The sequence below is a fragment of the Thunnus maccoyii genome, chromosome 17 (genome assembly GCF_910596095.1).
Source record: "Thunnus maccoyii chromosome 17, fThuMac1.1, whole genome shotgun sequence".
Taxonomy (NCBI): domain Eukaryota; kingdom Metazoa; phylum Chordata; class Actinopteri; order Scombriformes; family Scombridae; genus Thunnus; species Thunnus maccoyii.
In genome coordinates, this window is record NC_056549.1 from 10189897 (window position 1) to 10454041 (window position 264145).

Genomic DNA, 264145 nt, shown 5'->3' on the forward strand with positions numbered 1-264145 from the left:
AGTAAGAGGAGGTATGCAGTATTCTGTAAAATCATAAGACATTATGCTCCAGAACGGGTTTGTGGGGCGGGGCGTATATCCACATAAAGCACTGCCGAGAACCTCCAGCAAATTACCCCGCAGGCCTGCGAGGAGGGGGAAATATCACTAATTGCCCTCCATTCTGTCAGGTCAATTGACTCTAATTGGAAAAATAATAAAAAGCATACTACCCCGGGAGCAGCAAGCTCTGAAAACGACAGGGTCCTTTTTGGAAAGAGAGCAAAGGGGGGTGGAGGGGGGGGGGTGCACAAATTCCTCACTGCAAATATGGCATCTGAAATCTATCTTTGCCACTGCCATTGCTCCCTCAAAAACAATTACAGCATGCCTTCCTTCTGCCACTAGGCAGCTATAATTACAGGAAAAGGGGCATGGGTTACATACCAAGTGAGTATAATAAAATGACATTTGATTAGGCATTTATGTGCATAATCCGGGTCTTTTTACACCTTAATGTGTTATCTCGGATAGTTCTGTGAGAAAGAGTGTCCACAGACATGTGTGTGTCTGTGAAAGGGGGGTCCTCTGGTCAGCTGCTGTCGAATTGTCTCCCCGGAGAGCTCAGCAATTTAAAGTCAAATGAGCGTAGTGGGGAGGCCAGGCCACCTACAACAGTTAGAATATACAGTAGGGGAACAAGGAGGTATTGAATATGAGCTATGCCCCAGGTGTTGGCAGACAAGAGGGAATAAAGCTAATCTACTATCTACATTACTAAATTATTGGAGATGAATGGCTCTGCTAATATAATCTCCCACCCCGAGGGGATGATCCTAAGATTAAGGGTCTGCCTCAGTATTCATTGCAGTATTCAGTCGTTTGAGTCGCTCAAAAGTTATAATTTTATTTAAGCCCAGTGCTTACCACAAACCAAACGAAAGTTCTCCAAATTGCCCATCTTCACTTGACAAAAATATAAACAGAGTCAGTATATAAAGTATGTTTTTCTTCTCCTCCAGAACTAAGTAATTGATAAGTTTGATCACAGTGGTCAATTATATATCAATCTATCTCAGAACTGTAGGAACTTTCCATGATGCCTTTGGCAGCTTTGTCCTAAGGTTTTACCAGAAATCATATTCTAGATGAATGACTTGTATTACTGAGTTGTTCCATGTGTGCTGTGTTCGACTGGGTGAGTAAGTCATCAGAACTCAGATTTCTTCTTCCTTTCTGGTAGATCAGGATCTGATCTGAACCTAACTGAAGCTGAATCTTATTGTCAGTAATTGACTTATTGATCACAGCCACGAATAAGACATATTACAACTTCTCAGACTCTCTGACTGAGAAACAATGTTTTCAGATTCATTCGGATTCGGTGCGATCACAGGTCTTGGAATCCTTGTTATTAATTCACTGGCATGTTAGGCTTCCAGATGACAAAGACATTCTCCTGTGAGACCCACTGGCACATCCCCCGCCAGCGACGTCTTGCCCCTAGAGACAAACTTAGGATAAAACAATGACAGGAGCCCAGCAGCACACAAACCAGTGCCAAACAGCACACCCACCTGCTTATGATCAATGAAACCTCACCGTATACTATCTCGGCATACCATGCCAGCCACTGATGAAAGGCCTCATCGTTAGTGACCGTCTATGATCGGCTCATCGCCTGTTTTGAAATGTAAATTGACGGAAAAGGAAAGGGCTCCGTGAAGGAGTGGCATGCAGAGGAGAAAAGGGGACCCCACCCTCTGGGGAGATTAACGCCACCCGAGTCAGACATGTGTCAAGTGGGGCTTGATGAATCCTGGGAAAATGAAAAAAAGGTATGAAAAAAATGAGACAGAGGAAAGAAAGCCGTTTCTCTTCCCTTCTTGCCTCCTTCTGCACATCCCTGCCTCTCAGATCATCATCTCCCGCCCTTATTCTGTCAACGCCCTTCTTGATGGTTACTGTCAGAGGTGCGCATCTCTTTTGTAGTGTGGTGTTTTGCTGCTGCCACAGTGGAGATGCTTCCTTCCTCTGCATATGCACAAGTAGGCAGGGGTTGGGGGGGGTGGGGAGGGTAGAAGAGTGGGTGTTGGATGGGGGGGTAGGCAAGGCAAGGATGCCTGTGGTATCTGCTGATCCTGACACACCTTTGGGAATCAGAAACCAAAGGACAGAGGGAACGCTTCTCGAGAAAATAGTGGGAGCAGGATATCGGAGTACAGGGATTTGGGTGGTGGTGGTGGTGGTGGGGGGTGGGGGGGGGTTGCAAGGGCAAGGCACATGTCTATGACATTGTGGATGATAACACAGGGATGACAGCTAACCAGTGTGCTGAAAAACCTGAAAGAAAGAGGAAGAGGAGAAAGAAACAGAGAGGACTGGCTGTTTAAAGATCCATATTTGGTCAGTAGGGTGAAGGAAAGACAAGTCATAGAAGGATTGTGTGTATGTGTGTGTGTGTGTGTGTGTGTGTGTGCGCGCGTGTGTGCGTGTGTGTACAACCATTGGTCATCCACACTTGCGAAAAGGAATGTGTCTCTTGTCACAGAAGGGCGGAGGTGTCACCTTCCCGGTTCACTCCTCTGCCTGAAAAGAACATTGCATCATTTGAAGTAACGATGAAATAGAATAGCTAAATAATGTCCCAGCAGGAGGCCGCTTGCAGAGATGATACAATGCGCAGGGCCTGCAAACTAATGGCCAGCTGTCTTATAATGAGCCCCGACGATCCAGGCCCGCTGATTACCCCCCTCGCCCCATTGCCATCCTCACTGTGGGACATTACGGGCACTATGGGGGGAAGGTGGAAAAGGAGTGGGAGTGCAGAGGTAGAAGATGAGGGTGGGACTGTCCCTCTCTCTCACAGCTTACCCCCACCCCCCTCACCCCAAGCCCTCCATCACCACTACTGAACACCGAAACCCTCTCAGTTAACGAACCGAGAGCCGTCTAATTAGAGCTCAAAAATTCATGAGGGTCCTCATTAATATTGAATATCTGTTGTGGGCCACGACTTCAAAATAAGCACTTGCATATGCAGATGGAAGGTGAGAGAGTAGGAGGGTGGGAAGGAGGGAAAGAGGGAAGGAGTGCATTGTGCCCTGCCAAAGTAAAGGTAGTCAGGTAAAGGTGGAGGGAACGAGGTAGAGAGGATCTAAGAGGGTAGGGAGTGGGAAGTACATGAAAAGAAGAGAGGGACGGAGAGGGAGACAGACGTGCAGAGGAAATGGAGGGAGAGCAGAGAAGTGGAGAGGGGAGGAGAGGGAAGGGGATGAGAAAAAGTGAGGGACCCCAGAGAGCTGTACCTGTGGAGAAGAGTTGTAATGTTGGAGGACTCTCCTGGGAGAATATGCATGGTCTTTAATGAGGAGGGTGGAGCGCAATGGCGACGAATAACAACAAAAAAAAAAAAAAAAAAGGAAAGAAAAAAACATTCTGCTCTTAATCCCTCGCTGAGAGGAAAAACTCTTTCAAGCAGGTACGCAGAGGTATCACTTTTCAAGTCCCTCACTCCTTCTGTTTTACCCTGGAAAAGGGTACACGGATAAAAGATACAGTCATTTGAAGATTGTCTGCTACCAACAACCATCATTTGCCTTTGAGATAATTCTGGGTATTCCACTTCAGATTTAGAGGCATATGGGTAATGCAGAGGAGGAGGGGGGGGGGGGGATACACTACATTAACTATATGTCAGCCACTCTGGAAGACATCAAGAAAGTCATTTCATAGTGAAGAGAAAAAAAGCTGACACGAATAAACAATTTTTCCTCACAATGCCATACTACTACATGCTTGAGTTTTTTATCATTGCAACAATATTTCTATAAGAAACTGAGCGGAGGGGTGTACATAGCTACCCTGAGATCTCAGAGAGGGCACCAGGTCTTGGGACAATAGAGGCCCCATTTATGCTTGTCATTTCAAGTGATTCATCTTATTGTAAATCTGATTGGTTTCCCCAGACCACATACAAATCCTAGTCGGTCTTCTCCAGTCTAGAGAGTGGTGGTAATGCAACTGAAGCTATTGGTTACTGCCAATGCATGCCAAACGTCTATTTAAGTTTCACTTCAGCTGCCATTATCAGAGGGGACAGACTCAACAGCGGCTGCTTCCTCAGACTGTGTACCGACATAGTTACACTAAAGAATGCATATACGTCTTGGAGAGGCGGATACATGTACACCTTGTAAACATCTGGATAGAATGCATCTCAAACTAATCAGATTTTATTCTTTCTCTAATGCTTCTAGGATGCATTTACACATGTTTTTTTTTCTTATTGGATAGCTTTTCTATCAGCCCAACAGGTATGAAGTGGCTGAGTGAAAATGGAGTAATAGGTGATGGTGAATTTGTGGTCTGCTGGCTAACAAATACACGTTTATATGACCAAGTTTTTGCCTTGCTTGATTCACACTAATTTTACCACCTCTGTGTCACAAACAACACAGACATTAGCTTTAGCCAGCTAGCATCAACCATACATGTGTGGAATAAGCCTTCTTATATGTTTCTGTGACAACTGTGACTCTGACTGATCCTAAAACTTACAAACTTTTATTTTTCTCTCAAACTGGAACCTTTTCAAGTAGCAGGGATGGGTCTTTGCCCCAAAATTCACGCAGCCTAGGATGAATTCAGGTCTGTGAGCATCGATGTGCGCTTTTGCAATGACTTTACATGCGATCATGCACCTCAATTTGCCTCACTTTCAGGGAGTCAACTTTATAGGAATAGTTTGACATTTTGGGAAATACACATACTCACTTTCTTGCAGAGAGTTAGACGAAGAAGCTTGAGAGATAAACTTTGACCTCTGTGTAACCCTTTATATACATACAGTACATGCAAGCATATTTCGCATGCGCAGATATTTGAATGCACGTTCGCACACAGTAATGTGTGTGAGGACAAGTTTGATAGTGTCAGCTCAGGCAGCTGTTTGCACATGTGTGCTCAGCGCTTTGCTTGAGTCCATGTGTGTATGTGTTTGTGTTTGTGAGTGAGGTGACTGTGGTTGGGGCCAACCTGAGCGCTCCTCCTTAATGTGTCTGGGAGGTCCAGGGGAGTCGAGGGCTTTGGAGGGAGTGGATGTGTCTGCACTGAGAGATTTATAGGCTTCAGCCAGGATCACTCTCTTTCTCTGGTGCCAAGTTAAGCAGTAGCATAATTAAAACCTCAGAGGAATCCTTTTGAAGTCAACAATGGGCTCTTAGGCGAACCTTAATGCAAACACACATACTGTACGCACACACAAACACACACACAATCTAAGTCATGCACACACTTGCACTTTGTTTTTGCTCTCACACTTGCAGAAATACACATACGACCACACACATATACTGTGTGTCCATGTATCTTCACACACTCTGGAAAGATGCAGGGTAGATTAGATTAGAGCTCTATTTGTTGTCGAGGAGGAAATTCATTTCCACAGCCAGCCAGTTGCAGGTACATTCATACAAGACAGTTATTACTCTGGCACATGATTTGACACAGACCAACACACCATCACAGAGGGAATGTACTCATTGTAAGAAGACATTTCACATAGTTGCAGAAGAAGAAAAAAAATAGCCCTGGGTGCTATTAAATGTGATGACAGCATATGGGACAAAATTATGCATCAATAGTAAATGTGAGACTTATCCTGTATGTGTGCACATAGAAAGAAATGACATTTCCCTAAATACTCTCACTGAGTGTATACTAACTTCATCTTTGTCTACACACACACACACACACACACACACACACATACACATATTGTACAGGACAATTACTCACATTAAACACCAACAGATGCCATCTTGATTAAATTTGACCGCACAAACACAAATGGAGGTGAGCGGGTCTGCGTCAAGGGTTCCCAGAGCATATGCCGTGCAGGTCGTCAGGAGCCCAGGAAAGAGGGAAGGATCTGAGACCGCCTGCTGTTGTTGCGTTGCTGACAACACACCGTGGAAAATACCCTCAGAGCCCCGAGACGGTGTGGCCATGACCCACCATCCGGCCCTGTTGTGAGACTTGGCCCAAAACACTGAGAGATGTAAACACAGGAGGAGGGACTACAGTAGATGTTAGCAATTTGCAGTGCGTGTAGGTCCTGACCTTGCTAAGTGAACAATAGTATTGCAGTGGAGACATGATGGAGGTGTAAATTGGACAATCCAGGCTTTTTCTGTAATGAGCTATTTCTGTGTATAGTTTTTTTTCACAGCTCTTGACTTCACATCAAAGTGAGAAATAGTATAGCTTCTGTATCCCAAGGTTGCAAAGTCAAGTTAGATTCATGCCCTGGACCCATACTGGCGTAGATCAAAAGTATTGGGCCTTGTAATATGATCACAGTGGGAGTTCACAATGTGAGCTAACTCGCTCTTTAGAGGAGGAGGGGGGGAACTGAGAATAAATGTGTGATCCTTATCTGCCATTGCCCATAACCCATGCAGGCATGGTGGTGGTATGCATCGATAAACTCATAAACAAACTGTAATTACTAGCCCATTAGAGTCAGACCCTCACAAACACAGGCTCATAATCCGCACACAGGAGGGATGGAGGCTTGTCGCGCATTTTCATATAACCCACTGAGCTAAAAAAGTAGAGCAAAACACTTAATGATTTGTGACTGGGGGACAAACAAACCATTTTGATATAAGAAGCTTACACACTCTCAAAAGAGATGTAGCAATGTTGACGCTCGCGCTCGTCATTGTACACACTCCCCGTATTTGAATTTGAGCACAGCCTCATTTATAGAGGAGGTGATCAGAAAATGGACAGCAAATTGATGTTTTATTTGAGGTGAATAAACATGTGTTCCTCTGCTGGGAGTAATCAGGAAAATAATCACTTCAGCCTTGACAACAAATCTACTTGAGTAAGTTTTACGATGATATCCTTTTTGTTTGAACTGGACCCTGTGGAGTACTGTTTGCTCTCCTTCTACGTCTAGACAGAAAGTCTCTTGACAGTCCTGTCCATGCTCACTCTGAGACAAACCCAAGTCCAGAGGGATTGAAGGCAGGAACCTCGAGTTCATTCATTATACAAGACAAGTATTTCTCCGGCTCTAGATGTCACTCTACAATCCTAACCAGGCCTGTTGCGTTTTGAATGATACTGTGGCTTTCCTGTGACATTTTGGACATTAATATTGCAGGGATTCCTTATATCCCCTCTCCATACCCTTATGTATTCTTATGGACTCCTTCAAAGGTGCTGGTCAGGTCCTCTAACCTGGGATATATGGGTCTCTATGTACATCCCTTGCCTTCTAGTTGGACAGGAGGGATATGCTATGATCCACTGAGTGTGTACGTGTCTGTATGTGTGTACACTGTGTGTGTGTACGGCTCTTCTACCTAAATCTATCTCATTCCTAACCTTCAGTGGACGCGGTATGACTGAGTGATCAAGCAGATCAAACCCGTATCTACCTCAGCTCCTCTCTGTGGTGACATTTCGCCAAACCCCAGGCATCCAGGCTGCCCTGATCCTCCTCAGCCCATGTTTATTCAAGAGACAGGTGGGCCAGCCCAGCCTGGAGACAGTTTGAGTCTTGCAACGACAAAAAAAAAAGGGTAACTCTATCCGGGGGAAATGGGTAATACTGTTATCAGTAAGGGTAGAGGAAATTAACGTGCATAGAAAAAAAAGTAAAAAGCTTTATTTAGAAATACAATTATCTCTGTTGGTTTATTATAATACGTGGAAAATTTGCAGATCTGCAATTTTGAAATTTTTGCTTTTGTCTTTCAAATACACCTTTTCTATTTTGGTGTTCCACAAAGGCACACTGAAAATTCATTATTCATTATCATTTAATAAAATGCATTATTACACAATCACATGCTATGGTAAATATGAATATGGTAAGTATCATCTCACTGTATCATGCCTCCAGCATTGTTTATTTAATTACAAAATATAACTTTATTTTCATTATGGCCAAATAGATTTTATGTAAGAAATTGTGAATAAATATGTCAAACTTTCTCTGGTTTCATTCCTCACAGGATTTTTTTTCTTTTTGTGGTTTTATAAAATTCTACTGTAAACATCCTTGAATTATAACTGTTGAGTTGCACAAAACAAACAATTTGGACTATGGGCCCTGGTGAAATGGTGATGGACAATTTCTACTACTTTCTGGCATTTTATAGGCTAAATAATTAATCAATTAATTAAATAAAACAAATTGTCATTAGATTCTAGTAATATTTCTAATATTTAAAAGAATAATTTTACAGTGCAGTTGTAGTTGTTTGTCAATCTGAAATGAAAATAATCCCCTTTTCCTGCAAAAGGGCACCCTAAGAAGAAGTACATAACATTTTAAAATTGCACACCTTCACTAACAGGAATAAAATGCCTTCAGGTCAGATGTGGTAAACAATAACTGCAGATGTTTGAGCGGATAGAGGTATTAATTATAGTACCCGGTGATGTGTTCAAGTGCAAAGTATTAGCCTCTGTTGCGCTAACGGGTTGCTAATGCGGTTGGTGTTTGACCGGCGCTGAGCTCTCTAATATGTCTGTAGGGACACGGGAGGTTCTAATTAATCCTGAGCTGACGGCCAAGCCAGGACATCCCCTGAGAGGCATCAGGGAAAGCAAGGAGTATCACCACTTCTCCACAGATTAGACTCAACACCCTCAGTGGGATGTTGAAATGGGATGCTGGGCTAAAGGGCTGCAATTACTCCCTCTCTCACCTGGCTGAGTGAAAAAGGATGCTTTTGTAATGTTTTTACAGGAAATTGTTCAGAGAAAAACTGAAAACGATCCGTTTTTTTTAAATTTAACAACTTATGTCAGTCAAATGAAAAAGCATCACTGGAGTGAGGCATCAATAAAAAAAAAAAGAATATTCATGTCCTGTCTGACTCGCTCAAAAGTTTCTTCTGCTGAAAAGGTTGTCTGACAGAGGATGAATCTCATGCATGTTTGTCAATATAATTTGCTCTCCCCTTCACCCCAGAGGAACATGCCAGTCTCTTAAGGATTCTGACTCAAATGCCAACATCTGTCTGGCAACAGAGCCAGAATGAGATAGACTAGGACACCTTCATCAGAGGTATTCTCTGGTTGACAGAAGCCACAAGGTGGAATTCCGGAGATGAAATAATGGGCAAGCTGAAAGAAGCTTGAGTATGCAAATCCCCCCGTGTTAAACAATCCATCTTGATTAATATTTCACGTAATGAAAATCTATCAATCAGGAAAAAGTTGAAACTTTCTTGCTTTTTCCTAAAGGAAGACAAATCCCTTGTTTTTGCCTTTTCTGATACTTCTATGTGTGATGTCATTTTCTGGGCGACCATCTTGGAAAAATGCAGACAAAACATCTTGTAATAATGGACCAAAAAGAACCAGCTCTTCTTTTCTGTCTGGAGCAGAGCTCATGATAGTCTGAGCAAAGCAAGGCCAAAAATGCTGAAAGTCCAAAAGCACTAATATCCACAAACAATTTGGCATAGCTACTCACACTTATCCCCATTCACAAACCTTCTTTTATGTATGTTTTACTTGGCAACATCCGCCTCCCCTCCTCCCTAAGCCCACTCGACTGATAGACAGAGTGTGTGAGAGTAGCACATCATAGTACCACACTGCTCTCTACCTCATCACTTTCATTATATTGTCATTTTGAATTATCAGCAGCGATGGACTGGCAAGGATGACTGACACATTCCTGCGAGTGGAGCAGCTACAGCCTGGCTCTCCAGCATGTCCTGGCAAGCCTCGCTTTATGCTGTGCCAGACGGGAGAGGGCCGGCCAAGTGTCTGGCCAAGGGGCTGCACTAATACTGCATAAATAGGGGGGGAATCCCCAGCCCTCACGCTGGCTGAAAACAATACATCTATGTTGAAACGCAAGGCGATATACCTGGGAAGACATGTGCTCATCCTATGATTATATGTAATTGAGTAGAAAAGTCACATGAAAAGGCTGCAATGCAGACATGGTAGGGTGAGTACATTTTAATATCTGCACTGTATCCATTACCAAATGTCAATTTCAAGTCAAGTGATATAATTGAATAAAACAGATGCTCTATTGCCAGAAATATGAGGCACTATAACTAATGTGTCAGTGAAAACCTATCTAAAACGAGTGAGGGTGACAGAAAAGATATCACTATAAAATGCGGTTTTAGCAGCAAATTAGATCATGGAGCAACGGATTTCACCATAATTTGCATTTTGCATGTAAGCAGTGTCGAGCCAAAAATACTTGGCGCAACACCACAGCGGCAGTCTCAGAGGGCTTAACAGCACCAGCAGACGAGTGCGAAAATGGGAGAGAAAGACAATGAAAATGAAGAGGGGGGGAGCAATGAATAAATAAAAAATAAAGGAAGGACATGCTAATAAAAAAAGGAGTCCCAATGCAGCAGGGCGATGACCAGCATGAGGTCTTGTGGGACGTTACATTTCACAAGACGCTGGGATCCACATCAACCAGTTAGCAGCGGTTTTACAGCTATGACTCTGTGGTGAAAACCACTTTGTTGCCTTGGATGTAAATTACGTGTTCGTACAGAATCATGGGGTCTGACTCTGAAAGGATCCAAAACACTGATCCTTTGTGTTTTTTACTTACCAGACAGCACTTTCTATTACAAAGCCTAAAAAAGAAAGACGGACCTCTCATAACTAGAAAAGTCTGGGCATTATTAGGGTTTGTGTTGCCTGGTAGGGTGGAGTCAGGATAAGAGACAAAGTGAACAAGAAGAAAACACAGCCACTCTCCATACTGTGTTTCAGCTACTTTTTTTTTTTGACTAGAAAGACAAGTTCAGTCAGTGTGTGCATATTTCTTCTAATTCCCTCAAACTTGCAATTCTTTAAAAGAAATAGACAGTTCATCTGATCCCCTGCAGTTCACATAAAAATAATTGTTAGATGTTTTTACTGATTTGTCTGCGAAAACATGGGCAGAAAGAAGGAAATTAGTAAATTTGACAACTAAGCCATGAGGTCAGGGCATGAAAGCATGAATTTGTTTGGATGATATTCCTAACATCTGTAGGATAATTTGTTAATTGGGAAAACAGAAAAAAAATGAATAAAGGAGACATCATGTGAACTGCATCAACGGCTTCTCCTGGAAAATAATTGTACCTTATCTCACTGTGTCCCTTAGATATTCCTTGACAGTCTTATGCTGGTCTGAACATATCCAAAATAAATTAACAACCAGTGTCTAACAGTGTATAAAAGAGAAACGAGCCCTCTGTGAGACATGCTCGCATCGGTTTCCCACACCCTTTGCTGCGAACATTGTGAAATCCTTTACTAATTTGTATCGGGGCACTGCTAGTGAAGGATTTGTTGCACCTCATTCAAGCCACATTATCTTTGGCATATCGTAGCACACACACACACACACGCGCGCTCTCTTTCTTGCACTCTACAGTAAGTTCCAGCCCCCCCTTGTGAAACCACAGCTGGGACTCTTGCACATCAAGCTGGCTGTCTAAGGCTTACCAGGCTCTGCCATCTCTTTGGCCAACGACCACAGAGGTGGGCCCCAAACGAGAGAAAAACACACACACACACACACACACACACACACACACACACACACACACACACAGCATCACAACTTTCCCTGCTCGTGTGTCTCTCTGCATGCTTGGTCTTTTTCCAGTTAAAAGTCTCGTCGTGGAGTTTTCATGTGCAGCCACTCAACCCATGCTCACCTCACTGTGATTCTTGGAACACACTCAGACTGGTGTCAAACTTCTTGGAACTAGACTGAGGCAGATGGGAAGCTATTGTCGGGCATTTGTTCGTATCCTGGTACACGTACAGTATATGTAAGTGCTTACAAGGACCTGTTGACAAATTCAGATGAAAAAACTTAAACAGTTCAATTAGAGAGTAAAAACTGTTCTTTGATTTTGGGGGGTGAAAAGAGAGCAGATTTCTCTGTTATGTAAAAGACTGTCTGAGAGCTGAAAATGAATTATGAACGCTCCTTTTCTCTCTCTCTCTCTCTCTCTCTCATTCTCTCTCTCACTCTCTCTCTCCCTCCGTAATTTCAGTATTAAAGAGAATGAGTGTTTAAGGCCACAGCTGAACTGACTGAGGACTGGTCGCTTAAACTAACTCTGCCCATAAACATCCTGACGCCAGTTAATTGTTGGTTTGGAGATCAACCCCCCCCACCCCCCACCCCCCCTTCCCCCTTCAATCTTCCTTTCTTTCTCTCACACTCTCTCAGTCTTTCAACCCATTCTTAAACAATGAATGTAATTTTTATAGAAAAAGTGAGATAGACTGGGTGAGGCAAAGAAAGAGAGGGAAAGAAAGGAGAGAGAGTGAGGGAGAGATTGCAGGCAGTGGTGGTGTGAGAAGGGGCGTATGGCACCCATTATCTTGTTTATTAAAAGCAAGTTTCTTTCCTTCCCTCCCTCCTCCCCATGCAGCTGACCGCAGATATTTCCAAGGGCCTCGCTCTGCTGTTCTGTGCCTACTTCACAGGCTGCTGGAGGGGTCACAGAAGTTGAAACCAGAGGGTGTCAATCGCCTGTTTCGCTTCATGACCCAAAGGAGGCATCTCCAAAGCAAAAAGAAAGAGTGCATGTTTATCAGCTGTGCAAACTCGTTTGCATGCGCATAGCTGAGCATGATTTATGTGTGCATGTGCATTTATTGATCCAGTCCCGATGAAAGAAATTATGAAGGAGGGAAAGTCAGATTTGTCAGTTGTTGTGCATCATCAGTGTTAACAGAAGGAAAACTGCAATGCCTGAAGCACAATACATTGCAGAAGATGGGAAGTCTGCACTTTGTTTTGGAAGACGAAGTGTCTTTTGTGTTTTACCTTGGCAATAAAATAGTTTTTTTGTAAGGTTTACTAATTCATAGTTAAGATGTTGTCCATCTAAATTGTAACTGACTGTTCCCTAAGTCTTTTCCCCATTAGTTACTGTTGCTACCCCGGTCAAGCTCTCTGTTCTCACATGACTCATAATGCACAGTACAATGATGACAGTAGCAGATTCACAACTCAAAATTTATTTTTGGTTTTATTTTTTATTTTTTAAACAATGGGTCCTTGATTTCAGATTTCAGATAACTATTCTGGCTGAAATGATAAACTGGCAGATATTATCAGCTGTACCTAGCCAGCCAATTACGCTAGCATTAGCTAGCATTAGCTAGCTTAATTAGATTAATTAGCTTCTTTAAATGTGCAAGGTGGAAAAAGTGGTTGATTTTACATTTATAATTATTTTCCACATGCAGCAGTGAGGAGTGAAGAGGAAGTAGAGCCGACATCCAAGACAATCGTTAAATTTATGCTTTAAGTTTTGTATTTTCAGATAGTGTATCTCACTTTTAACATTACAAAAGAAATGGCTTTTGGGATGTGTATTGTTTTTGACGAATGTAGGAATATTGACATTTATTAATATAAAAGCTCGTCTGGGCAACACCTCCCTTTAAGGTTAGGATTTGTTAGTGCCAGGAGGAAGCACTAACCTTTAATCAGTCTCATAACCGTAGGTTCTTGTCCAAGCAGTGACCTCTATTTTGCTGTGCTCAAAGAAACCACAACAATTTCTTAAGATAAATGAAGACATTTGTTGATAGCTAAACGTCTTGAGGATACATGATGACACATTAGATTATAAATAAAAGAATAATTAGGCCTGTAAATGATAATAAAAGTAAATTAATAAAGAAAACTGTTTAGAAATAGTGGCTCGAAGTTAATCGACGTATTGCAACGGGGAATGCTATAGGAAAGCTAACTCAACTTCTCTAAAGAATTTATAACTCCACGTGAGTTGACGTGACTTCAAAACAAATACTACACGTGAAACACGAGACGTAAGGTTACAATTACAACAAAACCAAACTGAAGAAAATTCAAAATCTTATCACTAGAGGGCAGTATTGTCACATGTGGTAAACGTGTAATTAAATAAAAAATTAATATGTCCTCAAGAGATTACCACACATCTATCAAAGTTATACCATTCTTTATGAATTTACAAATATGACAAACAACAATTTGACAGATAATATCATATGATTTACATAAAGATTAAACATTGAATTCACATGAAATTCAGCTTTGGCTTATATTTGCAGAGAGGCTCAATGAATGTTCTTCAGGAATGTGAGTTAGAGTTTATGACTCTGGTCTGGGAGATAAGAAAAGACGGTTTTCTGTCCATGTGTTGAGTTATTGGCCCTTTCTCCTGGTTCAAATGACCCCCAAAGTCATTTATGCTTTTAGTTCAGGCTGTAATTAAGTTATTGGTCAGAAATGGTCTCTCAGGAGGTCTGTTCAATCTCCATTTTGTCACAGTGTTTAACTTTGGTCAGTATCATGTTGTCAGATCCCCACTTGGTAAAGAGGTCAGTTCGGGGTCCAGGGGTGAGGTACTAATCCATGTCTCTGTGAGGATTCACTCACCTCCTCAGTTTGAAATTAAAGAAAGGTTATTTATCCCATGAAATTAAAGACAAGGCCCTAAGGTTTCCTACACAAACATAACCCTGTCTCAGATAATGGTTTTAGCAGGGGTTTCTGGAGCAGCCTGTCCTCACAGGAAAAACGGGCTCTGGTGTGTTTTCCCTGCAAGACGCAGTGTATTTTACTGGTGTTTTAAACTATGATTCGCCATGGCTGAGGTGTCCAAATCATGATCTTTCCTTAACCCTAACCAAGTGGTTTTTGTGCCTAAACCTAACCAGACCTTAACCACGTTGTCACACCATAAAATATCATTGTATTATAAAACCGTCCTGTGGGTTGTTCTTCTGGTCCCCATCTGTCCTTTAGACGACACTGAAAACACTCATATAGGTCATTTTGGGAGTCATTGGAAGTGACCTATTCTGTCGTTTTGAGGATGTGTTGACTGGAGTGTAACCTTCCCTAAATTCAATAAAAAGCAGGACAAAGCCACTCACATTACCCTACATTTTGATATAGTAACATTAAGCACCAGCTTCCACATATTAAGGAAATAATACACAGTGAATCTGTTATTGTGAATGGGACTTAAAAAAAAAAAAAAAAAAAAAATCTGTTACCCCATAATGTATATTAGTTAGCTAATAAATGCTCCTTGACCTTGGAAGTAGCAGTGTCCTGAATGTTAATACTAGCTACTGCTGTAGTTAATAAGCCCGTTAGTCTGACATGCTATCGTTTATATATTTATTATAGCGTTTAGCGTTTATTATATTTAAACAGAGAAACACACTGCTTAATCCATTCCTTATGACTGAACAATTGCTGTTTGTGGGAAATTTTTAAAGAACAATCAGTGGATTCATATGTCAGTTCTCAAACTTATTTTAAGTTGGATTACCAACTATGAAAAGCAGGCAACTACACCCAGGGCCCGCGGCCTCTGGGTTCCCCAAAAGTCCCAGGTTTTGTGTGTGTCAATTGGTTTGTGGCAGTTTATTGAAAGTAGTATCACCTGACATGCTAAATGCCTTAAGGTGGCTCTTGCTTTATTACCTAAATTTGAGGCTGTGGCTCGAAGAGGGGCTCTGTGTCCAAATCTAGTTTTAAGACTTCTATTATTTCAGTTGTGTTTATATGTTGCATAAATTAATTAGTTTAATCAAAATACTATATGAAAAATCTGGAGCTCAGGAATATTCTATTATAAAACTGGACAAATTGGACACAAAGTGGGAGGAATTATATCAAATAAATGTTGTTGGAACATGATCATAACAGGTCAGACCACTGCTGTGAGGGGAAGCACAAAATATTAACTGCATTAAAGTCACTAGGACATATTCTCTTATTGTACCCAGCATAACTCATTCATTTAGAGGTGAATCCACATGTTATCCATTACACAAATTGCGTAATGAGTAACACTCCACACACTGTCCGTAGTTTTACTTTATATGATTTCCATACTGTGTCAAGATGCCCACATGTTACCCAACAGACACTGAATGGTACTACTGTATATGAAGTGAGACAATTTTACTGCTGGTAAAACTGGCTGTAAAACATCTGAGGCATTTCTGTATCTCGTCCATCTTCTGTTTAAATGTGATTCAGACTTTAAGTATTAACAGCACAAATCCACCGTGAAACTAAATTCATATGTTTTTCATCGGCAGTGATCAGTTCACAATATGAATTGTGCACATGAATGAGTTAATCCCATAGCTACAAATAAGGCAAGAGGCAATTATGACGCCACTTGTATACTCTGTACTCTCAGATGAAGTGTCGACACTGGGTAGACAGTTCTCAGGGTGATTTTCTTGTGTTGTGGCTATTTCTTCTGGAGAACTGTTAACACTATACAGATTTTAAAATTTATTTATGAGTGCTTTAAAAAAAGATATTTATGCCAGTCATATATTCATTTCAGTTGTTGCAGCTCCAGATCATTTCTGTCATAAACATCACAAATTAACATCCTGGTATGTGTGGTTTACAGTTTTGGGGAGAGACTCGGTCATGTTTGCATACGCAGACTGAAGAGTCATCAGGAGATCATTAGAATTATGAGAGTTCAGTTTTTGAGCGACAGTTTTACCCTTAACCCTAATGTTTTGTTTGGGGTCCTGGAGACCACAGGCCACCTTTAACAGTTCAGATAACATGCTTAAAATTGTTTTATTACCTCGAATCTTTACAACTTCTCAAAATGTTATGACTCACTTATAATTTTGAACTGATGTGTCAGAGGGGACTATGCAGGATAAAATACTGTACATTTCTCTTTCTGTGAACCCTTTGGCAAACTAAATAAATATTTGTTCATCATACAACATGTAAAACATAAAATATGGTGTTATAGCATTGCCTAATGATCATTTCTGTATTTTGTCAGCTTCTTTGTGACACTTTCAATGTGGAAAAAGTGGTTGATTTTACGTCTATAATTATTTTCCACGTGCAGCAGTGAGGAGTGAAAGAGTGAGGAAGTAGAGCCAACATCTGCAATAACACAAGGTTTAACTTGTATACTGTACAAAGACACACAAATGTACACGGAAACAAACACACTGGCGTCCTGCGTGTGCTGAGGTCATTGTGCAGCGTAACTATCTAACACACTGACAGCAGGAAAACAACCGTTATTCAATTTGCACCAAGCAAATCTCTAAGGCTGTTCAATTCATCAGGGCAATTACTGATACAAAGTGCTGGAGGTTATCTCCACTCGACACATACTACACTCATTCAGACATAGACCATCAGCTCTGTTATGAATCAGGGTGCTGCCTGCATGGCTGCACAATGGCCTTACAGTGCAGCAAGAGACTGGGTGGTCCAACTGGTTGACACTGCCCAGCGCAGTCATGGACCCTACTGTACTGTAAGTCCTGCAATGTTTCTCAAGGACGCTGATTTCAGATCATTGTGAGTTTAACTCTGATGAAATCCATACTCACTCTGAAGTGGAAAACTAACGCTGATAACAGATCAGCACCAGGAAAAACAAAGCGATAGCTAAGTTGCCGGCAGCCACAGTAGGGCGCAGCTCCGCCGGGTCTGGTCTATTGGGCTCTGTTTGCATGTCCTGCTTCGTGATCCCTTCTAATTGGCTATCATTACACCCCACATTACCCTATCAGGGCATGGCTAGAGGGGGAAACAGACCATGGTGGTGGATGGTACGCTTTGGTAAGTCTGAATTACACAACTCCGGGGCCATGACTAATATTGGCGCAGTCGATAACTGCTAATGTAAGCAATGGAACAGATGCCCATGGTGGAATAACAACAAATATAGTCCAGTTAACCTTCTCGCAAGGCTGCCTTTGACCAGTCAAAGAGGCACAGGCTCGGTCAAGCGCACATGATGGCTCTCATTCAGCAGTGATTGTGTTTCACTCTGTTGTGTTAAGTGTTTATTAGTTTTAGCTGTTTGGTGTTTTTTCTCATTTAGTGTGTGGCACATGGCTGTGCATATTTCTCTGTGTGTGTGTATGTGTGTGTGTGTCCCTTGTTCTGTGTGGTCAATTGTGTTTATAAAACCCACTACCACAACATTAAAAGTGGAAAAGCAATCCTTTATGGTAATAATAGGTCCTCAGCCGAACAAACAAAAGTATGTTTATCCAAGTAAAATCATGAACAAGGAATCACTTGAGAAAAAGTAAGATAAAGACGAAACAACAAAGATTAATTCCATACTTTTTTGTGACTCATGAGTTTAATTGTTTGTTTTTGTTTGGAGAGTCTGCTTATGTTAATTACGCTCCCCTCTGTTTGAGAAAAATAAGAGTCAAAAATATTTTTCAGCACAAACACAAACACTTTGACAGAATGCAAACATAAGAATTCTTCCCCCCCCCCCCCCCTCCACAAATCCACACCTCTCAGCCTCGCCGCTTGCACACTGAAGGAAATTAAACATCTGTCTTTTCTCTCCCTCACTCCTGCAAAACTTGGCATCTTTGAGTAATTTTTCTTTCTTCTTCTCCGTATTTTTTTTCTTGGTCAGGTCTGGGATTCCCTTGCCGCAGCCGAATTCAATTTACTGCATTTTTTTTTTTTTTTTTTTTTTTTTTTGTAGCGGGAGCCCAGTTCTTCCCAGCCTTCTCAGACTTGAGGAAAGCAGTGCTGGGACTGAAGGCCCGGTCCAAACCACCACAGGACGAGACATGGCCGTGTTTAGACCCGTTAGATGAGATTGTAGCCTTGACCCATGTGCTGAGCTGCCGGGTCGCTTGATTGAAGTGCACCACACTTGAGAACATCAGCGCCTTGCATCCATTGAAATAATAAGCTGACCCAGAGAGCTGCTCGCCTTTGAGCTGTAGCCAAGCCATCTGAATCCACTCTGCCCAAATGAGGGCTTATTTTTCAAAGCGTCTCTCTCATGTGCGCCGGCCGACCCTGCACCCGTGTTATGTGTGTACTATATGTGTGCGAGTTAGTGAGTGAAAGGGCGGCGGAGGCTGTATTGGACAGGAGCAGATCACGTCTGTGGCTAAACAGTTTGTTTGGTGAGTCACATGTTCCTGGAGAGTTGTATTTTCACAGTTTGGCTAAGTCAGAGTTTTTTTTTTTCCAGTTGTTTCCCCCTAAGTTTTGTTTGGTGATTATTTTTAACCTTTAAGTCTTAAGGCAACATTAAGGCGCAACATTTCTTTCTGTCTCTTTTCACATGCAGAAAGTCTGAAACAGGATGAGACATAATGCAATGTGACTGTTAAAAAGTACTCAGAAAGTGCATATGTCAAATTCTTGATTATCTGAAAATCTGTAAATGTCGAGAATGTACTAGCAAATCATGTCGTGGTTTGAAAGTCAATACAATGATGAAGAGGCGGTGACTCTGTGCAGTAACCACATCATTTGCACAGGTTTTTCACAAACTTGGGGTTTGGATAAAACATTTATTTATAAAGGGATAAATGTGAAATTAAATAAGTGTCCATTCGATATGAAGAATGGTATTAAAAGGCAAAAAAAAGTTGTTTTTCATTTCATGGTGACTTTAACACACTGACCCTGAGTGACCCAGGATGTCATGTAGGGTCACTTCATTATGTATTTAGATTTAGGTCTTTTTTTTAATTTATTTTTTTTATTCCTCTGTACCTGATGAGGAGTCACTTTGGGCCCAAATGTTGTTCTTTTATTTAGAGCTGAAACATTTTGTCTAATTGGCAGAAAATTAGTCGGCGGCATAAGTCATTTCATAAGAACAAATGCCAAAAATTCTCTTCTTCCAGCTGCACAAATATGAATGTTTGCTGATTTTGTTAGATTTCAATTGTTCCCCAGACAAAGCAAAACAATCGAATAAGCTTTGGGGAAATTGTGATGTCCATTTTTCACACTTACCTGACATTTTATGGACCAACTCGATTAAACAAGAAAATAATCGGCGGATTAATTGATACCGTTACAACTTCTATTCTATAATATTAATCATTAGTTGCAGACCTACTTTTTCTTAATGAGGAAGAAAGAGAAGAAGAAAGAGAATTAAGGGGAGATTTTAACGGGAGCAGAGTGTTGAGAGATAAAATTCAGTTGTTTAGTCTGGATAAGATAGGTTTGTGTTTTCACACCAATGAAACATAATCATTTCTATACAATCCATACACAACTTCCTCTAGAGACTTGCAAAAATAAATAGAAAAGTTTGTTGTACTGAATTCATTAGAAGCTGACAATTTAGGGACCTAAAATCAGAGCCACTTGTCAGAAAAGGTGAAGAAAAGTTAATATTATTTAAGTCTTCGATGGTAAACTTATCAAAGCAATACAGAAAAGAATTTGTTTTATTAGATATTGTACTGAAGAGGTTTTCAACATGGTTCCCATTTTCAGTCATTTCATACGACCCAGTGAGATGTCTCAGGCTTCACTAATAACACTCGCTAACCAGTGTGTCCCAGCGTTTCATTCCCTCTGCCTCTGTTTTTTTTTTTTTCTTTCCACTTTGACGAGTCTTTACAACATCTGACATGTGTTTGAATTCAAAAGGCCAAGTGGAGACTCCTCTTTTTTCCATGCTTGTCTATCCATGTGGGGTTTTTTTTTTCATCCTTTCTGTAACTCATTCCTGATTAGAAGTGTCGGTGGGCCATCGTCACTCTGCAGCACTAACCTGCCCCACCCACACAGGCTGCGGTACAGTAGCCAGTCAGCAGAATACATGAATGGGAATTAATCTGTAGTGGACATGTGGCAGGGCAGTAAACTTTTTTTTTAACAGTAGTTGCAGAGAGAAAGAGTTAGATTCATGGTAGGACGGAGAGATATGTCAATCAATGGTCACTTCCCCACACCTCATGAGAGGACAAAGAAGAAGAAGAGCACAAAAAGAAGAAGAAGAGGAAGAGGAGACAGAACAAGTAGAGGAGAGAAAGACGTCACCATGCAATCTGCTCCCTCAGCACAGTTTCTCAGATGTGGTCTGGCACCTAGTTCACAAAGCCAACCAGATCCACACATTGCCTTCATATATCTCTGGAAAGGGGTGAGCAGTGGTGGTGGGAGTGTGATGGGGAATGAGGGAGGGGGGGGGGAAGGAAGAGAGAGAGAGAGAAAAAGTGGGAGCGGGTGACGGGAGGAGGGGGCAAGGAGGGGGGGGGGGAGTGAAGAAAAAAGGGAAGAGCAAGTCTTTTGTGTTTACTCACACCGAGTCGCTGCCAGAAACTTTAGACCACATAAGCGATTCACTTTTGTCGTCTTTGCTGACCCAGTCCCATGTAAAAGATTGATGAGGGAGATGATGAACTAAAATAAACCAATCTCCCAGTCACTCAAACAGACAGGCAGCCAAGGAGGCAGTCGAGCAGACAGGCAGACCCTCTTCAGTGAGCAAAACCAGCCCCAGATCTCACTCTGGCCAGCTCTCGTCTTTTCTCAAACGGAGAAGGTCTGGCCGGTCAATCAGCAGCAGCCTGCTGCCCTCTTTTGTCAATATTATGGCTGTACTAAACACTTATCATTTTGATCACTGTAACATAAGACTTTCAAACCTCCTAAAGATCTACAGATTTGTGGATTCCCAGTGAATAAATTAAATTACAACATTTAATAAAAATCCCTCTTTAAAATGTTGATTTGATCAAGTTTTTTTCTATTGATGTCATGGTGAGTTTTGTACAAGAAGCAAATAAAAATGATCTGTTACAATGGTAAAAATGTGCTTTTGGATATGCAAGACTCACAACTTTAACTCCTTTTAATATATTCTCTCTTCTCCTTACCAGAATAATAACGTGATATTAAATAAATATCATGAGACAGAATATATGGCGTAACTGCACTTCCATTGCTTCCACAGTATACAGAACCGCAGCTTTTATGAATCCATAAAATGATGTCTTGTTTTAACGAGAAAAGAAATTCATTGCTACCGTAATTGGTAAGTGCCCAAATCATTAAGCCCTAATGCGGGGCATTTCCTTTGGAGGTAGTTTCCATTTAAGAGACAAGTGTCTAATTGGTGAGTTGTTGAAAAGCACCACAACCTCCCCAGAGATCGTTTCTGAAATCATATAGAGGATAGTTCCCTTTCAATTAAAAGCTACAGTAGGCCTATTCCAGGTTTGATTTAATTGAATGCGTTTATTCAAATCGCGGGGGGTAGGGTGGCGGCACCGTGATTCCATTAAGGGTGGTGTAATATTACGAGGCCAGTGTGAAAATATCACTCTGTCTCAGGAAAATGGAGCAATATCAGAAATAGATTGCTTGAAAAACAGAACACTCCAAAGTACTAGACGGCGGCCGGCATGGGTGCAGATTGAATAAACAATGTTCAGTGCAGAAAGCATAATGCTGAATAAAGATGACCTGCTGCTGTCGCTGCCGCTGCTGTATTCGAATATTATTGGAATTAATTTGTCAGCCGATACTGAACATTGACTATTTGTCCGGAGACTGAATAGAGCTTCTGCAATATTCAAAGTAATGCATGTGTGGAATATAGTGAGTGAAAGTGTTTCTGTGTGAGTGTGTGACGCCCCAGCTTGGATAAATCATGGTCAGGCCATCATGGGTGGCAACCAGTATCCCTGAAATTCAGTGTTTAGTAAATCACTCAATAAAGTTCAGTTTCACCTGAATTGCATTGACTCATAGTACGAGAAAGCCTGAGACAGAAAGAGATTTGATACTTAGTCAAATCACGAATGGATCGTCTTAAAAGTAAAAGGTGAAGAGTTATCTCAGTGTTTTCATCTCTCAGTTTGTTCTGACAACCCTTCTGCTCCCTCCTCTCTCTCTCTCTTTTTCTCTCTCTCTCTCCCTCCATCTTTCTCCCTGGCAGGTGTCACACCCACACTGTGGCCTCTGGGCTGCAGTAGCAGTGCAGCACACCGAGATAAGGGCTATACGGAGACAAGCGCACATCCTGTATGAGGTTAGGGCCCCACCAGCACAGCACCCTGCTGCAATGTATGTGTGTGTGTAAGTGTGTGTGTGACCGCAGCTCCTTCCCGTCTCCACGCCAATGAGGACAGAGCCTGCGGTTGCCAGGCGCAGGTGTGTGTATGTGTGCGCCGACAAAAAAAGAGACCTGAGAAACTCTGCCGCGATCTGATCTCATGGTCGTTTTGATAAGTCTGTAAGCAAACAAGGTCAGAAAGGGTGAGGTGGCCCTGCCGTTATGACGGCGGTCTACAGATGTCGTGATCTCCCTGTATTCGCCAGCTTTCAACTCTACTCAGCGTGGCTTGTCTGCGGTTTGAGATGACATTGTTCAACACAAAGGTTTCAGACTCTATTTCATTGTCAAATATCCTCACTGATCTTTTCCATGCTGTTTGGCACTTAGGGAGGGGGGAGGCCTGTGAAACTTGTTGGTGGCCCAGGATTGAAATTCAAATCAGAGTTGCAAACCCATTTGTCAAAGACAATGTGTGCATAAGCTGAACTTTGACAGCAAAAACCAAGTTTATTCACACTTTCTTCACACATCTGGGACTGCAATGCCCTCTCATGGCTGCACAAGTATACACCCAGTGTGTGGTTTAAATGGAGAGGAAAAGTGAAAGCAAAGCCTCCCACAATGCCAGCAAGATATTGTGTTGAATGAGGGTGAACGTGTTCAAGGAGAAATATCACATGTTGTCAATATGGAAAGGATTTTGTGCTTCCTGCTCTGTACTGTAAATTGCTCTGCCTTCATCCAATGCTCGCTGTGAGAGAGGGGCTTCTAATGTGTGCATCATCACTGGTGTTGACGTGTGTGTATTTATAAAAAAAAAAAAAAAAAAACAACCTGTGTTTACCCACTTTGTGTGAACTTATGAATTTATGTATGTGCGCATGTGATAACACATTTTCCAATATTCTTAAAGCTGTGATATTGCTTGAAACTACTGAAGTTGGGGCGCCTTGGTGGCCTTATGGTTAAGGTGCATACGACATAACCGCAACATCCATGTTTCGACCCCCGGCACGCCATACCCCTCTCCCCCTCTCCCCACAAACCGCTGTCTATACACTGTCAGTCAAATAAAAAGCCTGAAAAAAAAAAAGAAACTACTGAAGTTTATGCATGCTTACCATGCTCACATGCACACACGCTTACTGCCTCACACACACGCACGCACACCGGATATCATCTACAGGCCATCTCACAGGCCATCCCATCAAAGGAGCGACTATTTCTCTCACTCCCTGCCTGGCTTTTTCTCTCTAAATCTGACACCGCTCTCATAATAAGCAGCCTTGCATATCAGCTCCTTGGAAAGAGATGCAACTGCTCAACTGAAGGGAAGGCAGGAGGGAAGGAAGGAGGGGGGGGGAGTAGGAAAAGGAGGGGTGAGTGGGGTGGGGGGGGATAGAAATCGCGAAGACTTCTGTCACTTCATGAAAAATAGCTTCCCCTTTGGACGGAACTTCACAGGCCACAATCAAGCAGTGCCAAGACGCTGCAATCGTGGCAAATCAAGTCAGCATCTATTAATAATATTTCTGGGGCTGCTGCGGTGAGTGCGCGGCGTGTCCTCCCGCTGTCACAGCCCCGTGATGGAGCGCTGCCTTTATCTCAGCCCTGGCACGCTTCTGTCACAGTGATAAACAATTCACACACAAATATGAATAAGGATCCTCCCAGTAGGCCCCTACACACCCTGCCTTTTCCCCTCATTTTCTAGATGGGGGGAATGTAATCTTCTGGCTTGGTCTTTCTCTCTTTTTCTCTCTTTCTCACTCTCTCTATCACTCTCTTTCTCTCCATCTATCTCTTTTTCCCTCTTTTCTTTCCCAACGCCCCTCACCCCTCCGTCGCCTCCTTTCTCTTTCTTTTCAATCTGTCTTTCAAAGATATGTAAATGACCCCGAGATGGGACCCCAGTGCGTAGGTGGTGTAGCGTGAATGTCAAAGCCCGGGCCTGTGAACCCTGCACACACACGTGCACGCATGCACACATGCACGGACACACACACACACACACACACACATACACACACACACACCTGCGCTGTATAGATGTCTGCTTTGCATGCTTATTAACAATCATATGTTACAGTGCCTGTGTGTATGCCATGCACACACACACACACACAAACACACACACACTCATAGACAGACACTGTAAAGATTCACAAACTCTCTCTCACACACACACATATAAATGCACATAAACATATCTGAAGGACAAAGTTTTCTGATTGTCAGAAAAGTGAAAGAACCTTGTCATCCACTGTCACCTTGGCATCACAATGTTTATTATCTTTATCATACAACCAGTGTGAAAAATCTATCGATCATATTGTCTGGAACTGAGTGAGTAACAGTGATAACTAATGGATGAACATACAATATGTATGTCATTTCACTGCCTACTGACTGTCATATTGTGCACCACCTCTCATGTTATAATTATTCAAGGATTATTCCTTCTTCAAATATGTTTTATTGAAAAGATAAGAAAAAAGATGTATACAAAAGCATGAAATTTAAGTGACATTAATACACACTCGCACAAATACTCTCATATTAAACATGGCCAACTCTGGTGAAACATAACAAGCAAATAAAAATGATGGACTGAAAAAAAACTCCAATATGACTTCTACTAAGGTGTTCATTGAGGATTACTGTAATGTTGGGACTTATGAAAATCAATCAAGAGGCTGCCAGATCATATTCAACTGTAAACTGTAAAAGTCTATTCTTCTACCCTTTAGATTGTAGTATTGATCAACTCATTACAGAAAGCCGCTGTTAAACTGTAGGGTCCAGTGCATAAAAACTGTTGTGTGTTTTTTTTTTTCTTTTCTCTGTAATTAAGCAGTAAGAGAGGAGCTGTTTTTGAGTCTGAATTTGACAATTAATTTCTGAAATAGTAATTTGGGCTCAGGTTCCAAGTGTTTATCAAGCACAGTAGAGAGTACTCCAAAGATCCCAGACCAGTGGTTTACTACTCATTTCATGTGATTATTGGAAAAAATGAAGAACGTAGCTCAAATATGATTTCAAATGTGTACAAGGTCATAAAAAGTGTAATATAAAACATTGCTTTTACAACAGTAGCTATACAGTAAATGTCAGAAAAGCATGCACACCAGTTTTAGCTGGCTGATTCTTAACATTATAAAAACCCCACTGTAGATAGATAGATAGATAGATAGATAGATAGATAGATAGATAGATAGATAGATAGATAGGCTTCTTCTTCTGTGGCGTTCAGCACAGTTCACACCTGGTATGTCTGGTGTCTAATTGTCAGTGGCTGCTCCCTGCCAGGCCCGGTCCCTCCATGTCCGTGATGTAATTGCGTATTTCCGCAGTGAAACATTCAAAGAGGTCTAAATGAGATTTCACTCAGCAGGACGGAGCCTGCGGTGGGGTGCTGATGATGAATGTATTGTAAGATTGATTAGCGCCAGTAAGAAGTGTGGCGGATATGGCCACCAGAGGTGTGCGTGTGTGTTTGTGTGTGAGTGAATGTGAGAGAAAGAGAAGACGTTGGTGGTGCAAGTGAATGTGTGTATGTGTGTGTGTGTGTGTGCCACTTGAGTGTATGTGTGTTATGTGTGGGTGTGCTCATTTGCGCATGTGATATGACGTGATAGGCGTGCACGTGCGTTTGGATGGACTGCAGAGAGTGTCATTCAGGTGAGAAATAAGACATGGTGGAGAGCTGAGAGGTGGAAAAAAACGTGTGAAAAAAGAAAAAAGAAAAAAAACAAACAAGTTCTCAACTGTCTCATGATTTCATTGAGAGCAACAGACATCTAAAAATTAGAGTAACATCCACCACAAAACTTATCCTAACAAGTAACTTCATTTAATATTCATTCTTAAGATATTGTCTCTCCTACGTGACAGATCTGCCAGTGGCTTGAGTTTGCCAACTTTCAATAATTGGGTATCGCCTGTCATGTTCTATATACTGTTGGAATGATGTGTCTTATTCTGCCTTGATTCAAGAAATGGATTTTGTTTCTAAACAAATCCTGTCTACAAAAAAAGTGAACATGCAGACAAGAACTCTTTGTCAAATTGTATCAATTTCTTTAAAGAAAAGATTTCAGCACTGCGTATAAAACTGATTTGTAAGATTAATATTTTTACAGTTTATTAGCCCTAATTATATCAACATACAGACAACACAATATCCAGGTACAAATCTATATTTGAAAACTTACACATTTTTACTTTAAGTTACTATTTATTAAAGAATAAGAAAGGTAAAAGTAAGTTTTAGTAGAGTAACTGAGAGTAGCTGCAAGTCTCGCTAATGTTCATGTTTTCAACACATTGCTTGTGGTTTACAGTTACATGTTAATTTAACTTTTTATATTCGTTTCAAGTTTTAAATTGAGGAAAATGATTGATTTTTAAAAACTATTCAAGTATCACAAGAATTTAAACATCATGACTAATACTTGCACCAAATACAAACCGATGTGCTGCTCTCGTCTGTGATCGAGGGGTACTTCTGATACTAGTTGTCATTGTAAAACTGTAATATCAGCAGTACTAATATTAATGCTGGCAGAACATAGTGTGTAAGAGTAATAGCAGTAATCTTGACAGTAATCGTAACAGCAGTGCAATATCGAAAAAGAAAGAAAATACTTTGCCACAGAGACTACCCAAACCCTCTTCATAAAAATTGAAATAAATATGTTGGTTATGTTATGTTTGAGACTGTAGTGCACTTTTTTCTACAGCGCCGAAACACCTGCACATACACTGATATTATCTCTAATTCCAGATCGGCAACTTCCAAGTCATGACAAAAAACCAAAAGTAATTTGTCTCACATGCTATGGTGTGGAAACTGTGTAGAAAATCTGTAAATTCTGCACAATTTTAAGCCTTTGTTGTCTCTGCAAACCTGATAAACATGGTTTTGTGTTTTTGAAAGCAAACAAGCCCTCAGATTCCATTTAAGCCTGGCTATGGCATGGTAGGACACAGGCCTCTGGGCTTTGGCATAGGATCACTGTACCTCCTTCATAAGAGGGAAATGTCTGTGCAACCCTTCTACTGGAACCTAGCCACTATGTAGAGAGCCAAAAATGCCGCACGGACAATTCCCCCCACTCTGTTTTTAATGGTGGTACACAGAGGCAATAATCATAAAAAGCCAGGGTCTCTTTCTGAATGGTAACTGACATTCATCTCCTACAGTAACTGCAGCCCCAACGCTGGGCAATTTCCCCTCAACATGCAAAACTGTGGGGACAAAATGTGGGACCTGCCATTCTCCATGCATATTAAAGACACTTGTCATCAAGACGTCACCCAGGAGCTATGAGAACAAGAGGTACAGTTCCTCCGAGACAGACTCACTCACCATCAAAACCATGAAATTAGACCCGGGAAAATATCCTTGTGATGGGAAAAATGCTACACTTTAGTGCATTTTGCATATAAAAAAAACTGAAACGGATGCATGTAAATTGCCCGTGCCACAAAGACAAATTGGTAATTCAGGTTTGGAATGAAAATGACACTAAAGTGCAAAAAGGAAATGGTGCAGCGTGAAAGGAATAAGGGTTGTTAAAATGTCACATTTGAGATTCTGTGCCTTTAGGAATCGAGATGTATTGTTAGAGGAAATGTGATAAACACGAGCCAAATGTACAGGGAGCAAGCAGAGCTCCATGTATACCACGTTGTCTTAGTCAACGTGCTCAGAGCGACGCCCACAGAAAAGACACAAACTGATGAATGCACAATTTGTGGTTATATACTTCCTCGCACCTTTCTCTTAGGAACTCATACATTTTCTCTATTATGACGAAAAAAAGGAACGTGTACCCACACAATGACATTCAAAGTGTAATTCTGAGTAAATGAAAACCAAATGCTGATTTGTTCAAAGTGTTGACAGACCTGAGAAACACATGCTTATGTACTTGCATTAATAGGCGGCACACTACAGTATTCAAGTGGACCAAATCCACAGCCAAAAGAATTATTTTTCATTTTGGACAACATGTTAAATCCACATTCAACACTGCTGATAATGTTTCAACCACTCAAACCACTTTTCATACCAATTAACACTTGAAACATTGTCAGCACGAAAAACAATACACTGTTTGTTGCCTGTATTCAGCATATATGCTGTAAGGAAGGCTGGGGTGGATCACTTCCCCCAAATGGGTGCTGGCGACACAAGCCCCCCTCGGTTTGTCCCTGGACTCCTCAGGGCCCAAGACCAGTGCCCTCCAGGATGACAAATGGCCTTAATGAAATTGGACAACTCAGCATACATGCATAAGAGGATGTTAAATATTGATAGTGAAGATCAACGTAGCGGTGCATATTCCACTCTTTAATATTTTAAGTGTCAGACAGGCCTATTGTCTATCTATTGGGGGGGTAAATCACTGTCTGTGTCCCCAGCTCTCTTTGAGACACATATGATGGCCAGGGCAGCGTTCACTCAGCTACGGATGAGAGCACCCAGGTCCGCGCTTTGCATATATGCTCAACAAAAGCCGTTCGTGGCGGGACATCTTTTCATAAATTTTCATTCTGATCAAGTGGGTTTATGCATTTGAAAACCGCACATGTAAGCAAGCAAATGAAAACCATATATTTATTTACAGTTTAACAGCTAAGAATCAAAGGCACATCCTGATAGAGTTCATTTAAGCAAGGAAAAGGGCGCTCTCAAATCTGGCTTCACTGATGATAAAAATGAACATGATTTTGATCTCTAGCTGAAAGGATGTTTCTTAAGAATTTGTATTAATCCATGCCCTTGCAATCTCCTTTGTATCTTCTAGCCTCTAATGTATTAATCATTGTACACTTTCTCAAGTTATGAAAGAACGTGTAATATCAAACACTGCATGCATGCCAACACTTGCGTATACAGTGTACTTATCACAGTGGCGGTGCTGCACCTTGAGGGCGTGTCGTTTCGCAGCACAGTAGCAAAGGCAAAGATCACATGAATAACCATTATTCAAATCGATTCAAATTAGGGGGGCACTCAAAGTAATCGGCTAATATCCTACAAAAAATCAATTCCACTCCCATTTGGACACAATTGAATGCGTCTGAAGAGGGCAATTATTAAACACACAGATCAGATCCATAATTGGCAGGGGGGGGGATACATTGTCATGAGGGCTAATGCACTTCCACTGAGCCAAGAGCCACAGCAGACACTTAGCGCAGGCTAGGTTGGGGCTGGCAGGGGATAGGCTGAGGAACTGCCAGGAGTTTGTGTGTGGGGGGGGTCGAAGGGTGGAGGTGGTGGTAGAGGTGGAGTGAGGTGGGGGCTTTGGGCACCTGGGGACTTTGCCTTGCGGGGCCCGATCCCCTGCAACCTCCCCCTTAGCCCACACCCTCACCTCCCCACCCATCTTCTTCTACATCCCCTGGAGGCTTGCTTCACTACGGGTCCCTGACACACCGGAGGGATGACCCTGGGAATCTCATTATGCATACAACCAAAGTGTGCCCCCCCACCACCGCCACCACCAGAACCACTGCTGCCGCCACCCTCAACCCTACTGCCAGCCGCCCCCCACTAATGCATTTGCATACCGAAGACAGACCAAATAAGGTAATAAATCAGCGGCCTATATTCAAATGGTTTGCAGGGAGATTGAAACCCCTGCATACACTACCTAGAGTAAATTCACCCACATGCTGTGGAGCCAGATACCCATTCTCATCAGCGGACACAGGCACCGCGTCCACTGGACACCAAGATATAAATATATATCCCGCTTCATTGCATAGCCGAGGGACGAACTACCTCAATATATCAATATACATATGCTTATATCTCATATGCCTTAGGCAAACTAACTGCCTTGGTTATAAGGCTGGGCTTTCATGGCACCCGAAGGTCACAGCTCATACTGAGAGAGGGGGACAATTTAAATATTGCACTTAATGTAGGTCTTTGGATACCACCTCTGCCAATTCACTTTGCCTCATCAATAATGAAATTGCCATGAACATGGAAATCAAAGTAATTTCCTTAAGGTGGGATTACCAAGGGTTTCAATTTTTCTTACACCGGGCCAACATGTAATCGACCCTCGCTTTTGTGCTGGCAACAAAGTGATATTTTGCTTTAAACTGATGTGATTCACGTAAGACATGCAGGAAGTCTGTAACAGCGTTGCACATGCTTGATATGGCTGATTATAAAAGTCTGAGAATAAATAAATAGGAATGTCTGGCTGTTGTGCATGCTTGAATAGGACACAGTGAGATGGAATAATAAAATCAAATCCTAAACAGAGTAAGATGTATTTGTGTGTGTGTGTGTGTGTGTGTGTGTGTGTGTGTGTGTGTGTGTGTGTGTGCATGTGCTGACTGGCACAATAAAGCAGGCCCACTATGATTGCATTATGATCTGGTGGAAAATGAATTCTGTTTAACAAGCCGACCCCCCCCCCCCCCCCCCCCCCCCCTGCACAGCAAGCCCCACCTGCACACACTTACTTCCATTCCATTATTTTCAATAAAAATGGGGAGAAAAAAGATGCATTTTAAGATACATGCAAATAGCTATCCATCAATCAATTTGTTGGTCCCAAAACTACCATCAAAGGGGCAGAGGCTGTGAAGTATGCAATTCCCCATCAACAAATGGAGGATTGAAACTGAATCCTTCAAGCTTAATTAATGGGAAGTCTGCCACTATTACTTGGTTTGTTTAACGCGCCTCACACAGAGGGCAAGTTGTCCTTTTTTGAATCACTGCACCGAATTCCACTTGTTCAACATCACTGAACTGCTTTTCATGCAAAAAAACAATCCATCTCATTTTTAATCCTTTCCTCTCATGGGTCGACATGTCATTATTTTGATCCCCACGTACAATGGCTTCACACATTCATATCGCATCACTCCGAGAGTGTGTGGCAGTAATTATCACGAGGCAGAGATTTCTATTTGTAGAATAACTACCTACAGTTAGGCAGACGCACTGAGGCAGTAATTTCTGTTTCATCCCAAAGTTCAGCCTCACACCAAATACCTCTCTACTCCAGATAGCCAATTACATCTCGGTAAACAGTGACTGGAAATCCTATTTTTACTGAAGCATCATTGCAAATCTATAATAAAAGCTAATAAGAAAAAACACAGAAGTTTGTTCAAAAATGTCAAGCTCGAACTTTCTGTAGGGAACCAAAATGGAAATGAGTCAATGTAAATAATGGTTTAATAAAATCCCCTCCAGTGTAAATCCAATGTGAAATTCACCAAAATACGGGAAAATTTTCACCCTCTTGAGCTAATAACTGGTGACAGGAAGAGGGCTTAAACAAAAGATCAGTCAAGCGTTCATTTGAATATTCAAATCCTTTTTAATAAAACCTGGCTTGATTCATTTCCCATAGATTTGGCAGAAACACTCATTTTGCATTGGGGAGAACATTATTTGGTTAATTTTTTTTTTTTGCAGGAAAGAGAGAAAGAGAATGAAACAGTAGTATTCATCTTTTTAAGGTCATTGTCCTAAAGTATGAGCATTATTGGATGTTCAAACAGTAAATACCTACCTTATACAAACAAAGTGTGCAAAAAAGCTTCTGTATAAAGGACAGTATAAATCATCACTTAGCATCACACTTGTTGTCAATGGGCTGTGTCAGATTTTCTCACTGATGCTTTTTAGGCAGTTTTTCGTAATAAGGTGTCAAGGAAACATTTCCATTGTTTAAACAAACCCCCAGGAGCCAGACTTATTTCCATGAGGAAACAAAAGGGAACGGCACATTAACCAAACTGTCCAAGAGTTCCAAGATGTTGCCAGGTGCATAAGCCAAAAGGTTTTCCAGGCTTAAATGTTTCTTGGCCCATAGAGCATGCACATTAGAGTCCTTCTCTAGCTATGCCAGACCTCCCACCGACTGAAAATATTTATTGGTACAGCTCTTCTTCAAGGCTATGAATTCATTTTTGAACCTAATGGATCAAATTCTGAAAATACAAAAAAGTCTGTTCGGGCCAGTGTGCGTCACATGACATGTAATACCGACTGTGACCACTACAGCATAAACTGTGCAGTGCCAACATTGAGCTTGGAGGTTTGCAGTTTCTGACTTCCTGGTTCAACTTTGATGTATCGTACTTACAATAGTCATGCACGCTCACAGATTTCCTGTGAGACACTTTAAGTGCACTGACTTTCGGTTTTACTCCCAAAAAGTGGTTCATAATCTGGTGAACTGTTACCTTTGATTACAACCTGTCGGGTCGTTTGACTGCTTGTGTCGTGTGCCTCGTCAGACTTTGTTGTAACGATGCCACAGTTGTTCGCAGATCTCAGCAATTACTTTGGTGTGTAAAATGTTATCATAAATGAAATAATATCCAAAAACCACAAAAACAAGACTGAAGTTGTAATAAACCAGAATTATACTTTAACCAGATGTTAAGTGTGCAGAGATCAAAAGTCCTCCATGACTGAAAATGAAAATCTCTGTGGAAAAACTCTACACTGGGAATTTCTTTTCCTCGTTGCATGGTGTGAATAGGGCTCGCTTTTGACTCCCCTGTTCTCAAGGCCTCAGCACTCATAAACAAAGTGATTTATTCAAACTTTCCATATCAGAATTCTGCTATCTAATTACTTCAGGGGGACAGCATATTCCACTCGCCTATGAGTTATGGAGAATCTTCTTTATGAGTGAAGTTGATGGAGGATCAGGCGAAGAGCTCATCATAAATCCTCAATAATGCAAACGTTTGAGGAATATCTCAAAATAAAAATGCAAATGTGATTAAGAATGGGTTAGCCTGTGCTGATATGGCAGCTTGTATCATCTAAAGAGATGCAGAGCACCTACGGGGGAAAAAAGTGGCATGTACTTAGGAGACACTCAAATAAATACATAACATTCACTAGCATAGATGCTGTATGGTAATATCTCTCTTACAGCACGTACAGATGCACATCTGCCTTGCACATGTAGATATGACACACACACATGCCCAAGAACACACATTGGCAGCAACACACATGCACAAATGCACATACTCGTGCAGTCAGTACGCTTATGAAAATGAAAGTGTGCCCAACATTTTAATCTCACACCTACATGGCCCTAACGAGAAGGCATAAACTTTTAGGAGGGAGGATGAAGTGGAGGCTTGCAGATGCAAATGGAGCACGTGGAAAATGGCGGAGGTACAATGCAGAAGCTTGTTAGTGACTGAGAGGCGAACAGTGAGGACGATCGCGACACCTCGTCACTTGCCTTTTATCTCTCGTCACCGGCAGATGAAAAATCACTGTGAATCTGCCACATCCGTCTGCATTAACATAACAAAGCCTCAGAGGAGAGAGAAAGAGAGAGGTAGAAAGAGAAAGAGCAAGAGAGAGGCCATATCGACTGTCCTTCTCAAATCTACCCAAAGTCCAAGCGATGTGGAGAATTGACAAATTCTCAATGCTTTTTAGCTATTATTATTTATTCTTTTTCTTTCGGTTTCTTTCTTTCTTCCTCTCTGGTCCTTCTTACGCACACACACACACATTCACACAGGATACAGACAGTGAGAACAGATGTCGAGCAGCCACCTTAAGAAGATCCTCCCCAATCTTAGCATCATCTTACCACTCAGCCAGTCTTGTCAGCACAATAGACAGGACAGAATTACAGACAGGTCTCACTCTTTCTTTAAAAAAAAAAAAAAAGAAAGCTGCAGAAAAGAAGCAGAAAAGAAGGACTCATCACCTCTCTTTTTCTATCTCACCATTCCTCTCCACCAACCCACCTCAAACCCCCCCCACCCCCTACCCCCCACTTCTCCATACAAAGCTCATTGGGTGGAAAGAGAGAGAAAGAGGAATGGGAAGGAGGAAGGGAGGGGGGGGGAGGATTGGAAGACATTATGCATATGAAAATGTCCTGAAAGAGGTGTGATTTATGTATGCATTAGATGCAGATTCCATTACGGGCCAGTGGCTCAAGTGAGATCTTTCCAGGAACACCGAGACGACCTGATCAAACTCAGTCTCATTACTGGCCATACGGGCAGCAGGGAAACTACTAGCAGAGAAGAGAGGGTGCAACAGAGGGAGGGAAAAAAGAGAGATAGAGGAGGCATATTTACAACCTGGACACACACACCTCACCCACAGTGAGAGAGTAAATTGCAATCTGCCCTCCAAGACCGCGGCAGATCACAGACAGGCGTTCACCTGAAAGACGAGTGGGAGAGACAGAGAGGAGAGCAGGGAGGAATAGATGGCAAGAAAAGTGCGAATATATGTCTGTCTACCTGGCGGTGTCTGTGGATAACTGTGGTCAACTGTGAACATTGTTGGGTTTGAGTTTGTGTGTCTGTCTACTGCTCATTCTACCTGTGAATATATCCAGCTGCATTATTGTTTTCACCTCAAATGGCTACACACTACTACTATGTACTGTATGTGTTGCAATTCATATGCATTCTTAAAAATATAGATATATATGCAAGTGCACGCCTGTAAGAAGCCCGGGGTGGAGGAGGAGGGTTGTTTGGCTTGATAATCACGTGCCTGGTTGAGATAAGGAAAAAGTGTTTTGTGAAAAGAAAACATGGGCGGCAGTCCTCCATCCCTGGATGACCCCGGCGCTGTAGCCCCTGTGATTGGGGTCAGCCTGGAGATTCCTCTCTGGCCAGCTAATGTGATTGCATCGGAGCAATCCCCTTAAACGCCATCAGCTCTGATCTGCATAGTAATTGGCTCGACTCTCCTTGGACGTGACCTTGGGGAGGGGCGCTGTCACTCCCGCCGCTCTCTCCTGTACTGGCAATCATACACACACACATACACAAATTCACACACACACACACATAGTCGTAGCATGTCCACGGAAGCGGGCTCGGACAGACGAGGTGAGGTGCAGATGCCCTACATGGTTCACTGGGTGGTGAGTGTACGTGCGAAGTGACGAAGAAATTCAGGTGACAGGTGTTAATAAACTACGAGGAAATGGGTGATTTCTTGCAATCAACATGTATCACAAGATAATGACAAACTAAGTGTTGCATGTTGATGCAGATGTCTGTTTACTGACTGTGGGGAGAAGTCTTGTGGAAACAGCATTTTAGGAGAGTTAGCAGGGTTAGAGGAAGGGTGTAGATTAAAGTCATCTGCATTCTAACCTGAGAAGAAGTGCAGCAAATAGTACTGAAAATTCCCTGAAAGCCACTTAAAGAATAAATTAATCTGTTTCTTAATGATCAATGGTAATTCATAAAGAAAGTATAGTGAGACAGGGGTTAAGTCATGCTGCTGCAATTCCTTTTTTTTTCCAAACACCCTGTAACCTTCTCTCTTTTTGTCCTTCTTGCATCAGCACTATTTGTTGAAGATCTTAACGAAAGACAAAGAAGCAAATGTATATTTTATGAATGTGTGCCTCTGGTTTATCTTCCTTTGTGGGGCTTGTGTATACAATCGAAACCAGCTCTCGAAGAGAAAAGCGCGTTTCTTCTCCTGTCCCCCGATGTCAACGACAAGGTAAGTTGTGGCTTTGGCTGGCTTTTTGATATGCATTTCAAACGGGGAAACTTCACAACCATAGAGGCTAATTTGCAATGGAGATTTTTTTTATTATTATTATCATTCTCTGCTTCGGAAAGCAAAACAGTCAAGGGTGTCAAGCGAGTGACAAGTTTGTTTTCCTGTAATGATTTCCGCAAACTTGAGGTCTGTTCTGTTTTGTTCCTAAGACAGTTTGACCTAGTTGGAGTGCGAGCACGTCCCCTCTCTCTTTCCCTCACTCATGCATTGTTAAAGCCGTGGGCCCGTATTAGGCACTCCCAAGTCATCACATGTCAGAAGGAGCTAATACAAACTGTGTGTGTGAATAGAAATGCAAGATTTTATTTGCATTTAGAGAAAAATTAGTGTTAAGCTAACTTTAAGCCTGACTCAAAGAGAAACTCGTATAGCAATCAAGGAAATTTGATCAAATTAGCAAATGAAACAAACTGTCACTGCAGTGCAATTCACTCTGACAAATTAAGTGACACTCCCTGAGCTGTAAGTCTGACATTAAACCACCATCCATCCTCAATCCTGAGTAACCCTCTGCATGGCCACAGAAGCATTGGATTATTCATTTGAAACATCAGCACTGAAACAGGCCCAATGTCTGCGAGAAAAAGTTTCTGAGGCATCCTCAAATGGCTGAGGGGAAGACTGGGGCCCAGAGGATTTGACTGGAGCGCACCCAGCAATACTCAAGAAAAAAAAAAAAAAAAAAAAAAGGCAAAAAAAAAAAAAAAAGAAGTGCTTTGTTAGAAGAGCGAGAGGCATCCCTTGGGCTGTCTCTTTGAATAAGCCAGGAGTAAAGCATCCAGCAGCACCCCGCACCCTCCACTTCTCCTCTCACTCACTCACTCACTCTCGCTTTCTCTACCCACCATCTCCTCCCCCATTTATTTCCCCCCCTCCTCCCTTTCCTCTCAGAGCGACAGAGGTATAATTGTGCCACGGGGTTTTAGGTGGTGTGACATATCTGTCACCTGGAGACGTGCCGTATCGTGCTCTCCGGAGGAGCCTCGCCTTCCTGTTGGGTGTCATGGAGAGAAAGAGAGAGAGAGAAAGAGAGATGGAGTCTGGCTGGGGCTGTTTGTTGACTTTTGTCACCACATTGATGCTTTGTAAACTTTCCACCGCCCCAAAGTTTTGTTACCCCGCTCCGGTACATGAGGTGGCACAGCGGCCACATGTGTGCTCCATGGCTAGGGCTCTTTTTGAGCGTCATTAAATTTAATATACAGCCTCTGCGAGTGAACAATGTTTCTGTGTGCTTTCATAAACTTGGAGACTAGCAGGTGTTATTACAGAAACACATCATGCTTTTTCAATACATGCTAGACAATATGGCTATGCCTGTTGTCCCTCCTAAGAGGATACTCTGACTTTAAATGAAAAGTCCCATTTTTACATAAATTATGAAAAGTACGTGGTCCTGAGCTGTCTCTCTCAAATAGGCCTTCACTCTCTTTCTTTCACCCTCTCACTTCACAGCCAAATCAAGAATTCTGTTGGCAGTGAAATATATTGAATTTGACAACTCCAAGAAAGACTTTCTGGAGGATAGCGTTTTATTTTGGGTGACCTAATTGTACGCTCCCCATGGCTGCTCCTTGTGCGGTATCTCACTCACTCCTGAAACAGCTTCATTTCTACATTCAAATTATTCATCATCGCCCGGATTTATTTCTTCCTTTCTTCACTTTTCATACCTTTGGTGTTCTCTGCGGGGATTTGAGAGGAGGAGAAAAAAAGTGCTTCTTTGTTTTTTTTTTTGTTTTTTTTCGCAAGCTATTGTTGAAACACCTTAAGTCTCTGGTGTGCGGCAGAAACTGAAGTGATAGACAGGGCTGCCCTATTTACAGCCAGATTAAAAAGAATCACACAGGAAGACAGTGTTAAATGATGATTGTCTATGACATTTAACAATTGATTAAAGAAAGATAAGTTTTAATAGGTGGTGGTGGTGGTGGTGGTGGTGGTGTGGGTGTTGGGGGAGAAAAGGAGGGGCTCTTCTCAGCAGCGATATTTTTTATGCATGCCATATTCTGCTGCTTGTTACAATGAAATGATAAATTTAACATAAAACATCTAAACTGTATCAAAAAGAGTCTAGGTATTGAACTTGTACAAAAATAGTGGTACTTTTCCTACACACACAAAACACAAAATTGCATTAGATTAATGTATCAAATTAGTTTGTAATATATCATAATGAAGTTCTAGATAGTTTATCTCCCGTCTTCTTTTGTCTTCTCTAGAGTGCTTTCAAAAGTCATTTGTTTTTGAGCATGCATCATTCTGTTCTGAGTTCTGTTTTGACTTGTACAGTAAAAGGTGTGAATATGATATAATCTACCGTTTATGGTTAACCACATCCATCTTTGCATAAACATCTCATATTTGACGCTGGCATTTGTTAATGTCGGAAATGAGCAAACATGTCCACCTTACTTCCAGTAAAAACACATCTGTACTTTCTGGACCCCACTTACTCATTTCAAGACAAACTGAAAACAGACACATTTGCTCAAAATTTTTAAGAATTGTCAAGTAAAACTGTATCTTTTTGCTTGAGCAGTTTTCTATAAAAAATTATCTTAGACTAGCTTGAGCAAACTATTTTTACATGTTATAACTATTGCGAACAATCTCAAGAATTCGAGAATCATAATCTAGTTGAGTGTGTTGTATTAGTAATGTCTGTCAGCATTGTCAAACATCATGTCAGTCTGCCTCACAGAATGCTAATTACATGTGCAAGACAAGAACATTAGAGCAGGGGCAAGTAGCATGAGCACCTGACACGACTGTAGATAGTAACAGTCTCAGACAAACAGGCAAGTAGGAGACACGTGCGCTGACAAGGAGGCAGACAGATAGACAGAGAGAGAGCCAACGGTGGAGAAGTTACTCAGCTAAGTGAAACTCTACTGTTTTCACCACTAAAAGGACAAGAGTGACAGATAGCGTGGGATATTCATGTTTTTTTAGAACTAGAATGACAAAGAGGCCGTCAGTGGAGGGCTGCTAGCAAATGTCTAGGTCAGTGCTTACTTAAGTTTTGAAACACGAGTTCAAGATAAAGATCTGAAAAGATGTTATCGGTATGGAAATTATTTTTATTAATTTTTTTTTTTCAAGGTATGACTAAGGCGACAAACTCTTCCAAAATACCTGCATGGCAGACAGAATAATACTCTCACTCTCACTGGTGAGCAGTTGTCTAACATGATTAATGTTTGCTACGTAAGCCCACACAATAGCAGGCATAATTTCCGGCTGCAAAAAAAATCTTTAAACTGGGTGAAGGATGGTTTGACAACAAGATAAAAGTCTGTCTTTGCAGTTTTTTTTTAGGAGTGCTACACATAAAATGTTATAAAATGTTGGAAAGTTTAAATCTGAATGCCACTCTGATCAACACAGAATGAAATAAATGGCTTAAATTGATTTTTTTTTTTTTCTGCCTGCTAGCTAAGTGCATGTACACTGAAAATATTTCCATCCAAAACATTAATAAACAAAACTACAGATGTAGAAATTCCACAGAAACAAATGAAGTTTCTCACTAAAAGTCAACACTGACAAATACAACTTCATCTGAGAGTTTAATGAGTTGAATTGTATTGTGCTGTAAATAGTCTCTCTCCGTAGGGCACTGCATTGGCCTGCGGACGATTCCTGGCATGTCTGTGAAGTGTGGCGGTGCCCTGTGGGGACGGGAACGCACACACACACACACACACACACACACACACACACACACACACCAGCCCCACCAGCATCCCCCTCGCAACAGCTGCCGTGCTGCAGGAGGCAGCCGTACCCCTCGCTGATCAAATCTTGTCCGTCACATTTCCCCTAATTAACGGGCATCTGCTTCCCCCATTTTCCCTACATGGCTACACACTTTCCCTCTGTAGTTCCAATCATCTGATCGTTATGACCTTTAACCCCTCCGAGATCGTCTGCCTCAGAATATGCCTGTGTTTGCCCGCCTGCCTGCTTGCACAGCCCGCCCTCCTTCCTGCTTACCTGCCTGCCACATACCAGCTGGGGGGAGACGCAAGGGCACGCAAACAAACAAACCAATGAGGCAGTGTTCATCTGGAGGACAGACATCACACTTCTGCCTTTTACAATGATTATTATCCCTGCCAACCTTCTGGCAGAATTTTCTCTTTTTCAAAAACATTACTTCACAAAGCAAAAACTGGAACTTACAGCATGACGACTTCTCTTTCCACTTCACCATAGAGTGTGGGGAGGGGGTTTTTTTTGTCTTGCAAGCAGCACAGTGATTAGATGCAGTGACTGACTTGCAGAGACCTGCTCAAAGCTAGAAATGGTCCAAACAAACTTAATTCATCTTAAAATCCAATTTTTCCCAAGAGATTTAGCTTTCTCTCCTGCTCTAAAGAAAACTTAACGCTCATCTCATTTTTGGTCCAGTTTAAGGAAGGACTTGGCTTGTACTGTAATGATTTTCATTTCATTGAGAGGAATGACATAATTAAAGTGTGGTAAAAGCCGGGATTAACACCAGTCAGTCATACCCCACAGCCAGCCACCACTGTGTGTCTTTTTGTTGAAGTATGGGGTTTATGTGTTATGGTAGGGACAGAGGATGATGATGATGATGATGTGTGTGTGTGTGTGTGTGTGTGTGTGTGTGTAAATGTGTGTGTGTGCATTCCGTCATTCACAACACAGAAGCACCTGAGCAGGCACCAGCTGGCAATGTGAGAGGTGCACTCTAATTTAAAATGCATCTCATTAGAAGCAACCCATAGCCTGTCACTATATTCTTCCTCTGTATAAAGACACAGTGTGGAATTAATGATTTTTTCTCAAAAACTCAAGAAATAGCTGTTGAAATGTTTCTCTCAATAAATATGTTTCTGACATAGAAAAGAATTACAGTTAATATATTTTCTTTTTTTCTTTAAAATATATATTTGTTTTAAACCAATAGGAGGTTTATGTAGATTTCTCTGTTGAAGTTTGACCTTGAATTATGTGTATTTCTATTGAGCAGAGATTGAAGGCTTTTGTTTGTTTGTTGCTATTGTTTAAAACCCATTTCCCATTTGCACGAGAAATATACTTAAGAGAAGTGTTTATTCATTTGTCGAGATGGCTACACTGCCAAGGAGAGGAGACTTGATGGAAGCTCAGATTCATTAAAACTTAATTAATATGCATCATTATGTAAATGAGGGTGCAGTTAATGAGTTTTTAAAAGAAGCATTCCTTAATTAGTTCACTTTTAATGGCATCATCATTTATCTTTTTCTTCTTTGAAGCAGAATGATGCACTAGATGCAGGCAGTTCTAAAATGCTAATCTACGTTTTATCATCTTATTTTTCTGATTTCCATGTGACAGCGACGGCATCTCGAATCTTGTCGCTAATGAGGGACGTTTACATGTTTTAATGTCAGTTATTTCAATTCAAGACACTGTAAAATTTCTGAAAAGGGGGAGAATTCCAAATAACACAGAGTGCTTATCCCATATCCTGAGAAAAAAAAAAAAAAAAAAAAAACTATAATTAAAAATATATCGACCAGGAGAAGTTAAATCCAGACCCTTAGGCTACTCACGAACGGTTTAGGAAAAAAAAGAATAGGAAAAAAAATCTCAACAGTTCCATTTCCCAGAGAACAACACTGGCAGGGTGTCAGAAGACTTGACAAAACCTGGAGACTTCTGACAGCGTCACACTTCTGGATAATTGGTCCCCAGCACTTCCTGTAAAAAGCGAGCAAACTTGCTCCTTTAGAGAGGTCCCAATAAAACTTTCTTCACAGTGTTGCACCTTAACCAACACTTCTTATTCATTGTTATGCACTGCTCTTTAAACCATAACGTAAACTGCACAGGAAGTGTTTTTTTGTTTTTTTGTCAAATTTCTGGCAGTATTAAATCCTGAGAGCATGTGAGAACAGTGTTGTCAGGTGAGAGTTTTCTGAGTCTTTAACACCTCTTTTCAAAATATATTTCTGTGTCCGAGTATAATAATCTTACAGTGATGGACTATTGAAAACTTAAACAAATGAAAGCAGTTATGTAATGTTTCAAAGCTTTTCATGAGACATTTTTATCTACTAAATACACATTATGTTAACTGTGTGACCTGGGTCTGGTTCATCCACACTCACACTCACACTCACAGTCACACTCACACACACACACAACCCCACCCCTGCACATCTTCTCCTCTGATGAACATTTTGATTGTTCCGCCTCAGAAGGAATCAGTTGCATCATTTCTCCGAGGGCATCAGCACTGGGCGGTACAAGCCTTTTGCATTAACAATAAATTTATCATGCATGAATATGGTCCTCTCCTGCGAATTGATAAGTGGATATGAATAGGAAAATGCAGTATATTGGACTGGAAGTGAAAGGAGGATGAAATGATAGTCCAAATGTGGTTACCAACTCACGAAAGATGTTATGTTTTTGGCCAATGTTGATATATGTTTTTATTTCCATCTGCATATAATTCACAACAATAATCTCACTGCCTCATTACAGGAAGTTTAGATAAACTTATTTAATTTGTAACAATAGTAAATAAAATACCCTCACTTAACTTTCTATCATTATTATTATTATTGCTGTTGTTGTTGTTGAAATGCCTTTGTTTTGCTATTATTATCTCTCTGCTTCTTCTTATAGATGAAATGCAGCAGTTTCTCTCATTATTTAGATGTGCATTCCTGTGGAATCAATTCTCATAGACACATATAAATTATTGTTTAACGAGAAGCTGTATCCTATAAATTATTCAAAGCACCTGGGATTACAATACGAGATCAAATGATAGGAAAGAAAGAGCACTCTGCTGGAGGCAGCCCGCACACGAGCCATCACATCCCCAGTTTGATGTTCCACACAATCTGCTTATGCAGGAATAATTGGGGAGTAACAGACACCATGTGTACAGATACACCGGCCCCGCTTTTGTACGCCTTATTTGGAAAGAGGTAATTGGGCCGCTGGACATGGTCAGCAATGTCACCCCGACTCGTGTACACGTTTTGTCCTCTGCACAGGCAAAGTTACCAAGTAAGCTCCTGAATAACAAGACATAATAATCAGCTTATTTATTCTCTCTCACAGGAATCTCTACAAAACTTGCAAAACGTGGAAAAAAAAATGAAAGTTAAGGAGGAGCTACTTGTTTATCACACCAACACACGGAGGAGCAAACAGTAATCATTTTTTTCATGGCCACTTTCCCCGACCAGATGAATTTAAACCGCAGGTTTCAATAGGTAAGAATACAGAAACAGTAGAATTTATTGGTGTGTTACGGTGCCCTGATGTGTTGTAAAAAGGACACTCCAGTAGATAAGGAGAAAGCCATTGTGTGGCGTGTGACTGATGGAGAAAGGGGATTTAAATTGAGTCCTCAGTCATAAAATAAATAATGTGTATGTCACCAAAGAGGGGAGCAGATAGAAAGAGAAACGAGAGAGATGACGATGATCTGCTCTCACAGGAACCCGGGGCGTTGTAGGCCAGTAGACGGAGGGCATTGTGGGACTGTTAGAAACATGAGGGATGCAGGTGCACTGAGGGATGAATGTGGTTTTGCTGAGTGTGTGTGGCTGCGCTGGGATGAGAGGGGGGCACATAATTGCCCCAACAGATGGGTGAAGTGTAAAGAGGCAAGAGGCGGGTGTGGGGAAGCTGGGGAGCAAGTGTGTGCCATGGGTGCATGAACTGCTGTATGTGTGTCTATTCTACTTTGCAGAAACCTCAACCAAATGAGTTAAGAGCACGTGCACAATGAAACGGAAAAAATGTCACTGTGAAATATTAAAACTTCAGCAAACACGGGGAAAAAAGTTGCGGGGAGGATACAAAGTGTGCATATGTGTCCAAAACAAGCATAAGTTATAAAAGATGTAGATTACTCTTTCTACAAAGTGCAGTAAGTTTAACAGGTGCTGCAATACCCACAACAGGACTACTTTTTCTTTTCTCATGAATCTGAAACTCACCTCTCAAATACATATATATATATATATATATATATATATATATATACATATATATATATATATAAAAAGAAAGACACAGAGACTAGAAAACTCAAGGAGGAAGAGGGATTAAGATGAAGGAAGGACGGGCCGTGGGGAAAGAGACAGTGAGAGAAACAAAGATAGAGGGAAACAGATAGAGGGAGCGAGAGAGTGGGAGGGAAACAGGAAGAGGGAGATCATAGCAAGGGAAAAGAAGAAGACCGAAAGATCATAAGAGAGAGATATGCATTTGCACAAGAGAGAGAGAGAGAGAGGATGGGGGAGAGAGAGAAAGTGGGGGAGAGGGAGCAGGAGACCGTAGGGGACTGTCCCCATTCCTGCACCCCACGCTGAGAGCTCCTCTCCTCGACCGTGCCACTTCCGATCAGCCACACAGACGAGCCTCCCCCATGACAGAGCTACTGAGACTGACGGTGCCAGCTAAAGGCTGAATCCCCACTGAATATACTGACGAGAGAGAGAGAAGTTTGGGCTCTCAGTAGGCATGTTCCTCCCTCTCTTATTCATTTCAATTACAAGGGGCTTGTATTCCTGCAGGGCAAGGCCGTGTCGTGTGATCCACTGTAATGCAGCGAGGGCGACATGGAGAAGACACACTGATGCACCATTATCTGCATATTATATGGAGCTGGTTACATTAGTGGCTACAGCGGCATGAGCTGCCGAAAGGTGACAGAAAGTAGTTAAACTGATGATGGACTAACGCATAAACACGAGACAAAAGTATTTCTTGAATACGCTAAAAACGAAATGCTTCTTTCATGCTGTGCAACAATTGACGCACCTTGTTCTGAATACAAGTACTGCCCATGTCCAAGTGCTTCAAATATTTGAAACCATATTGAAGTACATTTGAGATCAGAAAACATTTTTGATTTAATCGTGTCGTGGACACTTGAAACACTTGAGATGTAAATGTTTTGCAAAACCTGGCCCCTTACATGCTTTCTGTACTGCTGCTTGAAAGCAAACACAACCATGAACTTGCATACATAGATGTGGACACACACATACACACACACACACACACACACACAGCATTGTTGCACATCTATTGTTCAAGTGCAAAAAATAAATGGAGAATCTATGTCCTTATGAATAATATATTATTTTGTGGTGTGCTGATTAATCTCCAACTCAGACCTGCTTTGGAGGAAAAAAATATATATTTAGAGATTCTTCTACCTGCGGTCTTTTACTTCCTATAATCTTTCACTCAATTTCAGAGGAATATGGGTGTTTTGTAGTACGACTTCCTTTTTAGTAAGGGCTCTCTTTGTGCAGGCAGAGAATGTGTTTTATTTGTATTTATGCATATGAATAGCATACGCTGAATGCCAATGATTAGATGGCTTAAGTTCCCCTTCAGAGTTCATATCCTCCATAAAACTGTCCAATTATCTGTTCATGAGCTGAGAGGAGGATATGTATGCATGTGTCTGAAAGCATGCCCAACAGTGCCACCTAGCCCTTGAGAGCAGGGGGGGGAAACAGTTTTTAATATCTTCCTCTGTTTCTGCATTTCATTTTTATGATCCATTAGCAAATTGCTGTGAAGTCAGTGTTATTTTTTGGTTCCAACTCAAAGTTTTGTTCAATTTTCATATCTTACACCTGAAAGTTGTTTTGGAAAATATACTCTATGCAATTCAAAGTCATTACATTTTTGGGGGTTTTAATGATCAGGGTGATACTAATAATTTCCCTTTCGTACAAAACAGGAAACCACAACACTCTATTATGAAAATTCTAGTGAAATTCCAGCACGGCATATAATATGCATACCTTGTCAGTGGTGCAATATAATACCTCACTGTGAGCGAGTGAGTAATTTTTCGCTGTGTGAGTCTGAGTCTGAGCAGGGGAGTTATTCTCTGCCTGATAACTGCCAAAATAACAGCAGATAATTAGGCCCTTTAGAGCGCTGGGTGTCTCTTAACAAAGGCACCTGCGTTTCCTGTGGTGTTTGCCGTGCACCCCGAGTGTTTGTCATTTTTAATCTAGCACTCCCGCTGAGACTTCTTCGGCAACAGCCTTGTCTGTAGGGTGCCAAAGGTACCTGCATGGTAGGCATGCAGGGTGTACGCGTGCATGTGCTCATTGTATGCATGAGTGCAAGTGTATCTGGTTTAACTATGCAGCCAAGCATGTGTCTCAGTGCATGCACATGAAAGCCTACATGTGTTAAAAAAAACACCCTGGTGTTTTCATGAAGACATACCTGTGTCTATGCATATGTGTGTGTGTCTTCGTGTATGTGTGTGTGTGTGTGTACATGCAGTGTGCAGCTCAAATTGTACTGAGTGTTTAAATCTGGCATTCTTCTCATAACTATGCAGTAATTGCCACAAGTTAAAATGGTTGACATTAAAATTGACATCACACCAGAGGTTAATGTTATCAGTCAGCCTCCGCAAAGGAAATTACTTCCCCAACGTTCAGGTTTGTGTATTCATAAATATGGCTTATATTCAGGACTGCCAACTTCAACAGCAAATGTTTGCAAATGTAAAGGAATGATTTTTCAGTTCATCTCAATGAAATAATTTCTTCTGAACATCCTCCCTCATCTGACTGCTCTGACAAGAAACACACACCCTCCTCTTCCCTCCTTTTTCTTTCTACTCTCTCACCCTCTCTCTCTCTCCACCCAATAAAGAAACAAACAGAGAGCCAAAAAAATCCGCTGCAATTCCTCTCCAGTGCAGCCATCCACATCCTGGACTGTGCCAGGTTGGGGAAATCATTGAAATTGTTTACCCCCCCCACCCACCACCACCACCACCACCATCACCCTCACTCCACCCCCAATACCACCACCACACACACACCTCCCATCTTCACCCCCCCCTCCGCTCCTCCTTCTTCTCCTCTACAAAATGAGATGCCCGTGTCTGATCGCCTGAGCCAATTTGCAGACCCATGTGGCACCCTTCCCTTCAGACCTGGGCATTGTGCCTCTCGCTCCCTGGCAAAGAGGCGAGGAATTATTTTTATCCCCCAAACACGCGGATATGCACCAATGATTTCAAATGCCTGCCTCGCACATTGTCAGGGATGATTTTGGCCAGGTGCCAAACCTATTATATTGATCTCTCTTTCTCTGTATTTCAATAGCCACAGACAATGCAGATTTACTGCAGAACATATTAGGGAAATAAAAATCAGTCTCAGGCACTAAACTCACTGAAACTGATGGTATGTATATGAGCGCTTGCCTGTTTGTGTATCTGTGCATGAGTGAGCTAAAGGCTTTTTTTCCCTCTAAATTTCCTAAACATAATACTCTCAGGTATGTGTCTATCTCCATGGTAGCCTAACATCCAGTGTTTTCATTAGTTCACCTAAATTGCAGCTCCTTCTTGCAAAGATCTAACCAAATGCCTAATTACATTCTGACATATTCTCATCATGTCATTGAGTATCATAACATTTGAGCCATTATTTTTTTTCTACCTCAGCTTATTGCTTTGGCATCTAGATCTTTTTCCTTGGAGTGCGTTGCTGGCATGGCGGCTCTGGCTTTGGTTGGAAATGATGAGACCTCCGATGTTTGCCGAGGTACACACGGGAATATTCAAATGTTGAAACTGGCAGGGAACGGGCTGTCAGCTAATGAGCGTGTCTATGAGAAAATGATTTGGTTGTTTCCTGAGAGAGAAATCACAGAGAATGGCTAAATGGGAGCTCTCCGAAGAGACTCCACAGCGGCTCGGTGTATACTGCGATGAGACCGTGTTGGGAGGCCAACGGATTGGATGAACACTGTCTGTCTGCCTCGGTGCCAATGTCATTAGTGCTGAGGACTGAGAACGGCCACCATGTCCCTTTTGATTGCCATTAGAGTCTCGAGCCAAACAAAGAACCAAACAAAAGGCCCTGAATAGACTTGGAGTGGAGGTCATGCCAGCCATAGTGAGACTTCAATAGCAGAGCTTTTGGTGTCCTTTAGACCAGCAATTTTCAGCCTGTTTGGCACCATGGCGCACTTTAACAAGACAAAACATACTGTATCAATCATGCACAGTAAATGGATTGATCACACACAGTTGAACATTTCATATAAAACCCTTCTGGCTGATCCTATAAAGACAGAATATCAAATGTAAACAGCCACTAAACAAAGCTCTTTCATCTGGGGAAAGCAATGTGTGATCATGCCTTGATTTCACTCCTACATGGATGATGTTTTATTTAACACACTGCTTTAACCGCTGAGCAAAATATTATTTAATATGTTAGAGGTACCCTGCAGAGATTTTGACCACTAGGGGCATTGTAGAGCAATGGTCCCTGTGCATCTTATGCTTTACCAGCATACACACACAGTTACCATAACCATAATGGTGACATGTGTGCCATCAGAGTGCAGTAAGTTTATCGACAGTTGGGAATTGTTCTAAAAAAGGCTTTACAAATGTTAGAATGGGTCTTGCTGAGTAATGTTGGATATAAACAAAACTCCTCAAGGTACCTTTAAAGGTGCCAAAAACTGTTCTAATTGGTTTGAAGTGGACGACACGCAGTTGGTAAAAGGTGATGTCACATACGTCTATGCACCAATTAGGATTTAGCACATTTTTATTTGCTGTGGGGTTGTTGGCTTATGTTGTCAATATTATTTGAGTTAACTTTTAATGAATAATAACTAGTTTTTTCCCCCCAGAGATTTAACTTTGATTGTTGCTATGCATTTTTTTGTTTGTTTTTTTTTTTTTTTGGAAAAATACCATTGTCAGCTGTCATCTTGGATCTCTGTATTTATCCCATTGTCTGGGCTGACATGAAATGTCTACTTTTTTCCACTTAATTTTATTCAGCTGTGAAATAAATTTCCACAAAGCTACTCTACAGGTTGAAAGTTTTAGAAACAAAATAATACAGTGTTCAAAAATTAGCCTTAAACAAAAATATCCAATTCATTAAAGCAGAGGATAATGCATTCAGGTTACAGTACATATGTGGATGTCACAGTGACTATTTTAATCACTGTATACCCAAAATTAATTAATCAAAGTCTTGATTGTTTTTTTTTTCTTGCCACAGTGCATTCTTCTTTACTTGTAAGAAAATGCACATTTGAGGTTATTTAACTGTTTAACTGCCAATTTGTTAAAGTAAACTTTGCCCAGGTGAGCCGAATAAATGTAGCTGGGTGAGATCCCAGCTACATTTAGATCAGAGGGGTCATCTTTGCTTCATTCCAGCAATGTTTTAAATGTAAGACATTTCCATCCCAGAATAAAGAAACGGTTAATGAGGGTTCTCACTGACCTCTCTGCATCTTTGACAAGAGTAACACCTCATTGTTTGGCCTTGAGTTTTCACACGGTTGCATAGACAGACATCCTGTGGTAATTGAGGTCAAAATGTCTTCACAGCGGCAGACATCATACAATGCGTTGATTTCGTGTTGATATTTCTTTCTCTCATAAGACCTGACCACGTGCAATAATAGCCTTTTAGAGTGTGAACGTAATCTTCAAGGGGTTGCTTTGCTTGTGCCCCAGTATTGCCCAGGCATTCTCGTTTTGATTATACCTATTATATAAAGTGCCTGCTATAAATTGCTGCACAGATGCAACATCAGATCTAAGCAGACAGCTTTCTGGGATATTTCAATGACAAGAAGAAACTGTTTAATTGCCATATTAACTTTATCCTAAACACGTTTAAGTACCTACAAAGATATTAAGAGGCGACATGGTGGCAGTAGTAGTGCCACACTCACCATATTGAGCTATATTACATTTAATGATATTTTCATATTTGAGTATGATCAAGCAAACACACTGCTCGATATACTGATTTTTGAATATTTGTATTTGTGTGTGATTCCTTGTAGCTGTTCTTGTGCAGGATTTCCTTGCTGATACTATAAGACTCCTCTGGCTGGCGTCCCATCAGAACTTGTCTCTTGAACGAGAGACGGCTCGATGGTGCTCAGATGGAGAGAGTATTGTCAGAGGAGCTGCATGTGACTAATCAGGACTGGGCTCGGCTCCCTGCCTCCCAAACCATATTCTGCTGATTCAAAAGGCCACTGAGACTCCATGGTAATGGAAAAGCATGATGGGGCCATCAGAGAAAGTCAAGAAATATTGTGGCTGATATTGCTTTGGTTGATGTCCAACACAATATGCGGTAATATATCAGCAGAGCTGTTGAAAGCCATTATGGGATTCATTATATGATGTAGATAAACAATTGATTGATCCACCCTGGTGTCAATAATCAGCAACAAACCAAGTTACAGATCAAACATATGGGTTACTCATATCTAACCAGCAGTCTCTGTTTGTGCCTTCTGCCACATGCTACCTATCTCCCTTTCTCTATCTTTTTCTCACTCCCTTTTAATCTCTTCCTTTTCTCTCTCTGGTCATTCTCTGCCTTGCTCCGTGCCTCCACACACATAAAATGGAGGGCAGCGGTGAGGCTCCAATTCAGAACTCATTTGTGGTGCTGCCGGCCCCCTACCCGCTCAGCAGTTGCCGAGGGGACCCAGGGGAGCCCTATCACAGCTCTATATGCAAATGTCCTTGCACCTGGGCAACAGCGTGGGCATGCTGGGACTGGGAGCTTATTTATGCAAATCTCAGGGAGACAGTCACAGCACAACACAGAGCCGGCCACAGACACTGGTGGCCATATCTCCCCGCCAGCACAACAACTAGTTGGAAAAACGTGGAAAACAAGATGTGGACAGAGTGGTAAAAGAGGGAGAGGAGTGACAGAGTCACGAAGATTGGGGGAATGTAGAGCTTATGGTAAATAACATGTATGGATGTACAGTATGTAGGGATTTGGTGGGCTGTATTTCCTGAATTTCAGGGGCGTGTAGTATGAGAAGCCTTAATTAAATGTCTAAGAAATTGCCGAACAGGTACTTGCAATTTAACAATTAATGAGTAAGACAATTAATGATGAAAAGCTTTATTTTTAAGTCTGTTTGATTTTTTGCATGACACACAAAAACACATAACGACACACAGACAGAGGCACATGCACATGCATGCACCACGCACTGCAAAGGTGTTTGTTTACTGTCACAACACCACTGACAAGAGGCAATAACGCTGAATGTGTTAAAGCACTCTACGGCAAAAGGAGAACAAAACCAATCTTTGTGTCTCAGCTGGCCCTGCCTCCCGACTGGGCCGCACCACTGTGTGAGACATCACACAGGAAAACGCTCCCTCTCTGCATACAACGGGCCACATTAATGTGCAAATGTATGCAAGAAAATTTCAGAAAAGACAAAATTACTGAGCCAAATGAGGTGGCTGTACTCAAATTGTTGGGATTATGAATAATTACCACACGTTTTCTGGAACTTTCCTCAATTTCCTGTGAAACAATGACTTCAGTGGTTTAATTGAGGAAAATCCAAATGTGGTGTGAAGTTATTGTTTTCCAGTGGCGGGAGGTAGAGCTACCAATACTCATTTTCATGTGCTGAATCAATGGACATGAAGGGGTCCATAGTAGCAACCTTTACCCATGTAGTTTTCCAGAGACTTCATGTACGATCCAACATTTCTTGGTAAAAACCTTCCAGTTCTCTTGCATAACCTTGTTAATTACATTTAACATACTGTCTGATACTTGTAAATTCTGTTTGGTTAAGGTGAAAATGTTACTTAAACAATTTTTCAAAAAATCTTTGCAGCTCCATACTTAGTAATGTGCTACATGATTATTTTTTTCAATAACAACTAGTGTATGGGATTACAATTAGAAATTCAGTAATTACGTTAACAGTTATTAACAGTTATTAATACCTGTAGGAGTTTTTCAAAGGCACCTTTGATGGAGCTTAGCTGAATAACAATAACAAAGTAACATAACTAATTACTTCTGCTGTTGAGTAAGTAGTAAAGTAATGTAATTACTTCTACAATGAGCAATTGATTAAATTTTACCAGTAATTTGTCAAGCAATAGTAATAAACAATTAAATCCGGCTCACATCTATAAAAAACCCTAGTTCAAGGAAACACCTCCTAAGACTTAAAAATTCAATCAGTGAATGAGTTAGTCATTAATTAGTTGTGTCTGGGGCAGGAGCAAAAATGTAAACACAGGAAGAAGGTCCTGAAGGAGGTCAGATCTGCCCAACCATAAAGAATGCAATGTCCTTCATTGCGCTAATTCAGGTCAGACCACAATTTATTCTCTGGCTAGCTGCTTGCAACTGTAGATTTTGCTCATGTGCATCCCAGTATAAAAAGCACACTTAGCTCAAACTTGCAAAGTACGCCTAGGAGTTGGGTCAGATTGAGGTCAGATCACATTCCCTACACAAACAAACCACTCCACAATTCATTTGCAAACTGACCAAGACCACTTCCTCAAAGGGTCTCTGTATGGTTGTTTTGGTCCACACCTGAGTATGATTGCTGAGTTCAGATCTGCCCTAACAAATCAAAGCAGAGTTTGATTCAACGGTACCTTAAAGGGGGAGACCAGGAAAGAACAGGATATTCTCACAGTAATTGGACCATTGGCTGATGTGCTTTGCCTTAAACGTCAGTGGTCATGGAGAAAGGGGGTCTCATAGCACAGTAATTCATCCCGAGAATGATGCACCTGCCTGGGGGCTGACTGGCAGCTTTGATGCTCTGATCACCATCATCCTGCCTCTCACCTTCGGGTTCAAAACCAGGGGAGTAGAAAAAAGACCAGAGACAAGGTGCTTAAGAGTGATGCCTTACGAGTCTTTGTGGTTTGATTTAGTGCAGCAACAAACTCGGATATGACGTAAGTTGCTTTAAAAAATGTAGATGAGTCCATCATGAGAAGCAGATGAAAGGAGTCTTTGGTGATGTGGACCAAGAAAGAAAAATGTCAGAGAAGAAAATGACTTAAAGAAAAAGGTAGAAAAGGGAGGGGATGAAGGAGGGTGAGGACGGCTGTTGTTATTGTGTTTGATGTAGTGCTTGACAAGAGAGAGAGTTTAGAAATCCTTGTGTAGTACGATGCAGAGGAAGAGAGGGTTCATTTAAATGCATGCTCACTCAGGGCCCATACGGAGTGGGTGTCTGCTGAGAATTCATCATGGCCTCACTGATAAAGCCCCAGCCTCTTAGCGAGGGGAAAGGAGAGACAGATCACTCTCTTGAGGTGAGATTGCCTCGTGGATGGACACTTGTTATGTAGAAATACACAACACTGACGGATATTACCATGGCACTTTTGGACTGGTTAGTCATCCCTCCATCCTCTATCCATCCATTCTGCCATTCCCCAGTTGAATATGAAGTGCTCTCTGGGAACCGTAAGCTGCAGACTGCATCAGTGATTAAAGCTTCTCAACAATTAGGAGGAAAGTTTTCAAAGAATTTTATCCATAATTTCTCTATAAAGTTATAATGTTTACACTTATTAAAACATCTTGAAGACTAACCACTTCAGATTGGAAGCTGTGGAAAAAAATACATGTAGTTTCTTTATTTTAATATATTATGCTTCCCACTTTAATTTTGACTCGACAGTGCATACATTAAATGTTCGTTAATAGATTTTTTTGGTCAGTTTGGGACAGCACAAGCTGGAAATAAAATATTGACATAATATAACCATATAAGGTTAGTATGGTGAGAGTGTTGGCAAACAGTCACTAATTACTTCACCAACAGACACATTAGATTTATTTGGAATTTGATTTGGTCACCCTTTGAATGTAAGTCCGATATTCATTCTGTTTTTAGCTCTGTTATGGTCTCCACCGACTTCTGAGGGCAATATCCAGCTCTTTAAATGCTCCGCTATGTTCACCAGCTAGTCACTAACTTTATCTGTCTGTTGTTTGGTACTTGGGCAGGTAGTCTACAGGGAGGTTTTTAGAGGTTTTTAACTGAAAACAGTTGCTGTTGCTGGAAAAGAGATTGATGAGAGTGAGCCAAAACAGTAAAGTTGTGGACAATTACACCAAAACAATAAGCTGAAAGACACAAAGTGTTTCATTGTGTGCCAATAGCTTTTGTGGGAAATCTGGTTGATTACTTTTCTGCACAAAAGGAGATTTCCTTATGGCATAAACAGATGTTTTCCAGCTCAGCTGGGGCTAATATATATACCACTTTAAGAAAGCAGACAAATGTATGACGTGGGTCTAGTGACGCGTGTGCAATCCATGTTGGACCCATTCATATTGGACTGTTGGATAATGGTCAGACCTGCGTCATTGCCATTTAGATAAGACATGAGTCCAGCCTGGGTTTGCTACAGCATTTCCACATTCATCACTGCCCAGCCAGGCATCATATCTGACATCCATAAAAGTGGAAGTTGTTTGTACTTTGAGGAATAAACATGGTGGGTACAGTCGATAACATGGAGCCAATTTATTAATAATGGATTATATTTATACAGTGCTTTATCTTGATACTCAAAGTGCTTCACAGTGAAGGGAGAAACTCACCTCAACCACCACCAATGTGTAGCATGGCAACCATTTTGCACCAGAATGCTCACACACATCAGCTTGAGGTGGAGAGGGAGGGAATCATTGAGCCATTTACACTGGGGGATGATTAGGTGGCCAGATGGAGAGAGCCACTTTGGGAAATTTGCCAGGACACCCCTACTCTTTGCGATTAGTGCCATGGGATCTTTAATGACCACAGTGAGTCAGGACCTCAGTTTAACATCTCATCAGAAGGACGGCATCTCCTACAGCACAGTGTCCCCATCACTACCCTGGGGCATTGTGTTGTGTTGTGTTGTTGCAGTGAGAACGACCCTGAGGGCACTATAGGACACAGTAGTGTTATATACAAGTATTTTGCAATGTTGAGAAGAGATGAGGAAAATAAAAGAGGAAGTGAAGCACAGTACACTTCTCTCAGGCAAGTTACTTTATAGCTAGCTGCAGCATGTGAGTTCGATGACATAGAGAAGCACATGCTTCATGATCAACTGTTAGTATGTTGCCAATATGAGCATACGAGACTCTTACTAAAATCTGACCTAACCCTGGCTAAAGCTACTATACTGGCTTTGCAAATCGAGGCTGGACTACGGAATGCCAATGTCCTCTCTGATGCTACTACTTGTGCTGCGTCAATGAGAGCCATACGCAAACAGCTGAGGAGGACTCGCCAGTGGTAAAAGAAGAAACGTACTTCGATGACTGCATCTACTGCAGTCCAAACTACCAGGAATCGTCGCTCCTGTAATCAATGATCCAACAACCACTTAGCTAATAAGCCTCCATGCCTGGCAGTTAAGGTGACATGCAACTCATGTGGAAAAGTGGGACATTTTTCCAAAGTTTGTCGATCAGGTCAAAAGGAGGTATGTGAGGTAGTGATAAATGAACTGACTGTGCTTTACATGACCGACGCTGATGCTGTGCAGGATAAAATTCTCTGTACTATATGCGAATGGATATTCTCATGATATTGAGATAATAGTAGATACAAGTTCATCCATTACTATCATTCCAGAGAACACTTACCAGATCCCCTTTCCTACATGTGACCTTGCTGAGCCTACAGTGACTCTGCTCACATATTCAAGAGAGAAAACACCTATTAAAGGGTGTATGCAGGCCACAGTAACCCACAATGGACATTCAACTACAAACTCATTTGTATTGATTAAGTCAGGCACTGCTCTGCTAGGGCTAGATTTAATTGTTGCACTGCATATGTGTATTGAGGGAGCAAAGTCTGTTACCAGCCCTAATGACCCTCCTACTGTGCAGATTGCACAGAGACTTGGGTACAGGATATTGGTTGTACAAAAGGATTTGTGCACAAAATGCAACTCAAACCAGATGCTGTGTCAGTACAACAGAAACTGAGGAGGCTTCCGTTCTCTGTGAGGCCGGCTGTGACTGATGAGCTCAAAGATCTACAGGAAAAGGGCATCATGGAATGTATTGAGGCATCTCCATGGGTCTCCTGCAACACTCAGGGAATCTACAAAACTTAAGTTCAAAGGGACTGTCAAGGCTGAGTCCAGTTTTACTGAGATTACAAGACTGATAGCTGAGAGCTCTGCTCTAGCATTAATGACCCTGAGGCCCTGTTTACACCTGGTATTAACATCTGTCTCAGGTGATACGATCACAAGTGGACAGTTCTAAGTACAGGTGTAAACGCACTCAAGACGCACTGAGGACAGATTGAGATCCGTTGCTGGATAGTTTCCTCTGTCCTGTCAAGTTGATAACTACAGTTTTCAATTTTGCTGCTCTGCTCGACATAATGAGCTCAGGATTAATCAGGAGGACGGCTGCTTTGGATGTGTAGAAGAACACAGAACATTAATTAACATTAGATCCTGACCAATGCTGTCGGTTTGTCGGACATTTAAACAATCAATGAAGTTATGCTGCTGTGTCTTGTGCGTAAATGCGCACAATGTCTCTGCATGGAGAGCGGGGAGATCACTGCATAACTCTCTCTCTCTCTCTCTCTCTCTCTTTCTCTCTCTCTCTTTCTCTGTTGAACACAGCTTTGGACAGAGCAGACCCCCGGTCCGGTTAATAACGAACAAATTTGGTCTTTGAAAACTGAAATGATGTGCATATAGAGCAGGTAAGTAAGATAGGATCACAAGTGGTCACTCAGGACGCATTTGGAGACGCATGTTAATACCAGGTGTAAACAGGGCCTGAGTTGCCTACTTATGTGACTACTGATGCCTCTGACTATGGACTGGGATGTACTTACCCAACATCACCCAGACAACACAGAAAGCATCATAGCTTCTGCATCCAGGACAATATCTCCTGCTGAAAGAAAGTATTCTACTGTTGAACGTGAAGCACTTGCATGTGTTTGGGCAGTAGAAAGGTGAACCTCCTGTGGGGACATCACTTTGTGCTACGTACAGACCACAAAGCGCTTACAACCCTGCTCACATCCAAGTGTAGGGTAAAGTCCCTGCATGTTTTGAAGGCAGACAGCACAAGCCTCAAGCAACAGACCGGCTCTTTCAACAACCCCCAGGAATGCTGGCCAATAATATATAAGTGAAACTCCTCATTGACCAGACCATCTAAACAACCTCCTTCAAACAGAAAGGATCTCATCTCCTGCATGGTCACCAAACCAGACCACTGACCCAAACCACCTTTGATCCTTCAAGCTACAAGAGCCAGCAAGATGGGAAGACCACTTCACACCCCAGTGTGAATGGATAGTACCATCTGGATAAATGACCCCCACCACTGGCTATCATAACTCACCTCTAAGAGCTTCTCAGGTAACAGTCATCTCATCTGTTTATCAGGTCTCTTATACCAACTGCGCAATAGATTACTCTGCATCATGTATTCAAATCATTCACTAGCCATAGCCTTGGGTACCAGTTTCCATTTCCCTCTTGTGTCTTGTTTGTAAAATGTTGTAGTGTTTTACCTACACAAGGGTACTGGTCATGCAGGATTGCAAGATGGTCAGCATTACTACTTTGCTTTAGGTATAATGTTACATACTGTCCTGGGAAACAAAATGTGACAGCCAACTGCCTGTCCAGGTTTCCACTGCCTACCACAGGAGATGCTGAAGAGGAACCGGACATGGTGGCTACTGTCTTTATAGATCACCACCAGCTGTGAGACCTGTCCTGAACTGACACAACTGCAACATCAGATACAGAAAGGCTGGTGGGGAGCTGAGTTTATTTGTGGCAAGCGTTTACATCATAATCACATGCCTGTCGAGGACCCCATTCATGCGAAAATTGGACCCACATCCAACCCTGGTCAAGAGAAGAGTCAGGTGGCATGGGATGACCCATACAGATAGACCCCTGACACGAGTTTAACCTGCGTCAATGTGTTGGTCTGAATGGGGTAATATGGAGCTTCTGTCAATATCGGATGTAGATTGGAACAAATGAGAGGCTGAAGAAAACCCAAAAGAAAAAAAGTCTCAGCATATAGTGTTATCTGTTCTCACAGATGTAAATTGAACTCAGGGAACATTCATGTGGACTAACATAATTTAATGACACATCATTCAGCTTTGAGGAGCAATTAGCACAGATCTGAAAACACAGACAGGAGGACAATGGCCTTAGGAGGTAAGTGGCAGTGCTGAGTATGCTTGTTAGTTTGTGTATGTGTGCATTACAGTTTTACATTTACATGTTTAAAAAGAACTGTACAGTAGTTAAACTACAACTTGAAATTCCAATTTGAATTTGAATTCCCGTACTTTCAATGAAGATTTTTCTCTGATAGTATCCCTTTAACATTTTAACATATGTCACATTATGAAAGATAGCAAAATAATTAATATTTACATTTAGGTAATTGAATCAGATGGGATGCTTACCTTGATTTATCTAGCTTAATTACTTGTGTTGGTTGTAACCACACCCATTAATTTTCTATTATGGTATTATTGTCTTTATTTTATTTTGTACATAGGTTTTATGATATGTGCTATATGTTATATGTGGATTTTTTGCTAAATGTATGCATAGACTTCATATTAAATATGTAAGGCAACTTTGCAATGTTGGAGTACAACTCTTTGCAAGACTGAACTGAAGTACAAATATGCATTTGACACAGTGGTTAGATAACACAAGTACAGGTGAGGTTCTGTTTCAGCTGAATCAGCAAACACAATGTGTTTTTTCTCATTTGCTTGTTCTGGCAATTAGCTTTTGAACCCCAATCATGTCCTTGGACAAAACTGTCCTGCCTACATGCATCTGCCCCTCCACAGAAGGTTGCTGCTGCTCATCACAGTGATATTTTTCTCCCTTCCCTCTGTTTCTCTTTCCCTCTCTGTCTTACACACATATTAGAATAAGTCAAAACTAATCCAAACACAATCTTCCATCTGCTTCCACTCCAATTTCCAGAGAAGTTACTGATTTTTGTGCTTTTTTCTCATCTCTGATGTGATAGATGGTAAAACTTTTTTTGGAGAGCAGGGGTTTGGGGGCTGGCATGGCGGTGGTGGTGGTGGTGGTGGTGGTGAAGTAGGCAGCAATTAGCGTGGTGCTAATGAACTCCCTCTCATTATCAGTGAATCAACAGGCCTGTGCTAATTACGGTTAGCAGGACAGACTCCTCTCTCCCACTGCGACGGGCTTCAAGGTCCCTCCGGAGCTGCAACACACCGGATGGTCTGCCAGCAGCCACAGGTGCAAAACACTCACTGCCAATGTTAAAAACAGAACATAACACAGGCACACACACACAAACATGGGTCTGACAAACACACACATCCGGACACCAATACTCTCTCTGTCATGTTGTGGTCATCTCATGCAGATGGCACGATTGCGCAGCCTTTTTTTTTTTTTTTTTTTACATATTTGTTAGAAATTAAAGTACTGTTAGCCTTTTATCACCCAATGGTAAGCACATGAGAGAGCGTATGATGCAAAAACTTGAATGGTGCTTTCACCTGTACTTTGTTAACTGCAAGCATATTTTAGCGTTCATTACTAGTTTGACATTTTAAGTGTAATTTCAGTTTATTACAACTTGGGTCTTATTATTGTAGTCTTGGCAGTACCAATGGTAATATTAACATTTTTACTCACCAAATTAATTGCTTAGATCTGGGAACAGGGCAACTCTAAAAAGAACTCACATGGGGCAGCGAGCACAAGAACTCAGAAATTCATATTGGTTTTAAAGCTGCATTCATCAATATAATCTCTCTTTTTTAAAGACATGTTACTTATAGTGATGAACCTAGTGTCTTTCAGCTCATTGTTTTGATTATATGGCCTGCAACTTTACTGTTCTGCTTCACTCTTTCTGCTCTTGTCAACTCTGTTTTCAGCTCCAGTCTTGGTTCTTTCCAGCACCAAACAGCAGACAGACAACATTAGTGACTAGCTAAACTTATCTTTGTCAAGTGGCCAGAAGCTTCATGCCTGCTGGATGTTTGCTCACACGTTCACCATAACAACTTTATGAGGTGATAATATGTGAATGTTGTTATTTTAGGCTACTCCATGGGCCTCAAGAGGCCCAAAAAAGCAAAAAACAAATAATACTGATTTAAATAAACCTCTAGGTTAGCCAAAATTGTTCTGAGGAGAAACCAAAGGCTAATAGTATGATTATTCCCCAAACTGTCCATTATAAACTCATAAACTTCCATTAATTTAACAGTTTACAGACTGACTTCCTGTAATTTCATTTTCCGTTCACTTTAACCATTTGTACTTGTTGTATAGTTGTGGCTTTCCTTTGCAATGGTACTGACATTTAATGTACGCTCACTTTTAGTTAAACTATAAGATAATGTGGTTAAAGCTAAACTGGCTTGTTTACAACCAGTCTTATAATCTTTTCGCTGTAATTTTCTGGCACCTCTTAATTATAGTGATGTTGCCATGTTCACAGATCTCAGTGATTACTTTGGTGTGTACAAAAACTTTGTCCAAAACTACAACAATAAGACCCAAGTTGCGATAAACTGGCTTCATCCTCTAAGCTTTAATCTGTCTGATTTGTGTACCTTTTAACTGGCAAATTACCACAAAATCTGTCATCTATCTTACAACAACCTTCCCCTGCTCTGCAAACAAGTGTTTTACAATAGACACAGCAAGATCCATTAATCAAATGCCACTTGTAAGCCAGCAATGGCCCTCGCCTATCAAACACTCTAAATACTTATTGAAAAGCACAAGTTCTAACTCCATTGATAAAGGGACTAAAGGCTTTTTCAGTGAGTCACTGAGGCGAGCAAACACCAAAAAGATTCTCAGTGTCAGCCCACAGCATGAGCCATAAGATGGGACCTGGGCATGTAAAATAGACCCCCCTCCTTTCCACCCATAACTTAAGCAGAGATCAGTGGCTAACACTCTTAATCCCAAGGGGGTGCTTTCTGAGCTGTAATTTAAAAATAGCGTTTTAATAACACACCACTGCTACAGTACATTAATCTCAGAATTAATTATCTACCCCACCCCCAGCCTATTTGCTTGAAAGAGGCTCTTTGCTGCATTTCTTGTGTTTTAGTTCTATTTATTCCATGAGTGAGCGGATAAAGAGATGCATGTGGAGTGTCTTGTGTCGAGTGCAGTAATTATGCAGTTGCTAGCAGTCGGTGATTTGTTAATTTTTAACAGGGGGGATGGCCCAATGGGAGCACCCCATGACTACACGTTGCTACTTGTCACTTCGATCATGAAGGTGACACTACTCTATAGAGTATATAGGCTACAGTATAGCATAGAATTGAGTATTTATAGCATATACTTTATAGAATATTATAGATCCAAGATGAAACTGACAGATGGGCGGGACTGAGAGAAAAAGGCGCAATTAAAAATGTGTCTGCTACTTCAGCACCATGGACAGTGCCATGGATTTATCAATACACAGCACAGTTAGGCTACTGATATTTCAGAGCCATCGGAGCCGTAGATTTAAACTTGCACAAACCTCAGTCAGATAAAGGATCAATGAATCAGGCAGACTAGACTAACATATTCACGTAAACAACCCCTCTGCCCCTGCACTCTATCTGCCACAAGGGGATGGAGAGGGGGGATTCAGGTTAACAAGGGAGATGCATTTTGGTCATTTTGCTTACAAGGGGGACAGTATCCCCCCTCATCCCCTCTCCAATCGCCTACTGGTTGCTAGTATATTACCAGTATTTATATGAAAACCAGTGAATGAATTAAAGCTGCGGGGTGTCATCAGCATAAACGGTCAATAAGGTGAGGTGTTCTTAAAGGGCTCACAATCTAACTCAGAATGTGCAATGTAAACAAGAAACAATTCAATTAAGGAGTACATTAAATAAAAATATGAGAGTAATCGAAAGACATTGTAGCAAACAGCTGCGGTATGGAGAATAACTTCATGTTCGTTTACATTTTTATGCAAGGAAATGTTTTTAATCAAACGTCACTTCTAGCAATAGAAAATCAATTCCGAAGAGAAATTAAAGAGCATAACGTGACTGCAAGCCAGGCCTAAAGGCACCGCAAATATTCAAAAACAATATTAAACTGCGATACATAAAATATGAACCTTCCTTGGCAATATAACATTCAAGCATCAGGGGACGTGGGCACTTAATGCAAGTTAATGAAACACAAGAATCGTGTTTAAAGGCACAGCAATCACTGAGCATTTGTTGAAAGGTGATGATCATGTTGCTGAGCCCTCTGGCAGAAGTTGCAGGTTGACAAGAGATCAAGTTGAACACTGACAGTGATTATTAGTATATGAGCCGGGGATGTTAATAAAAAAAAAAAAAAGACAAATCTTTCTTGTTCTCTTTCCCCTCGCTTCCTGTTTCCCTGATTGACTGACTGACTGACCTCTATTGTCATAGCTCCACAGCTGACAGTGATCTCCACACATACATCACTTTGTATGTTCTCGGCTGAATAGCAGCGACGTGCATGAACTCTGCATGAGGCAGGTGCCCCCGGGTCTGTGTATCACAGATAACCTTTACAAGGAGGTGCAGTTCACGCCTCCCGGCCCCCGCACCTTCCCGCTATCACATCAAAGGATCTGGATGTGGTTAAATTCAGACACTGGAGAGACAGTCGAGGCTTGGCATGCATGATTGATGTCGAGTTTATAACATTAGGTATCATAAGGTGTAATATAGGAGATAGCGTGAAGTGTAAGATTGCATTTGAGCGTGTTGAAGGAAATAGGAAACTGTTTGACAGCTCTTGGGTGTTATATGGCTTCTTGCTGGTCTTTTTCTGTTCTGGATATCTGACCATAGCTATAAAAACAAAGATCTGCCATCAATTTGTGTTATGCAATGCTGTAGTAACACTGTACTCCTGCCTTGCTTTTTGTCTGGAAGGCAGGAGTACACACAGAGAATCCCTTGCAGACTTTCATGTTTCAATTAACGTTTGATTGAGTTATGAAATATACAAGTCTTGGAACCAAACCATGACAAAATGACATACATTTATGTTGTTTGTGACATGACTCTACTCTGATTTCTGTGTATTCTACATGACATCCTATTAATTTTGTTTATATCAAGGCAGGTGGTTGTCAGCAAAAGTCATTTCGTCAATCTTTTTTTTTCGGACTGACTATTTTTTAAATGAAAAAATAAGTTGCTAATTTTGTCAGTGCTCTTTCTAGACACTGCAGGTTTAATTGCTAATTGTTAACTGGGAATGAATACATTTGCATATTAATTAGTTAGCCCATTTGCATTTTTAATTTGCTGCCTTCAAAGGGGGTGAGATAAAAGGTCGCACAATTCTGAATAATTTAAATAATTTATGCTCCATTGGTGAAAAGAAGCTGAACAGAAGTGTTCTGCGGATATTAACCCCTGAGAGCTTTTACCGAATAAAGCACTCCAAAAATTGTTTTAACAAATCTAATTAAACGGAAAAAGGTCTGAACACACAACCACCCAGAGCACTAGGAGCTAGAGTGTGTCCTCGGGAACAAAAAACGCTCAGGAGAGAGTGATGGAGGGTGTATGGATATGGAGGACGAGACTTCCAGCCCTCCATCCGGATATGAAGGCCTCTCTTATAGTCTTTTCATCATTCAGATTGATCAAATACCCCTACAGGAATGCTGATGGAGCCAGTACTTGGTAATAGTAATTCTCTCTGAAGTTAAGCTGCTCTTTGCAGTGTGTCAGACTCCATAAGCAATCAAAGAGATGCATGTACTGTGGTGGATCCTTGAAAGTTAGCTGGGACTAATTTCAACTGCGTCCAAATTGTCATCCTAATGAATCGACATCACTGGAACAAGTACATTCATCAGATCATCACAGGAAAGTAACAACAAATAGACAGTATTTGTAGCCATGTCTTTTTCACTTGAACTTTTCTCTGCTCTTCCAACTACTTAAATGTCCATTAAAAAAAACAACTTATCTTCCATTTTTGGGTGTAAGGAGCTGATATTTTCTCTCCCTCTTCTTCAACCAGGTCCCAACTGCATTGTGAGACTGTCTCCCCTCCTTTGTCCCAGTGATCTTAATTACAGGCCCTGGGCCCTGAGCAGAGAAGCCCATTTAAATCAGAACACATCCAGCTTCCATTATGGGCTTGGCATTTGGTCTTTGTGCCCATGCTCTTAAATTACATGCTGCCAATCCTAGTGGGCACGGGCAAGATGAGGAGCGGAGGATGGGTGAGAGATGAGGTGAAAGGGGGATGAGAGAAAGCAGAGAGGGGGCTGAGAGTAACAGTGGTGGGGGCCACAGGCTGCACTTGTCGACAGAAAGACCCCCCCCCCCCCTTCTTCTTCTGCCCTCTTTATCACCAGATAACTTATGTAAAGTAGCAGATGAAACCCATTCCCATTCACGTCGGCCTGATTGTCAGAATAAGCTTGCATTCCTTTGAAAAGTGATTGACCGCCTGAAAGGGTACAAATTAGGGGCCTGTTCGTCTTTTCTTCTCCGGTCGTGGGGTTTATTTGCGGCAGATTCACCCAGGCCCAAAATTAAGTGAACTCAGGCAGGGATGAATGGGAGAGCTCTGATTGAATAATTGATTTCCTTTGTGTGAGCTGTGTTTAAGAGGGATAACTAGACATCCTTTGGAGTGTAATGATTGTAATTACTGCGATGACTGGTCATGTCAAATATGACACAGAAAAGGACTGTTATTAACCTTTATTCTCCACATAGAAAAAAAAACTAACCCAATATCCTCTTGTCTCTCCCGTCTGCATATGGGTTTCACCTCTGGTGGAGGCATAGCTGCCGTAGGTTGAATGCATGGATGAACTCATTCCCTGTCTTATACTCCTGGCCCATGAAAGGTAGATGGGTAATTGACTGTGCAGTCAGAGTCACTGGTGTGTCAATGACTCACACGGCTAGTGAGCCTTAGGGTAACTCTCAAAGTACAATGCACTATAGTGCCACAATTTAAGTGTAAAAAATAGGAGTTATAGCCATGTTCATGATATCTGTCAGATTCCCATATGCCTTGACCTCTCAAGCAGAATTGGGCTTTAATGCACTTGATGCATTTGAGGGCCTCAGTGAAACAGACATTCATCACATAGTGATCAGACACAGTCTGGTGAAGTTACTGGACATGTAGTTCATATGAATCATAGATGCTACCACTGATTTACTGAACCATCGTCTTGCTCAAGCAGTGTGGTCTAAAGCCCCAGCTTTAGCTGCAAATTCAGACTTGACTGGCGGTGCCAATCACCAGCTCCAAGCTAGCTCACTCTCACTGTATTTGTGCACCCCCCATCCATCCTGAACTCCTCCGCCTGACTTCAGGGCAATATATATATAAATCATGCATTCATTCATTTGAAAAAGTGTTACCTGCCAACATAATCCTGGCAGCGATTACATTTGCCACCGCAACATAATTGGGAAAACAGTTTAGTTGTATATGAACATCATTTCTAGGAGACAAGGTTGTAATATTGTATGAGGAGACTTTTTAAAAACCTTTATTTTGTCCAAGAAAGTTTGAGTGAGCGCATTTGTTAATTTTAAGCAATTAATGGGTCTTTTTTGGCCACTTGTTTACATGCTGTAAACAAATTAACATACCTTACAAAGTTAATATAGCCATTTTACACATCTAGCAGACAAGGAGCAGCATTAGCATTCAGTTGGAATTGTGTTTTTGGCCACCTGACAAATGTAAGTCCAATATCCACTCTCCTTTTAGCTTTGTTGGTCTCCATCAATTCCTGAGAAATAACCTGCTCTTTAGCCACCAGCTAATTGCTAACTTTGTCTTTCTGCTGTTTTGTGCAAGGCAGTAGGTTTATTTGAGCTTTTTTGCTAAACACAGATACCTACTGTTGCAGGACAGCTGATGAGAGCTGTGAGACTGAATCAAAACAGTACAGTTGTGGGCTGTAAAACCAAAACAATGAGCTGCAATGCACTAGAACAGAGTCAGGTGATAATCTGTTCATCACTATGAGAAACCCCTTTCATATTACATGCAGTAATTTGATCCATGGTTAATATAAAAATAATGATTAGTTTAGACTTAAAGGTAAAACAAACCTTAAATTGCATGTGCTATTTCAATAATATTGTCCAGCTCAAGTTTTATTTGTAAATATAAGTCTATTCTTAGATGAACAGAAGAGACAAAAGACTACAGTGATGATGTCAATCTGAGACCAATCCTGGAGCTGCTCGATAAATGGTAAATAATTGAACAACTGCAAGGCCACAGTGACAGCCCCCTTGGTGATTTTACTGGGACATGTAGACATTTTATGATTCACAGCTGTAAGGCCTACAGACAAATAAAACTCATTTGGATGTAAAATCTCGGAGATTCCACGAGCCCATGGAGTCTGTCACCAGTGTCAGTGGGCCAACTCCTAGAAGTGTAATGAAATCGCCAATTCAAGACTTGATGCTATGATTTCCAGTTCATCCATACAAATCTTATCTGTTCCAGCACAACTAGAGCTGCTCCTAACCTGTCAATGAAAACCAGGCCTCATTGCCCTTCATCTGAACTTCTAGAGTTAGTGTTGGCAGCCTTGCCAGCTGTGGAGACAAACTTCATTTGAAGGTTTTAATTAGGAACCACAAGCACTTGTACAGGAGAACCAGACAGATGGCACTTGGGAAACAGTAATACATTTTCCATACGACCCGAGTGAGGCATGTCATGTCGATATCTAGCTAGCAAATTGTTCATATCAAAGAAGTGGGTGAATTAATTTTATCCACGCTAGAAGAGGCGTGGGTCTAAGGATGGCAATGTCGGTCTGTCAAACTTTTCAATGATCCAGTGAAATATTTACACATCTACTGGATGGATTGGCACAAAATTTTGTACAGACATTCATTGTTTCCAAACAATGAATCCTACTGACTTGTTGATGCCCTCACTTTTCCTCTAGCGGCACCCGGATTTTGACATTTGTAGTTTTGGATCAACTATTGGATCAACTGCCATGAAATTTGGTGGACGTGTTGAATGGTAATAACTTTGGTTTTTTCCAAAACTAATTTGACCACCTTTTGGTTCATGATTTTTCCCATCAGCCTCAACTATGTTTTGTGTTTAATGCTAGTTAGCAAAGTTAGCATACTAATACACTAAATTAAGATGGTGAACAGATTATACCTGCTAAACATCAGCATATTAGTATTGTCATTGTGAGCATGTTAGCTTGCTGACATTAGCATTTAGCTCAAAGCACTGCGTGTAAGCACAACCTCACAGAGCCGCTAGCATGGCGCAATTACAATTTTTTATATAATTCTAATGGAGAGAATAATCTCATAAGTGGGATTAAATGAAAGACTAGCTCATATGGAAAGAGGAAACTTGATTTTGAAATGTAAATAAGATCAATAATTAGCAAAAAATAAAGTTTGCTTTTACCCATGAGCTATAAATGAAGACACAAATGTCGTCTGGAGTGGGTTGCGACTGTGCCATCCTGCTATTTGTGTTGCTTAATGACTTTCTAATTCCTCATCAGTGGGTAGCTAGCCTCCACAGCAGGCAGACAGAGAGCAGTGGCAGGGTGCCATCCAGGAACAGGTGCTCTTCCATGTTGTGCTTATGGTGTCCGTAGGCCTCAAATACATCCTTTAGGTTGCTATTAAATTGGGAGCATTTCAGTGGGTTCAGTGCTTTGCTCTGAGCTTAACTTTTTCTGCTTACACACTTGAGTGCTTGACTTCAAATTAACACACTGATTAATTTAGCTGCTGCTAACTTAACTGGATTTGTTTTTAACCTGGTGGTAAAGTCAGCTGGTTGCAACAAGAGTAAGCAGGAAAGAAATAAGCAGAAACCAGTTAATGATGATGTTTCCTTATTCCTGTCAAACACTTGGTCTCAACTAAAGTCCATTGGAAACATTATGGTATTTGATGTCTTCACATGCTAAAACAATTAATATTTTAGGCTTGTGACTTCAGGATGAAATCTTGGCCAGTCACAGATCACTACGTCACCCTATGTTGGTGGGTGTTTTGAGAAGAATATAACACGACATTTTGAATAAATTATTAAGTTAATAAACCAACAATATATGTGTCTGTTTGCTTGGTGCCAAGATTTCTCTCCACATTGCTGGAAGTGAATAGTTTCTGTATGTTTACAGCAAAAATACATAATTTTCTCCAGAAAAAAAATAAATAATGACAGTGATTGACACCTGACAATCACAACTAACTCACTTAATCATTCTTATCAAGCTCAAGTCTTATCAAGCACAACCAAAATTAGTGATTGGGGAACATACACTGCACATTTGATAGTAACGTCTAACCGGGAAGAACCTTGTAGCAGACATCTGCAGCTCAATAGTGCTATTTAGATTTCTCAGAGAATGTAGTTTTATTGCTATTCATGAGTTGCATTCTTACTCTTAGGCTATTTTGTTGGTTAGTTGATGGACATATTTTTACTTTTGGCATCTACATTGATCCAGATACCTGTAGCGCATGATGTCAGGGAGGTTTACAAGACACTTTAGGGAAAGTTGTCGTTATTTCACTGAGATATGTGTACTGATACCATGAGCTTACTGACAATTGCCACTACAATTTATATAATTACTCCAAAACTGCTGTTACTCTATCTGCATTTTAGGCTATTATTAGCACCCTTGTCTTGATTTTGTCATCTTAAAACATAAAAATAGCTCCTTCAAGCTAATATTTTCCTACTATTCTCATTAACTTAAAAAAATCTACTTAAAGAAATCTGTTAAACTCAAATAATCTTGTGTTCCATTTATTCTTAGCTTCACTCTATCACATTGGTCAATATCAACAGATTGACATCGAGGTTAGCCAATTTACTTAAATCTTTCCGAATATTTAGTGGACTAGGAAGAATCAGTATTCAGGGACATTCACCTTGCTGCCAGGAAGTGCAGTAGGCTTTTCTAATTTGTTAAGACTGACACTCAAAGTAGTCCTGGTAGACACTACTGCAACCAAGGTACCAATCACTTCCATAAAACAAGATTAGCACGAGAAAAAGAATATGTTTCCTTGATCAGGTGTTGTAGATGCAGGTTTAGCACAAACTTTTCTTTTTGTACTAATGTTTTTTTGTTGCTGTAATGAAGTATCCTGAGGTTATTTATTGAATATCACATGCAATATTGAAATGTCCTTTTAAAAAAATGAAACAAATTACACTGACATTACCCAGTTCAAGTTTTTTAGGAACCACAACAATCACAATTTTATTTATAGACAATGCACAACACAAGGTTTAAAGCTTTTACAGTTTTGTTTTTCATACAATGCACAATAAACAGACAATAAGCAAGTGAAAAAAAAGAAAAAGGAAGTGAAAACAATAGCTAGTAATGAAGGGGGATGTTTTTCCTCTTGGTCAGAAGCGAGAGAGTGACAACATAATCTTCAGTGGCACTCAATCAATTACACCTCCTGCAAGACAAACAGGGACAAACAGGGTTGTAAGACTTAAAGATGGCAGGTAGGGAGGGATCAACTACTACACTGGTTATATATTATAAAGGATTAATGAAAGAATACATTGTGGAATTTTGTAAATGTACTAAAAACAAAAGAATAATATAATACAAAATCTTCATTGTTCAGTATTTTATTACAACCTTCCTTCCTGAAATCAGCTTTTCCATATTTGCTTTAAAAATGTTACAATTTCCAGGAATTACGGGTAATTTATTGCATCAAAATCTGATTATCAACAAAGTGAAGAGCAGACAAAAAAAAATTCTGATAGTTGGAAGCCTTTGCCAAATGTATTATACTGAATTCTTCTAAGAAAGAACTGACACAGACAGACATCCCAGAAAGTCTGTCCGCCATGACACTTCTCCTCCACCACGCTGGTCAGATCACTCAGAGCAACATAACAGTACACATCTACCGGCCTCCTCTGATCTCACCCGGGAAGGAGACAACACTTTCATATCAATACCCTGTCATCTCACAATGTGGCATCTTCCCTTTGAAGGTACAGTAGCATTGTTGCAGTTGCTCAGATGTGAAACTCTAGCTTTTATCATCCTGTTTTGGGCAAGGAGGAGAGGAGTGGGAGATGAAGGAAGAGATTTCTTTTTAACTTGGACCCACCAAAGTGGAAAGAAACAGCGTGTTGACAGGTGTGTGAAAAGAGTACTGCTGGGTCAACTGGGGAACTTCAGAGACCAGTTTAGAAGGCTTCATAAAGTCTCTCAGAAGAGACAGAGTAATAGGCTCACTGGCAGCAGAGCAACTATCAACACTTATGTATAAATCAGAAGTTAGTATTGAGGGTTACTCTCTATGGATGCCTGCAGATGCTTTTACCACAGATTATCCTTATTTCAAACAAAGACAGATACTGTAAGGCTAACGTGCGCTGCTGCCAGTCCTCTACCAAATAGTCTTAAGACAGAAGCCAGAGAGATTTGATCCTTGTCCTGAATTACCAGCCAGCTGTAAACTACAAGTCCCATTCCACAGCAGGAGGATCACTCCTCCCATTAGCCTTGGCATAGTGCCGACTACAAATGTGAGATTCGTGGTCGTCAGGAGGCCCAGTTGGGACAAGATCCTCTGTCACTCACGGCGACACATGTCATAAACTCATTGTCTTGCCATCAATCCGGGGACCTAACCACCTCCACAACAGATGGAGGGCCCAGCAGGAAGACAGGGGGCCGTGCCCTGAGCCTCCACCCCACACAGAGTGCACGCGGCAGGAGTAAGAGGGGCCACAACTATAGGGGAGCCCCATACCCTAGACTGGAGCTCCTGTGGATACACCTCTGGATGAAGTCCTAATGTTGTCCATGATTAATTAGACAAATGTAAGTACGCCATTACTGCTGTGTAAGAGGAAAGGCTTGCTTTTGATATGGACATTTAACCTATTTAATAACTATTTTAAAGTTTCATCAACCCTACCCATCCTCCCAATTTACAGCTTCTCACTTTTATCAGTAATTACTCTGAAGCACAACTGCATTTATCAGTAAATATATAAAGATATAAAAATCTGAGTTAGCATAGTTATGAGCATGAATATCCCTCCCAAATTTAAGAGCTAAAATGCCGATAAACATGGTCTGGAAGGGATAAAGATGTCTTGCCTCCCCTGAATGGGGATATGTAATGATATTCATAAAGAGACCACCTACTGGGGGCACAGGAAAAACTGTTCCTTAGCAACAACATACACGCTCTTACAAGCTACATCTTGGGAATTTTTGACCGGATTGGGATGTAAACAACGGAAAACCTTTAACTAGGCCATGTTGTGAGTTTGCTCCCCAAGCTGGGTATCTGAGTGTCTCGTCTGGCAGAAATCCACCCAACTAATGATAGATACTATGTGTCAACAAAACACAATAAAGAAAATAAATAAAACAATAAAAAAAGCTTACAGTATGTTGCTAAACCAAATCTCAACCTCTCAAATAGTCCTTAAAAATATTACATGAATGTTTACAAATCATATAATTAATAGCATGTTCCAAAATCCAACATAGACAAGACAGATGTACAGGTTTCAGTACAATGGATGTATATTTCAAAAGTCATGAACTGGTCAACCTAACTATCTAATTCCTGTTCTCCCACCAGCACTCATTTCACATTATCAGACTATTTATGACACATGGATTATGGTCTCCTTCTTGATGAGAAAACTGCAATGGCTCAGGTGCTCTAAAGAAGTCTGTTGCCCAGTTAATATACAGTAATTAACTGGTGAATCCTTTTGTTGAAATCTATTCAAAAACACATGAAAATATGAAACTACCATATAAGGCAAGATAGCATTCTGTCATACAATCATCTTAAGATTTTATTTACATATTTACATGTTGTGGAGGACTGTTTGATGCAAAACTAAGCTAAAGACACTTTAATCCATAAATTCCATGTTGCTGTCTGCACTACAGCCTGTGTCATTAATGGTGTTAGACTGAGTGTGTTTTTTTGCGGTACTCAAATCTTAAGTATACTTGCTATTATCCTCTTCAACCAAAAAGGCCTAAAAAACAATTACTATTCAATAATGAGTGATGTTTGTTTCTCCCTGGTCATTAATTACAGTTAATCAAAGACAGCAGATTACTTAAAAGTATCACTCTGCAAAAAGCTCACAGAGGTCAACTGACAAAACATTATCTTCTGGATACAGCATTTCCAGGAAAATCATCAAACAACACACACACACACACACACAAATCTGTTTTCCTCCTGCAAAAGCTATTATTTTTTTAAAGCATGTAACAATAGATCATCCTCACAAATACATTTCTAAATTATGAATCAGCACCTCACTAGCATTATCTAGTCTCCAGATCAACACAATGAGGTGAGGGAATTAAATATTTGGCATTCAAAATCCTTTTTTCCTTGAAGACTCAGCCATTGAGGGATTACTGAAGGTAAAGATTCTCGCTTAACTCTGATCCGTGCCAGGTTTTGCTGTCACCAAATGACTTGTCTGAACAATGTGTCTGTGTACCCATTGCCTCAGTAGGTTGAGGAAAAGGCCAGCAGAAAGGCTTCATTGCCCTCTTGTGGTGACTGCTGTGTCATTACGGTAAGAGATACAGTATGACATTCATCTAGCTCTGCCTTACAGCAGGCCATTCATGAATCTGAACATGTATACTGTATGTAAGGATCTCTGTCATATGGAGGATGTGACAAGGTAGGAGAGAGAAGAGGTGTGAAGAGTTAGGAGAAATTGAGGAGAGATTTTTATTCCTTATTCTGTGCTGTACCTGATAAGCTGGAGTTTGATGGCACGTTTCACAAAAGTAACAGGCTTGGTGGGGCCGGGAGGTAAGTCAGACAGTTCGACAGCGGGGGGACTCTGAAAGGGAAAGGACAGACAAACAATGACGCAAGACACGGGCACATGGGTCACTGGCCTTTTCATGTTTTGGTTCTCATAGCAAAATTAAAACTGAAAGCTGACAAGGTTAATAGTGTGTGTCATTAACTTGACAGAAAGCCTTCAAATATAGTTTAGCATACCAGATCAAATTTGACCTTATTGGCAGGTGTCTCAAGCTCAGAAGTGCCAGGTCTCTCGGCGCTTAGTGGGCTCAAGGTGGGAGATGGACTCTCACTGCGCGGGGAACCTGTAGTGGGCTCATCAGTGCTGGTGCTTGTGGTCTCTGGAGTTGATTCCCTATCTGCTTTGAACTTCTTAGCTGAAGTTTCTGAATGTGGAGAACAAGGTCTCTTGGTGGCCTGTGGGACCGTGGAGGGTGAGGAAGGTTTGCTGGGCATGGACACTTGAAAAGATGAGCTGCTCGTCACGGACACTGATTCCTGTACGGAATGAGAGAAATACTTATACGCAGCTAGGGCTGGGTTAGTACAGTTAGTTTTGACCTGCATCTTACCACAGGTACTAAGCATGTTAAAACAACATGTTCACATTAGATCAACTTGTCTTATCGACATAGCATGGAAGGATTTGGCACACCTCATCAGTATTAATGTTCTTGGCTGACATCTCCGGCTGAGGCCAGGCTTTTCTCTCTGTGGCTTGCTGGCTGGCGCTGACAGACAGTATTTGACTAGGTGGCACTGTGGCCGAGGGTTGGCTGCTCACCGAGTGTGTCGGTTTTAGGGTGAAAACCTTTTTTCGCTCGCCGTTAGGCATCACCCAGCAAAGACTTTCCCTGTTCACGTATGTGGCTGATATGGTCATCCCCTCCTCATACATCTTGCAGCGTTCTGCCTGACTATAGACTGCAAAAGAACACAATGAAAAGATGATTGACAATCTTTTCCCCTCAGCATTGCTCCATTTCTACTTAGTTAAAAGAAAAAAAAACATACCAGTATGACTGAAAGACAGGAGGTCAGAGGTTAGGTCTATTTTCATGTTTTTAGGCACCTCATTAAAGAGGACTCCAATCAGCCACATTGTGCTCATCCTCTCTCTGAAACAGATAGAAATACAGGTCAATAAGTTGACACACCAAAACCCACTCAGCTTCCAATATGAGAAGCAAATATTTAATACTTTTTTTACCAAGAGAGTAGATATATAGCATAAGATTTAAAAAAAACAGGAACCAGTTACTATAAAAGGTTAATCTATTAAAAAATGAAAACTATTCACTTAAGAGCTAATGCCCAAGAGAACTCCCTGCCATAATTAAAATATAACTTTAAAACCATGTGTCCTTACTTGTTGGCCTTCCTGGATCTAGGGAAAGGCTGTAGATTAACATGGGCCAGAGAAATGTGCGTGTTTCTCTCCAGAGTTCCCACCAGCAGTCTGATTTTAGACTCGACTAGGCCAACCCTGAGGGAGTGAACAAAACATAATTTTCAGAGAGAGGAAAGCACTATAGTCGCTGGAAATAAAATATTAAAACTGTTTTCTCCCTCAAAGAGCAGCACAGGCATGAATAAGTAGCATTCTCACCCCAAAGATATGAGATCATCTACAGAAATGTCTACATTTGTTCCAGTTTTACTTAAACTTGGCGCCTCGTTTTCTTTGTTCTGTGTACTCACCATTCAAGATGCTGCTTCTCTGTAGCTGCACTTGCTTGCAACAGAATGTAATGCCTTGAAACATGAGAGACAGAGTGATGGAAACAGACGTCTCAGTGTTGTACCTTTCTACACAGGCTGAAATCTTACTACATTAATCATACATTTCACTTGTATCCAACTGAATATAGTTGTCAATTAATTTCTGATCAATATTTAAAGCAGGTCGATCAACACCACAATGAGTAACGTTACTGAACACCGGGGGATTTTAGGTATTGTATCCATTATGAATCTGCATGTAAGTTTTTAATGTCAAAACTCAACATCATTTTAAAAGTGAACATCAGAAGGTGTACACAACTTCACACCATTTGAGCACCTCTTCCACTACCTGATAATCTTCTATTTGCTAAATAATTATGGCATCCAAAAAATAAATAGGTGATTCAACAAAGCAAAAAAGAGAGACAGTACACACAATGAATTTATTCAAACAGGACCATATAAAAAAACAAAATGAATAAAAACTCAAGACTGGTCTCACAATAAAAGTTCAGGAACAAGAAATTTAACTCAGATAGCACATATTAGGAGCCAAAAAACATATTTAAAACTCCAACAGTATACATAGCAACAGACAAATGATCCAGTTCCTCAAGTACTAGAACAAACTCAAACAACAAAACCAAGTCTGCATTTCCACTCGAAAACTGGCCTTCAACAATTAAAGTCAAATACAAATTGAAGTTTGGTCAGTAAAAAACTGACAACCCACGTCTTAAATACTTAAGGCTTCAGTCTACATTTTAAGTTAATACCAAAACTGGTCTGTACATTCATTAAACATTTGGCATTCAGCAATTCAAGTTAGAACATGGTTAATTTACAACGACCATATAATAATATCAAACAATCCAATGTAAAAAGAGCCTGACTTAAGTAGTTTACTTAGAAAAAAACAAAATAAACATACTAAATAGAAATTCCCTCAAAACAAAGCACTATATGTAAATACAGACAAATGATATCATGTAATTCGGAATAAGACATACATACAATACAGTACATATGTAGCATAATCTGAGAACTAAATCATTTGGTTCAAATCTGGATACAAGATAAGGTACAAGATAAATCAGAGCATTTTAACAAGGATAGTTTACAAGTACATGACTTTATCAAGAAAATTTAAAAACCAACATAAAGCTCAGACTTCTTTTAGGGCACAGATACGCTGTTAAAAAGGGCTTAAGACACTTTTTAAAGTTCACACTGTTTACTGATTTTTTTGGGAATCAAAGATGGTACTAAGGCAGAAGAAAAAAAGTTTTACAATTCTGTTCAAAAGATCAAACCGGTAAACAAGGGGTTAAAACATTCATATTTTACAATGCAGTGTGTACATAAGTGTGTGTATTCTAGGTATGGCAATTTTCATTTTCATTAATACATACTGGTACTTCTCAAAAAAGTTTGGAGTTTCAAATAGCTTGGACCAGTGTGCTTTTTTCTGCTGTATTTCTTCAGTGATGGCATGGCCTGTGAAAGGGGGAAGGGAAGGGAAAGCTTATTTGAGAGTTAAGCAAAATCCAACATTTTTTCACAGAATCCCTGAAGTGTCCTTGAGAGTATACGTTTAACTTGGTTTGGTTAAAATTGTGCTAATCTAATTCAAAATTACAGCACAGTAACTGAAGTTTGAATGCCTATTCCCTGACCAAATGATTTTGCATTAGAGCAAACTAGTGAGCTACAAGGCATTTGGTGGATATCAGCTGAGTGACTACATACCCTGTTTCATCTCCTCCGTCATGATGGCAAAGGTGGAGGGACTCACGTTGAATGTGGAGTTCTGCTGTGGGTATGCTGGGGTGATGATTGGCATCAGGTGGCAGCGGTCACTTACATTAACCTGGAAATGCAGAAGACACAGCACTTTTAGCTTATCTGTGCATGTGAGCAAATTTGATTAATTCACTGACTGATATGATTCTATGTTTGTAGCCTAAAATCCTAACATATAATCCTATTGAGGCCTTACCTTGGGGTCCCAAACAGGAAAGTCGAAGTGGCAGTCCTTTACTTCTTTCAAGAGAACTGGGATTGGCCACTCCCTGACACAAAAAAGACAAGACATTTCAGTATAAATCCTCTAAAACAAACAGTACATTAAAGGGTGTGCTCACAAATTGCGATTTTTTTCTACCAAATCTTTTTCAATTTCAATCTTTTTCTTTTTAAAACTAAAAGAATGCAACTATAGCTTAAAACTCCCAATGGCCAATCATTTCTTTGGCAGAGTAGGGGCCTTTCAAGGATTGAGAAAGACTCCGAGCAACATGAACTGCTTTTTTCTAATCAATCACACAGCAGTTTAAGTTTACCACAGTAACAACACAGAGAAAATGGATATTGTAGTAAGTGCATTTTGTTTATTATTTAATATGTAGACTGTCCATAGAGAGCAAGAGAAAAGCTCTACTGGGCAGTCTGTATTTAATAGAAACAAGACATTAACTAGACCCACATGGTCCAGTAAGATAACCCTGACAACAGTGCGTCTCAGTGCCAAGTGACTTTTAGTCCACTTACATTTTCTTCATTTTGAAAGATTACGAGAAATTCTGGGACAACTCACCAGTTGGAGAAGATCTTGAAGAATTTGGACACCAGGGTGGACGCTGTAGCGTGTGGATAGAGCTGACAGACTTTGGCTACAAGTATGGCCCATGATACACCACCCAAAAAGCCAAGCACGTTGGAGTAAATGTTACGGCCTGGAGGGAAAATAAGAGGATGGAAAAAAGATTAAGACTTCCAGTGAACAATGTTTTCCTGCTCTAATTTGCCATAACCCACTTTTATGTCACATTACTTTAAGTGCAGTTTAAATCTTCGCTTGAAAAATGTTGTAAAATTAGGGGGGAAATTAATTCAAACATGTGGTAAAGCATATCAGATAATAACACAAATCCACTGGCTTGTCTCACAATGCAGCATAACAGCAATATACAACCAAGAAACCCACAAGACTTCCAAGAGACCTCATTAGCTCTTTGCATGAGTGGTCAATTTAGTTGTTTTTTTACTTGGATAAGTTAAATTTTGACTTAACATTGTATGAGATGATTCTACATAGACATAGACACCTTCAAGAGACAAACACTACCTGTACAGTTCAGTAAACATGTGAATTGTTTAGCGACTGGCCTGTTGCTGCCTGGAAGCAAATTTAGACGAACCAAACAAAATACTCAAGGCAACATGAGCCACGGTAAAGAAATAAGAACAAAGGCTGTGTCCAAAACCAAGCTGCTGGAATAATAATATGTGTAATTTGTTTTTTTTCTCAAAAAAACCTAATAAAACCTATCTAATTAAAAGCCCTAAAATTCCATCTGTTCCTTCTCCCTCATTGAAAAATCCAGAGTTGATGAATATGCAAATATGTTTCCTCCTTCACTGAAAAGTCCTTTCTCAGTGTTTGTGCACTGGAGGCCTCAAGGATCCACATCACACTTGTGTAAGTTGCATACTGGACCACGATTAGCCTCTAAACTGGTTGTGATGTCACAAACCATGCTAATAAGCCAACCCTTTAAACTCAGAGGAACTTTCCTCCTTTGGCAGATTAATTTGAAAACAGCTTTCTAGTGTCAAACACATTTTTGAGTGGAAGGAGACGTTATTCATTGTGTAAGGTTCAAAATAACCTGTCTACCTATTTGCAGTATCAAACGCTAAACAAGTGTGTTCAACTCACGTTTGGCCCATAGCTTAATGGCTCTCAAAGTGAGTCTGAAGTTGAAGACATTAGGCACAAGGCTGAGGATCTCCTCTGTAACTCTGTAGCCTACAAAAATCAGAATTAAATAAAAGATTAATGCTGTCATACATGCACAAAAACATATCTGACTACTACAGCTGTCAGGCGCTAATAGGATATAGGATTTCTGAGCAGTTGTTTCTTACCATTGAGACTCCTCACACAGTGTTTGTCTCTGCCCTTCACCAGCTTGTTACTGCAGAGGTCCAGATTTTCAGGAATCCTTTTCAATGCCACCTGAGCAAAGACCAAGTCAATCTAAAAAGTAATAGAAACACAAAAAAATGACTAAGACACATGCAAAAAATGTTTTCCTTGAGGCACGCTGTAGAGTTTTTATTTATTTCTCTGGCTGAACTACCTCAATTCCATCATAAGACAGTTTGATGACTGGGACGAATGCCTCTTCAATGGCCTGAGAACAGTGAGAACAATACTGTTAGTCACTTGCAATAGGGAGAGATACCTCTTTTGACCTGCACGCAATGAATCACTTATATGACTAACCCGTATGTCTTTAACCTCCTCTTGTGCTTTCAGCTTCTCAAATAAAGAGGTGAAGAAGTCTTTTCTTTCAACAAATCCAGGTCCAACACAGAGGGCATCAATATCAGCACCTGTTGAAACAGCAGAGATTCTTATGATGAAAAAAGTCCATGTTTAAATGTGTAACTATGCTCTAGACCATTATCTTCTCCATGTTCTTTCGAAAAAACTATGCTGCATGTCCCTTGAATAAGAAGTGTCACATCAGAATCAGCCAGATATTGACTTACCTATTGTGAATTAACAAAATTTTATCATATATTGTGAACCACATTAGTTAGGGTCATGAGCCACTGTTGCAACTGTCCTAACATGCTCTCACAGTTAAGGAAAGAAAATGCTTTATTATTGTATTACCTCTGGTGTGTACGCCCAGATGATAGGAGCCAAATGGGAAGATCTTGCCTCCAACTTTCTCTGTTACCGATTCAGGTAAGTCCTAAAATGAATTAAAAAACATATATGTAATAGTATCCATGCAATAACAAGTTATCAATTCCATATATATAGTTACTTTTAAAATGATATAGATATCAATACAGATTTAAAAATTATTTAACCAACCATTTCTTCACACATTTCTGTGAGCCACTCCTTATAGAGTGACTCCAGCCTTTTCAAGACCTTCTCTCTGCAAATGAAGCACAAAGAGCATTTTCAAATATTGTCATTGCTCTGAAACACAGCATACCATGGTCCCCTTCACCTGTGATCTACCACGTGTTAACATCATCCTCTGAGGATGTTGGTTCTCGAACTGTTTGCTCATGCAGTAAAAATCAGTCCAGGTAAGAGTGGCCAGTAACAGTAACAAGTAATGTGTTTTTTTTCCAATTTTACTTCTACAAACTGTATTATTTACAATAGGAAAATAACAAAACAGTGAAAATGCATCATACCTGTGCTGCAGCGCCAATATGTCCTCAAACACACCATTTGATTTGAGACTTTCACACAGTTCTCTGGTCTGGATCAGGTCAGCCTCGTTGGGAAAATCCTCGCTGATAGGACCAGAAATACCATACCACTTGGGTATATCTGGTCTATTCAATATACTAAAATGGGGGGATTTGCAATGTGGTGCACTATATTCTTATTGTGCAAAAGTCATGACACACAAAACAGGCATGCAAACTTGTCATAAACCTGTAACAAACTGGTTATAAATTGCCAGTGTGAAATGCATGCATTCCTCCCATGATAATGTACTTCAATACAAGCCCAAACAATACAAAATCATAAGTTACAGCAAATTCAACGAGCACTCTCTTTAATAGACTCGAGTACTTACCGAGGCATTGTAGCGAAAATTATGCACTTGTTTGTTTATTTCGAGTCACATAACAGTCAATATCTTATTTTCTCTCAGGAAAAAACATAGGGAAAACAGTGTAGATCACACACTGGACTGTATTTGGAGCGAGCGCTCCTACAGTGACGTCACCTTCGCGAATCCAATCAGGGATCGATGGCACAAGAGGACGGACATGTGTGACGTTTGTTTGACTTTAAATGTTGTGTTAAGGTCATGATGGCAAAGTTTCTCTTCAGATAACGCCTTATGTAACCCAATGAAAATACGTTTTGTTTGAGTATAGGTAATTAATTAATCTATGTTGGGACTCAATATAACCTAAAATAAAATATTTAGACTTATATGATGAACTTTATTTAAAAAAGTAATCTGTTGATATTAAAGATACATGTTTGGTAAAGGGAAGGGCGATTTCAAAGACTGATTTTGATATTTGCAAAAACTGAACTCCAATGTGTTCAATTACACATTTAGTAGCCTATGAGTACCCAAAACCATAGTCAGAATTGCAAGGCGAAAATACTATATGCAAATAATTTTCTGTAAGTACCACCATGATTTCTTCTCTGTCTCTCTCTTGCTTGTTTTAATGTCTGGTATTGACCCAGTTTATCTGTATATTCTTAATTAAGGTTTACTTTAAAAAAAAAAAAAAAAAAAAAAGTAATATTAACAACATCACCAGACAGTACTTTTCACTGACAGTTTGAAAATGCTCATATGCACGAGACATCCCTATTCAAAATTATTTGTATTAATCTACTTGCGTTTATGGTAGCCCTGAAGTGCAAAACACAACATCTCACTAAACCAAATGAACAAGATGGAAACCATTTCAGAAAACATGAAAAGGGGCTGTTATTCACTCATAAGCTTACATAGCTGGGGTTTAGGGTTTAAGAGGGGTTTAAACCTATGTTATGCAGAAAAAAATTATGTGGTCTCTAAACTCAGTTACTCTTGCTGAAATCACCTAAGCAGCAAATACTTTGGTTTGACTGAGGTATGAGGCCATAGAGATTTCTACAGTTCTGATCAATTAATTAATTCTTAGGTTAGGTATTGCTAATACCAGAACAAACCTATAGAAAATGATCACCTGACTCCATAGTTCCCCTCAGCTCTACAGAGCATTTTAGCATGGTTCAGCTCATTTTTTGGTTATACAGCCCACAACTTTCCTGTTTTGGGTCACTCTCATTGCTCTCATCAGCGTTGTTTTCAGATGCAGCAGACAGCTGACAAAAAGCTCTGATAAACCCAGTGTTTGCTATCTGCCCAGCACCAAACAGTAGACAGACAAAGTTACCAACTGCCTGGGAAATATAGTGGAGCATTTAGCAGCTAAACTAAGAGGAGAGGGAATATTGGATGAATATTCACCAGGTGACCAATAGCTTCAAATGAATGCTAATGATGGTCCGTGCCTACTGGTTGTGTAAATAGTTGCTAACATGTCACTAACCAGAAAAGGTAGGTGACTACAATTATCCTAATTCTGTTAGATGTGTCTGTCACTCCCAAAAACTATAGAAAGCAGGAAGTATGGCCAGGAGCACTGTTTTTTCTGAACGTATGAGTGATTTTTTTGGGAAGTTTTGAAATAAAGAAAAGATTAAACATGCACTAGTTTGTCTGTGTTTTTGCAACAGTACCACAGTGCAACAGTTCTTTTACAAAGAAGAATGACAGATATCTCAACCTGTTAAGGCTGGTGACCAGAGGCATGGCCCTTGTCCTGGGGCGAAACCTAAAGATAGCTTATGGATCCTTAAATGATTAATATGATTAACTTTGGAAATCTATATTACCAGATATGACAGCATATCTGATATTTGATATTTTACAGTAGTTACTGTGTGACATAAAAATATGTAATTTCTAGGACAGTTGAAGTGAGTTTGCACTGTTGTTTAGCTTGCTGTTGTGTTAATTATTTAATAAAGAAGATTTTCCTTGTTTATTTGTTGTGTTTTTCCCATTTATTCATTGTTTTCTATGATTGGTGTGTTTTACACTGCAGGGCCACCACAGAAAATCCAAGTAACATTATAACAACAATCTTGGTCACTTAAAAAATGTTTTTTTAAAATTATCTTTGGTTGCTAATATTGGTGAATTACGCTTACAGCTTGACTTAACACCATTCTTGCCAGATAGATGCCAGACGTTAACGATAAGGAACTTTCCAGTCAGCGCTCATTTTTACAGAGAATCCTGAACGCAGCACGCAGAGCAAATGAATTGAGGGGTTGAGAAGGACGGTGAAAACAAAAATGGACATCGATCGAAAATAGCTGAGTAAGGCTTATAATTCATCGCATCATGTAGACACAATAAGTGCAGATAAAATTTGATGACAATGTAATGACGAAAAGCCGTGTATATGCTAAAAAATAAGAGACTGTCGTTCGAGCAACGGCTGTTGGCACGGTAGTTAGCCTCGGTAGCTTAGAAACGGATGCTAGCGTTATTACCAACATAAACTGTATGACATTGCCCACTAATGCTAGCATAGTTGTCAGTATTAGCTAGAATTAGCTCAAATAGCCAGTATTAAACGAATAATTGTGCAAAACGCTGGCAGCCGTTTCTTCACCTCTTGCTACGTTTTCTCGGTCAGCTGTTGTTATTGCTCTGTTGTTGTTACTGACATCAAACAGCAGCCATTGTTTTATTCTACAGGACAAGGTGCAGACATGATCTGGTAAGTGATAACGTAAGTAGGCAAACAGAGACGACAACAGTGCATCCGCCCTCAGAGATAAATTGGTAGTTTGCAGTGGTCTGGCTATCATTGGGGTTGTGACTGAGGAAAATATTCCTTTATAGTTTGGCTTCAGTTGTATTTTGTTGAATGGCCTCAGGTTGTCGCTGTTATCTGTTGACTTGCATCGTTTCAGTCCTGCATCACGTCCAAAGGAGCCCTGTGGAGGTAGTGGGAAATGGTCATTTATTTCCTTGACTGGATTTATATTATAAGGACTCATCCATCTAATGACTAGCCAAAATATTCACCTTAAACGTCAAAGACTGAAGTTGTGCCGTTAGTCGTGAGCCTCCAACTAAAAATATCAAATTCAGTTTTGACTCTCTGAAAAGTGAATTGCAGATATCTACATTTAAATTATGACTAGTCAAAATTCAAACCATCCTCAGTTGTAGTAAGTAAGTCATAATTTCAGTTAAAGATATATTTCCTTTTGTCACTGGTGTCACAAAGATATTATAAAGATGTTATTAGTCAAGTCAAGGGAGGGGGGGGGCTGTTTGAGTTTGTTGGATCCACATATCACTCCTATTTTAGCTTATTTCAACTGCTGTACCACCCTTTTAATGCTGTATTTTTTTTTATCAGTGTAAATATATTTTGCATTTGTATGATTTCATAACAGGCCGTCTATGTCACACCGCTGACTGGCATATCACCAAGGACCTGAGGGGAGAAAAGTGAAGAGTCCTGAGTTCAGAACAATGGAGGCTCGCTTTGGTAATATTGTGTTCAGCTCCAAGTTTGACTCAGGGAACCTGGCACGCGTGGAGAAGGTGGAGAAGGGCAACTCCAATCCTGCTAGTGATGCGGTTTCCAGTGGGAGTGCCCCCTCAGGGTCAAACCTTACCCCTGACTATGAGTTCAATGTATGGACGCAGCCAGACTGCGCTGGTACAGAACATGAGAATGGAAACAGGTGACTTAAAGTTCTTATTTTGTTAATATTTTACTGCTGTGTTATTCACATGAGGGGACAGCAAAAGAGATGAGAAATGTTCCCTCATAGATTAGTGTTTAATTGCTGGACACAACCTTTACAATAAGCTACATTACTTACAGCATCCCAAATCGTATTTGTGTGTTTCAGATCATGGTTTTACTTCAGTGTGCGGGGTGCAGCGCCTGGAAAGTTACTGAAGATCAATGTGATGAACATGAACAACCAGAGGAAGCTCTACAGCCAAGGCATGGCTCCTCTCGTACGCACTTTACCTGGCAAGAACCGGTGGGAAAGGATCCGAGACCGACCCACTTCTGAGGTACATACACACACTCAGAAGCTGTCAGGGAGAGACTTTAGGCATAGAGGAGCCAAATACAGCTCGGTCGATGAGGCAGAGTGCTGTCAGTCTAGCTTCCTGGCAGCTATTTTTATCTTTCTAATAATGTGTCTCTCTCCTTCCTTTCCTCTGTTGCTGTCCAGATTGTAGATAACCAGTTCATACTGTCGTTCACTCACCGGCTGTTGGAAGCGCGAGGGGCAACCACCTACTTCTCCTTCTGCTACCCATTCTCATACAATGAGTGCCAGGAGATGCTGCAACAGTTGGATGGGAGCTACCCAAATGCTGCTCAACTCACTCCAAGCAGGTAAAACGCAACACATACATGAAGCACACACAGAATACATGTATGTATGGTGTGTGTTTCTAACTCTGTCTCCCCTCAATTGCCATCCTCTGCTCTCACTGCTAGTGCTCCAGGCAGTGTGTATTACCATAGGGAGTTGCTGTGCCACTCTTTAGATGGCAATAGGGTGGACCTGCTCACTGTGACGAATTGCAGCGGGATGCAAGAGGAGAGAGAACCCCGTCTGCCTAAGCTGTTTCCTGACACCAACACTCCAAGACCTCATCGATTCTCTGGCAAAAGGGTATCAATCAACAAAACACACAATCAGGATTCTCTCTCCTAATGAGTGACATAATGGCTTTTTTATGACAACATTCAGTAATATCAAAGCAGTGTGAAGCTGAAACTTGGCATTTGTGTCCCTGCGTGTGTTCACAGGTGTTTTTCCTCAGCAGTCGAGTGCACCCCGGGGAAACTCCCTCGTCCTTTGTCTTTAACGGTTTTCTCAACTTCATCCTAAGAAGAGACGACCCACGTGCTCACGCGCTTCGTAACATGTTTGTGTTCAAGCTCATTCCCATGCTCAACCCGGACGGGGTTGTCCGCGGGCATTACAGGTGAGAATGACACCTGTTGACCGTTTAAGTAAATGCAGGTTTAACCTGATTCACTGTGTCTCATAATGATGCATCAGGGGTATTGCTAAAAAGTTAAACTACTAGGTCAGGTTGTTTGGGTATGCCGCTGCCTTTTTTGATCTTCAAAATTCTGTAATGATGTGTATCTAAAAATAAAATCCGTACAGTGTGTCATTGATTTCCAAGCTCTATTACAGCGGAGAAATGTGTGGGGTTTCTGCAGATTTTTGTCAACAATGTCAAAAAGCTGTGTTTGATGTATTCATCTTTTTCTGTTCTGTAGGACTGATTCAAGGGGTGTGAACTTAAATAGACAGTACCTGAACCCCAGCCCTGAGCTGCACCCTTCCATCTATGCAGCCAAAACACTGTTGCTTTACCACCACACGCACAACCGCGTGCGCAATACACACTCGGGCTGTAACAGCCCCACACACGCACAGACCCCTCTGCTCAACACCAAGCCCGCCAATCAGCATCAGTCTCCTCCCCTCACTGCCCTTGAAGTCAGCCTGAACCAACGAAATGCGGAGAAGGACGCGAATCCCGCCCAACCAGAAGTTCCCATGGTGATGGAGGAAAACGCCTGGGTGACCACAGAGGTGGGGAAGGGGGACCAGAACAACTCATCGAGCTCTGTAGAGACTGTAGCTCCAGTTTCTGTGGAGGTACCGGTCCCACAGGCAGAGGAACAGGAATCAATTCCACCCCAGGAGGGAGGTGTGGCATATTATGTGGACTTACATGGCCACGCCTCCAAACGCGGATGCTTCATGTACGGAAACAGCCTTTCTGATGAGAGCCAGCAGGTGAAGATTATTGAATTTCCTAAATACAGTTGTTTATTTGACTAGTGGTAAGGATAGTTTATTTATTTGTTAATTCTCAGCAGATGTAGTACTAAAACTGTATTCTGCTTCCTCTGTCTGCAGGTGGAGAACATGTTGTATCCAAGGCTGATCGCGGTGAACTCTGCCCACTTTGATTTCCTGGGCTGTAACTTCTCTGAGAAAAACATGTACGCTCGAGACAAGAGAGATGGCCAGTCGAAGGAAGGCAGCGGGCGGGTGGCCATTCACAAGGCCATAGGACTGCTTCACAGGTCAGATATCATTGGATGCACACTCCACTCCAACAATTTATGTTCAGTGTGATCAATTCAAAAAGCATATGGAAGGATTTTACCCTATTTTCAAGGGGTTTTTTTTTGTTTTGAAGACTCAAAAGCATTTTCTTCTGGAATTAGATTAACTCATTAATAATCAGGTTACTTTCATAGGGCTTCTACTCAGGTTTCCCACAGTCAAAATGCAGTTCACCTGGGTCAGATAAATATTAACTAATGTATTCTCTAGTTCTCTCCCAAGCTTTCATCAAATTAATATCTCTGTCATTGGCTCTCCACCAGCTACACTTTGGAGTGCAACTACAACACAGGAAAAGCCATGAACACCATCCCACCGGCCTGCCACGACAACGGACGGGCGACCCCCCCTCCACCTCCATCATTCCCTCCAAAATATACCCCAGAAATATTTGAACAGGTAGGAAGGCAAGAGTGGTTTGTTTCAAGATCGTAGGTATTTTGGATACAATGAACAATATTTCATCGTTCATGTTTTTGATATTTGATAACTGCAAAACCAATATGTAAGCCACATTTACCTTTCAATATGAGGCAGGTATGAAGAAAAACTGAATTTTTCTGTGCATCAGGTGGGGCGTGCCGTGGCTATCTCGGCACTGGATATGGCGGAGTGTAACCCGTGGCCTCGGCTGGTGCTGTCCGAGCACAGCTGCCTGATGAACCTCCGAGCTTGGATCCTCAAGCACGTCCGCAACACCAAAGGCCTGAACTCACACATCCATGCACACCCTCAACCAAGAATACACCACAACGGCAGCAAGGCTTCACCGCCAAAGAGCTTCAGCAAGTGAGTTCGCACGGAGTGTGCATACTTTAGTGAAAATAGTTTATTTTTTTAAATGTAACGTTTGAATCTGTTTTGTGTGTTTGTCTTGATTTTTCGGACAGCTGTCTGTCTGGCTCGGCATCAGAGAACACCCTCAGTCGCATTCGCTGCAACAGCCACAGCAGCAGCAGCCAGACGCCCTCCCCGAAGGTTCACAGTTCCCCAAGTTTTACTTTTGGCTGCCCCCCACCCCGAACTCACACACAGCACAACAGCACACACACTAATGGACGTGGAAGCAACAAGACACTCGGGCCAGTCAGGGGTAAGTGGATCTTTCAAACATCTGCGTGTGTGGCTAGCTGGCTTTTTCTATCACCTCTCTCTGGGTGTTCTTCTGTTCTTCTCTTTTTCTCACGCAATGTCTGTTTCTGCTGTTGGAGTTGTTAGAAAAGATGGTGGTCCATGTGATAATTGATGTGGCATGTGATTGTGATATAAAATCGTTTCCAGATTTGGCATTCGCTTGATTTTTAGAGACATGAACAAATGACTTCATGTCCTGGATGTCTGTGGCCTGTACCATGCATGACCCTTGCATGACCCCAAGAACCCCTCCTGTCGCTGCTGTCTGTGTCTGAATTCTGTCACCTTCATCCTACCTGTACATGGCTGTCAAAGTAAAGGGCACTTTCAACCTCGTAGCCACTTTGTGTTTGTGTGTCTACGAGCCCCGCATGTCTCTGAGCTGGTGTGCGCGTGTGTGTCTCTCTCTCTGTAGACGCTAAGCCTCAGGAGAAGAGACGCCCACCCCACCACCGCTCCATCCTACGGTCTCCTAGCAACAGCCACACACCCACCCGCCCCCCACTCTCACCCCCTTCCTCCTCCTCCTCCTCGTCTTCCTCAGTGTGCGCAGCAGGCTCCTGTCCCCTCCCGGCCTCCGTCAGTATGACAGGTCTGTACTCCCTCCAGCCCCCCAGCCTCTCCACCTTGCTCCCCTCCCTGCAGGCACTTCCCCGCCCCGGGCTGCTCTCCAAACTGAGTCCCCTGCTTCTTCAGGGCCTACCACCAGCCACCAACTCTCCAACTGGGCCCACTCAGGACTGAGTTTAACCTTTCCTTTTGTGAGCTTGGAAAGTATCGGTGTGTGGGTGTATCGAGTGAGTGGAGTACCAGATGAGAGGTGTATTAAGTTATAGCAAGAGACTGTCTTTACAGAAACCTGCACCTGCCTGGTACTCCATGTAGGTCAAAACAAGTGCACATCACTATTTGATCTACTGTGTGTGTGTGTATGTGTGTGTTTGCGTCTGAAACACCATTGGTGCTAGCTCTTCTAACTTTTCCTCAAACATCACTGTTTCTCCTTCTGCACATATCTGTAATTACATGTATCTACTAGCACCTTAAGATAAATAATACTCTTGACGGTGCAAGTAACTTTTCAAATGTTATTCCTTTTATTTCCAACCTTTAAATCAAGTATTGGATAACAATATCATGTGGCATAGATCTTGTGGACATTCTTTACTAAACAAAGCAGACTGGTTAGTGAACGTGTTTAGCAAAGAGAGAGCTTGGCTACATAACCTTTATCGTCCCCTGGGACTTGCAGAATGTACAGTAGATAATATTGAAAACACTATACTAACTGATTACATTTAGAGTAAGTTTCCTTTTCAGTCTGTATACAAGTAGTAAGCTAAGAAGAATTACCATGTTACTGTGCAGATGTTTGGGAAATGGACAGTGCTGTGAGCTTTTCTTCTTTTTCACATAGTTGCTATTCATTTTTTAACGAGAGCTGTTCAAGATCATCTATGAATGAAATACTTTTACATTTGACATGCTGCACTTTAATTTCCAATACCATGAGAGTGAATTGTTTATTAGCTTCATTTAATTTTTGAGAAACAGGGTTTGTATAATTAGACTGAACATAGTGTGGATTATGTTTCTGTTCAAACTTTTAAAGCTCCTGCTGATCTTTTGTTTCTTCTATTGTATTAAATTAAATTTTTTTTCATGTTTATATGTAGAACCGTGCAAGTTGCAGGCTGGCCACAACTTTCCAGTATAATCCTATTTGGAGCTAGTTTGGAGTATGACTGAGCACTCTCTACACTTCATTTCATTTCTAGTGACTGAAATCACCTTTAAAAGGACTGTTTTTTATATTTTACTGTGAGTCGATGATTGTTTTCTGTGATAGTTATGAAACCTGTATCATTCCATCGTCAGTCCTATCTTGGTCTTGACATTATGATGTTCACAGAGTAGCCTAATGCCAGAAACCTCATGGGGACCATCACTTGCTCAAATCCTCTTGGATGGTGAAACCTTAGAGTTCCTTTGGAGGAAAAAAAAAAAAAAGGTTGGTTTTTGAAGCAGTTTGCCAACTAGCAATATAATATAAAAACTATTTGTTCTGTTCAGTGTTCCAACAGATTGACTAAGTCAAAGTTGGCAAGAGTTTGTAATTTTCTTATAAGATTGAAGTCGAGTTTTGGTGTAAATAAAGTGTGGAGTTTTTAAATTTTATTACGTTCCATCAAAGTGGTGAAGAAAACATTGAATTCCTCATATGTAATGTTGGTTATATTCATTACTTATTAAGCGTACTGCATATGTGTCCTTCCTAGTGTAAACTGGGTGAACGTGGCAGGTCTATAGTGGGCTGTCGATGGTCAAAGTTAATATATTTTGTGGTTAGCGGAGATAAGAAATTATTTTGTTGTCTCAGTCTATATGTACGCTTCATAGATCAATTGTGGAATTGTAGTAATTTGTCTGTAATTTAGTTTTGTGTGTTGTCATCCAACTAAGTACTTAATTATGGTCTGTGTTTTAGGACCAGCGATTTTAGATGCACTGACGATGCAGAGGCAGTGCGTGTGTAACCTGGAGAGGGTTTTACAAGCAGCAGATGAACCAGATCATTAATCGATAGGATCAAAATAGGTTTCAGAATATCTGGCCTTGCCTTGTTGTAGCTATTGTCTGTTCCAATGCTGTGTGACATTGTAGTTATGGTGTGCCTTGCTCTGGTATCTTTTGTAAACAGTAGATCTCGGAGGCTTTGCTCATTCTTTTTACCAGATCACTCGGATTATATTGTGATCTGGTAGGTGATTCATCTTGCCTCCGCATCTGCTTTATCTTTGATCTGAAGAAACTTGTTTTCGCAAGCTGCAATGTAGAGGGTGGCTTTTTGAGTATACAGGCCTAAAACAATGTATGTTTAAATCTGAGTTATACAGTTCATTAAAAAAAATATATAGATATACATATATATACACTGTATATGATTACAGTTATGTTTGAACATTAAATGGGGGCATAAGGGGGCATATTTACATTCCGCAAAAGAAAACTAATAAGAGCAGATAACCAACAAAAACTGGCAAAACCATCCTCTCTTAGGTAGTTGGAAACGTTTCCAAAGAGGCAGTATGGACCTAAAAGAGAAATCTCAGCTCCAGGAGCAGATCATTGAGTCACTGGGAGGGAAAACTTCTACAAATACAGTTGTCATATTGTTCTCTGTGGACATAAAAGTCTTACTTTATGCTCACTATGATATGATTTTCATGTAGCTTATGCCCACTCCATTTAATACAGTGGGAAGAATGTATTATAAACTCTTAAATTAGATCAATGCCCTGAAAAAATGTGGAGAGTATACTGTAGTTATGCTTTTTCACTGTGAACTTTGATGTCCTGTTCCCCAGTGGTTTCAGTCCTAAAGCTTATATATATATATATATCATCATCATCCAGAATGACAAAAAAAAAAGCTTTAGGTGGAAACACACTGTATGCATAGTCACATTCTCACTAGGTCTCTCTGCATTATACTCCTTATGAGAATTGTGCTGTTTCCATGTGGTGCTAACCTTCTATACCAGACTACGGTTAAGTGTTTGTCTGTGTAAAATCTTTACAAATATCACCTTCTTGAATGTGCTGCTGTCTTTTACCGCCTCTCTGTTTAACCTCTGGAATAAAAACTATTCCTTTGTGAAGCAACTACTGTCTGTCTCTAATCTCTTTTGACTCTGTGTGTAATCTCTATAAATACAACTCCTACAACGACATTGCGGTATCCTGGCATGTTTAGTTCAGGCAAGACTGTCTTTGTATGGCCAAATCAGCATCTTGACCAGTAAGAAATGTCCATCTTTGAGTATTCTGTCACTCATCTTCCCACCACTGTTTCTCCTTTCCTCTCTCCATCCCTTGTATTTATGTCCCTTCACCTGGTTCACAGGCCTCAGCTGCCCAGACTTTCAGGCTGGTGGACCCAGTTCAGCGGGTTGGTCAAGAATGCCTCTCCCCATCCGTCCTGGGCGTGTGGGGAGAGGGTGTCGAACTATTACCATCACTCATCACCCCACAGAGGGCCATACAGAGGTTAACATATCTTGATAACTCACTTATAGAGAGCAAATTCCCTTCATCTCCTGTATTACCAGTTTATTCCATATAAATCTGCTACTCTTGGTTTATCAAGTCTCACTGTAATGTCTCTATCTGTCACAGACTGCTAAAGACTTGGGGCCTGAACACATCCTTTCCTCCATCAAATTTAGCAAGTGAGTCCAATCTTTTAAGTGCGCTTGCTTTTGTATTTTGGAGCGTTTTTTTAAAATCACACAGGGAACATTTTGATGCAAAAGAAGAAGAAATTTGGCAGGGGTTGAAATGTGGAGAAAAAGAGAAGAAAGGAAGAAAATTATGATAATGAGAGTTCCCATCTGTATTGCCACTGTGAAACATTGTATAGCTTGGATGTTAGCTTTCATGCTGTTTTATCATGGAGCGGTGAAATATGTTAACCTCTCTGTTGCCTGCCCAGGTGTGAGTTGCAGCCTCATGTGAGCCGCATCCCCATCCGGAGGGCGGGGTCATCTGAAACCCCTTCCACACGTGACAGTAAATCATTCCCCATGAGCAGTAACCCAGCCTCACCTGGAGATGAGCAGTCCGCCACCATGAAGGTCTGGAAGCTGCTCAGACCTGGCCTCCACCGACACCTGTCACTTACAGGCATGTACACACACACACACAAACACACAAACACATTTATCTGTGGTATTAGCACTTTGGCCTAGAGAGAGTTACCCAGCCATCATTCAAGAAAGAGTAAGGCACATACAGGGTTTTGCAAATTTGTCATCTTTATAGCTTAAAGGGACAAACACACAGAATAATCAACTGACTATGCAGTTCCCCTCAGCTCTATGGAGCGTTTTATATTCTTTCAGCTCATTGTTTTGGATTTACGGCCCACAGCATTACTGTTTTGGTTCAGTCTCACTGCTTTCAAAAGCTCTGGTAAACCCACTGTACACTACCTGCCCAGCACCAAACAGCAGACAGACAAAGTTAGCAACTCACTGGTGAACATAGTGAAGCATTTAGCCAATAAAGAGCCAGATATTTCCCTCAGGAGTTGTCGAAGACCAAACAAGAGCTATAAGCCAGAAAATCAGGTAGTGCAGGATTGAAGGAAAACTGTTAATTTCCATGTTAAACATCAGTCAACTTGTGACTTCAATGCCCAAAGTACATAGTCTGGCATTGTCCACATTTATATATCATCTGACATGTAGCAATTCCCAATGATTTCCATGCAAATATCACATTATACAAGACCTTATACAAAATATTTTTTCTGCATAAAATTGCTTTTTGAGTTCCTCCCCTCTAGTGTGTAAATGGCTCATATCCACAATGTTTTATTTCAGGGAAAGAGGGCGCCATACAGCTGACCTCTAAAGCGCTAAAGAAGAGCACAGACAGGAGTTTCCACTACAAAGGAAATGCTATCATAGAAACTGCTCCAGAGATGGATGAACAGCAAAAGGTGAAAACAGATAAATTGTTTTTAATCTGTTTCACAGAGACAAATGGTCAGCATGAATAAATCAATAGACTTCATCAGCCTATAATATTTTGTCTTTGAAGGTTGAGGAAACTCCGGTGACGCCGCTCCCTGAGCCTGTGAACATGTGTGAGACAGTGACCCTGTGTGGAGAAGCCTAGGAACTGCAGAGAAGAGCCCTTCTGCATCTGTATGATTTTATTTAATGTGAGCCTAAATTACTATATTCGGATCAAAACCATTTAAAATAAGAAAATGGAGGGAGGGGGGTGACATTTTCATCACAGGAGGATAATTTGGGGCATTTTAATGTGAACTTTTTTTTTTTTTTTAAACAATTTTATCCTTATTTATTCAGTGTCCTGAGCATGCATGATGTTTCAGCCATGCACTGCAACACAGACAGACTTAGGAGCTTTACTCTTGTAGCTGGGGGTTAAGTGCCTTGCCCAATGACACCACAACAGTGTGCTGAGGTAGGGAGGAGGCACAAACTTTATCCATTCAAGCTTTCCAGCTGATCAAGAATTCAGAAACTTGAAATATACTTTAACATTTCAGCTACCATTGATGTACCTCACATTTGTCTTTGTAACACGAGTCTTTTCCTTCTGCTACCCCCTCCCTAAAAATGAAGTTAAACACACTCTGACCAATACTGTTATGCACTGATAAATATTTCCACAGTCAACCATTTGTTCTGTTCTAGCAAAGGATTGACTTTTATTCAAACTGACGAGCACGGCAGCACCTTTATAACCTCCTTATTCCCGTTATGGGTTTAGATGTGTGAGTGAAGCGTGTATTTAATGTAATTATTCCAGAGATTGTGTGTTTTGCATATAATTCCTATAAAAAGTATCACCCACGTTGGACTTTTTCATGATTTGTTTTACAACACTGAATTCACACTGGATGAAGTGAAGATGTAACAATCACTGATTGCACAAGTACTTGAGCCCTTTATTCATAAAACACCTAAATTATCACTAGTGCCAGTGGTTGTTTTGAGAAATTTCATATTGAATTAAGATCACCTATGTGTGATCAATGTGTGGCAAGTGATTTTGGGATAAAAACATCTGTATCTGGGAGGTCCAACCACAAGTTAAGAACATATCAAATCATTCCACAAGGTTGTTGAAAAGTACTTACGAGGGGAATCTAACAAAAACCTTCCCAGGAAAAGTGTAATCGTATAATTATATATCATAGTCCAAGGTTGGGTGTGTATTTTTTATAGGCAATACATGTTTATTAAATATATTGGCACATTCCTTTATAACCTTAATTTCCAGGTATTTTATTACCATATATATTCATATATTTTATGAGAGACACTGTTACAGGAGTGTTGTCTTTTTAAATGTAATAACCATATCTTAACCCAGTGACAAACGACTGGTTTCTACCAAAATGATTATACTGTGACTGAGATAATACTCTGTTGTAACTTGAAAGAAACTTAAAATATAAAATAAATGAACTTAAACCATGTATTTTGAATTTTGCACAATAAGTCGATGGGAATGTATTTACCGTGTGTGTAGAATAAATTAAAGGAAATTATTGAAACATCAATGCAAATCGAATTCACATATTTTATTAGAAAAAACACTACTGTGCAATCTTAACAAAGCAATGAGAAGAGCAAGAGGGGGAGGAATGTTGTTTCCAGGGTGGTGGCATGGATTCCCATCTCACCTGTGGAGAGAAAAATACCGTTTAAGAGGATTCATATATGTTAAACCTTAGAAAGACCTATTTGTAGCTGAAAGTACAGCAAAACCTATCAAAGTAGGGTATGAGAAGTCACTAAATAGTCAAGTATTTGATTGAACTGCACATTGATTGAATGTGCACTGTCCAAATGTCAACCCATCAGCCTTTTATTGAACTAGAGCGACACCTGTTTTAGCAGGTGTATTATGAAAACTATTCACCTGCTAATTGCACTCACTAGTATAGCATACATTTGTCCACAGAGAGAACTATTCAACTTGAATTGTTCCACAAGGGTATGTGATTGACAAAGGTGAGACAAAAGACATCAGAATGGTGAACCATCTCAGGTAACCTTCACTGCCTGTGAATGTGGAGGCTCCTGTATTAAGTGTCCAGCAAACACAGGTTGCACTCACCTCTCCAGTCATTCTGGGGGGTGTACTGGGAGACTCTACTCCTGCTTTTTGGGGTTATTGACAGCGACGTAGTGGTATAACACAACGAGCAGGAACAATGACACGCCAAGCATGTTGGCAAATATGGCCAGTTGCACGTCTGTCACCATTCTGAAAAGGATAAAAAGATACATTAGTGCAAGTGGAAGAAAGCTGCTAATTGTAAGAAAAATAATGTCATGGTCAAAGGCAGTAAAGGACTGTACTGGTATTGTTGTATCCTGAAGTCTATTTACTACACGTACAGGTTTACTTTGCATGATCTTCGTCAGTTTGTATAAATACAACACAGTTTTTAAAATATCTAAATGCATTTTATACACTTTCAGCCACTTTTATCCATTCATTTCATTAGGGTGTGGAAATCAACTTGACGACTTGCAACGTGTTTTCAGGTCAGCCATCAGTGAGCATTATGTGTACACTTTATCGACGTTATTATGTACATTAGACACACATAAACGTAAGTTCACAACAATTGTATGCATGATATTCAGGGTAATAGAGAACCAATCTCAAGCATATTTAAAGCTTCTGCCAGTCATGTATTATTTCACTGTATTGAAAAAAGGCAACTGATGGCTGCTTGGAAGGTAAGAAATCGCATTCAAAATAAATAAGATGTCCTCTGTAAAATGGTTGGCAGTGCAGCAGTATTTGGCTAAAACACGTAAAACCACTGATAGCATCATATATTTGTTATACGAGATGCATAGACAAATGTGACTTTCTATGCACATAATGCCGACGCTGCATTCTATATACTATATATATTGCAAATTAATAACGAAACCATCATGGCTACTGCGGCACTAATGACATAGTGGCAAAGTAATTTACCAAATGCTGTTAAATGTTGAGACTGACAATCAATCAGTGTAACGTTCACCTAGCTAGCTAACTAATCCAGTCAACACTCGCTAAATTAACCAATATAGGAAACGCTACGTATAAAGCTTCAACAAAATTACGAAATCCAACCTATTGCAATGTAGTTTAGCTAATGTTACTACTTACTTTGTCTCTTGAATTAGGTTTTTAATCCCTGTTCCAGTGATATTTCAGCTGCTCAGCAGCAAGCAAGCAGTAAATATGTCTTCCGGCTGGAAGGAAGGCCACGTCACTTTTTATTCTTCTTCTTTAGTGGTTTTGGTGGTTGTTAAACCAACTTAGAGGTGAAATACCGCCACCAACTGGACGGTAGTGTGGCGCAAGAAATTATGCAGGAAATTTAAGAAAAACCTCTAGATTATTTTAGATTTCAATCGGTTTCTTTTAAAAACTTAATAATGTCACAGTATATCTTGCCTGCTGTTTTCCCCAAGAGACATGACAATGAAAAGCCATGGTGTTTTTCCTTCTTTAGTGGCTGAAGAAGGTGATTTATTTTAATATTGTATTTTCTACAACATGTAGCACATGTTAGACTGTCTCTGATTGACCGCAGTTTGTGCATTTTCTGGTTGGGCTCTTGCCTATTTTATATAATGTATGGTTGAGACCCGTGTGACCCATTCTCAGACGAGTGATGACATTTTCTTCCCTTCGTTCCGAGCCCACCATTCTCCTAAAATCAACATGTCTGTATATCATAGAGATGTTTTCCAGTTTCATTATCATCCCAATACTCCTGCCATACTGATTGAAGGCCACGTCATGTTTTAGAGGACCATAAAAATGGTTTTAATAGAGCAGATTCTGGAAAAGAAAATTGATTATTTTGATTTGATTCTAAAACCAACTATTCAATTAAGATGGAAGCAAAGGATGTAATATTATACTATGAAAACAAAAAACAGAAAGTTCAACAGAATGTCAATTTATTAATTTTACTGGGAAAATTTCTCATCCATAAATCCAAGTTCTCGTTTGAACTTTTCATGATTGGATTTAGAAAGTATTTTGAGAATTCTGAGAATTTTATAAACAATAAGACATGTGTACATAGGCCTACAGTTAGTATGCTCCAAGAGTTTTTTTTTTAAAGAAACCTGCTTATATTGCCTACCTTTTCTGTTAAAGATCCCCTCCAGACGTGTTTTAAGATGTATATAAAACACTCTACTTTGAATAATTGAATAATTTTACCACAAAAAAGTTCAATTATTACTTTTTAAAGTCCTTGAAATTACATCTCCGTTATTAAAAAGCCAGAATGTATAAATATGCAAATATTGTTCCTTGTTGACTGTATCAACAAACTGAAAGTGAAGTCATGTCCTTTATGTTATCTTTATTTCATTATAATTCATTTTTAAGATGTTAAAGAGCAGACCTTGATGCTCAATAGACAAAAATAAAACCTAGACGCAACTCCTTTAATAACTATTATCCTTATTCATTTTTTCAAGTGGCACCATAGCTAATTAAAATCGTTCAATTTTGAGTCACTCCACATAAATTCATGATAATTCTTTTATTGCTTTAATCATAGAAGTGGATGCAAGGAGATTTAAAGAGTGTAAAAGGGTGACAGACAGCTATAGAATGAAGAGGTTTGACGAAGTAGCTGATGAAAAGTGTGAAACTAAATCTGTTATGCTTCACTTTGACTTGGAGTACCTGCCTGATAGAGTGTTCTTGGATCCTGTGTCGTACCCAGTAAAGAAGTATGTTCCCAAACTTTTGCAGTGTAAAAATTGTTGGAAGTTTTGTCATAGTTTGATTGTATGTAGGAGTGATTTTACCACATGTGGGGAGAATCATTGTGGGGGAGACTGTGAGAAAGATCCAGAGTGTCTTCTTTGTAAAGGTGATCATGCAGCATGGGAGTCTAAATGTCCTTAGAGAGAGTAAAGGAGGCTGAAATAATCAGGGTTCGATCTAAGAAGAGATTGAACCCTGATGAGGAGGTAGGTAAGAAATGGTATCATGTCGGTATGAAGTAGGTATGAGGAAGTAGGTAAGAACTGGTATGATATGAGACAAGAAGCTAAGGAGGACAAATCAGACAGGAAGCATGCTGTATTTTGCTTTTGTAAGGATCACGTGAAGTTTATGGACTTTTTGGTGATTAACTGTACCGCTGGAGCAGAAAGAAAATCTGAGAAAATTGACATAATTGTAGATGCAGCAAGGAGATTTCTGGGTGTTGTGGGAGTTTCTGGAGAAGCTTTTAGTTTCTCTCAAACACCTGAAAAATAGATAATTTATAGCAGAGTGGGAAATTGTGTGAAGGGGTTATTATTATTATTTTAATTGTACTGTAGACATTAATGCTCACATATATCCTGATCATCCTCATTATGCCCCCATAATACTGTGTGTCAATCACCTACACAATTTTGTAAACTACAAACTCTTTACCTCTATTTCTGCAGTGTTTTGACAATGTCGCATAATAGAGTCTGAGAAATGTCATGTATTGAGAAAATCTAGGGAGGACAAATCAGTCAGGAAGCATGCTGAACTTTGCTTTTGTAAGGACCAGGTTAAGTTTTTGGCCTTTTTGGCAATGGTAATTAACTTTTAGTTCCTCTCAAACACCTGAAAAATACATAATTTATAGCAGAGAGGGAAATGGTGGGAAGGAGTTGTTTTATTTAGCCATTGGAGTGTTTGGCTTAAATCCACTATATGGCGGTAATGCGACATTTTGGATGCCAACCGCCTTTAAAAAAAAACAACGAAGAAGATGAGCGGTTAACCATCCGGGCCACAGGCGGCGGTGGTGATCCTCTGCTTGGATGTTTTGCCCTCAGTAGGAGTGGCCCAAATGTTTCGACATCACCTCACCCGGCGTGAACGACAGCGGCTCTGAGCTACATGGTATTTCGACTCGGCAGCTAACGTTGGGGGATTTTCATTTCCAAAGGAGGAGATATCAGCTTTTTTCTAATTGGGGAGCCAGACTGTGCCAACATGGCTCTTTATGAATATGTCACTCAGGACCAGCTCGCGGGCTTCGACAAATACAAGGTAATAGATTGTCATAGCCTGCTAGCCGCTAGCTGTTGAGCTGACAGTGTGTTTAACAGCTAGCTGTCACGATCCGCAGGGTGCTTCACTGGCAAAAAAAAACGAGTTTGTGAAGCTAGCCAGGGTTAGCTATTATCATACCGGATGCCAGGCAAATTTAGTCACGTCAAATGTATTTATAAAGCTCATTTCAAAACGACAACAGTTGACAAAAGTGCTGTGCAACCAAACTAGCAAAAAGCTATAAAACAAGATCAGTTTAACAGACAAAAAAGACAAAGAAAGGCAACTCTCATACTGAGTTAAAAGCCAAGGAATAAAGATGTGAAATTTAAGCCATAATGTTGAATTATTATGTTGTAAGTTTAATAGAGTTGTCCTCACTTACAAGTGATTTGATAGAGTTCAAGTTTGGGGTCAGTGATTAAAAAGGAAACTTAAGCAAAAAAAAAAAAAGTCTCTAACCACTAGACTGACCTTCTAAACACCAACATATTAAACACACTATTAAAAGTATTTCTTGAATGTCAGTGTCAATGTTTATTGGCTATAATGTTGGTGAATAGTATTGATTTATCTTCAAGGTGTTGGCCGGTGTTACACTGTATTTGGTGACCCATCAGATTTTGTGACCTGCAGTGTTGGAAGAAGTACTCAGATCCTTTATTTAAAGGTGCAGTGTGTAAGATTTAGTGGCATCTAGGGAACGAACTCGGCAGAAATGTAATGTAATATTCATAAGTATATTTTAATTAGTGTGTAATCCCATGGAAATAATAATTGTTGCGATTTCGTTACCTTAGAATGAGCCCTTTATATCCACATAGGGAGCGGGTCCCCTTCCACGGAGGCCGCCATGTTGCACCGCCATGTTTCTACAGTAGCCCAGAAAAGACAAACCAAACACTGGCTCTTACAATCTGCAACCTCACTTCTAGAAACCACTACTGGACCTTTTAAGTAAAAGTATCAATACCACAATTTAAAAATATTTAATTACTAGTAAAGATCCTGCATTTTAAATCCTACTGAAAGTACTAATTTTAGTACTTTAAGTAAATTTAGCTGGTAATACTTATATACTTTTACTTAAGTAGGATTTTAAATGCAGGATTTATACTTGTAATGAAGTATTTTTACATGTTGATATTGATCTGAGTACTTCCTTCAGCACTGCAGGTCACAGAATCTGATGGGTCACCAAATACGTCGTAACACTGGAGGTGTCATTGTTTATTACGTCTTGCTTCATGTTGGCGCAAATGTGCCAACAGTTAGCTCGCAACTCTCTCCCCTCGGTAGTGTTTTGCTATGAAACAAGGCTTTAATTAGTACTTTCACACGTTTTAGAGATCCACCCGTCTATCTCTTTGTTGTATAGAAGGACTGTTTTTCAGTGTTTACTGTAATTGCAACCATAAAAGAGAAACAAACCCAAGCAGGTGCTGTAGTGAATCTGTAGTGAAGTAGAAAGGACCACTCAACTGGAACAACTACAGTGAAGGGAAACACGGGCAGTAAACAGAGACTGACATGTCAAATCACTTTAATCAGCAAGTCCAGTGACTGTAAAATTGTGTTGTTTAAACGTTTAAAAGGAACCACTCCTTTCTGCTTGTCACACAAACCTTTTAGTGCTCAGTTAATTCCCTTGAAGAAAAACAGGAGTGGATCTCACAAGACTATTTAGTTTGATAAGGGGACATAATTTGACTTAGGTACCAACATTTACAGACAAGCAGCCGAAGTGATGTATATCATTTATCATTTATATTAGACATAGTTCTATGTTTACTTCATTTTAAATAAGAGCTACAGTGAGTGTCTGATGAGTCATTTTTTAAGCTCTCAAAAATCCTCCTCCCATAAAATCAGCATTTTTTGATACAATTCTTCAACAATTACATTTCTGTCTGTGTTTCGTTTTCTCCCAGTCATGTTCCTTTTCCTTAAATGATTCAAGCATAGGTCACTGAGGCTCTCTGTCTCCTTCTAATACCCTTTCCTTTGATTACTGTGTGAAACTGTTCCCCCGGAGCTGTTGATCATGGGAGGCTTTTTTCCAATAATTGCTTTTTAAGTGGCTATCTCCGTGTGTTAGCTATGGTGCCTCGAGCATCAGTGGCTGGAGGAGAGGAGAGGAAGACAAATGACAGTGAATCAAAGGACTGTGGCTCTTTGACACATCGGTTTTATTCTTAAAACGTGCACAGACATAAGCATGCGAGTTAGGGTGAAGCACTTGAGAGATTTTTACACCGATGGTCTCGCTCTGTTTTTCACGCTGTCATCCATCTTCCTTCTTTTCACATCCTTTTGCATACTTGCAGACCACAGAGCCATCTGCCTTGGTGTGAAAGTAGCTTGTCTCTTTCACTTTAACTGGCATGTTTTTGCAAGATGAGGTGATGAATTATGGTTACTGTGACTTTTAATATTGTCAGTATGCCAGTAATCTGTGACTATTCATTTTTTGAAATCTTCATAATTTGCACATATGATGAATGTTGTTTACTAGCACTGAATTACATCATTTGCCGGCTGTTGTATTATTATGAGCTACAGTATATCTGAAGCATGTTCATATTTACATTAAACATGTTTGGAATGGTTAATTTGAACTCCACAGGATTTACTGCTATTATGAGAGCAATGCCTTTTAAAATCAGTAATGCAATGTCATGTGTACACCTGAAAATGTAGTGCCACCTGCCTTGGTGTAGAGGGAATTCTTCCTCCAGGTGAAATAGACTGAAAATGAGCTTTATATCAAAATCTTTTTACAGAAAACCACCCTCCAAAAAGATTGACATTAGAGAGGAATGCATTTACTCTGAGTTGGAAAGCCTGGCATTACAAAACACACAGACTGCAGCTCTGCACACGTCTTCAATTGCATGAACACCAGACGTACATTAGATACATTACGCAGTAGCACGCACACATGTCCATCATGTCTGGATAAAGTTACAGAAACTGGAATCGGGTTTGTTTTGATCTGCATGATGACAGGCTAATAATATTATCCAGTAAACACGTTATGGTGCTTGTGGGACCATATGGTCTTTGTTTACAAGCACTGGTTTACTTAAAAATGAGATGAAATGAATCAAATATTTAAAAAATGCAACCAAAGTAGATGAACTGTAGGTGTATGATAATCACACCCTGACTGATGAAATTATGTGTCTCTTTGCAGTACAGCGCAGTGGACTCGAACCCCCTGTCTGTCTACGTCATGCACCCTTTCTGGAACTTTGTGGTGAAGGTGAGAAAAACCTGTTCAAGCTCTGTGTGTGTGTGTTTGTGTGTGCGCGCACGCATTACATCATTAATGAGGTTTCCAATGGTCTGCTGTGATACAGTAACCAGACAACCTCACTCACTGTGTCACCGTGTCAGCACACGTCAGACTTTGATTGTGATGGTCTGTTCTGGACTTTAGAGACACCGTGTAGTTTCGAATGATGTCATGTCACTGATAAAAAGCACAGACTGTTTCATCTCTTAGATAAATGGGACTATTGCCATCATAAACAGCACGTTAAGGCCCTGACACATTTATTTACTCATCCGTGTCAAGCCTGTATTGTAGTTTGTTCATCACTGCTTTACAGCCATTCATTTTAAGAAATTTATATCTGTATCCCTAAAATTCTCTCTGCCCAGCAGTGATCTAACCAAAAAGTGTGATTATTTTAGTCATAATTATGATGAGAACACTACTTTAGAGCTAAGTGACTGTTATTCACTGTCTCTTTGTCTCTGTCTGTGTCTCCTTCAACAGTTTCTACCGACATGGCTGGCTCCAAATCTCATCACATTCACAGGCTTTATGTTCCTTGTGTTAAACTTCCTTATGTTGGCCTTTTACGACTTTGATTTCAATGCCTCAGGTATGTCCAAAACCTGCTATAAGCTATTTGTGTGGCTGAACAATTTTGAAGAAATTGCAATTATTTTGACTGATATTGCAATTGCGATATGATTTGCAGTATTAGAGGGAATGATCATTTTTACTTCATTATGTACATTTTCATTGAAAAACATATAAAAATGATTATGGTGTGTATGTGTTTTGCGGGGATCTGTACCAAACAAAGATGTTGTCTTAAGTCTGTAGAATATGATATGTAGACCTGGACAATATTTAATTTTAAATAGTATTTTGACACATATTTCACCTTTTTAACAAGTATTGTGCCTCCTTCGATTTGAAAATTGCAACAGGCCATGTTGCGATTTCTATAAAATTTCGATTAATTGTTCAGCTCTAGCTAGTTGAATTTAACCCATCTGTGTAAAAGACGGAGAATGAGCCAGAGATGTGTATGTTTTTGAGTTTATGAAGGACAAAGTCCATGACTTACTGAAACATGAATGCCTATAGTGGGTCAGGGTAATCACTAACCCATTACATACTACAAACACGCTGAACTACTCTCCTGTTACAATGTATTTCAATATTTGTAGAATATAAACAAAGGCTGACGCAAAACTAAAGATACCGTCCCCTGTCACGTCTTTAATCATTACAAAGATTACATCAGACTCTCCTCAGTCAGTTTTCCTGTGAGTTTATTTGTGCATTGCCCTCAGTTTTAGGTGAGATTAATCTTAAGTGAACTTCTGAGTAGATTTGGGTGAAGTTAAGAAAAGTGGAACTTTAGTACAGTAATCTACAGGCTGTGTATCTGTGTGGTCTGCTGTATTTTCACATTATTTGTGTTCCAGCTGCAGGACATGAACACGTGCCTAGTTGGGTCTGGGTTGCTGCAGGGATTTTCAACTTCTTGGCCTATACACTCGGTGAGTTCTAACCCCTGCAACCCCTGTGTGCTGTTTTTTTTTTTCTCTCTCTCTCTGAGTATTTGAGAGGCACAGGGGAAATTCTTCCTATTGCAATGAGAACTTAAGCTTGAGAGTAAAACTGTCAGATCAGCTGTCAGACAGACAGGGGAAGATGTACAAGTCAAAATCTCATGCCCTCTGCAAAAATATACTGTACCTGATGTTTCTGGGGGTTTGGATATATTTGATTTTGTGTAGTCGTATTTTCCTTGTATGTTGTGTGTAAAAAAGGTAAAAGTAGATACCAACAGGATGCCTCATTATCAAACAGCAGGGTAATTTAAAAATACAGGTGTGCAGGGAGCTTTTGTCGTCAAGATACTGACAAAAATTGTCAGTTTCCATGTGGAAAAAAAAAATCTTGATATGTAGAAAACATGATTACACAGCTGTTAAACTCAGATATTGAAGAGTAAGATTGAGAAGACACATGACAAACAGTTTGTGATTTCAGTTGTAAGAACATAGAGTTGTGAATATCCAGTGTTTCAGTAGTTTTGATATAGTTACCATATACCTTCAGTTTGTATTAGCATAGATATACATGATAGACATTTCCACCTGCTCATTTATTATTCCTGCCTGGTAGACTTGGCCAGGTGATTGATTCACAGCTCACAAAGATGAGTCTCTAGAGTATCAACATTTCTATAATAACAATGAATCAAATGATTTTGTGTAATGTGAAACGTTGTAAGATATAAGATAACATGTCAGATGTTTTCAGCTCGTTCTGCTGCCCCCAAGTGGCCATAAAATCAGTGCAGCATTAATTACATGAAAAGTGGAGATTGTTGTGCCCGTAGGTCAGGAATTATATTTGTCTTCATGGTCAGATGTTTACCGTTTGGCATGACATCAGAGGATTTTAAAGAGTATGTCATCTGTGAAAAATTGATGTGACTATGCCGCTCCCTCCTCACCCACCCATCCACACCTCCCTCTTCAAGCGGGATTAGTCAATTTAAACAGAGCAATATTTACACAGGAAGGTGTAACAATATGAATGATGAATGTTTGGAAATCGGTTCAAAGTTCAACACCTAGAGCCCCTGAATTATACTTCTCTTCTGTAGGTGCACCTTGAGTTTTTGTTTCTAAGTAATATTGCAGTTTGTAGCTTCCATTCATCATTCAACATCTTTAAACTTGATTTCTGTAAGTCTCCTCTTCAACAGTGTTTGAATCTGGATTGGATTTAGATAATCGGGAGACTCACTGACCATTTTTTTACATACTGACATCGGCGTCAAAGATAGAAAGCATACTTTCTCTTTCACCCAGAGCCATATGGATGCCCCCTGATATACCCAGGACTGTTAGTCAGAGGACATAACAGCAGTCAAACAAATCCAGATCCACTTTATGGTCAAATTCCATTTCTGTTTGTGGTTAGACATGTACTCTCTGAACCACATTAAAGTCAATTAAATATATTGCTGACCATTTTGTGAACCGTTAAAATAAAACAACTTTCCATATCGTGATTTCTTATGAGGATGTGCTTACTGAATACTTCCATGTTTGGGTGAAATGAATGTAGCTCAGATCAGTCGCTGTGTAAGCTAAGTCAGTGGTGGGATGTAGGAATGTGGCTGTTTTTCAAAGACTGTACAGTTATGTGAGTGTGGGGAGCAGCTTTGACTGAGTGAAAATGTGAGAAATCTGAAAAAACAAACTCTTTTACACCATGTTTTTTTTTATGTGTTCCTGCATAAATTTTCACATTAACATGTACTGTGTATAATGGGTGTCTTTCTTTGTTTTTGTGTAGACGGTGTTGATGGTAAACAGGCACGGCGCACCAACTCCTCCACGCCACTAGGGGAGCTGTTTGACCACGGGCTGGACAGCTGGGCCTGTATCTTCTTCGTGGCCACCGTCTACTCCATATTTGGGCGCGGCGAGAGCGGCGTGGGTGTGGCCACGCTGTATTACATCCTCTGGGTGGTGCTTTTCTCCTTCATCCTGTCCCACTGGGAAAAATATAACACCGGCATCTTGTTTCTGCCCTGGGGATACGACATCAGTCAAGTGGTGAGGACACACGCAGATTAAAAGATGAAATAAGGTGAAATACAAAGCGAGCTAGTTCTAATAACTCGCTGTCTTCGCGTCCTTTCAGACCATCTCCCTCGTTTACTTGGTCACTGCTGTGGTCGGCGTGGAAACGTGGTACCAGCCGGTCCTGTTGCACTTCCTTTATAGAGACCTTTTCACCTTCATGATCATCGGTGAGCTGTGATCGGTCATTCTGAATACATTCATTCACTTGCTGAAGCGGTGACAATAACTCATGTCTGTCGATTTCCAGCCTGTTCCTTCACTGTGACCTTACCCATGAGCCTCTACAACGTCCTGAAGTAAGTCAAGTTTTAATGTGTGTGTTAATAAAATTGCAGCAGTGTTGTTTCACCCGGTGTCCTGAACCTGTCACCTTCTGTACTTTCGCAGGGCTCACCGCAGTAACACTCTGAAACACAGCAGCTTGTACGAAGCCTTCCTGCCTTTCCTTTCTCCCGTCCTCCTTTTTGTCTTGTCCACCATTTGGGTGGTTTACTCTCCATCTAACATCCTCGAGCTGCAGCCCAGGATCTTCTACCTCATGGTGGGGACAGCCTTCGCTAACGTCACGGTGAGTCTGCTGATGTCTCACTCACACAAACAAACCGTCTCTCACAAAGCATATATTTCTGTGTTCAGGTGTTAATGTATCTTTATTCATATGTGTGTGTGTGTATTTATCTTGCAGTGTAAGCTGATTGTGTGCCAGATGAGTAACACACGTTGCCAGCCGCTGAGCTGGCTGTTGCTGCCTATGACACCAGTGGTGTTGTTAGCTGTGACTGGGGTGGTCGCCAACGAGACACTATTGCTGTATCTGTGGACAGCCGCTGTCATACTAGCGCACATACACTACGGCGTATCAGTGGTAAGAACACACACACACACACACACACAGTACCTCTCTTGAAAAAAAGAATTAAAAATATTAATAACACCAACAAAATAAATTGGCAATTGCAGGGTTGCCGCCTTCATGTCTGTACAGGAAATATGAAGCTACAACCAGCAGCTGGTTATCTTAGATTAGCATAAAGACAGGAAACAGGGAGAAATGGCTTTCCTGGCTCTGTCCAAGGGTTCAAAAATATGTGCCTACCAGCACATTTAAATCACACTAAATAACACATTATGACTTGTTTGTTTAATTCAGTACAAAAACTTCGGTTTGTAAATTTTCCGCTTTACAGGGGGTTATCTGACAGATTATTTCTTGGCTTTAGTAACTGTCTCTATTGGTTGTCTGGCAACTGGTCCTGGACAAGAAATAGTCTGGTTTATGACCCCCGTAAAATGGGAAATTAACATTTTTTACCCTTAAGTTTGTGTATGGATTAAATGAACAAGACATAACATGTTAATTTGTGAGCTGTAGAGGTGCTGGTAGGAGGATTTTGTAACCTTTGGACAGAGCCAGGCTAGCTGTTTCTCTCTGTTTCTGGCTTTTGTGCTAAACTAAGCTAACAAGCTGCTGGCCGTAGCCTTATATTTAGTAGAGACAGGATAATGGTATCATTCTTCTAATCTGTCTATTAATCTATCTATCATCTTACTCCACCAGAAAGCAAATACGCCTGTTTTACAAAGTGTTGAACTATTCCTTTAAGCAAAACATTTACAATGCTAAAACTGAACCTGGCTTAATTAGGCCTGCAGAGATTTTTGTATTTCCTTTAAAATATTTTCAGCCGTTTTCTCATGGATTGCTGTCCCACATCTAATGGGTACAATGACTTTTTTAATGCACCTGGGCTCCAATATGAAAGACTGATGCACTTGTTGTTGGTCCTGTGTTGTTGAATGTAAATTACACACATTTTAAAATGAAATACAGACATGAATGAGAATTTGGTACAAAGTAATGTTTTGTTTTTCATCACTAGGTACAACAGCTCAGCAACCACTTCAACATCTTCGCCTTCTCCCTGAAGAAGCCCAACAGTGACTGACAGGAGGAGGAACGAATCGGCTTGAAAGGAGCGGAGGTTTAGGCTCCTCCCCTCCTCGGCTTACCGACACTTCACTCTCATCACCACGGAAACCGCATCCCCTACCCTCCATCCATGAGGAGGCTGCAAGTGGAACGGACTGTGGCCCTCTTTTCCGCTGTCCCCAACACAGACACACAACACACACTCGCACACACATTCCCAACCAACCAAACCAACCAAACCAACTCTGGTCTCGGCGATGGGGTGTGCCCAGGGGCTCTGGCTTCCGTCATTGGTGATTGGCTAACTTGGTTGAGCCAATGAGGTGCAATTGTTTCCTACGGAAATGTGCTTCAGTCGCGAGGACAGGAGCCCAGACAAGCCATGCAAACATACACACACAAATACTTACAGTACATTACTCTGCTTTAATGCAGATACTTTATATCTTGTGGCAGGCATTTCAAACACAGCCACACACACACAGACACACACATATGCACAGATACACTCAGTTGCACTCACATAGTATTATGAATGTATGATATGCCTTGGGGAAATGCCATGTAAGTTTTATTATATTAACAAGAATGCCTCAAGTAGTGTTGTTTCAAACCTGACTGAACCTCTCAGTTCTGGCCACATGTGGTTCACACATCCACAGCTGTGTCCAGAGTTTAAAGGTTCAGTCACCTTTTTTTTTATCATCAGATGATTTTCAGTTGGAAGTCACGGTGATAAATGTTAATAGCTATATATATACTGTATGTGTTAAGGGGCTTGGGGCATTTTATTTTCAAATTGAAATGAATCTTTAAAAAAAAAAAAAAGATAACTCCTGTAAAACATTGTATAAAATCCCCTCTAATTAATTTCACATTCTGTTCTGTGGTGACGATTGTCATGAGAAAACAGAGTCGGATACTGACTAACCAGGGCAAGAATTGACCAGGGTAACCTCTGACCTTTTGAACTCTCTAACCCTTCACTTTGACCTCTGTCTGAGCACTGGCCTCCCGGCTCTCCCTACCTTCTGAGGTGTCGTGTCTTCACGCTGATTCGTTCAGTTTTTTTTTAAAGGTTTTTTTTTATATATATATACATATATATACTTTTTTTTTTTTTTTTTCTGTTGCCAAGGCAAAGGTGTGTGGTTCAGTTGCGCAGCGCTTGAATGAAGAGTGCATCCAAAAGCCGTACACGGAGCGGACTCACTCTGAGGGAACAAGCCGTCGCACAGGACACCGCAAACACCACACCGCCGCCTGGCGCCGCACTCTCCTGCTCACACACAGATATTGTTATCACACCTTTTATACTGTCTGTTATTTTAACTTGTGTGTCTAGTTGCTTTTTTGTTTTCAGTCTGTTAAACACTGTTCCTCTGTGTGATTGAAGCTATGTTTCCATGGTGAAAGTGGATATACAGCAGCGGCTACTTGGTCTCTCATCAAGCTTATTTTCACTACAGGGCCAAGTAAGAGAAGACTGGGTTTATTTACCATCCGTTTTGCTTTTCATTGCAAAAAATTTTTTTCATGTCACAATACTGACAGTTTGTTAGTGTGGTTGTAATTTGGAGAATGTATGTTCTTGTGTGTGTAACCATTTCAAATCCGTTTTGTCCTTGCTGTTGAAAAGTAATTAGTCTCGTCTATCTGCAAGGACTCTCCCCGGTTTCATTCTCCTGCGTCTTTTGAAATTGGATGTAGGAAAATGCTAAGAGTCTCAGCAACACTTTCACAGTCTCACTTTGCTCTCAGAATTACATCTGAACGATCAATCTAGAGCAAAGACTTAAGGGTTGAAGTGTTCCATGAGTCTGTCCTCCTCTTCATTGATATTTTAAACCTCATTTTTTCAACCAGACCAGACAACAACAAAAAAAGTCCACAGAGTGTGGTAGGACTCTGGTTTACATGTCATCTCTCACTTTTACCTGTGAAAAAAAAAAAAAATCAGGTGGACCCAGTCAGCCGTTAAACCACACGTTGAATGTCTGGATCTAAGTGTTTATGAAAGAAAAATGTTCAAATTAACTAGAATAAGGACTGTTGGGAAAGCCTTTTTACTAAGTTCAATTAGGAGTTAATGCCTTTCAGTTATCTGTGTGAATGTGAAGTCACTAATCATCTCATTTAGGTTGTTCCAGGTAAAGGTGAGGTAGTACTTGGTGATTAAAAGGTACGTAGGAAATGTTTAGACACATGGAGGATGTGAAATGTAAAAAAAAAAATCTACTTGGATCTTCAGCTTCAGTTTTGCTTATGCATTTTTACCAATGCTCCGCAGTTGTCCAAGCGTTTTGTACATAAACTGTTATTGAGCAACTTGAATATTTAAACCGCAGGCGCAGCCTTGTACTGTAGTGTCCCCGCAGTACTATTAAGACTGAGAGATCCAACTCTACTGCCATTATACTCAGCAAAGTAGCCCAGCTTTGGTATCCAGTATGTCTGTGCTGCAAATGGGGGGAAAGCTTGTATGCTGTTATAAGCACACTATCATAGGTAAACTGAAAGCCACCCCCCGCCCCCCCACATCTGTGACTTTGGAGACTGTAGATTGTAGTGAAGTGACAAGAACTGTGACTGAGATTTCACCACCAAAATGGTGAACTGTATATGCACTGTCTGGGTATGTTCAGATCCATGTGTACATGTCTGTTAATGTATGGGTGTATACTCTGTATGTGTGGATATCTGTGTAAATACATATATTATTTCTCCATTTTTATTTTTTAAAACTACACATGGCATTGTCATCCGGTTGGCCGATTTCTCCAAACATGGTGCAGGTGAACTGGTAGACCAGGGAGTGATGCCTACTGTCCAGGTAGCAGCTGTTAGATCTGCCAGCACAGTTTTTATGAACAGTTGTTGCTGCCGCTCTAACTGGCTCGATCGGACCGTGCTCCAGATCTTTTTCTCTGGGATAGTTTGGAGAGGGGATGAGCTCCGGGTGTGAAGACCTCCACCCTGGGCTGCAGACACTACAAACAATGCTAAACGCAAAGAGGGATTTCATACATTAACAGAAAAAATAATGTCAGCCGGCTGAGAAAATAAGTGTGCCATTTAAAGAAACATAAAAATCAGGAACAAACCTTAAAGCAAGTCAGACTTCTCTCATCCAGCTGGCACATGAATTCCTTTCTTTGGAATAAAATAATTTTCAATGCTAATTTCTCTGGGCATTTTTTGTAGTGTGTTCCTCTGCTTCACTCACCACTTTCTAGGAAAAAAAAAAACAGTCTTAATCCCCCCTGGATCAATGAACTGAGTTGTTCAAACTGTGACTAAGTTGTTGTACAATGCTGCCCTGGCACACACTCCAGGGCGTCGGTGTGGCTACTTGTGATGTTGTATTTAACCAGTGAAAGAAAGGACTGTCCAGAAACAAATAAAAGTGAATTTTTCTTTAACCACTTTGCTGTGTCTTAGCTGGAAACTTTAAGGAGAAGCAAGGACACTCTGCAGATCATTTACTGTCCACTGGAGATCAGCAGAGAGCAGATTTTAACCCCATGATAGCCTCAAAAAGAAAAAAAAGAAACTACTGAGGCTTCTTGTGATACCACACTGTCCTTTAATTAGATACCAGTAAGGTTTCATTTAATCTCAACCCCTTTCCTCACTGTTGTCACACATTTCCCTACAAAAAGCCTAAAGTTGGCAACTGCAACATATTAACATGTTTCCCCCAAATGACACACCCATTTCACTAAACCTCACGCTTTCTCACAAAAATGAAGCACTGGTATCAATACAGTAAACACCTCCCAGATACTCTCTCCAGAATCAAAAGGCAACAACTTCTCACCAACATACCACAACCTAACACGCACTTACCAAAATGGTATACTGCCACTACACCACACCACATACACTTCCCAAATCTGGCAACACATGCTCTAAACACAGCCCTCAACAATTAAAACAATTGTAATGTGTGAGTGGTGAATATTTGGTGGATACGCATTTAACGTCAGCAACATGTGTTTTTAAACTATATAGATGTAGGAAATACAAATGGAAATAGAATAAAAACCCACAAAAAAAAAACAATAAAAAGAAAAAAAAAAGCTTGGCCATGATTATCTCTTTATACCTGCAGGATATGTTCCTGTATCTAAAAATGAGAAGATTAGACCTTTTCAACTGAAACAGTGACTGAGTCAGTAATGCAGAGGATTCATTTTATTGCAGCTTTCAATTTCCATTACTCGTGATCAGATGGAGAAGCTACAATAAATCCAGCAGAGTGATACTGTAAATGCAGCATATATCAGGCATTAAAAGTCCCTTAAACGCTATGCGTGTATGTGGAGGAGTTACAATAACCTGCGTGATCAGAAAATCTAGCTGTTGTCACGTGGTATTGATGGTTTTGGCTCGTGAAGATCACGTACGTCAAGACTTTGAGGTGATGTCATTACGATGGCGTATGTCCCAGGCCGAGGGTCAGAGCACTGTTGGACCATTGCAGAGTGAATATCTACAGTGTACTGTATTAAAGAGTACAGAATACTACAAGCCATCATGTTTTATGGATAAGTTTTATTTTGGACTTTACAGTCTGCTGTAAAACACAGATGTAGTCTACTTTATGCTGCATTCCAGTTACAAAGCAGACAGTGGAGCAGTTTTGTGGGACCACTGTGGTGCTGCTATGATTTTTCATTTATTTCTGAGGTCTTTTTCCTAAGAAAACATGTAAATGGTGCTAAGAGATGTGATGCATTTTTGAAGTGAGCATGCAATGGATGAAATATGTTACAAGTGTTGTGCAGAGCTGGTTGAGAGATAAGACATAAGCAGTATGTGTTGAGAATTGTGCTTATATGTAGAAAGATGGATGTAAGCGAAGGAGAATAGATGTATATTCACAAAACAACCTGCACTGCATAGAGCCTTCAGCAGATGGAGTTGTAGATCAGTAGATGTTGTAGCCGACATGATTTCCTTCTCTATGCTGATGGTGCAGAAGTTGAGGACCAAGCATGAGGAATGATGAAAGTATTGTTCCTGCACACAGTTTCCCCCAAACAATGAGTTTCACAGGTAAAAAAAAAAAAAAGCAACAGTTGGCATTTTTTATAGTCTGCACAGTGTGAACCACATGTGTGCTGAACTTAACACCTCTGACTCACGCGGCTCTGCTCTCTGTTACAGACTTCATTAGTAATTGATTGTCTCCTTGCCCGCAAGTCTATCTGGCAGCAATAGCTTACATTTGTTCTTTTTTATCATCTTTGCACTTAAAGCAACTCTTTAAAAAAAAAACTCCAGGCATCATATGCAAGAAGATTGGGAGGGAGCGTTGAGAGTTTCAGAGTGAATGAAAAAACTTTATAACAGGGAAAAATCAAGATCCTACAAGAATCTTAAAGAGAAATTGCCAGAGAACATCAAAAGAGGGAACTGTAAGGCAAATTTGCCCTTAATAAACGCTCGTATATCACTGAGTCAGTATGTTTGAAAGTGGAGGCCCAGTCTGTCTGGGCCCTCTCTTGTGAACGTGTAGGCGCTGAGTGCCGCCTGTCAAAACAGCTGGCAGCGGATCATGACGGTCGCTTATCACGACAGGATCTTTTTCATCACGAAATATGACTCCCATCGAGCAATGATTCATCCAAACAATGTGCTGCGAGCGAGCCAGAGGTTTGCTCGTCCGTTAAACATGTGATCATCCAGCCCTTTGTCTGGGAATTGGCCAAATGCAACAGGGTTTAAAAGGAGTTGATCATCTTCAGCGGATCATACTGTTGAAGATACTGAATGACAAAATGTGTTTGTGTCTGTAAAAGTTTCTTATCCTATTGTGTTTAACATGTTAAAGAGGCTCTACTTTCTTGTATTTATACACATACTAAACATACCTTTTTGGTAAAATGTAATCAAGTTTAAAGTTCTAATCATCCCCAAAGAAACACTTGACCAAAAGTGAAACACTCACCTCCTGCAAGCATAACATGCTTCTGAAAGCTTCCTCCTTCACTGTGACAATGGCTGTAGTCAGTTTGGATTCAATTACAACAACAGCAACCCAGATTAACTGCAAAAAAAAAGACAAAAAAAAGAAAAAGTAGAATGTCAGTAGACACTTCAAGCTAAAACTGCAGCACAGAGAATATATCCCCTGTTGATCCATATGTTCACTATGTTCACCAAAATTTGACTCCTTCACAAGGGAGCAAGCCACAACTCTTCAGAGCCACTCTGTCAAGCCTTGACAGTGAGTTTCTGATACTCAACGCGTTGGTTTTCAGTGCAGTACTCCTTTAAAAAAAAACTGGTACCACAACATTTATACAGGAGTTATAAGTTGTAACAAACATTGACTTTATGAATGTTAATTAATAATCTTATTAAACCATTTATCAGAACTTTTTGGTTGCCATGGCAAAATTTTTTTGGCTAGGTTGGTTTACACTCCTGCAGCAGGATATTTGTCTTTTTAGCTGCAGGAAATTCTGATAACAGTCCATTTATTTAAAAAATATTAATATTTACAGTTGCAGATTCAATGGATTGTAAAAATCCTTTATCAATGACTTATTAGCATTTATAATTACTAACTTTAGCTGCTGGCTTATTAGAATGAGAGATATTCATGACCAATTAATGACTTTATAACTTTTATAAGTGCATACTTGAAGGACTGTTAGAAAATAAAGAAACTCATCAGCATTTATTAATTACTTTTATATGAATGACTCATCAGTAAGAGAGCTTTTTGTCACCCTGGTAACCTAAAACATTTTTTTCTTCTTGTTATTGGTTAACAGATGTATGAAGTATTAGTAAATAATTACCATTAGTTACAACTTATAAACCCATTATAAAGGATGCCTTTTGAGACAGTGGTACTACCACAATGCAGACGTATTATCTTGTATGCGTATACTCTTTGGTAGACGCCATTGTGGCAGACAACCATAATGCAGACACATGCGAACAAGATGATTATCATCTTGTGCGCATGCAGGAGTATGACGCCATTGACAGACAACCAAATGAAACAGACTGTAATTAATGTTTGATTAAAATTACGGATTTCTCTGGGTTTGAAAATTGTTGGAAACATTTGGGATAATGTAAGTACCCAATTCAACAGAATGTATAACACAGGTCTAGTTGTCTTTAGACATTTTAATGCAGAATAGTTACATATTATAGCTTTAACATAATTATCTAATGCCGCCATATTTTGGGGAACTTTGAGGTGCTTGACAGAAAAACAGCCTTTACTATTGATAGGTGTCTCTGTTTTCTGATAACCTAGCTTCTTTTTTGAGTGTTAAGGGCAGCTCTCATGTGTTGAGGTTAAAGTGACACAGTGTCTGTCTGGTCAGGACGTCTTTTAGTGAATTAGCTGGTGTTGATCCTGACCTGACAGTTAATCAGAGGTGGCATCAATTAAACAGTGTTCGGCTCCGGTTGCTGTCCTGCGGCGCTGGACGTTTTGTGCACTGCTGACCCCTGTGACTCATACACACACTGTCATGGCGAGCAGCCGGAGCCTAGTTAACCACCGCGCCAACCTGGACCCACCCCGCTCCCCACCGCAAGGTGACACTCAATTATGGATGACCATCATTAGAAACCAGACACGCCGGAACACAGGCTTGCCCAGACTGACACACACACACAAACACTGTGATGGGCACAGCGATTATTCTCAGAGACACCCAAGACTATTGAAGTGCTAATGGAGTAACACCATCCATTTCATTCCATAACCAATGCACCTGTTACCCCTTTTGGCCTCCAGCTAACCACCAGTATGGATTGTCCATATCACTATCATTATCAGCACTCTAAATCAGTGTCAAATTATGATATTACCCAAAACATTTCATGGCAACAAATTTGAAAAACAGTTTTGTTTATCATACAGGAAATGCAGTTTATGGTATTCATTGAGTTAAGGGGGTCAAGGCTGGGGCAGCTGCTTATTGGCTCTTTTGTTTTGGTTCTTAATCCTGCATTTGTTCTTTGAAAGAGGGAGCACAAAGGACACATCTCTCATCGGTCATTAACACGGATTAAGCTGCAATACATCAGAATGATGGGATACACAGTCATGCATCCACAATGTGAACACACATCATGCTAGCGGCATGGCTCAAGGGACGGCATGGTTAGTCCACCAGACTGAAATCTCTCAACATCTACTGCATGAATAGCCACCAAATTTTGAACATTCATTGCTCCCAGATGATGTATCTCACTGACTTTGGTGATCCCCTGACTTTTCCTCAATCACGACCATGAGGTTCACATTTGTGGTTTTGAGTGAATTGTCACAGCTATTTGATGAATCGCCATAAACTTTGGTCCGCACGTTAATGTCACGCAGGATAAATTACAATGGATTTTGTCATCCTCTGACTTTTCATCTAGTGCCATCATCAGGTCAAAATATGTGTCCAATACTTCAGTTTATGACCAAATATCTACAAAACTAATGATTAACATCAGCTGTACTTTGTGTTCAGTGCTAAGTAGCAAATGTTAGCATGCTAACATGCTAAACTAAGATGGTAAATGGTAAACACCTGCGAAACATCAGCATGTTGTGAGAATTTTGCTGACATTTGCTGACATTAGCATTTAGCTCAAAGCAGCGCTGTGCCTATAGCCTCAGAGCTGCTAGCATGGCTGTGGGCTCTTAGTCTTGTTACTAGCTACCCACAACCACAAGTGGTGTACAGCAAGTGCACACAATCCATACTCGACTGAACCGAAGACCATATGGATTTACAACCTCTTATGACTGGCACAGAAACACAAAGATCATTTAGGACTGTTTCAATCTTCCTTGTTTGGATTCAGACAGCTGTAAGACTATCTGCTCTGAGGCTTCCCTAATAATCAACTAGCTCAACCACAAAAAAACAAACATTAGAAGAAGCAGTAAGTAAAGACAAGTAGACATGTCCAGGCATGTTTGATGCCTTTAATAATGCTAAGAGCAACTCCCAGTGACCACAGCTGGCCATCTCTGTAGCGTCTTACCCAACAGGGCATGACAGTGGTTGAAACTTTATTGCAACTTAACCTACTTTCTGCCGTATTAGCAACTGAGAGCAGGAGAAACAGAATCGAGAGGTGAAGTAAAGATGTAATGAGGTAAAAAGTGGCTCTGGATGTATAGATTCCCTGAATTTGGACTGTCAAATATTGACCCGACCTGTGGAAGACATCAGGGATTCATAAAAATGTCAAGTTTCCAATTCTTTGTAAATTGAATGGCCTGAATTAACACATGACAGAAGAGCTTGTACACACATCACATGTGGTTGTAAGACTGCAGGGTTGACGAGGTAACACCTGCGCGCTCCAAGAGTCCAAGCCACACTTTTATTTGAATCAAGCTGAGTCTGTTTTTGACCTGATTTTCAACCTGAGAATCACAAAAAAACAATTCTCAAAACCTTTTGACCATCAAGTGTCAGAAAATTACATAGACTAGTAGATAATGATTGTGTGTTCATATTATGCATGTTATGTACTCACATCTTGTCATTAGGGACAAAAGTCTCAAGATTTAAAGAAAATTGCAAGTCAGTTCCAAGTCTTTTAGGTCTCTGAATGCTGACCATTAAAATGAAAAAGCATGTTGACAGTTTGCATTCAAAGCTGTGTTTTTACTTATTTAACTCCAGTTCCTTTTAATACATAGGCCTAATAATTATAAGGAATAGTTCGACATTTTGGGAAATATGCTTATTTGTTCTCTTGCCAAGAGTTGAGTTGATGAGAAGATTAAAACCACTCTCACATTTGTGTGCTAAAGATATATAAGCCAAGATGTAGTCCATGACATAATCCTCATAAAACCACATCTTATTTTTACTCAAGCTTTCTGTTTCCAGTCTTTGTACTAAACAAAGCTTCATATTTAGTGCACAAACATGAGTAGAATCAATCTTCTCATTTAAGTCTTGGCGTATTTCTCAAAATGTCAAACTGTTCCTTTAACTATTTATTGTGAGTGGTGATGCATGGCCTGCCTGTCGCTGTCTGGTTTTCTATTATTGCAGGATTTTACCAGATCTAAACTTTACTTGACTCGAAGGTTTTTGCTTTCAAGTTTGAAGTCAAGTCTGCGGGGGAGTCAACTCCAAGTATGTCAAGTTCACCAGTTCAAGTCTATGTAAAGTCTCAAGTCCTAATTTTTGTCTTTCTAGAGTCCAAAGAGTCCAAGTATGAACACCAACCTCTGTCTCTATGACACAAACTAAGACAAACACACATAAACACACATTTACATACACGTAGATATTTCACTTGAGACATTAAACCAGATCCTCTTTGTCTGAGAGCGGGTTTGAAGCGCTGCTGCTTTCCACTGCACAGAAGTACAGACTGCTTTGCTTTTTTGCTGTGGCTCTCATTGATCACTCAGATTAAACACACAAAAGTGAAAGTGTCACGGATCACCAACTGTGATCATGTGATCATTGTGTTTTAAGTTGCCTTTTGATGTCGCCTTCACAGGCACAGATGGAACAATGTTCACTGTACCGTGTATGTAAGCACAATGGTCCAGTAGCTATGGATACATCCTTATGTTTAACATGTATTATTAATTGATTTTCCATACATTGTTTGTCCAGTTCTTATGCAATGCACCATTCAGATTCTACTACTAAACTTAGTTCTCAATGGGGAGAGGATCCCCTACCCCCCTTCATGTGTCTAGATCAAAAGAAGCTTCTTTTATGAGCCCCTGCATGAGTGTTAATATGTTTTAAAGAGCTTATATTATAGAATGATATTTATAACCTTCATTAGTTGGTCAGATTAAAATAAAAACAAAATAATAACTGCCACTGTATTTCTTTTGGTTTACTTAACTTGACAGGTTCGCTCTTGTTTGGAGTATTGCTATTGTGCAGTGTGAATGTGTGTGTATGTCTGGTACAGTATCAGAGCTTACTGGTTCATATCACTGTTAAGTAGCCAGAGAGGTAACTGGAGTGGGCGATGTATCCACCTGAGTGGGTTCAATCTGTCCTTATTGGGCATACGCAGAACATGCATCCAACATCGCGCGCACACACACACACACACACACACACACACACACACACACACACACACACACACACACACACACACACACACACACACACACACACACACACACACACAGAGTATCTCATTACAGCTGCTGAATTATTTAGCAGCCACGAAGCAGCAACCAGATTCCTCCACCTCTTTGCAGCACGCCTCAATATTAATGATCCAGAGACAGTGACATGAGGAAAGAAGAGTGCAGAGACAGAGGAAGCAAGTGAGAGACAGAGAGAGAGGGGGGTGGGACTGAAGACACACAGATTTGGGGGAAAGATTGTTTAAGTTTGAATTTTTTTTGTGGTGTATTAGCTTTGCAGTTGTATGACAAATCATTTAGCGAGCACCTCTGACACCCTCATAGTGCTCCAGTAAAGAACTGGCTTCCTGCAGTAAAAAGCTAAACATGATAAAATGGTCAAACCTGTGCTGTGGTTTGTTCATCAGTGTGAAAAAAGACATATATATACTGTATCTGTTAAAATGATTTGACTGTTGTCATTTTGGTCCTGGTCCCTACCACAGCTACAAATTGTAGCTTGAGAGGAGTCATCAGTTTGCCAAGTGAATAGTTGTGGTAACACCGACAAAATCCTGAGTTTACCAAACATGTAAGGAACAAAGTAGGAGCTACTTGCTAATTAATGAATATTTAACAAGTAAATAACTCTGAATCAAAGACTATATAGCTTAAAGTTACTCGAGAACAGCTAATATACCAGCATCTAATTATTATTAATTACAGCTGCACAAAGTCAAGAATATTACTAACATCTTTATCATATTTATTTATCACATTAGTTACTATTTTTCTCTATTTTAGTAAAGTGGTGTTTCATACTGAGTTGTAGGATGATGCACAACTTTACCAAAACAAACACAAAAGTGAAAGTAAAGAGAAGGTAATCATGAGGTAATGCTACATTCATAGTCACTCAGCAGCCTAATTAAGCAAAGCAGCCAATATCAATGCCACAACCTGCTAGATATGTAAGCTAGTGGTTAGATAAAAGGACTTTACATAAACAAAATAGCCTTTAGCTGGTGATTGATAGTGCTCGTTAATAGTCTGGAATTATCTGATTCATTGAAGGATAATTTATCAATGGAAACTTTTCATTCCACTACAACACAGTAAGATGACTCAGTTAAGAAGGCCGGTTTATAATTTGTTATTATATGTGATCATGTGGCGTGTTTGTGTGTGAAAAAAAAACAAACTTGTATTGTATTATAACATAAATGTAGTGTCAGTGAGTGTTGAAAGTGTTGAATCAAGTGGCAACATCACAGCTGAGTGTAATAGCTAGAGAGACAAATCAAGAAAACTCACCTCCAAACATTTCCCTACTTAACCTCTAATATCTTTGCAGCTGAGAAATCATAAAAAAAAATTGCAACACACACAAGAAATCAAATCTTTTTTCTTTTTTTTACTTTAACTATTTGCGCGAGTACAAAAATGTATTTAATAACAGCGAATACAAATAGAACCATTATTCAATGTGCATCCTGCACTTCACATTGTGATGGGTGAAGGTTAACATATTGAGATTCAAAAAGAAAATTGTAACAGAGTCCCAAAATCTGACCTAGACCAAATGCATCCTTATCACTTAATGTCTCCTGTATGTAGTTAGAGTTAGATTTTTTTGGCACTGCAGCTTATAAATGTTGTTGCTTAAAGGATCACTGGGATAGTAATGCAAGAAAGCATGAAATCATAGCTTTTGTAGCTGCCGTTAAAATGTCCGTGCACTGCTGCCTTACTGTATATCTGCACCCTATTTCATCACAGGCCGGCATTTCTGAACTGCTTTCCACATGTTCCTAACCTCAGTCCTATCTCTGCCACTCTATCATGTCCTATCATCTATGTGTCAATAGTCCATGCTGTGTAGCTGGTTCTTCCTGTCTGTTTTCCCCTGAAGCGCCGCAGGAAGCAGCGGCAGATTCAGATCCGCCACCCGACGCTGGAGAGATGAACGTAACTGAACTGAGTTCCTCTTGGCTCCATTCATGCCTCCTCCTGCCGTCACTCTTTCTCCTCCTCCTCCTCCTCCTCCTCCTCCTCCTCCTGCTGCCGACAGCTCTCTTCTCTTCCCTCTCTCCTGCCTGAGGCTCTTGATGACCAGAGTGTGTTGTCTCTGTGAGGGGAAGGCAGGAGGTTTAGACCCGTTCACCAGGAGTCCTGGGGGCCCAGGTCGGGTCAACCCTACCCATGTCATCTTCCTACCCCGTCCGTCTTTGAGCCCCACGTTGCGCAGACGGGGCAGGGGGGCAGAGGGTGATGTCTGCGTCGTCTCCATGGTGCCCAAATGGTCTCTATCCGAGGAGTGTGTGGTGTGTGTGTCGGCCTCCAGGAGCATCCTGGGAGAGATACCGTTCTTCTCTGACGAGTAGAACGTCTGCAGCTTCTCCAGACGCTCGTTGATGCTCAGGTGATGAGAATGATCGTCCTGGTGGCGGTTGTCATGGAAGCAGTCTGACCCGGGGTCTGCTGCGCCGTCCGATTGCGTTGTCCTGAGCAAGTGTGTGTGTCGGATCGGTCTCGACATGCTGCTGTCTCTGATTGGCTCAGCGGGTAAGGGGACTTGGCAAGGGGCGGAGTCACAGAGTTGAGATGCAGAGCTTTTAGGAGGAGAAAGATGGACGAGTTCCCTGTCTCCGAACACAGACACTGGAACACACAAGCGTAAATGTGCAGCATGTCACACTCTGTCATGTCACGCTGTTGTATGGATGTAACTTAAATAACTTCTTACCCTCGGGAAACAGAGCCTCTCTGGTGTCCAAGGTGATGGCAATCTCCTCGTCCGTGGTCCCATCCTCTGCAGACAGTGGGGCAGGGGAAGGAGAGGGGAGGCGAGGGGGCACAGAGGGGGAGGCAGAGTGAGGAAGCTGGGGTAAAGAGGGAGACGGGGGACGGTTCTCGTCATCCTCTCGGTCCTTTTTGTGCTGGTGCTCAGGCCTCTTCCTGCTGCTCTGATATTCGGTTATTTGTTGGGCTTTCAGAGGTCTGCTGGACTGTTTTGAACCTTTTTCATTGGTTGGTTCATTCTAAAAGGAGGTGCAAGAATGTTTTTTACAGGCACAATTGTGTAACAAAACTGTTGCTATCTCATGTCACCTGAAATTGTAAATTGCCTCAAACAAAAAATAGTTTGCAAAACTTTCTCTGCTTATACAAAGTTCATTTGATTATTTGCAAAAACACACAAGTCATTTGGTTGAGCGCACGCAAAGGCCATTTCTTAACTTCTTCTTCTATATTTATCCATACACTGTAGCTGCAAAGATTAAAATGTGCAACACAAACCATGACAAAACAGCAAATGCCAGTTTGGCCAGTTTAGCTTCAATAGTTTGCACTGGTTTTAATAAACACTGTTTCATCAAAAAAGTTTTTCTCTGTAGCTCTATCAGAGCTTATGCTGAATACCACCACTTTATAACCACAAAACATTTGTGTAAAAGCCTGATATTCCTTTGTATCATAGAGCTCCATTGACTTCTAGAAATGATTATTAGTCTAAAATTAGGATTTGTTAATAGTAAAAAAGTAATATCCTTTCATGGAAGAATATCACTTTAACATTGCTTAGCGTTCACTGTATTTGTGTTTATGATGTTATTGACAATGTCAGCATTACCTGGTGCTGAGTCTTTGGCTCAGTGTTATTTCTCTCCCTCCAGGTGTTCTTACTGGGAAGACTCCAGTCATTGCTCCCTAGCTTCTGCCAAAGCAATCATTGTTAGCTGTTTAATGAATAGTTTGACATTTTGGGGGAAATTTGCTTAATAGGTTCCTTGCCCAGATTTAGATGAGATGATTGATACCACTCTCATGTCTGTACTGTACATGTGAAGCTACAGCCAGCAGACAGTTAGCCTAGCTTAGCATAGAAAATGGAAAACATCTAGCCTAGGCAGATTTTTTTTTTACTGTTTGACAGAGCCCAGATAACTGTTTTACATCTTTATGCTAAGCTCAGATAACTGGCTTCTCAAAATGTTGATCTATTCCATTAAATGTTCAAGGCAGAACATTAGAATAATAATATTTATTCATATTTACACAGTACTGACTTAGCTAAAGGTTTTATTATTACAAGCATCAGAAAAGCCATATGTGTGTGCAAATGAGGTGTGAACCTTGCTGGCCTTGACTCCTTTTTGGCTCCTGTTGAGCTTGTTGAGCAGCAGATGATAGGAGGCCATGATGGCGGAGGGTCTGTTGATGGTGAGTGTGTGTATGATTTCAGAGAGGGAGTAGCCCAGCGTCTCTGTCATGTATGCCAGCACAGACGAATTGAGATCCTCTGGACACAACCTAAAGAAATAAAAAGGGATTGAAAAGCAGTTACAAAGACAAAGTGTGAAGAGCGAGGCGGAGAGAAATCTAATGGGTTGTTAAGGATTTGATGGTGAGGAATGACCAGTAACGGAAGGATTCTGGTTTGATGACTTTCAAACTGTGAGCGGAGCAGAGCTGGAACACTTCTTGCTCCATTCATGTGGATTTCAGAAAAAAAGATGTTATTGCCAGAGGGAGCCATACATGATTGCATTTCCACACTGCATAAAGTGATAAAAGCCTTTTAGTCATGCTGTAATACACAAAGCTGCTACAATGCTGACCACAAGAAATTTCATTTGCAGTGATTTCCCTCTTGGTTGCTTTGCCCACATAGCTGCAGAACTTTCCTTAATGAGAGAGTTTGAATGTCACTTTGCTCTCATATTTCAAATATTAACATTAATAATGCAATGTAATATATTAAAAAGCATATGTAAATATATAGAGACGAGTATGTATATATATTATATTATGGCCAGATATTACCTGTTTTACTAAATATATGTCGGCATATTACATCTGCATAGAAAGAAAATCTATTTCTGGTTGCATGAGGGTGTAGTCATAGGGTAAATATCTACCTGTTTTTATGTGAGAGTGTGTGCAGTGGTTTCTTGGCATATCCCTCATTAATCCATCTCTCCTCCATCGCAGCTCTGACACTGGGTCTCTTAGCTGGATCTGGCTCCAAGAGAGACAACACAAACGACACGGCGCCTGCAGGATAAACACGGGTGAACGGGCATTTAAATTCAGTGATTTCTGCATTTGGGCTGGTTGTTAAAGTTCTTAATGCCAAATCACAGGAAAAAAAACACTTGTCTATGGAGATTTCTCTTGTGTTCATACCGGATAAACACATGAAGATATAAAAAAAAGACTTTCTGTCTAAAAAAGGCTTTGACCCAGTCACCTTATGATTGGTGTGGAACACTGCAATAAATAAAAAAAATAATGAATGTTACAGTACGCTTAGCTAGTTAGAATTCATCTGTTTGCGGTTAACGTGGTTCAAGGATATGTTGACATTCAGACGGGCAGAGAGAGATCATTTAATCACTAATAGCTCTACCACCCAAGCCAAAGCTGTGTAAACGAGATTGAGATTTTCTGTATGATTCTTTTTCATGCACACCCAAGTTTGTACCATTATTACGATGATTTAATGAAAGAGCAAACGTTGCACAGTCTGAATTAATCGCTCCGAACATGCCTGATGTCACTCATTGTGGCGTCACTGCAACTCTACCGGAGACAAGGGAGAGAGGCTGGGTTTCCCTTTAACGAGAACCAATTCAACCTGTCTGTCTCTGACTTGTGACAAACAGGTTTGGTAGTTTGACTCCAGATGGGGATTCCTGATAAGCTCAACAGTCTGAAGGAGCAGACGGATTCAAACAGGACAGCTGCCACACGACGGACGTACAAGCCAAGACTTCTTTATTCCAGTCTCTGCTATCAGTTGCCTCGCTCTCAATGACACAGGCCAAAGCAGATTGTATTAGCAGGTCAACTCAATTTGTTTGTAAGTGATCTCTGTAGCTGTGGTAAAAGGGTGTCCGTATTTATTTCCATAATAATAAATGCATCATCAAAAACAGTGTTACAGCAGATAAAAAGATGGAAATTCTAGTTGATTTGAGTGTATTAACGTCTTGTATTGTGTTTGTTAGAAGAGGTTTTTTTTTAAATTAGTTAAAAAAAAAAACCCAAAACAATTCAGATCTGAAGAAGAAGAAGTCTGAATGTTAATGTCGATGTCTCAGATGCCCGCCTGTGGCAGCAATACAGCTGTTAATCTGATCTTGCCACAGTCTCAGGGCATCAGAGCCGCACTGGTTTTCCCCACAGTAACAGGAGCTATGTTTGTTTGTGGTGACATGGCGCCATGACAGAGCGTAATGGAGTGACTACGTGTGTGAGAAAGAGAGACCAAAATAAAGCGGAGAGAAACAGAGACACTACGGCCACTGTGTACTCGGTCGAGAACGTGTGGAAGAAGAAATAAGTGAAACAGTTTTTCCTTCGATTCTCCGTCAAGACACGTCTGCGGTTAAAAAAAGACGACTAATTCCCAGGATGTGTTCGGAGTGACTCATTTCTAAACTTTGCTTTTACGGGATTAACATTAATACATGCTCAGGATATCACATCCAATTTAGGTCTTACCTGCGCTAAGCTCGGGGCACTCAAGAGCTACTGTAAATCTGAAATTGAGGAAACTTTTCCAAGTAATTCACTTTGAAGAACATCTTTATGTTGATCTTTTATATTTTACCAATTAGTCTATTGTTGGCCATGGTGTTTGGAGCTTGATGGGCTAGACAAGCATAAAAGTGTGTGTTGTGTCCATCTTAACCAACGTCTAGACTCAAAGCAAACACCCTCAACTCACTGTGTCATTGGACAGTTACAAGTAGATAGATTGATAGACAGACTTTATTGATCTCAAAATTGGAAATTCTTGAGTATACCATGGTAACACTGTCTTTGTTTTAGTGAAGAAACCACTCAGACAGGTGAATTTACCTTTGCTGACATCACCAGGGATGCTGCTGATCTCTCCACTGACCATCTTCTGGTGCAGCTGTTTGATGTTGAAAGGCTCAACAGTGAAGGGCAGGGTCCCTGTCAGCATGGCAAACATGCTCACACCTCTGCACACAGACGAGAAAAATGTGCAGAAACCCATTTAGTATGACGCACACACAGAAAAATCACCCTTTCGTTCAGATACTCTGCCCATTTTGCATTAACAAAGCTACAACGGAAGAAGCCAGGCAGCAGGCCTCAACAACAGACACACTGAGACTTTATCACTTACACGGACCAGACGTCCACTTTGGGTCCATACTTCCTGTGAGCGAGCAGCTCAGGGGCGGCGTAGGCAGGACTTCCACACTGGGTGTTGAGAAGCTCCAGAGACAGAGATTCAGCCTTCAGAGTGTTACTCAGGCCAAAGTCTGTGTGAGACATTACCACTTTAACAGTGACGCACATGTAGAGATGCACTCAACGGCTAAAACAGGTTCTGCAATATCCTGATCTGTCTGCATCAGTAGACTGCACAATGTCAGTAGGATGTCATTAGAAAACGCAGGAATATCAACATACCCACAATCTTTATGTTGTTATGTTCGTCCAGCAGGAAGTTTTCAATCTTTAAATCTCTACAGAAGAAGAGAAAGAGAGCTGAGAGGTCAAAAAGTTTTTTTTTCCCCCCTCAAAGGAGAGTGTTTTGGAGCAATTCACTTTGACAGACACTTGGTTGCTTGTTGAATTTAAGAACTTCCACAATATGCGTTTGGTCTTACTAAGCTTTTTCTGTGTATTTATGGACAACCAAATAAGACCAGACCCACAGAAGCAAAGGAAAACCCAACCTAAATTTGGGTTTGGGTAGAGCTCCAGCTAAAAACATTGTTAAAAAATTGTTTTACTTGCAGTTTTTCAGGGTGACCATTTAGTGGTAATTCGGGGAAATGGTTTGCTTTGGACTCCAGAAAACCTGTACCAATTAAGATTTTCAAGTCAAACTGACACTTTCGTGCACAAGTGGAGCTTTTCACTCGATCATCTCTACCAAACCGATCTCTTTATGTTCACCTCACTCCCCTGAAAGTACCCCAACCTCACCACCAACCACACTGCCTGCTTGAAAACTACACAGCTAAATGAAAATCTGCGGTAAAGAGGGAGAGATCCCCTATAAACTATAGCCTGGGAATCAGCCATATTCCTTTCATCTGCCTTCATCTAACCAACAGACACTCCCGGTCACAAAAATCCAGAGAACCCTGCTCACACAACCCAAGAAAAGTTCAAAGACAGACGGAGGGAGAAAGAGGGAAAACGGGCAAGAAAGAGCAAGAGCAGACATTGTCATAAAGTAGAAAATGTATGTGGTAAACCTAGTGAATGTGGGTGGCAGGAGGTGCGTTTAAGTGCAAATTTTCCATCTATTTCCAGTTTAATCATCTCTGTGTGGGACTGTGGTGGAGAGAGTGTGAGTGGATGATTGTGTGTGAGCATGTGGGGGTGTGTGTGTGTGAGAGACAGAGAGAGGTGCCATTGAAGGGTTGAGAGCGACATCGTTGAGGGACTTCATTAGAGAGGAAGTCCATGATGTTGTGATGATGTGTGAATCATGGCGCCGGCGCAGGATGATGAAGTCATTGCCTGGTAATCACATTCCCACCTTCGGAGGAGCCAAAGTCTTAAACCAAAGCCCAGCGCTGTGCATATTGTGTGTGGTTGCAGTATGAGTGTGTGTGTGTGTTAGTATTGGGTGTCTGACACCTACACATACTAAAATGCCACAAAAATAACTCCCACAGTCCACTGCGCCAGATATTGCCTTTCTTGCAGAGTTTTCTTCTCTGTAGGCTGTTAATGCCCTGCAAACTACTCTTTGTGTGTGTGTGTGTGTGTGTGTGTGCACGTGTGTGTGTGCTCACAGTTGTGTACGTGTGTTTGAATCTACAAGGTCTCACATTAACATCCACCGCACAACAAACAGCCACTGTTGGCAGGTAGGTTTTGGACTCTCATCATACTGGACAGTGATGTTTCGAGACAGTAACGTTTGAATGCCTCTGTGGTTTTTTGCTCTTTGGTTTTGACAAATTTCTTATTGAGCCAAACACATCAAAAGGGAAACTTTCTTCTTCAAACTTGCTCCTGATTGGCTGAATATCAAACTGGCTGAGTGAGCGGAGTTTTTGTAATTTGCAGGTCAAAAGATGTCCAGAAGTTTAGGTTCAAACTGTGCTAAACTTGTTAGAACAGTGAAAGTTTGTTGATGTCTATGTTACTATTGTTTTAACAGCATTTCAGTGACTATCAGTGTGTATTTGGGACCTGCTTCACATTGATATAGTCATTAAATAATGATTATATGTAGAGTAGATGTTTAAAAACTTTAACTTCGCCCAGATTTAACTTAAATTTGTACATATGTTTTGATCTGAAAGTGAGCAAGCAGAACTGGTGTAGCAGGGATCAGTGTGGGAGGGAGTCATATTTTAAATGGACTGCCTTGTTGAGAGAATGGCTGTGATTGGTGTGTGACCGATTAGAAACACTGATTCAATCAGCAGGCTGTCAGCTGATTATAGCTGGGGCGTATGACTTCCTTATCCTGCATGAACTAACGCAATGCTTCATTTAGTGTGTAAAAATGTCAAAAAGAACCACAATGTGCATCACCAGGTTCCAGAGATAACTATCTTCAAACATTTAGCCAAACCACCGGTCAAATATATGAAAGGTCTATTTGCAGTGATATGAAGTGGAAAAAACAACCAAACCTTCATATTTGAGAGGTTATTAATGGCAAATGTTGGAAATTTTTGCTTGATAAAGGATCTCAATTATTAATCAGTCATCAGTATCACCATCAAACAAACCTGCTAGATGAATAAATGTAAATGTTCTGATTTCAGCAGTATTGCCAACACACAAAAGACAACCAAAAAGGACCAAAATGAGTACGATGCCTTGTTTCTGTAGCTAATATTTATAAATTATTTTGAAAGGTACATTTTCTTTCCTTTACTACCACTCAGAACATGATCAAAATAGTTAATACTGGATTCTACATAATGAAGAACATCACAAGAACTGAATCTATACAGAGGAGGAAACGTAGATCGAGAGAAGCAGCAGAGTCAGAAGTTCAGTGTATTGTGTGTGTGTGTGTGTGTGTCTGGTCTCACCTGTGCACGATGCCGTGTTTGTGCAGATGTTCCACTGCGGAGAGGATCTGTCGGGTGTAGCGCCGCACCTCCCTCTCCTCCAACCTCTTCCTCTCACATATCCTGTCCATCAGGTCTCCTCCAGCACAGAGCTCCATGGCCATGTAGTAGCTGTTCTCCGTCTCCAGAGTCTGACACACACACACACACACCAACATTCATGTGTGCATTTATCATGTATGTAGATTGTTCAACACACACACCACTGTTAGCACTGATGTAGCTGACAGACTCTTTTTTTTTTTACCTCCAGCAGGACGACGATGTGAGGATGTCGCACCATCTGATGAATCCGAGGTTCTCTCTTCATGTTCTTCAGCACATATGAGTCCTGACGTGCTTTCTTCTTGTCAATCACCTTAATGGCCACCTAAAAACAATAACTTTTAAAATTTGTGCCATGATGGTGATCACACAATCACTTTGGGAGACGTCCAGAACTCCCACAGTCCTGCTGAGAGATGTTTCAGTAGTTGTTGGTTCAGAGCTTTGTTCAAGAGAACTTCAAAAGTAGTTCGTTAAGCAGATAGTACTGCTCAGTCACTTTCTTCACTATGACTTTTTCCACTTATAGAGCGATTTGAACCGATATTCTTCCAGTCAGAAATCCTAAATATAGATTTAACCCCTTATCTACCTCACATGCAACTCTAATTTTAAAAGTAGCAGCAAAAATCTGACTGAAAATAATCAATTTCTCAACCTCACTGCACGTACTGACCTACTGTTTCATACTGTATTGATGCTCTTCCTGTATTGGGAACTTTCAAGCCTTGTGTGGATCATTTTGGCCACTATTTGTGTTTTCAAAATGAATTTCACTGTCATATAATCATGATGGAATAAAAAAAGAGCTACAGTGTAAATTAAATTCCTAAAGGTGTTGAAAATGATTCAGCTTATTCAGATTGTTGGATATATATACGTGGCTGTAAATGATAGCAAACTGGTGCTATGATATAAATGTAATAAGGTCTTATATAAAAAAAAAAATTGTATTTTGTGATTTAAGTCAAAATTAAAATCCTACCGTCTATCTACAACAGTGTGTGTTTGCATATTTGCAGACTTCCCCTCTTGTACCTGGAGAGGGTAACAAGGGTTAAGAGGAGCAAACATCTCCGGAGATAAGTTTGGCAATTGCCATAGCAACCAGGTCAGGTACATACGAGCCAGGGTCAGGGTCTTAGCGACTGATGAAAGAAAGTTACACACAAATACACACATGCACTGCCTTCACTACACAATAAGTACACGTCCATATGGTTTAAAACAATAGAAATGTCTTTTAGGCTATTTGGAAGAATTTTGCACTGGTTTTGTTTGCTTAATATCCGTGATACATCTTTGTAATGGCGTTTAAGCAGCATTTGATTTTCAGCCAACTTGAACTTTTCTAAGACTCTAATACAACACATATTGAGCAGGAACACGTCCACTTCACTCTTTAAATCTGCCGAGCAAAGGTTGTGTTCTTGTAAAATCCCTCTAAAACCCATAGTTATGAAATAAAGTAATTACAGATGCGTCTCTGGGAGTTTTGTACACATAACAAGAATAATAATAGGCCAGCGCCTCCTTCAAACTCAAATGAGCATAATTATCAGTTGCAAGTGTACAAGGCACAAATTGTATATGTGTGATCTTTTTCTTTGCCAATGTGCTGACCCTCTAGCCTGAAACATGTTATTTGAACACAGCTCACTTCAATTCTCAAATCACGGAGACGACACAGACCTTTTCCCCCGTGCCGATATGTAGCCCCTCCATCACTTTGGCAAATGATCCCTTGTTGATCATTTTCCCCACCAGGTAGGATCCCACCCGTTTGGAGTGGGGGAAGCTCCGCAGCAGCTCCCTGGGGACCTTCAGAGAGGGCAGAGACAGCCGCTCCCGGCCCAGCGCGGAGGCTTCCCACTGGGACACACCGCGCTCTCCTTCGCCTCCTCCCTCTGCCACCATGCCCTCCGGAGCGGGCTTCACTGCAGCAGCTGGCATCCCGCACAGGGCCCGGGCCCCATGTGGCCGCCTCTCTCACACACACACACACACACACAATCAAATCCAAAGGTAAGATAGTCCACGTAGAACACACATACTAACCCACATAGATACACATGAACACACACACAATGCTTTGGTTGAAGTTGTTTCAAGGAGGGAGAACGCTGCTGAAAATAGACGCAGAATCCAAATTCTTCTTCTTCTTCAGGGACAGGTGCGTGTCCTCCACAGTCGGGTAAATATATAAATTATTCCAGACTCTTTTCTTCTTTGTTTTCGTTTTCCTTTTAACAAGCACAGGTGCCTCAAAGTGTTTCAATCCAAATGTGCAGCGCTGAACACTGGCTCCTCTCTCCTTCTCTCACTCCGTCTCTCTCCCCACCGGTTAGTGGATGATTAACCGTTGTGTTCAGGTCAGTGATGAGGAGGACATTCTACACCGCAATTACCCCCCCCTTGCACACACTAAGGTACACATGGATACTCGGGAGTTACACAGTAACCATGCAAACTCTCTTACTTTACTTCCTTGGCTCCCATTTGAAATCTAATTTCTTTAACTTCTTCTTCTTTCAGTTTCTCACTGACACCATCTTGTAAACAATGTGGCTGGTAAGAGAGAGGAGGAAGATAAGAATAATTGTACATCTCCATTACTGTAAAATGTACCAAATCCATTATTTGCACCCAGGATTGTTATTTATTTTTTTGTGCTTGAGACCAAATGGTTTCAATCTGTCATCCTTCAATGATACTTGCGTGTATTGTATATGTTGAAGGAATAGTTCAGCATTTTGTGAAATATGCTTATTCACTGTCTTGCAATGAAAAGATCAATACCACTCTTGTGTCTGTATGTAAATATGAAGATATAGCCAGTTAGCTTAGCTTAGCACAAAGACAGGAAACCAGCTATCCTGGCTCTTTTCACTTTGGTTTGGTAAAGAATAAACAAACTAGATGTAATGAGTTAGTGAGCTTTAGAGGTGCTGGTAGGTGGATTTTGTAACGTTCTGACAGATATGAGAGTAGCTTCTTCTCATGTCAATCTCAACCAGAAGGTAAACAAGTGTATTTCCCAAAATGTCAAACTATTCCTTTAAATCTGTCATTGCAGTCTGCTTTTCAGGAACTGGATAAAATAGCCTTTGCCTGTCATTTCATTTTATAGTCTAAATTGGCACAGCACAAAATTAGTCTTAAATAGGATTCATTCCAGAGTTAATTATATTAAAACTTCTCCTAATATTACAATACAGCTACCAACTTCATCACTGATCTATGAAGATTAATTAACTTTTGTTTACCCCAGAGAGGTCAGAGGTCAGGGTCAACAACAGATCAGCAGCGGTGGGGATTCATAATCTTTCTTTTCAACACTTCAGAACAAGATATCTGCTGGATTTAGACCATGAAATCTGCTACAAAATCTATAATAGTTTCCATGTTTTTACTTGAATGGTGAGTTTACACAAACATCATTTCAAATAAAAACCAAACTAGAGTTACAAGGTTTTTAAGCAATATAATATGGGCAAGAGGGAGCAGAGACGCGGAGTTATGACAGTGGTGATGAATGGAAAGCAGCAGTGAGGTTTTGCACTGATGGCTGGCATTGAAGTATGTCTGCTTCTCTGCTACTGTGTGTATTAAAGTGCGTGTGTGTGTGTGTGTGTGTGTGTGTGCGTGCGTGCACGTCAGGGTCAGATTGCAGTGTGTTGCCGCTCGATTCTTCTTCACTCAGCTGATGAAAGGAGGGATAGAGCCTTATATCCGCCATGTAACCCAATACACTCGCACACTCTCAAACACACACAACCTTACACAACCTTTAACTGAAAGACTGTAGTAACCAATTGAAGCGTCTAGAGTTACCTTATTTCGTTTTAAACATGTTGATACTGTATAATTTGATTTGGCGTTCACAGCAAACACACAGTTGCAGCCGCCATGACAGTCGACTTCCCTCTCGCGCTCACTCAGGCGCCGTTAAACTTGGTCTAATCGCAATCCAAACACTTTGTCGACCATTTTTCACTCTTTAGGAGCAGCCATGCCAACATTTTAAAAACTCTTTACGAGATGCAATCAGCATCTCTCTGCAATATTGACCAAATCAGGTTCCAAATTATGTAAGCCCTGATGAAAAAAGACACATATAAAGTGTACGCTGGTGTCAACACTTTTTCCAGAATATTCTGAAATGAGCCGAAAAACACAGAAGCGGTATGCCATTAGTGGTTTCACACTGCAAACTGCTGTGAAAACAACCTCCATCAAGAAAATCATTAGTCAAATCTCACATCCTAATCTCGCTGTTCTTCTTCATGTGTGCATGTGCGCACACACACACGCCAGGAGCCCTACACTTCATAAAAGGGTCTTAAGGCCGTAGCATGTGTGGGAGGAGGTGTTAACACACCCTCCCTAATGCCGGGGAAGGGTGTCAAGCTGCATCTGGCTCTGTATTACACAGACACAGAGGAAGAAAAGGAAATAAAGGAAGAAAGAGAGGACGACAGTATTGCAGAAGAAGGGGGGTGGGGGGAGCAGTGTGCTGTGTCCATGCATAAGAAAGTGATGGATGAGGGACAGGAAGTGAGTGAAAAACTAACTGAATGGAGAGACAGGATGAGTGAAAAGGAGAGAAACCAAGCTTCACAACTAAAAAACAAATGTGAATTAATAAGATCTCGAGAGGCTTATTATATAACCTCAGCGCTGCCATGCTTAAATGTTTTGCAGAGGGTTTTCTGTGTGTGTGTGTGTGTGTGTGTTAATGTGTGTGTTTCCATGGTTCAGAAAAGGTCATTCTCACTGCCAGGGACCACAGTCTATTTGTGTGTGTGTGTGTGCTTTTATACACACAAGTTGTTTCTAAAAGCACTGCAGTGTGTATGTTTTTCAGGCAGTGTGTCTTTGCATATACACACATGCATACATAACCGTCATTTACATGTATTGCAGTATAATTACGCTTGTATACATAGTCAAGCCTGTGTGTCTGTGTGTGTGTCTGTGTGTATGAGTGTGTGTGTGTGTGTGTGTGTTGCGTTGGTGCAGAGGAATGCTGGCCTGCCTGTAGGACTTGGCGAGCTTCTCGGCGGTCACATTAAATGAGAAGAGAAACCCCCTTCTGCTTCCTGCCTGTAATAAATGGATCCCCAGCAACCATTAAGGCATATTTTAACACCAAATAACTCCCCAAAACCACACTAGAACAGACACAGGCGACCCCCACCCTCTCACCATCTCTCTCACTTTCTGTCTCCTACTTTCTGTTTCTTTCATTTTCTTTTTCTGCCCTCTCATTTTATGCTAAAAAAGAGAGAGGAGCTTAAAGTACGATCTTTTCGGTGCCACAGCATGATGCACTTCACAGTCGTACTTTGTAGCCTATAAGAGTGTTTAATGAGAGTTACTGACAGCCTTTTCTTTGCTCTGCTGCAAAAGATTTAACGTAGACATTTTGTTTGTTGTCGTTAAAATACAAATACTAGGTTTTCAAAAGGCATCCAGAAGTTTCATAGTGTAATACAAACCAATATTGGATTCAAAAGAACTGTTCTCTTGAATGATTGAATGTCACGACAAGTGAAGACACACGACTGTAGCGAGGAACAAACCTGTTGCACTTTGGTTACAAGACAGTCTGGACAGGATACGTTACCAGGCAATAAAAAAGGCATTGTACTTGAATCTGTTAAAAGTTTAATTTGACAGTAATAACAAGTTTCAAGAGGAGCAGTTCGACATTTCAGGGTATACTCGGAGATAGATGAGAAGATTGATAGCCCTCTGATGTTTGTACGGTAAATATGAAGCTACAGCCAGCAGCCAGTTAGCTTAGCTTAGCAACATAGACTGGAAGCAGGGGGAAACAGCTAGCTTGGCTCTGTCATGGCTCTGCCTAGCAGCACCTCTAAAGCTCACTAAACAACATGTTATATCTTGTTTGTTTAATCAGTATAAAACCCATGTGTAAGAACGACAGTTTGTGGTTTTATGGGTTTTTTTTGGTGGGGGTTATGGGCTGGACTATTTCCTGCTTGGACACAGTGACTTCCTGGAGTCTTGTCGTCCCAGTGAGGTTGCCAGACAACCAGCTGAGAACCGAAGAAGTCACAGCGCCTGGCCAAGAAATAGCCCTGCACATAACCCACTGTAAAACCACAAATGATCTAAAAACCGATGCGTCTAGTCTGTGCAGTAAAAATTAGAGCTGCAACAATTAGTCGATCAACGAAAAAATTAATCTGCAACTATTTTGATAATTGATTAATCGTGTTAAGTATATTTTTTAAAGAAAAAATGCCAAAATTCTCTGGTTCCAGACTCTTAAATGTGAATATTTGCTGGTTTCTGAAGTCCTCTGTGATAGCAAACTGAATATCTTTGGCTTGTGGACATTTTAGATTGCATCTTGGAGTTTGGGAAACTGATTGACATTTTTCACCATTTTATAGGCCAAAGAACTAATCAATTAATCATGAAAATATTTGACAGATTAAACGATAGTAAATAATTGTTGCAGCCCTTAAAAAAATTACATGTGTGTAATCTGTGTTACACAACCACTTGCACTAGATATTCATGGATAAATGCAAATTTGCTGTTAGATTTATGATAAAATGATGACAAAAAGATAAGAGTAATGAACATATTACAAGCTATAGATGTATAAGATGTATATAATCATCTGCATGGACACTTTTGTTTATAATCTGATTTCCATATAAGTCTAGCTTTTGTGCAACTATACAACATGTCTGGTCTTCAAATGTGTTGAAATGCAACTGTGCAACTGTTGCACAAAATTTGTTGTATGATGGATTTGAATGTGCTTTTGTTTATTCTATTTTTAAGTGATTCTCATGCTTACAAAGTTTTGATTTGATTGATTTTAATCTGATTTATTGATTGAGGCCAAGATGCTACAAATGTGTTATAAAACATGCCTCTGACCTACACAGTGTTACAAAGGCTGTGAGCTGGTTTTGAACCTAATATATGACCTTTGCTCCTGCTGGACCAAACAGGCGTCCATGATGAAAAGGTTTATTCAACATGCTTGCTATGTCTATATATTACAATGTATTCTTTTCCAGCACAGATTATCAGTAAGTGTTGCTCTCTCTGGTGTCCACCTCTGTTACAGTTTCCGGAGCTGCTGTCCCTGTCTGCCCTCCAGTGGACGTAACAGACTGATGCATGGCAACTGTTCCCAAACCCAATAACTCCACTGAATTAATCAGCAAATGAAAAGAAAGGGGATCATTGTTTGTTTCTTTCTCCCCCCCTGCCCCCACCTCTTTCTCTCTCTCTTTTTTTGTGTGTGTATATTTCTTTGTAGAGCACAATTTATTCAGTTGTGTGGCAAAAACATGAATTAATCCTGAGGCAGCAGATTCAGAATTCTTTTGGTATGAGTCCCACATCATAAAGGCTTTGTTTTTAGACTCATAAATGAAGCACAGAGAGGAAAAAAAAAGGTACAAACTAATGCACTCACACTTGCCTTGATAGACCAGAACACAAAGCTTTGTCAGCTATTGCTTTACAAAGTCTCACGCTCACCACCTGCAACCATAACCCACAGCTGAGTGTAACAAGTGTGTAGCAAGTTAACACCCATTGTGTACTGGTTGTTGTCAAAAGGGATTTGGGGAAATGTAGGAAATCATTAACTGAAGTCAATGAAGCAGCTTGAGGGAAAGTGAGTCACTTCATCACAAAACAACTCCTGCGATGCAGTAAATAGCGAAAGGCTAATGATGTATAACAGCATGAGAGAAGGCATGGACGGACTTGTTGGAGAGCGATGACGACGGAAAAACAGCTGATAATAAAAAAGAACACTGACAAAAGTCAAAGAAGCAAATATGCTGTTAGCGCTATAGTTCAGTTCATCATATGCTTTCAATTAATTGATATAAAACATAATGTTGCTCAATTCTCTTTACAGGATTGGACCTTGTTGTGATGAAGTCACTGTCTGCCAATTATGGTGCCATCAGGAAGGGGGCAGCTGGCTGTCAATCGACGAGGACGGGGCCGCAGCCTCGTCGACGTGTCATCATCCATCAGTCTCACCCGCCATGACTTCACGGTGTCATCATCAGTCCGCGCGGCATAGCATGTTGAGCATGTCATCAGTCAGTGCCTGCATGTTGCTGTGGTTTAAACCTCTCGTGTCCTGCGGTCTCAGCTTCACTGAGGCTGATTAGAAATGGTTCTCCATGGTTTCTAAACAGACAAACAAAGCGCTGCACTCTTAAGACTTTAAGCCGTGTGTCTTCCACATCATATACTGTGGAGGCAGAGGACAGACCAAACCATGGCTGCCCACAGAAACATTTCAACGAGATCAGGTTGCTTCGGCACTAAATTCAGCCAGAAATCCTGCTGAATTACCTCTCTAAACAGTTAGGGGAAGTGTGTTTTGTGAAAGCGTCATATGCCAAGAAAAACTGAAATGAAGAAAAGGCAAAAAAAAAGAAAAAAGAAATAACACTAGTAGCATACTTTGATTTAAAGCTAATCTTTTAACTCAATTCTTTACAAAGACAGTGAGGAGATATTTCAGTGATGAAGTATCAGTTAAACGTGCAGAATCAGTTTCCAACATTTCAAATGCAAAAGAGCTGTAGTTTAAACATGGTGAGACAGCACAGATGTTATCTAAAATATATATATAATATATATTCAGTGGTGGAAATAGTATTCAGATCCTTCACTTAAGTAAAAGCAGCAATACCACACTATAAAAATACTCCATTACAAGTAAAAGTCCTGCAAGTATTAAGAGTGAAATGTGTTTAAATGACCCAAAAAACTGAAAAGTTCTCATTATGCATAATGGCCTTTTTCAGAGTGTTATATTATTATATATGTTATATGAGTAGATTATTATTATTCCTACATGTAGCATTAAACATCCATTACGTGCAGCCATAAGTTAATATCTTAACATTAATTTCCTTTAAACTCTCTACTATCAGTATAGCCAGAAACTGTTTTTAAAGAACTTATTACATTAGGCTACTTTCCATCACTGGATATATTTTCATATTTCTGTATAACGTCCGTCTTATCTAACTCGATCTGTCGGTGTTGAGTTCTTGACAAAAAGTTGACTTTTTGCTTTAAGTTTCACTGACTGTAAAATCCTTTTGTGCTGCCTTAAGGCTCACTGTGTGCAAAGTATTGTAGCTCAAACACTCACACACACACTCACTAACACACACACACACACACACACACACACACACACAATACATGTGCTTAAAAAAAAAAAGTCTTTCCCAGAGCCTCAGTCCATCACACTCTGCTAATCCCACACAATCCTGACCAAGCCTGAAATGGGAGTTTGTGTCACGGGTGGTTTAGAGGTTTTCTACTGTCAACAAAACACTGACGGGGAGCTAGAGAGAGACAGAGAAAGTGATAGAGAGAGAGAGAGAGAGAGAGAGAGAGAGAGAGACAGAGAGAGAGAGAGGGAGAGAGAGAGAGAGAGAGAGAGAGAGAGAGGGGTTTGAGAAAAATACAGAAAGAAAAGGATGAAAAAGCGCCCACCCCTTTGAGTTGAGAGGCTGAAAATGGAGCGTTGTAACAGCAAAAAGTGCACTCCCACTGTCGCTAATGTGGACCGTGTGTGTCTGTGCCTGAGCACACGTGCAGATGTGCGTGGTTGTGCACGCATGTGTGTGTGTGTGTCTATGCGTGTGTACGTGCAAATGTACATTTGTGTGTGTGTGTTGGAGCTGCCTCCTGCGCCGCTCCCAAATTGAAATGTGAAAGAAACGTGTTGGAAGGTGATGACAAGAGTGAAGTGAACCAGTCGTTTCCTGAAGGGCCAGGCCAGATGTGTCGCACACAGAGCCTCAGAAACCTGTAGCACATTTCTGTTTAATAACCAGGATATTTAACCAGGGGAGGCGGGAAGACGGGGGCAGGAACTGAGGGAGTGTGTGTTTTTTGGTGCATGTGTGGTTACCTGTGTGCACAAATGTGTATGTGTGTGTGTGTGTTTTATATGTTTGTGTTTGCTGGTTCAATGTATGTGAGAGTGTGTGTGTGTGTGTGTGCGCTTGGGATGTGTGGTTTATTACTTTAATTGGAGTTTTTGAGACAGCAGCACTGCAGAAAGTGAAGGAAGGAGAGGAGGAGTGAGACGACAGAGAGAAAGAAGCCCGACAGCCTGATGGCCACACCTCCGATCACCACTCAGGACACACACACACTCACACACACACTGGGTCTATTCCATACTGTACTCAGCTGCTGACCACAATGCCCGCCACTTCCTCAAGGAGCGAGCCCTGGCGCCTAGAATAACAAAGAAAATATTCAGCTCCATACTGTCTGATGTCTTAATATTTCCAACCCTTCTGTTCTCATATACGCATGATTCATGGATTATAACTTAGAAATACAATCAGATCCTTTCCACTGCTCTCTCAGCCAGTTCAATAAAGCTTTTTGAGAAATAACTACAGTGTCGCAGATTCTGCTCTGTTTGATTTCACTGGGTAGACAGTAAATATACTGTAGGGCCCGATTGAAAGAGGAAGTAACTGTATTGAATTTTCAAAATGATCAAAAAATCTCTTAGAAGCACAATGAAACAATTAATCTCTAAGGAGACGGAAAACACACATACACACACACACACACACACACACACACACACACACACACATTATTATTTGCCGCTGTTATTGATTTGTTTTCATTCCATCCTTTTATAACTGTATCCATAAACAGCCGCACCACCAACAGCTGGTATTTGTAATTTTCAAAAAACGACCCTCTACAAAGAGCAGGGATTAATTACACAACATATCTTAACACATTGTTACAGGATCAACTTTGTGTATTATAGTTATGGACATATCATCTCAGTATTATTGACTTTCCTCTTTCTTTCTTGTTAGATGAGTTATGCCACTCTCGTGTCTGTGCACTAAGTATGGAGCCAGGAAGCAATTAGCTTATCTTAGCATGAGGACTGGACGGAAACAGCAAGTTTGGCTCTCATCAAAGTTCAAAAATCCACCTACGAACACCTCTAATACTCACTAAGTAACACATTATATCTCATTATTTTAATACGTACACAAACATAAATATAAAAACAAGAGTTTCTAGTCTTAGTGAAAGTTATGTGCTAAAAATATTTCCTGGTGAACAACAGCTGGGAGCAGTGACTTCCTAGACTCCTGTGGACACAATGAAAAAATAGAAAGTGAAAAACATATTTCCAAAAATAATGAGATATCGCTTTAAATTGTTTATTTTTTTTATAATTCATTATGTACTCACAAATTCCCAGGTAGCCAAAATATCTTTAGGCCCAACATCGGCCCTAAATTTGGCTCACCTGGACAAAAGCCAGACTTCTGATGCAGAAGTAGTATTAGTCCGATTCCAGGTGCCGACACTGGCCCAAAGCTGGCCGGACTGATGCTAACTGGAGCCAATATTCCCGGTATTCCCAAGCCAAATTGGCGGTCCACAGCCCCAAAACTAAGCAGAACGTGGGAGCGATACATGGACCACAACTGGCTCAACATTTGGTGTTATAGTGCCAGAACACAGCCCTATGTGCCGATGCTCAACCGCAAAAGGCCCGACTCAACTTGGGTTGGCTCGTGTCATCAGCTGCAGCAATATATGATATTTTCTCATCCAAGACCTGGTCTCACAAGCTGTGTACAAATAACATGACTTTACACTTTCAAATTGCATGCAGTGTATACGCAAAAGTCCAATTTTGCATGCAGGTGATACGCCAATTTAACGCTGCATTTTTAAAAAAGATTTTTGTGTCTCATTTAACGCCATTGGTTAGGTTTAAGGAAAGATCATGGTTTGGGTTAAAACAGTAAAATGTGGTAAAAATGTCTCAATTGGACATTAAAAATCTCTGGTTAAAATGCCCAATGTGGTCACAAACAGTGTTCCCCAGCTGCTTCAGCAGCTTTTTGCCAACACATTATTTTCCAACAAATTATTTAGCCATCCACCCAACCTGCCTCCTCCTAATAAGCCAAAAATCAAGTTATAAAACAGAAGAAAGTCGCATTAAACTGACGTCACTTCCATGGGAAGGATTGGCCTATCACCTGCACGCAAAATTGGACTTTGGCGTACGCACTGCACGCCATTTGAAAGTGTAAAGTTGTTTTATTTGTACGGAGATCGAAGAGACTGGGCCGAAGACTCAGAAATCAGTTTCACAATCAGTTGCAGCAGGACAGTGTGAATGGCCGCATTGTGCGTGCTGGAGAAGAAGAGGTGCAGTTTGTTTGGGCAGGAGGAAGCTGCTATTTACACAAAAGGCGTTGGACCAGCACACATTTAATTGCTTTGGCTTGTGCATGTCTGTATGTGTGTGTAATGAGAGTGTTTAGTTGTGTAAGCCTGTGTGTGTGAACATAATCGCCCATGATATACAACATTATGGCCGTTTCTTAATAGCGGTGTTTTAAGAACAGCCATTAATGCAGCTTGTAAAATATTCCCAACACCACGCCAAACACTCACTTTAATTTCACCTCCCTCTTTCTCTCTCACTCTTTAGCTCTCTCCACCTCAGCCTGCCCCTCTCTCTTTCCCTCACCTCATTTGTGGGAGAATTTATTTAACTCGTTAAAAACAATTCTCTGAATATTCCCAGCTGAGTGACCAGGCTTCCGTTTTTTTTTTCCCCTCATTCGATCTTTTTCCCCGTTCCCTCTCTGGCTTTGCTTTTTTCCTCTCTTCTCTTAAACTAACCTGTATAATGTTGTCAGAACTGCTTGAGAATGAAGTGCTAAGTGTTGCTTTTTATGGGGAGGAAACAGACTGGAACAGCGGGTGTGTGTTTTCTGATGCCCACTAGACACACACACACACACACGTATACACACAGACACACACACACACACACACACTCAGAAACCCTCTGAGTGAATATGTTATGAATTACAACCTGTTCGCTGATGAGATATCCCTGAAGCTTTTGCTTAGTAGGTCATTAGCGTTTGTGAGTATGTGTTACATTTTGGTTGGTAGCCTATGCATGTGTGTGTGTGAGCATATGTTTGTATCTGTTTGCGTGTGTTTGTAGGGTAACGGGTTGAAAATGTCATTAAGGAACCTCGGTGGAAATCTGTTCTCAATTGTTGCAGTGATTTCTGCAGTTTTAATTTGGACAGTAAAGGCGCTGCCAGCTCTACCCGCCGTGATGCCCTGACCACTTAGCAATGTTAACTCCATTCCCATGCACACAAACCCTACACACACACACACACACTTTGTTTTATGTATAGTGTCCATAAAAGCTCGACTCATAATTTGTTTTCCAAAGTCGTGATGTGTCATAAGTGAAGCCTCTTTGTTTAAAGTGTAGAAAATTACTCAAACCGTCTTTCAAAGCGTTGTTAAGTAAAACCGATGCTGTGTTCTTTCTCTGTTTCTCCATCACAGCTTTTTTTAAACTGAAAATAGCATATAGGGACAGAAAAAATGATGCACAATATAACTGGCCACAAATTAAAAAAATGCGCAGTAAAAAGAAATTTTAGTTTAATCTTAATTTAAATACCCTATCAAAACAGTTTTTTCTCTGCATTTTCTGCACATGTATTTTTGGTCATCTGCACATGTGATGTTGAAATGACCTCTATTATGTGAGGGTTTGAATAAGTACTTTTCTGACTCTCTCTCTCTCTCTCCCTCACTCCCTCCCTCCTTCCCTCTGCTGTCCCAGCTGACAGCTGGCTATGAGCACCTCTGACTCTGCCTGAGGATGAGATAAGCTAAAACATGATTGGATGGAGCTAAAACAATTCCTGAAGGGGAACTGAGTGGTTGCAGCAGGAAAAGAAACAGAATACTGCTAAGCAAATATAAGAATGCAATTAGAATAGAAGAAATGCAGATCAGTTAAATCCACTTATTAAATTCATCAAAGCTAAAGCGAGTTTATTGTCATCAATAAACTGCACACAGCGCACTCATGTTTGCCAGCCCGGGGTTAAGGATGGAGCACATTTTTTCCTGATTTTGCTTTACTTTTTATTCCTCATCTAACCTGATTTCCATGGTATAAAAAGCTGCTCATACACCATGTTGGAAGATAAGCTGGGTGTAATGGTAGTAATGGAAGTGCTGTTGGTGCTGGTGGAGCAGCGAGGGGTCCAGGGATGGAAACAGAAACCAGATGGATGTTCGGATGGCACTGAGTTACTTCACCTCAACCAACAGGAAATGGAATTATAGGCAATTATTCACACCGCTCCCAGCCTCAAATCTCAGCTGCTTCGTCTATAATATCTTTGTTTTGACATGTGCAGGAAAATGCCCATGTGTTTCTGCGTGTGTGTCTGTGTGAACGTGATTAGGTATGTGGGGTGTTGGCTGCTACAGAGAGCTAATAAAGTCTGTTCTCTTTCATTAGTGTGTGTTAAAATAGTCTGGCAAAATTAGTTTGTGTTTGTGTGTGTTTAGGTGTAGGTGTGTTTGACTGTGTCTGTGTTAACTAGGTAATACTTTGTGTATTGAGACAGCATGCACAAGAGTGTGTGTGTATGTGTGTGTATTCATTAAGCATGTGTTATGTTGTTAATAGCACACCTCGTTGGCCAGGCAAAATGAGGTCGTTAAACTGGTGTACAACTGTGCATGTGTACTCTGACTTAACAAAGGCAGGCCTATATTTGTGAATGTAAGAGTAGTGCATGTGTGTGTGTGTGTGTGTGTGCTTCACCTCTACACAGCTGCATTAGCATGTGAGATGCTGGCATGATACGTTGGCAACTTTGTAAAAGAAATACCACCCATATGTTCATTTTGCTCTCCTCTTTGCTAAACCAGGCTGGTTCCAGCCAATGAATCATAGTAGCCATCGTTACAAATTCAGGTCATCACGGCAAAGTCTTGGTTGAACTGCGAAGAAGGTTACGGGTCAGTCTCTGATGAATCCACAGGTCAAGATGAAGAAGTTTGAGGCCAATCTGTCTTCCCATAAAGAATTAAACCTTGTTTTTTTGGCAGCTTTGGGGATGAGCAACAAGCTGTAAAAACAATGACATATTAGCATGATAGTAAGTTGATATGGCTAATGTGTTAGCAAACAGTTGCTGATTTATACATGCAACAGGCACAGAGGAACACGAGAATTTATTGTAATGTTTGAGGCATCCTGACAAATATAAGTCCAATATTTTCTCTCCTTTTAGCTCTGTTTTGGTCTCCACCGACTCCTGAGAGAAATATCTGGATCTTTAGCTGCTAAATCCTCTACTATGCTCACCAGCTGACTTGTTTGTTTGCTGTCTGGTAGCCTAAAGTTGGTTAACAGAGCTTTTTTTTGCTAAAAGCAGCTGCATCTGGAAACGAAATTGATAGAGTGAGTGAGAGAGTGGTGAGACTGAACTGAAACAGTAAGGTTGCAGGCCAAAGCAATTAGCTAAAAGATGCTAAAATGCCACATAGAGCTGAGGGGAACAGCAGAGACTGGTGATAATTCTCTGCAGGAGTCATCTGACCTTATAGTTAATATAAAAAATTGATTAGGGCAGCTTTAAGTTTGTGTGGCACGTACTAAACATGGAGCCTGAGTGTGACCTGTAGTAGCAGGTACTTATGGGTGGGACTAGTTTCTCCGATCCCTGCCCATCACCAGGAGCACAGATGATGATGTGTTTCCTATGGCTTCACACAGCTGCAGTCTCAGATGTGGCTGTTTTAGCAGCTCCTAACTCAACACCTCGCAACAGGATCCACTTTATTACAACACACACACACATACATGTGCACACACAGCACCCCTCCCAGTCATGCCTGGCAACTTTGTAGTTTCTCACAGCTTAGTTCCCTTGAATCATAAAAAACGAGGCCAGAAAAAATCTAACCTGCGTACCTGTGACATGTTTCAATCATTCTCCACCCTCTAAAGTGAGAGGGAGGTGGGAAGAAAGTCATGATTACTTTGCGTTTAACCAACTCTAATCTGTGTTCTCTTTAGCAGCTCATTATGTAGGATAATTAGGAAAAAGAAACAAGTCCAAGAGAAGGAGAAAAAATAAGGATGAGCTGCTGAAAAGTTTTTTTTTTAATCAAATTTTGGTACTTTTAAACACTACAACAATAAAACAAAAAAATACTATTTGAACAATAAAATGAATGCACACAAAACCACAGCAAGACCACCTCAGTCAAGCCCAGCACAAGTCCAAGACCAAGCATAGTCCTTACCAACGAGCAACCTTGAACCAGGATTTAACCAGGCATCAGGCATGTTTTTACTCTGTTATTTGATCATTAACGTTGACATAACCTCAAGAATCAATCAATAATAATCTTTGAGACAGACTTGGGCAGACTGTTGATTGAAATCAGGTCCAGTAGCTCTACTTACAAAAACATCTTGGTGATCCTGACTTTCTCTAAGCTTTGTACAACACTGGAAATCCCATTTCAGCTGCCCATCAAACATGAATGATGACTTTTGATTAAGTTATTGTTTTTCCCCTTTTACTAAAACTCAACTAAAATCAGGGTTTTACAGAACTGTTGAATACAGACATGTTTGGTAATAAGATTGGTTTTCTTAGTGGGTAAAATAGCTTGAAGGGCCAGTTCACCCAAATCATAGCCTTTTTTCCCTGTGTACCCCTCTCTCTAAACGGTGTTGACACTATTGGCAGTCATATTTTGGTTAAAAAAAAAAAAAAAAAGTTCTCCAAAAAGCTGTGGACTAAGTGTGTGGATTATCCTGAGTGCCTAGGTGATTGTTTCTAGAAAGTGACATCTCTGTTCGGTTTTTCGTAATTTTCCAATTCATACCACAAACCACATCCCATACACATTGATTGTATTGGGTTTGGTGGCAGGTCTCAGTGGTGGATATCTCAAAACCGTGCCAGATGAAACCAGAACCATCTGCATAGAGGAAAATGTGTTTCTTCCTCGATGTATTTTCTAACACAAAATAGTTGTATAAATTAGGAGAAATAGTTGTTCCTTTATGTAGCCTGTTTGTTCCATTGAAACAAAGGCAACCTTTTCAGATGTGTGCTGCATTAAGATGCTTGTGTACCAAGTATAAGAGCTGCAATCATGAGTCAAACTTTTACCATCTGTTAATGAAGGCGGATGGAGTTTGCCTTTAATTTAGTGCAACTTTTATGTCTGCCTTTAATGAGTCGTACACCATGTGCGCCAATGTCATATGTTAGCTTGGGTCTTTTCCCGTGGTGCCTGCTTGCCCGTCCTCCAGTGCTAATGTGCTAATCTGCTGTTTAGTCCAACCAGATGGGCCTCTCCCCCCACACTGGAGGAAGATGGGGGAGAGCGGGGAAGCGGGAGGAGAGGAAGTTACCTGCAGAGATCTCCCCTCATTAAAAATCCCTTTGCCTAAATTACACACCCTGCACTCAGCCCCTCCCTTCCCTGTGTCCCCTTCTTCCATCCCCCTTTCCCAGCAAACTTTTATAAGGTAATGACAGGCTCAGACGCCCAAAACTCTCCACCACTCTCTATCTCCCTTCCACTTGCTTTCTCTGTGCAGCTATTTACTTCCTTTCAATCCGCGAGTTCAAATCCGTCATCAAATCCTTCCGTCATACTTTGGCATCGACATCACAGGCCAGTTGGCATGTGCTGACTTTACATAAAACTAACACATTCCTCGCTGTAGATGAGAATAAAATGAGAGCTAGAGATGAAAGCGAGAAAGATCTGAAAGCTAGATTGATGTGTAGCAACACAATATGTAAAAGAAAGAGATGAAAAACGTGCATGAAACCCAATCAGAGAGACCACACGTACTCTGTCCATCATTCACACTATACGCACATGCTAAGAGCTCTCTTGACGATGCCCTCTGAGCGTCTATCAAGTTCAGACCATCATGCATGAGCGCATACGACAAGCGAAGGGAGGTGCGGGACAGAGGGCTGGAGGAAAGAAGGATGGAGGGGGGAGAGGAGGAGGAAAGATGGAGGGAGGGAGGGGCGGCGTAAAAAACTTCCTTGGAGGGCAAATGAGAGAAGACTTTTTAAAAGCCTGATTAAAATTCTTATGATTTATTACTCTACTCTTTAAGTGGGTTGTTGACAAAAAAAGGGAGTGAAAGAGAGAGAGAGGAGCGAGGCAAGAGGACTGAAATGCGGTGCGCCAGAGCTGATTCTTAACAGACTGTTTAACAACGGAAACTCTGCTTAAAGAAAACTCCACGAAGCTTGTTCAGAAATCCCCTCGTATCATGAGAGGAGAGGACAGCGGGACAAAGGAGCTGCTGAAAACCTTCATATCAAATGTTGAACTCATGGAGGAACATGTGACTAAGGTTAACGGTGGCCATAGCACACAGGCTCCATCTATCATCACAAGACAATGATCTCTTTTCCTGGACTGTCTACACACTCACACACTCAAACCCAAAACCGCGGGACTAAAAATGGGTCCTTGTCATAGTCTATTAGGAGTAAATTTGCTGTGTCCACAGAGTTGTTTCTCTGGTTCCCATTTCAGCCCCTTTCACTGCGTTTCGATTGCTCGCTGTGTTGGTCCTCTCACCGCCTCATAGTATTTAGGAGGATTTAGCTGCTGCAGTCTGATCCACAGATAACATCAGGCCAGTTTTCCAAAAAAACAACTGAGTGTACTTCAACAATCCCTCTTCCCTTGTCTGTCAAGATATGCCCGACTACATTTTTCAACGTGTCCTCTACTCCTTCGTCTTCTTTGCTTCTTCAATGCACATAACTGTGTGAATTTGTAGATGTGTCGAATCACACCCGTTTATAGAGAGGCGTCAACAAAAAAACAGCTGAAGTTCAAAAATGCACTCAGTTTTTTTTGCTCTTTATACAGTTTTATATTTTTCCTTTTGATCATATCTGCAGTTTAAATAAACATACTTTTATTATTTGTGAATGTGGGTTTTCCTTTAGTTTTTTTTTCCTAATTTCAGTGATGGGTAGAAACACGCAACTCTATCGCCAGGCAGAATGTTGATACTGGACGATTCTGTAAAACCCCAGATTTCATTCAGTCAATCAACAACCTCTTTAACGGCCAACTGCAACTATGGTATGGTTAAGTTAAGGGAAAGACCATGGTTAAAGTATGCTTAAAATATATAATACAGCATGGTGCAACTCTGCCACCTTGGCTACTGGCTATGTCCAGTCTTTCCCTAGAGGTTGCTGCTTTCCACCTATTTTTATCTCATCATGATGTTACCAGGGGTTGTAGCTTGGAGCAGAAGGAATAGTTTGCAATATGTCATGATTATTATAGCAAGTTTCGCTAACTAATATTATAAACATTGTTTATTGGCCTGGATCACTTCATCAAACTTTGAAGTTGATATTTTTCCCCCGAACGTTTTTGTTGATTGAAATGTTTGTTCCCTCGCTGAAGTAGTGTGTAAATTAGGAAACTCATACACCAGTAAAATTAGCTCCTGCATTGTTTTCCTCTGTGGATTCTGTGGTTGCCATGGTCACACGGGAAGCCATGGCAGCAAGCTGGGAAAAGTTCAACCGATTTCGAGTCACATGGCAGCTGCAAATAGCCGAACACGGCCCTCTCTCTCCCTGCTGCAACTCAGTGGCTGTCACGTTTACATTGAAAAAAAAAAAAAAAAGGAGGCTGCTGCAAATGCTTACTTTACAATACACCTTGCTGCATGAAGGGCACCCCACCTCACTGACTGTCGGCACTGGACGTAAACTGTACACCAATATGAAAGTAATTGAAAGTCAATGAAAAATAATTTTTTGCCTACTGTAGTTTCAAGGCAAATATGTATTTTACTTTAGAGATTGATATTCTCTGACTGATTCTGCCTCCAACAATTACCAAACAACATTTTTCATGAGATTTCAGATTATTATGTCACTCTGTCATGACATGAGTTACTGATATTCGAACGAAACAAAACAGTTTGATTGTTTTTTGTCCCTCACCATCTGATACACCAGCAGTTGTGATGCTGACTGATCCGCAGGGGAAAACATCTCAACTAGTCTCTGTTGTTAAGCTTTGGAGCCGAGTGCATCATAAAGTCAAGGTTTCCAAAACATTTTCAGATCAGAACCCATATAAAAAATGGTGTTTCATGCTGTTGAGCCAAGGCTGATGAAAACATATTAAAACTCAGCAGAAAAGAAACATGACCCATTTAAGGTTGTAAACTACTGTGAAGAATCCAAGCTCTAAATCATAAGTCTGACTATGGCTCCAGCTTCAAAAGCAAGCACAATATAAAGTATTACAACAAAAAAAAAAAGCATATATCAGCGCTGCCTGTCTGTCTGTCTACTATCTGTGCATTGGTCTCTTCAAACAGACACAGTGTGGAGCATTAGTTTTTGACCCAAAGGCCTGTGGAAAGCCACAGAATGCATGACTACTCCTCCACAGTATGTCCAGGACTCCTCAACAGTCCTCTACACGCTTGATTTATGAAATAATTACAGTATCTGTTTTCCCACTGCACCTCTGTCCACGCAGTTTGAAATACAGGCAACACGCTGTTAAGGGAAGTAAGATAAATGTATAAAAACTGACGCTGGAGAAAGAGAGGCGAAGAGATAGAGGGATAGAGGAGGAATGTGAAAGAGACAGATGGAGACAGATTAGAAGAGAAACGAAAAGAGAGTATAAAGAGTGAGGATAGAATATCATTAGGATGTTTGCGATTATGCTTGCCATGTTTGTCACTAATACCCTAGATATTTTGAGGCTCCAACACTCAGATTATATGTTTTCCCAGGCTGGTAAACACACATTCATCCCTGCGCTGCCCAAGAGACTGCCTCATGTAATTACCTGTTCTGCTCAGAGTCCATTATGAAAGGGAAACAAACTGTTCCTACAACACCCAGTAACACGGGGGTGTTTTTAATAAACCTATAAATGTTGTTTACACAGCCATAGAGTCAAAGGACATGGACACTGATACTCCCTGACAGTAATGCCTGCTGCTAATCTGTGTATTTCTTACCAAAGGACTTTTTCTTGGCTCAGTGGTGCTAGGAACCTCTGAAAACAGGCTTTCATAGCACTACAGTCAGAACAGATTTAGGCAACGAACGTCTGATTCTGTAGCTTAATGCTGTGGCTTTGTGTAACGATTCATTTGTAAAAGATGCGATGTGTGTGTGTGTGTGTGTGTGTGTGTGTGTGTGTAGTACAAGTGTGTGTTCTTGTCACGCAGGCACTACTTATTCCATCAAACACACCTTATGCACCTCATTGTGATCAATGTAGCTAAGAATGAATACAGCTGGGCCTCATCACTCAGGTGACAAGACAAATTGATGTGTGAATAATAAACAGATGGTGAGGAAGAGCAAGGTATACTCTATCTATCTCTAGCTATCATGAACCAGCGTTATTTGGATCCATCCGTCATACACTGGAATTGTAGAACATTTTGCATATAACGAGATTTAATATATCAACACACACAGTGAATCGCTGATGTTATGGATAAAAGTGCACTTGTTTTTTTTATGACTATAATAAATACAAGGTAGGAAGGTAGAACTGGAAAGAAAGCAAATAGCAATAATAGCTCAACAAAAAAAAGTTGCCTGTTTATTCATCCAGCATACATTGAGCAACATTAGTATTCATGGAGTTGTGTTCCTGGTCACCTGAAGCATCTTTAAGTCTATAAATGCTCCACTATGTTCACCAACAAGTTGCTAACTTAATCTGCCTGCTGGTGCTGAGCAGGAAGTGCACAGTGGGTTTATCAGCATATACGATGGAAAATGGGATTGATGAGAACAAAGTTTGCTAGCTGGAAAACCAAAACAAGGACCTGAAAGAAGCTAAAATACTTGATAGAGTTGAGGGGAACTGCAGAGTTTGGTTATAATTCTCTGTGGGTACATCATTACAAGCAACCTCTTTCACATTATACAGTAATTTCATCCATTGTTCATGTAAGAATATTGACAAATGCAAGCTTTAAACGGCTATGATTGATATTTTATAATAGCAATGTATTAAATTACAATGTGGAATGTGAGAGGCGGCGCTAGTAGCGATGAACTTTCAAGAGAATTATTAGCTTAATATCTATATTCGGTTAATTGTTTAGCTGTCCAGCTTGCAACTTTACTGTTTTGGTTCACTCTCAATGCTCTCATAGCATTGTGTGCAGCTAAAGCAGGTTGCTGTTTTCAGCAAAAAAAATCTAAAAATAAGCAACTATTTGCCAACAAGTTCAACATATCAACCTAAAACTTCATGATTTGTCGTTGACAACTTGTTTCTGCTGCCCCCAAGTGGCAAAAAAATCAGTTATTTCAGGTTTAAGCAAATAATAGAAACCAATTTTCCTGGGGAATTTGTAATTAGTAGTGCTTCTGTGCACCTGATATTGTTGATCAATGACTGTTGTGTTTCTTCTGTTTGTATTAATGACTGCAAAGTTCTCCCAGTGTTTGCCCCTCTCCACAAGGAGGTCAGAGGTCAGTATCAGGTACAGATCAGTACTCCTGGAGCCAGCAGGGGTTAAGAGGATATGAGAAGGGATCCTCACACTGAAAGACAATCTTCCTGTTAACTATAGCCAGTTAATAGGCTATAGTTAATAGACTCCTGCTTCAGTGTTGTAAAAATAATCTGTCAAACAGGTTATCTCATCTCCATGTAACTAAACAACACACAAACAAACAAGCATTATTGTGGTGCGGTGGTGTGATGTCAGCAGGAGTGGTCAGTGCCGTCCAGCTGCATCCTCCTCAGCGAGGCGTGAGCAACATCCTCAATGCCTCATTAACGAATCACAACACAAACATGCGCATGTGAGGATTTTATGATTTGCTATGTGTGTGCATGTGTGTGTGTGTGTGCATGTGTGTGTTTGTGTGTGTGTGTGTGTGTGTGTGTGTGTGTGTGTGTGTGTGTGTGTGGGTGTGACACAATGTTCAGATGGTCAGTTCATGTGAAAGATGAAAGACTGAAAGACTTGGCTAGCTGATGGTGAGTCCGGCTGCACACACATACACACTAACGTCTCAACTGAGTAAACATGCATAGTTTTCTGGAGTAATTAGAGGGTTTGAGTGAAGGACTGCCAGTGTCTCAGCTGGTGTGCGGGTAGAATAAAGTCAACAACATTTAATTTTCTCAAATATATAAATGATGAATGGACAATAGATGAACAGATGGGCCAATAAACTGAGAATCGGAGGGATGGATCGATAAATCAGAATCAGAATCATCTTTACTGGCCAAGTATATTTACACATACAGGGAATCTGACTCCAGTTTAGTGTCTCTCAAAGTACTTACACAGTACAACAACACAACAATCTTCAGAAATATGTGCACAAGGAACGACTACGTGAAACTGTTTCTGTGAACTGTTAATGGGATACAAATAGTGCAAAGTAAAGAGGCGTGACAAGATAAAAATTAAATGGTAAAAAGAAAAGCTGTTACTTTATATACATACTGTATAGTAGTTGGTTATATACAGTATATACAGCCTGTTCAGATATACAGTAGTGAGTGAAATGTATTGCACGTTTTGTATTTGAGACTAAAATAAATGTGTATAATTTGTTGGTGCAGTGGGTATTATAATGTTCCAGGGTTATTGCATAGTGCCACAGTGAGTTAACTGTTCATAAGAGTGACGTGAGGGGGAAGAAACTGTTCCTGAGACTGGTGGTTTTGGTGTTCAGTGTTCTGTAGCGCCTACCAGAGGGGAGAAGTTGGAACAGATTATGTCCAGGGTGTGAGGGGTCTGCAATGATTTTCCCTGCCCGTTTCCTGACTCTGGAGGTGCACAGATCCTGGATGGTGGGGCAGGTCAACACCGATAATCTTTTCTGCAGACCTGAATGTCCGATGTAGTCTGTTCCTGTCCTGTTTGGTGGCCGATCTACACCGGACAGTGATGGATGTGCAGACTCGATGACTGCAGAGTGCAGCAGCTCCTGAGGCAGGCTGTATACATCCTCTGCTGGGCCTTTTTGATGACTGCGTCGATGTGGGACTTCCACTTCAGGTCCTAGGAGACTGTAGAGCACAGAAACCTGAAGTATTCCACAGCCGACACAGTGCTGTTGAGTATGGCGAGGAGGAGGGAGGGGGGCAGTGATGGGGGGGGCTCCTCCTGAAGTCCACTGTCATCTCCACAGTTTTGAGCATGATGTTGAGCTCCAGGTTGTTGTGACCACACCACAGGGTCAGCTGTGTGACCTTCCGTCTGTATGCGGACTCCTGTCTGTCTCGGATGAGGGAGATGACTGTTGTGTCATCTGAAAAGTTGAACTGACGGATGAAGATTGACAAAAAAAAAGCCATAAAAGCCAAAACAAAGCTCAGTCTTTTTTTTATAATACTACTATAGTACAGAATAGAGACGAAATGTAATAATATTCCACTCTATAAACATCAGTCCAAACCATATTCCTAGTAAATTCTTCAGCTTTAATATCACTTTTCTGTCGGTATATGTGAACCATTTATTTGCCGCCTTCTCCGTCCACAATATGTTAGAAGCAGTCAACATCTTTGCAGTTTATTTGGAGCCACAATGACACGTGGCAGTTTTGCTGGGATGAAGAATATCCCCCCAGCCCTTAATATATAGTGAAACCCTATAGTTTTGAATTCAGAAAACTGTATAAAACGGAGGCATATACACACTCACATGTGCGTGTGCCACTAGGCTATAATATGTTTGGACAGAGCAGGATGCCAGGCAGTGCCCGTTAAAGGCTCTAATGTGGCAGTGGTTTCATGGTGGTTGGCACAGATCAGCAGGAAGAGGGCAAAGAGAGGGATATAAAAAAAAAAAAAAAAGGGAGTGATGGTGGAAGAGAGGGGGGGTTGTCTGGGAGAAAAAGGGAAAGAGGGATTTGGGAGTGAGAGGGGAAAGGAGCAAGCTAAAGACAGAGGGCTATAGTTACACAGGCACACCACAGGCATCAAACAGTGGTGGATATGAATTTTCTCTCTCTTGCTTTTTCTCTCTGTGTCCTCACTTCATCCCTCTCTTTCTCCATCCCTCTCTCTCTCTCTCTCTCTGGGTGAACGGCCCATTCACAGTGTGGTCCTGGGGTGATCAGAGTGGACCCTGCCCTCTCTCGCTCCGCTTTTATTCTCTCTCCGTCTTTCATCCCGTCTTTTCGTGGCGGAGGGAGGGAGGGAGGAGGGGGTCAAAACAGTCATACTTCCCCTAAACTCATCTTTTATTAATCAGACCTCAGCAGTGTATCAGGAGGAAGAGTGACGCACGGGGGTTTGTGAGAGTGCGCGTTTAAAAAATGCTTAGGAACACACACGCTCACCAGTAAAGAGCTTGAACATGCGACTGACCGCTGACAAATGCCTTAGGGTGTTTCATATTTCCTCCGCTGCAAAACTGGCCATCGCAAAAAAACACCAGAGTACTTGCTTTCTGCCTGAGTATGTGTCAAAGAGAGAGACAGAGAGAGAAAAAGAAATTAGCGAGACAGATGACTTGACTGCACCACACCACCTCCCTGTTTCTGTCATTCATAAAGCCACTCTCACTCTTTTCCTCTTTTTCCTATCTCCTTCGCACACTTGCATACTCACACACACACACACGCACACACCAGCTCACAGGCGGAGCGGAGCGGATATTCTGGGTGGTGTTATTCCAGGTGTGGAGTCATTGAGGTCTCCATGCTGTGACCCTGTTATCCTGGGAAGAGGGAGAGTATTAGAAGCATGCCGGGAGAGGAAGAGACTCTATATCAAAAACACATTTCGCCCTGAGGCTGTATCACTGCAGCTATATGGCTACAAACACAGACGAGCGCATGTATATACACGTGCACAGACATTTGTATATACATGCACTTGTGCACAAAATGTGATGCTTTTGTGTGTGTGTGTGTGTGTGTATAAACCCTGTTGATGGACTGCCAATCACTGACAGTAAAAAAGCTCTACTAAACTCTTTACTCAGAAACTGGATCTTCTTTTGTTGCCAAGTACCACACAAGACCTGATTAAATCTTCACTGTCATTCATATTATTTACTGGCTACTATAGTAAATATATTTGCATGCTCAGATCAGATCCTTTATTTAAGTGAAAGCAGCAATATCACACTGTAAAATGCTCGATTGCAGTTTAAAGTCTTGCATCCAATGTAAACAGTCTTGCACAATGTAAACGGAAACTTCATGTTTAGATTGTGTGTATCCTTGTGGCCTAACAAACGCGCTGAATGCATTTTCTTCCTCATAAAACATTTGCAAAGTATTTTGAATCCAGCACTGTTTAAATCCATGTTTACATGCTAGCTTCTTCCTCGATGCCTTGTTCAGTGCATCTTTTGGCAACTTTATTCATTATTGGGTGGTATCAATTCATCATATTTTATAAAGTTTGTAACTAGAAGTAACTTGAAACTATGGCTGTCAAGTAAATGTAGAGGAGCAAAAATTATAATATTTTTCTCTGAATTGTTGTAGAGTTGAAGTGTGAAGTGAAATAGAAATAGTCGACTAAAGTACCTCAAATTTGTATTTAAATAAATGTTTTTAGTTACATTCCCACAAGTAACGTACGAAAATAATGAACAGTTCCAAACTTAAAGAGATAAGTAGCCTGTTGTGTTTCATATTATCGATGCATGGATGTGAATAAAAGTACGTGCATGTGTGTGCACACTGACTGTGTTATTGTTCATGACTGTATAATGCTTCCTGAAGCTTTGATGTTCTCATCAGAGTCCCATTTGTAGTCCGTTCTGTCTTTCAACACTTAAAATGGTGTCATTACGACCAATTAGATCCTCTGAAAGACTTAAAAATAGTGACTGGCACTGGTGAAAAAACACAAAAAACAATGGCTTTTTTGTAACAAGGTAATAAAATGTCTTTTATAATGGAATAAAATCGAATTATACACTGTATATAGACTGTCTGATATACATGCATGTTTGTGCATGCTTTAACACAGACATTCCTTAAAGGATTAAGTGGCATTTAGCAGTGAGGTTGCAGATTGCAACAAAACAAATACCCCTCCCCTCACCCTCCACTTCCAAGTGTGTAGGAGGACCTACGGTGGCATGAAAGGCACTCTCAAGAGCCAGTGTTTGGTGTGTCCATTCTGGGCTACTGTAGAAACAGGACAGTGCAACATGGCGGCCTCCTTGGAAAGGGACCCGCTCCTTATGTAGATATAAAGGGCTCATTCTAAGGTGACGAAAACACAACAATTCTTAGTTTCATGGGATTATACACTAATGAAAACATATTTATGAATATTATATTCCATTTCTGCCAAGTCCATTCCTCTAGACGCCACTAAATTCTGCAAACTGCACCTTTAAATACAGTAATAAAACGGCATTCCTTAAATCTGCGCTAAATGTTAGTTAGCACTGGGCTGGACGTTGAGGGAGGAGAGGCGGGCTTACCGGACGCCTTCACCGCCAATTCTCAATTTTAACGACTTTGTTCTTTGATTAAAAAACGCCTAAATGGTTCCAGTTGAGCCAGAGAAAGAGAAAAGAAATAAAACTCCAACATCTAAGAGATGAAAATAACCGTTGTTCTCCAGTTTTAAGAGGCACGTGTGCTGGGGTTGGCCTGAGACGTCAGTTACGAGCTGCAGATGTTTGTATGGTTTTTTTATGATTGTTGTTATTTTCAAATTGCGGCGTTTCCGTGATGAGCTATACGCTCGTTAGGACTGTGTGTGTGTGTGTGTTTGCATGTGTGTGTTTGCGTGTATGTGTGGGCAACTAAGAGAGAAACATTTGAAGAAAAAGACTGAAGTACTTTGAGTTTAATTAACCATAGTTCTAATCTAATCTTTGTGCTTTTTAGCAGCTCATTATGCAGCCTAATCACAGGAAGCTATAGAGGTGATTACACACAATGATAGTCTACTCACATATGCACAATAACACACATGCACACACCTATGGGAGGTGTGTTCAAGAATTCCTTGGCATTGAACAATACAGGGTAATCAAAACCTCTGCATACACACTTCTCCCTTCTTATGACCTAATGCACGCACACACAAACACACACACAGTGCAGATTGAGTCTTCATGTGGTTTCACGGGTTGTGAGAGGAGAAAATGTTTTCACCTCTTCTTCGCTGGATGGAGAAAGCCATAAAAACAGCACCTGCTCGCTTGTTCTTTCCCATCTCGACTGCCCCTCCTCTCCGTCTCTCTTTGAAGGGAGAAGAAAGAGGCAGTGAGGTAATGAGATTAGTTGTTTTGTTGCTGTGTAACAGCATAACACAAATTACATTTGCATTTGACTCTATCCAAAGCATCTTAAAATGATTGGGCAGGTAGGGGTTTGGCGCCTTGCTCAAGGACACAGGCTGGGGTCACACCTGCCAAGTTCAAGCAGCAGGAACAGGAACCAGTAGGCCACCCTGCCACCAATCACTCCACGTCTATAAATCATCCAGGTGTAGACTATGAGGTGATTAAAAAGCAGGTTACTTTGGCAGCGATGTAGACTGAGAGCAGCATGTCTCTTGGACCATGCAGATACATTAGACCTGTTTTACTGTCTGCTCAATGCCAGCAAATGAATAGTTTACTTCCGCATTTTATGACTCGGATTTGTAATTAATAGACCTTAGATCAGCCTGAGAAATATGTATGAGTGTGTCTCCTGCTGACTGGGTTAAATATGAGTGGAGCCAGTCCTGCAGAGCTGTTGACCTTTGTTGATCTCATTCAAGTCTATTACATACAACAAACCTACATAAAACATTATACAGATTATGGTCTTGCATTGTTTAACAAGCCCTTTTAGCTTAAAAATCCATTGAAAACAACCATAACATTTCTTCATTTCTTCATTTAAAAATGGAAATTAAATAATCTTGCAGCAAGCCAGGGGGTGTCCAATTGGGCAACCGGCACTGCTCACAACAGTTAACCTGAATGCTGCTAGAATTTACTTAAATTTCACCACCGAACCACTTTGTTTGATAACTAAAAGAAAACAGACACCTTTTAGTAAGGTGCTGGCTTGCAGATATGCATCCTATAAAATAGAAAAAAGCCACACACATATCTCTAATGCATTTTTTTTTTCCAAGTCTAGATTTTTATCAGGTGTGCGATTTTTCTCATGTTTATTTCTGTAACCATTTATTATCTAGAACATCTCTTAGCTCTGCACTAGAACGATATCATCTGGTTTCTCTCTATCCTGATAACTGTAAAGTTAATGTGCACAATATAGCAAGTTTTCAATGAGTGCCAAAAAAACTGAAAGTTATCAGTTGGATGTAATTATAAGCCAGCCGTAATAACCGTACTAACGCTACAGTAATGCTTTTAGTTCCACTGTGGAGGACAACTAAACTCTAAAAAGAAAAAGCTGAAAACTAATGTAGTGCTTCAGAGAGGATGCCAGTGTTTTCAGATATCGGAGTCCCGGTCGTTGTGCAATGTTTTGGCTAATTCTGTCACTGCTTGCAGCAATTAGCAATTAGCTCAAATACAAAGGCTTGAGCTCCAAACCGAGTCAGTGCAGCAGGTTATAGTGAATGGCTTTGACTGAAAACTTTGCCGTTTCTCACCAAAGTTTAACTCCCCTCCGTTCTCAGCCCTGAACGTTCCTGTTTCCAATGAAAAGAAAATTACTGCACTATTCACAAGAGTTAATAATGACTATAAATACCATAATCATGACACTGCTGAAGTGATGAGGAGCTAGAATGTCTGAAACAAAAAAACATACCCGACGTGGGATCGACTATACTGTGTATATCTGTTTAACATCTTTATGAAAATAAACTGAGGTTTGTCTCATAGAAACAAATATATCTCGTTTACAAGGAGGAACGCTACGCAAGATTTAGTTAAAAGATTTAAAATCTGATGGAACTAAAAATATTACATATGTTTAAACTCCGTGCACACACGTTTTTCTTTCCTTCACATTCCAGCATTGTTCCTGATTTACAGCCCTGCTAGTTCTATATGTTTATTTATTCATAATGGATATGAGAGTATTTGTCAAACCCATACCCTTTGGCGTTGATTAAAATTATTTATAGACATTATTCATGAATATAAATTTCCTTTAGTTTTATCTCATCAAAATAATGATGTGATAGGTTGTGTAGGCTCCAGGCTACAACCTGGCTTGGCTCAGCAATGCGTTTTTGATCAGTGAATAAACGCGTGAATCCAACACCAGTGCAGCAGTTTCAGGCTGTAACTCAGAGTTACACACAGCTTGAGTCATCTGCGTCTCTCTTTGACTGCATATGTGTGTGTGTGCGTGTGTGTGTGTGTGTGTGTGTGTGTATGTGACAAGCCATTTCTGCCAGAGCAGGAGTTCAACTTGAATAACATCCGAGGCGCACAAAGGCCTGAATAAACGGCGTCACGACCAGAACCGACTCATAAAAAAATTTCAATAAATGTCATAGATCCATCAATTTCTATCAAGCGCGTCAGTAAATACCAAGTTTTCAATGGAAGGTTAACTTTATGAAAGAGAGAAGGGGTCACTTCACTTGGATGACGAGAGACTCTGGGCCAGCATAAGCAGGATATGCTCGCAGGGGCCCCGCTCGTTTGCTTTGCAGTGTTGGCACAACTGCAGATAGGCATAGAGTTCAAGTCATGACTTTCCCTGTGGAGCCATAAGGGGGATTCGGCAGTTCTTGTCTTGGATTCGGCCTCCCAGGATGGGCCGCTGAATTTGGAGGGAGGCAAATGGCTGAAGCTCTCTGCTGCATCTCCTTATCTGTATGCTGTTGGACCACCTCCTTCTCCCAGGTCTACTAAACCACTGTCTGTCCTCAGGAAAGATCAAAGTGACACATAACAAATCTGTGTTAAAGTATCACTCCTGAAACCCTTTAAAATGTAACCTTTTGTATGTAGGTCTCTCTCTCTCTTTCACACACACACACACACACACACACACACACACACACACACACACACACACACACACACATAAACACACACACACACGCACCTTCCCAGCGCTCATGCCACTTCCGCCATAAAAGCCCTGGCAGCGATCCACGTGCCCATTAGCACGCGCTAAATAACTGTTAACAATGTATTACCCAGACTCCCCTGCACCGGCACTTCTCCCCTGCCCCGCGTCCCTTCAAAGCCCACAGGTAATTATGTCAAAGGTTTTTAATAAACAGCCTATTCAGTGCGCAGTGGGTTACGCCTACCTTCTGAGTGACAAAATGTACTTTTAAAAACGACACGTGCATAAATGAGCTAAGCTCTGATTGGCTGAATTACGCCCAGAGCCGTTAAAAATCACCAGGTAAAAACGCACCTGCACGTGAGAGTATAATTTAATGCACAAACCGGAAGTCATCGTTTAAAACTGTGTTGCTACTTTTCTTGAATGTATGACAATAATATAAAAAAATAGCCTATAGACATAAATAAACAGTAGGAAACATATTAATTTGAATGTCAAAGTAAATTCGTTATTTTTCAATTAAGTTGAGTTCCTTTCTTAATTTTTCAGTATCGCACAAAACGGTGGTTTGAAGCACAATCACAGCAACACGTTAATAACTTTGCAGCAGGACTCGCTTCATGAATGGAAAAGGAGTCAGCAGTGGGCAACCTGTGATTTAAACTTGTTTGAAAAATAGCCCGTGTTAAATTTGACATACACGGACAGCCTAAATGCTGCAGGCTAATGCTTAGCTTACATCCTCTTTCCAATGGTTTTCCAGTAGTTACAGGCGCTGACAAATTGAGACACTAAACAGAACTGACGGAGTCTGTACTGTAGGTTTACACGTAAGGCCTGACTTACAGAGTCTGAAAAGAAATAAATACAAATAAAAATTGACTAAATTAAACACAGTCAAAGCCAAACAGTTTTTCCACTTACTGATGTGAACATCGCAGCCACGTTCATTAGGCTACAAAGGATTTACAGAGCATCTAAAGAGGGAAACTGCGAGCCGTGGCCTGGCCGCAGAGACAGAAAATTAGCCTATATATATTTTTAGAGGCCCAGATGAAATTATTCCACAATCCCATTGCCTGAAAATGCTTCCGGTCATCTTGGCTATAGGCCTGGAAGAAATGACTTTGTTTATAGATGTGGGAACATATCTCGGAAAGTTGCTACAGGCCAATTTGAAGTCATACCTGCGGTAAACAATAGAAACTGTAGGGATTCAATTGTATTTTCTTAATTACTATATTCTGCGGCGATGGCCTGTTGTGATCCTTCTAAAATTAATCAATGAAATAATGATATTATGAGATAATAAAGAATCTTACACAAACAGCAGATGGCATAGTAATCTTTAAGATGCACGGACCGGTGCACCTGCTAACGAATAAAAATAAGGAATAAAAAAAATGCATTTACAAAAACAAGATTTTTATTACGAAAAACCCTTTAGGCTACATATAAAGAAACACCAGAGATCGTTTGAACGAAAATGTTTTGTTCTTGGTGAAGATTGATTGAGGCTAAAAGTTCATATTATTATAATAAAACCACGTCTATTTACAGTTATTACAGTGATTAATGTGGCATGTCTAATCAGACCCAGTGTCTTGGCTGTTCTGATCCACGAACCATTTATCCAAACTATTTGTATGACATAGTTATTGTATCTCGTCAAATATTAATAATAAAATGTAATATATACGAACACAATAATAATAATAATAATAATAATAATAATAATAATAATAATAATAATAATATAAACGATAATATAAACAATCATTATTAATATTATTATTATTAATAATAATGGAAACATTAATCAGATAAAACTGTCTGTGTCTTTGCCAAAGTATTTTTTATTATTTGACATTTTGACAATGAATTGAAGAATGTCCTTAATCTTAATTTAGTTAACGAAGGTCAACACATTAATTGTAGCCTGTTTTGCGACACTAATGTTTAATTTATGGCCAGTTAATAAATCCTACTTACACCTCATCTTTCGTCGTATTTAATTGTAGTTTATAATAAATTCAGGGTATTATGTTGTTAAAAGTAGCCTATGTTAAGGTTTTGGTCTCTGATTAAGCGAGCTGTAAAACACAATTTGCTTAAATTTGATAATCAAGGAGACATAAATCGTTTAGCACGTGGTGTATTACTAAATCTAAATATGACTTTTGCTTAACTATATTTTTTGAGAGGTTGAACAGACTATAACATGAGTCTATAGCGAATGTTTTACCTCTATAAGTTATTATATATGGGCTATTTATGCCAAAATAATTCGTGCGCTTATGTTAAGCTAAAACTAAACTTAATTTCAAACGGAACATAATTTACTTAATTCTCACGGAATGACTCAGAGATGTGACATTTTGAATGCCCGCTGGAGGCGAAACGCACGGCTTTTGATCTGATGCATGTGGGCACGGACCTTCCTCTCGACATCCAATCATTTACACTGAAATCCTCGCCAATAAACCACGAAGACGTGCTGTTTATTTAACCAACAAGCCACGAGAGGCCTTGAGCTGAGCAGTGATTTTAGCGGAGGAAACATCAATGAAGCAAAAAGGAAACTTAAAAAATAGGAAAATTAAACCCTGATGTGAAAAGGCTAATGGAATATCACATAGTCTAATCAAATACAATTATTCCGGAGAGACATTGATTAGTAGCTAAAAAAAGAGGCTGCTAATTAAAAATGTTAATTGAGGTATCGGTAACTATTAATTATTGCGTATTAAGCAGTTTTGTAGTCATTTATATGTTAAACTATCAGTTTTGGAAATCCGCACACGCGCGTGCACGCACGCACGGCCTCCCTGTCTTGTTTATTTATAGCCAGGTTCTCCCCCCCACCCACCCCCCCATCACCCCCCTCCTCCATATGTTAGAGCCTACACACGCACACACACCAGCACGCATTCCCCGCGCGACCACACACTCATTTACGCGGCCTTGAAAGCGAAAATGATTATTTCCAAACGCGGACAGAGAATCCAACACAAGTCACGTCAGCGAATTGTAATTTAAATCACTTCAGTGATCCTGTTACTTCTCTTAATCAGGACTTCAGTCAGGCTTATTTATTAAATCAACAGGGTTTATTTATAACGTTTAACAGGCATTAAGCATTTGAAGGCCTATTAAACAATTAATTATTATTAAACTGTTGCCTTTAAAGACTCAACGAATATTTATATATAAGCTGCGTTTATTTATTTCAACACTGACTTCGCCTATTGGTGCTTGTGATTAACAACTATAGATTATAAACTAGTGCAACTACCGTTTTTTTTAATGCAGTTACAGCTTCTCGTGCTTCTTTATCTTTTTTTATATTGTGTTATTGCAGTGAAATCAGTCAGTTAAGGATATTGTCACCAATATTGTCATTGCATGAACTCCTACTGCAATGAAACCTACCTAATGATTTTATTTAGTTTATTAATTACAGCTTTGTTATAATGTCAATATGCAAAGTTTTCATTGTGTAAACTGTCACTGTAACTGATTGCTCAATTACATTGGACGTGTCTCTCTCACACACACATTTCAGAATTCAGATTTTTTTTTTTAAAGTTATCTTTCGATGTGCACAAAAAAGATAAAATAAACAAAAACGTAACATATATTTTCTTACTATATGGGCCAGTGAACATATATATATACCAGCAGCCTTGGCACATTTATTTTTGCCGCTCATAATGATTATCACGTGCACAAATACATTTTGAGGCATTTCCTTTGTGAAACACGTTGAGGCTCTAATAAATACTTATTTTCAGGATGAGCATAAGTGGCTACAGTGCAGGAGGTACTAATGGCCAGATATGCAAAGCATGTCGGGCCGGTGTGTGAAAATGCGCGCAATGCACCAGAGAGACGCTCCTCGCGCTCCTTCGCCTGAAGACATGATTCATTCACCAGCTCTACTTTTACCACATAAGGCGGCACGAGCGGCCCCCACAGCGGGCGGGACCGGGGAAAGGTTCCGGGGGGCTGTGATTACTCGTGATTGGTTGCTCTGTGTCGTGATTGACAGATCCCCTTCTCCGGCTCTCCTCTAAGCTCCGGTTGTTGACACCCTCCAAAAGTCCGCACGGCGCTCACGGATAACGGAGACATTATCACAGCTCGTCCCGGCTCACCCCGTTTCCTCCGCTCGAGGAGGGAGAAACCGTCCCACCGGCCAGCACAGGACAATCATCGTGGATTGACTTATTTTGCTACTGCTTACGTTTTGAACTTTTTCTTGCTCCTTGCAAGCTCGTGACGCCGTCTTCTTCCTCTCGCTCCTCTCTCCCCGAGCACGAGAGAAATGGCAGAGAAGCGGCGGTCCCCGTGCGCGCTGAGCGTCAAGGCGCACGCATTCTCGGTAGAAGCGTTGATCGGGGCGGAAAAAAGACGCAGGACGGCCGGAGAGGATGCTGAGTCCCCCGGCTACGAGGACGGAACTGATGTCTCTGATCTAACCGGGAGCCCGGGCCCGCGGGCCGACAGAGCGAGCACCAGCGACCGAGGCAGCGAGGCGGAATGTGCCAGTGACGGATCACGTAAGTAAATAACAACAAAGCAAGGCAAAACAACAACAATAACAATATTATTATTATCATGAATAATAACTCACTTTACCTGCACACAATTGCTGATATCACTACTCACTAATAGTGGAAATAAATATCAAATGTTCATATTATATCTAACCATACACTCTTATTTAAGCTGTAGATCTGTTTTTACTGACATACAGTAAACAATTCTGTCTCCCGGCTAGCCTATACTGCATGCACATTTGATAGCCTATAACTATATTTTAAGGGAAATATTTAAACTTTATCATAGCTTCTCGCTGACATGACTTTTCCATAGTTCTTTCTCTCAGCATTATGCGTGCTCTCCTGCATGCTGCTCATTAAAAGCCAATAATAAGAAGGAAAAGATTATAAACCAAAACAATGATCGGCTTTGGTCAGAGCCACGCAGTGGAAATGTGATATCATATCAAGGCCCTGGTCTAGTAAATATGAGTGGTGTGAGTGTGACTAATGTGCGACGCTTTATGAGTTGTGTTGCAATCATAAACACGCCAATTAGCAGCGTATAAAGACAGGGAAGCTGCCACGGCAAGGATGCTGCGAGGTCTGCAGAAAGCATGAACCGACTGGCCCTGACAAATTAGGATTTAAATCTGCTACAGGTTTCAAACGCACTTGGCTGAGGATTTGTCTTTGTGTTAGTCTGGCTTGTTAGGTCCATGTCTAATGTCCATAAATTTCCACCACTTGGCGAGGCCTGTGTTGAATGGCGCAAATAACAACAGCGGTGAGACACATAAACACACTCTAAACATATCCTCTATTAAAAAACAGTAAAAAGTCAAGTAGTCCATACAGAAAATAATTATACATTTCCTATTAGGACTTGAATTGGTGATAATATAGAAAACTTGCCATATTTCTACTCTATCATGCTATATTCAGTAATGAGTGATCTTATTTAAAGGTAGGCCTATATAACTATAATATTCTTACAGATTCCGAGCTTTCATTGTACCAGTATGTGGGGTTAATTAATGTAATCATAGGGCTACTTAAAGGCATGTTTATCTCCTTGAAATAACAGCTATAAAAGAACTTGTACCATGTAGTAAAATTCGTGTCCTTTTTGTGGGCTGCTGAAGCTTTTTTTCATCATTGCAACAGGACAGTTGCAATAATCTTCTTAATAATAAGTCATTTTATATTACTGTATGTCATATTTTAAATGGTGGTGTTTAAAGCCTGTTTTATACAGTATGGCCTTGGCTTTGCAGCACATGTGATGTAACAGGGAGTTCGTCCTGCTGTGTTTGTGTGCTTTTAAAATATACTGTATTCATAATTTAGTGTTTTCTGACTCATAAAACACAAATGTCTTGAGGTGTAACAAGTTGTTGCCATGACTCGTCTTTTATGGATGTTTCATCATTAAAAAAAAAAAAAAAAAGCAAAAAAAACACGTCAACCTTGCTTCTTTCCGGTGCAGCAGAGAGCGAGGACGCGCTGTTAGAGAGCCCGCAGCCCGCAGCTCTGTGCACGGCGTCGGTAACCGGTTCCGGAGAGGAGACCCGCGTGGACCTGCAAGGATCAGACCTGTGGAAACGGTTCCACGAGATCGGCACAGAAATGATCATCACCAAGGCTGGAAGGTAGGGGCAGAGTTCAGATGGGAATGGATAATGCTGGAGGAGGGTAAGGAGGGGGGGGAGAAAATATGAGATCACTGGAGACATTAGTTTAGAATAAAAATATTAATATTTCTAAAATATGAATAATTAAATTAGATGGTACATTAGCTATAAAAACAACACACTGTATTAGATAATTATAGGCTTACTTGGCTGAATCAAAACTTACTGAAATATAGAAACATAATTTATTTTCTTTCGTATTTTTATTATTATTATTATATTTATTATTATTATTATTATAAAGTGCTGTAAATCAGTGTGGCCTGTGGTTTAGCTGAAATCTCCAATGCAGATGATTTATTTGGTTTTCCTGTCAGGCGGATGTTCCCCGCTATGCGTGTGAAGATTACGGGCTTGGACCCACATCAGCAGTATTATATTGCCATGGATATAATCCCCGTGGACAACAAACGATACAGGTAAGAAGCATATCAGTAGTAAAAGAGGCCACAGAAAGCTTATTATCATTTTTATGAGTTTTACAATGACAATCACAGGCCTGCAGAACTGTGGTAGGAGTATTAAAGTGATATAGAAAATAAAAATATCTTCTAGTATATCAGTGGCCTATAACCTCACACGCATGCCCTATAGAAACAGGAATATTGCAGTAATTTTCGTCAGCATGTAGTCTTAATTTAGACTCCATTTTTGTGTCTGGTACAACCCAAGATTTTTCAATTGTGCAATCCCAGTTCGGTCCCCACAAATGGCGCTTGGCACCGGTGTTTTGTCACGGCGGTTTTGCCGTCCCTTTTGGAAAAGGCCTTTTGGATGCCTAACCTCTCCACCCTAGAAGGTCAAACCAACAAATGTCGTTATAATGCGGAGGAAAACAGCGTGTTATTGCAAAAGCGTCAATGCAGCCAAGTCTTCGCATGCTATACACTGCAGGTCTATCATTTCAAAAAACTTTCAAAAGCCGTTTCTATGCGAGTACATTTTTAGCGGCATGGTGGAGTGATGAGTGATATCACTGAGGACGTGTTAGTCGTTCAGTCTGACATGATTTTGCGCACGTACAGTAGTTTTACAGACTTTGGTGCACACAGTTCAGAGCTGCGGGCAACGAGTGAATGAAGGAGAGTCTGCAGGATTTTTTTTTTTTTAATTCAAACAAACGTTTCACAGCAGGTGATGAATACACCTTTAACCAGATGAGGAACTAATTAGTTGCTGTGTTTCTGGCTGAGGACTATCAGACGCATAGGATTTCTATTCTAAATCTTTTTCAGAAATGGCATATTCCCCTTCAGGTGTTAAAAATAGACTATTTACTTTAAAGTCGACACTTAACTTGGCGCATGGGTAATATTTTCATGTAAATTGTAGCACAGAAGAGAATATGTGCTTGGAAAAAAATCTGTTTGATCCATTATATCTGTAAATATAAATATATATATATATATATTATCCATGTTTTCTTTAGAACCAGCTCAAATTTGAAAAGGTAATCTGGAATCAGATGTGGGTCAATCAGATTGCTTTTTTTAGTCGAATAGTAATCACAATTTTGATTGAATGATTTTTATTCCCGTGTCTGGTACAGTATGCGCTCTCTCCAGTTTTAAAACAGGCCTTTTCATGAATTTCTTCAGATCACTGCTGATGTTTGGCACCGACAGTGACAAAAACAATAAAGTTGGTTTTTCTTACCACGCCATCTAGCATATGTTATAGGCTACAAAGTCAATTGGGTGTATAAAAAAGCAAACTTGTGACATTGTGCTCACTCACCACTGAACTGTGTGTGATTCGTGAAGGTACGTGTACCACAGCTCCAAATGGATGGTTGCGGGGAACGCGGACTCCCCAGTGCCGCCCAGGGTGTACATCCACCCGGACTCCCCGGCCTCAGGAGAGACGTGGATGCGTCAGGTGGTCAGCTTCGACAAACTCAAACTGACCAATAACGAGCTGGACGACCAGGGACATGTAAGTACCACGACGAGGACTGGCTGGATATGATATTACTACCACTTATGTCCGTGATACTCTTTTAGTGGCATTTTATCTCCATTAAAATATTCATATTTAGACTTTATATATATATATATGGGTTTTTTGTCATGATAATTCTATCTTTTAAAAACCTTTATAAACTAAAAAATAAATAAATAAAAACATACCAGCCTTTAAATACAATTTAAAAGCCTGCCACTGCATTCTTTCTGCAGCATTTTCTTATATTATAAGAATATAAATAATAATAATCACATATAATAATGACAAAATTAAGTTAGAACAATTGATAAATTATATTGGCAAGTCTGACATTACTGCAAGTGAGAAATGTTTTCTTGTATGCGTGTGTGTGTGTGTGTGTGTGTGTGTGTGTGTGTGTGTAGGTGCAGGTGCATGTATTTATTTGTGTGACCATATGTGTGCACGTTCACCTCATGTTTTAGAAATGTAAATAACACAAATTCGATGTTATGTCCTTTAAGCCTCAAACTACAAATTTCTCTCCCTTTTTTTCAGATTATTCTGCACTCCATGCATAAGTACCAGCCGCGGGTCCATGTGATCCGTAAGGAGTGTGGAGAGGAGTTATCCCCAGTAAGAGCCATCCCTGCCGGGGAAGGCACCCGGACCTTCTCCTTCCCTGAGACTGTGTTCACCACCGTCACAGCATATCAGAACCAACAGGTAGCATAGCTGACCTCCACATAACCACATTTCCTCTTAAAAACCAACACCGCTGGCTGAACCAAATATACAAAAATAGCCACAGTGGCCAAGAAACCCACATGTTTCCAGTCTGCAAGTGCTACACTGACTGCCCTGTTGCTGAAAGATATTGTTGTTTGTTTTGTAGTTTGTTTATAGTTACATGCCTGCGATGACTGATAAGGATTTTAAATAAATTTCTGCAGGCCACACCGGTTTATGAGCTCTTCAGCTACTATGAGATACTGAATAGTGAAATAAGAAACTATTTTAACTCCTGTACCAAGAATTTTATGTCTGGGATCTTGGTCTGAGGAAAAGCTTACTGGACTGATTGTTCAGAACTGAGTACAATACATGTCTTGTTTAAGGGTGCTTCTCAAGTTCGTTTTTTAAGTACTTGTACATCGCTTGAATGTCCTATATTATCTATACTTTTTTTTCCCACCAAATTTCAAAGCAATGTCTTTCAGTGCTGGGTTTTCTGGATTTTTTTACACTGAAACGGTCATTGTGAGCTTTGAAGTAGGAAGTCAGCTCAGTCGGCTGGGCCGCAGCACATGATGGCTGATGTCAGAACATGATGGCGATGCCTATAAAAGTCCTTTTGGATACGGGTCACAGAGCTGGGCCTTAAACGCCACCCACAGCTTGGGCAGCCCCACAGACCTTTTACCAACATGCATACACACACACACACATACACAAAATCATACGTACAGTATGTGCAAGAAAAAACATGTATGCATTCCCAATATATTACATGCATACAAACATCACAATTTGAGCTAATAGTGCACATAAATGTATTTATTTATAGACCTGATGTAAGGATTACAGAGAAAGAAAATTATTTTGGCTGGCATACAGTATGTTATCATGCATTTAATAACAACTGAACTTTTGGAAATAATTTGAGTCTTATTTTGCTTTTCAGATAACAAGGCTGAAAATTGACAGAAACCCATTTGCCAAAGGCTTCAGGGACTCTGGCAGAAACCGGTGAGTTCATTTCAACGAGAGATTTTCACATTATCTAGTGCTTTAGGGGTAATGTAGATTGCTTGACTGCATTATATTCTGGCTTGGTTGTGGTTTTTGTCACGGCTATTTCAGTCAGATTTTATGGGGAGCAAAGCTATGTATTTATTTATTTTTTTCTAATGGAAAATGTGCAACAGCCTCCCTATTAAATCTGCCTTAAATGCCAGGAAAGAAATTGACTTAACTGAACAGACGTGGCACATATTATTTCACTTTCATTCCTATTAATCAACGATGCATTTTCATTAAATGTGCTAACTTTAAAGGCACATTAATTTCTTCAATTGCATAGTGACAGCCATAAGCTCTGAGAGGGAAAAATCTAACCTCGGCTGCAAACCCAAATGGAGCGTCAGATTCCAGCCAACCTCGGGAACATAAACATCAACAGCAAAATAATAAAAGTCAAGAGTGTCCTGAAGAAAATCTGTATAAACACATTTCTAAACATATATAAACACAGCATTAAAACAACACAGCAGTAAAACTCCAACAGTCTCCAAACAGCCACTCCCCTGAGGCCTCACAGAAATCATTAGAGAGGAGGGGAGAGAAAGGGGGAGAGCAGGAGAAAGAACGTGTGAGACAGAAAATTTGAGAGGGAGTAAGGTAAAGGAAGGCAAAACTGGATAACCGAGGGACCCTGACAGCTGACCCTATAAAAGTTAAACTCAGGAAGGCTGAAAAAAACTCCCTTTAAATATTACAGGAAGAGTTAAGCAGTTTGCTAAATAAACTTCTGCTCTGATAGGCTGCTTTGGAGCGCACAGAACCGCTCCGGGCAGCTTGTCTAAATTATCACCGTGGCTACAACCCTGCGGGGGGGGGGGGGGACTTTTATCCTCACGCTAACGAGGGGTAACAGAGGACTTGCATTACCCCGCCACAGCAACCCTCTGCCCCACCTAGAGGAGGAGGGAGACGCAGATTGGGGGGAAGGGGAGTCCCACCTCATAAATCCTTGCTGCGGCTTCCTGCTCCTTCGTCCTGATTCGCCCGTAAAAGCCGTGTGAAAGCAATTACCTCCGAGCACCCGGCTGGCAACAGCCAATCGCAACGTGGCGTTTATGCCCCTCATTACCTGTGGTCTCCATGGAGACGGTAAGAGAGGCCCCACGGGCGACTAAGATGGCCGCCAGGTGGTTGCCGTAATGTACGACCCTGTGAGGCATGCTGGGAGTGAGAGGGGCTGCAGCTGCATCAATGACTACAGAAAGTGCAGGACTAGGACGCTCTGCTTCAAGTGATTTTGTGATGATTTGTCTGTAACACTGATGTATGCGTGTTAATGTGTAATTTTGTGTGTGCTTTACAGGATGGGTCTGGAGGCTTTGGTTGAGTCTTACGCATTCTGGCGTCCATCTCTGCGAACACTCACATTTGAGGACATACCTGGCATGGCTAAGCAAGGTACCGTAGAGCTAGCGAACAGAACGAGTTCTAAATACTGATAATATGTCAACAACTTGTTCTTTGTCCTCAAAAAAAAAAAAGGCTGTTTGTGATTGCCTTTCAAAACTCTGATGTGTTGCCTCGATCGGCAAGATGATATCGTTTGTCAGTGCCATCCAAAACACATATGACAATTCCAAAAATGATTCATATTGCCATTTTCTGATCTGCCATCACTATTCTTAAGGTATGGTTAGGTTTAATTAAGCACAGAAACTACTTGGTAAAGGGTAGGGAATGATTGTGGTCATAGTTACAAAAAACAATGTCAATTGTTGGTAGTAAATTTAACATCTGTATACCACACCACTTAGAACTAATTGCAATAATTTTTACGTAAGGTAACATGAGGCCAGGGATTGTTGTGGCCCTAAAAACTGATTTAGTGACTGAATGAATCATTAATAGCAGAAACACTGAATTTTCTAATGACGTTCACAAAGAAACAGCATTTAATGTGAATCGGTCACGCTGGAATCAGAGCCAAAACTTGATGCATCCCCAGTCGTTTGAAGCATTTGAACAAATGTTCAATGTTGTCGATGTTCTCATGAGGACTGTCTTAAATAAGCGGACGTGGGTTTAACTTCTCTGTTTTTCTGGCTTTGCTTCTGTAGGAGTCCCAGGAGCTCATGGAGGGCTTGGAGCATCGTCTCACCTGCTCTCAACATCCCCGTGCTCCTCGCCTTTCCAGGTTTGCCCTCTCAGCCCGCCTGACTACACCTGCAGCCGACCCACACACCCCCTCCATCGTTACAGCAACCCCCCGGAGCCGTTCCCCCCTCCCAGAGGTCCATCAGCGTACGAGGGTGAAGGATTCTGTTCCCTGCCTCTCCCTGCTTCTCAACTTGGTTATCTATCCAACCCCACCCCGCAGGGTTACGCTGGTCTTCGCCTCCACACACCGCCCTACAGTCTGTACGGTTACACGTTTCCTCCTTCACCACGCCTCGCTGCCAGCCCAGATAAAATGGCCGCCGCTGCCACTGCCAATCATCAGAGTCCCTTCCTTGGCTCGTCTCCCAGTGGGACGCTAACGGACAGTCTGGGTGTGCTCAGTGGAGGACAGCAGGGCTTCTTGTTTGATTCTCGGACTTTAGGACTGGCAGGTAGCCAGCCGGGAGGTGGGGCCTCACAGGTCACTGCCCACATGGGCTGAATTTGACTCCGGACATCTATGGTTGTCACGAAGACAAAATGACACTCTGGAATGGGTGTAAGTTGCCTTTGGTTCAGAACGTTCTACGAATAAATCATCAATGTGCTGAACAAGCATCGAGCTGAACTGGACAAACAGAGAAGAGTGACAGATCAAGCCATTGTTTCTGTGAGCATAAAGAGCTTGCCAAAGCTCCTTTAACTGAGGGGAATATTTTACCAAGTTCTTATCTTCCAAGTATGGTCTCTAGCATGTGCAACTACAGTGGTCACTAATGGGAGAGACTTCCAGCGGTTTCGGATAAGGAGTTTTTAACGGTGTAACCCAGTGACTGAACTGGAACTGATTATGGATCGGGCAGAAACTGGGCTGGCCCAGATACTCAAAGCAAGCACTTCAACCCCTGGCAGGAGTCTCTCTCCTCCTCAAGCAGCAACTACGATACCCACACAGCATTCTACATTTGGCCTGCTTTGGAAGGAGTTACTGAACACTACTTTTAAACTTGTTTTTAAGGGATATATTGACTAAATTCTTTTTTGTCAATTAAATTCTTTCTCATTACATGCCTGGTGGTGTTCTCCATCAAGTTTTTTGAAATAAACATGTAGCTAGAGTCCACATTGTAACATGCGCAACAGGCAGGACCTTTTCACCACTCAAACTTTTGAAAAAAAAAACCTTTTACACATTCGTCACCAGGGGCTTGTTGCATATTAACCTGATGACATCACGGCCATGCAAGATATCCCGGTGACAGTTATGGACTGATGAGGTTAAAGCTGTGGGAGAGTGATGAATGATTGACTGATCTACATATTCTTCGTCTGGTTTGACAGATGTATACTTGATGCAGCTGTTTGGATGTCAGGCTGAATTACATCTTTCCTTGTGTAACAGAGACGTAACTGCACATGATGACTCTGTATATAGCGGGGGAATGGGGGGCAGGAGGAGAGACGTGTATATAAAGGGCTGTGTGACCCTTCGCACTTAAAAACCCCAATGCACCTGCTTCTGCTCTTTAGACTGGGTCAGGTAGGCAACAGCCAAACCCTGAACTTGACCGAAAAGCTTTTCTTTGCAAACACGCGCTATATCAGCACGCCTCTTTGGCCGAGGACATTAACATGTTCTGTGACTTTTTTGAGCAAAATAAAATATATCTATTCATGCCACAATGTTTATATGTCATCGATATCTTACTAATTTAACTGATTTTGGATGATTCAGTAATGCAGTTGTGAGTGTACATGTGTGTGAGCGTTTTCTTTACACTTTTTTTTAAAAACAAAAGTCAATACAATGCTTACAATATATTTCCCTGTGAAAGAAAAGAATGGAGGACTGTATGCTTATGTATTCACATTCTCATGTAAGTGGTGCTGTGTATGTTTCAAGTGTGTGTGTCTGGTGTGTGATAAAGCAGTCAAAGGCTGGGGTTGTTTCACAGGCTTTAGATGCCAGAGAAATGAAAAATACCACAGGAGACAGGGAGAGAGAACTCCTCATAGGCTCACATACACACAGACACACGCACACATACACAAACAAATAACACATTCACATTGTCTTTATGGTGTAATGGCTATGTAACTAATACCCACAAGTCTGTTGGATTGACTGCTCACATGAGACAGGGTGTGCGGCGATTGTGGATGTGGGTGTGAAGGTGCGGATATGTGTGTGAGTGTGCACAACAGGTGGCTGAGATGTCAGCGAGTGTGTGACCTCACAGTCTTAAAGTTCATGTAGATCCCCGAGAACTGACCCCCTCCTCCAAAGTCATACTAGTCTGCTGAAAGCATAAGCCAAGATTTAAGAAAAAGCTGCTCGCTGTCACTGTAGCTTTGTAATTTTGACCCATTTTAACACCTGAACAAGCAGACCAACCAAAACCTCCAAAAAACCAAGACAAATGACAGAGAACCCTTTGGATTAGTTACAAGTATTTCTTCTGTGCCTCATACCTCAAATAAATTTTAAAATCAAAACAAGACACATACTGCATACTGCAGCTATTATAATACTTAGAAGTAAAGAGGCTTTGTCAGTAGCAAAGCTAGAAAAACAAATGAAGTGTAACAGAAGACAACTTTAACAGCTGAAAACATGAAACTTGGATCCAGCTTCATGCTTATCTTTACATCATGACTAAGCAGTAAAAAACTCTTTCAAAACTACAACTGGAATGGTGACTACATCTGAAAGAGGACTCTGATCACCCGTGATGCATGACATGCATCTTTATATATACTGAAGATTACAGATTATATATCAGCACAGGTTGGAGGTGGAAAGTAGATCTGTAGAACTAGTTTTGCAGCTTTTAACTGATTTACTAGCTTTGCTGATTTTTCACCTTTCCTAGTTCTCATCCCAAAGGTTCCTGACTCTCATGCTGTCACCCATTTCCTCCTCAGCTCCTCTGTCCCCCCTCTCAGTTGTCTCCTGTCAGTCTGAAGGTGAGAGGTGCTGACGAGAGGAGCACATGTTAGGGGGAGAGGAGGCGAGAGAGGACGGATGGGGGGAGGAGAGCTTATTTTAGAACGCAGGAATGATTGGCTTGTTGTTTCTGAGTGACAGGGGACGGGACCCCTGCCTGGTGCATCCGTACCACACACACACACGCACACACAGAAACACATATGCAGCAAAGACAGACAGAAATGCACGCATTCATCTGGTTATGCACAGCGTTCGCCGAGACACAAATTCATTAATGCAGATAAAAACATAAAAACAATTTTCCTCATGCATAATTCCATCTGGAAAGAGGACAAAAATGACAATAACCTCGAACAAAACTACTCATTTATATGTAATCTCCTTTTCCCTGTCAGTTCCTTTAATAGAATAACACTGGTGGAGGTTTTGATTTGGAGAGGAGGCAATTTTACAAATCAAGTGACTAAACAAGCTTCAAACTGCAGAACTTCTCAGACACACACTTGCACCACACACACACTCATTTATTGACACAGACACACTCCTGCGTGGTGTCAGTGGTCCGGTGATTCTCGGCTGAGGTGGGGACATTACCACTTGACCAGGTGCCGACGTGACAGATCTGTCACGCTATCTGCCTGGAGGAGGAGGAGGACAAGAGGGGAGGACAGAAGGAGGAGGAGGAAGGGGGGTGGAGGGCAGCAGTGAGCAGGAGTAGTGTGTATGTGGGTATAACATAAGTCACTTTCAGGGACACACGCCAGACTTAGGACCAGTTAACTGGGGACAGCTTGTGCAATTGGGGACAAAATCTGTGTCCCCAATTAGTAAAATGCTGATTTTTTAGGTTAGTGGTTAAGGTTAGGGTTAGGTTTAGGCAAGTAGTGGGTATGGTTAGGATTAGGGTAAGTCTCCAGGAAATGAATGTAAGTCTATGTAAATACCTCAACAGCAAATCCCAATAAGAGTTGCAAACAGCAGGAAATGCAAGAAGTACTCAAAAACCACAACAGGCAAAGTGACAAGCAGGTCACATGCGATTCATCCTAACCAGCATTGACACATGGATGTTATCGTTAAGTCAGTGATACTGATTTCTTTATCTCAATTCAGAGAACGTCAGGGAGAGCAGGAAGGAATATTTTTGCAAAGGGGGAGCTGAGGTATTCTTGGGGGATGTTTGTGTATGTCTGTTTTTAATGGTAGTTAAGTCCTACATTCAAATGCACATTTTCACAATTTCATCGTTAGACCTCAGGGTTTTCCTGTTTTTTCACAGTGCTGTCAAGTCTATTATCCTCAGTTTTACGCACATGACTACATACAAATTTGTGTATTGGGCTCTGAGCACTTCCAAAACACGGGTGACCTATGCTCAACACTGTACCTGAACGCCTCCTGTGTAGACACACAGGGAAACTATGCTGAGTCTCTACTGCGGTTTGCTGTCATTTATGGTCACACTGTCCTCTCCTCTGCTCTAGTTGTGTGTTTGTGTCGGTGTTTGTGCTTAGCTTAGCTAAATTTGTTAAAATTAAAAACAGCTCCTCCTCTCAACTGGCATCAGAGGGAGGAGGAGGGGGACAGGATGAAGATACTGACTGATGTCTGTGTTCTTCATTCTTTCTAAACTTCACACAGTATTTTAATGTCAGGAATATTATTTATTTTACTGATATTTTTTTATTTCTTTCCAGTGAGATATTATTTAATTTCTATAGTGACTTTGCTGATGGAAACATTACGGTTGCTGCTGTAGAAACAATATTTTGTCATATTTAAAATATAAATCTATTCTAACCCTGCTATGAATTTATTCTTTTTTTTAAATAATAATCCAAACCCCCTATTCTTTAATAATGAAAGATAACCAATAAGAGTATTGATAAATATTCTTATTTCTTTCTCCTGGAGTTTCGTTCATTCCACCAACGCAGTCAACAAAGCAACATAACACATCACTATGACTACCATCTCTACTGTTATCAGATCATTTTAACACCCGCAGACACAAACATGACGAAAACTGTTGGTTACGTTAAATTTAGATGCTAAAAATGATCTGAATCAAGCTGATGAGTGAAAGTGAAAGTTATCAGCAGCTTCAACCAGGAAACCGACCAGAAGAAGAACAAACATGTAACTCACAGGAGGAGGTTTTTAAGGTCTGTTGATTCACAAACAATGAATCTTAACTCTCTGCATTCATCTTTAATCTGAAGTGTCTTTCAAGGAAATCTGATCACAGGACAGCAGCGCTGAACTTTGGAATGAATAATCTGGAAATAAAGTCAAATATTAACAGAGTATAAATGTTTATCCGTTGGATCATAAAATCTGATGTGTGCCTTTGATTCCAGCAAGGAAATAAAAAGTGCTGAGATGGCATTAATACAGTCTGTTGTATCTCTTTGATATGTACAAAACAGGACAAATAAATTATTTGTGGATAAGATAAAGATCAAATTGGAACCATAGCCGCCCCTACAGCTGACTAGTGGCTACAGCCTGACTATGGGAGGATGAGAAAATCCAGTTCAAATCCATTCACTACGAGCCTGTTTTACCAATGTTTTGTCATTATTATATTTTATGGCACACAGTGCATTTTTTAAATACATATTGTAATGATAATAGTCCAACATTATGTGAAAATGCATAGTTTTAAGCCAAATAACATCAATTTTTCTTGGGGATGACCCCCAAATCCCCCAACCAAAACCCTTGCGGGCCTATGAACTGGTTATTTTATTTGACTGCTGCAGGTCTGATTATATAATCGATTGGATAGCATCATAAAACAACAACAATCATATCAGCAAAAACGCACAGAACAAGAAAAAATGCAGCCAGTATTCTACTGAATAGTTTAGCTATGGATCCTTCTGCTTTTTGTCCAGTAGCCTCAGACTTTTTCCTTGGTAGGCTGCTCTTGTTAAGAATTAAATTTAATAAGAATGCTTCTTGTTTGGCACCGGCACCAAATTACTGCCTTCTGATTGGCTGCTGTTCATGATCAATAACGAACATCTAACCATTGCATTTGTTTAACACTAGTAAATATAATGTCTATTCACATGACTTTTTTGCTCCCTGCATTGGAAATAATGATATTCCAACTGTCCAGTTAAATCAAATCTCTTATTTGGCATCCAATGAAAAGCTTTTTTAATGATAGAACACAGAATAATAATAAACATTAACATTCAGGGGAGACAATTAGCCTATGTTTTAATTGATAGGGGGTGGTAAGTGACATGGTCAATGGATATGGGGGGCGCTAGCCCAAAAAAGGTTGAGAACCACTGATATAGACTAATGATATAATGGTGACAACTTGACTCACAAGGATCTCCACGTCTTGAAAATTAAAGCCTAAAAGTCCTTTTTACAAAAGTCCCTATTCCCTAAAGTTTGTTACACCTCAAAATATTAACATGTTGGAGCGAAGATACCAATGATTTTGGGAACTAAAAGCTTTGCCACAAGGAGTAGAAAAATGAAGTTTGACCTCATGATGGGACCCACAGGGCAGGTGACAGAATCAACCAACTCCAAAATGGTTATTCCTATTGGGAGCATGAATTAGCAAATGTCACGGCTGTCTATTAGATAGGGCATTTTCAAACCTATAATTGGTTTGTCCTGCTCTGAACCAGTGGATGAGTTGTTAAACTTGTTGCATTTTCCCCCTCTCCCCTTCTTTTCACACAGAAAAAAATTCAAGCAAACCAAAATACATCACTGAAAGCCACATGAAAACGTTAAGATCGTGGTTACAGCTAAACATTGAAAAAGCTAACACTGACAGGGTGCAAACCTGGGTCTTATAAAAAGTCTTACCTTACCACTACTGTTGGGTAGAGAGGGAACATTAGTAGGAAATAGAGCAGGATTTGGTTTATAATTCATTATTCAGTTTGTATTTTTTCTTTGGCTGGTATTTTAATGTGTCATCACAACACATTTCACAGTGATACAAATGACTGTTTAATGTATCATCTTTACATGTAATATCTATTATTATCTAAAGCAGACTACTTTGATTTACTGTTAACATCAGATACACATAAATACACACTTGCTAGTGCTGCCAAAGCATCTCATCACGACACTGAATATCCCCACAGCTCCGGGGCATCAAATCAAAGCTGAGTGATATCAGTCTTTATTCTAGTGTGTCTGCATGTGTGGGTGTGTATTCATGCCAGCCCAGGCATACTAATATAGACATATACTATAAAAGTAAAACATAAACGATAGAGAGCAAGCAAAGGGGAATATTCTGAATATAATTGTTCTTTGAGCTGATTGATAATAATCTTGTAAGATAACAGTTAAAGTGATAGTGGTCAACCAAACTTCAGCATTCAATGAGTATTATTTTAAAGCTGTCTGTGTCAATACACACACACACACACACACACACACACACACACACACACACACACACACACACACACACACACACACAAGTGCATAGCTCACTTGCACTGTTAAAATACACTCATTAAGTCTTCCTTTTTCCACTTGTTGCTGAATATTACAAGCAACTACAATTACTTCTGACCTTTCCAGTCAGTGTTTATACAAACAGTTACCATTTGGCATGTGGAGTTGACTAACCAATGCAGACAATGCAATACAGATTGGAAACTGTTTTCGCTGGAAACATCTTTTAAAAAATTAGGGTAAATGAATGTGGATTAAATTTATTGTGTGCAGTAGGGAATGAAAGAAGATGAAATAATGCTACTAAGTTGGGGAAACTGTTCATCTGCATTGCCTTAAAATGTTTCCCATGTACAGTATGATGGTCTGTGGCATTCTCAAACAGTGAGTCTTGGCAAAAGTGAAATAAACCTATTTACCATATCTTTCCTCTACACCCGCTGCCTTTCTTCCCTCAGGGAACTGGCTACCCTGAGCTCTCAACACAGAAGTTAGCATTTGCATAGAGGCCAGTTATGTGGTTTTAGTGTCCTGTGTGATTGAAGTGTGCATTAACATATGTGACCACGTGGTTGAGCATGCTCAGAGGGGGAGTTGTGGCCTGCTGTACGTGACCGAGCATATAAACCAGGGAGTCCACAGGTGAGGTCATGTTGGGCAGTGACAAGAAAGTTCCCTGGAGCACAAAATAAGGTTTGGCAAAGAAACTTGCAATCGTCAGAGGCAAAAAAAGAGGTCAGCTTCTATCTGATGAGTAGCATATTAGAATTACAAATGGCGGTTTAGACAAACTTATATTGAAATATAAAGAAAAGCCTCAGGTTTCTTAAAGACAAGAGGACTCCCAAAGGTTTTCCAAGCAGGAGTTTCGTAATGATCTCAAAATATGTGTCAACACTTGAGTCAGTTGGATTTTAGTGCAAGATGAAGCTTGTGTGTTGCAGTGTTTCTCAGTTTAAGGAGCCAAAGATTTACAGAGGGGTAAAGAGAGGAGAGGTCTGAGTACTGGGGTTCCTCTGCCCCTGATGCCGTTCCAGGAAGTGCACCTGTGCTCTGGGGGGCTTCGGCTGGTGACAGGAGGAGGGGTCAGATGCCGAGGATGTTGCAGGCTCAGCTCAGATACTCCTGCGTGACCTGTTAATGGCCTAGCGGGTATTTGATGACAGTTGCAAGAATCTGAGGCTCAGGATGTCCTTTATAGCCGTTAAATCTTTGTCATCAAATCTCCCCCCGCTAAGTTGATTTATAGTCCGCTCCGCAGTGTGTGTTTCTCAGTACCCTCTATTAGACATTCTGCGAACTCTGACCTATGAGGAGGAATAATTACGACACAATATTTTTCTGTAATCTTTCCATGTCAACAAAGAGGACATGAGCACCCCTACTGACTCTCTCTCTCTGGTTTTCCCGTGATATACAGATAAACAAAAAGCCACTCATGTGAATACACATGTATACTTCATAGTTAGTATGTGACACTATGTGCTTATGTGAGACACTGAGAAGGTCTGATAGACTGAGTGTCAAGCCAAAATGAAAGGAGAGGCTCTTCAATCTCTTGTAAATGTCCATCAGTTAGTTAACCATGTGCTCCATGGCTCTGTCCCTTTTGAGCCTTGTGGCCAGCGCTTTACCAAATGCAGGACAGTTATTCACAGCTGCCTTAGGCCGACAGTTTTAAGGGCTGAGGACTTTTTGGGAACTTAAATTAACACTTGACCTAAGCACCTGCTAAGCAGTGGTACCAAAGATAAGAAAGAAAAAAAAACTCAACCTAGAAAGCACAAACAGCGTTATTTATTTAGCGTTATTTTTGTACGGCTCAGTTCTAATTTGTGAATTTGGAGTGTGACCATAAACTGAGCAACAGAGGGACAGATTGCCATGATGACATCATCAAAAAACAATTACTGGAGCTGCTACTTACTGTACATAACCCTGAATAATGGAATAGCTCCTATATGACACTATGACAGGAGCTACACATGGTGTGTTTATTGTTTTTACAGAGAGCGTGGGTAGATATCATGGATAAGGAAGGAACCACAAAGACAGATGAGGAAAAAAAAAAACCCAATGACAGACTGAAGTGAGTTACAGAAGCTAGTGGAACAACAGCTAAACCGGAAGTGGCGTGGCAACTGCGGCTCTCAAATTAGAACTTGAGCCCCTCCATTAAAATAAAAATTATTTTAGTGTAACATTTCTATCACGCTATCTAGGATCCCACATGAGATATCAGAACTCTTCGTCAGCAGTGTGCTGGGTACTGATCTACAGAAGACACAGCAGGAGGTGACTGACAGGGTCATGCTTGCATGTGTGTGGGTGTGTTTGTGTGTGTATATTTTCTGTGAGTGTATATGCTTCCATGTAACAAAAATAGTGCCCCTTGCTGGGCCCCAGCTCCCACATTCTGCTGCTAATAGGGAAGGTGCGTGTGAGTGTCCACGTGTGTGTGTGTATGTGTGTGTGTGTGTGTGTTTGTGTGGATGTAGCCCTTGCCTGACCGTGGCCCTGTCCAAGTCTTAGCATGCTCATTTATAGCCAAGCAGCCCATCAATCTTAATAGAGGAGAGAAGTGCAAAGAGCCGATGAAACGCCAGACATGATCACTATTCACTCAATGGGGGCGAGGAGAGGGGGGAGGAGCGAGAGGAGGGAGTCGCAGGGAAAGATATGAGGAGGGGAGATGGAGGAGGCAGGGTGAGGGAGCACAGAGGGAGTGAAAGTGGGGAGGGAGGGAGTAGGGAAGAAGGATGGAGTGAGAAAGAGAAAGGCCGCGAGTTGTTTATCCCTGTAGGTGATAATAATGATCTGATCCTCTCTCTTCTGTCTGTGTTGCACTATTTGAGTGACGGATACGGCTTCATGAAAAACTGCTTAACAGGCCGAGGTGGGAGGCATGTAAGAGCATATACTGTCTTTTTGTGTCTCTCTCTGTCACACACACAGTCTGCCAATGTTTGGAAGATTTGGACGACAGGTTGTCTAACTACAGCAAACTCTGCATGTCTTATAAGACACTGTCAGCACATTTAAATGTCTTGTTTTATCACTAATAATGCACCACTACATTTAATAATCTTCATCATGCGTTGAAGGAGTCAGAAGCACAGATCCTCCTTTATTATTGAATTACAGCAATTCACATAATTCTTATTCATGTCCTTATCCTCAATACACTAACACACAGACACACAAATCACCGGCGGTGTTGGATGGGTCACATGCCGGGCATTAGATCACACTGTACTCTGTGTACGTGGTGTGGCCATACTGAGTCCTACTCAGGAATGGGCTGGTGTGTGTGTGTGTGTGTGTGTGTGTGTCAGTGGGGGTGGGAGGTCTGCTGAGAGGTGGGGAATGGCAATAGGATATTTGGCAAAGTGCTGCGAGACTGCGCTGACACAGGACACTGCGTCTTCATACCACAACAGAGCTGTCATACTCTCAGGAACTAGGTGCAAGAGTGATTGAGTAAGCAAATATTTACAGATTTACACCGGCCATGTTTACCTGGCTACATTATAATACCACTATGGAAATAATGCAAGAAGGAAAGAGCTCATAGATAAAATAACGAGACAGAACAGAATGAGGATAAATGCAGTGATGTGTATGTAGGAATATTCATAGACTCTGCACACCTGCAGCCCTTTCCACACATGCAGGAACATTGCTGGCTTCAAATGTCTGTATAAGGTTGTAGTTTTTGGCATTCACACTTACATCTCCCATAGGTAACAATTCCATGTTAACTCATGTTTACATATTATATGACCAATGGAGTATTTTTCTTATCCTTATTAAAGATACTCAATCTCACTTTAGTAACTCCACTGAAGATTTGCAAAGGCCCCCAAAGAATTTTATTTCTTAATGTCTTGGATTTGATTAAAAAATCAGCTGCCAATTTTAGACAGTCTGATGGCGCAAAAGACGTTACAGAACATAAAAGGTAACTGATTCTCTCATATAATTCATATTCTGCTACTGTTGATCTGTTGTCTATTGTGTGAGTAGGTAATGCATTTTGCTGCATTTTCAACCTGTAAGCATTCGGCATGAATCAACATAGCTAACAAATTTCAAGGTGCTTTTGCAAGACTGATATGGGATTTATTTGTTTGCACTGTGCATGTAGAGTGCAATTCCACAAGGAAAGAAATCCTGGAAACTGACATGAGAGGATTTGACATGATTTGACACACCACAGCTTCTTGTTTTTACGTCTCAATTTTGTTTTTGTTAAAGAAATGAGATGTAACATGTTAATTAGTGAGCTTTAGAGGAGCCAGGCTAACTGTTTCTAGTCTTTGTTCTAAGCTAAGCTAACCATTGCTTCATATGCTGGCTGTAGCTTCATATTTACAGTACAAACATAAGAGTGGTATCGATCTATCTCTCAGCAAGAAAGCTATTTCCAAAATTGTCAAATTATTCCTTTAAATGTGAAGACTATTAAATCAAAGCGTGGCACAAGGAAACCATAACCCGTTGATACATCAAAAGAGTTTGAGAAATGTTATTAGGGCAGATATTTGCACAACCTCATTTTAACCACCTTTATGAAACTGAACCAATGTTTAAAACCACAATGTTGCGTTCCCACTGTTCTGTCTGAACCATTGAGTTAAAATACTTTACATTTGTAAATAGAGTAATCATTGGGAGTGATAAAATTTTGTGTAACTTAATTGGACTTTTGCTAATCTCACTGTACTGGCAATGAGTTAGGGTTCAATACTGTAATGAGGAGAAATTAAGACTACCTTTAATTTAGAATTATAAAATGTTTCATAAACCCAGTAGAGCCAAATGAAGCAATAGTTTGACTTGTTTGCTTAAAAAGCAGCGCCTGATTTATCTTATTTTTGCACAAGATATGTTCAATTGTTGGACTATTCAGCAAGATAAATCAAGCACACATCAAAGCAGTTCAAATATTTAAAAACCTATTCATGTTTTGTATATTTTGCCTGCAGGTCTGAAAGCCAGGACCACAGAGGGCAGTGCGGTGAGGTGAACCTGGGAAAGCCTGCAACAGCTGTGAGAAACCATCAGATCTGCCATTCCTCACACTTCAACAGCCAACAAGAGAGTGATTTATGATGGCCAGAGAGGGAGAGAAAGAGACAAGAGAGCAAGAAGGACAGAGAAAAAAGGACAGACATGGGGGAAGGACACATAAACAGAGAAGAAGAGGGAGAAAGAATGAAATAAACAGAAAAAGGAATAAAGACAGAGGAGCTGAAAGGAGATGTGATAAAGCAAGCAAAATGAAAGCGGAAAGAAAGATAAATACACAGAGAAAAAAGGAGAAAGAGAGTGACAGGAAAAGTGACAGGGGGAGAGGAAGATGGCTGACATGGAAAAAGAAGTAAAGGAGAAAGGTTGTAGTGTAAGGAACAAGTAAGACAACAAACTCAGAATAAAACATTTAAATATGAGATACTGTACAAATTATATATGTCTTCTGTTTTCTGATTCTCCTTGCTCCACAAAACACACAGAGGGAGAGACCACTTGATCAACACACTGGCACATACATGCACACAGATGCATGCATGCAAACAAAGGCTCTAAAACATATATACAGCTTTAGGGTCATGCCTTGTACAGAGAGTGATCGTACAGGCAGACTGAGGGAACAGCAGCACAGCGCAGCCAAAGGAAAGACAGGCTTAGACACTCCAATATATGATTTTTTTATATATAGAGACAATATGCTTCAACTAAATGACAGACACGTTGTACTAATGTTCATTTACACATAATGCTTCTCTGCGGTGAACTACTGTCCTTGCAGCAAGGTCAAAGGTCACGTAAACTACAGAATGACACTGGTTAGGATATAATGCCTGGCTCAAGGGCCCTTCAGCAATGCAGGTGAAATTGACCTCAACTCCTCCAGGTGAGGAACAGTCTGCTTACACACTGCATCAACCTGTTTCTCCAAGAAATGAAAGATATTTCCTTCTACAGCTCTTCCACCTCCACAAACACACACATTTTCTCCTGTCTCTTTCTCGTTCTCTGTCTGCTTGTCTTGTCTGCGGTGGGTTGGTGGTGTGGAAAGCTTCGTTTATTTGGTCTTTTAATGCAAGCTGACCCCTGTCCCCCGGTGTGTGCGTGTTCATGTGTGTGAGTGTATATGTGTGTGCACAGGCCCAGGGAGCACTCTCCCATGACAACTACGTCAACGACCCAGAGACGGTGTCGACAGAAGACCACACCACACGGGGAGAACACACACATTAACTCAACACACATGAACAGACGTACACACACACTGATATGCACACAAATAAACTTTAGCACATATACACTCATATATCCAAAAAAGCAGCACAGCACATAGAAGAATATGTGTGTGGGTTTATGTGTGTTTTGGTCTTGAGGAAATCTTCAGCATGTGTTAGATGAATCCCTGAGGCGCTCGCTGAACTCTGATTGGCTGGCCGGCTTGCTGTGTTTGTTTCCACAGCGACAAAGCTGTCACTGCCTCCTACCACCCAGGTAGGGCTGTCAATCACACTGGCTCTCAGCCAACCACACTCAGGCCTTGCTGCAACCAATCACAATGCAGATTGTGTTGGCGATTCAGTTTCTGTTTATATTTAATGAATTGCATATGAACCGATAATATTATTCATGATCGTAAAAAATTATAGGGCTTTTCAAAACAAGGTTAGCTAGTTTTACTCTAAATAAAATATAACCTTTATAGAGCTTCTGCTTCATGTTAGAAACAACACCGGTTTCCAGAAATGAATTTAGATAAAATCATGAAGTAAGTATTTCAGTATTAAAATTCAAAACAGCCGTTGTTTAATCACAACTTGGCCTCTGCCTAAAGAAAATTGGCCATATACAGTTTTTAATCACAACCTTCCATTTGGTACAGTTCATTCTGCAATTCGTCATACCTTAAATCACATCATTACCTCTTTATTGCCCCTATTATTTATAACATAAATACTTCAGAGGGTGTGTTTCCAAACATTTACGATCTATCTTCGAAGGCTGACTTCACTTTGGTTTCTATGCCTCTTCTAGTTTTCTTTTGGCTTGAGATTCTATTTGATGTGAGGGTTGTTGATGTGTCAATAGTCAAAGACAGGATTTAAAATTACATTATGAACAAATAGTATGAGCGGTAGATCTTACAAAATGGATACACTTAATGAAAGTATAATTAATGTGTCGTGTCAATGTGTCATGTATAACTTGATTTGATAAAGTAATGACTGATTTGATTAAAAAAACCTTGATTTGATATACAGTACATCATTCATCACAACTATAATTTATGATAGTGTTTACACTGTTGTGAGCATTTATAATTAACATGTGCACTGGCCAGCGTGCCACTCATAGGCCACACCTACCACATCTTAGCAATTCTACTCTATGCATCAGTGAAGGACATCATAACTAGCAGACCAATAACCAAGTTCCTGCAAAAGCAAAGTTTATGAAGTATACACTGGTTTATTTCTCTGTCTATACTCACTGCTTTCATGTAGCTGTTGTGAGAACCACTACATACAGTAAGACAGCACTTACAACACAGACTTTTTCTCATATTGTTCATTCTGACTTGTCCAGCACAGGTGTAGTTAATAACATTAATTATGGATGCAGTGCATTTAGGTGTAATATGCCAGGGTGCTGCTATTGCTCATGCTGGCTCACTGTCAGGGCTTAACTGAACGGAGCAAACATTCATGTTATTAGTTACACCTGTGCTATTACTGTTATGACAAGTAAAATTGTCCACATTAAAAAAGGTATTTAAGCCGGGCTCAACACAGCAGGTGTATTAATATAAATCTGATTACTGAAATGAAGGAGATTTGTAATATTAATCCTGTTTATAATTAAGACTTGACTTTATTAAATCAATTGTGTTTCAGTAAAGTCATCCACATCTTCACATAAACAAGTTGTAATTCAAAAGTAAACTGTTACTCTTTTCAGCTGGAGCCCATAGGACAGATTTCTGACAAAGGCAATCAGCTGCTAACTAAATAATAATAAAGATCATAACTAAAAAAAGTGCCTTTTCTATTTTGTAGTTGGGGTGTATCTGAAGGCGATGAAAAGTAGACATGGGAGTGAGTGTTTGAAAAGAAAAATATTAGCCCCCCCCACCATAACTTTTGAATTCAGTGAAAGCTGAGGTCTCAAAAACATAATATAATTACTTTGTCCCTTACCTGTATTATTCTGTTATTAGATTTTACTGGGATGTGCGGTTATTTTATTCCTGCTAAGCACAGCATTGTCAGCAGAGGGCACTCTATGCATTATACTGGGGCATCGGCAGCTAACGCCAGTAGAAGTGATCAGTACGTGATGAGTGAGTTCAAGTATGCACGAGACAGAGAGCCCTTCTGACCTCAACTTTATTTTCATATTTCTAACAGAAATTAAATGTGTTGCACCATTGTGAGCTAAGCATCATTCTTGTCCGTATAACATATTTTGGTGAGCCAGCCAGCAGGCGAAAGAGGTATCATCACCCTAAACCCCCTCCTTAATAAAGAGCCAAACCTTCCTCAACCTTCAGTGAGATGGATAACAGTGAGCTCCTGAAAAGAGGTACCATCTTTACTCCAGCAAGCTGGAGTTTTTAGTGTTAAAGTGAGCCATCTGTGAATGTTTCTGTGATTATTTGTACCATGCTTCATCATTTGTTGTGTAAACACATAACAACCCACTGACATATGTGCTCACTACATGTGCCCCATCTGTGCCCCATGGCATTGTGCAAAACACAATGCCATGGGGCACAGATGGGTGACGGAGTTTACCGACTATAATTTCACCATATGCTATCGTCCTGGGAAAAACTCAGATGCTGATGGGCTGTCTTGGACTACATGATCAAGTGTACTGCTGAGGACAGTCAAGAGGAAATCAGAGTATCCATGAAGACCGTGACAGTGGAAAGGAGAGACCCATGTCACGCCGTTGGAGTGGTCCACACCAGCCCCTTGGGCCTAGTGAAAGACTGTGGGACCAGCCAACCTCTCACTCCAGTGCAAATTTGCAAGGCTCAGGAGAAGGATGAAATCCTATCCAAAGTCTTCTCTGTAGCCACACTACTGAAACAATGGCTAAAGATCCAGGTAGATGAAGATGGTGTCCTGTGCTGCAGAACCTCTACCCAAGAACAGCTGGTGATGCCCAAAGCCTACCATCCGTTGGTTGGAATGTGTGGTAATTTTATTACAGCTAAGCACTGCATTGTCAGCAGAGGGCGCTCTATGCATTATACTGGGGCATCAGTAGCTTACGCCAGTAGAGTAGAAAAAGTCATCAGTACGTGATTAATGAGTTCAAGTATTCATGAAACAGAGAGTGCTTCTGACCTCAACTGTATTTTTATATTTCCAACAGGTTAACTGACTGTAAACAGAACCCAGGTAATAGAAATATTAATACACCTGAGTAAAGCCTTAGTTCTTACCTGTAACATGCAGAAACATTGAATTTGAGCACAGCCAGAAGGGAGTTTTGCCGCGCTTTTCCTGTGGTTAAAATAGCAGGTGCTGATCAAAGTAATGCCGCTAGCTAAACTATAAGACAGTCTGGTACTTTGCTGTGTGACTAAAGTCAGCTAAATGAATTGACAGAGAGTATGTTTTAGAGATTTATGTTTGGTAATAAACCGTGTGAAGCACGGCTAAATTGAGGGAATGTTTATAGCAACGTAATTTAGCAGTGAGCATTTGTCACGCGGGCTGGAGAGCTAATGTGACATGGATTGATATGCTAATGCTAATCGTTGCTAGCATGCTAATGTTACAGCCTATGTTATTCCTGTGCTATCCCTTCAAAGTAATTGGGTCAAAAATGCGTTTCAAGGTATGACATTTTCAAAATTAGAATTCACACAGTTTTCACTTTTGATGCTTTTTTTGTCATTTCTGCAAGTACACTGGGAAGAGTATTACAGTGACTGATGCTTTTGAGATAAAATACTGTTAGATAATTTTAGTTCATGTAAGCATGACTCATAGAGGTTCAAAAGTGGTACTAAGACAAGACAAGTTCATACTGTTACACATACTAGAGCAATGTTAAATATTTACCTATTGCTTACCTAGTGTTTTCATGTAAAGTATAGTTGTCCGTTGCTTACCTGTCTATACCTGAAAGGAGAGTAACTCTACAGCTAAATGATTAATTACCTGTCACTTACCTGTAATCCGTGTGAAAGAAAGAAATTTGACTGAGCACTTACCTAGGATATCCAGGAGGGAAAACCTATGATAAAATGATTCAGATTATTATACATAGTAATGTGTGTTTATGGCATTTTGTATGATTTGTCAACGGCCTTTAAATGTTTATTATTATTAGTTATATTTGATTGGTGTAAAGGAATAAGGCAACAAGTAGAAAGGATACAAACAAGTAGAGTCTAAGAAGTCGTCAGTATGTGATGAATTAGTTCAAGTATGCACAAGACAGAGAGCGCTTCTGACCTTAACTGTATTTTCATATTTCCAACAGAAATTAAATGTGTTGCACCAGAGTGAGCTATAGTCATTCTTGCCCTTGTAACACGGATGTAACACAATATGGAAATCAGGGTCTCGCAGTGCAATGCCTCAGAACCAGGATTGTCACATGTTCACATAAATAGACTAGCATACACAAGACACTGACACGCACTGAAACAGGAGAAGAGAGGAAGAGATAGACAAAGATACAAAAGCTTCCACATCTTGGAAAAAGCAGGTTTATATTTGTTTTTTGAATACTGACTTACGCACAGGTGTATGTGTGTATATATGTGTGTGAGGAGTGTGATTATCTCTGTGTCATGTTTATTACTACAGGATTCTCAACAGGAGGCCTGGACACAAGAAGAATATCAGGAGTAATGGAGATGTCTACAAGACAAACTATAGGTTTTCTTTTTCATTGATCCTGTTATTTTTTATGTAGCCATAATGACAAAGCATTTATTTTACATTTTAACATAAATGCTGCGAGCACAATAAGACATGGAAATTTTATCTGTTCAACTGGGGGTAAAGAATCTTACAAGTATATCCACGCTAAGCCAACTTTATTTGTAAAAGCATATTTTTGTCTGCATTTTGGCATTTTTCTCACCTTAATATGGACATTTTTTGAAAATGATATCGAAAGTCTTGTCGGGGGCTTTGAGGCATTAAAGTTAAATCTAACCCACTCTGTTATTTTAAATGTCAATATTGTCGCTCATACAATACAGGTGTGGTCAGATGGTCAATAACAGCAATTTAATCAATGTCTCAATATAGCATTGCAGAGCACACACTGGCTGCTGTGAGCTACCATACAGGGCACTAGCTTTATCAAATGCATTACCTGGTGTACAGACAAGCCTCTATTTATTTATACATCCTTAAAACAGAGACAGTACAGCGTGTAAAATGTAGAGAAGAACTTGTAAGACGAGGATGAGGGGCACTTTAGAATGTTGACGGGAGGAGGCAGAAATCGAACAGCCAACCGGGTGATTGCTTGGTGATAGGGTCTAACTTGTGAGCCACAGTTGCCCCAAAACCATACTGCCGTCAAGCCAGATTTGAACGGGCGACCTAAGGATGTCTATTGTTATCCCTTGACAGCCCTCCGCTCTACCAACTGAGCTATCGAAGGGGTATAGAGAGTCGTGTCAGAAAATGAGAAAATCTGAATTCTGAGTTTGACTGTGTTAAAAACAATTATCGGTGATCATAGATAGCAGGAGGGAGCTAAAAAGAGGTTTTTGGGCCTTTTCCACAAAATCCCTTACAATTTGTCACTCACTCACGTATTGATGGCATTGAGCTGCCATGGCAGTTACTGGCCTAACCATGCGGAGCAATTTGGGGTTCAGTCTCTTTGGTGAGGGGCATTTTGGAATGTCGACAGGAGGAGGCGGGAATCGAACCGCCAACCGCGTGATTGCTTGGTGATAGTGTCTAACTTGTGAGCCACAGTTGCCCCAAAACCATGCCTCCTTCGAGCCGGATTTGAACCAGCGACCTAAGGATGTCTATTGTTATTCCTCTACAGTCCTCCGCTCTACCAACTGAGCTATCGAAGGGGTATAGAGAGTCGTGTCAGAAAATGAGAAAATCTGAATTCTGAGTTTGACTGTGTTAAAAACAATTATCGCTGATCATAGATAGCAGGAGGGAGCTAAAAAGAGGTTTTTGGGCCTTTCCCACAAAATCCCTTACAATTTGTCACTCACTCACGTATTGATGGCATTGAGCTGCCATGGCAGTTACTGGCCTAACCATGCGGAGCAATTTGGGGTTCAGTCTCTTTGGTGAGGGGCATTTTGGAATGTCGACAGGAGGAGGCGGGAATCGAACCGCCAACCGCGTGATTGCTTGGTGATAGTGTCTAACTTGTGAGCCACAGTTGCCCGAAAACCATGCCTCCTTCGAGCCAGCGACCTAAGGATGTCTATTGTTATTCCTCTACAGTCCTCCGCTCTACCAACTGAGCTATCGAAGGGGTATAGAGAGTCGTGTCAGAAAATGAGAAAATCTGAATTCTGAGTTTGACTGTGTTAAAAACAATTATCGCTGATCATAGATAGCAGGAGGGAGCTAAAAAGAGGTTTTTGGGCCTTTTCCACAAAATCCCTTACAATTTGTCACTCACTCACGTATTGATGGCATTGAGCTGCCATGGCAGTTACTGGCCTAACCATGCGGAGCAATTTGGGGTTCAGTCTCTTTGGTGAGGGGCATTTTGGAATGTCGACAGGAGGAGGCGGGAATCGAACCGCCAACCGCGTGATTGCTTGGTGATAGTGTCTAACTTGTGAGCCACAGTTGCCCGAAAACCATGCCTCCTTCGAGCCAGCGACCTAAGGATGTCTATTGTTATTCCTCTACAGTCCTCCGCTCTACCAACTGAGCTATCGAAGGGGTATAGAGAGTCGTGTCAGAAAATGAGAAAATCTGAATTCTGAGTTTGACTGTGTTAAAAACAATTATCGCTGATCATAGATAGCAGGAGGGAGCTAAAAAGAGATTTTTGGGCCTTTTCCACAAAATCCCTTACAATTTGTCACTCACTCACGTATTGATGGCATTGAGCTGCCATGGCAGTTACTGGCCTAACCATGCGGAGCAATTTGGGGTTCAGTCTCTTTGGTGAGGGGCATTTTGGAATGTCGACAGGAGGAGGCGGGAATCGAACCGCCAACCGCGTGATTGCTTGGTGATAGTGTCTAACTTGTGAGCCACAGTTGCCCTAAAACGATGACTCCTTCGAGCCGGATTTGAACCAGCGACCTAAGGATGTCTATTGTTATTCCTCTACAGTCCTCCGCTCTACCAACTGAGCTATCGAAGGGGTATAGAGAGTCGTGTCAGAAAATGAGAAAATCTGAATTCTGAGTTTGACTGTTTTAAAAACAATTATCGCTGATCATATATAGCAGGAGGGAGCTAAAAAGAGGTTTTTGGGCCTTTTCCACAAAATCCCTTACAATTTGTCACTCACTCACGTATTGATGGCATTGAGCTGCCATGGCAGTTACTGGCCTAACCATGCGGAGCAATTTGGGGTTCAGTCTCTTTGGTGAGGGGCATTTTGGAATGTCGACAGGAGGAGGCGGGAATCGAACCGCAAACCGCGTGATTGCTTGGTGATAGTGTCTAACTTGTGAGCCACAGTTGCCCCAAAACCATGCCTCCTTCGAGCCGGATTTGAACCAGCGACCTAAGGATGTCTATTGTTATTCCTCTACAGTCCTCCGCTCTACCAACTGAGCTATCGAAGGGGTATAGAGAGTTGTGTCAGAAAATGAGAAAATCTGAATTCTGAGTTTGACTGTGTTAAAAACAATTATCGCTGATCATAGATAGCAGGAGGGAGCTAAAAAGAGGTTTTTGGGCCTTTTCCACAAAATCCCTTACAATTTGTCACTCACTCACGTATTGATGGCATTGAGCTGCCATGGCAGTTACTGGCCTAACCATGCGGAGCAATTTGGGGTTCAGTCTCTTTGGTGAGGGGCATTTTGGAATGTCGACAGGAGGAGGCGGGAATCGAACCGCCAACCGCGTGATTGCTTGGTGATAGTGTCTAACTTGTGAGCCACAGTTGCCCTAAAACGATGACTCCTTCGAGCCGGATTTGAACCAGCGACCTAAGGATGTCTATTGTTATTCCTCTACAGTCCTCCGCTCTACCAACTGAGCTATCGAAGGGGTATAGAGAGTCGTGTCAGAAAATGAGAAAATCTGAATTCTGAGTTTGACTGTTTTAAAAACAATTATCGCTGATCATATATAGCAGGAGGGAGCTAAAAAGAGGTTTTTGGGCCTTTTCCACAAAATCCCTTACAATTTGTCACTCACTCACGTATTGATGGCATTGAGCTGCCATGGCAGTTACTGGCCTAACCATGCGGAGCAATTTGGGGTTCAGTCTCTTTGGTGAGGGGCATTTTGGAATGTCGACAGGAGGAGGCGGGAATCGAACCGCCAACCGCGTGATTGCTTGGTGATAGTGTCTAACTTGTGAGCCACAGTTGCCCCAAAACCATGCCTCCTTCGAGCCGGATTTGAACCAGCGACCTAAGGATGTCTATTGTTATTCCTCTACAGTCCTCCGCTCTACCAACTGAGCTATCGAAGGGGTATAGAGAGTTGTGTCAGAAAATGAGAAAATCTGAATTCTGAGTTTGACTGTGTTAAAAACAATTATCGCTGATCATAGATAGCAGGAGGGAGCTAAAAAGAGGTTTTTGGGCCTTTTCCACAAAATCCCTTACAATTTGTCACTCACTCACGTATTGATGGCATTGAGCTGCCATGGCAGTTACTGGCCTAACCATGCGGAGCAATTTGGGGTTCAGTCTCTTTGGTGAGGGGCATTTTGGAATGTCGACAGGAGGAGGCGGGAATCGAACCGCCAACCGCGTGATTGCTTGGTGATAGTGTCTAACTTGTGAGCCACAGTTGCCCTAAAACGATGACTCCTTCGAGCCGGATTTGAACCAGCGACCTAAGGATGTCTATTGTTATTCCTCTACAGTCCTCCGCTCTACCAACTGAGCTATCGAAGGGGTATAGAGAGTCGTGTCAGAAAATGAGAAAATCTGAATTCTGAGTTTGACTGTTTTAAAAACAATTATCGCTGATCATATATAGCAGGAGGGAGCTAAAAAGAGGTTTTTGGGCCTTTTCCACAAAATCCCTTACAATTTGTCACTCACTCACGTATTGATGGCATTGAGCTGCCATGGCAGTTACTGGCCTAACCATGCGGAGCAATTTGGGGTTCAGTCTCTTTGGTGAGGGGCATTTTGGAATGTCGACAGGAGGAGGCGGGAATCGAACCGCCAACCGCGTGATTGCTTGGTGATAGTGTCTAACTTGTGAGCCACAGTTGCCCCAAAACCATGCCTCCTTCGAGCCGGATTTGAACCAGCGACCTAAGGATGTCTATTGTTATTCCTCTACAGTCCTCCGCTCTACCAACTGAGCTATCGAAGGGGTATAGAGAGTCGTGTCAGAAAATGAGAAAATCTGAATTCTGAGTTTGACTGTGTTAAAAACAATTATCGCTGATCATAGATAGCAGGAGGGAGCTAAAAAGAGGTTTTTGGGCCTTTTCCACAAAACCCCTTACAATTTGTCACTCACTCACGTATTGATGGCATTGAGCTGCCATGGCAGTTACTGGCCTAACCATGCGGAGCAATTTGGGGTTCAGTCTCTTTGGTGAGGGGCATTTTGGAATGTCGACAGGAGGAGGCGGGAATCGAACCGCCAACCGCGTGATTGCTTGGTGATAGTGTCTAACTTGTGAGCCACAGTTGCCCCAAAACCATGCCTCCTTCGAGCCGGATTTGAACCAGCGACCTAAGGATGTCTATTGTTATTCCTCTACAGTCCTTCGCTCTACCAACTGAGCTATCGAAGGGGTATAGAGAGTTGTGTCAGAAAATGAGAAAATCTGAATTCTGAGTTTGACTGTGTTAAAAACAATTATCGCTGATCATAGATAGCAGGAGGGAGCTAAAAAGAGGTTTTTGGGCCTTTTCCACAAAATCCCTTACAATTTGTCACTCACTCACGTATTGATGGCATTGAGCTGCCATGGCAGTTACTGGCCTAACCATGCGGAGCAATTTGGGGTTCAGTCTCTTTGGTGAGGGGCATTTTGGAATGTCGACAGGAGGAGGCGGGAATTGAACCGCCAACCGCGTGATTGCTTGGTGATAGTGTCTAACTTGTGAGCCACAGTTGCCCCAAAACCATGCCTCCTTCGAGCTGGATTTGAACCAGCGACCTAAGGATGTCTATTGTTATTCCTCTACAGTCCTCCGCTCTACCAACTGAGCTATCGAAGGGGTATAGAGAGTCGTGTCAGAAAATGAGAAAATCTGAATTCTGAGTTTGACTGTGTTAAAAACAATTATCGCTGATCATAGATAGCAGGAGGGAGCTAAAAAGAGGTTTTTGGGCCTTTTCCACAAAATCCCTTACCATTTGTCACTCACTCACGTATTGATGGCATTGAGCTGCCATGGCAGTTACTGGCCTAACCATGCGGAGCAATTTGGGGTTCAGTCTCTTTGGTGAGGGGCATTTTGGAATGTCGACAGGAGGAGGCGGGAATCGAACCGCCAACCGCGTGATTGCTTGGTGATAGTGTCTAACTTGTGAGCCACAGTTGCCCCAAAACCATGCCTCCTTCGAGCCGGATTTCAACCAGCGACCTAAGGATGTCTATTGTTATTCCTCTACAGTCCTCCGCTCTACCAACTGAGCTATCGAAGGGGTATAGAGAGTCGTGTCAGAAAATGAGAAAATCTGAATTCTGAGTTTGACTGTGTTAAAAACAATTATCGCTGATCATAGATAGCAGGAGGGAGCTAAAAAGAGGTTTTTGGGCCTTTTCCACAAAATCCCTTACAATTTGTCACTCACTCACGTATTGATGGCATTGAGCTGCCATGGCAGTTACTGGCCTAACCATGCGGAGCAATTTGGGGTTCAGTCTCTTTGGTGAGGGGCATTTTGGAATGTCGACAGGAGGAGGCGGGAATCGAACCGCCAACCGCGTGATTGCTTGGTGATAGTGTCTAACTTGTGAGCCACAGTTGCCCTAAAACGATGACTCCTTCGAGCCGGATTTGAACCAGCGACCTAAGGATGTCTATTGTTATTCCTCTACAGTCCTCCGCTCTACCAACTGAGCTATCGAAGGGGTATAGAGAGTTGTGTCAGAAAATGAGAAAATCTGAATTCTGAGTTTGACTGTATTAAAAACAATTATCGGTGATCATAGATAGCAGGAGGGAGCTAAAAAGAGGTTTTTGGGCCTTTTCCACAAAATCCCTTACAATTTGTCACTCACTCACGTATTGATGGCATTGAGCTGCCATGGCAGTTACTGGCCTAACCATGCGGAGCAATTTGGGGTTCAGTCTCTTTGGTGAGGGGCATTTTGGAATGTCGACAGGAGGAGGCGGGAATCGAACCGCCAACCACGTGATTGCTTGGTGATAGTGTCTAACTTGTGAGCCACAGTTGCCCCAAAACCATGCCTCCTTCGAGCCGGATTTGAACCAGCGACCTAAGGATGTCTATTGTTATTCCTCTACAGTCCTCCGCTCTACCAACTGAGCTATCGAAGGGGTATAGAGAGTTGTGTCAGAAAATGAGAAAATCTGAATTCTGAGTTTGACTGTGTTAAAAACAATTATCGCTGATCATAGATAGCAGGAGGGAGCTAAAAAGAGGTTTTTGGGCCTTTTCCACAAAATCCCTTACAATTTGTCACTCACTCACGTATTGATGGCATTGAGCTGCCATGGCAGTTACTGGCCTAACCATGCGGAGCAATTTGGGGTTCAGTCTCTTTGGTGAGGGGCATTTTGGAATGTCGACAGGAGGAGGCGGGAATCGAACCGCCAACCGCGTGATTGCTTGGTGATAGTGTCTAACTTGTGAGCCACAGTTGCCCTAAAACGATGACTCCTTCGAGCCGGATTTGAACCAGCGACCTAAGGATGTCTATTGTTATTCCTCTACAGTCCTCCGCTCTACCAACTGAGCTATCGAAGGGGTATAGAGAGTCGTGTCAGAAAATGAGAAAATCTGAATTCTGAGTTTGACTGTATTAAAAACAATTATCGCTGATCATAGATAGCAGGAGGGAGCTAAAAAGAGGTTTTTGGGCCTTTTCCACAAAATCCCTTACCATTTGTCACTCACTCACGTATTGATGGCATTGAGCTGCCATGGCAGTTACTGGCCTAACCATGCGGAGCAATTTGGGGTTCAGTCTCTTTGGTGAGGGGCATTTTGGAATGTCGACAGGAATCGAACCGCCAACCGCGTGATTGCTTGGTGATAGTGTCTAACTTGTGAGCCACAGTTGCCCCAAAACCATGCCTCCTTCGAGCCGGATTTGAACCAGCGACCTAAGGATGTCTATTGTTATTCCTCTACAGTCCTCCGCTCTACCAACTGAGCTATCGAAGGGGTATAGAGAGTTGTGTCAGAAAATGAGAAAATCTGAATTCTGAGTTTGACTGTTTTAAAAACAATTATCGGTGATCATAGATAGCAGGAGGGAGCTAAAAAGAGGTTTTTGGGCCTTTTCCACAAAATCCCTTACAATTTGTCACTCACTCACGTATTGATGGCATTGAGCTGCCATGGCAGTTACTGGCCTAACCATGCGGAGCAATTTGGGGTTCAGTCTCTTTGGTGAGGGGCATTTTGGAATGTCGACAGGAGGAGGCGGGAATCGAACCGCCAACCGCGTGATTGCTTGGTGATAGTGTCTAACTTGTGAGCCACAGTTGCCCCAAAACCATGCCTCCTTCGAGCCGGATTTCAACCAGCGACCTAAGGATGTCTATTGTTATTCCTCTACAGTCCTCCGCTCTACCAACTGAGCTATCGAAGGGGTATAGAGAGTCGTGTCAGAAAATGAGAAAATCTGAATTCTGAGTTTGACTGTGTTAAAAACAATTATCGCTGATCATAGATAGCAGGAGGGAGCTAAAAAGAGGTTTTTGGGCCTTTTCCACAAAATCCCTTACAATTTGTCACTCACTCACGTATTGATGGCATTGAGCTGCCATGGCAGTTACTGGCCTAACCATGCAGAGCAATTTGGGGTTCAGTCTCTTTGGTGAGGGGCATTTTGGAATGTTGACAGGAATCGAACCGCCAACCGCGTGATTGCTTGGTGATAGTGTCTAACTTGTGAGCCACAGTTGCCCCAAAACCATGCCTCCTTCGAGCCGGATTTGAACCAGCGACCTAAGGATGTCTATTGTTATTCCTCTACAGTCCTCCGCTCTACCAACTGAGCTATCGAAGGGGTATAGAGAGTCGTGTCAGAAAATGAGAAAATCTGAATTCTGAGTTTGACTGTGTTAAAAACAATTATCGCTGATCATAGATAGCAGGAGGGAGCTAAAAAGAGGTTTTTGGGCCTTTTCCACAAAATCCCTTACAATTTGTCACTCACTCACGTATTGATGGCATTGAGCTGCCATGGCAGTTACTGGCCTAACCATGCGGAGCAATTTGGGGTTCAGTCTCTTTGGTGAGGGGCATTTTGGAATGTCGACAGGAATCGAACCGCCAACCGCGTGATTGCTTGGTGATAGTGTCTAACTTGTGAGCCACAGTTGCCCCAAAACCATGCCTCCTTCGAGCCGGATTTGAACCAGCGACCTAAGGATGTCTATTGTTATTCCTCTACAGTCCTCCGCTCTACCAACTGAGCTATCGAAGGGGTATAGAAAGTTGTGTCAGAAAATGAGAAAATCTGAATTCTGAGTTTGACTGTGTTAAAAACAATTATCGCTGATCATAGATAGCAGGAGGGAGCTAAAAAGAGGTTTTTGGGCCTTTTCCACAAAATCCCTTACAATTTGTCACTCACTCACGTATTGATGGCATTGAGCTGCCATGGCAGTTACTGGCCTAACCATGCGGAGCAATTTGGGGTTCAGTCTCTTTGGTGAGGGGCATTTTGGAATGTCGACAGGAGGAGGCGGGAATCGAACCGCCAACCGCGTGATTGCTTGGTGATAGTGTCTAACTTGTGAGCCACAGTTGCCCTAAAACGATGACTCCTTCGAGCCGGATTTGAACCAGCGACCTAAGGATGTCTATTGTTATTCCTCTACAGTCCTCCGCTCTACCAACTGAGCTATCGAAGGGGTATAGAGAGTCGTGTCAGAAAATGAGAAAATCTGAATTCTGAGTTTGACTGTATTAAAAACAATTATCGGTGATCATAGATAGCAGGAGGGAGCTAAAAAGAGGTTTTTGGGCCTTTTCCACAAAATCCCTTACAATTTGTCACTCACTCACGTATTGATGGCATTGAGCTGCCATGGCAGTTACTGGCCTAACCATGCGGAGCAATTTGGGGTTCAGTCTCTTTGGTGAGGGGCATTTTGGAATGTCGACAGGAGGAGGCGGGAATTGAACCGCCAACCGCGTGATTGCTTGGTGATAGTGTCTAACTTGTGAGCCACAGTTGCCCCAAAACCATGCCTCCTTCGAGCCGGATTTGAACCAGCGACCTAAGGATGTCTATTGTTATTCCTCTACAGTCCTCCGCTCTACCAACTGAGCTATCGAAGGGGTATAGAGAGTCGTGTCAGAAAATGAGAAAATCTGAATTCTGAGTTTGACTGTGTTAAAAACAATTATCGCTGATCATAGATAGCAGGAGGGAGCTAAAAAGAGGTTTTTGGGCCTTTTCCACAAAATCCCTTACCATTTGTCACTCACTCACGTATTGATGGCATTGAGCTGCCATGGCAGTTACTGGCCTAACCATGCGGAGCAATTTGGGGTTCAGTCTCTTTGGTGAGGGGCATTTTGGAATGTCGACAGGAGGAGGCGGGAATCGAACCGCCAACCGCGTGATTGCTTGGTGATAGTGTCTAACTTGTGAGCCACAGTTGCCCCAAAACCATGCCTCCTTCGAGCCGGATTTCAACCAGCGACCTAAGGATGTCTATTGTTATTCCTCTACAGTCCTCCGCTCTACCAACTGAGCTATCGAAGGGGTATAGAGAGTCGTGTCAGAAAATGAGAAAATCTGAATTCTGAGTTTGACTGTGTTAAAAACAATTATCGCTGATCATAGATAGCAGGAGGGAGCTAAAAAGAGGTTTTTGGGCCTTTTCCACAAAATCCCTTACAATTTGTCACTCACTCACGTATTGATGGCATTGAGCTGCCATGGCAGTTACTGGCCTAACCATGCGGAGCAATTTGGGGTTCAGTCTCTTTGGTGAGGGGCATTTTGGAATGTCGACAGGAGGAGGCGGGAATCGAACCGCCAACCGCGTGATTGCTTGGTGATAGTGTCTAACTTGTGAGCCACAGTTGCCCTAAAACGATGACTCCTTCGAGCCGGATTTGAACCAGCGACCTAAGGATGTCTATTGTTATTTCTCTACAGTCCTCCGCTCTACCAACTGAGCTATCGAAGGGGTATAGAGAGTTGTGTCAGAAAATGAGAAAATCTGAATTCTGAGTTTGACTGTATTAAAAACAATTATCGGTGATCATAGATAGCAGGAGGGAGCTAAAAAGAGGTTTTTGGGCCTTTTCCACAAAATCCCTTACAATTTGTCACTCACTCACGTATTGATGGCATTGAGCTGCCATGGCAGTTACTGGCCTAACCATGCGGAGCAATTTGGGGTTCAGTCTCTTTGGTGAGGGGCATTTTGGAATGTCGACAGGAGGAGGCGGGAATCGAACCGCCAACCGCGTGATTGCTTGGTGATAGTGTCTAACTTGTGAGCAACAGTTGCCCCAAAACCATGCCTCCTTCGAGCCGGATTTGAACCAGCGACCTAAGGATGTCTATTGTTATTCCTCTACAGTCCTCCGCTCTACCAACTGAGCTATCGAAGGGGTATAGAGAGTCGTGTCAGAAAATGAGAAAATCTGAATTCTGAGTTTGACTGTGTTAAAAACAATTATCGGTGATCATAGATAGCAGGAGGGAGCTAAAAAGAGGTTTTTGGGCCTTTTCCACAAAATCCCTTACAATTTGTCACTCACTCACGTATTGATGGCATTGAGCTGCCATGGCAGTTACTGGCCTAACCATGCGGAGCAATTTGGGGTTCAGTCTCTTTGGTGAGGGGCATTTTGGAATGTCGACAGGAGGAGGCGGGAATCGAACCGCCAACCGCGTGATTGCTTGGTGATAGTGTCTAACTTGTGAACCACAGTTGCCCTAAAACGATGACTCCTTCGAGCCGGATTTGAACCAGCGACCTAAGGATGTCTATTGTTATTCCTCTACAGTCCTCCGCTCTACCAACTGAGCTATCGAACGGGTATAGAGAGTCGTGTCAGAAAATGAGAAAATCTGAATTCTGAGTTTGACTGTATTAAAAACAATTATCGCTGATCATAGATAGCAGGAGGGAGCTAAAAAGAGGTTTTTGGGCCTTTTCCACAAAATCCCTTACCATTTGTCACTCACTCACGTATTGATGGCATTGAGCTGCCATGGCAGTTACTGGCCTAACCATGCGGAGCAATTTGGGGTTCAGTCTCTTTGGTGAGGGGCATTTTGGAATGTCGACAGGAATCGAACCGCCAACCGCGTGATTGCTTGGTGATAGTGTCTAACTTGTGAGCCACAGTTGCCCCAAAACCATGCCTCCTTCGAGCCGGATTTGAACCAGCGACCTAAGGATGTCTATTGTTATTCCTCTACAGTCCTCCGCTCTACCAACTGAGCTATCGAAGGGGTATAGAGAGTTGTGTCAGAAAATGAGAAAATCTGAATTCTGAGTTTGACTGTTTTAAAAACAATTATCGGTGATCATAGATAGCAGGAGGGAGCTAAAAAGAGGTTTTTGGGCCTTTTCCACAAAATCCCTTACAATTTGTCACTCACTCACGTATTGATGGCATTGAGCTGCCATGGCAGTTACTGGCCTAACCATGCGGAGCAATTTGGGGTTCAGTCTCTTTGGTGAGGGGCATTTTGGAATGTCGACAGGAGGAGGCGGGAATCGAACCGCCAACCGCGTGATTGCTTGGTGATAGCGTCTAACTTGTGAGCCACAGTTGCCCCAAAACCATGCCTCCTTCGAGCCGGATTTCAACCAGCGACCTAAGGATGTCTATTGTTATTCCTCTACAGTCCTCCGCTCTACCAACTGAGCTATCGAAGGGGTATAGAGAGTCGTGTCAGAAAATGAGAAAATCTGAATTCTGAGTTTGACTGTGTTAAAAACAATTATCGCTGATCATAGATAGCAGGAGGGAGCTAAAAAGAGGTTTTTGGGCCTTTTCCACAAAATCCCTTACAATTTGTCACTCACTCACGTATTGATGGCATTGAGCTGCCATGGCAGTTACTGGCCTAACCATGCAGAGCAATTTGGGGTTCAGTCTCTTTGGTGAGGGGCATTTTGGAATGTCGACAGGAATCGAACCGCCAACCGCGTGATTGCTTGGTGATAGTGTCTAACTTGTGAGCCACAGTTGCCCCAAAACCATGCCTCCTTCGAGCCGGATTTGAACCAGCGACCTAAGGATGTCTATTGTTATTCCTCTACAGTCCTCCGCTCTACCAACTGAGCTATCGAAGGGGTATAGAGAGTCGTGTCAGAAAATGAGAAAATCTGAATTCTGAGTTTGACTGTGTTAAAAACAATTATCGGTGATCATAGATAGCAGGAGGGAGCTAAAAAGAGGTTTTTGGGCCTTTTCCACAAAATCCCTTACAATTTGTCACTCACTCACGTATTGATGGCATTGAGCTGCCATGGCAGTTACTGGCCTAACCATGCGGAGCAATTTGGGGTTCAGTCTCTTTGGTGAGGGGCATTTTGGAATGTCGACAGGAGGAGGCGGGAATCGAACCGCCAACCGCGTGATTGCTTGGTGATAGTGTCTAACTTGTGAGCCACAGTTGCCCCAAAACCATGCCTCCTTCGAGCCGGATTTGAACCAGCGACCTAAGGATGTCTATTGTTATTCCTCTACAGTCCTCCGCTCTACCAACTGAGCTATCGAAGGGGTATAGAGAGTTGTGTCAGAAAATGAGAAAATCTGAATTCTGAGTTTGACTGTATTAAAAACAATTATCGCTGATCATAGATAGCAGGAGGGAGCTAAAAAGAGGTTTTTGGGCCTTTTCCACAAAATCCCTTACAATTTGTCACTCACTCACGTATTGATGGCATTGAGCTGCCATGGCAGTTACTGGCCTAACCATGCGGAGCAATTTGGGGTTCAGTCTCTTTGGTGAGGGGCATTTTGGAATGTCGACAGGAGGAGGCGGGAATCGAACCGCCAACCGCGTGATTGCGTCTAACTTGTGAGCCACAGTTGCCCCAAAACCATGCCTCCTTCGAGCCGGATTTGAACCAGCGACCTAAGGATGTCTATTGTTATTCCTCTACAGTCCTCCGCTCTACCAACTGAGCTATCGAAGGGGTATAGAGAGTCGTGTCAGAAAATGAGAAAATCTGAATTCTGAGTTTGACTGTGTTAAAAACAATTATCGCTGATCATAGATAGCAGGAGGGAGCTAAAAAGAGGTTTTTGGGCCTTTTCCACAAAATCCCTTACAATTTGTCACTCACTCACGTATTGATGGCATTGAGCTGCCATGGCAGTTACTGGCCTAACCATGCGGAGCAATTTGGGGTTCAGTCTCTTTGGTGAGGGGCATTTTGGAATGTCGACAGGAGGAGGCGGGAATCGAACCGCCAACCGCGTGATTGCTTGGTGATAGTGTCTAACTTGTGAGCCACAGTTGCCCTAAAACGATGACTCCTTCGAGCCGGATTTGAACCAGCGACCTAAGGATGTCTATTGTTATTCCTCTACAGTCCTCCGCTCTACCAACTGAGCTATCGAAGGGGTATAGAGAGTCGTGTCAGAAAATGAGAAAATCTGAATTCTGAGTTTGACTGTATTAAAAACAATTATCGCTGATCATAGATAGCAGGAGGGAGCTAAAAAGAGGTTTTTGGGCCTTTTCCACAAAATCCCTTACCATTTGTCACTCACTCACGTATTGATGGCATTGAGCTGCCATGGCAGTTACTGGCCTAACCATGCGGAGCAATTTGGGGTTCAGTCTCTTTGGTGAGGGGCATTTTGGAATGTCGACAGGAATCGAACCGCCAACCGCGTGATTGCTTGGTGATAGTGTCTAACTTGTGAGCCACAGTTGCCCCAAAACCATGCCTCCTTCGAGCCGGATTTGAACCAGCGACCTAAGGATGTCTATTGTTATTCCTCTACAGTCCTCCGCTCTACCAACTGAGCTATCGAAGGGGTATAGAGAGTTGTGTCAGAAAATGAGAAAATCTGAATTCTGAGTTTGACTGTATTAAAAACAATTATCGGTGATCATAGATAGCAGGAGGGAGCTAAAAAGAGGTTTTTGGGCCTTTTCCACAAAATCCCTTACAATTTGTCACTCACTCACGTATTGATGGCATTGAGCTGCCATGGCAGTTACTGGCCTAACCATGCGGAGCAATTTGGGGTTCAGTCTCTTTGGTGAGGGGCATTTTGGAATGTCGACAGGAGGAGGCGGGAATCGAACCGCCAACCGCGTGATTGCTTGGTGATAGTGTCTAACTTGTGAGCCACAGTTGCCCCAAAACCATGCCTCCTTCGAGCCGGATTTGAACCAGCGACCTAAGGATGTCTATTGTTATTCCTCTACAGTCCTCCGCTCTACCAACTGAGCTATCGAAGGGGTATAGAGAGTCGTGTCAGAAAATGAGAAAATCTGAATTCTGAGTTTGACTGTGTTAAAAACAATTATCGCTGATCATAGATAGCAGGAGGGAGCTAAAAAGAGGTTTTTGGGCCTTTTCCACAAAATCCCTTACAATTTGTCACTCACTCACGTATTGATGGCATTGAGCTGCCATGGCAGTTACTGGCCTAACCATGCAGAGCAATTTGGGGTTCAGTCTCTTTGGTGAGGGGCATTTTGGAATGTCGACAGGAATCGAACCGCCAACCGCGTGATTGCTTGGTGATAGTGTCTAACTTGTGAGCCACAGTTGCCCCAAAACCATGCCTCCTTCGAGCCGGATTTGAACCAGCGACCTAAGGATGTCTATTGTTATTCCTCTACAGTCCTCCGCTCTACCAACTGAGCTATCGAAGGGGTATAGAGAGTCGTGTCAGAAAATGAGAAAATCTGAATTCTGAGTTTGACTGTGTTAAAAACAATTATCGCTGATCATAGATAGCAGGAGGGAGCTAAAAAGAGGTTTTTGGGCCTTTTCCACAAAATCCCTTACAATTTGTCACTCACTCACGTATTGATGGCATTGAGCTGCCATGGCAGTTACTGGCCTAACCATGCGGAGCAATTTGGGGTTCAGTCTCTTTGGTGAGGGGCATTTTGGAATGTCGACAGGAATCGAACCGCCAACCGCGTGATTGCTTGGTGATAGTGTCTAACTTGTGAGCCACAGTTGCCCCAAAACCATGCCTCCTTCGAGCCGCATTTGAACCAGCGACCTAAGGATGTCTATTGTTATTCCTCTACAGTCCTCCGCTCTACCAACTGAGCTATCGAAGGGGTATAGAAAGTTGTGTCAGAAAATGAGAAAATCTGAATTCTGAGTTTGACTGTGTTAAAAACAATTATCGCTGATCATAGATAGCAGGAGGGAGCTAAAAAGAGGTTTTTGGGCCTTTTCCACAAAATCCCTTACAATTTGTCACTCACTCACGTATTGATGGCATTGAGCTGCCATGGCAGTTACTGGCCTAACCATGCGGAGCAATTTGGGGTTCAGTCTCTTTGGTGAGGGGCATTTTGGAATGTCGACAGGAGGAGGCGGGAATTGAACCGCCAACCGCGTGATTGCTTGGTGATAGTGTCTAACTTGTGAGCCACAGCTGACCCAAAACCATGCCTCCTTCGAGCCGCATTTGAACCAGCGACCTAAGGATGTCTATTGTTATTCCTCTACAGTCCTCCACTCTACCAACTGAGCTATCGAAGGGGTATAGAGAGTCGTGTCAGAAAATGAGAAAATCTGAATTCTGAGTTTGACTGTGTTAAAAACAATTATCGCTGATCATAGATAGCAGGAGGGAGCTAAAAAGAGGTTTTTGGGCCTTTTCCACAAAATCCCTTACAATTTGTCACTCACTCACGTATTGATGGCATTGAGCTGCCATGGCAGTTACTGGCCTAACCATGCGGAGCAATTTGGGGTTCAGTCTCTTTGGTGAGGGGCATTTTGGAATGTCGACAGGAGGAGGCGGGAATCGAACCGCCAACCGCGTGATTGCTTGGTGATAGTGTCTAACTTGTGAGCCACAGTTGCCCCAAAACCATGCCTCCTTCGAGCCGGATTTGAACCAGCGACCTAAGGATGTCTATTGTTATTCCTCTACAGTCCTCCGCTCTACCAACTGAGCTATCGAAGGGGTATAGAGTCGTGTCAGAAAATGAGAAAATCTGAATTCTGAGTTTGACTGTTTTAAAAACAATTATCGGTGATCATATATAGCAGGAGGGAGCTAAAAAGAGGTTTTTGGGCCTTTTCCACAAAATCCCTTACAATTTGTCACTCACTCACGTATTGATGGCATTGAGCTGCCATGGCAGTTACTGGCCTAACCATGCGGAGCAATTTGGGGTTCAGTCTCTTTGGTGAGGGGCATTTTGGAATGTCGACAGGAGGAGGCGGGAATCGAACCGCCAACCGCGTGATTGCGTCTAACTTGTGAGCCACAGTTGCCCCAAAACCATGCCTCCTTCGAGCCGGATTTGAACCAGCGACCTAAGGATGTCTATTGTTATTCCTCTACAGTCCTCCGCTCTACCAACTGAGCTATCGAAGGGGTATAGAGAGTCGTGTCAGAAAATGAGAAAATCTGAATTCTGAGTTTGACTGTGTTAAAAACAATTATCGCTGATCATAGATAGCAGGAGGGAGCTAAAAAGAGGTTTTTGGGCCTTTTCCACAAAATCCCTTACAATTTGTCACTCACTCACGTATTGATGGCATTGAGCTGCCATGGCAGTTACTGGCCTAACCATGCGGAGCAATTTGGGGTTCAGTCTCTTTGGTGAGGGGCATTTTGGAATGTCGACAGGAGGAGGCGGGAATCGAACCGCCAACCGCGTGATTGTGTCTAACTTGTGAGCCACAGTTGCCCCAAAACCATGCCTCCTTCGAGCCGGATTTGAACCAGCGACCTAAGGATGTCTATTGTTATTCCTCTACAGTCCTCCGCTCTACCAACTGAGCTATCGAAGGGGTATAGAGAGTCGTGTCAGAAAATGAGAAAATCTGAATTCTGAGTTTGACTGTGTTAAAAACAATTATCGCTGATCATAGATAGCAGGAGGGAGCTAAAAAGAGGTTTTTGGGCCTTTTCCACAAAATCCCTTACAATTTGTCACTCACTCACGTATTGATGGCATTGAGCTGCCATGGCAGTTACTGGCCTAACCATGCAGAGCAATTTGGGGTTCAGTCTCTTTGGTGAGGGGCATTTTGGAATGTCGACAGGAATCGAACCGCCAACCGCGTGATTGCGTCTAACTTGTGAGCCACAGTTGCCCCAAAACCATGCCTCCTTCGAGCCGGATTTGAACCAGCGACCTAAGGATGTCTATTGTTATTCCTCTACAGTCCTCCGCTCTACCAACTGAGCTATCGAAGGGGTATAGAGAGTTGTGTCAGAAAATGAGAAAATCTGAATTCTGAGTTTGACTGTATTAAAAACAATTATCGCTGATCATAGATAGCAGGAGGGAGCTAAAAAGAGGTTTTTGGGCCTTTTCCACAAAATCCCTTACAATTTGTCACTCACTCACGTATTGATGGCATTGAGCTGCCATGGCAGTTACTGGCCTAACCATGCGGAGCAATTTGGGGTTCAGTCTCTTTGGTGAGGGGCATTTTGGAATGTCGACAGGAGGAGGCGGGAATCGAACCGCCAACCGCGTGATTGCTTGGTGATAGTGTCTAACTTGTGAGCCACAGTTGCCCCAAAACCATGCCTCCTTCGAGCCGGATTTCAACCAGCGACCTAAGGATGTCTATTGTTATTCCTCTACAGTCCTCCGCTCTACCAACTGAGCTATCGAAGGGGTATAGAGAGTCGTGTCAGAAAATGAGAAAATCTGAATTCTGAGTTTGACTGTGTTAAAAACAATTATCGCTGATCATAGATAGCAGGAGGGAGCTAAAAAGAGGTTTTTGGGCCTTTTCCACAAAATCCCTTACAATTTGTCACTCACTCACGTATTGATGGCATTGAGCTGCCATGGCAGTTACTGGCCTAACCATGCGGAGCAATTTGGGGTTCAGTCTCTTTGGTGAGGGGCATTTTGGAATGTCGACAGGAGGAGGCGGGAATCGAACCGCCAACCGCGTGATTGCTTGGTGATAGTGTCTAACTTGTGAGCCACAGTTGCCCTAAAACGATGAGTCCTTCGAGCCGGATTTGAACCAGCGACCTAAGGATGTCTATTGTTATTCCTCTACAGTCCTCCGCTCTACCAACTGAGCTATCGAAGGGGTATAGAGAGTCGTGTCAGAAAATGAGAAAATCTGAATTCTGAGTTTGACTGTATTAAAAACAATTATCGCTGATCATAGATAGCAGGAGGGAGCTAAAAAGAGGTTTTTGGGCCTTTTCCACAAAATCCCTTACCATTTGTCACTCACTCACGTATTGATGGCATTGAGCTGCCATGGCAGTTACTGGCCTAACCATGCGGAGCAATTTGGGGTTCAGTCTCTTTGGTGAGGGGCATTTTGGAATGTCGACAGGAATCGAACCGCCAACCGCGTGATTGCTTGGTGATAGTGTCTAACTTGTGAGCCACAGTTGCCCCAAAACCATGCCTCCTTCGAGCCGGATTTGAACCAGCGACCTAAGGATGTCTATTGTTATTCCTCTACAGTCCTCCGCTCTACCAACTGAGCTATCGAAGGGGTATAGAGAGTTGTGTCAGAAAATGAGAAAATCTGAATTCTGAGTTTGACTGTATTAAAAACAATTATCGGTGATCATAGATAGCAGGAGGGAGCTAAAAAGAGGTTTTTGGGCCTTTTCCACAAAATCCCTTACAATTTGTCACTCACTCACGTATTGATGGCATTGAGCTGCCATGGCAGTTACTGGCCTAACCATGCGGAGCAATTTGGGGTTCAGTCTCTTTGGTGAGGGGCATTTTGGAATGTCGACAGGAGGAGGCGGGAATCGAACCGCCAACCGCGTGATTGCTTGGTGATAGTGTCTAACTTGTGAGCCACAGTTGCCCCAAAACCATGCCTCCTTCGAGCCGGATTTGAACCAGCGACCTAAGGATGTCTATTGTTATTCCTCTACAGTCCTCCGCTCTACCAACTGAGCTATCGAAGGGGTATAGAGAGTCGTGTCAGAAAATGAGAAAATCTGAATTCTGAGTTTGACTGTGTTAAAAACAATTATCGCTGATCATAGATAGCAGGAGGGAGCTAAAAAGAGGTTTTTGGGCCTTTTCCACAAAATCCCTTACAATTTGTCACTCACTCACGTATTGATGGCATTGAGCTGCCATGGCAGTTACTGGCCTAACCATGCAGAGCAATTTGGGGTTCAGTCTCTTTGGTGAGGGGCATTTTGGAATGTCGACAGGAATCGAACCGCCAACCGCGTGATTGCTTGGTGATAGTGTCTAACTTGTGAGCCACAGTTGCCCCAAAACCATGCCTCCTTCGAGCCGGATTTGAACCAGCGACCTAAGGATGTCTATTGTTATTCCTCTACAGTCCTCCGCTCTACCAACTGAGCTATCGAAGGGGTATAGAGAGTCGTGTCAGAAAATGAGAAAATCTGAATTCTGAGTTTGACTGTGTTAAAAACAATTATCGCTGATCATAGATAGCAGGAGGGAGCTAAAAAGAGGTTTTTGGGCCTTTTCCACAAAATCCCTTACAATTTGTCACTCACTCACGTATTGATGGCATTGAGCTGCCATGGCAGTTACTGGCCTAACCATGCGGAGCAATTTGGGGTTCAGTCTCTTTGGTGAGGGGCATTTTGGAATGTCGACAGGAATCGAACCGCCAACCGCGTGATTGCTTGGTGATAGTGTCTAACTTGTGAGCCACAGTTGCCCCAAAACCATGCCTCCTTCGAGCCGGATTTGAACCAGCGACCTAAGGATGTCTATTGTTATTCCTCTACAGTCCTCCGCTCTACCAACTGAGCTATCGAAGGGGTATAGAAAGTTGTGTCAGAAAATGAGAAAATCTGAATTCTGAGTTTGACTGTGTTAAAAACAATTATCGCTGATCATAGATAGCAGGAGGGAGCTAAAAAGAGGTTTTTGGGCCTTTTCCACAAAATCCCTTACAATTTGTCACTCACTCACGTATTGATGGCATTGAGCTGCCATGGCAGTTACTGGCCTAACCATGCGGAGCAATTTGGGGTTCAGTCTCTTTGGTGAGGGGCATTTTGGAATGTCGACAGGAATCGAACCGCCAACCGCGTGATTGCTTGGTGATAGTGTCTAACTTGTGAGCCACAGTTGCCCCAAAACCATGCCTCCTTCGAGCCGGATTTGAACCAGCGACCTAAGGATGTCTATTGTTATTCCTCTACAGTCCTCCGCTCTACCAACTGAGCTATCGAAGGGGTATAGAGAGTTGTGTCAGAAAATGAGAAAATCTGAATTCTGAGTTTGACTGTGTTAAAAACAATTATCGCTGATCATAGATAGCAGGAGGGAGCTAAAAAGAGGTTTTTGGGCCTTTTCCACAAAATCCCTTACAATTTGTCACTCACTCACGTATTGATGGCATTGAGCTGCCATGGCAGTTACTGGCCTAACCATGCGGAGCAATTTGGGGTTCAGTCTCTTTGGTGAGGGGCATTTTGGAATGTCGACAGGAGGAGGCGGGAATCGAACCGCCAACCGCGTGATTGCTTGGTGATAGTGTCTAACTTGTGAGCCACAGTTGCCCTAAAACGATGACTCCTTCGAGCCGGATTTGAACCAGCGACCTAAGGATGTCTATTGTTATTCCTCTACAGTCCTCCGCTCTACCAACTGAGCTATCGAAGGGGTATAGAGAGTTGTGTCAGAAAATGAGAAAATCTGAATTCTGAGTTTGACTGTGTTAAAAACAATTATCGCTGATCATAGATAGCAGGAGGGAGCTAAAAAGAGGTTTTTGGGCCTTTTCCACAAAATCCCTTACAATTTGTCACTCACTCACGTATTGATGGCATTGAGCTGCCATGGCAGTTACTGGCCTAACCATGCGGAGCAATTTGGGGTTCAGTCTCTTTGGTGAGGGGCATTTTGGAATGTCGACAGGAGGAGGCGGGAATCGAACCGCCAACCGCGTGATTGCGTCTAACTTGTGAGCCACAGTTGCCCCAAAACCATGCCTCCTTCGAGCCGGATTTGAACCAGCGACCTAAGGATGTCTATTGTTATTCCTCTACGGTCCTCCGCTCTACCAACTGAGCTATCGAAGGGGTATAGAGAGTCGTGTCAGAAAATGAGAAAATCTGAATTCTGAGTTTGACTGTGTTAAAAACAATTATCGCTGATCATAGATAGCAGGAGGGAGCTAAAAAGAGGTTTTTGGGCCTTTTCCACAAAATCCCTTACAATTTGTCACTCACTCACGTATTGATGGCATTGAGCTGCCATGGCAGTTACTGGCCTAACCATGCGGAGCAATTTGGGGTTCAGTCTCTTTGGTGAGGGGCATTTTGGAATGTCGACAGGAATCGAACCGCCAACCGCGTGATTGCTTGGTGATAGTGTCTAACTTGTGAGCCACAGTTGCCCCAAAACCATGCCTCCTTCGAGCCGGATTTGAACCAGCGACCTAAGGATGTCTATTGTTATTCCTCTACAGTCCTCCGCTCTACCAACTGAGCTATCGAAGGGGTATAGAGAGTTGTGTCAGAAAATGAGAAAATCTGAATTCTGAGTTTGACTGTGTTAAAAACAATTATCGCTGATCATAGATAGCAGGAGGGAGCTAAAAAGAGGTTTTTGGGCCTTTTCCACAAAATCCCTTACAATTTGTCACTCACTCACGTATTGATGGCATTGAGCTGCCATGGCAGTTACTGGCCTAACCATGCGGAGCAATTTGGGGTTCAGTCTCTTTGGTGAGGGGCATTTTGGAATGTCGACAGGAGGAGGCGGGAATCGAACCGCCAACCGCGTGATTGCTTGGTGATAGTGTCTAACTTGTGAGCCACAGTTGCCCCAAAACCATGCCTCCTTCGAGCCGGATGAACCAGCGACCTAAGGATGTCTATTGTTATTCCTCTACAGTCCTCCGCTCTACCAACTGAGCTATCGAAGGGGTATAGAGAGTTGTGTCAGAAAATGAGAAAATCTGAATTCTGAGTTTGACTGTGTTAAAAACAATTATCGCTGATCATAGATAGCAGGAGGGAGCTAAAAAGAGGTTTTTGGGCCTTTTCCACAAAATCCCTTACAATTTGTCACTCACTCACGTATTGATGGCATTGAGCTGCCATGGCAGTTACTGGCCTAACCATGCGGAGCAATTTGGGGTTCAGTCTCTTTGGTGAGGGGCATTTTGGAATGTCGACAGGAGGAGGCGGGAATCGAACCGCCAACCGCGTGATTGCTTGGTGATAGTGTCTAACTTGTGAGCCACAATTGCCCTAAAACGATGACTCCTTCGAGCCGGATTTGAACCAGCGACCTAAGGATGTCTATTGTTATTCCTCTACAGTCCTCCGCTCTACCAACTGAGCTATCGAAGGGGTATAGAGAGTTGTGTCAGAAAATGAGAAAATCTGAATTCTGAGTTTGACTGTGTTAAAAACAATTATCGCTGATCATAGATAGCAGGAGGGAGCTAAAAAGAGGTTTTTGGGCCTTTTCCACAAAATCCCTTACAATTTGTCACTCACTCACGTATTGATGGCATTGAGCTGCCATGGCAGTTACTGGCCTAACCATGCGGAGCAATTTGGGGTTCAGTCTCTTTGGTGAGGGGCATTTTGGAATGTCGACAGGAGGAGGCGGGAATTGAACCGCCAACCGCGTGATTGCTTGGTGATAGTGTCTAACTTGTGAGCCACAGTTGCCCCAAAACCATGCCTCCTTCGAGCCGGATTAGAACCAGCGACCTAAGGATGTCTATTGTTATTCCTCTACAGTCCTCCGCTCTACCAACTGAGCTATCGAAGGGGTATAGAGAGTTGTGTCAGAAAATGAGAAAATCTGAATTCTGAGTTTGACTGTGTTAAAAACAATTATCGCTGATCATAGATAGCAGGAGGGAGCTAAAAAGAGGTTTTTGGGCCTTTTCCACAAAATCCCTTACAATTTGTCACTCACTCACGTATTGATGGCATTGAGCTGCCATGGCAGTTACTGGCCTAACCATGCGGAGCAATTTGGGGTTCAGTCTCTTTGGTGAGGGGCATTTTGGAATGTCGACAGGAGGAGGCGGGAATCGAACCGCCAACCGCGTGATTGCTTGGTGATAGTGTCTAACTTGTGAGCAACAGTTGCCCTAAAACGATGACTCCTTCGAGCCGGATTTGAACCAGCGACCTAAGGATGTCTATTGTTATTCCTCTACAGTCCTCCGCTCTACCAACTGAGCTATCGAAGGGGTATAGAGAGTCGTGTCAGAAAATGAGAAAATCTGAATTCTGAGTTTGACTGTATTAAAAACAATTATCGGTGATCATAGATAGCAGGAGGGAGCTAAAAAGAGGTTTTTGGGCCTTTTCCACAAAATCCCTTACAATTTGTCACTCACTCACATATTGATGGCATTGAGCTGCCATGGCAGTTACTGGCCTAACCATGCGGAGCAATTTGGGGTTCAGTCTCTTTGGTGAGGGGCATTTTGGAATGTCGACAGGAATCGAACCGCCAACCGCGTGATTGCTTGGTGATAGTGTCTAACTTGTGAGCCACAGCTGCCCCAAAACCATGCCTCCTTCGAGCCGGATTTGAACCAGCGACCTAAGGATGTCTATTGTTATTCCTCTACAGTCCTCCGCTCTACCAACTGAGCTATCGAAGGGGTATAGAGAGTCGTGTCAGAAAATGAGAAAATCTGAATTCTGAGTTTGACTGTGTTAAAAACAATTATCGCTGATCATAGATAGCAGGAGGGAGCTAAAAAGAGGTTTTTGGGCCTTTTCCACAAAATCCCTTACAATTTGTCACTCACTCACGTATTGATGGCATTGAGCTGCCATGGCAGTTACTGGCCTAACCATGCGGAGCAATTTGGGGTTCAGTCTCTTTGGTGAGGGGCATTTTGGAATGTCGACAGGAGGAGGCGGGAATCGAACCGCCAACCGCATGATTGCTTGGTGATAGTGTCTAACTTGTGAGCCACAGTTGCCCTAAAACGATGACTCCTTCGAGCCGGATTTGAACCAGCGACCTAAGGATGTCTATTGTTATTCCTCTACAGTCCTCCGCTCTACCAACTGAGCTATCGAAGGGGTATAGAGAGTTGTGTCAGAAAATGAGAAAATCTGAATTCTGAGTTTGACTGTGTTAAAAACAATTATCGGTGATCATAGATAGCAGGAGGGAGCTAAAAAGAGGTTTTTGGGCCTTTTCCACAAAATCCCTTACAATTTGTCACTCACTCACGTATTGATGGCATTGAGCTGCCATGGCAGTTACTGGCCTAACCATGCGGAGCAATTTGGGGTTCAGTCTCTTTGGTGAGGGGCATTTTGGAATGTCGACAGGAGGAGGCGGGAATCGAACCGCCAACTGCGTGATTGCTTGGTGATAGTGTCTAACTTGTGAGCCACAGTTGCCCTAAAACGATGACTCCTTCGAGCCGGATTTGAACCAGCGACCTAAGGATGTCTATTGTTATTCCTCTACAGTCCTCCGCTCTACCAACTGAGCTATCGAAGGGGTATAGAGAGTCGTGTCAGAAAATGAGAAAATCTGAATTCTGAGTTTGACTGTATTAAAAACAATTATCGGTGATCATAGATAGCAGGAGGGAGCTAAAAAGAGGTTTTTGGGCCTTTTCCACAAAATCCCTTACAATTTGTCACTCACTCACGTATTGATGGCATTGAGCTGCCATGGCAGTTACTGGCCTAACCATGCGGAGCAATTTGGGGTTCAGTCTCTTTGGTGAGGGGCATTTTGGAATGTCGACAGGAGGAGGCGGGAATCGAACCGCCAACCGCGTGATTGCGTCTAACTTGTGAGCCACAGTTGCCCCAAAACCATGCCTCCTTCGAGCCGGATTTGAACCAGCGACCTAAGGATGTCTATTGTTATTCCTCTACAGTCCTCCGCTCTACCAACTGAGCTATCGAAGGGGTATAGAGAGTTGTGTCAGAAAATGAGAAAATCTGAATTCTGAGTTTGACTGTGTTAAAAACAATTATCGCTGATCATAGATAGCAGGAGGGAGCTAAAAAGAGGTTTTTGGGCCTTTTCCACAAAATCCCTTACAATTTGTCACTCACTCACGTATTGATGGCATTGAGCTGCCATGGCAGTTACTGGCCTAACCATGCGGAGCAATTTGGGGTTCAGTCTCTTTGGTGAGGGGCATTTTGGAATGTCGACAGGAGGAGGCGGGAATCGAACCGCCAACCGCGTGATTGAGTCTAACTTGTGAGCCACAGTTGCCCCAAAACCATGCCTCCTTCGAGCCGGATTTGAACCAGCGACCTAAGGATGTCTATTGTTATTCCTCTACAGTCCTCCGCTCTACCAACTGAGCTATCGAAGGGGTATAGAGAGTCGTGTCAGAAAATGAGAAAATCTGAATTCTGAGTTTGACTGTGTTAAAAACAATTATCGCTGATCATAGATAGCAGGAGGGAGCTAAAAAGAGGTTTTTGGGCCTTTTCCACAAAATCCCTTACAATTTGTCACTCACTCACGTATTGATGGCATTGAGCTGCCATGGCAGTTACTGGCCTAACCATGCGGAGCAATTTGGGGTTCAGTCTCTTTGGTGAGGGGCATTTTGGAATGTCGACAGGAGGAGGCGGGAATCGAACCACCAACCGCGTGATTGCGTCTAACTTGTGAGCCACAGTTGCCCCAAAACCACCCCTCCTTCGAGCCGGATTTGAACCAGCGACCTAAGGATGTCTATTGTTATTCCTCTACAGTCCTCCGCTCTACCAACTGAGCTATCGAAGGGGTATAGAGAGTTGTGTCAGAAAATGAGAAAATCTGAATTCTGAGTTTGACTGTGTTAAAAACAATTATCGGTGATCATAGATAGCAGGAGGGAGCTAAAAAGAGGTTTTTGGGCCTTTTCCACAAAATCCCTTACAATTTGTCACTCACTCACGTATTGATGGCATTGAGCTGCCATGGCAGTTACTGGCCTAACCATGCGGAGCAATTTGGGGTTCAGTCTCTTTGGTGAGGGGCATTTTGGAATGTCGACAGGAGGAGGCAGGAATCGAACCGCCAACCGCGTGATTGCTTGGTGATAGTGTCTAACTTGTGAGCCACAGTTGCCCCAAAACCATGCCTCCTTCGAGCCGGATTTGAACCAGCGACCTAAGGATGTCTATTGTTATTCCTCTACAGTCCTCCGCTCTACCAACTGAGCTATCGAAGGGGTATAGAGAGTTGTGTCAGAAAATGAGAAAATCTGAATTCTGAGTTTGACTGTGTTAAAAACAATTATCGCTGATCATAGATAGCAGGAGGGAGCTAAAAAGAGGTTTTTGGGCCTTTTCCACAAAATCCCTTACAATTTGTCACTCACTCACGTATTGATGGCATTGAGCTGCCATGGCAGTTACTGGCCTAACCATGCGGAGCAATTTGGGGTTCAGTCTCTTTGGTGAGGGGCATTTTGGAATGTCGACAGGAGGAGGCGGGAATCGAACCGCCAACCGCGTGATTGCTTGGTGATAGTGTCTAACTTGTGAGCCACAGTTGCCCCAAAACCATGCCTCCTTCGAGCCGGATTTCAACCAGCGACCTAAGGATGTCTATTGTTATTCCTCTACAGTCCTCCGCTCTACCAACTGAGCTATCGAAGGGGTATAGAGAGTCGTGTCAGAAAATGAGAAAATCTGAATTCTGAGTTTGACTGTGTTAAAAACAATTATCGCTGATCATAGATAGCAGGAGGGAGCTAAAAAGAGGTTTTTGGGCCTTTTCCACAAAATCCCTTACAATTTGTCACTCACTCACGTATTGATGGCATTGAGCTGCCATGGCAGTTACTGGCCTAACCATGCGGAGCAATTTGGGGTTCAGTCTCTTTGGTGAGGGGCATTTTGGAATGTCGACAGGAGGAGGCGGGAATCGAACCGCCAACCGCGTGATTGCTTGGTGATAGTGTCTAACTTGTGAGCCACAGTTGCCCTAAAACGATGACTCCTTCGAGCCGGATTTGAACCAGCGACCTAAGGATGTCTATTGTTATTCCTCTACAGTCCTCCGCTCTACCAACTGATCTATTTAAGGGGTATAGAGAGTCGTGTCAGAAAATGAGAAAATCTGAATTCTGAGTTTGACTGTATTAAAAACAATTATCGCTGATCATAGATAGCAGGAGGGAGCTAAAAAGAGGTTTTTGGGCCTTTTCCACAAAATCCCTTACAATTTGTCACTCACTCACGTATTGATGGCATTGAGCTGCCATGGCAGTTACTGGCCTAACCATGCGGAGCAATTTGGGGTTCAGTCTCTTTGGTGAGGGGCATTTTGGAATGTCGACAGGAGGAGGCGGGAATCGAACCGCCAACCGCGTGATTGCGTCTAACTTGTGAGCCACAGTTGCCCCAAAACCATGCCTCCTTCGAGCCGGATTTGAACCAGCGACCTAAGGATGTCTATTGTTATTCCTCTACAGTCCTCCGCTCTACCAACTGAGCTATCGAAGGGGTATAGAGAGTCGTGTCAGAAAATGAGAAAATCTGAATTCTGAGTTTGACTGTGTTAAAAACAATTATCGCTGATCATAGATAGCAGGAGGGAGCTAAAAAGAGGTTTTTGGGCCTTTTCCACAAAATCCCTTACAATTTGTCACTCACTCACGTATTGATGGCATTGAGCTGCCATGGCAGTTACTGGCCTAACCATGCGGAGCAATTTGGGGTTCAGTCTCTTTGGTGAGGGGCATTTTGGAATGTCGACAGGAGGAGGCGGGAATCGAACCGCCAACCGCGTGATTGCGTCTAACTTGTGAGCCACAGTTGCCCCAAAACCATGCCTCCTTCGAGCCGGATTTGAACCAGCGACCTAAGGATGTCTATTGTTATTCCTCTACAGTCCTCCGCTCTACCAACTGAGCTATCGAAGGGGTATAGAGAGTCGTGTCAGAAAATGAGAAAATCTGAATTCTGAGTTTGACTGTGTTAAAAACAATTATCGCTGATCATAGATAGCAGGAGGGAGCTAAAAAGAGGTTTTTGGGCCTTTTCCACAAAATCCCTTACAATTTGTCACTCACTCACGCATTGATGGCATTGAGCTGCCATGGCAGTTACTGGCCTAACCATGCGGAGCAATTTGGGGTTCAGTCTCTTTGGTGAGGGGCATTTTGGAATGTCGACAGGAGGAGGCGGGAATCGAACCGCCAACCGCGTGATTGCTTGGTGATAGTGTCTAACTTGTGAGCCACAGTTGCCCCAAAAACATGCCTCCTTCGAGCCGGATTTGAACCAGCGACCTAAGGATGTCTATTGTTATTCCTCTACAGTCCTCCGCTCTACCAACTGAGCTATCGAAGGGGTATAGAGAGTTGTGTCAGAAAATGAGAAAATCTGAATTCTGAGTTTGACTGTGTTAAAAACAATTATCGCTGATCATAGATAGCAGGAGGGAGCTAAAAAGAGGTTTTTGGGCCTTTTCCACAAAATCCCTTACAATTTGTCACTCACTCACGCATTGATGGCATTGAGCTGCCATGGCAGTTACTGGCCTAACCATGCGGAGCAATTTGGGGTTCAGTCTCTTTGGTGAGGGGCATTTTGGAATGTCGACAGGAGGAGGCGGGAATCGAACCGCCAACCGTGTGATTGCTTGGTGATAGTGTCTAACTTGTGAGCCACAGTTGCCCTAAAACGATGACTCCTTCGAGCCGGATTTGAACCAGCGACCTAAGGATGTCTATTGTGATTCCTCTACAGTCCTCCGCTCTACCAACTGAGCTATCGAAGGGTTACAATTTGTGGCGTCTGAAAATGAGATAAACAAAATAGTGAGTTTGGCTATATTAAAAACAGTTATCAGTGATCAAAGAGAGCAGGAGGGAGCTGAACAGAGGTTTAACCAGCTGAGGCAGTACAGTAATTACAGTTCTCTTGTTTAATAGGTAACATGTAGGACCTGGGATTAAATCCCTATTTTTAGCTTTAAATTTAGTTTTCTGTCTACAGGCATTTATATACAGTAGCACTTTCTCCCAATTGCCCCGAAAATATACCTCCTTCGAGCCGGATTTGAACCAGCGACCTAAGGATGTCTATGGCTATTCCTCTACAGTCCTCCGCTCTACCAACTGAGCTATCGAAGGGGCTGGAAGTTGGAGTGTATGAAAATGAGTATAACCAAGTAGTGAGTTTGGCTCTGTTTAAAACAGTATCAGTGACCACTGAACACAAGAGGGGCAGAACACAATTTTAAACAGCTGACACTACAACATCAGGACGATTATTAAGTGATCCACTCAACCATCAGTGCCATAATTGCCCAAAAACTTCAACTCCTTCGAGCCGGATTTGAACCAGCGACCTAAGGATGTCTATTTTTAGAACTCTACAGTCCTCCGCTCTACCAACTGAGCTATCGAAGGTGCTGGAATCCTTGGAGTATAAAAAGAAAATAACCAAAGAAATGGTCTGGCTTTGTTGAAGCACAGTAACAGTGAGTGATGTTTCTGAGGTTTAGCAGATTAACTTGACTGTCTGTCCCAATCCTAACCGGTTGTTACCTGTAATTTTTTTTTCTTTATTTTGCAACCGAAAGGGAGGCAAAAAGAAGAGATTTAGCCATTTTTCTACTGTTCCGGCATTTGCATGTGGATGAGATCGGACCTGATCGCTTCCACACTTAAACAGCATTCTTTTAATTAGCCTTAGCCTCAGAATCCTCAACACTTGATAGATGAAAATGTCATTCATTCATTTCTTTTTCAACTATCTGTTTTTTAGTCAGTGAATGTGATTATGTGTGTATGTCTGTGGTGTATGTGTGTGTATGTCAGTGCATCACTGTGAATGTGTTTACTTGCTTGTGTGTGCCAACACATGTATATGTGTTTCGTGTTAATCCCTGTCCTTGCTCAGCAGTCACACACACTGCTGTACGCACACAGAGCAGTTTGTCCCCTGTGGGCTACAGTAGCTCCCTTAGTGTGTTTGAGTGTCTGCTCAGCTGAATACAGTAAATCCTCTTCACTGTAATCACTGATCAATAATAGTGATCTGAGGCCAATCATCGATACTTTTCCATCTGCTACCATTTGGCCAGAGCAAATAAACACACCCAAAATGATTGAACAGCCTCTGAAAGGGCTGGACAGCAGACACCTGCAGCTGATCTGTACAACATGAGTAAAAAATGAGTAATATCAAGATATAAGCAGACTTGCTAAAAACATCTGAGAACTTCTTTAACTACAATATACACTAACATATACTAACACATAACAGACACAATCCCCTCCCTAAAACCCACACACTCAGGTCTACAGTATGAACCCATCATTAATGCGTTGAGCCGGATGTTTCTGTGACCTTTCTCTTTTTAGGCCTGACCCCAGCAGATGACCCTGGAGAGGGATTAGTCCCTGATACGCCTAATTAACCCCACAGCACACTGCCCAGACTGGAACAGCAGCTACTCGCCCACACTACAACACCCAGACCCCGCTGTATTTATTTCCTTCTATGTTTCATTTGGTCGGGGTTCAGTGGGAGGCTCCTTCAGTTTTCATTAGCTTTTTCAAGTGAAAAATGAGATCATAACAGAATACAGTGGCATAGCATCATATTAATGCCAGCAATGTAGTACACAAGTCTCCAAAGCTTTCTTCTGCCTTCAAACCACAGCTGAAATACTTTGTCCAACAGCACTTAATTCAAATTGAGGGGATATGAATGAGCCAAGAAAGTAGTAAATAATTGCAAAGCAATAAGAGCAAATGCATAACAACCATTTTAGGGTGTTACTCAAAGTTTTGTGATGAGACACCAAGAATACCAAGATCCTATTGTCTTGTCTAAGAAAAGCATAAGTTTTTTTTGTGTGTAAATCCCTGAAGGAGCTACAAGGTTTTTGTCCAACACCTGCAAAATTCATCTAAAAACCAAAAACCACCTCACCTTAAAATCAGTTAATGCTATGCTTCTTAACTCCCTTTCCAAAACGTTTTCCAGACACCCCTCTACCTTGACCCATCCACTAATACTCCCCAGCACACTCTGGCCCTGGCTCACTCCTGTGTAATCCCTATGCAGCCTAAACAAGTGTATTTTGACTGTGAGGTTTGCAGAAAGAAAAGCAAGGGTTGGATTTCCACAGGGGTTTAAAACAGACAAAAACATCCACATTGAAATCTGCGGAAATGAGCCTGTTAAACATAACACATGTGCACATGCGAACACATTGAGGTTTAAATAAAGGGTGACAAATCAGCTTTCACTGTATAACCAAGGATGGAAAACATATTGGATGTTTTCGCTTATATATTTCTCAAAATGAAATTGAAAAATCTATAAAGAGTTCTGTACACTGTGTCAACAGGGAAGTCCAGATTTTTATTTTGCCTCTATCATGATAAGTCATTGTAGTTTCCGATTAAGATTTGCTCCTGTCCTACTCATATTTCTTACAGTGCCCTTTGTTTTTAAATACTCACATTAGTGTGAATCTGTTGTGACAGGAAGTATTTGGACACCTGCTTCTATATTATAGCATAACTGAAGTGCAGCAGACCAGCACCCCCCTGTAGCCTACTGGTTAAGCCGCATGCTCCATAGCTGCAACATCAGTGGTTTGATTCCACCAGTGGACATTTGTTTTCTCTTTCTCTCTCCCCTCATTTTCAGTCATCTCTCATCTGTTGCTGTCCAATAAAGGCATACAAACAAATACATTAAAAAAAATACTGCCGTAATTTAAACCAAAACCAGACTTGGTTCTCCTGCAAAATATTGCTGAAATGGCTGCAAAATTATCATTTTAAGCTGAAGTGTAAATATTTTCTCTGAAATGGTAGGCTCCTCTTTATTTGTTCCCTCTGCTCAGCTGTTCATTTGTTCACAATCCTGAGCTCTAGGAACAGATTACAGTGTTTAAGCAGAGCACAATGGGGCATTTTGACCAATGAGGAGGACATACATGTATATGGTGGGTTTTACAATATTATTATTATTAATAATAATAAGATGATATAAATAAGGATTCAAAACCGAAACTGGCTTTATACAGCTGATACCAATCCATTTAGAAATTGTGTAGTAGTAATATTACTCAAACCACTTGAGTTAATAGCAGTCATGTTTATAAGTCATATAAGTACCAACACCATTAAGTCAAATCCAGTTCAGAATGATCCACTAAATTGTCTAACACCCGCAAAAAAATGCTTCACATGTGATCAGAGTAACTGGACGGCAGGCATTTACATTACTTGTTCTTTATAATATGGCTGTAATAGTTCTTTACATGGTGACACTTAACTACAGTCAAACACACATACATACACACAGCTGTATTCACAATCACACTTGTACGCATACAGATACAGTACAGTATGTAAAGTATCCCGGGTTGGGCTCAGACGACGCAACTGGACACCCAACTACAAAACAGTTGCACAGAACGAGACACTCTATTTAGAAGGTTACCAAGCAACACCTCTCCAAGCTTTTATTTTTAATAGGCTGTAGTAAATAGCACCAATAAGCTGACTTTTTATTTAGTTGGCTTAAGTTACTGTGTTTATCTATAGATTTATGTGACATATGCTAACTCCCATCCTGTTCACACCTCCTTTGCTGTTGCATGTGTGTATGTGTGCCTGTGTAAGAGTTGGTGTTTGAACAAGCACATTTATAGCCATTTTTTTTGGTTGGAAGACGGATGAATTAGGTACTGTAAATAGACTAGGATACAGTTTTACTACAGTATACACATACACACATACACAGGAACTAACAGCATTTCAAAGAGAGCACAGCAACACACAGGAAACCAACCATGTCCTTCTCATATCAGCCTCAGTGTTTGTTTTTTTATCTCTTCAGATAGACTTATGGGTCCCTCCCTACAGCTGCAACTTTTCCCAACTGTGTCATTTTGATAACCGAGTGGTTGTGAATGCATGTCTTTGTCTTCATTACTGTATTGTGTCTAGGTTGTGTGTGAGTGTGTGTGTATGTGTGTTTGTGCAATCATCTAGCGAGGCCAGTGTCTGCCACGCAGGTGTGAAGGTGTGAAGGAAATGAAATAAACCGCCTCCTAAGCATATGTGTGTGTGTTTGTGTGTGTGTGTGTGTGTCCTTGTATACCTCTATGTGCTCTTGTGGGTGTGTGTGAGAAATTGTGCATATTCTTTGTGTGAGTGAGTGTCTGCTATTAAACATCTCACGCTATCACTTTACATATTAGTTTAGTCACACAGTTCTAATGTTTTATTTTTTTATTTCTTTTTGGTAATAGTTCAATGCATAACCTGTCAATCCAAAATCATTTTCTTTGTCACTTCTGTTGAAATTTGAGTTTCTGTAGTTGAACCGCTTTTCTTTGGTGGTCACTCCCGAAGACAGGGGAGAGGGTCCGAGGTGAGGGAGGGCAGAGAGGACAGAGGGGGGTTAGCAGTTATTACAGGCATCCAGAGAGCAGGACAGATGGTTAGACACTGGTCAGAGTTACACAGCAAAAGGCTGTAAAAGAGATATGGGAAAACCATGTGTGTGTCACCTAGTAACGTATACACATATGCACACAGATACACACATACACCCTTGCACTTATCCATTCGTGTGCACATTTGCCATACATGATGAGAGGAAAAGGTTTGAAGCAGAAGGAGAACCTGGGTAAAAAAAGCAACTTGTCCCAAAATGCTATTTAAAGGAAAACTAGAGTTTATTACAACTTGGGTTTCATTTTTGTAGCTTTGGCCATTGACTCCGTAAGTAATAATAACTATTTACTCACCAAGGTAATTGCTAAGATCTCAGCACCAAACTTTGCTACAAACAGGCTCAGTGAAGAAACAAACACAGCCAGTCAGACAATCAAATAGGCTGTAAAGGCTCAAACTTATTTGTGGGATAAAACAAAATTATTACCCAAACTCAGTTGTAAACATCCATCACAGTTTACGGACTAATCCTGGTTCAACTTTGGCCTCCAGTACTTGCCACAGTTGTGTACCCTCACAATTTTCCTGTGCAATAAGGGATTATTAGCAACATTACAGAGGCATTCAATTTCAGTTTTACCTCCAAATAATGATGGCAACAAAACTTCTGGTTTGTTTACAACCAGTATGACCCCCTTTTCTTGTCCCGAGTGCACTGTATGATGTGACTACAATGTTATCAGAACAATGAAAATAAAACAAGTTGTAATGAACCCTAGTTTTCCTTCTTTTCCTTCCCCCTCCAAGCTTGGAATCTGCCTTTTCCAGTTCCTCATTTAAATTACATCACACTTTGTGAAATGGCAGCTTGAGCAGGAAAGTTTCACATTCCAGGGGTCATTTTAATCGCAGGTGAATATTCTTTACCTTGCAAGGCAGACCACTCAGCGTCCTATGAGGATTCTCGTGTGATCTCGTGAATCCAGCTGCTTCGCAAGGAAAGACAGTGACAGACAGATGGTTCATCCAATCACCTGCCAAGTATTTTTTTGAAAGTGCCTGCCCTTTTCCATGGACGACTTTTCAGATGGTTCTGTGTGATAAACCATCTGACACATCAGGTTAGAATATTTTGTTCATCTTTTGCATCATTTGATACACTTTTTTCTGTGATTCAGCATGATATCAGCATTTGGCATCTTTCAAAAGCATTCCAAAGTTATGGCTTTGTATGTTTGAATGATGCTTGTCTACACAGCATGTGTTTGTAATGATACTCACTCCAAAGGCTGCATGGGGTCAAACAGAAACCTTATTTTAGTTTACAGCAGAACAGTTAAAGACAAGTCAAAAAAAATCACTTTCATTGGCAGCTGTACTGTAGGTTTAAAACCAAGCCCCAAACTGAAAACTAGCTAGTTAAAGAGGTGAAGACTAGCGACATGTCTGCTCATTTTTCCTCCTACGCTATCTATTTCTGTGAGGAGAAGCAGACGCTTCACAGATCATAAAAAGAGAAAAATAACACGAAGTAGCATCAACAAACTTTTTTCCCCAGCGCTGCTGTCAACACCCTCAGGATCCGGGTGACACATCAGTTCACTGGAACCACAGACAGGCGCCAAGGACAAACCTAATCTGCTTACACATCTCTCTCTTTCTCTGCTTTGGTCTGTCCCAATCTCCAGGTCTTTCTCTCTGCCTCTCTCCAGATTCTCTCCACTCACACCCAAGCTTACACTTACACCTGCAGTGAGGCGAGACTATCCGAGCCGGGATCTTTACGGAGGCAGAAGGACAGATGAGATAGGTTGTGAGAAGAAGCTTCATCTGTTTCATCTGTAACGAGTTGGTGTGTCATGGTCACTGTTGGTTTCTGGTTCTGCTCTGTTTAGACATGTATGTGACCTGTGTTTATGTATGTGTTTGTTTGCAGTTGTGGTTGTGTTAGCATCAGGGCATACTAAACCGCTGACAACAATTTACCTCTCTGATATTATACGGGTAGAGTCTATAATCTGGGCTGCAGAGGTTACTGTCAGGTCAGGATTATAATGTTTGTTCAATTATACATTTTGAAACCAACTTTAAATATCAAAATAGAGGAAAATCTAAAGGTATAATGAGGAAAGCGTGGAACGGAGTGGGAGTCGAGAAATTTAGAGACCATAAATAACAACAGAAATAAAAACCAAACTGATATTAGACAATAATTATTCATTTTCGTACTATTCATTACCATTACTATTGATCAAAGTTAAGATTGTGTGTACAATGTGTATGAACTTGTTTTTAGTTGATGCTGTATCCCTTTAGCCGTTGCCCGTATACTGATCCTGTAGCTTCTGCTGCATCTTGACTTGAATTCATGTGTGACAAAAAACATCTCATCAAGCAGATTGCCTATTGTCGCAGGAAGAATCAAACTGGAGTAAGGCTTCCACCAACTATTGTGTTTAAGACACACATGCTTGCCTGTCAGCTTACTCATGTGAGCGTGCTTCATTCCCATGACCAACCCTCTGCAGGAGAGGCTGCTGGGAAGGACACGGCATTCGGACGCCAATGTAGCATGAGCCCCTCTCCCAGTAAGACTATATAGTACTGACGGTCGCACGCGCATGTGTGTGTACGTGTGTGTATGCTCATGATATCATCTCCCAGTGCTGCTATTACCCACACCTTTCCATCCGGTTTAGACCCATGACCAAATAAACACCATTCACACTCCATCTCAGTCCACACACACACATATGTAGAGATACAAGGCCTTGTGTCTGTAATTGAAATAAAACAGAGTGTGAGCAGAGTTTACGACCTGCTGGTTGTGGCGATGCACTATAAACCCTGCTCAACCAAAGGAGTTAGTCTCTCTCTTTCTCTCACATTCCCACCACCTTTCATACATCTTGTCACACATGATTTCACATTTTGGACTTGTCATCAATGTATATTTAGCATTGAATGAAAATATGTTTATTCTGTGTGTGGATTGTTGCTGGATTTCTTATGAACCTTACATTTCACCTTTTTTCAACTTGTGTGTTGCACTGCAGGATGGTTCAGTGTGATAACATGTGGGGGTCAAAATAACAGAAATGGCTTTCATCAGTCTGGCTGCTGTACAGGGGATGTTATTGTTAAGATTTTAGTTGTTGAAATGTGAACATGCAAGCCATAAAAAGATAAATCAGGTACCACAGGAGGAGAATGCCTTTAGATACTTTAGTAACCTGGTTACTGTAAATCAATGTATACCCTGATTTTATTTTGTTACTGTGTTAGTAAACTGTATTAGTGAAATAAGATGCTGCGTTGCAGACAGGAAAGTGTCTGAGTTTTACAAATAGTCAAATGTTCAGCTGTAGAAGCCAACTTATTTAGACTTCTAAAGGCTACTTTGTGTTAGTTTCAGTTTGGATGAAATTCACCCCGATTATGGAAACCAGTTTTCTCGTTTACATGATGTTTAAGATATCATCTGACCGGAGAGGTTGACTGTAACCCGGTTACTGAAGTGCATGTAAATGTACTGAGCAGCAGCATGACGCAGCACCAATTAACAAGCAGACATGGTTGAATAGCGGTACATGTTATTTTCCCTGCAACAGTTCAGACTCTCTTTCTTGCCTAAACACATTTTCCTCCTGCGATGACAAAGACCCGACACATCATCAAAGCTGATAGCGAGTCCGCTTGGATGCACTCAAGTATTATACATACTGACACAGCGTCAAGACCCAGAGCAAAACAGCAAGACTCAACCCAGCCCAGTAAGACTGACTCAAGTCCTGTGTCGTTTTTCCGATATTAAGAACTGAGTGGATCATTGAAGACCAAGTCAGGTCCTACATGGTTGTTTCTGGAACAGAACTATTGTTGCTGTGCACTCTTCCCCTCCTTCCTCACTCTTTCTCCTTCCTCTTCTCCTCTCATTTGTTTTCTCTCAGTGCTAATCTAAATTCCTCGTGAACACCTTCCATCACACGCCTGATGATCCGTGCAGAGCGCCCTCCCTGATGAAACTGTTTCATCACTCCTACAACACGCATACACACATGTACTCACACACAATGAGCACTGTAGTGTGTGGCTGGCCTTGACCTTTGACCTCATCTCCCATAATTCCACTGTGTGTTTGGATCCCACACACACTGGCCTCTGAGCGCTAACAGATAAATCCAGTGGACTTTCACCAACACAAACAGGAGAGGCACACACATACACTCGCAAACAGTTTGTGTGTGTGCACGTGATTGTGTGTATTTATGTCTGTGCTTATCCATCCCTGTCTGCGTGTGTGTCTGCCTACAGTAATCCTATATTTACAGTGTATGTGCATGTCTGATGATGGTAGACAAAATGTTAGCATGCCGTCAGTGTGTGTGTGGCCATGAGCGTTCTCCCCTCTGAGAGTTGTATTTAATTTAGGGGCATGGCTACGACTCCCTTGACTGCTGTAGGCGTCACGCTCTGTAACGTCGCATGGACCCACAGAGCGGCCAGAGGAGAGGAGAGGAGAAGCTGGTATTGCAACAGACGCAAGTAATGGATAACTGCAAATCTCGATGTCCCACTCTTGCTTAAAATTAAAATCTAATCCAGGTTGGCAAAATACCCAGATTCGCTATGATCTGAGGCTAACTACTCTTTTTTTTTAATTAGATAAGAACAATGTAGCAGGCTTCTAATTTTTAGCTAGCCCAGTGTGATGCTTTTGCCAGTTATAATGACAACATAATATCAGGTTAGTAACTTGACCAAAGGCCAAAATAAAACTCTCGGCTGTTGGGTGGTTAATTTGCTAACTACACACTAGTGTGTGTGCTCTGCCAAACATTGTTTGTTAGTGAAAGAAATAGGGTGGATGGGGGGCATACAAGATGCAAGACTCTGACACAACAGACCAGGGTTCACATCCCATGTATGGTTAGGTTTAGACAACAAAAGAACTTTGGTTATGACAGATTGTGGTTTCAGTAAAATGTTATTAAAAACACTTGCTTCAAGTTTTTCCCCTCATACATTCAGTATAAAGATATTTGCAACTTGCAAAATATGTTCATGAACAATATCCAGTCATTATGTTGAGAGAAAATGTAATTCAGCCAGCAGTGTCCTGAAAAACATATTTGCTGTTGCAATTTAGTAGTATATGAAAGTAATTTCTGGGAGACCGAATTGATTTGTGAGATACATATCTAATCAATACTTTATATCTTGTGCTGCTCATCTCATTTTTAAGTTGTGGATACAAGTTGTGAACATTAGTTAGGTTATCTCTTAGTCTTTTGCCATGTCAGCCAACAAAAACTGATTATAGATATCAAATGAATATTTAATTAAGTTATTTATAAGATTATTTACTTACAAATGCTGAAAGTCAAACTTAAGTGGAGCTGATACGGGATTTGATTCGATAAGCACATTAATTTGTGTATTTCAAATGCAATGGATTGCTATGAAACCCCAACCTAATCTTCCCCCTACATGTGCCAACTTTTAATGTCTTTTGACACCTAAGAGGAAGAGACAACAAACAGAACTTCTCTTCAAACTGATAATACAACTCATCAAGATCCAGTTATGCTCCTCCATACAGCAGCGACACACGTTATCCAAGTTTAAGGAGAATGACGGTCTTTAACTTACATGACCAGAAATCTAAAATTACACTCCAATTTATTCCAAAATGTAAGCGCTCAGCCACAAATGTCTGTGTTAACCCTCTCATGTTGCAGTCTGAGGACATATACTGTCTTACCTCAAATTCAATTACAATGACAGAGATGGGCGGCTAGCGTGTGTTGCGTGCATGTGGGCTGCATGCATGGACAGATACACTACAAAAAGGGCGTGTGTTTGTGTGTGTGTGTGTGTGTGTTTCAACTGTTGTCGCTCTGCCTATATGAGCACAGCGTGTCTAAACGGGGCCGTGTTTAAGCCTTGTAAACACTAAACATAGTGGGCTGTGACCAGCATGCTGCCATGCTGCTTGTGATTAGCAGGTTACAGCAGAGTGATCAGAGAGAGCCAGGCGAGCGGAAACCAGAGAATGTGTTTTATGTGGACCTTATTTTAACATATATTTCCCAGAATTAGCTCCGCCGTGGCTGAGCTAATTTCAGACGTCGAGAGGTATACACTAAATATACTGTCACAAAACATCCAACAGATGCAAAGACAGAAACTAATAAAATGTCAAAGGCTTTTTTTGCCAAGTTAGTATATGAACGTGCATTGCTGTGGAGCATATACATATCCACCCAAAATGCACACACATGAAGCAGAGGCTGTGTGGGTAGCCTTGCCTGTAAAGTTTTCCTTGAAAAGAACGTTTTAAAAAGATTACATGGCCGAAATGCGAGCATGTGTGGAAGATTTGGACATTTCTATTTGTGTCTGTGTTAGCACAGGCTAAAAAATCCATTTTGACCAGAGGTCTAAGGTGTCTCATTATCAAGTTCAGAGAGCAGATGTCTTTGTGCACAACACTTCCTAGCATACAGAGGTGCTAACTGAGGTGGCGTGGAGGGATCAAAAGAGGTCTAGTCCAAGCAGCCCATTACCCCCATAAACAACCACAGACACACACTCACACACACATCCTCATGTCCCCTCTTACCCCCGGATCAACCCTCTTTGTGCTCTTGTTGCCCTGTTGTCCCTGTCTGTCAGCCACATCCCCTACACACATACACACACACACACACACACACACACACACACACATACACCAGCACCACTGGCACAGGGGCACACAAGCAGTCAAAATAAAGTTATCTGGAGGTAAACATCCACATAGCATTATCGCAAAGATAGGGGGAGGGGGATGAAAGAGAGGGAAAAGAAGGAATGAGACAGCGATAGGTGTTATCTGCGGTCATCAGCTAGAGGGAGAAGGTGTTGAAAGGAGAAAGCCCCAAATCCTAGACATCAGTATCTGAAAGAGCAGGAAACGCACATTGACACAAGTGAAAACTAACACCCCGTAACCTACACGCCAACATCGTGCATATTAGGGCAAAAACACTCTACAGGGACTCACAAGTTAGGGCAGATGCCACGTGCATGTTGCAGCAGCAGTCAGTGAGGCGTTGAGGTGACGCCATTCAATCTGGATCAGTGATCTAAACACACAAACACACATAAGCAGGACTGTTGTGGAGGTGAAGTCAACATATCTGGGAACACTTCAGACACTGAAGTGCTGCACCCTCAAGACAATCAGATATTACTGGGCCTTGTTATTAAGACATGTGAGTGTGTGTCAGGCCAAGCTGCAACTGCCTTGTATAAAGCCATCAGAGGTTGTGGCAGGAAAGGCCAAATCACTTACATATTTTACAGACAGCAAAGGAAAGAAGGAAAAGAGGAAATGAGAGGTAGGGTCTAACAAGAGCTGCGTGTCGCTCTGTGAGTGTGTTGGGGGGGTGACAGCATGTTGGCAACACCTCCAGAATTAACACCTTATTATTCACACATACATCATTGTGTGTGTGTGTGTGTGTGTGTGTGTGTGTGTGTGTGTGTGTGTGTGCGCAGGCCTGTGTCTGCTTTAGAGGTAGGTTTATGAGGCAGACAGAGAAGGGAGTGTGGATGTATTCACAGGTTGGGGTAAAACATGAGCCATTATTCATTTAAAAAAAAAAGGCTTAAGAACATTCTGTTCATGCATTGCAGCTTTTGTACTGATATCAAACCTGAATGTGAGACTGTATGAATTTCATTTCTGATTACAGTAAAAAAAAGACAAAAGGACTTGTCAGTGAGAAGGCTTCTACATCATCAAATGATGGGTTTAAATGTAGTCAAACCTACTATTCGCTGCTGTTGTTATGACAATCCAACAACACGTGATTCATTTTGCTTGACAAAACATGTCTTGCTGTCGTCAGCTGACAACTTCAGCTTCCAACCAAAGTTTTACGATGGGTGGAGGATGTTTTTTTAGTAGCAAAAACAAACAGATCAAAATTTCAAAATGTTTGAAAGTACCCAAACAAAATATGTGCAAGCTTCAATTGTATGCCATGCTTTGTTTGCCTCATATCATCCATTTCAAGCATTCCACATATTGTTTCACCATTTACAGACAGCTTTATGATGCATAATAACAAAAATACAGGAATCATACGTAATTTAATAAAACCTTTCCTTCGTGGCATGTTGGGGCACACACTGAGGGGCTAACGCATTTTTTATGGGGCATAGCGATGCTGCATGGTTACTGACCAGACCAGGAAACTGGAGATGGACCATGAGCTCACCCTACACCCCAAAACTTCCTCTGTGAGTAGACCTCATCGTCCCACATGCATTTTTCTCCATGTTGTGTGAGGCAATACTAACAGACCCAAATAGAGACTCTGGTGCTGTAAACATTAACGCCATTATGTGGATTAAAAATGTTATTATTTTGGCAACACATTAATGTCTCCAAATTGTCTAATTTTCTAAAAACAAAACTTATATCATCAGAATAATTTAAAAGATATTGTAATCATGTAAAAAATCTAAACAAAGGGGTCTAAGGAATTAACTTTGGAGATAATAACTCCAACAAATAAACAAAATACTTTGAAGTGACACCAAGGATACCTGTTGAATACACAATTACGGAATTCATTGTTTCATTAATTATCACAGTGAGAGTCTAGAGTCTGCAAGTTGGGATCAGAGGTTATGATTGTAACCTCCCGCCACTTCCTCTCACCCCGAAAGTCATTCCTTAGAGCAACTCAACAGGTCCCTCTCTCTTAACTCCTCCCCTCTTTCTCTCCGTCTCCCTCCTTCCTTCCCTCCCTCCCTCCCACCTACTACCCATCTCCTCCCCCCCTACCTCCCTATCATCCCTCTGTGCTCCTCCCCATCCTACAAGAGTTGTGTGTATCACTTCAACCTTCATATGTAAAGATAAGTGATAAGTGTGCACTGGTGTGTGTTTGAATGTGTAATTAATGAGCTTGCGGGGGTGAGGACATTCCATCAGACGGCTGTCTCCATGCGCAATCAGTCGTTACCTTAGAAACACACGGAGGAAAACCAGATTTTCATTAAAACAACACACACACACAAACTCGGACAGAGGCAGACAAGATGCCACCCTCCTTATTCCAACTTTTATCCTATCGCTGACCTCTTAATTACACACAATTACAGAGACAAATACACACGTTTATCTTCTTCATGGCCTTCCTCTCTCTGATATCACAAAGTCTATCCTCGCTATCCACAGTTATTATCCTCAACTTCTGGGACTGCTCTGTCTCTTTGTAGTCAGTTGGCTCTCTCTGGTTGCTGTCCGGTCGGTGAGGCTGCGGTTATTTATCACCCGACGGTAAAATGGTGGGGGCTTGCCAGGCGCCCGGGCCTTATTAGTGAGATTTACAGTGTGCAGGAAAGGCTCTCAAGAGGGAAACTCTGCTATAAGCACCATCAGCTGTTCATCAGATAACACCCACATGGCTGGACCAGTAGATGGTCCATGCATGAGAACTCAAGCACACATACAAAAGGTACAGCGGAAATATTTTTTTAATTTTTTTTAAACCTTTATTTAACCAGGATGTCCCCTTGAGATTAAAATCTCTTTTTCAAAGGAGACCTGGCCATGATAGCACACCATTACAAGTTTACACAAATTATAGAATGGAGTAAATACAGATAAGGAACAATCAAGGAAGAAATAGAGCATGTTAAAAACAGACAAGGATCGACAGATACTTAATACAAAATCCAGTTTAGGAATAGCAATTGCACCCTTCAGTTACACAGTTTTTTTATCAGAGCTTTGAACTCTCCCAGGTAGACTATATCATTAAGCTGTAGTGTGTTCTTCAGGTTATGCCACGACCAGGACGCAAAATAAGAGAAAGCTACACTACCAAGTTCTGAGCAAATCCTGGGTACCTGGTAGAGCATCATAACAGCTGTTGGTGAGTGATAGAAGATTACACAGATATGAAGGAAGTTTGCCCAGTATTACTCTGTAAATAAAAATATACCAATGATGCTGTCTCCATAGGCTTAATGAAGACCAGGAATCCAGATCATAAAGTAAATAGTGATGTGTACGGGACAATGAGTTGGATATAAAACAGAGAACTGGGATACGCAGAGTCTAGGCAGTGAAGTGTAGAGGAGGCAACATGCGTGTAAATAAGAGAACATAGCCTGAACAAATGTTTTCCTAACTGCTAAATTAAGGCAGGCCCTATTTCGATAATAAAACCCCAGCCTAACCTTCAGTTCCTTCACTAGGTTCTCAACATGCACTCTAAAAGAGAGCCTGTGATCCACCCAAATACCCAAGTACTTGTAGGATGACACTCTTTCAACTGAGTCCCCTCCTAAGGTATGAATGCTAACAATATCTGAGATCAGGGAACGAGCTCTGGAAAAGATCATAAATTCGGTTTTCTTAGCATTAAGAACCAACTTTAGACCATACCACGAGGCCTGCAGTTGTTTAAAGACCGTCTGGAGCTCATCAACAGCCTGACTCAGAGAAGAGGCAACTGAATAGACTATTGTATCATCTGTAGGGGTGGGAGGATCGATCCCAAAATATCGATACAACAGATACTATGTTTCGTTTTTGAAGATCGATTCTAGCGCCAATAGGATCGATACCAGTTTCAGTTCCTCTCGTCTACATTGTACCCATTTCATCAAAGAGTAGAACTGTCTGTGCAACGTTCCGTTGTCGTGAACAGTGAACACATCTTTGTGCATGCACTCTTTGCTTCTCCACTGCTGCTGTCATGTCGTGTATCGTGCACTCAAACATGCGCACCCTGACTACCGGTACCAATCTGACACATGAATGCAGCAGCTGAATGAAAGAGGAGCACCGCGTGGAGCTATTTTACAGCTGTCAATGAAAACGTTGCAAACTGCGATGTATAAAGGAAGGCTGTTCGCTACTGTGGCAACACCACCGATTTGTTTAAACACATGACAAACCATGAGAGAGAGAACTCTAAGCTGCAAAAGAAATGAAGGAAGGAGGAAGGAAATGCTTCAGACAGACCCCCAACACAAAGACAGAGTTCACTGGCAGGAATGTCCAGGTATACAGTATATAGTGGTGAAATCAATACTTAAGTCATATCGGATCTTTAGCATTGGTTAATGTTACATTTTCAAACCGTAGTTGGTCATCATTAACTGTTTAATCAGCTACTACTAGCAGACTGATTAAATATAGACTATATTTAGACATTGAAATGATATATTCAGCCCATTGACACTTGTTATCTAAATTAATTATTTTAATGGAACTGAAAAAATGATACCACACGCTTCAGTTGGGAATCAAACCCAGATCTTACAGGTGGCAATGATTGCTAACCTTTGGCAAATCATTTTGGTGGTCATGAAAATGTATTCAGATTTAGCCTATCGATGATGCATTCACCTCTTAAATCATGACACACTGCTCTCCCCTACATGAAAGGCAATAAGCCACTTTTAATAATCAAAAGTAACTGTATCAGTATCAGCAATTCTGGCCAAGTATTACTTGGTATCGGATCAAAACCGAATTTTGCAGTATCCCCTAATCATCTACATAAAGATGCACTTTAGCTGTAAGCATGTCCTTCCCAATATTATTTATAAAAATATAAAATAAGACATGGCCTAAAATTGAACCCTTAGAGATGTCCATAAAGCTTGACTTGTGACCATCTGTATATACAAACTGGGTTCCATCTGCAAGATAGTTCCTGAACCACTTTATAGCCTTGTCACCCCTACTGACATCACTGAGTCAGCCCAGCAGCAGCTCATGGTCGATAGAATCAAATGCCTTGAACAGATCAACAATCAATATGCCAATTTCCCATTGGTTTAAAACATGGAAACTATATTTACTAGATTGACCTTCTGCTGTCTGTTTTGTCATTTGGTGAGAAAGTTTGATTTGGATTTTTTGATCTTTTCCTCCCATTAACCATCCCATAGCACTAGCATGGATGCAATTTTTGAAATAATAATTAAATCATAGCTAAGGAAGTGAAAATATCTTATTGTAGTCAAACTTTTCATTACTATTTTATTGCATTTCAGCTTTATTGTGCAGTTCACAGTAGACAGTAACTTTGGGGCACTGTTGGTATATCAGATGAAAAGTCTAACTTGACAAGTTTGTACAAATAACATATCTTGTGTCAGTGTGTTATAATACTAACCAACTCAGTTGTAATTTTTAATGTAATGTCATGAATTTAACTGTTTCCCTATCAAAATTAATCGATGTGGCTTGAAAAAAAAAAAAAAAAAACACTCGCACGCCACAAAAGAGCTCTGAGTTCAATCTCCAGCATAAGCGCAACCAGCTTGTCCCACAGCTTTAAACACATCTGGTGGTGGGAAGCCAGCGAGGGATCATGTTTTTGTTGCTGTATTAAAGATTCAGAGTGCTTGTGCAGAGATTCCATCTCTGTGAACTACTTCATACTTGTTCAAGGCCCCCAAGAAAAACACTGGGCAGTGCAGGGCTTTTAGTGGTGAGGCCACAGTTGGAACTGCAGGTCACATGACCAGAAGTTTTGCCATGCACATCTATTACAAAAGAAAAAAAATGCAAAATTAAGAACATTTTCTGAGTATTACACATATTCAAAATGCTCAAAATTTACATTTTGTACCATCATACACATTTAAAAGCCACTAGAGAAACATTTAGTATTTGCACTGAGTGAGCAGCTTTTACTGTAATAAATAAGCCACCTTGTGTGAATTCTTCATCTATTCTTTAATACATCAATGCACGATACACTCTTCAAGAAAATGCCCCCACTTGCAACTGAAAAAAAATGTGGACTGGTGACTCCAAATATATCAGATGTAGCATACGGTACAGCTGTCACCTTCACCAGGCCAAGAGTGGCTGTTAGCAGCAACAAGTATTTCAGTACAGGAGGAACTAGCTGATCCAAACTGGTCGACAAAGGGAAGGATGCAAAATTAGATTTCCTCTTTCTAACTATTTTTTGATGGGTGTTAAAAGAATGCGAGAGGATTATTTTTTCTATTCCTAATACTGGCACTTTTGTCCCATCATTCAGTGTAAAATACAGGTCAACACTTTGACAAATAAACTTATTAATTTTCTACCATATAAAAATGCAGTGCAAAACCAAAAAAGAAAAAAGTGTGTGACTTTTTTTGATGGGACTGTTCACCTTGGATACACACCTAATACCACTCCTTAATAGTCCTTGCAGTCAAGAGTGCAAACTCTTGCACATTGTTAATTTTGACCTGTCACAAGCCTTTTCTCACTGTACACCTACACTCACTTCCAGACACACAAATAGCCTTTACAGTCCCACACTAATGCGCTGGCGTTAGCGACATTTGCCACTTGTCACACTTGATGAAACCCCTTTAACCAACCTTATACAAGTGCGAGTGTTAAAGTTGAATGTGTGCTTGTCATATCTCATCGCTATAAGCGGTAGGCCTGCATGCTCTTATCGGGGCTCTAAGTGCTGGAGTGGGTGAGAAAAGACAAACAGGGTCTCTGTCGTGTGTCTCCGTCACGGCCTCGGGGTTCAGGAGCTGGTCTGATAGCAGCGAACAGCATCATTTGTCACTTATGCGTAAGTGTTGTTTGAGACACAGACACCACAGATACAGCCACACATTTATGCACTGTTGTTTACAGTTTCCCCACACACATAAAATGTCACAGCCATTGCCATTTCCCACATCAACACAGTGGCTCCAAAACCAAACCTCTAAAGATCCTATTTGTGCCATTCATAAAACTGCGTACTGAAGTAATTGGGTGCAAGAAATGACCCAAACCCGGGTTGCTCTACCCAAAACTCGAGAGATAATAGGATTCAACATTCAAGAAGCAAAGTTTCCAGAATTCAATTGCTCAATAAATGTGATCCAACATCTTGCGATCTCTCTGGCAACATATATTTGCTTGGCAAATTATTGAAATACGGAAAAAAAAGTTGGAGCAGACTTAGCGGTTTCCCTGGCATCAGAGTGACAGACCAACCAGGCACACAGCCCTTCACCAGGACCTACAGTTTTGACATTCATTCAAGCCCTTAGCAGTGATGTTATATGTATGAGCCCACTAAACAGATCTTGTGGAGCACTTTCACTATCATCCATATGCAGAACTTTCTTCCTTCCTCCGAGGCAGCGGCGGTTGTGGGCTGGACGCTCCTGACGAACGCCCTTCCTCAGAAGCCAGAGAGATTGGAGTGATTTCTTAAGTTGTTTTCTTGGCCTCTGCTACGGGTACAACAAAAGTGTTTTTCATGTGAGTCAGTGTGTGCTTATGTGCCTTTGTATTTGCGTTTGTGTGTGTGTGTGTGTGACTATGATAACTATGATGGGGTTATTTTAGATTCAGTTCCTCTGCTCCTCTGAGGCTGTCAAAGAAGTTGGATGAAAGACCACAGAGAGAAAACCACAGAGGAAGAGCGTGTGTGTGTGTGTCTGTGTGTCTGTGTGTGTGCGCGTGCTCGTTCGTGTGAATACAAGCGGTCCGTATTTACATGGCAAAAGTTCATTTCTGCTCTTTGAAGTGGGGAGTATCAGTGTCTTAAGAAAACACACTGAGGAAAGGGCAGTTGACTGTGCGTGTGCGTGTGCGTGTGTGTGTGTGTGTAGGTGCGAGGGAAAGAAAAAGAGAAAAACCAAGTAAGAGAAAGAGATGAAACCATTAATAACTTCTTTATCGCAGAGGTCCCTCTTTGCCTTCATCCCCTTCTCATCCTCCCTTCATCCATCTTCCACCGTGCTCAATCTCACCGTCAGCATTTCTTTCACTACTTGTCTCATAGCAGCAGAATGATGGGGCTTGGTGACTCCAGCCCTCATAAATTTGATAATGAGTCTCTTCATTAATGTGATACTAACTCCTCCCATCTTATTGTGTATGTGTATGTGTGTGTGTGAGTGTGCGTGCATGTATGTTTGTGTTTCCACTGTCCTCACCCTTATCTCCCGCTCAGACAAAAAGGGCAAGTCTCCTCAGAAAGGGAAAAGATTACACACACAGAAAACAGTTGGTGGGGAGAAAAAAAAAGAGCAGAAGATAAATGAGAGAATGATAGAGCACAAGTAGATGATAGCTGGAGTAAAAAAGGGAAGTCTTCACATTACAAGGGAGACAAAGGCTTCATGTTATTTAAGAAGGACTAAATTATAAGGAGCGCTACGGAGGAGTAGAACGTTGTGTTTCTACTACTGTTTTTGTTTCTGTTGTTAGCTAGGTCAGCCAACTCACACGGGATGGATTATTACACGAGTGTAGGATATGCATGTTAATATTTGGCATCTAGGCTCTCATGTCGTCACTCCTCACAAGGTAGCACCAAGCTCAGCACAGCAGGCATCGGGGAGTGACGATATTAACTTTCCCTCCATGCGAAGTTAGACCGAGAGTCTACAGATGGGATGCTGGGATGGAAGTATGGCTTTTGAAATACCAACGTAATAAAAGGACACAATGAATATGTTGCAGTGAGAAGAGTGTGCCATGCGAGTGTAGCCGTGGACTCAAGTTGACTGCTTGAACTAAAGTAACCCACAGGCTTTTACATAATGAGCAGCAACAGCAATAAATAAACTAAATAGATGAAGACAGAATGAAAGAAAATTGGGAGCTCAGAAGTTATTCAAATAAAGTTATCCAGTTTATTAAAATCCTACCTTTTTTATAGAATTAGGCATAGTACATTTAATATTTTTATCTGCTTTTTCACTGTTAAAAAAATTACAGCGATGAAGCAACTAGGCTATAATCTTGTAGCCAGAAATGTACGAGCAAAAAAATAGTTCGGTTTTGAAGAATTTTAAAATGAATTAATTAAATTTGTTTTTTAAGTATTCCTAAGCCACTTACAAGATATCATAAATTCATACAAGCCAGAACAAGAGTGCTGCATATACATTTTCAACCAATGCCACAATGAAGACCAAAAATATGCTTGAACTACTTTCACAATCAAATCTTCAGACCTTCGGTGTGTGCGACTCTACTTCATAAATCACTGGCAAAAGCATTTACTACATAATACTGGGGAAATCAGAGTACATACTAATTAAATAGTCCATCTTGCCCTCTTTTCCAGGCTTTTGGGACAAAGTTAACAAACTTAAACACATCAAAATTTAACAACCTTTCCTATTTTTGATCATCTGTACACCAATATATTTCATGGTTTTGTCAAACCATTTCATGGAAAATTAATTTTATTAAATCATCATAGTATGTGCAATAATGAAAATGGGACCTAGTTTCTACTTCATCCAAATCACACAGCTCATTCAGCTCACAATCTGTTTTCCTCCTGAATATTTTTGAATCTTACCAACCTCAAAGGCCACATAAATGTGAGCCCAGGCTTTTCCTTTCCTTTGCAATTGTAATATATGCCTTTCATGCTGTCTCAGTCAGCTGAATCATTTTAATATCTATTTTATAATGTTGCTGTCTGTACCTGCAAATTCCTGTCACAATCAGGCTTCACCAAATAATCATCTATCCGTCACACCCAAAACTCTTCACCCTTTACCCCGTGACCTCCACGTCATCCAAAAAGATTGTCCATAAAAACTTTGACAGGCAGCTTGCGAGCCCTCAGATGATGATCAATAGACAAAAAGACACACTCCTATAACTACACACACACACACAAGCCCACATGTTTTACGAACTTTAAGATGTCTTGTAATAGGTTTTATTGAAAGTGAGAGAGGGGTAGAGAGAGAGCGAGTAAAACTGAGTCAGAAGGAGACAGACAGATGGAGACAGAGAAGTGGGGAGCTCGCTCCATCGCCACCATGTCTAAAGGAGCTGGTATCTCCAGATAAAATAATCTGGTTATTCTCAGCAACACCGGGAGGAGACATGCCTTTTACATGCCGTGGCCTTGTGAGTGTGTGATTGCATGCGTGTGTGTGTGTGTTAATTACATCTACAGGGGAAAGATACAGTACATTATGACACATTAACTTTGCTAGTCTTACTGGAAAGCTGTATGAAAGTGTAACCTGTTCCTGTAAGTACACCTCACTCTAGGTTCAGAAGGAACTATGTTTTGAGTGCAATAACCATATCATAACAGACGTGAATTCAGTGAACTGCAACTTTAGTTTGCCTTTGGATAGGAAACAACGAAACTTGCATCACATTTATTTTGGATATGCAAAATAAAGAAACTGGGCCCTTTAAACCAAAGAAATTGTCCTCAATTTTCCTTTAAAGCAGTTTGGTTTGGTTTAGTAATCACTTTAGATCAGTATGTGTATTTGTCCTTATGTGGGATTTCTCCACAGTTTCAAGCAACTTCCAAGTCAGTGTCTGATGACCACAGAGGAAAACTGGTCAAAGTCAACTTTGTTTGAGTTCAGGTCAGATGGAGGTCTGATCTGTCAAAGTCTAATGAGTAAGAGTGTACTCTTTAAGTATAATGGGTGTTAGCTGGTACCAATCTAGGTGACTGGCACGATCTTACCACAAGGCAGATAGTTCATCCGGTTCTTTCAGTGGCAATGTGGATCTGGGTTCCTGGAAATCAAGCTGGGAGGCTCGCCATCTACTGGAATCGCTGGATCTTCGTCACTGGTTCTTCTCACTCAATAAAAGATCTGACCTGCATTTACAAACAGGCTTATAGTCTCTGTTCTGCTTTCCTTTAGATTTCATCTTATGCTGTACAACATCATACTAGATCATAAAAAAATAAATCAATGCAAATACTTAACATATGGAAAATTAACTGTTACTCTTCAGTTCAACTTCCAAATTCTCAAATGATATCAGAATTATTTGTTCTAGTACAATATGCTTAGCATATATTGACACAATACAAATATCAGACATGGAAAAATATATCTGAGTAAGCAACAAAACACAATCTTAAACATTAAACCTACAAACCATAATTTCTCAGTGAAAGCAAAATTGTATTTTTCTGTAGAAACACAGTATATGGTTTCACTAATTTAGTCAACCAATTAACTGTGATAAGTGCTCTTAGCAGTAACTCTTATAAAAAATACTGCTTGACAAATCACTTAATCACCTCTAGCAACATGGGTAAGTGATTAACTCCACATTAAAAGAAATTCACGTTTTTTCTCTGTTAGCAACATGTTGAATATTACTATGAAACTTACACTTAAAGCATCAAATACGTTTCCCTGCTAGTATGGTGGTTTACATGGAAATAGCTTTGTTGCTAACACACAACAAAACTAGCAAAGCAGGACTGAGTAGCAAACGTTAGCTTACCGAGGCATGTAAACCGATTACAATGAAAGCGAGGAAACCGTTTCACTGTCATCTAATAACTGCTCGACTTCAAAAAACGTTTTGACCCAACATTTATCTGTTAACCTTTATCTGTTTCAACGTTGTTACTCGGAGCAACTAGCTTACTTTTTACCTCAACATGGTGACACCGAGAAACTCTCCCTCTGCATCACGGACGCTCCTCCTGCTGGCAAACCGCACTGCAAAACTTCCTGTCAATTTCAGCAAGTGGCGGGAATGAGTGAAACAAAAGATTTGACTAAGTTATCGCAACTGTAGTATCCAATAACAGAAATAAAAGCCTTAACTTAAAACAAAATTCAATAGTGTTTATATATTTTTTAATTATTTATAACTTTATTCATTATCATCTTAACCCGTTTTGTTCAGCTGGGTTACAAAAGTATGACTGAGCAAGAGAGATTTGACCCCAAGTGCTCCAATAAGCATTAATGTTTTTTTGGAGCATGGGCAATATGTTAACTATCACACATACAACAGTCAACACACAGTTAGGAATGTTATCATGCACTGTTTGTGTCATATGCTGAATATTATATGCTGGGGAGGGTAAAACCATAGACTGTAAAAAATAATGGAGTAGCCACTGTGATGTAACCCATTGGTTTGTGGGCTCTTATTTCTCTTATTATACATCCATGGTTCTGGAGCTTCAAGTTTGCATTTTGACAGTCACCATCTTGGATTTTTGGAGCCAGAAATGACCATATTTGGATGAGAGTGTGGAACTGACCCTAACGCTAGCTGCTAGCTTAGTTAGCACGGTGCATTTACAGTCTATGTTTAACTGTCATAATGCTAATGCTAATGCTAATTTTCGCTAGCATAAAACAGGCTTAAAAGGAAAAACTGAACATCTGACTTAGATGGTGTTTTAGTACAACCAAACACTGAACAAGACTTTTTTAAGTGACAGCTAGCAACGCCTATGCTATGGGGTAACGCCATGGTTACATTACCTAACCAACATTGTCGCCGTGGTAGCAACTTGCCTGTGACAGCACCCACCTGTCACTCAACATGACCACAACCTTAATTATGCATTACTTTAAGCCTTAATAAAATTTAAACGGATGAGTTATATAAAAATTCACCCGTTGTACAGTTGTCATGAATGGGGAAATTAGCTATAGAGACTAAAACCATTTTTTGTTCAAGGCTGTGAACATGTTTATTTCTGATGTAAATTTGCACAACATGGTTTATGATATTATCAAATACAATATGCTCGATGCCTTCTAATTTTCTCTGCATGGCATAATCAAGAAATAAAACCTCTGATTCATATTCTTTTTGTATGTATGCCAAAAGCTAGTCAACCTCCTGTGAGGTCACTGTCACTCAAAATGTACAAAGAATGTTGTTATCTACTTCCATTTATACTACTCAACATAATATTTTAACCATGTACATAAATTAAATCAAATAATGAAGCTTTTTTTTTGTATTCAAACCACTTAAAAAAGGAAAATAATAATTATAAAATGAGTCTAATTAAAAACTGTGTAACTGTTAATCATCCAAGTGGACATTTATAGCAGAAATAGAACAGGAGGTTTTAACGGTGGGAAAATACAGAATAGCTCCTCAGGCCATATTGCATAATTTTTCTTCTTATCAGAAAAAGATGGTTGTGTGTATACTTGAAGGAAGCCCAAATTAATATGAAGCTGGTCTGGAGTGTCTATGATTTAAGATAAGACAGCTACTGACAAAAGAATGTTGCATAATAGCTCACTGAGCCATACTGCATTTTTAAGGGGGTTGAAATTGGTGGGGGTCCAGATGATAATAAAGTTGGTATGTAGTGTCTCTAAAAATGAAAAATAAAAAACTTTGAGAGCCATTGACAAAAATATGAACGGCTGTCATGACCATTATGTACAGTATATAGTTTTGAGACAGTCCATAACTTCAGCTTCCCATGGGCGGGGGTCTAGAATAATCTGTATGATCTATTCGTATTAATTTACATCCCCAGTATATACAAAATGTCTGTTTGTACTGGAAGAAGGATCCCTCCTTAATAGCCCTCTGAGGAAAAATGTGATTTGGGGCAATACAGATAAAGCTGACCTGACCGACCCTAGTGCATAAGTAATATAATAGATGAAGTCACATCTGTAGTAACATGCATGTAGCACCATCCTCACTCACTGAGCTGTTGAAAATGTGAGTACATGGTAGATTGGGAACATCCTGGAACTTCAGTGCTGGTCAAGTATTAAAAGCTGGAAAACATAGCACCAGATGAAGACATCACTGAATGATTTATTCAAAACATTTATCATCCTGTGATGGATAAAAAAAAGGCCATTTGGTGCTTTGCAGAAATGAAAATCTTCCTTATTAGCCCTTTAAACACTCAAACTGTTGTACATATGTCTTCAAAGATCTGGAGTATTTCAACTTCCTTTTTAATTTCTTCGTAATGTCCTTGGCAGTAATCACAATTATAAAAAGACAGTTCCACAACAGCCTAGATAATACTGTGCTATATTACCATCTCAGCTGGAAAAAAAAAAATGCAAATACTGACTTACTTCAACACACACACACACACACACACAGAGGACAAGGGACGTGTCACAGCTGGCTGATACTTTTACCAACAGTGAAAGCATGCTGTTCATCTGGCCTTTGCGACACTCATGATGTGACATTCCTTTCACTTCTGCTCAAATATCCTACCACTCACACATTTGCAGGACTTACTGCCTGTATTTAATGACATTCAGATGATATAAGAACTACATTTCAAGGTTTCTCTCTGCTCAGGACCCAATTGAGACCTTGGCTGCTATTGTCATGTGGAGACCAACCAGCAAAAAAGGCCTGTGACTTATTTCGGGTGGTGAGCCATAGCTTAAGTAACCACTGTCATTGACAGCATTCAATAGGTCTGTTTCCAACTGTTTTAGAGGCTCTATTTTCACTGCCCCATTGCAAACAGATTGTGGGGTTACGGCCAGGAAAATAGTCATAGGTTGAAGTTACATCCAACCATTTTAGAATGTAGAACTTTTGATGAAGAGGGTCAAACTCTTTAATACGCTACTTCTGTTGACATAAATTATAAATTCAAAGAGTTGTGTTACTGTTTCAGTAAAAAAAAAAAAAATGTCTGTATCAAGAAAGCGAAAATGTACGAGTATTATGAATTATAATAAACCGTTGTGTACTTTAAACTTCTTATCTTTGTCAATTTTTTTAATGCCACATGTCCTTTCAGTGGAAGGTGGATACAAACACTGTCATTAAAAGGGAATTTTTTCTGTATTCAAGCAATTTTATGTCCACATAAAGTCCCAGTGTAGTATTTATTGCTGAAATTTTCTCATGCAACCCTGACTGTGAGATACGGCAATAGAGAGAAAATGACAGAAAAAAAAAAAAAAGCTAAGCAAAAGGGAAATAGATAAACCGAGATAAGCAACCCAGAAGCAACAACTTAGATACTTTTTCTGCATATTTTAGTTTCTCGTTCTTGTTCTTGTTCTTTTTTGTTTGCTACTTTTCTATGGGAACCAATCAGATTAGCACCAAAAGGCCAAGACCCAACGATAATGTGGGAGGTGTGGGAGGATTTTGCTGTGAGGTTTTTTTGTCTGTGTGTGAGAAAAAGTGTATGTGTCTGCAAATATGTGTGTGGGTGAATGTGAGTGGTTTTATCATCAGATTTCTTTTAATACTTTGCTCTGACTGTGATGATGATGTCATAGCCTAACCCTCGCCAGCCCACCAGACCACACGCATCCGGCCAATCACATATCGCTATCACCGTCACAATCGTAATTATCATTATCATCTCATATCATCAGTATCGTCCTAAACACGACAGTCAATAATATTCTGCAGCTTTGGTGAAACCAGGTTTTGAGTTTACAGTAGGGAGGATGAATTACAAAAGGATCCTACAGATTTTAATCTGCAGACAGGAAAAAGCTGAAATGCAAACTCTGCCTCCTCTGGTGCTGAAATATGTTCAACTGCACCTATGGGAGTAAAGTGTTTTTTAAACCCCGGTGTTGCCGCGGTCAGAATGTCAGTCAGTTGAAACACAGCAGTGGTATGTTCAAGAAGCAGGGCTGTTCAGTAGATAGATAACTGAACATTATCATTAAATACCTTTGAAAGTCACGTCACGACTTGGGTAGCTTACTAACTGAGCTGCCAAACTGACAACTCAGACCGAGCCTCTCCTATCAAACTGATAGGTTGCACTGACACCCATAACAGACAGACTACATCCATCAAGGGTCCCCAAGCAAGACGGTGAACCCGTACACGCCTGTTCACTCCCTGTAAGTCGCTGTTGATAAGATCTATCTGAAGTTGCAATTTGACAGATTATGACAAACACCAGTAATTAAAAATTAACTATCAGTATTGCATAGAACTTCAGAGTTCGTTGGAAAGACACAAGAAAGGAAAGAAGGAATGAATAACAGGAATCATCAGTTACTGTTCACTGTTACATCTGCCGAGATGTATCAGCATGTAATAATATATGGAGAACTCTTTTACATTCTTTCCATTAGAGGCTGTTAAGACATGTCATGAACCTTTAAACTATGTAAAGGTTAAGTGCTCTTGCATGGCTATTAAATGGTAACAAGTATATCTGCCAGGTGTGTGTCTGTGTGTGTTACTGTGTCCAAGTGAAACCTACAGGTATCTTATTAGTGTAGAATTATGGCACGGTGAACGCATATAAAACTAAAGGTGAAAATTCATTTTTTCCTACCTCTCAACTTTTACCCGTTTTTTCCATTATAAATCTCATCAGAAGTGGCACACACAAATACAGCATGCACTTTCTCTCTCATACACACACACACACACACACACGCAAACCACAAGGCCTCACAGACCCATAAGTTCCTGTCCTTAAGCATTAAAACACACAGTGGCCCTCGGGGTGGACAGAGGGGGGAAGAAACGGACACATCGTTCAGCTCAGATCCAAAAGAGGACACAGGGATGGACATAAGGCCTTCAAATTATTTAAAGCCGTGCAATAAAGGGCTATTTTTCAATAAACATACATTATTACAATCTCATCAACCATAATAATAACGACCAACATGACGTCCTGCAGCCCCTGCCAGTGACACTCTCTAAGCACTCATCACTTCTTCTTTGATACCTATCTGAAACTATTTCACAGGGAGCCCATTCAAAACCAGAGATCATATTACCAGAGAGGGAGAGAACGACACAGAAAATAATTTGTGCCCGTCGGCCGTATGCCACAGCCAGAGATGTTGCACAGAAGTGCTGGGCAGATGGATAATATCTTGTTTGTCAAATAGTCTCTGCACGTAACACCTCCTAATACCACAGCTCATCATTTTTACACTGTAAGGGTTAAACGAACAAGCTGCTGTGTTAACTAGTCAGCATTAGAGGTGTTGGTAGGCTTATTTTTTAAGTTTGGACAGAGTCAGGGTAAGTGTTTCATTGCCTCCAGTCTTTATGATAAGCTGGGCTAACCATGTCCTGACTCTAGCTCTACACTTGGCGCCCGTACATGAGCGGTATCCATCTTTGCGTCTGACGCTCGTAAAGAAAGTGTTGAACTATTCCTTTAAGTGACAGATGTCTGTGTCCGTCTGCGTTCAAGGTGGTGATGCATGGAGAGGAATGCACACACAGATTTTGTTTAATTCTTGGGAAACAAAAGTCCACAAAATAAACAGATGTAAAGTCGTCACAACTACAAAATGGAAATCATCACATTGGCTTAACCACATGAAACAATAACTATTAAGTCATTCTCCTGCCCTCTTAAAATCCATAATATGTGGAGTCTGTTAATCGTTTCCTCACTGGGTAGAGACATGCTGAAATGTGCTGACAATCAAAATAGCGTTTGGTTTATTTTCTCTCCTCATGGTTACCCTGTATACATGAACATAAAACATGAAATGCAACTCATGGCACTGGCCTCAGTACTCTGCCAAGCAGTGTGTGTGTGCGTGTGTGTGCCTTTACCCTGTTGGGTTTCAGATTTATCTTGATTGTTTCCTTCCACGTCTCTTCAAAAAGTTTTCATGTTTCTCGAGGGTGAAACTTTATGTCGACTGTGGTCTCGGGGTTTGGTTATTTTTGAAAGCAAATGCGGAGGAAATATCCCAAACATTTTAACGGTCTTTCTTCAAAGGAAGTCGACTCTCTGTTGAATTTAATTAACAGACAGAATTGAGATTGGCCTTAAATAGCTTGGCTTTTTACTGTGCTTTTCAAAACTAAAACATAAAACCACATTTAGCAGTCATCAAGTCTATGAATCGCCACCTCGGTTTATTTAAATACAAAATTAGGCTAAAATGGGAGAAATCTTTATAAACATGGCAGAACATTTTTTGGGACAAGCTTGATTTGCCTTGCACCCAAGATGCTGCCTGTAGTTTTAACAGCTTAAATTGCAAACATAAATATGGAAGACAGTCCAGAGCTGACAGGAAATAAGGGAGGAGAGGAGCCTCTATGATGTCCCATATGAGCAACTTTTAAGTACAAACAAGCAAATAAAATGGAATTTTTTTTTTTATCAAAAACTAACTATTACATCATCACTGTCATGTGAAAACCATTTATCTCAAAAAACATCTGCTTTTAGCCGATTGCAGCTTTGTGGCTCTGCGCCTTCCAGGTAATCCAATGACTTTTTAAATCACATATTTTGTTTAAGAAGTAGAATAATCTCAGCAAATAAGAGAACACTAAATCCTATTTGAAAAATTCAAAATCAAATCTGAAAATATATGGTTTTCACTGGACAGTAACGACATGCATTTCAAAGATTTTTTTTTTATTTTTATCAAAGTCTTTCCATAATTATAATTTCAGTCCAGTTATAATAGACCACTTAGTATAGAAAAGCTTGTGCAGCTGCCTCATCTCGTCTGTTCAAGATGAGAAAGAGCTCCCCCCTGAGGCCAGTCTTGGTACTGCACAGTGGTTCCCCTGAGACGAAATAGGAAACCACTGTTGTAAGGAAGGAAGGAAGGAAGGAAAGAAGGAAGCAGGGAAGGAAGGAAGGAGGGAAGGAAGAAAGAAAGGAAGGAAGGACTGGTCCAGATGTAGAAGAGCTGGGTGCTTCAAAGTGAAAGGGGTGTAAGGGCAGGTAAAGTGACAGCACTTGTACATGTGTGTGATGTCTTCATTGGTCCGCTGCAGCAAAGACCAAGGAGCTGTGTGCGTGTGTGTGATGCCTTCACGCTGGTCCCCACTGGCTGCAGATTTTAACAGAGCATGGATCACAATTACTGTTCCTCAGAGGGAGAACAGCAAAAAAGGGAACCGAAAAGCTCTCTCTCTCACACACACACACATACACACACATGCATACATCTGCTTTGTTCCTTTAGTCCGGCAGCTGAAATTCCCATCAGAACTTTTACATCGTAAAGCCCCATCATCATCATCACTGCCTCTCTTTGGTTTTCTCCTTTGTTCTTCTGTCTTGGTCTCCATTCCTCCATCCATAGGTCACACACGATTCTCTTACAATATTCTCTTACAATATTTATAGAACAAAACAGAATACGATAGCCTTTGCTTACATTTTTGAAACTAAAATGGTCAAACAACTACGTGTAGCAAATATGTTTTTGACAACAAAGAGAAAAATCTTCAAACAAAGCTCACGGAGAAAACACTACAATCCATGCAGCAGTGTAAGTGTGTGTGTGTGTGTGTGTGTGTGTGTGTGTGTGTGTGTTGGCAGGACAGAAAACACATGGAAATACCCACATTAAGACACACAATCTCCTCTGAGCCTCAATACAAGTTCTGGACACAGTTATTCAGGAAGCAACAGTTTCACAGAGGGCCACAAAGGTGACAACAGTGATGATTAAAGCAGAAGTCGTGTCTGTTGGTGACACGAGGACACACACACGCATGAAATGAGCCACCTCGGAGGCAACATCTTGCCAGCTCATTACATTCACTTGGATAGTGGCCTTTAACACCAAGCACCACCTAGTCAGCAGCACAGCCCCCCCACACTGCAACATCATCTCACAGAAAGTAAATAACTTTCAGGAGGATTTCTTTTTAGTCTCTAAGATATGCATCTAAAGAACATTAAACCATAAAACATTTGACTTCATGATGATCATCCAGCCAACTTCTATCTTCAAAAAGCTTTTTAAGGAATCAAGTCAGCTGATATCATGGCTTAAATGCATTTGTAATGTTTCTATTTTGTTTCATGGTCACACAAGTTTTTCTAAATATAGTTAAAAGTGTGGACAGGCTCACAACAGGTCATGTTGTTAATGGCTTTGTTCCTTTTGCAACTCATCAAACTGTTTATGGCCTCCAACTAAAATAAGATGAAGCTGTTGGCATTTAAAGGTCTTGTGTACAACATGGTTATCCCTACAACATGCCACTGTCCTGAGTGAAAGGTCAAAGGTCACAGGTCAGGGTTAGAGTCAGGGCCCACTGACATGCTGCTGACTGCTCCTTCAGCCAATCATCAATCAGTTTCCATCGTTAGGTCGCGTAACTGCAGTGATCAGCTCTGTCAGCAGTTGGTCGAAGGGCAAATGGGAGCACTCAGTGTGTGTGTGTGTGTGTGTGTGTGTGTGTGTGTGTGTGTGTGTGTGTGTGTGTGTCTGCACATTCCAAATCCTGAAGTGGCGTGAGGGTCAGAGGTGAGCCGTATGCAGCCCCTCATTAGCTCTCCTGGGGGGCGGCTAGTGAGACACACACACGAATAGACACACACTTGTTGACCACTTACTCTATTTAAGTGACTCGTGTGTTTGCAAGGACGGAGTGCTGCAAAGAATCTCAAGAAAAAACTCCTAATCCTCTGGCGGTCTGACGGTCAGCAGTGTGTTCAGGGGTAAAAGATGAAGCAGTTTTACTTTCAGATGCAGTGATGGTTTCTGTCTTCACCACACCAACCAGTTGTCTATACGTCAGACTCGGTTCAATGTACGATGCGATGTAGATCATTTTAAAGGAAAATTACATTTTTACAACCCCATTTTTATTTATATGCTCATTATTATGACTGATTATTACATTTTACTCACCGGCTTTGTCGCAGAGATAGAGGACACAGCAACACTTAGCAACACTAGGAACTGCACACTGTCTACACAGAAGGAGTTTCAGCCTTCACACACGTCTGACGAAATAGATATAGAATAGAAATACACTCCTGTTTGAATCAATACAGCTGTCTACACAGTCCACGTGTGAGCTTTACACTCTATTTTCTGTTTTATGCGTATAACTACAGTGATAATGTACTGGGCTGACCTGCACTCAATAGTGTGCCTGAACACATCCTGTGTGGATACAGAGGAGGACTGAAGCTGCTGCTGCTCTGCTAAAGTGCTGCTGTGTGTTCACTGTGTTACAAAAAAAATCACAGAGCTACGAAAGAAAGATCCAGGTTGTAAAAAAAAACCCCAAAAATTCTTAACAATTTTATCAGGAGCACAGTATGAACAAATACTCATGTTGTTCCCTAAATTACTGCAATATTAGAATGACTTATAGAGTATATGTTAATTAACAAATACGTGTATATTGTGAATATTAATACATATTTAAAAATAAACATTCTTTGTGTATTGTGTCTTACATGATTATGGTCCCTCTAAAGATTAATGATAATTAAGTTTTCCTAGTATTCCAAATATATTGTGTATAAGTTACATATAAAACATTTATGGGAAACTAAAATACAAAACACAGTTAAACTGGTTACTGAACTTTGGTGCTGAACTTGCACATACAAAACATCACAAAATGTCAAGTGTAGTATACTGTGTGTATTTTACTGTGCAAGCAGGTAAGTACATTTTATGGACCTGTGCTCCATCACGTCTCTGTACTTTGCAACTTTTTCATCATTTTCTTTAAAGTAGATGCACATCTTACAAGGTTCATCTAATTGCTCTCCATGTATCTAGTTTTCAGTTCAAAAAGAATAAAGATGCTTTTAAAGTTATTAATTTAACCAGGAGTCTAAAGTTCCTGCCTCCACTCCCCACTGACTTTGTGCCCATAACATCTTAATTTAACTTTGAGCATATGTCAGTGTGTGCTTTCAGTAAAAACAATATTTCCATGTAGGAGCCCTGAAGTGAAAAGCCCACCTGCCCCTTTTCACTCTCCACTCATTCATTCAATTGACTTCTGCTCAAATTTCCTACTTTCATTCTGTATTTGAGAGAACACACATACACACACACACACAGTCACACCGCTCACACACATTTCTATCTCTGGCTCTCTCTCTCACATACACAGAGTTCACGCCCACATATAGCTGGCTCCCCTCCGCTCTGCTTTAAAGTGTTGCCTATCCAAACAGGAAAGTGGCCTCTGCCCCGGCAGCAGTTGAGGGCACAGCAGTGGAGATTTCATTAGTCACAGCTAACAGGCTAATTATCCGCTTCAGCGCACCTGTAAAACTTTACTGTGTGTCAATCTCACACAATCACAGACTTTGCATATAGGTGTGTGTGTGTGTGTGTGCGTGTGCGTGTGTGTGTGTGTGTGTATGGGTGGGTGGCTGGGTTTTGTGGACATGTGGATGTGTGGGTGGGGGTGAACTGGTGGGTGTGTAACAAACCTGTCTGTTTCTGTGTTAATATGTGAACTGTGTGTCAATCAGGCCTCTGTGGGCATGTGAGCATTTTATGTGCAATAAGTTATGACTGGCATCAAAAGTCACATAATATTTACTTTTTTTTAAAAGGTAAAGGAAACTCAAAATCCTGAATTTGTAACTAAATAGGTGTTCATCCATCAGCTCTTGGAAATGACATCAATTGTTGTCAATTTCCAAATGGAGAAATACTCTTACGTAGGCGTCACCTTTGATGTATGGCTGACAGTCATTAGTCAAATTGGTGTTGAGAGAAGGTAATTTCTCTGTGTCTATTGGATGTTTTTATGGTGCAAAATCAGCAAAATATACAAGTTTCATCTGTAATAGTCCTTCCACTGCTCAACACTTTACAAACTTATTCCAAGTGACAAAGGAAAAGGGCAAATTTCAGCCAGAAGTGAATACAGAACAACCTTGTTTGAGCTCCACGACATGAAGGCTAAGTTTCTTCCTTACTTGGCAAGAATACTTCCAACTTACTTACGATACTACTTGTAACCTACAGCATGAATATTTCAGTTAAAGCTGTATCTGTGTGCGGAAGAGTAACTTAAATGTACACATGGTGAAATACATAGATTGTTTTGCCATTCATGGGGTTTTTTGGGTGTATATGTTGCATCACACGGTCTCAGTCGCTCATTTACCTTCAACATAAACAAATCTGTCATTTATTTTCTCGTTAGTCTGAACTCAAAAGTTAAAGTTTATGGTTTTGAGATTCCTGTGTTACTTGCCATGTTCACCATATTGCTATAGTAACCTAAGCCACATGGATTTGTTGTCTTGATTTTATCTGCATCTAATCGAAATGTACATACTGTCCTGGTATCTGTTATCTGAAGCCTGTAATTGAAAAAACTTTGCGCAGTATTTAACATGTATGCCTACATATGGGAAAAAAACAGAGTAGAAGAGAAGAGAAGAGAAGAGAAGAGAAGAGAAGAGAAGAGAAGAGAAGAGAAGGAACCTACTGCAATAATCAAAAGTCCTTTTCCCATGTGAGGGTTTAGAGTTTCCGTGTTTAAAATAGTCTGAAATAGAGAGATGAAGGAGAACGGGGACTACTGACAAGAGTCTTTGAGGTTAAGGGAATTTCTCACCATTTTACTGCAAGCGCCAAAAACCCGCATCCTGCCCCATGAATAGAACTGGGGACGTACACACAAACACACACACACACTCACCGGTACCCCCTGCCTGGCAGCCTCTTTGTAGCCGTGTTGTGATTGTATCAGATGTGGAGCGATAGAGGTTGGGAGTATGGGGGTGTTGGTAGGGCGATGTGTGAATTTGTAATGTGCTTATGCTGGAACCGCAAAGACAGGAGATAGGGGCACCAAAAGCTGTGTTATACTCCCACACACTCACTCAAACACACACACAAACACACACATATACACACACACACTCACATACGCTGTCGGGAGTGGAACTCTAGCTCCCTGAACCCCTTTCATCCTACTGAAGGTGGAAGTGAGTGCAGGGTTTCCTGGAGTCACAGTGAGATACAGCACTCTCTATATCCTCAGCAAAACTACTGCCTGCTGCCAATGTGTATGTGTGTGTGTGTGTGTGTGTGTTTTCACATAGCTCAAAGGCTCAAAGTGCACAGTGCCGAGGTGAGCTATCAGTGTGATCTCCGAGGCTATACTATGTATAACACATCAGTTTGAATTATTGCATTAACCAATATAGCACCTTTGTGAAAGTGGCTATACAGATGTGTAGGTGGAGAACAGCAGCCACCTTTTTTTTTTTTCCAGTGGATCTACTTTACTACACTGTACATTTACATGTACATTGTGGATTTTAGCTATTCTGGATTTAGTTGTTCCTCTGAGGCAACAACTGTACGACCTTTTAAGATCACATGACTGAGCCTCCATGTGTGGCAGTGGTGGCTGAGGTCACCAGAAGCTCAGGAACAAGCAGCAAATGGTGTCACTTCCCTTAACGTCAGGTTAGAGGTCAGAGGGGAGCCACGCCGGACTGTTACTATGACAACATACCCACAGCACACTGCGCTGGTACGTAAAAGTCATTGAAGCGTGTCACATTCATTATTTTCTCATTGCCATTTTTGGATCCCTTTGCTCATTTAATACAAATGAGATTAAAATAGGTGCCACATTTATTGATTGTAAAACATATATTGATATCTATCTAAGAGTTTAATAATCAAATAGACGCTTTCTTGAACTGACGTCATATTAGTGAATTGTTAACACATATGATTAACTGTAAAAAGAAAAAGCACATGCAATAAGTGTTTATTGTCTCACTTTTGAGTTTGATTCAAGTTCAGCTGCAATTCATTTTACAGGTAGGATTTAATTTAAATTTATACCAAGTTAAGTCAGACGAATAAGTGATTTAAGCTGCCGCAGAATCTCCTCAAAGCCTCTGTAATTGTTTATCCTCATCCTATAACTCATACTACTCTAAAAGTTTTATTTTTCCTATCCTATTTAGCTTTTTAGGAGCTTAGTTAGGAAAGTTCATGCACAAAAATTAAAGAAATGTCTTTGTTTCTCTCAGCAAAGGCTTTCTTTTATCCCTTAAACCCAGTCCCGCTCTGAGGTCTGACATGCAGACGTGCTGACTGTGGTGATTTTGTATGTGCAGTGGACCATGACACACTTAACATATGCGTGTGACTCTAAAGCTGAGGGCATGCTACACAATCTCCTCTTTTAACTGTTCACATTTTAACAACATTTATTGCTATTGTTTGCTGGCGGTTCTTGACTTATGATGTGGCACATATGAGGCCGCACATTAAACAAATCTTCGCTTTATGGTCATGAGGGATCTCCATTCACAACTGTGTCACAAAGGAAAACTAGACATTGTTTTTCACCTCACTTTTGCTAAATGAAGGGTGGGAAGGATGGGAATCAATTATGAAGAAAAGTCAAACTGTGCAACACTCTGAATTTGGACAGGAGATGCAGGAACATTTCTCACTGACTATAGTCACTATTGTTTGTGAAAGAGCAAGCTGCAAACTTTTAAAGACATCTTTTAAGTCTACAAAAACATCTTGATACTCTAAAGATTTTGGGGGTTGTGGTGCATTAAGCCATTTTCACAGTGGCTTCAACATGTCAGTGTACGTCAGTGTTTGTTCTCCATGCTACTGATGATGTGCAACAATGTACAAGAGTTCACAGATGTATTCACATCACATGTAAATAAAAAATGTGAGTTTTTAATTACTTTAAAAAAGAAAAAAAGTATGATCTTACACTGATGCTACAAATTAAACTGCAACAAAGTGACATATTTGCTTTTGTTACTCACTGCATTCTCTCATTAAAGGTTTCTTTCATCGCTCCTCCTAAAATAGGGAAACTTGTTCTTGTTTTCTGCTGTTTATATTCTTAAACAAGCTTCAACAAGATAAACAAGCATCTATTAGAACTTGAACACTTTGCAATCATGACTCCCACCAAATGCTATCTTCTAATCCTATTTTTCCACTTGCTTTAATTACTACTGTCCTCTACACCGGTTGTCCCTCCCTGTCCATCCTTATAGCTCAGCTCACCAGTTAAAGGGGACATATTATGCTTTTCTGTTATTTATATACTGTTATGATGTCGGATATCTACTGTATGTTAAATGAGGTACCTATGTAATGTATGTAGAAATACTCCCTGCAAGTCAAAAGCCAGGGCTTCACCGTGCTCTGAATATTTTGTTTGCAACGTTTTATCTACCTTTGCAATGAGCTGATGTCGGCTCGTCGCAGATGCCTATAAATGGCCGCCCTTCAGTAGCTTTTGTTGCCTAAGTTTGTCCATGTGTTCGCATCTTACACTCATGCATTTTGAATCTAATTCTGGCTTGAACATGTATGGATATATTTGAGAAGTTAACATTTCGAGTAAAGAACGAGAAAAAGTAGCATTCTCATGGTTTGTTGATGTAGCCTCCGGGGCCGATGGATGTCTGCTGAGATGCAGCTGAAGGACTGCATAAAGGGTCAGTATAAGATAAATAAGGACTTGACCTGTAAATCATGCAAAGATATTCCAGTCGAGCCCCAGATTAGAAATACAGACCTGTAAATGTCCAAAATATGTCCTCTTTAACTAGCCTCAGTCTGACATTTAGCAGACAGCGGTCTTGGGCTTATGGGAAAGTGATGTTCGATAACAGCCACTAAAAATATGTTTTAACTTTACCATTCCTTTCTACACAAATAAGGTGAACTGCTTGACATACTGTGAGCAAGGTTATGTTCCAGGTTATGTTTAGTAAGTTGTCTTGTGTCAAAGTATCAATGTGATTTTAAATAAGGTTTTCTTACAAACTAAATCTGGAAGTTCCACTTTCACTTAACTCTCTATACCGATTATCTCTGAAGTAATGCAGCTATCTCCTGGAGTGTTGCACACTATGACCACATGGGATGCTGACAAGCACACACACACACACACACACACACACATCAAGATCAGAGGATTTCCTGCTGCTCGGTGTGGTCGTGACGGTGTGAGGGTACCTCCTGGCACAGTGCCTGAGTCGGACGGCACGGTGGGGAAGAGGGGAGTGTTTACACACTTGCACCACCGCCACCACCACACACACAGACTGCTGGGTCTGGCTCCTGTCCCCCTCTGCTTCTCCATATAATATATCAAAGCAATCCCTGTGTGTCTACGGATCTCAGAAAATCCGCCCTCACTTCCTCCGCCGACATACTCTCTTTATCTCTCTCGTTCTTTCTCTCTCTCTCTCACATACACACACACACACGCCTGCACACATCATACATGGTGATGAAGGATGGTACCTCTCCTCTCTCCGGTCTCCAGCTGATGTACACACACCATCCCTGACAAAACACCTGGAATAACACCACAAACATATATACACACACCGGCACACACACAGTGGCCAAAATCACTCCACCACTGCTGGGCCAAGATAACCAGGAAGCATAAATCACACAACTGGACTGTTATGTTAGACGTGACTGTGGTATCATTATGTTAATAAATGCGAAAGATACTCGCGCACTAGTGTGTATGTTACCGTCTTTCTTCGACCAAGGTCTTCCTCATCAGGCCACCACTAAATAAACTCCCATCAAACTATAGCTGAGGGTTTGTTGATTTGAGACCAACATACCAAGTCAGCAGCATTACTGTCACGGAAAAATCAATATGAATTGTTTTTACGAGCTTACATTATTCAGTTGACCTTATTTTCACTTGTTCCTCAACATGACTGCCGTCTCTGCCAAATGGCAGACACGAGGCTTTCAGGGGACACAGCGGAACAAATGGCCCAGCAAAGAGAGAGAGAGGGAGAGTGACATAGAAACATGAAGAGAAAGCGTGTGTGTGTCTTTAGGTTGTGTAAAAGAGTGACAAGATGTACTGTAAGTAGTACATCTATATGTAAGTTTTTCTGCATGTTTGCTCTTGGTGTGCATGTGCAGATGTAAGCAGGTGAATGAATAAAGACCAGTGCTGGGCAGTAACCCGCACAACTTAGTAAAATATTGCAGTGATATGTAGTGTAAAGGATTACCATTTGAAATTTATTAGTAATTACATTACAGCTACTAATCCCAGTAACACTCAGCTATTTGGGCAACATGGGGGTTGATTTGTTTTACTTGGAGCTTGATGAAGGGTTGATATCAGTTTGTTTTGCTTGGCACAGGGGCTGGAGGTGTGAAGAGGAGAAATGTGACTCTGTTTTCGCTGTTTTAACTGTTGTGTGTTTAGCTGGCTTGCTAATGTTTGGCACTGGTAAGCCTACATTCAGGAATCACCTGGTTTGGTCCAGAGTGTGTGAACCTCTCAGCTTCACTGTATGCAGTCACCTGGGCGAAGCTAGTGCTGGCTGTCGACAGTCAGCACATACCTTCAAAATGTAGGCCGATGGTTGTTAAAATCCACATTTTCTGTGAATAAATACGGAGGTTGTGACATGTGGATGAGGAGAATTTGAAATTGTTTAAACAAACCTTTGATGGAGCTGTTCTGAGTGTAATGTAATGTAATGTAATGTGCTGTTAGTTAATTAGTAATATATTGTTTTTCAATTAGAAATATGTAATTACTTGATTGACTACTACTTTTTCAAGTAAATTGCCCAACACTGGTAAAGAGGCCTATCTATGGTGATATAGTCTATCTCTGTCCACTTCCTAGTGAGGAGGAGGAGGAGGAGGAGGAAGAGGAGCTGGGAGAGGGGGAGGAGAAATAAAAGATTAGAGAAAAACAGTGGAGGCATTCATAGAGCATGTTCCTTAGGGATTGTGGTGCTTTGAGGAGACAGGAACAGTGTGTGTGTGTGTGCTTGAGAAAGACAGGGAGAAAAAGGAACTTCGGGGTCAACTTACTAAAAATCATAGAATAGGTACAAGAATCACATAAACCAGAAAATCACAAATCTATTTCATCTATATGTAGATACATATACAGTACACAATGTGGCTTGCGTGTGGTCTCATTCTCTCATCCTGTTTAGGAAGGAGAGAGGTCCCTGTTTCCTTTGGCTCTGAACCCTCTGTTGTGACTACATTATAGCCCCTCCATCGGCACCCCCAACTCCATATGTCTCCCGTACTAATCCCTCTCCACAGGCCCAACACCAAGTCCATATGAACAGGCTACAAACACTAGGCTTTCAACAGTCACCGCTCTAACTTTTAATTAAACTCATTACAGTTCTGGAAAACACAAATATAGTGTTTCTTTGTTATCATTTTGCCACAAAGGTCACAAAGGTGACCATGCAAATGGATACCGTAGTGTTGAGAAAACTGGAGTTTCTCTATCCTGACAATAATTCCACAAATTACTCTTAACACTGACTTTTATTTTCCTTTCGTTATTCCCCATGCACCCAGATGCTCTTTGTTAAAATCTACATTTTTGAGTTCCCCTCTGTTTAACACAAGACTTTGCCAAGACTTATTAGTCACTGCAGAGAACCACAGATGACTTTAAGCAGTGACTGACTTTTATCTTGTGCAACAGTGCTTGTATTTAAAGCTGCACTAATCGTTACTTTGAAATTTAAAAATGGATCAAAAGACTACATGTAATGTGAAAGCTGTGATGAATCTGCAGAGAATTGTCACCGGACTCTGCAGTTCCCCTCAGTTACTCTGAGCGCTTTAGAGTCTTTCGGTTCATTGTTTTGGTTTTGCGGCCCAGAACTTTATTCTTTTGGCTCAGTCTCATCAACCTCATTTTTTGAAGCAGCAAAGAAAAGGCTCTGATAAAGAAACCACTGTAGGTTACCTCCTAAGCACCAGATAGCAAAGTTATAGATTAGCAGGTGAACATAGTGGAGCATCTAGCTGCTAAAGAGCCAGATATTTCCCTCAGGAGTTGATGGAGACCAAAAGAGCTACAAGGAGTGTGAATATTCGACTTACATGCCTGGGGTGACCAGAAACACAACTGCAAATGTTAATATTGCTCTCATATCTATTTAATGTGTAAATAGGCGAGTGTTGGATGACACACTCACCTCAACAACACAGTGAAACAGAAGTTAGCATCTTTAGCTTCTGTGCTGTACTGTCCTTCACATTTGATTGGACCTCTAAGAGGTAGGCGCGGCGTAGTGAATACAGGGCGATACGGAGCTGCAGAGAAAAACAGAGCTGTAAAGATGTTGGCTTCCACATACACTTTCCTCACTGGAGTTGTTAGATCAGGAAGAGAAAGGATAAATGAATGAATTAGACCTCAACCACATTCTTTTGGAAATGAAAACAAAGTTTTTGCTCACTGATATAACACACACTTCCCTCTATGATGCTGCTCCACTAGCTACTACGACCCACAAGCGGTCAAGTGCGGTTTTATCAAGCCCCCAGGAACAGCGCCGGGCTTTGAAGCTAATTTAACATGGGGGCCAAACCGACAACTTCTGGGTCCGACTGGGGCCCAAAAACATTTTTCCCACTTATAAGCATGGGAAAAGGAGCAGCTGTAAAACGGTGGATAGATTTTTTTGAGCATCACAACCCCCGCAAAATGACTCGTTTCATTATCTGAATTTAATCCATTCATTCCGATAACATTTTTGGCTTCATGCACCATTGAGCAACTTTCATAGGAATGAACGGAGCCCGGCCTCCAACGCTGCATCCAGTTCTCTTAATACATCCATGGGTTTTTAAGGAATGGGTGCAGTTAGCTAGTCCCTCAAAGTCACATTTGATTGGATACATTTTTGTTCACGCCCCTGAGTTCAAGATGAGTCATCAAACACTTGAAAATGTTTCACAGGAAGAGAAAACACAAGGATTTTAATGTAAAAAAATACTCAAAAATTATTATTTTTATTATTTAGCATATAATTGGCATATAACAAAAGATAACTAAGCAATTAACCCAGGGACACAGGATTAAAACTGGGGAAAATGTATTTTTTATTTCACTGCGTCATTAAAGGAAATGACTTTATAAATGCACAATAGCACTTTTGTCTTACCAGATCAAATCAAACCAACAGGTTATACATACAGGCAGTGAGGGTGAATGACGGAAAGGAAACCTGGAGTGAATTTCTTCATGTTTACCCAAAATATACAGAGCCCCATTCCCTCCATCCCAGCTGAGCACTGACAAATCCGCCAACTGCTTATCAAATTAAACCCCCATTAGAAGCATAAACACACAAGCTCACACACTCTCACAAACAACCCATTACCAGCACAAACATGCCCGCGCCTCACACATGTTTAGCTACCCTTCGTGCTCAGAGTGTAGCACAAGCTCTTCAAATAATCCTGCTCGCCAAAACCTGACACATCATCCCACCCAGGTAAACCGGTCGGTATGTCATCACCGCCCCTCTGTACAGCGTGTGCTCATGACCTGTGCCGTCAACTGTCAGCACCTGTCACCCCGCATGTCCGGAAGCATGCGCAGATTAGTCCCCGTAACGTCACACCTGATGAGACGCGGCCCCCCTGCGAGGAGTCCGCAGTCTAATTCTTTCCATGCGTACTTGTTAACATGTAGGATTTTCTCTGCAGCCGCCATAAAGCAGAGTGTGCAGGTAACACAATCTCATGAAACTCCTCTCTGTCTGGCAGCTGCTAGAGGGATTTACCTCATAATGTAGTAATGTAAACCTCAAAAGTAAGACATCGCCGTAAAAAGGACAATTTCATCTGTCTTCCGTCCTCTTCCTGTGTGGCCCCCAGGGGACGCGTGTCCGGTAGTGAGAGATTAGGGGAAATAGAGAGTAAATGGAACACTTAACATGCACTCCATCAGCATAAACCAATCATCAGATGATTTTCAGGTAGACAGTTGGTGTTTAGATGAACATGCAAGGTGACTTTATGGGTCGTGTCCTGAGAGCGGATAAAGGATGAGTTTAGGAAATCCTGTGAGCAAACAGAGACGTCTATGTGGCCGAAGGCATCCAAGACCAAGACTCAGGAGATAATGCAGGGGAAAGACAAAAGGGGCAAAAACAAACCAGTGTCGATTCCAGTAAAGACTGTCCATGCATCGTTACACAATGTGGATGATGCTTCCTTAACATGTTTCACAGATAGTCAACCTGCATGTGTCTCTCAGCCATAAAGTTTAGCTCAATTGCACTGACATGAAAGGATTCGCTCGATCAAACGTAACAGAGGGCAGCTTAGACACATCAGGAGTATCTGTTTCCCCAACTTTCCTCTTATTAAATGGATACAGGTAAAGATAAATATGTCTCCTAGGTCTTTGTAAATGTATTAACAGTTTTACCACAGAATCCAGAACTTCTTTCACACATCATCAGGAATATGAGTTATTTTTTTGGAGGCCCCTGGAAATAGAGGTAACTCATGCAACTGCTTCACTCTTTAACTCAGAATTTAAGCTTGTTTGTAAAATGTTTATGGTGGTTTGTTGAAGCATTCGGAGGAGCCATTCTGCTGCCGGTGAAATGATTTCTGAAAGCAGAACCACTTTTGGATTACGGTCAATATTCAAAGTAAAATTACATTACTTAACGTTGCTTTTATAGCCTGGAGGCTTTCCATGCTTACCGCTGTAAAAAGCATCCAATCACCTCTATTTAAGTACGCTCGCTCATAAAAAGTGGATCAAGAAGCTATTTTCATTGTTTATTTGTGTGTTTCATAGAGATGCAGTGTGTGGCTCTTAAAATGTTTTCCCCTGAAATGAATCCAAACAGAAACCCAATAGCTCTGCCTCCTTCTTTCCTACTCCTCCTCTTCTTCTTCTTCCTCTCTGGAATTCTACTCTCTCTCTATTCTAATAAATCTGAAGGGGCCTTTTCCACTTTTACAGGAACAGCAACTCATTAAATGGTTGATTTCAGATGGCAGAGTGTGAATGTTTTGAGTTAACTTTATTGATCTGTGAGCAGGTCTGCGGGCCAGAGAGAAACG

The 264145-nt window shown here is 41.3% G+C and overlaps 6 protein-coding genes and 65 non-coding genes across 80 annotated transcripts; 3 read left to right on the forward strand and 68 right to left on the reverse strand.

Annotated features, from left to right (window-relative positions):
* Positions 1-69571: 69571 nt before the first annotated feature.
* Positions 69572-80877, reverse strand: LOC121882302 (poly(A) polymerase type 3-like). 3 transcript variants are annotated; one of them, XM_042390453.1, is made up of 19 exons: positions 80538-80877; positions 80146-80301; positions 79811-79877; positions 79604-79685; positions 79208-79317; positions 79062-79115; positions 78847-78958; positions 78638-78727; positions 77513-77651; positions 76916-76988; positions 76666-76786; positions 76329-76413; positions 74893-74946; positions 74561-74677; positions 74206-74309; positions 73847-74115; positions 73405-73689; positions 73134-73225; positions 69572-69813 (listed from the first exon to the last, which is right to left on the reverse strand). In XM_042390453.1, the coding sequence occupies exons 1-19, from the start codon at positions 80543-80545 to the stop codon at positions 69801-69803; spliced, it is 2031 nt and encodes a 676-aa protein (XP_042246387.1). In that variant the 5' UTR covers positions 80546-80877; the 3' UTR covers positions 69572-69800. The 3 variants fall into 3 exon arrangements, with proteins under 3 accessions (XP_042246387.1, XP_042246388.1, XP_042246385.1); XM_042390454.1 differs by having other exon boundaries at positions 73390-73689; positions 80146-80247; positions 80538-80875; XM_042390451.1 differs by having other exon boundaries at positions 73390-73689; positions 80538-80874.
* Positions 80878-82517: 1640 nt separating this feature from the next.
* On the forward strand, positions 82518-94842 carry agbl5 (AGBL carboxypeptidase 5). Its single transcript, XM_042390456.1, has 17 exons — positions 82518-82862; positions 83957-84250; positions 84422-84593; positions 84758-84924; positions 85030-85207; positions 85345-85523; positions 85828-86353; positions 86477-86646; positions 86953-87088; positions 87261-87478; positions 87580-87782; positions 88239-88415; positions 91731-91873; positions 92003-92055; positions 92319-92509; positions 93211-93329; positions 93431-94842. The coding sequence occupies exons 2-17, from the start codon at positions 84036-84038 to the stop codon at positions 93506-93508; spliced, it is 2925 nt and encodes a 974-aa protein (XP_042246390.1). The 5' UTR covers positions 82518-82862; positions 83957-84035; the 3' UTR covers positions 93509-94842.
* A 92-nt stretch (positions 94843-94934) lies between these two features.
* Positions 94935-96654, reverse strand: ost4 (oligosaccharyltransferase complex subunit 4 (non-catalytic)). Its single transcript, XM_042390455.1, has 3 exons — positions 96545-96654; positions 95489-95638; positions 94935-95051 (listed from the first exon to the last, which is right to left on the reverse strand). The coding sequence occupies exon 2, from the start codon at positions 95635-95637 to the stop codon at positions 95524-95526; it is 114 nt and encodes a 37-aa protein (XP_042246389.1). The 5' UTR covers position 95638; positions 96545-96654; the 3' UTR covers positions 94935-95051; positions 95489-95523.
* A 2553-nt stretch (positions 96655-99207) lies between these two features.
* On the forward strand, positions 99208-111718 carry selenoi (selenoprotein I). Its single transcript, XM_042391181.1, has 10 exons — positions 99208-99445; positions 102645-102713; positions 103233-103341; positions 104180-104254; positions 106071-106333; positions 106422-106530; positions 106611-106659; positions 106751-106931; positions 107049-107228; positions 108244-111718. Exons 1-10 carry the CDS (start codon positions 99389-99391, stop codon positions 108349-108351), a joined length of 1200 nt encoding a protein of 399 aa, XP_042247115.1. The 5' UTR covers positions 99208-99388; the 3' UTR covers positions 108352-111718.
* Positions 111719-120791: 9073 nt separating this feature from the next.
* LOC121882450 (hormonally up-regulated neu tumor-associated kinase homolog A) lies at positions 120792-243408 on the reverse strand. 8 transcript variants are annotated; one of them, XM_042390720.1, is made up of 13 exons: positions 243051-243408; positions 242272-242409; positions 231819-231900; positions 129742-129864; positions 129456-129625; positions 126853-126908; positions 126563-126701; positions 126268-126395; positions 124320-124455; positions 123534-123711; positions 123032-123118; positions 122144-122438; positions 120792-122058 (listed from the first exon to the last, which is right to left on the reverse strand). In XM_042390720.1, the coding sequence occupies exons 4-13, from the start codon at positions 129802-129804 to the stop codon at positions 121259-121261; spliced, it is 2052 nt and encodes a 683-aa protein (XP_042246654.1). In that variant the 5' UTR covers positions 129805-129864; positions 231819-231900; positions 242272-242409; positions 243051-243408; the 3' UTR covers positions 120792-121258. The 8 variants fall into 8 exon arrangements, with proteins under 8 accessions (XP_042246654.1, XP_042246653.1, XP_042246652.1 ...); XM_042390719.1 differs by lacking the exon at positions 231819-231900 and having other exon boundaries at positions 243205-243408; XM_042390718.1 differs by lacking the exon at positions 231819-231900.
* On the forward strand, positions 163357-176103 carry tbx18 (T-box transcription factor 18). Its single transcript, XM_042390723.1, has 8 exons — positions 163357-165021; positions 166493-166655; positions 167015-167116; positions 168461-168632; positions 169179-169346; positions 170305-170369; positions 171727-171821; positions 172481-176103. Exons 1-8 carry the CDS (start codon positions 164787-164789, stop codon positions 173020-173022), a joined length of 1542 nt encoding a protein of 513 aa, XP_042246657.1. The 5' UTR covers positions 163357-164786; the 3' UTR covers positions 173023-176103.
* Positions 191934-192022, reverse strand: trnay-gua. Its single transcript is given in 2 exon segments — positions 191934-191969; positions 191986-192022. It is a non-coding gene; the product is annotated as a tRNA-Tyr (tRNA).
* trnay-gua lies at positions 193202-193290 on the reverse strand. Its single transcript is given in 2 exon segments — positions 193202-193237; positions 193254-193290. It is a non-coding gene; the product is annotated as a tRNA-Tyr (tRNA).
* On the reverse strand, positions 193632-193720 carry trnay-gua. Its single transcript is given in 2 exon segments — positions 193632-193667; positions 193684-193720. It is a non-coding gene; the product is annotated as a tRNA-Tyr (tRNA).
* Positions 194062-194150, reverse strand: trnay-gua. The gene is given in 2 exon segments: positions 194062-194097; positions 194114-194150. It is a non-coding gene; the product is annotated as a tRNA-Tyr (tRNA).
* trnay-gua lies at positions 194492-194580 on the reverse strand. Its single transcript is given in 2 exon segments — positions 194492-194527; positions 194544-194580. It is a non-coding gene; the product is annotated as a tRNA-Tyr (tRNA).
* trnay-gua lies at positions 194922-195010 on the reverse strand. The gene is given in 2 exon segments: positions 194922-194957; positions 194974-195010. It is a non-coding gene; the product is annotated as a tRNA-Tyr (tRNA).
* Positions 195352-195440, reverse strand: trnay-gua. The gene is given in 2 exon segments: positions 195352-195387; positions 195404-195440. It is a non-coding gene; the product is annotated as a tRNA-Tyr (tRNA).
* trnay-gua lies at positions 195782-195870 on the reverse strand. The gene is given in 2 exon segments: positions 195782-195817; positions 195834-195870. It is a non-coding gene; the product is annotated as a tRNA-Tyr (tRNA).
* On the reverse strand, positions 196212-196300 carry trnay-gua. Its single transcript is given in 2 exon segments — positions 196212-196247; positions 196264-196300. It is a non-coding gene; the product is annotated as a tRNA-Tyr (tRNA).
* trnay-gua lies at positions 196642-196730 on the reverse strand. Its single transcript is given in 2 exon segments — positions 196642-196677; positions 196694-196730. It is a non-coding gene; the product is annotated as a tRNA-Tyr (tRNA).
* Positions 197072-197160, reverse strand: trnay-gua. The gene is given in 2 exon segments: positions 197072-197107; positions 197124-197160. It is a non-coding gene; the product is annotated as a tRNA-Tyr (tRNA).
* Positions 197502-197590, reverse strand: trnay-gua. The gene is given in 2 exon segments: positions 197502-197537; positions 197554-197590. It is a non-coding gene; the product is annotated as a tRNA-Tyr (tRNA).
* Positions 197932-198020, reverse strand: trnay-gua. Its single transcript is given in 2 exon segments — positions 197932-197967; positions 197984-198020. It is a non-coding gene; the product is annotated as a tRNA-Tyr (tRNA).
* trnay-gua lies at positions 198352-198440 on the reverse strand. The gene is given in 2 exon segments: positions 198352-198387; positions 198404-198440. It is a non-coding gene; the product is annotated as a tRNA-Tyr (tRNA).
* trnay-gua lies at positions 198782-198870 on the reverse strand. Its single transcript is given in 2 exon segments — positions 198782-198817; positions 198834-198870. It is a non-coding gene; the product is annotated as a tRNA-Tyr (tRNA).
* trnay-gua lies at positions 199202-199290 on the reverse strand. The gene is given in 2 exon segments: positions 199202-199237; positions 199254-199290. It is a non-coding gene; the product is annotated as a tRNA-Tyr (tRNA).
* On the reverse strand, positions 199622-199710 carry trnay-gua. Its single transcript is given in 2 exon segments — positions 199622-199657; positions 199674-199710. It is a non-coding gene; the product is annotated as a tRNA-Tyr (tRNA).
* trnay-gua lies at positions 200052-200140 on the reverse strand. Its single transcript is given in 2 exon segments — positions 200052-200087; positions 200104-200140. It is a non-coding gene; the product is annotated as a tRNA-Tyr (tRNA).
* Positions 200482-200570, reverse strand: trnay-gua. The gene is given in 2 exon segments: positions 200482-200517; positions 200534-200570. It is a non-coding gene; the product is annotated as a tRNA-Tyr (tRNA).
* trnay-gua lies at positions 200912-201000 on the reverse strand. The gene is given in 2 exon segments: positions 200912-200947; positions 200964-201000. It is a non-coding gene; the product is annotated as a tRNA-Tyr (tRNA).
* trnay-gua lies at positions 201342-201430 on the reverse strand. The gene is given in 2 exon segments: positions 201342-201377; positions 201394-201430. It is a non-coding gene; the product is annotated as a tRNA-Tyr (tRNA).
* trnay-gua lies at positions 201772-201860 on the reverse strand. Its single transcript is given in 2 exon segments — positions 201772-201807; positions 201824-201860. It is a non-coding gene; the product is annotated as a tRNA-Tyr (tRNA).
* trnay-gua lies at positions 202202-202290 on the reverse strand. Its single transcript is given in 2 exon segments — positions 202202-202237; positions 202254-202290. It is a non-coding gene; the product is annotated as a tRNA-Tyr (tRNA).
* trnay-gua lies at positions 202622-202710 on the reverse strand. Its single transcript is given in 2 exon segments — positions 202622-202657; positions 202674-202710. It is a non-coding gene; the product is annotated as a tRNA-Tyr (tRNA).
* On the reverse strand, positions 203052-203140 carry trnay-gua. The gene is given in 2 exon segments: positions 203052-203087; positions 203104-203140. It is a non-coding gene; the product is annotated as a tRNA-Tyr (tRNA).
* On the reverse strand, positions 203472-203560 carry trnay-gua. The gene is given in 2 exon segments: positions 203472-203507; positions 203524-203560. It is a non-coding gene; the product is annotated as a tRNA-Tyr (tRNA).
* Positions 203902-203990, reverse strand: trnay-gua. The gene is given in 2 exon segments: positions 203902-203937; positions 203954-203990. It is a non-coding gene; the product is annotated as a tRNA-Tyr (tRNA).
* trnay-gua lies at positions 204321-204409 on the reverse strand. The gene is given in 2 exon segments: positions 204321-204356; positions 204373-204409. It is a non-coding gene; the product is annotated as a tRNA-Tyr (tRNA).
* Positions 204751-204839, reverse strand: trnay-gua. Its single transcript is given in 2 exon segments — positions 204751-204786; positions 204803-204839. It is a non-coding gene; the product is annotated as a tRNA-Tyr (tRNA).
* trnay-gua lies at positions 205171-205259 on the reverse strand. The gene is given in 2 exon segments: positions 205171-205206; positions 205223-205259. It is a non-coding gene; the product is annotated as a tRNA-Tyr (tRNA).
* Positions 205601-205689, reverse strand: trnay-gua. The gene is given in 2 exon segments: positions 205601-205636; positions 205653-205689. It is a non-coding gene; the product is annotated as a tRNA-Tyr (tRNA).
* trnay-gua lies at positions 206021-206109 on the reverse strand. Its single transcript is given in 2 exon segments — positions 206021-206056; positions 206073-206109. It is a non-coding gene; the product is annotated as a tRNA-Tyr (tRNA).
* trnay-gua lies at positions 206441-206529 on the reverse strand. Its single transcript is given in 2 exon segments — positions 206441-206476; positions 206493-206529. It is a non-coding gene; the product is annotated as a tRNA-Tyr (tRNA).
* trnay-gua lies at positions 206871-206959 on the reverse strand. Its single transcript is given in 2 exon segments — positions 206871-206906; positions 206923-206959. It is a non-coding gene; the product is annotated as a tRNA-Tyr (tRNA).
* Positions 207301-207389, reverse strand: trnay-gua. Its single transcript is given in 2 exon segments — positions 207301-207336; positions 207353-207389. It is a non-coding gene; the product is annotated as a tRNA-Tyr (tRNA).
* On the reverse strand, positions 207718-207806 carry trnay-gua. The gene is given in 2 exon segments: positions 207718-207753; positions 207770-207806. It is a non-coding gene; the product is annotated as a tRNA-Tyr (tRNA).
* trnay-gua lies at positions 208137-208225 on the reverse strand. The gene is given in 2 exon segments: positions 208137-208172; positions 208189-208225. It is a non-coding gene; the product is annotated as a tRNA-Tyr (tRNA).
* Positions 208546-208634, reverse strand: trnay-gua. The gene is given in 2 exon segments: positions 208546-208581; positions 208598-208634. It is a non-coding gene; the product is annotated as a tRNA-Tyr (tRNA).
* trnay-gua lies at positions 208976-209064 on the reverse strand. Its single transcript is given in 2 exon segments — positions 208976-209011; positions 209028-209064. It is a non-coding gene; the product is annotated as a tRNA-Tyr (tRNA).
* On the reverse strand, positions 209406-209494 carry trnay-gua. Its single transcript is given in 2 exon segments — positions 209406-209441; positions 209458-209494. It is a non-coding gene; the product is annotated as a tRNA-Tyr (tRNA).
* Positions 209826-209914, reverse strand: trnay-gua. Its single transcript is given in 2 exon segments — positions 209826-209861; positions 209878-209914. It is a non-coding gene; the product is annotated as a tRNA-Tyr (tRNA).
* Positions 210256-210344, reverse strand: trnay-gua. Its single transcript is given in 2 exon segments — positions 210256-210291; positions 210308-210344. It is a non-coding gene; the product is annotated as a tRNA-Tyr (tRNA).
* On the reverse strand, positions 210676-210764 carry trnay-gua. Its single transcript is given in 2 exon segments — positions 210676-210711; positions 210728-210764. It is a non-coding gene; the product is annotated as a tRNA-Tyr (tRNA).
* On the reverse strand, positions 211096-211184 carry trnay-gua. Its single transcript is given in 2 exon segments — positions 211096-211131; positions 211148-211184. It is a non-coding gene; the product is annotated as a tRNA-Tyr (tRNA).
* trnay-gua lies at positions 211516-211604 on the reverse strand. The gene is given in 2 exon segments: positions 211516-211551; positions 211568-211604. It is a non-coding gene; the product is annotated as a tRNA-Tyr (tRNA).
* On the reverse strand, positions 211946-212034 carry trnay-gua. Its single transcript is given in 2 exon segments — positions 211946-211981; positions 211998-212034. It is a non-coding gene; the product is annotated as a tRNA-Tyr (tRNA).
* Positions 212365-212453, reverse strand: trnay-gua. Its single transcript is given in 2 exon segments — positions 212365-212400; positions 212417-212453. It is a non-coding gene; the product is annotated as a tRNA-Tyr (tRNA).
* trnay-gua lies at positions 212785-212873 on the reverse strand. The gene is given in 2 exon segments: positions 212785-212820; positions 212837-212873. It is a non-coding gene; the product is annotated as a tRNA-Tyr (tRNA).
* Positions 213643-213731, reverse strand: trnay-gua. The gene is given in 2 exon segments: positions 213643-213678; positions 213695-213731. It is a non-coding gene; the product is annotated as a tRNA-Tyr (tRNA).
* Positions 214073-214161, reverse strand: trnay-gua. Its single transcript is given in 2 exon segments — positions 214073-214108; positions 214125-214161. It is a non-coding gene; the product is annotated as a tRNA-Tyr (tRNA).
* On the reverse strand, positions 214503-214591 carry trnay-gua. Its single transcript is given in 2 exon segments — positions 214503-214538; positions 214555-214591. It is a non-coding gene; the product is annotated as a tRNA-Tyr (tRNA).
* Positions 214923-215011, reverse strand: trnay-gua. The gene is given in 2 exon segments: positions 214923-214958; positions 214975-215011. It is a non-coding gene; the product is annotated as a tRNA-Tyr (tRNA).
* On the reverse strand, positions 215353-215441 carry trnay-gua. The gene is given in 2 exon segments: positions 215353-215388; positions 215405-215441. It is a non-coding gene; the product is annotated as a tRNA-Tyr (tRNA).
* trnay-gua lies at positions 215783-215871 on the reverse strand. The gene is given in 2 exon segments: positions 215783-215818; positions 215835-215871. It is a non-coding gene; the product is annotated as a tRNA-Tyr (tRNA).
* trnay-gua lies at positions 216202-216290 on the reverse strand. Its single transcript is given in 2 exon segments — positions 216202-216237; positions 216254-216290. It is a non-coding gene; the product is annotated as a tRNA-Tyr (tRNA).
* On the reverse strand, positions 216621-216709 carry trnay-gua. Its single transcript is given in 2 exon segments — positions 216621-216656; positions 216673-216709. It is a non-coding gene; the product is annotated as a tRNA-Tyr (tRNA).
* On the reverse strand, positions 217040-217128 carry trnay-gua. The gene is given in 2 exon segments: positions 217040-217075; positions 217092-217128. It is a non-coding gene; the product is annotated as a tRNA-Tyr (tRNA).
* On the reverse strand, positions 217470-217558 carry trnay-gua. The gene is given in 2 exon segments: positions 217470-217505; positions 217522-217558. It is a non-coding gene; the product is annotated as a tRNA-Tyr (tRNA).
* On the reverse strand, positions 217900-217988 carry trnay-gua. Its single transcript is given in 2 exon segments — positions 217900-217935; positions 217952-217988. It is a non-coding gene; the product is annotated as a tRNA-Tyr (tRNA).
* trnay-gua lies at positions 218749-218837 on the reverse strand. The gene is given in 2 exon segments: positions 218749-218784; positions 218801-218837. It is a non-coding gene; the product is annotated as a tRNA-Tyr (tRNA).
* trnay-gua lies at positions 219168-219256 on the reverse strand. The gene is given in 2 exon segments: positions 219168-219203; positions 219220-219256. It is a non-coding gene; the product is annotated as a tRNA-Tyr (tRNA).
* On the reverse strand, positions 219598-219686 carry trnay-gua. The gene is given in 2 exon segments: positions 219598-219633; positions 219650-219686. It is a non-coding gene; the product is annotated as a tRNA-Tyr (tRNA).
* trnay-gua lies at positions 220028-220116 on the reverse strand. The gene is given in 2 exon segments: positions 220028-220063; positions 220080-220116. It is a non-coding gene; the product is annotated as a tRNA-Tyr (tRNA).
* Positions 220383-220471, reverse strand: trnay-gua. Its single transcript is given in 2 exon segments — positions 220383-220418; positions 220435-220471. It is a non-coding gene; the product is annotated as a tRNA-Tyr (tRNA).
* On the reverse strand, positions 220662-220750 carry trnay-gua. Its single transcript is given in 2 exon segments — positions 220662-220697; positions 220714-220750. It is a non-coding gene; the product is annotated as a tRNA-Tyr (tRNA).
* Positions 243409-264145: the final 20737 nt, after the last annotated feature.

Bases quoted from the DNA above. Each gene is read 5' to 3' on its own strand.
- LOC121882302 (XM_042390451.1), bottom strand. The intron at 76,787-76,915 runs GTAAGGCCTCAA...CTGCATTTCCAG, and splicing joins TTCCTGTTTGGGACCCCAAG to GTTAATGTAAGTGACCGCTG. The intron at 73,226-73,389 runs GTATGCTAAACT...TTTCCCTTTCAG, and splicing joins ATAAGGTCAAATTTGATCTG to AGTCCCCCCGCTGTCGAACT.
- agbl5 (XM_042390456.1), top strand. From the start codon at position 84,036: ATGGAGGCTCGCTTTGGTAATATTGTGTTCAGCTCCAAGTTTGACTCA. The intron at 87,479-87,579 runs GTGAGTTCGCAC...TTTTTCGGACAG, and splicing joins CCGCCAAAGAGCTTCAGCAA to CTGTCTGTCTGGCTCGGCAT. The intron at 87,783-88,238 runs GTAAGTGGATCT...CTCTCTCTGTAG, and splicing joins GACACTCGGGCCAGTCAGGG to ACGCTAAGCCTCAGGAGAAG.
- ost4 (XM_042390455.1), bottom strand. From the start codon at position 95,637: ATGGTGACAGACGTGCAACTGGCCATATTTGCCAACATGCTTGGCGTG.
- LOC121882450 (XM_042390715.1), bottom strand. From the start codon at position 131,492: ATGCCAGCTGCTGCAGTGAAGCCCGCTCCGGAGGGCATGGTGGCAGAG. The intron at 123,119-123,533 runs GTTCACACCTCA...TGATTGCTTTGG, and splicing joins AAGGAGTCAAGGCCAGCAAG to CAGAAGCTAGGGAGCAATGA. The intron at 122,439-123,031 runs GTAATGCTGACA...ACCTCCTTTTAG, and splicing joins AGCCAAAGACTCAGCACCAG to AATGAACCAACCAATGAAAA.
- tbx18 (XM_042390723.1), top strand. From the start codon at position 164,787: ATGGCAGAGAAGCGGCGGTCCCCGTGCGCGCTGAGCGTCAAGGCGCAC. The intron at 165,022-166,492 runs GTAAGTAAATAA...TTTCCGGTGCAG, and splicing joins ATGTGCCAGTGACGGATCAC to CAGAGAGCGAGGACGCGCTG. The intron at 171,822-172,480 runs GTACCGTAGAGC...TTGCTTCTGTAG, and splicing joins ACCTGGCATGGCTAAGCAAG to GAGTCCCAGGAGCTCATGGA.